Source organism: Ambystoma mexicanum, chromosome 8 (assembly GCF_040938575.1).
Source record: "Ambystoma mexicanum isolate Mex_15411 chromosome 8, UKY_AmexF1_1, whole genome shotgun sequence".
NCBI classification, from domain to species: Eukaryota; Metazoa; Chordata; class Amphibia; order Caudata; family Ambystomatidae; genus Ambystoma; species Ambystoma mexicanum.
Window position 1 is genome coordinate 1,086,339,875 of NC_090929.1, and position 288,358 is coordinate 1,086,628,232.

At 45.3% G+C, this 288,358-nt stretch overlaps 1 protein-coding gene across 6 annotated transcripts; it reads right to left on the bottom strand.

The window, feature by feature from the left end:
• Nucleotides 1-45,254: 45,254 nt before the first annotated feature.
• On the bottom strand, nucleotides 45,255-215,937 carry PAX7 (paired box 7). 6 transcript variants are annotated; one of them, XM_069611085.1, is made up of 9 exons: nucleotides 215,578-215,937; nucleotides 210,803-211,038; nucleotides 207,244-207,373; nucleotides 195,936-196,070; nucleotides 112,031-112,230; nucleotides 109,591-109,753; nucleotides 108,828-109,018; nucleotides 58,924-59,167; nucleotides 45,255-45,541 (listed from the first exon to the last, which is right to left on the bottom strand). In XM_069611085.1, the coding sequence occupies exons 1-9, from the start codon at nucleotides 215,660-215,662 to the stop codon at nucleotides 45,426-45,428; spliced, it is 1,500 nt and encodes a 499-aa protein (XP_069467186.1). In that variant the 5' UTR covers nucleotides 215,663-215,937; the 3' UTR covers nucleotides 45,255-45,425. The 6 variants fall into 6 exon arrangements, with proteins under 6 accessions (XP_069467186.1, XP_069467183.1, XP_069467181.1 ...); XM_069611082.1 differs by having other exon boundaries at nucleotides 45,284-45,541; nucleotides 195,936-196,064; nucleotides 207,244-207,370; nucleotides 215,578-215,830; XM_069611080.1 differs by having other exon boundaries at nucleotides 45,284-45,541; nucleotides 207,244-207,370; nucleotides 215,578-215,830.
• Nucleotides 215,938-288,358: the final 72,421 nt, after the last annotated feature.

Sequence of the window (288,358 nt, forward strand, 5' to 3'; positions counted from 1 at the left end):
TGACGCTCGCCTAACAGGACAGAGTGGGGTGTGCATGCCACACCCATGATCCCTTTGTGGGGCGATAAATGGTGGTCTTTGCAGTGCTGTGTACACATACAGAATAATGCAAGTGGTAAGCAGTGGACCCAGTTTTTCTTTAATGTGGTGCACAGTTTCGACAGCTTGCTTTTCAACAGGCCATTGGTCCTCTCCATGGCCCTGTTAGGCTGCAGGAGGTAAATGGTTAACATCCGATGCCTGATGCCCAGTAATGCCCAAATCTCTTTAAAAAGGTTGTTAAAGAAATATGTGCCATTGTCTGACCTTAATACATCGCACACACCCCATTGAGGAAAAACCTCACGCCCCAAAGATTTTCCGGGGCATGTAGCATCTGGATGTGCACCACATCCCACCTCCACCCGTCGTGAGAAGGGGCACACGACCACAATAAAATGAGATCCATTTCATCTTTCGCCCCTGTCTGCATAATCAATATGCAGTTCGCAGAATGGCCCAGTGGGGCGGGACATGATGCCTCTGATAGATCTTAATGCAAGACTTGCATTGTAACTCTGACACATAGTGCAATGTATGGCCATGTTAGTCAAGTTCTCCTTTAGGTTGGGGACCAACAAGTCCTGTATGTCTGATGCTATGTGCTGTTTAGAAACATGTGATGAATGATGTAATTGGTCGAATGCGACCAGTAATAGCTCATGTGCCATAACCGCTTTCCCGGCTATCTCTTGCCTCCATAACAGATCACTCAGGGACTGTTTACACCCCCTTTTCACCCAAAGTTCTTTTTCTTCTGGTGGTGCTTGTCACTGTAACTCTATTATCTGTGCAATTGGCAAGCTGTTGTAGGGTGCTGTCAACTTTTGAGTGTTTGGTGTTAGTACAGGGTATTCTGAAACCTTTGGCACTGGAAGATATGCTGCCGCTTTTGTCACTGCGTCCACGGCAGTGTTACCTTGTGAGACCTCATCTGTGTTATTAGTGTTGGCAGTGCATTTTACGACTGCCACCACAGATGGTTGAGACAGCGCATGGATGAGCTTGTCCAATCATTCAGAATTTTGCACTGAAGATCTGTCAGCACTCCTGAATCCCCTCCTCTTTCACTGTGCAAGGCCAGCATGCACTGTGGTGGTTATGTAGGCTGAATGCTGAAAATGACGTACGCCACCTTGGGATGATAGTGGCGCTTCAATAAGCACTATGAGCTCGGCATCTGGAGCCGGGAAATGCATTGGTAATCTCTTCTACACTAGTGTTTTGTATTCCCCATCCATCCATCCTGCTACCCCAGTGTGCCATAGTCCTGTGTCCTGGTCAATTGTGGCTGACAAGTCAACAAAGAGGACCTCCCCCTTCGAGTGGCTTATCACATGCTTGTGGGATGTCATCTTCCTCTCCCTCAAAAGCTACACAGTCATAGTTTGTCAGAACACATTACTGTCAAAAAGGTGGCTGGGTTAACATTTTTGCATCGTACAATGTGGTTGTTTGGACTTGATAAAATAATCTTATATGCAGCTGCCCGTTGCATGGTCAGTGTGGATTTGGAGCATTCAAAAATGGCAAAACGTGGATGCTCAATGTACAATGTTACAGAGCATCCCATAATGATAGTTGAACTCTTTCCAATAGCAAATGTTGCAGCAGCAAGTGCTTGCTCACAGGCAAATTGTTCCTGCATCACTGAATCTAGGACACCACTGTAATAGGCCAATGGCTTGTGGCCCATGGGGCTTTCTGTGTCAGTACCGCAGTCTTCAGTTGTCCATTAGAGTGGGAAAATAGGTAGAACTCTTGGTGTAGTCTGCATGTTGCTAACAATGGTGCAGTGGAAATGACCTCCTTGAGGTCATTGAAATTGTTACACATGTTTCTGTGTCCATACTATTTTGTTTTCACCTTTCTGAGCTTCTATGCAACTGTGGTCTCGTGTATGCTGCATAATCAAGTATCCACACCCTACAATAGTTGGATAGCCCCGGAAAGCTTTGGATTTCCTTCACTGTTGTAGGTTGTAAGGTGGCGCACACAGAGGCGGCGCGATCAGGAATTATTCCTTTGCCATTAACAGAAATTAAGTCGAGTACCTCCTGGATGCAGTATTGTAATTTTGCCTTATCGACCTTGTTTCCTTTGCGGGCCAGAAGTTGTAGGAGTGTTATGGAGTCCTTCCTGCATTGGTGCTCGCTGACACTACACACTAGTAAATCATCAAAATATTGAATAATGGTACTGGGCACCTGACAATTGCCTAAATCAGCATGTAATATTCGGTTGAAAATGCTGGGGTATTCCCAGTACCCTTGAGGCAGTCTTGCGTGTTCAAAACGCATCCCCCATGCTTAAACGCGGTGAGGTACTGTGAATTGGGGTACAAGGGAAAAGAAAAGAAGGCCTTTTTAAGATCCATCACAGTAAAGTGGGTCGCCTCTTTGGGGATGTTACAAATTATTGTCACTGGGTTTGGGACCACTGGAAGGTACAATTTATCTCTTGGTTTAGTAGGGCAACAATGGTGTCCCTTATCCCTTCCTCTGCCTCTCTTAACAAGGGATACTGCCTTACCTAGTGCAACACTGTGCCTTACTCAAGTTTTTTTTTCGATCTAGGGACACTCCTTGTATGACCCCAACATCATGAGCATTTGTTATCCATAGCTTTTGAGGGACCTGTCTAAGTCTGCCTCAGTGAAGGGGGCGGTGCTACTAGGGCCATCAGAGGACATTGCACTTTTTCCATACCGCACCATAATGTTGCAAGAAATTAGAAATGGCTAGGTCAAACTCGCCATCATCCTGTATGTCTTCAAACAAGTCTGCATCATTCACTTCTCTAAGAGTCATTGTTGGGTCAGTACACAACACTGTGCACCACTCGTTGGTTCCAATTATAACAATCCGTGTAGCTGATAGCACCAGACCCTGGAAATCTAGGGACAATATTGTTCCTACCACCAATTCAGGGGACACCACAGGTTGAAAAATGAAGTCAAGCGACTCGCCAATAAGCCTTGCCAATTTGGGGCACTACCTCAAGAAGCACTGTTATGCCGTACACAAACAGATCAGGGTCCATGGGAATACCACAAACCACTGCCTCTCCTCGCCTTGCATGTATGATGATCATTGCTCTTATGACACTCATGCCCGGGGTGGCACACACTACTCGGTGGTCTTTGAAGGAGATTGTCCTATTCAATTTACTCAACAGGTTTTGGCCCAACCAATTTATCGGGGAGCTTCCAGAATACAACAGAGGTGCACGCACCTTATTACCTCCTATTTTGATAGTTCACCTGATAATGGGAAGATTCCCTCACTGGTGCATGATTTATTGGCACCTGAGTCAACCATGAAGATGAATTGCTTGTTACCTATCTCAGTGCCCACCAAGGGTTCCTCATACGGGTGGACTGTCATGGACAGGACCGGTTATGCAAGAGTTCTCTGTGGGCTGTCCTAGTCAGGGTATGTGTTGGTGCTGGGGAACTTGAAAGTGTTGTTTCCCACCACACGCACCCCTCAGTAAGCTACAATGGTGCCGTTTGGCACTGTGGTCGTTGGCATGCTACTCCTGTACATGGTATTTGGTTTGGCATTTATGGCTAAGTCACTAAGTCACTCCCCAGACGGGTCACTTGAGGATGTGCTTGTGCACCTGGGGGTCGCTGTGGCAGTTGAGTGTAGGCCTGGTGTATCTCGTGGGGTATGGAGGTTGGTCTCGGATTTTCGATCTGTTGTTTGGGCAGGAGTGGTGGGCAGTAGTTGCTATATGGATTGTATTCTGCCCCCCTGCCTACTCCTACACTCCCTCGTGAAATGTTCCCACTTCCCACAACTTCAGCATTGCAAGGGACCCATTCTTGCTCCACGGGGAACCATTCCCCCAAATCTCCCTCTCCCCCCTCTGAATCTGCCCCTCCCGCGCTGCTGATCTCCTTGCTGCTACTCCGGGTACGAAAACTGCGGTTCACCTTCCCACTGTCCTTGTCCTCCTCCTGGGCAAAATGCTGCTATTCTCACATCTGGAGGTTTTGACATCTGCTCCGTTGCCTCAGTTTGCGCACTTGATGTTACTGCCCCTTCAACTGATATTTTTGCTAGTAACTTCTGTACTAGTTTTGCTTCTTCAGCCTGCAGCCTTTGAGCCATTTCCTTCTCTTTCTCCTTTTTGCTCTTAAAATTATGTATTATTATAGTTTGAATCTCAGCCCACCCTTTCACTTCAGTGCCCACTGTTTTCTCTAGTGCCTTCTGAACTTCCTTGGGCAAACCCCTTTTAATAACAAAATAAAAAAGAGGAACTCATCGGTCTCACTGGTCCTCGTCTCTGCATGCCACATCTCCTGAACCTTAATATTGTATTGTGCAAGGTCCTTACCGTCCCCCAGGGTATACTGCATGATAGACTGCAGGTCTGGCGTGTCAGGGTACGTTTGCTGTAGCACATCCCATACCTGGGCTCTGATATTATTGAAGGGCAGTAGCTGGAGTAGGCGCATATGTCGGGTTTGTATATTCCGTGGCTGGGCGAGTGGCTAAAGCCCTGTATATGAGAGCGCAGCTTTGTTCTCCTGTGTTGCCCCAGGCATTACATCTAAGGCAAGTCCCTCTGTTGTTTGAGCCCCCCTTCATCAGCCTCCTCCGCATCCTCTATCATCTTCCACAGATCTAGTATCTCCTTTCTCTTCTGAAGTTGTCTGCCCTTATTTTATCAGTTACAAAACATGCTGATATGGTCTAATATCCCTCTATCGTGGTTGCCCTGCTCTGGCCAGGAGTGGGGCATCCCCCTCCTGTGTCTTTACCACCCATTGTTTGTGATACTTCTAATTTTTGTCTCTGTACAATTGTAATGCGCTATACATTTACTCCATCATTGTGATTTTGCAAGCTCAAAACCCCAACCTTTGTAATTATGCGCTGAACACACTTTTATCACTAAAGTCACTACCAGCCCACGTCCCCTCCTCCCTGTCACCCCATCCCCATCAACACTTCCTCTTCCCCCTTTCCACATGCACACACAGGTTATCACACTACAAATTCTCAAAACAAATTATCAGCACTGGTTTACCTCTAGCCTACCCCTCTTGCACAAAAAATAGTAATATACTAAAACAACAAGCTAAAATAACAAGTTAAAACAACAGCCACTATTTCCACCAAGCCCACTAATTATACACAGCTCCTAATGTTTCCTTTATCTCCTGGTCACAAAACAAATGGCACCATCATCTTCCCTCACTCGGAAACTAAATCTTGCTACGTAGCTTCACCACACTTTTCTTTTACTCATGCATACCACATTCCCCGACCATGCTACCCCTCAATGTTATCCCTTGCTAAGGGTTGTTGTGCTCACGTCTACATGTTCATCCGAGGTCCTCCGTCACAGGGTCCCAATAACAGCCTGCACTCTCCCAGGAGCCATGCCCCACTCCAAAAAGCAGACAGGAATTCTGTAAAAATGGCTCCTGTGCACCTCTGCAGGTTGCACGCTTCGGACTGGGCGATTTAGGTGGGCAAAGCTCCTTTAGAGAAGCGGCTTGGAAGCCTTCGTCATCCTGGAGATCACTGGGATCACGTCGGGGTCACCAACTGTAGGAAAGTCTTAGACGTTCACACCAGAAGAAATACAACCCACTAGGGAAAACTGCCCAATACACCCCTTTATTTCCATACAAAAGTGCCAACAAAGAACTCTGCTGCCGTGGAACCTTCTGGCAATATCGGCGTGTGCATCACATTATAAAAGGTAGATGGCATCATCAGTGACATTGTTACATACCGTAGAAACCTGTGGCTGGTTGGTGCAGCCCTACACATAGGTAACCTGATCCATAGGGGATGAAAAGCCATTGGCCCCAGCCCTGTCCATCCATCTTCTTCCACATGGGGGATGCTGCATTTGTCAGTCGCACACCGACTAATAGGCAATTATTTTGCAAACTGAACAACATTTCTCTATCCATATAGCAGTGCACCTGATATGAGTAGACATAGGACCGTGGGGGAAAGCCGAGGTCATCCTAACTCACACACTTCACTTGCTCCAAGACAGGACGGCACCTCACCAAGGTCTTCTACCCTAATTCTGGGCTATGATTTCATTACTCCCCGCACCTTGCAGCATAAATCATGTGACCTAGAAGTGAAGGTAGAAAAGCCCTGCTTTTTGATCTTTTTGATCGAATGTCTAACAGTTTTATGATCAGTGGTCTGGGGCTCGCTGGTACCTTGGAATTGAGGGGCCCTACAACTAGAACCCCTAAATGTGGGTCCTAGTTGGGCATTTGGGTGCTATAACTTAGTTGGGACTGGTGGGGGTTGGAAGCCCATGCCCTCCTCATGGGATCATATTGTTCGCCGACACTCAACCCTTCTCCCATGGCCTTGCAGGGCACATTCTTCCCAGGATGCGAAGGTTGGCAACATTTTAGGACAATGAGTTTATGGATCTGTGAAACTCTGGCCTTTCTCATCAGTGCCTGGAATGCAACCTATTCTTTTGCTCATGTTCGCTGCTTAGGCCTGGGGTTGTGACTGCCACGCCACATTTAAGCTTAGCTTTCTGCTACATTATGGCTGCTAATATCTAAGATGGCTGCTATTCCTGCATGTGCACTGTATCTATGAAGCATTCAATAATGTAATCATGCAGAAGCCTTTAAGGGCACCCTGCCCACCCCCGGTCTCTTACAGTACGTGTGGCAGCCTTTGTCTTATTCTGAAGAGCAACAATGACTAAGAAACAATGTCACAGTGGGTTATAGGCTTCTCATTTCCCATGTAAGCAGATAGAGTTTTCCTCATGGGGAGTTCTGTGTAGGAATGGGAGTCATTTTCCCCTAGAGGGGAGTTACTCCCAGTGAGGTCCCACTTGCCCAGACCCCTAGGTGGGGTCTTGCTTAACAGGCTCACCTCCCTAGCCTCAAAGGGGGTGCCTCCCCTTCAGGGAGAAGGCATGACCAATCCAGATTCGCCACAATCTGGAACCTTAAAAAACACCCAATGACAACCACATAAATCCTACAGTCTGCAACTTTGTTTTTTTTAACATTTCCAAGTGCTTAACCAAATGCTACTACAGGACTAGATTTGCGTGGTTCATTTCAACAAACTGTAAACCCCTTCCGGGGGTAAAATAATTTAAAAGATTGGATCCCCGGCACGAGAGCTGCGTGGGGATCAGAAAAAGAAAAAAAGGAGAATAAAGGAATTTCACGCATGACCACACATGGGATCCTTTAGTATAAATGTTTAAAAAGTTGAGGCAGCGCGATCAGAGCTTTGTGTACAACGGATTAAACCCTCTAAGGGTTTTGAGGCGCCCTGTGCCCATCACCGCAGCTGCCTGGGCCTATATTGGGGAGAAGCAGGGGAGCGCCCGTGATCACTGTTCTCCCCAGGTGGCCTATTATCACTGCTGTGGGCCCTGGGCTCTGAAAGTAGTGGCGCTCCCACTATAGGGGAGCGCCCAATGTTGCCAAAGCCTCCCAGGATGCGTACACAAATTAGAGGGCTGTCCCTAACAGGTGACCCATCAGGACTCCCTGGGACACACCTGGCAGACATGGCCCAGGTTTAAGAGAGTTGTGGGTCCCCACCACGCTGCATCTCATTGCTGGGCTACATCTTGTATAAGCGGCCCAGAAATAGCAAAGACTTCAGGGCCCCTCACACTGCTGCTGCTGCTGCATATACATAAGAACTGCTTACCCAGACCATCGCAAGACAGCTCAAGACACAGAAGAACATCAAGAAAGAGCAACAGAAAGGACCCTGGGACAGCCTTGGCCAAGCTGCCTCCGAAGTAAGGCATTTTTATATATAGTTTTTGTACAGTGCACTGTATGGACTTTGAATATATTTTTATAGACTTTTTTTACATTTTTAAGAATTAAAAGGACTTGATATTTTTAAGGTTTCATTACGCAGCTGCTTAGGTTATCTGTATGTCTTGTTTCATCCTTTTTTTTAAAAATAAAACTCAAAAAACCCTGCAGAAAAAGTATAAATAAGCATACAACAACTAATAGAACTGCACACTAGCATTCCTTTAACCTCATTTACTTTTATGTGCTAGTTACTGTAACCCATTTTTTTTATTCTTTTGGGGCTTTTGGTGGAAATTCAGCCATAATCTTTGCTTTTGACCCTTATCCCGTTTCAAAGTGGGGCTCACCGTGGAGATACTGGACCCAGGTGGGCTTGGAGCCTGGTAAGAGGCGGGTCAAGCATTCAGTAAAGGTATATAATAAGTACATTGTGTGGCCACCTACACCTGAGTCCCGATAAGGTGCATGGTACCATCCCACCCTTACAAAACTGTACCCATCAACCTATAGTAAATAAAAAGTCTGTGGATGGCAAGCCTGTTACAAGACAAGGTAACGTGGAACGCTCTAGCACATGCCTAGAACTGGACTCAAATTATCTGACTTTCAAATAGCTTAAAAGTCTCTTTTTCACAATGGCATTTCTGGTCACGAACACGTGTAGTTAAGCCATCATGGAGTTAGTTATGTTACTTTATTCTGCTTTTATACTGTGCCTAATCACTACGATACTGGTATAGAGTGCCTGGCATGTCTGGGAATTTGTGCATTATGCCCCTGCCCAGGGTATCCAGACCTTAGTCTGTGGAGGAAAAGGAGTAGGGTTAAGGTAAGTGAATGGGAAAGCGGGTGCTAGAGCAGGAGACAATGGAGGGGGTGATGTAGCATATAAAAGAAATGTTTGGGATAGCTTGAGTGCCTGTGGATCTGTTAAGGTGGGTCCTACATGTGGATTGTAGAAAGGAGGTCAAAGATCCATAGGAAGATAATAACACATAACTTTTGATTGTGCAATTGGCTCAAGAAGTGGTCAAGCTGACCAGTCAAATTGTGTTGGCTTTTCAATACCGGATTATCTTTGCATTTTTCCACGGGCTGAACTCCAGAGTAGTAATTTGGGAACTGCTAAGCAATAAGGCCAAGAACGGATGAGTCAAGAAATGACTGTGTGGAAGGTGAATAAAATGGAGACCAAAAGTTTGGGGCGGGTGGTGTGGATCGGCTGACTACCTTTCCGGATATGTTACAAGCCTGGCACTCTTAGGTGTGAGCCGATGTCATGGTCAGAATACGCTAGTTCTTTCCTGGAGAGCAGAGAATGGAGAGTGGATGCTGTCAAGCCAGTAGAGTAAAATTAAAAAGCCGGGCACCTTGATGTTTCATTTCATAATGCTTCATTTCGACAAAAAATTTAATAAAAGCAAAGATCCGTTATAGCAATTCATAACAGTTACTTTGAACAATCCATAAGAAAAAAGGTGGCATCACAACACTAGAATAAAACAATGGTAAAACATCATCAAGAGGTAAAATGTCCCAACATCATGTCACAACATCTGTGCCTTCTTCAATTGTACTCTACAGGCCCACACAAGATATTTACAAGTAGAATAAACTGCAAGCATTTCACTGGAATTATGACAAACTGACCTGGCCTCGCTGCTTGGCCGGCTACCTCGAGACAAAAATAGTGGTTTTAAATATTGCTTCCTGAATGGGAGTGTTGCAGGGCACATCATTAAAAAATAAACCATGTTTTCATGTGTGCTTCCACACAGCGGGCACATAGAAGATACATTATTATTCCACTAGTGGCGAGTGCTTGCAATCGGTAAGATCCCTATGCGCAGCTTGATGAACAGTGATCTTTCAAGTTTCGGGTTGACATATTTTAAATAGTCTTCATAACCCTCTTTCACCTTTAACTGCAATAGTGAGTCAAACCAATGATTCTGCAGCCCTGGAGCCATTATCTCGCTCAGCCTTGGCCAGAGCTGCGGCCTTTATTGCTGCCTTGGTAGAATTAGATATAGTGCTTGGATTAATCCAATACTCTCCAAGACCCAGATCGCTTAACAATTCCTTAACATGGACAACCCATGGTAGGGATGGCACCTCCCTCTTGGGTTATAGCGTACATCCGGGCTTCTTTATATTTTAGCAGAGCATCATTTGTCCACAGTTGAGCCCATAATAAGCAGGCTGAAGACGGCAGAGGGAATCGATACTTTGCATCCTCATTTGTAGATGTACTGGTAAAGTGGGTGTAGAGAGCAGTAGCGCCAAGAGGTTTTTGTGGTACTTATGTTCAACAACATTTACGGAGCTAACACTTGCATGCCCCCATAACGCAGCCCCACAGATTGCAGCCTGTCTCGCTTGGGCTTTATAGGCCTCCAGAGAGACACGTCCTGATCCATTGCCCTGTTCAGATTTGCCCTGTATAGATTTGCCGTACCGCGGCCTGTGCAGAGTGCCTACCTCCACCCCAAGCTTTCTTCCTGCTTTTCCCCCTCCCTAAATCCTCCCCACAGCCTGCCATGTGCCCTTATTGGGTCTTTGGTCCGTCAAGTCTCTAGAGCAGCATCCTGCCCAGGCCGCACATCCAGGTGAAGGGCCCAAGGCAAAAAGCAGCTCCCGAAGAAGCAGCTCCAGTCTGTGTTTGCCTGGGAAGCCTTCTACTGTCAACCAGCAACGACTAAGGTAAGTGTGGTCTGGGTGGGGAGTACAGCAATCACTGTACTCCAAAAGCCCTACCTCTCTTCTTGTCTACAGAACATAGCACACTAAAGTTAGCCAGCTGCCTAGTATTTTCCCATCACTGCTGCGCACCAAGATTTAAGTGGTAGGGAATCTCGACTCTTGGTGTTTTCCATTTGCTGTTGTGTTTGCAATTTAGGCATTTTTCCCCCTATCCAAGAATCTCAAATATAGGTGTTTTTCATTTGCTGTTGTACTTGGAATTCAGGAGTTTCTCCCTCCATCCAGGAATCTCAAATCTAGGTGTTTTGCATTTTCTGTTGTGTTTTCAATGTAGGTGTTTCTCCCCCCATTCAGAAATCTTGAATCTGGGTGTCTTGCTTTTGCTCTTGTGTTTGCAATTTGGGCGTTTCCCCTCCATGCAGGAATGTTGAATCTAGGTGTTTTGCATTTGCTGTTGTGTTAGCAATGCAGGCATTTTTCCCTCTAACCAGGAATCTCAAATCTAGGTGTTTTGCATTTGCTATTGTGTTAGCAATTTAGGCATTTTTCCCCTCTATCCAGGAATCTCGGATCTAGGTGTTTTGCATTTGCTGTTGTGTTTGCAATTTAGGCATTTTCCCTCTATCCAGGAATCTCCAATCTAGGTGTTTTGCATTTGCTGTTGTGTTTGCAATTTAGTTGTTTCTCCCAATCTGGAATCTAGGTTTGTTGCATTTACTCTTGTGTTTGAAATTTGGGTGTTTTTCCCTCCATGCATGAATCTCGAATCTAGGTGTTCTGTATTTGCTCTTGTGTTTGCAATTTGGGAGTTGTTCCCTCTATCCAGGAAGCTTGAATCTAGGTGTTTTGCCTTTGCTCTTGTACTTGCTATTCAGGAGTTTTTCCCTCCATCCAGGAATCTCAAATCTAGGTGTTTTGCATTTGCTGTTGTGTTTGCAATTCAGGCATTTTCCCTCTATCCAGAAATCTCCAATCTAGGTGTTTTGCATTTGCTGTTGTGTTTGCAATTTAGTTGTTTCTCCCTCCATCCAGGAATCTTGAATCTAGGTATATTGCATTTACTCTAGTGTTTGCAATTTGGGAGTTTTTCCCTCTATCCAGGAAGCTCGGATCTAGGTGTTTTGCATTTGCTGTTGTGTTTGCAATTTAGGCATTTGTCCCTCTATCCAGGAATCTCAAATCTAGGTGTTTTGCATTTGCTGTTGTCTACAATTCAGGCCCAGCTCTGGGTGCTCCACTGTCTCTGTGCTAGCCTCTGTCTAGCATTACAGCTGTTCTCTGAGTTAAATGACTGCAGAACTAGGTCTCTGCATAGTAAGGACACCCAACATTAGATGCTCCACCACCCCCACTGTGCTTCGAATCTAGGGGTTGCTAGAGGTAGCTAGCAGAAAGTCAAAAGATAGCCATAAACACCCAGTGGTCTAATAACCTGAGGAGTGTAGACTTCACCTGGGCAGCCCAAAGGGTAAGGTCATCTAAGGTGCACACTCAGGAACCACCCCCACCTCTGCCCCTTTTGGATCGCCCCCTCAACCCAATCTTCTAGCTATCAGACCATAACACCTCCCTCAACTGTAACCCTCGCACCCCCCGGACTATAACCACAGACCACTTAAACCACAAAGAAACCGGAAACAAACAAATAAAAAAAGAAAAGAGACAAATAAATTAAAAAGGACAACAACTACCCCAACAGCACTCAGAAAAGTGTTGTAGGTGGGCAAGAGCCAATGCGAACCAAACACAATAATGCAAACTCCATAAACTACAAGATTTCAAAGGACCAGAATATGCCATGACACAGAACAGGATGATACGAGCGGAAACTTGGAGAAAGAGTAAACCAAATGGAACCACACCATGCCACCACGCCAACAAACACAGACACAGAAACGGAACACACACCCATAAGCATGACAGAAAATAGAACTAATGCTAAAACAAGACACAAGTCCTTATACCTAACACCATACCTTGCAACGGACCACCCACCAGAGCAACTCACGACCACCAACAATGCTAGATACTCCAGCAAAATACCAGGACCACACAGGAAAAGAGCACAAATATCCAGAAGGAGAAAGAGGGAAAACCCCATCTTCACTCCATAGATCACCAAAACTCAAGTGGACCTACACAAACGGCAACAGGATACATGAGAGGAACCAGAAGAAATCTGTAACCCAACACAAAACATAGCCGACCTATTCAACGATGAAACACACCATACTGAACAGACCCCGCCACCTGAGAGTTGCGAGGAAACTAGCCAACAAGACCACTCTAAGACGAAACCAAGAACAATACAAGGCACCATAAAGGAAAAAATACACCGCAATCTAAGCAACGCAAGATCAATGTCCCAAGACTCTAAAGAGATCTACAATGTACTCTATTACGGTGGAATCGACATCCTATATGTCACAGATACCTAGTTAGATGACAACTACAAAGTAACACTACACATCTGTCTACCCAACAACTTAAAATGCACAAAGGTAAACATAAAAGGAAGACAGGGAGTAGGACTTGCGGTAGCATACAAAGAACACCTGAAAATAAAAACAACTGACCCGCTGAACATCAGAAACTGCAAATCCCTTGTACTTCACCTGACAGCAGACTCAAAAACAAACCTCACTTTCATACTCATCTATAGAGCACCGACCTATGAAGCTACCTTTGTAGACACCCTCACAGAAACCATCACAAACCTGGCCATCAAACACAATCACCTGATAATCCTCAGGGACTTCAACATATGGTTTGAAGAAGAGAACGCAAACTCACAAAAATTACTAATTAAGTAGCTCAAGACAATTAAACTATGTCAGATGGTGAAAGGAGCGACACACACAGCAGGACACACGCTCGATGCAATCTTTGCCAACAAAAAATTGATCTCAACTGCGCCCCAAATACAAATACTATGGAACGACCACCTCTTCATACTATTTGTGATCCAACTACCATCTAAAGAACCCAAACAGCCCCAAACGTTCCCCACGATCTGGGAAAAAAGAAACTGGAATACCATCAAAAGCAGTAACTTAAAAAAACTGGAATCCTCCAAACCACCAAGCGCAACCCTGGACGGAACTGACCTAGATGAAAAAGCAGACCTATTCAGAAACGGATCACTGAAGCAATAGACCCTTCATCCCATTCTGAAAGAAAGTAGTGGCGAGCTGGTTTACACCCCACCTTAACACAATGGAAAAAACCAAACCAGAAACTTGAACTAGAATGTAGGAAAAAACTACGACCAAGCCAAAAGTGAAAGATGAAAGAAATATCGAGGCTTAATACCACTTAATAGAAATACGCCAGGCATGAGTACAATGGTACAAGTACACTTTTATTTTGCAGAACAGCTGTCTTGTCTCACAACACCAGTGTGTGGTAGCGGACACCATGAGATGAGAGAGTGCTGGACATTACAAAGAATGCATATTTATACATTTCTCTCACAATCCCGGACACATCGTCCAGCCCAGCTTTGAGTTATCCATTCACTAGGGTTCGTGGCCAGTTCACATAACTAATACAGATTCAAACAACTATACATTGTTCAATGTTTTCCTCAAACACTAGACATGTTTTTCTGCACATAAACACAATGGTAACAATGCTTGTTTCATTTACTCATATTTGTCTACCGTTTGTTCTTAAGTTTAAAGTCAGCTTAGTTTCAAGGAGCGAAAACACAGATTTCTGCAAAAGCACATATTCAGCTATTCAACATTCTGTTTTGCTGTTTGAACGGAGAAGACACTATTGATACAGATGGTCTCTAGATAACTGTTTAAATACGGCTCTTGTTTAGCTCCAGGGTTTCTTAGTGCAGGACAAATAATTCCACCTTAGCAGCTTCAACATTTTCTAGCATTTTCACACAATTTGTAGCATGGATCAGAAAGTAGGAGTTAATCAAAATGGCGGATAACTTTAAGATGGCGGCATAAACAAGTTATTGCAAGTTCATTTAAATGCGATTTACAGTACTATGTGAATGCGCTTAGGCCAATGTTCATTATCAGGCGATATTATGCGAAATATGCTTTTACAAAAGAATAATTTATCCCAAAAAATCCGGGCATACAAAAAAGAAACTCTGAAAGCCAAGAAGAAATACTACGATGACTGTATCACAAAAGATACCACCACCCAGAAATGACTATTCAACATTTTAAATGAGATGAGGAAATCCCCCTGGATGCAATAACACACCGGTACCTTCACAAAAACTATGCAATGATCTCACAGACCACTTTATAAAGAAATTACCCACATACTGTGAAGGCATCATGAAGCAAGACACAGACAACAGATTCAAAGTTAAAAAATAAAACACTTTATTCACTTAAATGTCAGGATGGAGAAAGGCCTAACTAGCCCTATGCTAAGGCGGGACTTCCTACCTAAATGAAACTAAGGAAGGTCTGAGTCAAAGAGTTCAACTTAAAAGTCTGTCTGTGTCCAAAACCTATACTTGCCCTCACAGCTAAATCGATACAATGTGTAGAGATGTCAGCAACCAAAGAAACAATGTTAAACATAAAGTTCAGAGCTTCTTCCAGTTTACAGCTTTCTTTCAGCCTTCTTCCCCAAGTGTAAAGGGGTTCTGCAAAAAGTCTCAGAATTACCTGTTTTGGGTTCAAGGTGATATCGCTTTAAATAATCCTTGGGGTTCTCTTCCACATGAAAAAGTCCTTGAGACTCCGTCCTTATGACAACAATGGTAATTCCTCAAGTCTCAAGGTTCCCTTCCCCAAGACTCGTATTTCAGTGTTACAAACAAGCAGGCATCTTGGATGTTCTTCTCGTTCCTTCCCTGGGCCCATAAAGTTTTATTTCATTTCTTCATACAATGGGGTTAAATTCCAGTTTTTATTTGGTTCCCCTTTTCCTCAATATGTTCATACCATTGGTAATTTTTATTTAATTCAGAATGCAAAATGCAACGGCTTGGTTTAGCTTGAAAGTTCCATTCACTTTGAAAGTTAATCTGGAGTAGTTTTGTTAATTTCCACAGTTCCATTCACTGCTGAATTCACCATGCAGTGGTTTTGTTTAATTACACAGTTCTTATTCAATTCAGTAAGTATTGGCTTGACCTAAGTTTTGGTTTTCATTCAGGCCCCCAAGTAATATTCAAGAGACGCGACCACTCGATACAAAGTGTTCTGAGGCTTTTAACTTTCAACAATGGAAATGATCTCAGACCGGAGACCTTTGAAGACGAGCCCTCCGGAGACACGTGACCATTCTGATACAAAATGTTTCTGAAGTAAGAGGGTTCTCAGGCTCACACACCACATTGGATTCAGGAGGTAAGTTGTTGGGTAAGTTTATTCCCTGACTGTGAGCACAGGTAAGATAGATGTACAGAGTACTGGAACATCCATCCCAGCCAGCACAGCAACTCTAACTGTCACTGTAAGAACCCATGGAACCCAGCCACTCACAAACACTCCAGGCTCCATGTGACATCTCACCATTTTGCACCCACACACAGATGCCCAATTACAACCCTTCTCCCTCCCTAATGCCCAACAAAAGTGGAAGATTCACAACACCACCAATCAATTCTCGCACAATCCATGAGGCCACAACACATACCACCAAAAATCAGTGGAGCCATACCAGAGAACCCCACCACAATACCAACACACTGTAAGGTCACACACGCCTTGATGACCCTATGAAAACCATTGCATGCTGTGACCGCATTAACATGCACACCTTCCAGCAAAGGACAAACTGGAACCAGAAGCGTAGACAGGGTAGGGCCTGAGCGGCAAGGCCCACCCAAAATCTGTAAAAGCCCACTCAGCAGCACTATGTGGGAATTTACAGATGTCCATGTCAGTGCGATGGGCCATCTACATTAGCGTCAATCCTCACTTGTCATAAAATGCTGGCTCCGCCTCTGACTGGAACATGCCTTAATTACAACGGCAAAATCTGTTAATTAGAATGGCAAAGAAAACCTGAAAATGCATAAGCTCCAGGGAATAGGAAAAACTGAAACTGGTACGCCTAGATGTGAAAACACCAACTCCAAAAGGAAAAGTCCAAGAGCAAATGAAACCCAAACTCCAGCTCGAACTACCAACTGGAAACACATCCGCAAACAATACCTAACCTATTAGAATTCCAACACCAGTTGGAACTCGAAAACCAGCTCCACTCCCTCCTTACACCACAACACCTAGTTGAAACTACATGCGTGAACGCGAACACCAGAACACATACTCCACCAAAGGTAGGTCACTGCACACTGTAGCCAACAGTGGCACCAACAGCTGTACCCAACAACCAACACAACCTACAACAATCACCAAAACCCACAGAACCCGCCCGGTGTCCTGTAACACCGAGCACTGTAACAAACAGTGGCAAACCAAAACACAGAACCCACCCGGCATTCTATAAAACACCAGACACACACACAAAATCACCATGCACAGAATCCACCCGGCCATTCTGTGAACCCGGCCACAACTGCAGTACAAACAGCTAGGCCAAAATGACCACAGAGTAGACCAACAGTGTCGCAAACCACCAACACCACTGTACAAGACCCACTCTGCATCCTGCAATACCATGCATTGTAACCAACAGTGTCGCAAACCACCAACACCACCATACAGGACCTACCTGGAATCCTGCAATACCACACACTTTAGCCAACAGTGTAAAAAAAAACACACACACATCGCACAAGACCACCCGGTCCTGTAATACCATTTACTGTAACCAACAGTGGAAACTCCTACACAAGGTTGCATACAACAGCCACTGCAAACCTACAGAAGCCACCCATCCTTCTGTATGCCACCCAACACACTCCATACACACACACAAAAACGTGGACAAAACACAGAATTATGAGCAAGAACAAGCAAACTCCAAGACCTAAAAGAAAAGAATGTTAAAACAATACATAAAGCAACTCAGGTACGCATAACCTGCTCCCCGCACCCCGGTGTCCACCTAATGTCCAAACCCATAAAACAAAAAACCTGCAACAGGAAATGTCAATAAAATATTCATGAGCAAGGAAACAAACCCCACTCCCACATGTCCAAACCAACCACCGGTAAAGAAAAACATTTGACCATAATGCAATATTTACTAACAAGGTACTGAGGGGCCACACCATAAACATTCACCACTTTGGCCAGCGGGCCCCAGAACAAACATTTACCTGCGACCAACACCAGTTATACAATACCTAACCCTGAGGCCACAACACATACCACCAACATGAAGAACCACAAGCCTCCCCCAAGACAACTAAACCTAGTTAATCTTCAGAAACCACAAGTCGTCTCCATTGAATGAAGAAACCCCAAAGATCAGGATCCAATTCCCTCTTGTTTCCAATCCATATGGAATCCTTTTTGCAAAACTCTTCACTCGCTGGTTTACCCCCAGAACCCACAATACATTTGGATCGTCGACCAGAGACAGTACATTGGGCATCACCATCAAAAAAACGTAACACACACCTTTTCCTCCACATGACCCCCAGGCCGCTCACCACTGCAGCATTGTGCAGGCGCCTTGTCCCATCCCCTGAGTCACAACTTTTTCTGCATGCCAGCCGTCCGTTTTCCTCCCTGAATGTGCCCAGCGTGCGCTTGATCCCCATAGCAACCATTCCACTGCGTGACCACGCATTAATGAGAAACTTGATCACGTGAGGACTTCTCCGTCCATAAAAGGTTGCCCTCCAATGGCCACCAGATCACGGCCAAACAGGATGCTACCTCAGCTACTCTCCAATCCTGCGCCACACTCAGGACTCCTCATCATAGTGCACACCTGAACACCTCAATGCCGGCGGACAGTGTACTCTGCACTCCTTGCTGTTTGGAGCACCCGCCTCTCCACCAGTGGACACGGCACTCCTCTGTGTTGCTTCCACCCAGGCACTCCCCTGGGACACCCGGCACGCAGGAGAACAGAGACCTTCAACCAAGCCTCCGCACACCGGGGGCATCTACCACGGCACCTGGCCACTTGGGATCCTCATCTGCACTGCCTGGCCACCGGACCCCAGGGCCAGTATGCCCCGTTACTACCACAGTGACTGTCACCAGGCCAATGTGGCCAAAACGAAACCGCCTGTTCTACCCGGACAACAGGTCGGAAAACTTTCTGCACCACCAGGCAGGACTCGAAGGACTGCTTCCTCTGCGCCACTTGAATAATGGCACAGAACTCTCTGCGCCACCCAGCTACAGAGCATAGAAGGGCCCAAAGCAACCCTGTCCTCAGCTGCTCCCAGCACTTGCTCCTGCTGCACCGTCCGGCCTGCAGTCTTTGCTGGTGGCAATGTGGATGGATCTCTATGTGGGCAGTGTCTCCCGCCTGCTGCTCGCCCGCAGCAGAACCAGGTCCTGCACATGCATCCCCATAGGTGTGAAGTAATGGGGTTCTCAGGCTCACACACCATGCTGGAGTCAGGAGGTAAGATGTTGTGTACGTTTATTCCCTGACTGTGAGCACAGGTAAAATAGATGGACAGAGTACTGGAACATGTAACCCAGCCAGCACAGCAACTCTAACTGTCACTGTAAGAACCCATGGAACCCAGCCACTCACAAACACTCCAGGCTCCAGGTGACATCACACCATTCTGCACCAACACACAGATGCATAATTACAACACTTTCACCACAATGGAAATATTCAGTCATTTTCACACCAGGTTTCTTTATCTAATAGAACTACGCAGCAGTAAGTTTCTTTGCAGTGCAGGGCATACAAACTGCAGCTTGTGCTGCCAGGGGTCCAACTCCTGCCTTAGACACCCCTGTGCTGGTTTCTTGACACAGGGGAACAAGAACTCAAGATGAAAGGAAAAGGGGCCACCTCTCCATACGGCTCCTTTCCCGGCTGTCAGACCACGCCACAGAGCCCCAGCTCCCATGCCACACTGTCTAAGAACCCTTCTCCCTTAAGTCCCCAGTCCCTCAGCATGCTGCACACAACAGACCGTCTCACACCAGTTCCCTACAAGTGCTTGCCTCTCTTCCAACAAGGTTCCCTGCTGACTGCACAGGTCTCCCTGATGCTCCTCCCTGTGTTGCTTTTCCCTCCTCATTTTATACCCCCAGGTTGCAGGTGGGCTTTCTCAATGAGACTTGCCTGGCTATGATTAAGGGGACATGTCTGACCTTCAGAACACACTGCAGGCATCTTCTTTGTCCCAGTATCTAAGTGGGGAAATGCTATAGTGTCCATTACTCTCAACTGCCTCTTCCTTGCCTCAGTACTGTTACGTGTCCTAAGAGGGAAAATGAGAATGAGGGTGGTTGACCTACAGTAACCCATAAAGGTTGGGGGAGGGTTAGATTGGTTGTCCATAGGGAAAGCGCGATACCATACCATGTCTCACCTATCTTACCCTTAATCCTTTTCCTTTTCCTTCTCCTTCTGGTACTTCTGGCCTGTTGATATCTCCTGTCCTTTTCTTGGTCAATGGGACATGAGGAAAAATATCCCATAACTGCCTCTGGGATAGGCCCTCCTTCCTGGAAGAAAATGTGGAGTACCACATCTCGCCTGAGAGCATCTCATTCTCAATCCCCAGGGACCCTCCATCCAGGTGATCCTCCCTCGCTTCTTCTAGGGTTAGGATCTAAAAGTGAGGGCCTTTCCCTGGCCACCTGTGCAGAAGATCAAAGGGGGGTAGATGTGAGAACGCGTTCAGGTTTCTCACAATACATAGGATAATACAAAGTAGACCAATCAACCAGCCCATGCACCATCCCCTACCTCCCTTGGCACGACAAAACAAGCTGCAAAGCTTCGCTCAAATGTCAAGAGAGAAAATCCTCAAGCTAGTGAAACAAAGCAATAAAGCAGGCTCCCCAATGGACCCCTGCCCACCCGACATCTATAAATCAATCCTTACACAGGGCACACCATCAGAATGCCACATACACCTCTTCAACCTATCACTCTCAACGGGGAGAGTGCCGCGGGCCTTCAAATCTGCATACATGAAACCACTCCTCAAAGATACAACAGGTCGATGTGGACGACCTCTCTAACTACAGACCGATGTCAAACATTCCCTATCCGGAAAAACTATTAGAGACCTATCTCTATGAACAAACACTGTAACACGTAGAAAACCACCAACTATTTGACCAGGCACAAGTCAGCTTCAGACCAATGAGAGGGACAGAGAGGGCACTTCTTTGGGACAACCTGAAGACCAGTGCAGACTCCAACACAAATTTTGCACTGATACTACTCAACCTCTCCACAGCGTTAGAAAGTCACAACACCCTCATCAGAGGACAGGAAATAATAGGGATCACCGACACAGCGCTGCTCTAGATTAAATCTTTACAGCCTGGAAGAACAGAAACAGTATGGATAAAAGCATTCAAATCAGCACCACGGGACACCACCTGTGGAGTACCACAAGGATCCTCCCTATCCCATTCCTCTTCAACAACTACATGACTCCACTAATCAACCGCATCAAAAGACACGGCTTCACTTGCTACAACTATGCAGGTGACACCCAAATCATCTACAAAATCGAAGATGAACAAGAGGAGACAACAACGCTAATAGACTGTCTCAAAGAAATCTACGAATGTATGAAAGTCAACCCAGGCAAGACGGTAATCATGATTTTTTCCAAAAACCAAGAAAGCAACCAGTACATCCCATGGCCCACAGAACTAGGAACAGAACCGACTCCATCCAAAACTGTCAAAAACCTTGGAATCCTAATGGACAATGAGGCAACCCTAGAACCGCAAGTAAAAGCTAAAAACATGGAATGCTTCTTCCACCTACACATGATCAAAATGATTCTACCATTCCTCTCCTTCACCTTCAAAACACTGGCCTTCATCTCCCTCATGTCCAGGATAGACTACGCCAATAGCCTATACCTCAGAATGTCCGATTATTTACTGAAGAAATTGCAACGTATACAGAATGCAGCTGCCAGACTTCTCCTCAAATGCTCACAAAGGGAACACATCACTCCAGCACTAAAGATGCTGGTTGCCAGTCAAAAAATGAATTACCTTCAAAACAATGTGAATAACACACAGAGCAATCCACGGCCCGGGAGCAGAATTCATACAAAACAAAATCACCATTTACCAGCTGACTAGAACACTCAGATCCAGCGACAACATCCCCCTAGAACCTAAACCGTACACAAGGAAAACACATGGTGGATCACCTTCTCTTGCCTAGCCGTTAAACTTCGGAACTCCCTCCCCAGAGAAATACGAACCATGAAGGACCATCTAAAATTCAGAAAACTTCTAAAATCCTGGCTTTTCAACTCAGAACGAGACGAACACGCCCCATTGAATGAACATACAACTGGAAAGTCAGGGACTAGGCCAGACCACAGCGAAGTGCAAGGAAGTAGGTAGCCCTCTGAATGGGAGGGAGAACCAGGTGTATCCGTTCCCATAGAGGGCACTACCAAAAACAAAGGAGAGAGATGGGACAGACCTAATTGAACCACAGCTGGAGGACATTAGATTTAAAGGGGAGATAGTGGCGACCCACAATCAGAAAAAGACACACTGCAGTATACAGTGAGCTCAAGGGCACAGGGAATAGGTGCTCCCAACTCAAAGGGCCTGTGGAGGTGATGGTTGCTGCACACCGGGATGTTACAGGGGGTGAAGTGATGTTGACATTGCCTTCTGGACTCGAAGGATCTGCTAGGGAAACCACTTGGAAAGCAGCTTTAGGGGCTGGTTGATGTTCAGTGTGTAGTTGTACATTGATTGTAATCTGTTTTTGGCCTATTTCATGTATTCTAGTGAAAGGGTTTTGAGTGTTTTTTCAATTGTTTTTTGTTGCCCAGTGTATGCTATTCTGGTGGGTTTCCCTTGTGTTTGTGGCTTTTGACTCTTTTTTTTCTGTGCTGGCCTGCATCTAGAGTGTGCAGTCCCTGGGGTGTAGTCCTTTGTTTGTGTCTGGCATTCCCCCAGCTCCGCCCTCCTGCTGCCCAGCCCGCCAACCTCCCTTGATTAGTACGTCCACCTGGTCATAACTGACCTTCACAGGGCAGCCCTCTGCCCGTGCAGCCCCTGTGGTTAAGGGCCACAAGGCAAAAGGTAGCTCCCACAGGGGTGCCTCCAGATTGTGTCTGAAGGTGTCAGCGGGAAAGGCCAGCCATCAGCCAGCAGCAACCATCAAGGTAGGTGTGGCCTGGGTGGGGAGTAGAGCAATCACTCTACCTGCCCTCAGACTGTATCAGACCAGGATAATAACACTAACGTGCTTAACAACTAGATAAAATTGTAAACACTAGCCTGCGTCACATTTAGATAGAACTGTGAATATTAGAAAGTGCCACACTTAGAACTGTGTATATTAGCACATGCCACATTTAGATAGAATTGTGAACATAAGCCTGTGTTGCATTGAGATAGGATTGTGAATGTTAGCAAGTGCCACTCTTAGATAGCATTATGAATGTTGGCAAGTACCACATTTAGATAGAATTGTGAACATTAGCCTGCGCCGGACCCAGACAGAATTGCGAATGATAGCAAGTACCACATTTAGTTAGAATTGTGAACATTAGCCTGCGTCACATCTAGATAGCATTGTGAATGTTAGCAAGTGCCACACTTAGAATTCTGAATGTCGGCCATTGCCACATTTAGATAGAATAGCTAATATTAGCCATTGCCATATCTAGACTGCATTGGGAATATAACCAATGCCACATTTAGATAGAATTGTGAATGTTAGATTGCTTCACATCTAGACAGGATTTTGAAGGTGGGCTAGTGCCACATTTGGATATAATTATGAATATTGTCGTGCATCATATGAAGACAGGATTGTGAATATTAGCCAGTGCCGGATCTAGATAGAAATGCAGAGATATTCACACACCACATCTAGAAAGAATGTGGACATTTAGCACATATCACTTCTAGACAGCGAGGCCAAAAACCAACCCACTAACAATTTCACCCCTCTGCATACACCTCTCAAACTCTAACCAAACACAATCACAACCCTAAAGCACAACAAACCGCACAAACTTCACTACACCGCAACAACAAAACAAACCACACAACTTCGCACAACAGCACATGACGGCTACCGAAAGGAAAGCACCCCCAAGCTCAGCGAACAGTGTTAACCAAGCTGAAGCTGCCACCAGCACATCACTGCTCTCTTGCACTTATCCCGCTCGTTCCCACTAACTCACACCCCACCCCTTTTCCTTTTCAGGTCTGTCAGAGCGCCAGGGAACCACTGGGTGGTGATTGTGCATGGTACAAATATCCTTTAACATTAACATTAGTCTGAACATGGGGGGTTGAGAGGGCACCACCACTAAATAGCCCTGTTAGCGACCTACACCTCTGCACAGAAAATAGGAGATGGAATTGTAGCACACCATAATGTCTGACATTGGAAAGGCTAGGTGCCACAGGCGACCAAAACTGAGGGTGTACGATAAGATATCACTACTAACCAGCCCCACAAAAAAGTCATCCCTCTGCATACAACTCTCAAACTCTGAAGTAAAAACGACCATACCTCTATAGCACAACAAACCGCACACACTTCACTACTCCGCAACAATGAAACAAACCACACATAGCCTCGCACAACAGCACATGACGGCTATCAACTGAAAATTTTGCACCTATGCTCAGAGAACAGTAAAAATGAAACTGAAGCTGCCAACAACACATCACAGCGTTCTTGCTCTTTCCTCCCGCCCAGTCCTACTAACTTATCCCCACCTTACCATCTTGCTTTACAGATCCACCAGCGCACCAAGGGACCACACAGTTGGTGAAATGATGTGGTGTAAAAAACCTTTAACATAACATAACCTTGCAAGGGCACCACTGTACCTTGACAGTGTGGCCCTTGCTTTGTCCAAGTACATGCTCCAGCTACAGAAGGCCATTACCCTTACCCCCAAATAGTCATATGACTCGACCTGCTTGATTGCTCTTTCGTCCAGAGCCAGAGTAAATCCTCTAGGTTTTCTTATTGTTCTCGTGTCAAATTCCATTGACTTCGTTTTTGTGACATTAAGGGCCACGCCATTTATTTTACAGAAATCCACCAATATCCCTAATTGATTGTGTGTGCTGGTTGGTGTTAACGACAGTAGTACTGCATTGTCAGAAAACAATAGGGCTGGGATTTCACTTAACACATGGGCTTCTGGCTGTGAAGCCAAGACCTCTTTAAGTACTCCATTGATGAAAATACAGAAAGGTTTGGGTGCCAACCAGTGAACCCTTTTCTCAATCTTGAAAGTTCTACATCTGCTACCATCTGTTCCCTATCGAATCACATCTAGATTGTCTGAGTGCAGATTCTGGATTGCATCTAGTAGCTGTGTCGGGATGTTAAGCCCTTGGAGGACCTCCCACAAGTGATGCCTGGGTACCGTATCAAATGCGGTCCTCAGGTGTTCATAAATCATGTAGACGCACATCTTTCTAAGGACAGCATACTTTTCACATACCAGTCTCAACTGTAAGATTTGGCCAATTGTGCACAGCCCCCGCAAAATCCTGCTTGGCGGTAATTGATAGTGTGATTATCTTGAATCAAGATGAAGAAGTATAGCTCTTGCGCACATTTTTCGCCCTGTGTCCAATAACAATATTGGTCGATAGTTAGCAGACAGTTGGCAAAGCTCCCTTTTTGTGGATTGGAATTATCTCTGCGCAAGTCCATGAAGCCGGGACAACATTTTGTTTCAGGACAGCGTTGAATAGTTTAGTTAAGTAAGGGATCCAGATGGTTGGCTCTGCAGCATACAGGTCAATTGGAACCCTATCTGGACTTGGGGATTTTCACAGTTTTTGGCTAAGCAGAGCTCTATCTACTTCCTCTCTTGTAAGTACTAGTATTGGGTGCATCTGTTCCTCCACCATCAGGCAGTGGAGCCCATCCTCCACATTACCATCAATTAGAGTTCTCTCTTCTTTATAAAGCCCTGAGAAGTACTCAACCCAAGTGGATTCAGTGATACAGCCCTGCATCATATTAGACCCAATGTTTTGCCCCGCCCCCATTATACTCCAGAAGGCCGTCCAGTCACCTAAGCTTATTGCAGTTAGGAGGGCGCCCAAAGAATCTACACACCAGCCTATGTTTTATTATTCAGGAGCTTACGGTACTCAATTCTGGCTCCCCGTAACTCAGAGGTACCTGTTGTGCCATGAGTTCTCACCTCGCTGACCAACTTGCCTTTGGCCTGCCTACATCCCTTGTCATACCAGGGGGTCCTAACCTCCTTATTTACAGACCTGTTTCAGAGGTTTGGAGAACGTGGGGCCCAGCTTCCCAGTCAGCCTCTCATGTAAATTAACTAGGACCACGCTATGTTGCGGGTTCATTTGAGCAAACTTGAGCAAAAGTGGAATTATATAATGGTAAACCATGGTCAGGATTTTATCCATATCAAGGTTTCCCCATCTGATATTGCGTCTAGCATGACCAGAGAGAACCAACGGGACCCCAGCCTCTGATATCATAGCTGCTCCAGCAACCATCAAGCCCATGAATGACTTCTTCACCTTCAACACTAGTGGATGGTGATCATTTTCAACCCTTTCGTTGGATGCTGAAGCTATTCAATAATTGCCAGGTTTCTATGTTTACAAAAATGTCTATTTTACTTTGGGCCAGATTGTTTTCAAAGGTCGGTGCCGCTGTGCGATCTCCTTAGAAACGACCATTATAAGCCTTAAGGTTGACTGACAACAACAGGAGAGCTAACTCCACGGAATTCCCGTGCTGCTTTCTTGGTTTATCGTAGTTAAGGCTGTCTGTGCCCAAGTGGCTATCTTCCTCCATGATTTCGCCCACGCTATCCAAGGGCTCAAACTGGAGATTCAGATTTCCCATGACCAATATCTTTAGTGGACTAAATGAACTAGTTCTTCAATGTTGAATACGTGTCACCTTTAATATAAGGTCTGTGCCTCCTAATGGCAAGCCCCTATTATAAAAATTAATAAGGATTATCTTGATGTCAAAAAAGATTATTCAGAGTGAATGACCTATCATGCTAGACTTTTGTTCAGGATGGTGCTTTTATTTAGCAATAATCATGTGCTCTGCGGGCTACACTGGCTAGTAACGGCCTGGGGCCCAAGTTACAGGCCTGAGGGAAGTGAGTTCTGGTAACGCCAGTCCCTGGTGCCGTCAGTGTAGCCCGCAGAACGCAGGATTATTGCTATTAGCACCCTGTGGCGAACCCTTGCGGTGCTAATAGCAATACAGAAAAAAAACGTGCCCACTGCTTCACTCGCAGCAGCGGCCGGGTAGAGTCAGGCTGGGTTGCTATGTAAATGGAAGGCAGGGCTTTGCTCGGAGTCCATCTTCCATTTCCATGGTACTGAAGGAGGAAGCTGTGCAAACCAGGCAGAGAACCCCAGAGCTAAGGCGTATTGGATTGTTGGTGGAGGGGTGATATGGAGGCACACAATTGAGGGGTAAGGGCTGGAGAGAAGGGGAAAATAGCAGTGCCAGGGGTGGGGCTGGTGCGCAGAGCACTCGGGCTGCTCCGAACCCTGTCTTCCATCAGCAGGTTCAGTCTGGTTTTGGAGCAACCTGATTGGCTCGCGCAGCCGCAGAGGGTGCTAATTGGGAATAGGCTATCAGATTACTGCAGTACATAGCCACCTAGAGTGATCCTGCGCTACCTATTTAGGCTGGGTTCATTAAACTGTTTGAAATGGTGGAGGTGGTGCGTGATAAGCAAGCAAGGCTGTATCTCTGTCCTTTTGAATTCAGTGACAGTCTGGTACAATGATGTGACTAATCTTTTGACAGTTAAATTAAGGCGATGACATGTTTTGTTACTTGTATAGCACTTTATGCCACAGTAAGGACACCTCAGTGGACTGTGGGGCTTGGAGGGAATATTAGAGGTTGCAAGCCATCAATATGAACACCAGTCAGCCAAAGTGGAGACAAGGTGTGTGTTGTCGTCCGTGTACTGCTGGCATGCAGCATGGCCTCACTTTCTTCCAACTATTTGCACTTTTTCATTATTAAAGAGGATGCCACAATAGCCTGGATTGAGATACTGCACCTTTCAATGTCACGCGCTCAGGCCCTAGTAGTGATGTTGGGCATGCGCGCCTCACGTTTCAACAGAGAATTTCCATTCACATTCTCTGGTGAGCATGGTGCAGGGGTGCTCCTTGAAGCTTATCTCCCCACCACAGAATGTCGGTCGATATTAATAATCCAGTATAATTCACCTGAACTGACTCTACTTAATTCTGGGGTATTTGCCAGCATGCCTTTCATATTTATTACCAGGACAGCGTTTCAGCAGTTAGCTTATAGTGCATACTTGGTATCTCTGTTGCCATGACTGTGAGGTTTGCCCTATAGGACAGCATCAAACAAGTGCATTGGAGATTGAATACTTTGGAAGCACATTTGACTCAGCAACTGCATGGCCATAACGCTTCACTCCACTCATCTGCTCTCTGGTCAGAGCGTGTGGTTGGGTTTACTCGATGTGTCCCTTTATTTCCATTTAGGTGGGTTACCTGAGGCCCAGAGGAGACATGCCTTTTCTAACCCTGGCCCATTCATGCAGTAGGCTATCCTCCCTGAGTTTATTACAAATGCGGAAATCCATAACCCATGGACACTGCCACTGACTCAACAGTGTAAGATGACAAAGAGGGCGAGGAAGAAGGGTGGCATGAGTACGATTGCAGGAAATCGTCCAACTCCCTGGATCTTCAGAAATCTTCAGGGAATGGATTTCGACTTTGACATTTTTGACAGGTAGCAGCTTATTTGGGCATAAAAATGTGCAGCGTTCTTCGCAATGACATGAGAGAAAAACGTAGGGCAGAGTGCCCTATGCCCTCCCCATATGGGAAAATGAATGTGACCCCAGAGATTGACCCGCATACCTTGGCATTCATCTTCAAAAGTTGTTAAGTCTCCAATATAGGGTTGAATTGGCCCTGGAAGTCATGTTGGGGCAGGATTTCGACTTGTTGGCTCACTAGGGAAGATTAAGGACCTCTCTGAACATGCTATGGACACCTCAGGGCTAGAAAAGGCCATCCTCCTCACTGGCTATGTGCAAAGGGTGGCATTCTTGCCAGTCAAGATTGACATGGAGCCGGGCGAGCTGTCCTCTTCAGATGCTGGCCCCGATGATGAGTGCTTCCTTTTTGGAGACCCCTTTGCCAAGGAACTGAATAGGTTTGAAAACATCTACACTACTTTGGATGAGGACCAAGCCACTGTAGCAGAGTCATGACAGGAACTGCTGAACCAGCCGTTACTATCAGAATTCAAATAGGTTCCAGGGAGGAAGGGGCAAATAATGCAGAAGGACTCCTTCTTGCATACAAGAGGTAGAGGAGGTCGCAGTTAGATATGGAGGAAGACCAGGCAACCAGCTATCCCTGTAGGTGAGGATTTCTCCTTTCCTTTGGGTAGTCATGTTTGCTGCAAATTGGGGTCTAATATCAGACAATGCAAGAGTCTTGCAGACTGTGTAGGAATTTCATCTGGAACTATATGGTATACCAGTCCAGAAGTTGGTAACACTTTCTAGGTGTCTCTTCACAAAGGAGATGAAGGTGAAGGATCTGGCCTTGGACGCCATAATAGTACCTTTTTCCCTTAGCCCCTGTGGCTTACTAATCATTTTATTTCTAATGCACCAAAAAGGAAAAGTACGCCCTCTCTGAAATTGGGAGATTTGAATAGTTGGGTTGCATACCGACCTTTCAACATGGAGGGCATTCACTTGCTCGAGAACATCTTGTTAGAGGAGAACCGGCTGGTGCACATGAATCTCAAGTACATTTACCTTATGATTCCTATCTTCAAACCGCACATGAGGTTTCTCCTATTCCATTGAAGAGGGCGGCAATTTTCTGTATTTGCAAGCCGCCTGTTCGGCTTGCCATCCCCACTCTTGGTTTTTCTCAAAGCTTTAACAGTGACAGATACCCTCCGGAGCCAGGGATTGAGAATGAATAATATTGTGACATGATTGACATGTTGCAGGATGCCCAGCACATCTTAGAGTCACCTGTTCGACCAGTTCTGTGTTGCAGAACCTTAGTTACTTAATGAATTGGCAAAAATTGGAACTATCCCTGACTCAAGGCCTACAGTTTCTGAGCATCTGAGTAGACACGTGTCTGCACCATTACATTTGCCTTTGGCCAAATGAGGGAGATCAAGTAGGTTAAAAAGGCCCACAGTCATAAGAGAGGGTATAGTTTCTCAGAGGGGTCTAGCTAGATCATTAGACAACCAACCTCCCTTTAGCCACATAATGTTCCCCGGTCCACTACACTACTGAGCTTTGCAAAGGCTGTAGATAACTCACTTGCACAATAACTTCTTATATTCTCATTGTGTAGCACTTGGCAGAGGCCTTGACAGAACTCCAAAGGTGGGTTGATTATAAGGACATGACAAACAGTCAGGCAGTATTCAGCTCCTCCCCAGATTTGATCTTCGAGTCTGATGCAAACTGTTCTGGATGCTCAGTGTGAAGATATCTTGATGGGAGAGAAGTGGTACCCCATCAAATGAGACTTGCATATCAATTGCCTGGAACTATTAGCAGGCTCCTTTATGAATAGGGCCCTCAATAGACACCTTGTCAATGCTCACATTCCCTTTAGGATGGACAACATCTCTGAAGGTTGCTATATCAACCCTCTGGTAGGGACAAGGTCCAGGACCTCGCTGAACTCACCAAGGACTTCTGGCCTTATTTCCTCCTAAGGAAGATTTCAGTGGCGGTACCTTCTTCGTGTCTCCGATGTCATTGTGATCTCCCCAATGACATGGGCCTATCATACTTGTAAATCCAGGATCCTCCACCCATTTGACATGACAGCAAGAGTACCAGCAACGTAAGTGAGGAGCTTGTTAGTGCTGATCACGCACTGGTGGACAGCGCAAGCCTGATTTCTTTCATTCCGACTTCCTTTGCGCCCCACCATCCTGAAGGATCCGCCAGGGAGCCCCCAAGTAATAGTCCTGGATCGAACAAAGTCATAGGTGGCAGGAATTGTTTCTGGGCGCTCTGGCACATGGCTAGCATTATGAGGTCAGCTGCTGGCCTCTCAGGAACCTGTGGGCCACTTTCAAGAGTTAAGAGACTCATGGACAGGATACATGATAAGGGATTGCTGGAGAATGATGGCCACATGTGTGAAAGGTGTGCTTTGTCCATCTGAAAGCAAGATGAAAATAAGCTACAGATATTTCCTAAATCTGCTCTGGGCGAGATTGAAGTATACATATCCAATACTGTACCAGATGAAGAAATGCCAATTTGCTAGTGCTTGTTGGAAAGGGGTAGCAATCCTGTTTCAGCCTCTGTAGGGCTTGTCCTGAATTTTCTAGCAATAGTAATAGATACCGGCAAGGCTTTCGCACAATCGGAGGATACAGATCAGCCATTTCTCCTAGGCACGATTAGGTGGAAGAAAGGCCTGTCAACGAACATTCGCTGGTGGGACGTCTCTTCATGGGTATTAAAGTCCTCAAGCTCCCCACTTTCAGGTAATTTTCCTTTTCGGAATATAAGTGACTTCAATCCAGCAATCCAACTAAGTCAATGCCTAGGATGGGATGCCCAATGGAAGCCCTTATTTATATATTTATAAATTGTCCCCTGTACTTGTACCGGGGAATCCTTTCTTCGATGGAACTTCGCAAAACTGGGATGTCTGCTTCATCTCTCCGGATTCCACAGATGGCAAAGTTCAGCATCTTTTCCTCCATCAGGGGTGGATCGATCGGTTCTCCTCGCCAGTCCTGATGGGAGTATTGAGCGATACCCCGGGCCCCTTGGATCTTTGCTCCCGGTCCCCGGTCGTCCTCCTTGGTCAGTCTCCATGGTTTATCTGCCCTAGAATGACAAAGCAACAAGGCAACAACATGTTCATAGACATTTCCCCACCACCATTAATGTAGTGGGGTGGGCATATACATTTTATAAATCAGGAGACATGTGCATACTTATTATTGTATTTTATAGACTATATGTGGAAAATTTAGGGTTGGAATTTTATTGATCTGGAGCGGCCCCCTCTGGGGTTCCAGAGGACTCCTCCAGTTGCTGCAGAGTGTGCCTGGGATGGCAACACTTTAGCTAATTAAAATGGATCCACTTATCTTCCCCCTCTGCCAAACTGCCTTTGGGGATACGGATCTTGTAGGCGACTGGTGAGATCTTGTCTACAATTTCAAAAGGTCCCTTCCAGGTAGGCAGAAATTTCCGCTGTTTGGCCTGGCTCCTCTGGAAATTGTATAGATAGACCCAGTCTCCTACATTGTATTCTTTCCTGGTAGTCTTCAAGTCATAGTGGGTCTTCATGCTATCGGCTGATCTTTCTAGATTTCGCTGAGCATAGGCAAAAGCCTTTCTGGACAGAAGAATAGCTTGGGATCCAGTGTCCACCAGTGCCAAAATTGTCCCCTGCCCCTGTACTTGTACCGGGGCATAGTATCTTCCCTCCTCCTCCGCAAGGGGGCACATATAATGCACATTTTTGGACAACTGGTGGGCTAATTTTCTGGTTTTGGACATGGAGAGAGACGAGATTTGGGCAGAATTCTGTGGGGAGTCCTGGGAATCTGAAAGAAAAAGTTGGCAACTAGAAATAGAAGTTTTGGGTTCCCCTGGTTCCGGTTCTGGGCGACCCCCCATCCCCCTTTTGGAGGCAGTCACCAGGATGGGTTTGAACCAGGGGATTTTCTTGCTGTTGGTTCTGGAATGGGATGATGGGCGGCGCTAGCTCAGTCCCCACATCTACCCAGTCTGGATGTGAATCCCTTGGGACCCATTTTTCTTTGGGAGGAGTCCCCCATCTCTGAAGGCGAAGATTCTTTTCCCAGGATCCTCTGAGGATCCCTCTCCTTCAAATTGGAAGATCTGTACCTCCTCCTCAAAGTGGGTCTGTTTGGGTCCTTTGTTTCTCCTACCCCCCATCTGCTCCTTGGGTGGCAGACTTTCAGGGGTAGGAGATTTTGTTTCCGGTTCCTGGGTTTCCAGGGGCTGTTTACAAGTGGGGAAGGAAGCTTCCTCCAAGGCTTTACACCCCCCTTCACCTTGTGCCTCCTCCCTGGGAACCGATGAGTTGTCGGGTGCTGCCCCCGTCATTGTTCTGGAGCACCAGGTCCAGAGTTTGGGGCATTTGGCACCGGCATGCCCATCTGAGGGTTCTGCTGAGCCCTCAGCATGAGACCAAGATCCTGTGTCATGTTTTGGACCTGGTGCTCGAGCTGTGAAACCCGCTCAGGCTGATACAGGGTTCTGTTTTCTCCCCTGGGCTGATCCCGGGAAGGGTAGCTATCCCTTCTCTGGTAGTACCCTGGGTTGGGAAGATTTGGGTATCCCTCCACCCTTGGCCTCCCATCGCCCGCATTAGGTGGTCTGGGCTCAGGGAAGTCGGGAAAGAAGGATGGATGATTTTGGGGTTGGAAATTTTGTGGATACCTGGGGAAAAAGTTCTGCCCAGGATTTCGTGAATTTCTGCCCTCCTGGGGGAAGTTAGGAGGGAAGTTCCCTGGGTTAGGTGCTTGGTTGGATCCCCCCCTTGGGCTGGAGGAGTCCACACATAACCCAGGATGGGTCAGTTTCCCTTGTAGCAGGGACTTACATAGCCAGGGGAGTGAGGAACCCCATTTGTGGGACTACCTCCTTGGCTCCCTGTCTGTGACTGGCCCGAGGGCCTTCTGGGCTTGGAATTATTCTGTGCAGGCAGGTTTTTAGGCCCCCCATCTCCAAATCTAAAATGGGGGCAACCTTTACCTCTGCCACCTTGGCAGCAGCAGGGGTGCTGGTTGGTTTGGGGCTTTTCTGAGCATTACTTTTATTTTCTATGGGCTTCTGCACCTCATAGATTCGGGTGGCCTGTTCAATGACCCAGTCTAAGGACCTTTTCTCATGAAAATCTCTCACTAGCTGGGTCATGATGTATTTGGGTAAGGCATGGAAGAATGTATTTACAAATTCTTTACTGTCCGTGCTCACCCTTTTGGAAGTCTGCGCAAAGCCACGCTTCAACTCCTGCACAAATTCTTGTGGGGCCTGATCCTCCCCACATTGCAAATTGTAGGCTGCCTTGCGAGCCTCTTGGGGATTTCGGTGAACAGAAAAGTGTTTCAAGATGGCCGCCCTATATGTGGACCATCTTGAATGATTTTGGTCCTCCAGCCCCGCAAAGAAACTAGAGTATTCTGGGGAGAATGTCCATTTTACGTACTGAATGCAGCTACTGCTGTCTTTCAAATGGAAAGTCTCCATCATTTGCTCAAAGAGCTCCAAGTGTTCCCAAACAGTATACTTGGAGTTCTTATGATAAGGAGTGATGACGCTCTTTATTGCTTTGATCTGTTTTAAGGGGTCCTTAAGCAAGGCCCTTTTTGCCTTATTGGCCTTCTTGGTTCGGGTAACCCTGGTCCATTCAACCTCTGACTCAGAAGCACTGCTCCCAGAGGTGTCTGTCTGATCTTCCAGGTTTTCCCGGTTTCTGCAAGCCTGGGAATGGCTGGCAGAATGTGGCGACCTAGTCTCTTGTGTCCTGGGACGTTCAGAGGAGTCTTCAGATTCCTCCTTGCTGCCCGGATTTGATGGGTACCCCCCCACTGACCTAACTGGGCAGAGGTTTTCAGGATGCCCTTAGTGGGCCTACTCTCCCGGGGTTCCCCACTAAACTGCACTGTACTTGGGTGCCCGCCCATCCATTCCTGGGAGGTACTGGCCTATGAGCCCCATACTTCTGGCTGGATAGTAATCTGCCATACCCGTGGCCCTGGGCTCATGTGCGCCAGGGGACATGGGGGTGGCAGAGTCCAGGGACTGGGAGAGATGAAGGCCTCTGGTACTAGGGCTCCTGAGGTTATGCTCAGGTGTTTCCCTTTCCCAGCGGACCTCATCTCTATCAGCCGCTGCTCCCTGTTGCCATGCAAGAGCCTGTGCTTTCAGTTCCTCAATCAAGGCCTTACTAGACTCTATCATTCTCTTCTGCATGGCTACCTGTTGCTGGAGCCTATCATTGTGCTGACAGAGAGCTTCATTTTCCCTCTGTGCTTCCTGGTTGGTCCTGGAGTACTGGGCCAGTCTTTGCTGCAGGAGGGTTACCTCCTGGGTCCCGTCGCTACTGGCCGGAGCATCTTCCACCCTCCTGGTGTGCTCTAACAAGTTTTGATGCTCTTTTTGGAGGTCACCCAGCACCTGGAGGGCCAGGTGATTTTCTTCCAGCTTCCCTTTTAAGTGGCAGACTTCCTGGCCTAAGGTATCCCTTTCCTGAGTAAGACCTTGCCTCTGTGCCACCAGGTCGTCCCTCTGCCTTTGAAGGGCACCAGTTTTCTGGCGCTCTTCATCAAACTCTGCCTGGGTGTCCAGGTCTTTCAAAATCAGCTTATTGCTCTCTGCCTTCACTCTATCTAGATGGCTTTGCAGGGTGGCTACCTGCTCTGTGCATGCCCTATTGAAATCCAGTTGTTGCTCCAGCTTTTTCTGGCTCTGCAGTAGGGAGTCCAAACCTTCTTGGTACTCCTTCTGCAAGGCCAGAATTCTGGTATCCTGGTCTGCCCTTTCCTGTTGCAGGATACGCATGTCCTCTTTGATTTTAATGATGTACTGCCTACTTTCGTTTTCTGACTCCTGGCTCCTCTGCAGCCTCTGCTCAGAAGAGTCCAGGTCAGATTGGGCCTTCTCTAATGCCATTTGCCAGGTCTTGGCCTTCAGCACATTTGTCCTGTATGGCTCCCATATATAAATATAAATATGCCGCTATCCTAACAATCTTGTCATGCTCATCCTTGGCCTTCGGGGCCATATATAGTTCACTCAGGGCCACTTGTAAGGGCCCCTGATCTTTCCAGATATCTAACCCAGTTGCAGTGATCTGTGGTGTGATTGCCTGCAACCACACATTGTGGTCCTGCTCAGTCCATTCACCTCTCACAAACAACTTACGCAAAAGGTGCTCTCTAGCTATCTTGATGTCTACCAATGTCGCCATTCCAGAAATTGATTTCCTTCCTGATTTACAGACGTTTGTTATTTTATTTTGCAAAACAGACCATTTCCTGAGAGCTTTCCTTTTTGAGGGGTGCTTTTACAGCGTAACACAGCATGGTAGCCCAACAGGATTTATATATCCGGTTTATAGTCATAATGTCGACAAAAAAATGTCGACAGACAAAAATGTCGAAAAAATAATGTCGAAAATAATAATGTCGACATTCTATACTTTTAATGTAAAAAGTCATAATGTCGAAAAAAAAATGTCGACATTTTTTTTTCGACAATATGACTATAAACCCTTAACACTATCAACACCTCACCCAACACCCTCCTGCAACCCCCCCACACCCCACACCACCACCCTCCCACCCCTCATATGCAACACATTCTAATTATTTATATATTTATTTATTTATTTTTTCAATAAATAAATAACCAACAAAAAGTATCATTTACTATGGGGGGGTCCCCCCCCCAACCCCCCCTCACCCAACACCCCCCTGCCACCCCACCACACCCCCTAACCACCCTCTCACCCCTCATACTCATCACAATCTAATTATTTATTTATTTATTTATTTATTTTTTCAATAAATAAATAACCAAAAAGAGTCTAATTTACTATGGGGGGGGTCCCCCCCCCAACCCCCCCTCACCCAACACCCCCCTGACACCCCCCCACACCCCCCCCAACCACCCTCTCACCCTCATTCCCAACACATAGTAATTATATATTTATTTATTTATTTATTATTCAATAAATAAATAAACAAATAAATAAAAAGAATATCATTTACTATGGGGATGTCCCCCCCAACCCCTCTCACCCAATACCCCCTGCCACCCCCCACCCCTCATACTCAACACATACAACACAACAATAAATATATATTTATTTATTTATACAACATTTCGAAAAAATGTCGACATTAATGTAAAATGTCGACATTTTTGTATGTCGACATTATTGATTTTCGACATTAATTTGTCGACATTTTGACTGTCGACATTATTGATGTCGACATTATGACTGCACACCTATATATCCTATTAGTGAGCACACTGTATTAAGCTGCACAAGTGGTAGATCTAATCCAGAATCCCCGGCTACCGAGCCCCCAATCTGTAAGTGACTTCAATCCAGCAATCCAACTAAGTCAATGCGTAGGATGGGATGCCCAATGGAAGCCCTTGTTTATATATTTTTATGTCAAAGTTCGTTAAATCTGGTTGATGAACCCTTATATAACGCCCCTCTCTTTGAATCCCCCTGACCTCACTGAGCCAAGAAGTAGGTTTGTTTTGCAAATTAAAAGATTTATTTGAAGAATTAAACAATATATATATCACACTTTATGAACCAAATAATATCTGAATATCACACTTATCAATATGGACGGTAATCAACAATGGGTAATATTACAAAATTGACACTCTCTTTAATCACTTAGGAGTATGAATGTGGAGGATACTGTAGCAGAGAATACTTTATGTAATTCAAGGAAATGCAATAATGGGAAAGAATGCAACACAGGAATAAACTTGATATGATTTCAACAAAAGATAATATGATCACGTTTTCCCCTGTGACTATTCACTCCCCCCCTATGCAATATGAATAGGTGGACATGAGGGCACACAGGTTTCAGGAATACAATCAAGAATCCAGTTCAATTCCAGTTCCCCCCAGCAAGTTTAGAGAAAAACACAGGTCAAAATGCTTTTGAATGTGATTGCAATGGATGGGAAAATATGCGAAAATTATTTTAATTCACTAAAAGAGATTCAGGATGAATGAGATTACTTTGGATGAGTTTAGGTCAACACTAGCAATGATTCATGAATGATTATCAGATGGAAAACGAAATTCAGCAGTGGTAAGCAAGAGACAGCTATTTTTAACATGTGGTGAAATTGAGCCAAATTGCAATTCGCTGCAACTTTTCCACGTGCGTAAATCGCGATTATGGAAAAACTATAAGGAATTGGAAAATGATTTTAATTCACTAAAAGAGATTCAGGATGAATGAGATTACTTTGGATGAGTTTAGCTCAACACTAGCAATGATTCATGAATGATTATCAGATGGAAAACGAAATTCAGCAGTGGTAAGCAAGAGACAGCTATTTTTAACATGTGGTGAAATTGAGCCAAATTGCAATTCGCTGCAACTTTTCCACGTGCGTAAATCGCGATTACGGAAAACTAAAAGGAATTGGAAAATGATTTTAATTCACTAAAAGAGATTCAGGATGAATGAGATTACTTTGGATGAGTTTAGGTCAACACTAGCAACAACAGTTGGAATGTCGTTTTAGGTTTGTTGGACAGCTTAGGATCTTAGCTTTACAATGACAGTTGAATTACGCTTCTAGGACGTGTGGTTCAAAAGATACAGATGTTTTTGTGGAGGTAGATTTACAGAAATAAAGTCAAGATTTCAGAATGACAGATGGCGCTTTACAGATTTGAAATCAACAGGATGAACACAGGATTCTATAATGCAGTTCTGTATAGGTTGAAATGAATGGAAGAGGATTACTTTAAACTAAGAGATTGGCTCTGTACAGTTCTAGACTAGATACTCACTCCTAGTTTTGGAATGGAATGCGCCCGTCAAAGATCTGGTCAAGGGGTTTGGCTTCACTTTCACCACCGGACAGGTCTCACGCCCTCTGTGCTCTATCTGGATATTGTCTGGATCTGGTCCGGCAGAGTGCTTCGCAGGAATCGGTGAGTAGTGGAAAAAATGAGTGTCCTATCTGTCCTAGGCAGTCTCGTTTTATGTGTTTTCAAAGTGGGTGTGGAGGCTGATTCTATATGCCCAACCCCCTAAGGTTTTGATAGGTTAGAGAATTTCTTGTCGCCTGACTGCAGAAGGGAGTAGTGTGTCATCCTGTGTCATCAGGTGTCATGATCATGGCTTAGGAAAGAACACGCCCCTTTGCTTATACTTAGAAAATCAATTTTTCATAACAAACATATTTCCCAGATATACAAGTTGTTCATAATACATACACACATCACAAATTAATCAAGGCATGTCTCTGTTCAAGTCCCATGTTCCTACGTGCTTGGGTTCAGAAATGAAAACTTATTCGCGCTTTTGCTGGGTTTCGCAATATTGGTTCTGCACCAGATTTGATACATGCATGCAGATCCTTCCTGGGCATATTACTGTAAGTTCTTATGTTTATAGCAAAAACACTACAGCTGCAATATTAATAAATTCAGGGGTTTGGCCTCAGAACATCACACAGCATCCAGCTTAGTCTTAAACTGTGAGTGAATTTGTCATTTTAAGAATCCCAAAGTTTCATATTTTTGTCAGCTTGGTAAAATTTGTTATACGCAATTTTATAAAACATATATTTGCTTTCAATTCAATACACACAACGGTTTGTCTCCACCCCCAGAAGCTTGGCTGCCTCAGAGGTCACATGTCCTGTCTCACCCAGAGCAGTTGTTGACTAGTCACACCCAAATCAGCATATTCTATTCATCCCAAAGAATCCATTGTCTTGACTGAGAGCAACATGCCAGGGTGCCTTGGCTAGTTCCTGTTCACACCAGTCTGTCAATCTCTTGGCCAAGGACAGAAGGAAGCTTCTTTTGTCCAGGGAAAAGGTGTGGAATCTGTTTAATCCCAGTGTGGGAACACTTTGTAACTCTGCAACCAATGTCTACAAATGTCTCTTCTTACAATATAACCCACATTTTTAATACATACATTAAACAATTGCTTCCTTCAAGTCATTTCAGAATATAGTTTTACATTGTCTCCACCCATCAGCAGGTCTTTCTTTGGCATAGTTTGGGGTTCCCTGTTCAACTTTTACAAAGAAATGGTTTAAAACGCCGGTTTCTGGTAGTGGTGAGTACCAGTATTGCACCCATTTTTGACAGCTGTCTTTTCATCAGTATCTTTAAAATAGGATTTTGCTTGATAGAATATGATTCTTGCTGACATTGCATTGATGTGGATTCTTGCAGCAGAGTAATGTGGAACACACAACAAAGAGGTTGGATCTTTTAGGTGATTTTGTGAGCCATGATTTTAGCAATTTTTGACAATCAAGAAAAGATTTTTTTTGGAAGCTAGCTCTGTTTCTTTTGCAATCAGCATTGCTATTTCCAAGTGGTTTCATGCTGTTTTGTGGGTAGCCCAATGGTGGTTTTAGGCATTGATCTCCTGTGTTCACTAATATAGGTGATTTTGAGCGAGCAGCATGCTTTCCAGTGGCCATTCTGATGTTTCCGCTGCCAGCAATGCACAGTGATGTTGCAGGGCTTGGATGAGTAGGTTAATACATCCCACAGGAAGTCAATGCTGTTTTACTTTTCCAGCCAAGATAGGAGGATTAAGCTGGTCTGATTTTGGAAGTACTCTCTTCTGCACTTGCCATGTTGCTGTTTTCAAATGTTAGGTCTCTGAAAGATACCCAGAGAGTCTACTCCCCCATCAGACTCTGTTTCTCTGTCTTGAAGAGGACTAAAATGGGCATTCAATCAGTGTTTTACCAGCTTTTAGCGTCTCCCCCCCACCTGTGTGTCATGCGTTACCTTAAGCAGTACAAATTGGTAACTGTTCCCTACTGGGCAAGGGAAGCAACACAGCTAATATTGGCACTCAGACACCCTTTCTGGACTTGTCAGCCCCCACATTGTCTAGATGGTCCAGTGGGTCATCAAACAAGCTGGGTTTGATGTCTTGGTTTTTGGTACTCATTCCTCAAGGAAAGCAACCAAAGTCCAAAGCATGCAAAGCCTACTGTTGAGAGCCAAGTTGGAGGACATCATGATAGCAGCAAAGTGTCTGGCTATTCAGTCTTTAAGGAATTCGCTTTAAAGCCGATTGCATCACTGGTGACGAGAGTGTTTTGAACAAGCATCATCCTTGTCTTCTTGTCTCGCAAAAGAATCTATATTCCCAATGCTATGTATGTAGTACAAGGGAGTTCCAATTCTATTAAAGACACAGAGGTGGTTATGGCCTTACCCTTCTTTGTATGAATGTGCCGTGAATGTTCTGGTTGATTATGCTGTTAAAACTGCCCCTTGCTTCCGTATTAATTCCCTACCCTGATATAGTATTTTGTGTTTTTCCTAGAAGCTGGTCCCATGGTATCCTGATGGGTGTCCAACCGTTAGGTCGATTGGTTAGACTGTGCCTTTTCGTCTTTGGACTTTGTTCAGTTCTGTATGGCTATTCACAGGGCGTGAGTTTTAGTTGTCTTCTGTTGGTTCATTCAAGGCTGACCAGAGCAAAGAAAGAGGAACTGTGTAGCTATGGAGGAATACTCATAGGAACTGGACTCGAAGGATTGGAAGCTGAAGCTGGGAAATGTAGTTTCTACTGTTAATTTGATTTGCTGCAGAACGTTTCAGTAACGGAAGTGAAGTATAATACTTGCCTCTGTGTCTTTAATAGAGCTATAACTTCTTTATACTATGGGGAAATTATTGCTTTTTACAAGATGGTGTATGTTTGTCACTCAACATTGGGAAAACCTTGACTTTGTTTCTTCATATTTCTAAGTCTTTCCCTATCCTTTCTTCCCCTCACCGTATTTTTCATAACACTCTGAAGTTGCCGCTATACAAAACCTCAAAAATAAAATAAGATACATTATTGTCTGGTTTGACTGAAGACATCAGTAAATAGCAAGAACCATTGATTGCTAGATGATAGCATTAAGTGACAGTGCAGGGAATAGTGAGGTTTTAAGGACTTTCCGTAAAGCGAGGCGGTCCTGCAATCTGAGCACCTGGAATGGATGAAAGTTGCAGTGCTTGGCGGTCTTAACTGAAAAGAAAGTGGGCAGGATACTTGATAAGGGATTGCTGGAGAATGATGACCACATGTGTGAATGGTGTGCTTTTGTCCACCTGAAAGCAAGATCGAAAGTAGCACCAGATATTCCCTAGATCTGCTCTGGACTAGCTGAATTATACATATCCAGTACTGCACCAGATGAACAAATGCCAAAATGTGAGAAGATGAGAAGTCTATGTAGATGATCTGAACATAGTGATTCGATGAGACATTCAAAGACAACCCTGGGATTTGTTGAGTAAAACAAATAAGTGATCCAGTGCTTGCTTTAATCGTGTCCTTTTAATGTATAACAGTTACGCCCGAGTTACACAAAGAGAACATTTACAGGCAGCAGGTAATTGAAGCAAATACCATTTTCTCTTTCTACTCTACTACGCCATATAGCTGAATAAATTATGGTGAGATTATATACACATACACTCACACACACATGCACCCACAGACGCACCCACGCACACTCAAGTGGAGTGAAATGGCTATGAGTCAAACACAGAAGCGTCAGATCCGCAGTTACAAGTTACACGGAATGTTATACAGTGCTAGGTAGCTATTCCAGGTGAGTACATGGAGCTGGTGTCACTGGAAGGTTAAAACCATACAGTACATAAGTCTCTGAGCCTTGGGTAAGTGGCAATGAAGCTGGCAGTGCTGGTGAGGGTGAGTATCCATACTGGCTTCGGCAGAAGCGGTTGCAGCACTGGAAAAACACCACAATCCATTATCTCTTGTGGTTGCTCGTCTTGGACGCCAACCTTTGTCCTTTGGTCCAGCGGCAAAGCGCCATGCAACTAGCCCTCCGCTTGTCGGTACTGGCACAGAAGGCAGAAGTGCTTCTGGATTTGGAATGGGTTGTGAAGCCTGTTCTTACAATGGCGCCATGGTGGCCCTGCCAACCTCTCCCCTTAGTCCATCGGGCTCCGCTCAAAAAATGTTATCAGGGAAGTTGCCATTTTTGTGTTCTTTTTTTAAGCAAAAGGGAGATTGCCAGTCCATGGAATAAAACGTCATTTCAATTTTATACATAAACACAACATTTAAAAAAATACAGTCTGGAATGCATTTTCAAAACAAAGTTTACAGCAGTGAATCTCTACTGCTGTCTGTTCAATGTGCACCGTAGTCATTGTATGAGTATAAAAACATTGGCTTTCTATGAACATACGCCACAGGAAAAAGATTCCGACGTGTACACAAAATCTCATGGGTCCCGCTATTTACACCAGTTTGTACATGGGCATGCCAGGGGCCCAGGCCTCATTGTGCGCTTTAGCACAGATGGTGGGGAATTCCAGCGACCAATCTTAATCAGACCAGGCACTATGTGGTACACGAGGACAAAAGCAGCGACAGGCTTGTGTAACTGAAGTATAGGCTGTAGGGGCACAAATGCACCTCTGATTAAGTTTTCTTACGGTGATTCAGGGCATGGACTTTTGCAAATGGAGATCAGTCACAGGTAAAGCCTCGTTGCCACACAGAGCTCAGTCTTTCTTGGTCACTTGTTTAGGACTAGTTTACTTATTTGAGTGATTTTCTCTAGTTACACTATAATTGATCTTTTGCTACTAATAACCCCATTTTAGAGATATGATGAATGGAATTCTCAAATGGTTTGTAGGAATGCTTTATCATTCTTCTAAAGGGGTCCCTTGTATGTCTTGGGCCTTTTTAAGGCTGTTTGAGTTCTATAGCAACCCCTTTTTGAGTTCCAAGACAACCCAGAAATGAACCTCTGCAGATAAAATATTCGGAAATGCATGGACATAAGGGCATTGAAGTGTATCAGAATCTTGAAAGTTGATTTTAAAAGAAGGACTTGATACAGAAGCAACATCAAATATTGCACTCCATTGTTCTAACTCACAAGGTTGCTTGGTATTACCTCCTCTTTTTCCTTAGTGCATCACCCCTACAGGCTCACAATTGCAAACGGTGACACTTCACGCACCCTCACTCTGCCAATGGGATGTCATTTGACACTGTTTTACACTGTGAGCTGATTGACAACTCAGGAATGGGTCAAAACAGATATCTAGAAATGTTAAGTGTGGTGTGAGGATGGGCAAGGTATCTGGTGTATGCTTCTGCACTGACTTTCTCACCAATTCGAAAGAACTTCTACCATGCTGATACACGTACGAAAAAGTGGAGGGGATTGGTAAGAATGTGGTAAATACGTGAGTTTGAGCTTCATAGAGAAGGGGTTGTATGAGGTTGAACTTGTGTTGGTTTATTCTTCCCACACACACACACACACTTGGTGTGCAGCATGCCTCCATCCATTCCCACATTTTGTTCTCTTGCAACCCACAACTCTGTAATATAGCCATGGGAATCCCTCTCTGGCTAGGCTTCCGCATTTGAGAACTAGGACATGGGTGTACCTAGCATCGGGCATTAGGGACTGCGTTTATTTGCATAAATTAGCATCCAAGTAGAGATGGTTCTGGTTACAAGTTAGATAGGAATGCATTTCAAAGTCTCGTTCCTTATGGCACTTTTACTCTTAGAGAGCAGCACTCTAACAGACAGTTCAGTCTTGGTCAAAGGCTCTCCACCCGAGCACCCCAGGGCAGCAGTGGCACGATACAGCACTGAGGCAAAATATGACATGTGGTAATGATTGTACCCATTAATAATCAAAGGAGGCAGTTGGCCCTGCTTTCGCTGGGCTTCCTGTGGTCGTTTTCTTCCTGCGGGAACCACCTGTAATCATTATTCCCATTATCCCTAAAATGTTAGCACACCTCTTTCCCACGGTTTCCCCTCAAATGATCATTACAACTGAAATCTTTTCAGCAATTTTTGCAAAGTGTCCTATACCTTTATGACCCCACCTCTCACTGCCACCATCACTACTGTAGGAAATGTGCATGAGCATACTACAGGAATAGAACCAGGGCTCTTCCTTTGGGTCCAAAGACATAGGTTGTATACTCCATGACATCAATATAGGAATACAGCAACCAGCGCACTAGATTTAGCAGAAGATGACGTGTAAGCGAAGAGTTTGGAAACAATACCAGACAACTGGCATTAAAACACCAGTCTGATTAATCTCTATGCCATAGTAATTTTAAGGACACTGCACCCTACTGTGAGTGAGAAAGTGGATGAAATTATAAAGCACATTCTTTGGAGCAGACCGACCCTAGCCACAAAAGTGCCTCTGCTGGATCACCAAATTATGGAATGCTTAACCTCGAATATCACGGCTGGAATACGAGAAGGGGTGAGAAGTACTCAAGCAGTCCTGGACTAATAATTGCATCATGAATACATTGCCACGTGCCAGTAGTCCCTGCAGACAGAATAGGTTGCAATACCTTATAGTTGTAGACTTATGTACACACAGCCATGCATTAGTCCAAGCAGTGCGGTTAGGCATAGTGTCCATGTTGCCTAGCTCCAGAGTCTGTACTGCTTCATAATCCATAATAGTACGGAAATTAGGTGGCTCATAGTGGCCCTCCGTCTCGGATATGGTAACGGGTAGTTTAGAGAGGACGGAAGTAATGTCACCTTCTCTGGGATTGCATTTGGTCCAAATTATAAGTGGTCCACGTAGAACACATCAATTTTCATTGCTCAGTTTTCCTTCCTATACAATGTTTAAGATTTACAATATATATATATATACAAACATACTTTACAGTAATTACTGAGCAATCGATGGAAAAAGATCGTCTGTCAGTCCATTCATACACACTATGTAGATACTGGCTGCCATACACTTGGTTGTCGCTGGAGGTTAAGCGTGAAAGTGGTAGGTGGCCTTTGAATGATGTCCTCTGGGCAATCATCTCAATTGGCAGGATTCAGTAAAACCTCTTTATTAGGAAAGGGCCAACAGGCAGGCAGTTGAGATTGGCGCCAGTGAAGTGCGAGAATGGACTTCAGGAAGGAAGGGATCCTACAATGAGGGGTCCTTGCAGCCTGAGGCAGTTCTAGTGGTGTGAGGCTGCCCCAGAGTTCTTCAGTATGCTTGTCCCGTCTCCACAGGAAGCAAACCCAACACGGCTGAGTGGTCCCCGAGCTTCATCCTCCTCTGTGTCGACAAGCTCACGTTCTTAGCCAAGTAGTCTACAGCAGCTGTAAGAGGAGATAGGACAAGAGACATCTATTGATAGTTTATCATCAAAATGCTTGCATCAGGCGTCATTGTTGCTCACAAGTCATTGGTTTAAAACACTGCTCTCCATTGCGCTGAGTTCAAGGGTAGAAGAAGGAAACAAGGGAAGTACCATCTTTACTTTGTGTGGTTGCATTGCGATACAAAGAGGTCTATACAGTCTATGTGTATGTAGATACATTTTCACATTATAACCTGTTTGTTTGTGTTTCATGACATGTAAAACTTTATCTGACTTTGTGATGATATGGCACTAAATTGTTGCTCCCCCTCTCCCCCCGCCCTCATGTAATGACCTAAGCGTAGCCAGGGCATTGCCACGGGTTTGGGCCGTTCCTAGGCTGGCATAGCCTTCCCAGGTAGCCATTATCGCTATTAGGACAGCTAATGGTAATGACATTTTATCATGGCTAAAGAAGATTGCTCCTTGTGGAGGGAGTGCAGACACAAAGAGTTGGGTGGGAGGAGAAGGAGAGTATTAGCCAGTTCAGGGCTTGATTTTGACTTGGGCAGAGCAGTGTGCTCTGTGCTGCAACAGCAGGCTATACAGATGCGGCCTGCATCGGCATCTCATTTTAAATTGGTGCTGATGCACACTTGGGCCAGCACAAGAAAGGAGTACAGACCGTCAGAAGAGGACAATCTTTATTTATTTTTATTGATTTATTGTTTGCTTGTTAGGCACTTAATACAGCAAGTAAAATACTGTTTCAAAGCACCCACAGGGAGAAGGGAGGTGACAAGGGAGTGAAACACATTACAAAACACAATATTTAAGAGCAGTGGGAGGAAAAAGGAAAAAGGATGAACCTACTATGCGCTGTGAGTATTCAGAACGAGCAAGTGCAGCAAGGAAGAGGGCAGAGAGGGTAAGTGCTGGGGAGTCCGAGGTCATGGGTAAGCCACAGATGAAGAGCTATGATTCTTGAGTGCTACATTGCCAGAGTCACATTAGGGGTAAGTGTGAACCTCTGGGGCTGAGGGTGTTCCAATCCAAGTGCAGAGGGTAAACAGGAGGTGGGCCGATTGGGTGTGGCTTGGCAGGGGCCGCAAGCATGCATGAAGGCCCTGGACACCATTCACAGCAACTGTGGGATTATCAGAGGAGAGTGGAAGGGAAGGAGGAGGTAAAGAGGAAAGTGTTAAGGAGCTTCTGGAATTTACAAAAGTCCTGCTCAAGGCGCAGAGGGAGAGGGAGGCTGTTCCATAGGGGGCAGCCGGCTGAAGAAAGCGAATGACCACCTACCCTCTGTTTAGCAAAACGCTTTACACACAAAGAGTTGGTGCCAGAGGAACGTAGTCGTCTAGAGGGAGAGTATTTAGTAAGATAAAGTTGAAGACAGCCTTGTGGATGATGCAGAGGGATTTGAATTTAATCTGGGTAGCAACCGGGAGCCAGTGAAGACTTTTTTTAGGGTAGGAGAGATGTCGTTCCTGGGTTTAAGGCCAAGGATAAATCTGGCTGCCCTATTCTGGATTAGCTGGAGGGGTCGCAGAGTGGAAGATGGTAGATTCAGGAGAAGGCTATTGCACTAGTCAAGCCTAGAGAGAACCAGGGCTCGGGTAACATTGAGCCTCTCTGGGAAAGTGAGAAAAAGGGAGAATTCCTTTGAGAAAGAAGAGCTGCAGGTGGGACTTCTTGGCAATGTCCTGAGCGTGAGGAAGAAATGAGAGAGAGGAGTCGAAGATGACTCCAAAATGTTTGGCTTCAGAAGACAGAGCAGGCGGAGAGCCCAAGGAGGAAGGCCATAGTGACGGAAAGAAGGAGGGAGCAGGGGTCCTGATGGGAAGGCGTTCAGTCAGAGATCATTGAGGTGCACCAGGACTGGATGGCAGATAGGCAGTCAGGGATGATGGAGGGTGCAAGGGGGCCAGCAGGAAGTTTGAAAAAGAGCTGTGTTCTCTGCGTAATACTGGAAGTTGGAGGAGGAGGAGGAGATGAGGCGTGCAAGCAGAGCAAGGTAGATGTTTCTCAGTGCAGGTGCAGCTTCTGCTACAGGGATATTTGAAATCTGTAAATGTGCCCACTCTTTTCTTCCCATGGCTTTTTATTATGAAATATTTACAACAAATATCAAAAGGAAACTGCAGAAAAAAACATTGTTTCTGTAGTCCCATTATCATAGTTGGCATCCACAATATTAAGAGGCTTGTCTTTGTCATGACATTTGGCTTGCTGGTAAATGTAGTCTTCCGTTCAGGAAGGAGAAAAAACATTTTCATAATCTGCAATAATCTATAATAATAGGCTATGATTTTTCATCCTCTACACCCCTAGCACCCTCTCTCTCATACTCTCCCATACATGTTGCATCACCCTCTGCTCCCTGTTCTCTGCAGTGCCCCAACTCCTACATCACAGAAAGGAGGCGTCTTCTATTTCTATGTCAGGCTGTGCTGCAACTCCATGCACACCACGGCTTCAAAAATATGCATTAGTGCCTTTGGATTCAGCTGTGCTAAGGGCAATAACACTAGTTGAGGATGGCAGGTTTGACATCTTACAGGACAGGAGTCTGGTGTTAAGGCTCTGGCTTTGCCTAGATTTACTCGCTTTGCAGTTTTGTGTTACATTAAGGACATGCATATTTTGGGGCTTTGGAGTTGCTGACTGCAATAATGAGATGGACTTGGTGCAGAGAAAGAAATAGGTGGAGGGTAGGATAATGGAGGGGAGATTGAAGGAGACAACACACAAAAGAAAGCAGGAAGAAGAGTATGACATGTGGCAGACTTCACCAAGCAGGGAAAGAGAACCTGGGGAACTGGAGAGAAAGTGAAAAAGAATTGAAGACAACTCGCTCTCCCTATACGACATATACTATTGAAAGTGATGCTCGGCTGTATGTCAAACTCCTCAGGCAGAGAGAACTGATCAATCTTCAGGGCCTAATTGTTTCTTTACGGGCCTCGCATCTCTAGCACTTTTCAGGAATCGGGTACCGAGAGCCCATCTGCGGCCCGTAGGGTCTCCACAGGAAGTCAAAGCTTGTTCACTGACCATCACATTTAAAATACTTTCACCAATATCTAAATACACTACTTAAGAGTCCCAAAAAAGAAGAGAACAGAGAACTGGGCAGACTCCCCTAACAAACAAACCCCTCAATGTTCTCAAAAGTTTAGAATACTCAGATATTTATTTTGAAGTATTTGAACTGGCAGGCCGTATAAGTAGCATATATTGTAAGCTTTGTGTACAGCTTGGGCAAAGGTTTTCTGCAACAAAAGAGAATGTGGTACAAATAAGACCATCTTCCATTTCGGCATGATCAAAGCTTGTTCACAATGTTCTTTGGACAATGTTCACGTTCGGCCATAGTTTGAGGGGATACTATCTTTTTCACATACGTAGTTCACACATACAGGGATTTTTTGATCATGCATTTGGCAACCGGAAGAAATGTTCCTGACAGCTGCATTGGAAGGCTAAGATCACAACAAGCTGTTTTTAGTCTTCCTGAGTAGTGCCACTATAGAATGCCCACATTATAGATTCTGACATGTGTTTTCTTTTAAATATATAAAATAAGAGAGGTGCCCCAAAACATGGAATGATATCACAGAGCATAACATACAAAGACTGTGTACTACGGAAAAACTTACTCAAAGATCTGCTATGGTTTTTTTTTATGATCTGGGTGGGGGATTCAACCACAACCCATGCCAGCCACCAAGAAAGAAATAGGCTTACCGAAAATTGTAGGCTGGCAGCACAAACCGGTCCAGCTGGTAGAAGCCACCAACTCTATTCGGCAAAACGTACCGTTAACTAGGGCCAGACACGAGTTTCAAAGCCAGAAAAGGTGCGCTGACAGCATTACCGAAGACCAGAACCCCATATGAAGTTCAGAGGTATATAAGAGGTGTCTCTAGATCCAGCCTCCCTGAGAGCTCTGCCGGAAAATCTCTTCTCTCCACTGTTGATGTGCCACATTATGAGCTGGCATGAGCAGGGCACTTGGCACCAACTGGTAAACAAATAACAGCTATCAGCAGGTTGTCAGATGCTGCCCCTCTGGGGTCCTTCCAAACAGAGACTCTGATTGGACTTGTCATATCTATCAGGATCTCTGTCACGCTTTTTAATGCCATCCTTAGTCTCATTAGTCCGGCTATGATCTCTGGAAGGGTGAGGGCTGAGTTGGCACCCCAGCAATACCGGCTGGGTGCTGTCAGAGCAAGGGAAGAGCTATCCACGTATGCCATTGAGTATCACGCAAGAGTGTGGGAGTCAGCAGGAGTGCACAGAAATGACAGTGTGTGCTAGCACACATCGCTGGTATAGTGAAAACATATATGGCAAATTATGCAACTCTTTCTCAGAATCAGAACGAGCATCAGTATGAAAGTGCCAGTACAATGGAGTGTATCACTAAGAAAGTGTCGGTTTGTGGAGTTGTGTTGAGTGCATTTAGGAAAGTGACATTGTGTGTAAGCATTAGTGTGAAAGTACCAATCTGTGCCAAAGAGTAGTTTCACAAATGTGTCAGTGTAAATTCTCATGTATGAGAATATGTGACATAGTTAAAGTGCCAGAGTGCGACAGCAAGTGTCAGTGCAACCATCAAAGTATCAGTATGCGAGCGTAAATGTCATTTTAAAACGTTCAGTTTTTGGTGACAGTTGTCACTGGGAAAGCGCATGTGTGTGAGTTTGCGGGGTAGGGTGGCAGGATGCCAGTGTGTGGTAACTTCCACTTGTAGTAAAGTGCAAATGCAAATATAGTAAAGTATACATTAATGAGTTTCACTGTAAAGGTGTTTGGACTTGAAGACATATACTTGAAGCAGGAGCTAGTGGGTTTCTGTGAGGGTAGGGGTTATGTGGTTGAATATGCGGAGTCCTTCGCTGAGTTGTCCTGCAGCATGTAGGAAACCTCTCAGGGGTGCCCGTGTGGTTGCTGTAATTCCTTTTAGGCGTGCATTGCCACCATCCAGGTGGGAGAGGAACAATGTTTGGAAAGCAGATCTGAAGATGTTTTTTGAGATGAAGGGCTTGATTTTCTGCAGGAGATAAAGTAGGTACCAAGCCGTTTGTGTCTTCTTTGCTATGTGCTGATTGAAGGAGAGGTGCCTGTCAATGTCGAACCCAAGGGACTTGGCGGAGGTGGTCAGCTGGGGTTTGAAACCCTTAAGATTCATAGCGGAGAGCCCTGTCTGGATGTCAGAACATGTTATTGGTCAGCAATAGGAATTCGGGGGCTTGAGCTTCATGTGAGCACTAGACATCCAGGACTGGATAATTGTGAGGCAGGCCTTAAGCCTGTGGATGTCTTTGATGAGGGATATCTTGAGGAAGAGCTACGTGTCATCTGCGTACCGGTGGATGTGGATGTTTTGTGGTGTCAGCAGGATTCTAAGCAGTCCCATCTAAATGTTGAAGATCACAGGGGAGAAGATGGATCCTTGCAGAACTCCCCAGAAGATGGGTAGAGTGGGTGATCTGGAAGAATCCATTTGTGGGAATTGTTGGTGGTTAGCAATGTAGGATTTGAACCAGCTGAGGACGACCTCACTAATCTCCATGTGGCGATGTAGAATGTAAATGAGTTTCTTGTGGACTGCTTTGTCGAACGCTGCTGAGAGGTTGGGGAGAACCAGGAGCCAAGTATGGCCATCATCAAAGATGGTAAGAGCATTGTTGATCACCCTGATAGTAACTGTATGCGTGTTTCAGTATGAGAGTTGTCGTTCTTTTGGACGTTGGGAGTGTCTGTGTGTAGAAGAAGTCAGTTTGAATGAGTTTATTTGGGGGAAATGAGTGCAAAATTCCCCATGTGTGTCAGCGTCTCATTGTGAAAGGGACTATATGTGTTAGTGTGAAAGTTCTTGTATATGTAATTATGAATATATAATGTATGAAGATGTCAAAGAATTATTTTGTGGAAATGTATGTCACTGTGTAAGGGGCAAATGTGTGCAAGTATTTGCCAGGATTAAAGGATCAATGTACGAGATAGATTTTAAAGTCCAGTGCACATGACTGTGTGAATGTGGAAGCACTTTTGTGGGAGTGCAAGGGTGTTCTGGAGTATGTGAGTGTGAAAGTGAGCATGTACAAAGGAGTGGATGAAAAATTGTCTGAAAGTCCAAGTCAGTGACAGTGTGCAAGTGTGTTGGAAAATGTGGGTGTGCAAGCACCAGTGTAGTGGAGTCCAAATGTGCACTTGTCTGGAAGCAAGTGAGTGTGAAATATCAGTACCTAGAAGCAAGTAACAATGTGAAAGGATCTGTGTGAAAGCCTGTGCTGTTGCAAATGTGCTTCTCTGTGGGTGTGTCTGTCAATAAGAAAGTGCCAATGTGTAGGAGCACTATAACATTTCTGTGTGGAAGGTTTTGTAAAAGTACTAATAGGTGTAAGCATTTGTTAGTTTGAAAGTGCGCCTAGACAGGACAAAGTCAATGTGAGGAGTGTGGGAGCGCATGAGTGGGAAGCGACTGATGTGTGGAAGTTGGTGCTAGTATGAAAGAGTAAACTTAGGTGGTAGGATATGGAAGTAAAACATGTTAGTGTCTGCGAACATGTGAGTATAAATAGTGCTCAAGTCCTAAAAAAAGGCGGTGCTGGAGGGGGGTACTCTGACATACACTATGGGAAATGACGTTACAGAAAGTGGACATATCCTGAAGTGAAATAATAAGCATTTCCCAAAAGAACAGATTTCCCTATAAGAAGATGTGTGCACCTTTCATACGTAAGAATATGTAACAATCCATGTTGTGTATAGCAGACTGTCAATAGGAGACATTGCATAGTCTCGTGATGAGCAATTCCTGTGGTCTTGTGGTTAAGTGTCTGGCCTCACAGCTGCGCGACTTGGGTTTGAAGGCCTTTTTGCCGCAAGCAGATGCATGAAATTGTTCTTTTTTTATTCCTTGAAAACATATAGGGGAGACGTTGTCACTCTATAAAAAAAAGGGGGAGGAAGACGTCCTCCTGCTGTTCACTCGACTTTTGCCCCGAATACAAAAGTGCCAATGTTTGAACCCGCTGAGTGTACAGAACTGCTCAAGCTTTGGAGCGAATTTTAGTCCAAAAGCAATCGAATGGTGAGGCCTGGGAGAAGTGCCAATCTGAGAGAGAACTTGAAGGCATCCGCGTGTCATTGTGAAAGAACCTGGGTCTGGGAGAGTGCGTATGATCCAGAGTACAGGCGGACATACATGTGAAGTAACCCGTGTGTGCGTCAGTATAAAGGTGCAGGCATGTAGAATGTGCACTTGACTGTAACAATGATCTTGTAGGTGAGCATAAAACATTTTGCAAACCCCCGTGCCTTGCATGATGTCAGAGATTATAGACCAGTGCGATTAAAGGAGTTGTGCAAATAAACTCGTTCCTAGGAGGGTGTAAATGTGAAAGTGGGATTGGAGGGGGAAGGGTACGATTAAGAATGTTTTAGTGTACGGGAGGGGGTTTGTTTGGAGCCAAACCGTATAGTTATAATACCTTCTGTTTGATCTCAAGAGGCCCTTTATAGAACACGCAGGATCCTTGTGTCTCACTGTTCCTGGTCGAAGGTCAGGCCTAGTGACCTGCAGATATGCAATCCGGAGCTTCTCCCTGGCACTCTGTGCGACCTTTGACAAGTCACAATGCAGTCCTTGGCCACCACATCAAAGCCCAACGGTGTCAGCTGCCGGGGTTGCAGAGCGGTCGGGCTTTCGGGAGGGGGGGGGGTGTTACTGCCGGGAAATGTTGTTGTCCTACCTGAATGTATTTCTTTCTCCAAAAACACACGTGCTGTGACTAACGCTCGGCCCGGCGGCTCCTTATACCAGCCATTGGGATCTGCCCCAGACTCTTGATCAACAGCACATGCGACCGACCTCGCATCCAAACGCAGGCCAGCATCAGGGGCAAAGCGGTTCAAGCTGCGACAAGCATCATATCAGGCTTCTATGCCTCATATGAACATGGATGGCTCTTTAAAGTTATACATGCTGCGGTTACTAATAAAGTCTGCAGCTAAAGTAGATGTCTTCGGTAATCTTTGCTGCCTGCCTTTACAGCTGCTGTCTTTGGTTATTGATGCCTTCTTTGGATTTAGCTGCCATCTTCAGTTATTGGTGCATTTTGCTGGTCTGTAGTTATTGATAACTTGTATGTCTACAGATGTCATCTTTGGCTATGTTCTGTGCTCTGCATGCTGCCTCCTGTTGTTAAATAGGTTGTTATTGATGCCTTCAATATATATCGGTATTTTACGCTATTGATGCATTATAAGCTATACATGCTGTCTTTGTTATTAAAATCTTTTGTGGTGTTGATCACTTCCGTGTCTATAGATGTCATCGGCAGCTCTAGAAGCAGTCTTCAGTTGCTGACGCCTTCCGTGATTGTATTTTTTTTTGCATCTATGTATGTGGGCTACACTTATGATGCCTTCTACAGCTACAGAGGTTGTCTTTGGCTACTGATGTCTGGTGCAGCTATTGATGCCGTCGTGGTTATTGATGCTTTCTGCATCCACAAAGGACGTCTTAGGTGATTGATGGCTTCTGCGATATGGATACCTTCTGCAGTCAGAGATGGTTCGGATTTAGGTGCAGGCGTTAAACAAATTAGGGGGTTGCACAGCTTGGTGCACCCGGGCAGAGGTCAGGGAGGACAAGTCCAGGGCAGAGTGGAAGGGGAGATGAAGCCGGAAGTCTCTTAAAGGCTGGGATGGTCACAGATCCATTATTAAGTTAGCACCAGCACGCATTGCCTTTAGGACGGGTGCAATGGGTCATGAACTGGGACGTTTTCCGTAGGAATAGAGCAAAAAGCTGAAATAAGAGACCATTTAATTCCGGGCAAACCTCTGATTTCCCTGCAGGCCGGCACCTCTCGGACACCAAGCGATAGTGTCTGCCCCAGCCCTACCTGTCATTCAGAAGCACCAGCCTGTCCGGGAAACCTCCCTGGGTCTCTATGGGCCCATGCACGCCTGGGTAGGCCTTGAGCGTGTGCCAGGGTCGGTAAGCTCTGAGCCTATCGGATTTCAGCTGCCCCACTTTCTGTGTTTCTGATTACATTTATATCGATGGAATGACATGGACGATTTGCCTTTGCCTGGGGGCTGTAAGAGAGAGAGACACTCCGAGCAGCTCGGATCTAGTTAGGAGCTCCAGTCTATCGATAACACATGACAATTATACTAGGCTAGCAGACTTCAGAGAGTACCGGTGCCCCTGGGCTGTGTCTCCCAGAGGACACTTGATTCCTCTTGCCAGTGTTGCCTTATGGCGCCCGAGTGCTGGCACTCTCGGTTTCATTTAATAAGGTGCTGCATTTGGCATGTTTCACATTAGCGGCCGTTGAATGTGTTTTACTGATTATAAATTAAATCCCTTCTTTTCGCCGAGGCGTTTATGGCACGCTGAATGGTGTTTGGGGATCTCTGCTTAAGAGGCACTGATGCAGTCCACACTGGGGTGACCCATTAAATACCCATTTAATTCTGCGGTTGATTGAGACGTTCGTATGTGGCAGTTTATGGAACGGCATAAATGACCTAGAACAGACAAAGCCAGATTAACTAAACTGCACGTCTTGACCCGGGACAGCCCTAGAAAGCGGGGCCATGGAGACTGTACATACAGCCATCACAGCTTGGAGCACAGCACCAGTTATGAGTTCAAAATGTGCTTAAAAAAAAGATAATTGTCTATTTGTAGTTATGCAACAGCAGAAATAGGAGCCATCCTTAGTCCAACTGCTTTATAACAGTTGGCTAATGGACTATAAACTGGAAGTTAAGCTGCTGGTGAAGTGCAAGTGGGGCCCTGGCAAGAGAGACAGGGCATAGTGGAGTCTGTAGCCTGCTGCACTACACATGTTGTGGACCACGACTCCCGTGATCCCAGCTAAGGCTCATGGGAATTTGAGTTCAACGCATCGGGAGTGTGCTCGTAGAAAAAATGAACAGTATGAAGATCTTTCTCTTCTGAGCAATCCTCATCGTCGTCTTCCTCAGTATTCGCAAAAATGCTGGAGAGTCACACAGTCGTGACACTGCCACTTGCGTGGAAAGTGAAGGACCAGAGACCAGAGGTGTGGGCACAAATGGCGACAGAGTGGCCATTGTCAGTGGCATTAATAAATGAGGACCCATTGGCATAGGAGGTCTCAAGAGAGGTGGGGGAGGGAAAGGTGGCGCTGCAGACCCTGGTGCAGCCTGGGTACCACCTGCTCTAGAGCATATGGTCCTAGAAGTAGGGTCTCATTGAAGGAGCTACACTTATTTGTTAGAATTATTGAAGGAATTAAGCGTCCTGCTGGGCCCTGGAAGAGGTGATGGGCCACATGAGCAACGCCAGTGTTGGGAAAATCTGCTGGACAATATTACGGATACTTCCCTAAAAGGTTATGCCAGAGACAATTCTGAGGATTTTAAATAATATTGGCAGTGATTGTACTGAACTGGTTACCAATTCTGCACAGAGTAAACACAAATTATACACGTATGACTGGTGTGGTACTGTGGATGCTCTCCAGGGTTATCCTCAATTTGTGTATTATGCGAAATGTCCTAGGAATAGAGGAGTTTTACCAAAATAGTTGGTGCGATTTCCTTGCACAAGAGAAGATATATATATGAAAATTACATTGAATTTACTTACTGCCTCTGCTCGAAATTTTGGGTGCAAGGTCGGCATTTTGAAAGCTGCTAGATCATGTAGGGGTTGTAAACAAACACTAGTAAGTGAATCTTTAAAACACCTGGTGATCTACTGCACGGCTTTTAATAGTGAGCGCTGGCAGATCTTTCAAGATGTTATTAGTATGAACTATACCATGGTGGATGATATTTTATGGAATATCTTATTACAGGGTAACACTGTTTCAGTGATTTTGAAATTATATCATTTTGTAGACATTTTTGAATGTTTATCGAACGGATTAATGAATTAGACCTGTTATTCTTTGTTTAGAGTGTAGACTTATGTATTTGTATGGTTCAAGATTGGAGAGTCCAGAAACATGTAGAGCTTTGAGTGTGGGGTTGATGGAAAATGCATGATTTATGGCGCTGTTGGAGGCCAGTCCACTCATGGCTTGATTTCCAAGGCCTGTGAGGGGAGGCAAAGCACTTACCAGGAGGGATGAGCTTCTGATGTCTGGTTTGGGGACATGACAAGATACAGTGGTGTGACCTCTCTACCATAACATGAGGGCTTGGAGCTTAAAACCTGTGAAGGCGTTATCTTTTCTTTGCTTTGAAAGGTTTGATGGAGCTCTGGCAGTCTGCTGTTTGGTCACCCTGATGAGCACGACAAGGCTTGTGCTGTGGGACTAAGTGTCAGCAGAGGCGTGACAGACATTTGTATTTTCAGTAGCTGTCACTGCATCCCTGTAGTGATCGTTCACCTCTGGGTAAAAATGGAAGGAGGAACCCCCTGATCTAACCAGAGGATCCTTGGGTGTATCTACAGCGAATATTGGACTGTCAGGCACCTCAGCCTTGTGGCCGGTGGCAGACTGAACACAGCACTTCAGTGTTGCTCTCAATAGTAGGTATGAAAAGCCCTTTGGTGAAGCAGCTGGTACATTGTGACTCACAGCACACTATATTTAGAGTTTGGGGAATACCTTTTGATGTAGTGAGTCGTAGGAAATGAGTCTGCGCACTCGGATGCTTTGTTAAAAAAGAATGTACTCATCTTTCCAACAGAAACATTCTTGAGGTCCTCTGGCACAGCTTGGTGGAAGACCAATTCCCATGGATTGTGGTACGTCAGGTGGACCCTGTCAGAAAATGGACCGCAGAACATCCAGTCTGACCAGGCACTAATGGAACAGAGCATGCAGATCAAAAAACCCAAATAGTCTGTGGCAGGAGGCCCAGTATGTAACCCTCGAGGTTCGAGGCATAGACTTAACAGTGAGAAAAGGAAACACTAATTTGGGAAGTAAGGAAGAACAAGTCTGTTCCCCCTGAGTCCATGCTGAGAAAAGGATGGGTATGGCCGGCAGGAGACATCAAGGTGAATTGGGGCTGGGCATGGCTGCATCCATTCATATGCCTATATTTTTTTCCTTAGATGAGCATGTGTCTGCGCAACATGCTTCAGACCTGTCCATATTGGGGACTATTTCCCATGAGTATAGAGAAAGATGATGGATTTAAGAGGACATAAGTTTACATATCTAATGTGAAGAGAATGTATGCCAGAATGGAGGCCGACCTGCTTTGGTGGTTACTTTGCAAAGTAGATTCCTTTCACAATCAGTACAGTATTTATTTATTTATTTATTTATATACAGGAGGCACAGTGCTCTTTTGATCACAAAAGAATGTTTTATAGATAAAAAATCAGATTTAACAGGAAGCAGTGAGCTTCTTACAATGAGTTGAGTTTGAGGTACATTCTGACCAGGTTTTGGAGGTGAGCAAATGGAACAGTGACAGGGGACAATAGATAAGTGGACATACATAGAGTAAGGACAACCAACATTGGACATTTTTAAGTGCACGTGGGCGGTACGACCAGCTGTGCTTCGGCTTGACCATGATGCTAGAATGGAGGCAGAGGAAGTGAGCTAAAAAGGCATGTAAGAGGCAAGGGGAAAATGGTAGCTAGCAGGCAGCTGAGAGGTAGGTTAAGAGTGTAACACAGAGGCAAGGAAGTAGGCTTTTAGTTTGATTTTGAAGAAATCTGTGTGGTCTGTTTCTTGGATGACCGGGGGAAGAGAATTCCATGCAAGTGCAGCAAGAAGAGAGAAAGAGCGGTAGCGAGAGGAAGCACAGGGAGTGCGAGGAGCCAAATGTGTAGTCGAGGAGGCAGAGCAGAGATTACGAGAAGGCTTTTAGAGTTAGATAGAGGAGGATAGATAGAGTGGTGCCGTACCGTGGATAGATTTGTGAACTAGGAGAAGATATTTTAATCTTTCCCTATTTTGCCTCATCAGCCATCCAGCCTGGTGACGGTACGAGTAAGTAGGTGTGAAGTAAGGGAGTTGAAAGAGAGTCCTGGTAGCGAAGTTAATGATCTTGGCGAAAGGACAGAAAGCATAGTTGGGTAAACCAAAGAAGGTATTGGCAGAGTAGTCCAGTTTGGAGAAGACAAGAGTGGTTAAGAGATGCTTGGTAGCGTTGAAAGGAAGGAGGAGCCTGAATTTCCAAATATTTAGGAGGCTGAGGCAAGCTGCTGTTCGAGAATAGAATGGGAGCATACTTAGTCGCTGTGGTATAGAATGCTCACCTGTTGGCGTATTCTACTGATTTCCCCATATTAACACTTTGAACACAGTGGCATCTAAACACTTCCAGAACTTACAGAACCAGTATCCTCACCATTCAGCACTCCTCATTATCATTCCCATGATCAAGAGCACAGAACCAGGTACTCACTTTGCCCGTATTGCCCATATTGGTAGCTGGCCACAGGATCCACGCTGTAGCCGGTGGTGCTGTAGGTCGGAGGACAGTAGGACTGCGAGGTGGCGAGGCTATCGACTGACTTGATGGAGTCGCTCCGCTGGCTGCAGCTTGCCGAGATGGAGTTCGAAGTGTCCAAGCCACCATGCAGAGGGGAGATGGAGAAATCCTGGGACTGGGACTGCACTCCACTAGGGTTGCTGAGGATGCTCATCACCTGTGAAATAGAAGGAACACCTTCAGTAAAGAAGCAGGAGGAAAGAAGAACCCAGACCAAATATCATGCCACGTTATACCTTCTTAAATCATCTTTACCAGATAAGAATAATGACATCCATAGAAAGAGAACAGAACAGATCTCAGGATATTTTGACATAGTCTACCTGGACACGTTAGAGGTGCTTGACAACACAGACCTTGCTTGCTGGTATTATCCCTGAAAGCAAGATCAAAGAAAGACACAGGATGTCATATCCTGCTCTCTGGAAACAATAGCTCAAACAGGAACCCATGTTCCAATTCCTGGAAATTGGAGCAGAAAATACCAAGGGATGTATTGCACATCTCTGCTTGGGAAGACTGAGGATAGCTTGTCAAATAGTGTCCAAAAACAACAGCACGTAGGAATCCAGCATCTACTGTCATATTGGAGATTGGAAGAGACACCAAGTCTGCACCCTATAAATAGAGTAGGATTAGAAGGGATGGCACGATCCACTGTCATAGTGCTGGAAAAGAGATCAGAAGGGTCACTTCGATATAGTCCCCTATCACTGGAAGTTAGAGCGGAAGGGATGCCAGGATCCCATGACATATCACTGGAACTTACGGCAAGAGGAATGCAAGGATCCTCTGCCATGTTCTTGGAAATTAGAGCAAGCAGAAAGGACATGGGATCCTGTGATGTTCCCCAAATTAGAGCTGTTGGGACACCAGTATTTTGTTTCCCTTTATGGCTAAAAAACAAATAGATGAGTATTCGGGATCAACAGCAGTAACTTTTTGAACACTGGGCGAGCCATAGATCATTGGATTACTTGTTCTGGTATCCCTTAGTAGAACGGGGATGTGAGTGAATAGCATTGGGATAGGAGAGTGGTATATACACCTGGAATCCCTCGATAATTGGCCATGATCGAAAAGCCCCTTCTAAAAAATGGGGAATATGAGAGGAATGTCCTGCTGACCATACCAATTTGAGGGCTTCATCACCTGACGTGCTTGCCTCTTGTCGAGAACAACAGGGATCATTATTGGTAACAGGACATGTGCCCACGCAGTGTGCCCCCATCGCTTCAGACTATCTCCACCCTGAAACCCAAGGTTAAGAATTCCTCAGGCTCACCAGAAAGCAGGAAATCCCAACAAATATTTGGGGTTAATTTGTAAAGCCACCTCCCACAATGTCACCATCTTTATTCTGCTTCTCATTAACTTCCTAAATCTGTGCCAGACCATTAAGCAGTGGGGTCTCTGTAAGCATTTTACTATATCTAAGTGAAACTTGGCAAATGCCATTGAAGGATCAGGCTCTCCACAGAATCCAGGCCCCCTGCTCAACAAGAAACTACCGCTGACATTATGACACTGGTCATTCATACAAGAAGGGAGAAGTTTTTCAAACCTTTATATTTACCATAACCTTATTGACATCAATTAAAGTGGCAAATTGAAAATAATTTTACGCCCGGCAAGCAATGAAAGTGTGCTTTATCCACAGCCAGCAACCTGGGGAGCTATTGTAAAAGGGGTTCTTTCTCCAAAATGACACAGGTTTAATGACCCACTCTTTGCACAGGCGGCGGAAGTAACTCACTTTGAGCAGAGCCTGACTTCCATTTCTCGGCTTGTGTGTCGGCCCACCCTTCTTCCAATACGCCAATCGTGTTACTCAGTTGAACCTGGAGTTCACAACTGTATAGGACTCTGCGCAGGGTCCTAAAACATGAATGTGGGCACATTCACTGCCAACATCAGCTCGGCTCAGAAAGAAGCAGCCCACATCATATTAAACCTGCACACCGGATTGCACCGCCACCAGCCCAAGTTGAGTTGGCACGAGTTCAGCTGCTGCAAGTTCATTCAGAAACAGGTTAAAGTCATTTAAACGAATGTTTGAGCTTTCGGAAGTTCGCAGCGGAAGCAGTAATCCCCCCTGAAGATTGGAAGTCAGCCCCCCACCACCACTTCCCTATGACCTTGCCTTGTTATAATTTATTACTTCTTGGTACATTACCATGTCTAACGCAAAATCAATAGCAACTCTACATCTGCAAAGTTTTATCTGCAGGGAAATCAGCTGCCTGTCAATCACCGGGATTGGCAGGCCTCGCCTGGCTAGCGGGGGTCTGCCAGCTCCCACTTTCCCTGCTGCTGCACCACATCAGTCACAAGCTCCACTGGGGTGGGGCATCCAGGGGGGAATCAGTAGTATGGAGGGAAGGGGGGGGGGGGTAGACCTAGCCCTTGTGCCTGCTTTAATGACCCATTGTGTCATCCACAGGTCCATCGTGTTGGTCCAGCGTTAATGTGCAACGGGCACATAGTGAGTGATCAGCACAGCTCTGCGCCCAGGCTGTAACACCCACCCCCCCCTCCCCCAATCCACCAGCCCCCCGCCAAGCCTCCCTTCCCCCTAGGGACGTTTCATCACTCTCCAATACTTTAAAAGAAGGGGAGGAAGGAAAGTAATTAATTCCCTCCGTTGCTGAGCCGCCCCGGGGCCCTGTGGCCGTGGCGTCTGCAGCGCGGGAAATGTGCAGCCTTTATGATAAACCACGGAGTCTTTGGGAAGCCGACTGCAATTACGATGCCCCAATCTCGACCATCGCTGCCTTCTCTGTTAGACTGCCTTTGGGGGGGACCGGAGACAGGTTTGCGCCCCTTGCACGGGGGAGCTAAACTTTGGGTTTGAAGGGAGAAACCTGACGAGCGCCGGTTGCCTCCGTGTGCTCAAAGTTCAGAAGTTCACATTCAGGGTTGAGCAAGTCCAAAGGGAGACGAGGAGACAAGCGCATGCACGCACATATTTATAAAAAGCGTATACGTAACAAGCTTGACTACTTGATAGTGCATCCTAAATGTGTCAACCATGCAGCTGTTATTGGCCAGATCCCCCACATAATGTTTAATCAGGATGCTGACCTAGCTCTACTTTCTTTTAAAGACGAATATTTTCAAATATATATCTTATCGACATTTAAATAGGTATTTCATAAAAGAAGCTTACATAAAAAGCGAAAAAAGTAGGTAGTTAAGTCTTGATTTATAAAGAAAAGTATTGATGATAGATTTCATGCTTGTTTATTACTTAGAAAGGTGCAAACATTGCCAACCGAGAGAGCTCCAGGGTGTATGAAAATACAAACAGCATATCGACATCCAATAATCATAAAAATAGCGCTAAACAATTTGAAAAATACGGAACTCATAGAAAAAAATGAAGCAGTAGCTCTCCGAACCTAAGCCGAGTTAAGCAAAGTGTGGGGATGGGTGGGAGCAAATGAGGCGTGGCTGCGGGCCAAGTACACGGTGCAGTGCCCAAGAAACAGGCAGCCGTGATGTCATTGGTGATATGTATGATGTCATCAATATCAACTGTGATGTCATTTGTGCGGCCTAGAATAATGCAGAATTGTGAAAGTACCGTGTTTTTAGATTTTTGTAGCCATAGCATCCCTTCACATGGGGAGGTTTCGGGGAACGTGCGTGTTTTCTTGTAGTGCAGGTTTGTATGATATCCTAGTGGGGCACGCTAATGCTGTACTGACATTAACAATAAAGGGTGCATACATCTAAAGAGGAGATGTTTCTTCAGAGATGGTTGCATTATGTATAGCGCACGACCACAGACAACGTTGGCAACTAAGTACAGTGTAGTGTTGTTGCAACCTGCGGGGAAATAGCAACACTACTTGCACATGGTGGCTCTCATCTGGGGTCTCTCACACCCTAAGCCATCTCTTGTGTCCCTGTTCACATCTCGGCCCCCATGCTTCTCCGTTATTCCTCTCCCCCCCCCCCCCCTCCATCATGTCTCCACTTTTATTTTGTGGTGTCCGGCCCTTTGTTCCCCACTTCCTTTCCCCCTCCCACCCCATTTCTTTCCTCATCAGTTGCTCTCTCCCCATACCGTGCACATAGAATGACACTCGTTTTTGCCATTTCCTCACTGCCTCGTTCTCGGTCTCCCTCTCTCCCCCACGCTCTATTTATTCCCGTTCACCCCGGTCCCCTGAAAAGCCCTCCCCGCCCGTCACATAATCACAGTTGTATTTTCCAATTCCCACAAAGCTGCTCTGTGCTCCCTAGCTCTCACACCCCCCGGGGGAGCTGGTAATAGACTGCCACTGCCAACTTATTGCTTTCAAACAAGATTTCAGGAGCTCCTTTGAGCCCCCTCGCGCCGAAGCCCAGGGCTCGGAGGGAGGGGGTTAATAAATGTGAGAGGGACTTGCACTACAAAGCTCTCTGAGCTCCTTCTTCGCCCGGGGCGGCCCTGTATTCCCACAGATAGCCTCAATCCGCCTCTCACTGGATCAAGGGAAGGAGGCATCAGTTAAGGCCAGGCTTAGGGCTGGTGTAAGAGACACCGAGGGCGGGTGGAAGGGGAGGTTGGGTGAGTGGGGGGTTGGAGCCTCTCGGGACCCATAGACAGTGGCTAGGATGAGCTGGAGCATCCGTGGGCATAAGAGCCACCATAATAGTGTCTTCAATAGAAGGGATTCAATTTACACTAGTGCGCGGATCTAGACTTCCAGGGTTCCATTGACAATCGGTTCGAAACTGGAGCTCATGCACCTCATCGACACCAGTGGGGGGGTCCCTTAACAACAGCAAGGACAAGTTTAAGCCAACGGTGCATATGGTACTAGTACAGGGGCCAGGTCTTGTGTGGAAAACTCTAAGGCAAAGAAACACTTCCAAGTTATAACAATATCGTTTGTGACCGTGGTATGCAAAATTGTTGCATTCCTTGATAAACCAGAGATAAGCAGGCCCAACTTGGCCCCATGCCTCCTCCTGTAAAATGACCAATAGTATTCCCATATTTTGCACAAAAAAATCCAAAAGCTACTCACCTAAAAGTATAGGTCCACGCTTGGTTGTTCAGCTCTATCCTAATATCCAATCCAAGCTTATCCCCTGGCTCACGTGGGCCTTCCTTTGTCCACACCACCCTGTTTCCGCCCATAGACCTGACCTTCTAATGCTGAATACCCACCCTAAGTGAGGGACAATGATGGACTTACATTAATGGAGTTCAACAAAAATCAAATGGCACCACTGCCACAGGTCGAAAGAGACATAGGCCCTCATTACAAGGTTGGAGGTACCCATGCTGCATTTAGCGGCATGGTTGCCTCCTTACCGCATACCGGGCCCGGGTTCCTCAAATGTGGACTTTCCGGGCCATCCCAACCTTGGCGGACCCGGTAATTCCTCGTCCGAGGAACCCGGACCCGGTACATCCCCATTCCCATTCGAGCCCCCATAGGGCTCAATGGGAATGGGGAAGGAGCTAACAACGGGCCCGTTTATAACGGGCCCGTTGTTAGCTCCCTGGTCTCCTCGCGGGACCTGGTAAGGCGCCTGGATTTCACCAGGCACCCTTTGCGGGTCCCGCGAGGAGACCTCGTATTAGGGCGGATGGGTTTACTGTCACCGGCACCATTACCGGTAAACCCATTCCGCCAACCTCGTAATGAGGGCCACAGTGTTTTTTTCAAAACACGTTATCATTATACGGTGGCGCACATAAAGATTTCACTGCCCGTTGAAGAAAGATGTACCCTGTCCTTGTGAATCAACTCTTCAAATAAACACGTTTTTCCGCATAAAGCTTAGTCTGCCATGCCCTCCAGTCAACTTTGCCATTGCTGCCTTAAGTTTCCTGGCGGTGTCGCAAACCTGGGAACTTCCCTTTTGTTTTGTATTATCTCTGACAATATCACCCTCGACTGTGAAAATTCTTGCAATATGGGTTCCGGGACTGCATGTCTCCCTTGCCCTACCATATAAGGTCTGCTGTCACCACAATAGGCTTTGACAGGCTACCATGAGTGTGGGACTGCGGAGGTCCATGGCAGGGAGGAAGCAGGAAAACTCTTTGCTCACCTAGGTGTCCATGCACCTTTAGGCCCTTCAGATCACGTGCCCCCGGAAAGCTCCCACGCACTTGGATCCACAGCAGCCAGCGCTGGAAGTAACATCGGGTTCTCCTGCTGCGACGTGCCTAGCATTTCGCCCCCAGATTGCCTTCCCTCCCACACAAAGGCCTAAAGTTCTTGACCCCCTGCCGAGGAGCGCTTTGCCCACAGGCCTTTTCTTTCCGCACAGACCGCACGAGACCCAGTGCTCCCGAAGGGAATAGGGGGAGACAGAGGCCTCGTTCACTTCCTCGTAGTTTGCATCGTCTACTGCCTGAAGGAGAAATATGTGTTGCTTGTGAGAGAAGTGTTCCCTGCCAAAATTGGCTACTTTCGTTTTTTAAATCGAGTTCTACTAATTATGCTCAGTAGGGTAAAATGTTGGGTTGTGTCAAAATGTTGACTTTTGCCATTTTGACAAATCGTCTGAAATGGGCCCCTGGTCAAGCTTTCTTTTTTCGACGAATTGACGATTTTTGTTTTAAATAACGAGCCGTTCCATCCCACACAGACCCACCCTAGACATCTCCTTGCCGTTTCTTCTTTTCTGAAACACGTCTTCTTTATTTTTGTTACTCTATTTTAAACGTTAGTTTTAGCTTTCTTGCTCCAAACCTTTCTGTTTATGGTGGGCAGTGAAATTCCTCAAGAACCGGGTCTTGAGAAAAGAGGTTGTCATTTTTATTTCAGTAAAATAACTCGATGCCCATTAAGTAAACAATGATCAGCAGTCAGGCCCACGCCTCCCTGGGAAAGCTGCGAGGAATACCAGAAGACCAGACACAGCAGATCCGACTTCTAGAAGAAGCAACAGGAAAACTCTGCCTACTCATACTCTGCCAGGACCCACACCTCTTCCCGAAGAATGCTCAGAAAGATGGCCCGCGAGCATCATGCGTCACCTCCCAGAGATGATTTCCAAGCGCATTCACATTCACTAAAGTCCTGCTCTGGGTATATATAGACCAAGTCCAGCAGCTGCTAGCAATGTACAGGAACATCAGGTCTCTCCTCTGTTTGCTGCACGCAGCCAAGAATCCTTGCTGTCTGCAACAGAGTCCGGTGCTTGCTGGGGGCACTTTGTAAGACTAGTCACCTAGGATAGAAACCCGAACCCCAAAGAGTCTGCCGTGTGCAGGCCACATTGATTAGGGTTACCAGACGACCCTCCTGTCAGACACAGTGCTAGGTTTCCTTTCTCAGTAGGTTGCTTTCTGGGAGTTGTAGTCTTAGACCGGGCTGGCTGAAGATATGTCAGGGCTGGTGGAAACCCATTTCAACATGATGTTTGGGGCCCTCCCTTGGCTACGGCTGGGAAATGTAGTCTGAGGCACCCATGTGGTGCTTAAATTAGAATGAGGCAAAAGAAAAAAAGATGGGATGCAGGTTGTCAATGGGCAGGCAGCCAGCGGGAGCTGAAACACTAAATGTCAGCTGAATCGCTCTTTGTCACTAAGAGGCTAAAGGATACTAAAAAGCCAAGGAGGTGATAGCCTTCACAGGCAACATGTAACGTTCATGCTGTAAAGCGTACATTTAATGTCCTAAATTAAAAGGTTTAAAGGTGTATGTTGCTGCAGCATAAGGCTGCCAACAGGGGGCAGGTGCTCGTCCCCTAGCTTACAGGCCCATTTCAACAGAAAAGGTTGAAAGCCCATGACACCATCGCTGGCCTTAGATCACTTTAACTGAATAAAAAGTAAGAGAAAGCCCCGGAATGGAAGGGGGTGACCCCGGTGATATGGAGTAATCTTCTGACCTCAACTTTTGCCGAAGGAAGCCTCACTGTCTGGTTGGTATGTAGCATGTAAAGAATTGGTGCTGCATAGCGCCAAGAAGCTAACACGGTGCCTTATAGCCCATCTCTGTGAACATACAGACCACCTGCGTTAACTACTGTTTGCACTGTAAACAGACTGTTAAACCTTGTGGCGAGCCTATGTGCTATATTTCGTTTTGTGAACATTGCTTTGGAACCACGAACTAAGGTGCTGCTGAATAGTCAATAAGTCCTGCCGAGGCCCTGAAAACGAGCTTGCCAATGCCTGGCATTGTCATTCACTGTTGCTGTGAAATCCTTAGTCTCTGGACTGCTAGTACCACGTATGGGCATATATAATTCCACCTGCTCTGCCTTTATCATCCTTACAGAACAGCTTCACTAGAGACTAGTAAGAGGAGAGGATATCCTCATTGCTTTTGTTTGAGTGGAATGCAGGAGTAAGAGACTCTTGTACTTTGCATTTTAAACCTAGTTTGCTAACAGATGTACTGTTTTTATGTCTTCTGTTGATCGGTTGGTTAGCTAATATATATATGTGTGATACTTTTTTAACTAAGCTACTAAGAGCACGTATTACATTTATTGAGATTGCCTCTGTGTTGTGGTGTAATCGGAGACCACCCATCTTGCATCAACAGAGTACACCTGGGCATTCACAGGCCCTACCAAACAGTGAACAAGGTGTTCTCCCTAATCCCCTTTGTTTGACGTTACATAAACAGTTTTGTATGCAGGGGTGCCTGGGAGATCAAATGAAAGCAAGCTACATCCTGACCTCCCCAAACCTCCCTGTGGCTTACACATCAATTTCCCTGTCTTGCATTGCCTCAGTGTCTCCTATCCCAGTTGACCTTCCCTGTCCGTTCTACCAGTGTTGCTAACTTGTATGCCTCCCCTATCTGTTTTGTCGTTATCAGCCGTCTCTTGTGTAGTGCGAGTGGATAACATGACTGCAGAAACAAAAATAAGTGAACAATTGAGTGACTATCATTCAAATCATAAGTCTTTCTGAATAAGTATATATGATCTAATGCTATAAACATTTTAATGTTAGGTCGAGTGATGTGAACAATGACATGAGCAGGAAGCACAGTGTTAATTATGTATTCAGTGAGTCAAGCATGCGCCCTTCATCACGTTTAGACATTTGTCAATTATAAAGATCTGTGTCCATTCTTGCGTTCCCCAATTGTTCTTTGATTTTAAGAAAAGCAGGCCGGAACCCTCACTGGTGCTATTTGTCCCCTTCTCATAGGATATTTTGAAAGAGCACAGTAAGACTGTACCAGACTGTCGCTCTTGGAATGATAACCTTCCATCAGAAAAAGTGTATATGGTTGTTTTATGTTTTGATAATGCGCTTTGCTCAGTAAGACAAGTGTAATGTTCTTATTTGAACTATAACGTTTACTGGAAGTGGTAATTAGAAATAAACACTGTAAAATAAAATAAAAAGTGCCGGCATACAATATTAGAACAATTAAAAAATTGAGTTTCTTTACTAGATGCTTTTGCAAATCACAGCCTCTTCCGCCTCAAAATATAAGTTTTTTTCCAAACGGCTGCAGTGGCTTCATCAAACACGCTCTTGACTATGCAAATCTGACCCACATAGAAAGACAGCATGGGACAGAGGGAGAAAGAGACAGAGAGAAAAGAGAGCACAGAGAGTGAGAAGGAGTGCAGAGAGAGGAAGAGCGTAAGAGAGAGAGGTGGGGTAGGGAGGCAGAAGGAGAAAGCGAGCCATATTGCTGTATGATACGCTGGGCATAGCTGGTTTTAACTAATAACTTTAGGCTTGAACATCATACTTTGACACTGTTCTGCTTTGTGTTACACTGTATGTTACATCCCTTAGCACTCCCTGTAGAGCATTGTCTTACTTTTGAATTCACTATCAAAGGATAGCCAAGCAAAATATGGTAGGCCTTCTTTGCATTTAGCTGGGAGCGTGCATGGATTACTGGGTTCAATGGAAAAACCGATAGTACTGAAGCAATCTAGATTTCTCTTGAAACTTTAGCCTAGCAAACTTCTGACAACCAGGTCAGAAGCCTTTGTCGCATCATGGCCTTCTACTACCACTTTACACCACCAGGACTCGGACATCTGACCTGCGGGAAGTTGTGTGGGGAGCAATGAGAGGTGGAAGGAGTGATCAGGGGGCCATCTCTGCGGTGAGTGGCTTTGGCGCTTGAATGGTAATGCAGTGATGTCGCTTTACTGAGATATGAATAGGCGGTGCACTGGTCAGCACAGTCTTTTCACCCTTCACACATCAGCTGGACGCACTGCCGATTAAATACGTTAGCAGCCTTATTTAACCCAAAACAAGCTGTAGTGCTGTTTTTGCCTCGATGTGCAAGTCATTTCTTGTCTCCAAATGATTGTGCCTGGGTGTTATCATATGAACTTGGGGAAAGGGAGGGAGGGCCACCCACGCAGATTCCTCCATACAAATGTCCGCAGAGACATAGGGAAGGATTCATTGTCATAAGATGGAGAAGTTTGCGCCAGTGCCCTGACACATTCAGCAGTGCGTAGCAAGAATGGAGTCTCCTGGTGGTCCGTTTACCTCTGGCGTGGATAAAGGTGTGCATGTAGCAGCACCGCGCCTGTGCTTGTTGCATGTAGCATACACCATCGGTCGACCAAAAATAGGCTTATCAGGACCCTCTGTTGAACTGGAGGTTGACTGCCATGAAACCCTAGGGAAGTGAAGAGGTGTGAATATGGCAGTAGCCCCTGCTCTCCCTCCCTCTAATTTCAGCTCTAAGCTCTCCAGACAAATGCCGCTACTCGAGAGGGCAAACAAGAGGACCTTGCTGCAGACACTCTTGCTGAATAGGAAGGGAACGACTGGCTGGAGACCTCTCGGCCCTAGTTCCTCTTTCATGGTGCTCCCTAACTTCTACCCCAGGGTCACACTGTGTTTCTGTTCCCCAACACCTCCTTGTTTCTCTTCAACCTTGTCTCCCCTTTTCCCCCGTGTTCTTCTGTGCACAATACTAGCATTCGTTCAGGGTAATGGACAGGGAAAGGGACAGTTCTCTCTACTTCCACCTACATTCTTCGATTTATAACTAAGATGGTGGAATCTGGCATGGCTACTAAGTGGAAAAAACCCAAGTAATGGAGAATACTGGCACTTTCCAGAATGAGTAAACGTTGTAAATGTTGGTCGGCAGGGCTGGGACAGAGTCAATCATATGTCATGCTTGTTTGGCCTCTTAGAGGCCCAAACCAAGGCCATATAGTTCTTTCAAAGGCAGGTGCCTCCCAATGTCCCTCTACCCTAGTCCACCTGCAGCAGACCACGCAGGCGCTGTCCCGCAGACCCTCTTTAATACACGGATAGTGGCTACAGATGGGATTAGGCCAGCTATGCCTATGTGGGTAATGGATATACTTTACAATATATGCCTGTTTAAAACAACAATTTGCATACATTCAATTGCAGCATTTTCATGCTGCAAAAGAGGCGTGCGTAATCAATGTCTACGGCCTGGCTAAGCAGGCGAGTTCTCATCACCCATGATCCCAAGCTCCGCTGTCTAATGGCAGACAGGCAGCTGGTGACAGAAATAATTTGTCAGCAGAGAGGGTGTCAGATGGGCAATCAACGGCACCCATTTAGCAAGGGGGTCCTGCAGGGATTCTGCTTCCTCCTGGGCTTCCCTGTACGCGCGTGCAGTTTTAAGACTGGGTCTCTCTTCACAGCAGAATCGTGGCCACGCCGTACGCCGAATGCTCTCTATTAATTGAAATAGATTAGGACATAGATGGGCTGCGACAGTCACCGGGCAGCGGCGAAGAGCGGGTCGGAAAGGGTGATTAGCGCCCAAACAAACAAGCTGTCACCTCTCAGGCCCATTTAACTCTAGGCATAGTTGGCCCCGCCTGACACGTAGCAACCTGTTCTCACTCCCCTCCTGTCTCTTAATTTAATATTTCATCTTCTTACACCCCCGCATATAAAGAATAGAACTCACCATAGCTAGCCAGAGCAGCAGAGTGTTTGCATGTATTTTTGGATTGATTTTGCACGTTTCTTGCTGATAACTGAGCCAAGAGTATTGGGCTCCTTTAAAGGGGGTCACTATAGTGTGTTTTTATTCATTTCTCGGTTTTCCTCTTTCCTCTGTCTATTGCCCACTTTCTCTCTCCAGATCACTCTGTAAGACATGCTGTGGGCTTCTCCAATAGATGCCTAATAAGTAGTGTCATTTGCAGGTGTTACATAACTTTTTGTACCAAAAATGGCATGCAGCTGAGAACATATATTGTTTACCATAATTTGCATACTTTTATACTAAAACAGTTTACCTAACCTTTGACTAATCATTTAGTGAATTAGTTCAGAAATGCTCAGATTTACATTTTATGAGAATTAATTGGAGCTCAAATCCTCATTCGGATTAAAACAAGTGGTGACTTTAAAACTGGGCTGGGCATTATGATTACCTGGTAATACATACCACTTTGAATAAGTAATGCACCTCCAATATCTTAATATGTCCAGAGTAATGTGTATTATGACATTTCATGTTTTTATGATCATTTCCCTGGTCATATTTTGAAAAAGGAGAAATTGTGTTCATCAGACTACATCGGTGTCTGCTTTAGATATGACTGTAGGTTAATTTAGAAGCGTTGGAACAAGAGCAAACTTGTCATAAAATAGCCATCCCAAAAAACCAAAGGACACGGTTTCTGGACCCTTTTTTGAATGTTTCAGTTTAGGTAGTATCAGTGCCGTCAGAATTTGCAGACAGGATCTGTGCTGAGCAGTGTGTTCCTGTTAAGGTCTGGACCAACATCTAGAGATTTCTGAAAGCAGCTACAAGTATCAGTCAGAAGCGTTCAAGATAGATCACACACTTTTCACAATCTATTTTTGTAATTACCTATAGACTTATTTAGCTGAATGGCACAGGTGACATTTTGTCCATTTCGTACATTGTTGAACAGTTCAGTATTTGAGTGGTAAGGTTTATGTTTCAGACAAAAAACCTAATGTCTTCATATGATGTAATGTCTATAGCATTCAAAGAGAATTGTGTACAGATTGATTCTGGGACATGTCTACCTGCAGATTTTGATTGACGGCAACATGAAGGGTTGCTGTTTCTGGATCAATGGATGGAGTCACCTACTACCAAGCTGCAGCACAGCTTTTTGGAATGGTGTCATGATAAACAGGTACAATTACGTTTTTGCATCTTAAACATATAATGGAGTTGGCTGAATGCTTTGCTTGGTGACCTACTCTGAGAATGAACATTGAGTATCATGTATAAAGCTATTGGGTATGTTCCCTTTTAAAGTTCACATCCTCATAGAGTCTCTTCAACTTTACCTACGGCACCAGATACTTGAAGCTTCCACCCTGACAAAGGAAAACTGTGGTTGGTTAACAGTGAATGGGCCAACTAAGAAAGCATGGGCAGGTGACGTTTATATAAAATGGCCAAGATCATAATATCTAGCACAGGAATATATAGTCTGTCACATTTTGGCAAGATGTAGAGTAGATTCAGTAACACATGCTGCAGCAGATCACCTCCTAAAGGATTCTTGCAATGCACCTTAACAAACACTTCAGATCCGCCTGAAGGCACACTCCTGCAGGCTTCATAACACACTTAGTGCTGCAACTAACTTTATTTCCGATCTCTCCCTAATATATGCGCTGTTTTGTTACATTGCAGACACTATGGGCCATTCTAAAAATGTGTTTGTATTGCTCATAAGCACACTCTCTTCACTTCTCCAAATACAGACTCTGGATGGATCCCTGTGAGTGGACCCTGACACCTGATCAATCCCCAACGAATGCTTCGAATCTCTCCTAATAGCGACTTTCAGTTGTGCCACCCTCCCTGGATACTTCTGTAATGCATGCGTCGTCTCATTCCTTATAGTACACTGAAGCTTGAAACCTAAAATGTTTTTCGATTGCTCTCTACCACATTCTCCACAAGGCTCCGAACACACTTCTAGATGACATGATGACATTGAAGAGGTGCCACGACTTTGCAAATTAGCACCTGATCAATCACAAGAAATAAATAGAATGATGGCATAGTCATAACATAATGTTACACCACCTTTAGGAAAAAACTTGTTGCACCCAGATGCCGGCGGGCTTACGGCACAATACAGGTAAATAAATACAAATAAAATAAAATAATAAAATGTCCAAGGGGTTACCATGTAAAGGGATACACTGGAATGTTCATTATTGTTAACCGTTTATGATGTAAGAAAGTGTAAAGGGATGTGAAATTTTATTTTTTCTCTGACCCCTTAAAATGATACACCAGATGGCTCCCCGGCCTGCTCTATAAATACACCCCAAAAATTCTGAAACACCCCCACATATTGAGTCTGGATTTATCCCTAACATACAATATACTCCCCTCCATAATTCACACTTATAATGGAGGTCTAACATTCCACCTCACTCCCTATGACACATTACATTCCCAATCACTCTGTGGCATGCACTCTGAATTGTGATCTGAATTACGCCGGAAACCTTCCTCTGACATTCCCTTGCACTACCTAAATTACACTCAACATCCCTGGCTAAAGTGCTCCCACATCTCTCTGAGACTTGTAGCGATGTCAGTGGTATGGGTTAATTTCTCAATTTGTATACAGTTCAGAAGGTGGCAGCCGTTAAATTTAGTGTGTTTTAGAAGAAATGCTTCAGTAGCTGTGGCGCAGGAGGGGAAGATACTTCGAGTCTCTCTAGGGTATATGGCACATCTTAAACTGTTCTAATGATCGGCATTAAAGGGCCTGTTGGGCGAAGGGAGGCACAGATCCCGCCTGCCTACTGCAGAGAGGAATCTCCTCAAAGCAGCAGTGAGGGATGTCCGGGCAGATTGGTGCTGACAGCGCTAATATGTGCAGCCCGGGGCGGCAATGGCATGTAAACAGTCAGATGGGCCCAGCTGGGTGGGTAGTGGGGATATTGTTAAGGGCCAGCTGTGCACTGAGGTGCATTTACCACAGCGTCCACAACAGTTCTCATCAAATCTCGACTCTACACTCGCTCACCTCTCCACCAGAGCTTGCTCCTCTACTAAACTCCCCATTTACCTCTTCTGCACAGTTTCTCACAGCTCAAAGTCGCTTCCCAATTCTTTTTAGCTCCAAATGCATCACAGCTCCCCTCCTCTTTCCTCCATCACACCTCCACTGTTTCTCACCACAGCCCCATTCCACAGCTTCAACCCAGGTACTTCTTCGATCCTTACCAGAAACATCACATCTCAAAATGTCCCTTCAATGCTCCGTTCAATGGCACTCCCGCACAGCCTCCCATAGCTAAAGCCCTCCTCTGCTCTCTTCGCTTTAGTTTCAATCCGCACATCCCCTCTGCAGGTTTACATTTACAGTTCATTAATCTCTCCTCTCTGCTTCCCGGCGACGCTACCCTCCATAATTTCTCAAAACAGCTGCCTCCATTGCACCCCTATATGGTTCCTTTCCACACGTCCACCTTCCTCATAAAGCTGTCCACAACTCCCTGCTTACTGCAATATATATCCTTTTTGGCACATGTTGGAAGCATCACCACTTTGATTTCATATATATTGTGAAGTTGGGTGAAGAGAAGGGCCACATTCCCACGTAGCCGCTGAGCGACTGTCATGACTAAACCTTTAGCCCGGCCTACATCATTGTTCCCATGTTCCCAGCAGTGTTGGGTCCCCAGAGTGAACTGTTTCAATTTCTAGCACAGGTTAACCAGTGTCTACATGTATGGTACCTTCCTCGGTATCCCTCCAAGCCCCTTAGGGAAGTGCTGTGCGTGCAGTCTACTTATTGACATAGACAGGGTATTCAAACAGGCCTGGAATGTGGTTAGGAGGTGGCGTCACAGTACCTTAAGCCTTTGAATGGTTCTTAGGGGTGTCACCACCCAGCAGTGAGAGATGCATATCTATTTGGACTGGCTTTTAATGGCCTAAGTGACAGGTGCCCACGCAGAGAACTGATTGTGATGAAGATAAGCGGAATTGCTCAAGAAGAGACAGACAAGGACTAGGACCTAGAGGCAGGAGCAGGGACCACAGTCACATTGGCCACACAATTTGTTTGTTTGTTTTATTACTTGTATTGCGCACCAGAACCAAGGGTAACCGGGCGCATTGCATATGACAATTTACAGCTTAGTTACAGAAACACATAGGCACATGTGGCGACAATAAATATACACAAAAGGCAAAAATAATGGTACACATATTTACAGTCCTACTCAGACAGGCGGTAAATGCTGAGTGGTAGATGTGCAAAAATACAGTCAAACAGTGGGGGGACAAGCGGAGTAGGTCCAGGCAGTTAGTAGTCTGTTATTTGTCCGCATCTTTGATCCACCTTGTAAGGTTGTGTCGGAAAGTGGGGTATGGTTGACCTGTCTGCAGGGTGGTTGGTAGGGAGTTCCATAGTTGGGCTGCTTTGACCTGGAAGCTACAGCCACCAACTCTGGACAATTTAAATCTAGGTGTTGAAATCTTGTTGGAGTTAGAGGATCTAGTGAGTCTTGTTGGATTTATTCTCGTGAATCTCAAAGAAAGGTAGCGCGGTGCGGCATTGTTTAGACATTTGTATACAAGTGAAGCCACTCTTAGCTGGATTTTCTCATGAGTTGAGAGCCAGTTATTGGCTTTTCTAAATTCAGTGATGTGGGCTCTCCTGGGAATACCTAGTGCTGCTCTAAGCGCGTTGTTCTGCAAGATTTGAATTCTTTTGATAACCTCCTTGTTGGCCCCAATGTAGAGCGAGTTGCAATAGTCCAGCTTCGATAAAACGAGAGCTCTAGCAAGTGTGATGCAGCTATTATTAGATAGGAAGGGTTTGCCTGCTCTTATCAATTTACAGGTGTAAGCGGTGGCAGAGGCCATCGCGTTAACCTGCTTGTTGAAAGAGAGGGTAGAATCCAGGTAGAAGCCCAGAGTTTTTACCGCATGAGCAGTGGTGATTTGATTGTTATCAATGTTAAAAGAGGAATAGTTGGGACCCAGTTTTTTGAGGGTAGAGGGTGTGCCAAGGATAATGATTTCAGTTTTGTCGTCATCAGGCATAGTCCGTGAGTGGCCATCCATGCCTGGATGATGAGATACACCCTGTTCACCAAGGCCAAATCCTTGTCGTAATCACCAGTAAGTGTTAGGAGAATCTGAGTATCATCTGCATAATTAGTGTAGATGATACCAAGAAGGTCCAGATCATCGAAAAGGGGCTTTGTGAAGATGTTGTAGAGTGTGGGAGAAACGCATGATCCTTAGGGCACGCCGCATGTGATGGGGATGGAGTCTGCTGCCACTGTGGTGGAGAAGACTCTCATGGTCCTATTATTAAGGAAAGATTGGATCCATGCTGTGGCTTCTTCAGAGAAGTGCGAAGCCATGTCCAAATGCCTACAAAGGACCATATGGTCAACAAGGTCGAATAACGCTGATAGGTCCAGAAGGAGGAGTAAGGCTGGTTTCCCTTGATCCCTCAGCTCGTCGATTTGTGCCTTTAGGTCTAAGAGTGCTGTTTCGGTCCCGTGCTGAGGACGGAAGCCAGACTGCCGTACTCCTAGCAAGTGCTTAGTTTCTAGGTGTTTATGTATTTGTGAATACGCCATTTTATCTATGATTTTTAGGAGGAATGGCACGGTGGTAATTGGGAGGTAATTCATGGGTATGGCTGGGTCTAGGGTCTGTTTTTTAAGCAGGGGAGTACCCAAGATTCTTTTAGGTTACTTGGTATAGACCCTGTTGCGAATGAGGTGTTCATGAGTTTTGAGAAAAAGGGAGCCAAGTCTCTGGCTGCGTCCTTTATCAGTTGGGCTGGACATTGATCTCCCTGGCAATTTGATGGTTTGAGTGACAGTATAATTTTTTCAGTCTCAATAATGGATACTTTAGAGAACTTGAAGTGAGGGGTGTCAATGTTATTTTTAGGAGTGGTGTTAGTTGTTTTTGGCAAGGTATCCAGGCTAAGTGAGGATTTATTTTGGCAATTTTGGATTGGAGAGTTGTCACTTTATTGGCCAAGGCTTGCTGAATATTGGTGCACCATAATTTGTCTTTGACACAGTTGTCTGGCACTGGGATGGGAGATTCTATTTCCTTTAAGATGATGAAGAGTTCCTTCATACTAGAGTTGGCTTGGGCTATTCTAGCTTTGTAGGTTTCCCGTTTAGCCGACAGTATTTCCTTTTTGTAGAGGATAGATATATTCCTCAGAATGCTTTTATTTTCTTCAGAGAATTGTAGTTTCCATGCAACCTCACATTGCCTTTTTTTGGTACAAAGTGTTTTCAGGTAGGGGGTATACCAGGAATTGAGGTGGGCTTTATGTTTGCTTTGTCTCATTTTGAGTGGTGCGATTGAGTCCAGTGCAGAGGACATAATTTTGTTGTATTCATTCACTAGAGTTTCGGGGTCCAGGTTGTCTGGTAATGAATTGAGTGTAGGAAGGATAAGTGGGAGTAGTTTATTTGGGGTGATGTTTTTCTTGTTCCTTGTCGGGATGGGTGGTGCTTGCTGGGTGATAGTAGGAATAGGTCTGTTAGTTTCTAGAACAAATGTTATAAGGTGGTGGTCTGTCCAGATTTGGGGGAGATCGATAGGATAGAGGCGTTGCAGTTGTGGTCTGCTACCCAGTCGAGTATCCTACCTTTGTTGTGGGTTGGGAGAAGCACTCTTTGTGAGAAGCCTAGTTCAGAAAGTAGATTAGCCACTCTACTTGCATGTGGGTCGTTTAGGTCATTGAAACCCAGATAGAGGTCCCCTAAAAGGATAACCTGTGATCAGTTTTTTAGGTTATGGGATAGAATAGTAGAAATGTCCTCCTCAAAGGTTCCAATAGGGCCTGGAGGTCTATAAATCAAATGGATGGTGAGGGTTTGAGAGTTGTTGATAACTAACTTGGCTGTAAGGCTTTCACAGGATTTAATGTCATTAGATGGAGCTAGCCTGGTAGATAAGTTAGATTTGACAATAAGTGCTATGCCGCCTCCACGGGCTTGGCTTCTATCTGATCTTAGGATGGTGTATCCATTTGGGATAGCTAGCATGATGGCAGGTCCTGCAGCGGTATGTAGCCAGGATTCAGTAATGGCCAAAAAGTCAAGGTTTTCGGACTGGATGAGATCAGCAATCTCGATGGCATGAGCAATCATGGATCTGGCGTTGATTAAAGCACCTTTTAAGTGGGGGTGGTGGGTGTGGGTGTGCATGGAATTTCTTGGGTCATAGCATTGGTGTGTGTGAATACATGCTGTGTCCTCAGGTGTGGGCTATGTGGTTTTACTGTGCTCCTGTTGGGTGTAGTCTTGCTACGGTTCGACGTGGTCAGAGTTCTAGCAAGCGGTTCATATAGTTTTGCTAGTCTGGCCCAGAGTCTAGCATATCTAGATGTAGTGTTGCACAGTTGGGAATCAAATATGTGGGACTGTTGCTGTTCTTCAGTCTGGTCATTGTGACTAATCAGCGTACAATGTTGACTAATTAGCATACAATGTTGCCTCCTGAAGGTATCATGGTGTGCGAAGAGCTCACAGGTGTTTCTTTGCATTGGCATAAGTAGACTTTAGCAAGAGTTTCAAGGTGCCAGGGAAATATGAATGGCGCATGGCAGGGTTCAACGGCCCCAGCAGGGAGCAACATCAACGCCAGCCATAGTGGCAGTAGCAGAACAGCCTGGTACACATAATGTCTTGTTCCAAGGGTTTCTACCTCACAATTGCGAGGATGCAGAGCTCAGAGTCTGCAGTAGTTAGTAAGCTGCTTTTAGTGTTCTTCCGATTCTCCTGAGATTTGACAAAGACAGGCGATGCTTGCTGATCACTAATACAGTGGCACTGTCCTTGATGCAATTGTGTCTCAATGGAGGCTACTGTGGTCATGGTTCTCAGAAACAGGTAACTATCATTCTGCTATCTTGCAGGGACCTATATTTAATGCAAGTACCAGTTCCTTTAATGCCAGTTCTGTCTGACTCCCTTGTGGCCACGCCTCCTGAGATTATGATGCCAAGCTCCGCAAGACAGTGCGTCAAGTTCCTATGAGATGGACCGTATGGAAGTCTCTGGTCTCAACACGTTTTGTTAGGGTGGGCCGCAAGTGGATGATCAGGAGGATGGATTTGGCAAGCCCTGAAAACAGAGACTTAGCTCAGAAAACCCTGCAAGTAGAAGAGCTTTTCTTGGCAGTGAGACAGGGGTTTTCAAAAAATCAGAGCAACAAACTTCAGTTTGGCTTCAGTTTATTTCCTTTTAATTAAAAAATATTAAAAATATAAAAATGGTACATAAACCATATACGTGGGTGTGTAGTTATCAAATAACTTTAGCAGTCTTTGCTAAAGTCATTTTCATTGCTTCAGATGTTTCTACATTGTGTATACATTGCAGATCTTGCCTGTTAGCCGATTGAAAGTGTGTTCAACAGGAGAGCCATCTCCCTCCTGCAGAGCCAATCGACCTGTCGATCCACAATTAGTCTATGCATCTAGAACAGCCAACTCCATATATGGCATATGCAGACGTAACTGCCACTTTACAGGTTAATATCTAAAAGATGACTAGTGCTAAATTACGATGTTTATTTTTGACTTGGCTTACTAAACAACTAATTTCACAAGAACCCAATTGCATTCACTTTACTTTCTGGTGCCCAGATACAAAGCCTGCCCGCATTGTTCAATATCAAAATTACAATCCAGTTTGGAAGAGGACTGTGACCAATCAACTTCGGGGCGCCAGTGTTCCAGGGATGAATATCAGGTTGTAAACCATAAATCAGCCCCACACCTCTAGTACACCAGAAGGGATCTGAACAGATTGGAAACACAAGCAAATTAAAAACCTCATTGTCCAATTTTGGTAACGTGGACGGAAAGGCAGGCTTATCTCCACAAGGTTGTGGATCGTTGGTTAGTTGCAACACAGTGAAAATACAATTATTACCCAATGATAAAAGGGACTGTCCAGCTGAGGTCATCTGCATTTCCATGCAGGGAGCCTGGCTTGTGCTGGATGTCCATATCTAATCCCTGTAGGGATATGGCCCAATGCAGAAGCTTAGGATTCTTCCCTTGCATGGTCTGTCTGGATTGTAAAGTGTGACCCAAAGATGTAGGGTTTCAGCGTCTTTTTTGGGCCATGCAACCGCCCAGTTCCTTCCCCCTTTTGTCAATCACCTGCTAATGTAGGTAACAGGTTGGTCTACCCCTTGAGAGTTCAGGTGCACTAACACTGCTCTAAAGTCAGTCTGGATAATGAACTCCTGACCATAGTCTGGCACTTTGAGAACTGGGGCCCTGCACAATCCATTCTATAAATCATGAAAGGAGGTTTGACAGGCGGGGTTCCAAGTTACCTTCTTCGGCATCTTCTTGGAAGTTACATCATTCAGGGGCATGGCAATGGTCCCATATCCCTTGATGAATAACCGGCAGTACCAGGTGAGACCTAGAAAGGCTCTCATCTGTGTCTGTGTGGTGAGGATGACCCAATCCTTCACAGCCTGTACCTTTGCTTCAAGAGGTTGTTTCGGATCTCCACTGACCAGGTGGCCTAGGTAAGACATTGTGCCCTGCGCACTTTGTGGCCTTGATAGTTGGACCTGCATTCTGCAGTGCTTGAGGCACTTGTTTCAGGTGGGATAAGTGATCCTCCCAGGTGTGACTGAACACAGCAATGCCATCTAAATAGGTGACACTAAAGCTTTCCAGACCAGACTAACCCTGGTTAACCATCCACTGAAATGGGCATTCTTCAATCCAAAGGGAATCACAGTGAACTGATAATGTCCTTCTGGGGTTGAGAATGCTGACCTCTCTCTCTCGCTCCATCTGTCAAGCCGACCTGCCAAATACCCTGCCGTGGGGTCTAAGGTACTCATGTACTTGGCACCGCTGAGCTTGTCAATTAGCTTATCTGCCCGAGGAATGGGGTGAGCATCTGTCTTCATGGCAGAATTGAGAGCTCTGTGTTCCAGACAAAAGCGAACTTCAGTCTTCCCACCACTGGTCTTTTTAGGGACCAGTACCACTGAGCTAGCCCAGCGGCTGTGGGATTGCTCTATCACTCCTAGGGACAGCATCTTGGAAACTTCCTCCTTGATGGTGTCTCTGACCTTATCGGACATCCGGAGACTCCTACTCTTCACCGCCTTACTATCTCCAGTGTCCGCATCATGGATGCACCAATCTGCGCGACCTGGAGTTAGTGAAAACAGGCAAACTGTCCCAGGACACGGCGACAGTCTTTCAGTTGGTGTTCTGAAAAGTCCCTTGCAAGGTTGACACCTTCAACTGAACCATCTGTGGCTTCAGTGTGCAGGAGGTCTGGGAGGGGATCAGTCTCGTCCTCCGTCTCTCTGTCATTCACGACCAAGTCATCCTGGCTATAACAGGGTTTTAGCTGGTTGACGTGAAAGACCCTGCACATCTGTTCAGGCGCTTTCACGTCAATGAGATAATGCACCTCACTGACTTTTCCCATCACGCAGTAAAGCCCAGTCCACTTCTCCTGCAGGGCACTGGGTTTGACAGGCTCCATAATCCACAGCCCCTGGCCTTTAGAATAGACAGTCACTGTGGGCTTCTGTTCTTCAATGTCTACATGGCTGCCCTGGCACATGTGATTGCCTCTTTCACCTCGAACTTGCAATGTTATGCAGATGGCATGCAACTCTCCTTCAGGCTACCCCCAGCCACCTCCTCTACCTCTCTCGTATCTGACTGTCTGCAATTCAGTCATGGTGTGCTGCAAATGACCTCTGCCAAAATGCCAGTAAGAGTGAGATTGTTCGCATTGGGACTCCTGCTCCCACTTTCCCACTCTCTCTGGCCGGCCTCCCTTGGCCCTGCGCCTGCACCCACCTGCGAGACAAAAAACATTGGGGCCATCTTCGACTCCACCCTCCCCTTCTCCACTCACATTTCAGACATTTCTAAAAAGTCCAACTACCAGCTGCATCTCCTTAGAGGTGCTCTTCCTTTTCCCAACTTCCACCAGCAGCTCACTGTCTCCAGAGCGCTGGTTCTCTCAAGGCTGCACTACTGCAACAGCTGCTTTCTCAACCTCCCTGCCTCTACTTTGCGCCCTCTGGAACTCATCCAGAACAAAACCGCGAGACTTATCCTTGGCATCAAGCACAGGGACTGCATCTCTCCAGCGCTGCTCACAGCGGTTGCAAGGATCAAGTTCAAGACCCTCTGCATTGTCCACAATGCTTTCCGGGGCCTGAGTCCTACCTATCTGCAACAATGCCAACCTAAATACTGTCCTTTACAAGACCTCCGCTCATCTACCTCCAACCTTCTGTGTGCCCCACACCTTTTCCAGAGGTTGATCTACCATCATTCAATTTCATATAAAATTTCAAAAAAGCCCAGGTGAGCGCACACCCACCGTGCGGATGCTCCAATTCCTCACAAAGACTAAATGGGAGCCTCTCTCACCCGTTGCTTTGCTTTGAGTGCACACCATCAGACATGCATGTTGCAAATAAATTGATAAATAGCCTTGTGAGGAATATAACGTAGCAGGGCAGGACTGCATAGTTTGCCTTCCTTTAACTTTATTTCCCCAGTTTCCAATCACATTATATACTCTAGCTTTGCCCATGATAGAGCTAGCCTGAGTCCTGCAAACTAAGCCAGTTGCTTGTCTATGCATGTTGTCTAGGCAAGGGGATAAAGTACCCAATGTCATAAAGTGAAGTTAATAACAATGTAGCAGAAACAATCTGGGACCCGACAGTGCAGGTGGATGTCCTACACTACTATACAATAACTACACTCAACTCTGTTATACAACAACTCTCTCTTACAGATGTCAGGAATACTTAACAGTACTGGACTCCAACAACCTCTAACCCTACTATACAGCAACTAAGCCTAACCATAACAGACATAAATGACCCATAACTATCAGGTAACAAACAACTTCTAGATACCCACTAAACCTAATTCTGTCACTTCGAAATGGAAACTAAGCTCCACGATCAGAAGACAGGCACATTGGCTACATATCAAGGAAAGGGTTGTCTTTAAAACACTAGCCCTAACCCACAAATGTATTCATGGCCTCGCCCCCAGACACCTAATGCAAAGGATCTCCAGACAAACAGCCTCCAGACCTGTCAGATCTGCCTATGCCAACTGCATCACGGTCCCTCACTCGCGCAGAGTGCGTGATGGAGGATCTAGCTTCCCAACTATGGCCGCCTCTCTTTGGAACAAACTCCCAGACCAGATTAGATCTATCGAGTCCCATGACGCCTTCCGCAAGGCCCTAAAAACAAGGCTCTTTGTCTAAAGCTTCTATCTTGTAATCTTGTATCTTGTATCCTGCATCCTCATGTGTAATCTCTCTACTTATGCTATAACATTGTACTCGACATACTCTGTAATGTACTCCTTATCATAACACTGTAAGTAACTGTATGTTCTAAGCTTCACACTTGGGTCGCTTTTTGTAACCCACAAGCAAGCCTCCTTAAATATACTTATAGCGCCTAGTTGCCTGGAGGGGTATATTGCGCTCTACAAATACTAAATAAATAAATAAGCTTGCATTCCAATAAAAACGTTATTAATACGGTTTATTTTCTCAATGTAAAACCATAATACTACCAGACACCAATTAAACATACTAGCAGAAACCAGAAACCAAGCAAACCTAACTTAGCCAGCCACCAACTAACACTAATCACAGACACCAACTAACCGTAACCTCAACAGACCTCAAAAAACACTAACTCCAACAGACAATAACAAATGCCAATTCTTTTAGACACTCCCAACTTCTAACTCCAACAGACACCAACAATTCCTAAACCAGTTGCCAAATGAACCCTAACTCTATCTGACACAAACAGCACAAACTCTGCCAGATACTGGCTGACACATACTCTAATAGTCATACACAAGCTCTAAATTAGCAACACTAATAGACCCCAAACCTACTAGACACCAATGAACTTTAACACTACCCGGAACATACTAAACTTAATTTTACCAGCCCCCAAAGGCACACAACCCAATCGTCAACCAACAAAATTAAAAGCAGACATCAGTACACTACAAGACACCACTATCTCAGACACAACCATGGGCTAATGAACCTTAAGCCTCTTAGACACATCTAACTCGGCATCCAGTGATAATATTGCAGGAAATAATAACGACTACATTTACAAATATGAAATAATATTGCTAGAAGTAATAGTGGGTAAAAAATAACTACCAGCAGAAAAATATTGAAATAAAGGCAAGAAAGTGTAATGGTAGGGGTGAGATTTAGGTGTAAAAAAACAGATTTAGGTTAAAATTGGGATAAAGGGAAGGGAGACAAGGAGAGTTTAGGAGTAGACGAGGTATGGGGGGTAGGGGGGTTAGGTGGTCTCCCCAGCCCCCGAAAAAAAGGTATTTTTACAATGGGCAATGAAAAAGGCACGTCGATATTTTTTCTTGCAATATTTATTGTGCTTTGTAATTGTACGTTACTGTTATTTCAGCAATAAAATCACAGTAAACCATCTAACTCTTATCCTGATAGACACCGAATGACCAGACGGTATCAATGGCTAACAAACCTTAACTGTGACTAGCTGACCCTTACGAAACAAGAAACAACTTACCTTATTTGTTTACCAGGCACCAATAGCCCATAACCCTATCAAACACCAACCAACTGTATCTCTACTAGACACCAAAAAATGAAACGTACACAGTGATGCCTTAATTCTAGCTGGCATGCATTACCCTCAACACTAAGGGTACATAAATACTGGTAAACCCTTCCAGTTCCCAACATTCCCTGACCCACAAGAGATTTGCAAATAGCTTTAAGATTACATCCATTTGCAAAGACTTCAGATAGGTTCAGGTCACAGGTGATAACATGCTTACAGTGCTGGGCTTTCATTTAACTAAATGCATTCTGGGCGTTGTAGTCTTGTTTGAATTCAAAAAGACTAGAGTATAACGGCTTGACAAATGAAAGCCCAGGAATAAACACAGTGTGCCACCAGTGTCATGGAGCCACCATAGTCACCCTGCAACTCTAGCCTTGCAGCACCTCTCTCCAGACCATCCCACGGGGAGCAGAATGGTGTGCTGAGAGAATGCTCCTCTGGGTAACAGGCAGAGCTCTAAGACCCTCCATATTATTCTGGCCACGAGTACACCCTGTGCGCCTCATTCAACCACAAACACGGCTCTATTATTTGAAAACAAACGTCCTCTCTCCTGTTCGGAGCTGTCGAACACCTTCTTGTTCTGCTCAGTAACTAATCCACTTATTGGAGTGCGCAGCCGCCGGTGCACATTGGCTGCGATAAAAGCATGTACAAAATTAGCTAAAACCTGCCTGTGGCACCTTCGATATGTGCACAAACGGGATTGGGAAGCATTTTATTCCTTTTTCAGTTTCCAACGATCCCCACGAGTGATTGTTTTGTTAGATTAAAAAAAGCTTTTTTCTACTGTCGCCTCCACTCTTAATTTACATTTTCTCTTTTTTTCTGCGCAAGAACTGAAGCCGGGAGATTGCGAATACCGATAAAGAGCTGAGGAACAGACAGCCCTAGAGCGGAGTAGATATACAGTAGGGGGATGTGGTGTAAATTAAAGGAATGTTAAAAAGCAGGAGCTCGAGGAAGACGATTCAGGTGCAAGAGCCACAGGCCTTTTGGATTTCAAAGGAAATATTTCAAAAGAAATGTATCTACACCAAGAACTGTGTCCACATCGGAAAGATGAACGAACCACTGAGGTTGCCATCCTAACAGTTCCTTTTGCAAGCAGCACCTTTACTTTTTGCTTTTTCCCTGACTGGTTTGCTGACTTTTCCCCCTGATGCCTTAGATGCATCATCTGGGATATGACCCTGATATTCCCTGAGAGACCCCAAGCCTCTCATGTTTAGGGGTGCCCTCGTTCCCTGTGCCAGAACCTTACATGCTTTTTTGTATTGGCTCCACTAGTTGGTGATATACGCCCGTAATTTAGTGGTGCACAGCTTGCTGTACCCCATTGGTACCTCAACCGTGAACCCCTCTGCGAAATCCATTATGTGCAGCAACTATATTTTTACCTTGTATACAGTGACTGTGATGCCTATGTAGCCACATATGATCATAGCTCCTGGGAGAGCAAGGGCTGCGTGGCCAAAACTAGATATTGATGACTGACAGAACAGGTGACTGGAATCCACATCTGATCGAACCTGCAAACCTTTGCATGTGGCAGCCCAGCCTATGCTTGGGTGGCTGGCACAAGTGATTCCACCTTTCTGATTGGTAGCAGAATGTTCAACCTGCTTTCAAATGACCTGTTTAACCGGACAGTCTGCAGCTTTACTCGGTCACATAAAGAAAGTTAATAGTGGGACCTAATCCTGAAGAGAAAAGGAGCGCATTAAGCTCAGTAACTGATGAACAGGCAGTTAGTCTTTCATAAGGATCAATGGGGGAAAAGATGGGCTGGGTTCTGATTGTATGAGCAGGATACTGGTCCTGATGTTGCAATACACACAACAGTAAGTAAAGGCACGTGAACCTAACATAAAGGGTTAAAACTGCAAATTCAGAAAATACCCCTTGTAAGGCATTTTGCAGAAGGTTAAATATAATGTATATCACTGTGTGAATAGTCCCTTATTTAATGTAGTACATTTTACATTGTCTCTTGAAACCACCCTGCTCCCCTCTAATGTGTTAGCCTTGACTGCTCATCCACTGCCAACATTAGGTGAGTGGAAAAAAAGCTTATGGGAAACCCCCCTATCTAGCTGAACATAAGTGTCTATCCCCATGAGGAAATAAGGATGAGAGAAACCATTGTAACAGCTGTACCAGGATTCAAACAAAAGTCAAACACTTAAATCAGTGAGATACCTTAGAGAATTCGGACCAAATCGCACGATGGGGGTGCACTCGCCTGGGATTTTTTAAATTTTAAATTAAATTGAATGATGGTAGATCAACCTCTGAAAAACATGTGGGGCTAATCTTCACACATTTTCCTATGTTCACTGCATGTCATACAGATAGACCTGTGTACTCTGGGTGAACACAGCAAATAGGCGCAGTCCCTCCTGTCATATTTAGTTGGAATATGACAGCCAGGAGTACACCATGTCATCTCAGAAGGGGAAGGGCCAAAACCTTCACCCTACCATGGCCAGCCTAATTAACTAACAAAGGCTCCATGGATCCACCCTGTCCTTTTGTTTACCTCTGTTGCTGGTGGCAGCGTTGCATACTAATCAGAGTAATTCAAGTGGGGCCTGGCTGCAGAGGCTAACAAAGCAGACAGGAAACCCCCCAACACCCTTTCATATGCACTGTGTCAACCTGATGTCAACCTTCTGTGTAGATTGACAAGAAAATACCATGTCTGGGACCGCATGTTTACAGTAGTCCTCCACGGAGGGGGACCCCATTCCGAAGGCATGAGTATGTGGATTGACGGAGAAAGAAAGTCTTTTCTCGCCACATCTTCAAGGGAGACCTGCCGCTTTAATCAGGAACCACAGAGAGCTCCATTAACTAGAGAGACCATTTGATCCACAACAGATAGGAAGATAGGTGGGACTTAGTACTACATGTTTTCACCCTTTTACTTTGTCTGGTGCAAAGTACTCTGGTTATGACCGCATGCGTACAGTAGAATGTTGGTGGGGACCAGGATTGGTTCATTCAGGTAGACTTAGCCTACACAAATCCCCTGTGGTCCATTTGACTTCATAAGAGGGCTGAGCCCCTCTTTTGAGCAGATCATCTGAAGGCTTCACCAGACGCAGAAGGAAGAACTCAGCATTGGACCCTGGCGGAAGGTGCAGTCGGCCTTAAATCTTCCGCCAGTGAAGGAAACCCAGGACCTACAAGAGGGAAGCAATAATGCTCCCCTAAACATCTCCCAAGGAAAAGGGAGATACTGAATCCAGAGGACTCTCCAGCACCTCCAGAACCGGTAGCCATCCAGCACACAGCATCCCCAGTTAGGTTCTACAGCAAACTTCCTTGGTGGGAAGTGCCAGAGAGTCTTGGAACCAAACTAAGGACAAGGCAGCTGCCTGCAACACTCTCCTCAATTTTGGGCCGTCCACCTTAAAGGACGACACAAGCCCAGTGAAGAAGCTAGGAGGAGTGCAGCGACAAGCATCTACCGATGTCTGCCTTAAAGGACATTTTTGAGCCAGTCGGGCCCCTTGAGCTGCAACTGACTGCACCGCAGACTGTTGTTGCACCACAGTCGCTAAAGCCATCCAAGACGCCTCGACTAGTGCTTCAGAACTGCCGACCAGCACTGAGACAACAATTCCCGCCGAGCCGCCGTGTAGGCCAGCCTGCAGCTGCCCGCCCAGCTTTGCTCGCTGAACTGCCTGCCGCCTGATACGCACAGCTGTCTCCCACCTTGAACTCTGTTGTAGAAGCTGCAAAACACCCTGAAACCGATTTGACCCTGTTGAGCACCAAGAACTTCTACAGCACAAGATACATAGCGGGCGGTTCTGTCCTCCTGGTCCTTCTCCAAAGACCCCAAGTGATATTTTACGACCCATTGCTTCCTTTGTGTTGAAACCAAGTATCCTTAAACTATTGCGATTAATTACTATACCAACTACCCTCCTGTCAGTATCCAGAGTGCATCCCCTTTCCTGCTTTGAAACTGTCTGTCCTCTGCATTCCTTAACAGGCTACGTTGTATTTTGTAGTGTGCTAGAAATGTCTGTTGTGATAATAATAAAGTAGATATTTTTATACAAACTTGTCTGGACAGTCCCTTTTATCATTGGGAATTGTATTTTTGCTGTGTTGCAACTAACCAACAATCCGCAACCTTTTGGAGACAAGCCTGCTGTTCCGTCCACGTTACCAAAATTGGGCAAGGAGTTTAATTATTGACTTGTGTTTCCAATCTGTTCGGATCCCTTCTGGTGTACTAGAGGTGTGGGACTGATTGATGGTTTAGAAACCAAAATTCATCCCTGGACCACTGGTGCTCGGGAAGTTTATTTATCATAACACTCTACCAACTGGCAAACACCATCTGTAGAATAAGTCATTAATGATCCATGTAAGGCTCTCTAATCAATCTCACCAGTAAAGAAGGAGACATTAACACATGGTACTTTCATCCTCTGCAGATCCAAAGATTTTGTTCTACGTGTATACAACTAGCGTCACAAATCACATGGTTGGTGTTGCAGCACACAAATAGGGAGGCCACATTTGGGCATTGGTGAGGGGGTGGATTGATCGAAAATGCCCAGATGAATTCTGGGGGATGGATACTGAGTTGATTGAAGGGTCATCAGTTTTCCTGGCTCCATCGGAGGGAGTGATACTGGGGATGTGATTAGTTAGTCATGAGTTGGAAGGTGTTGATCAGGGGGTCTTACGTAGCTCCTGGATTACCCATTGATCAGTTGTTTTCCTGATGTGTGGGTAGTGAAAGAAATAAAGCCACCCCAGAAATGTTCCTCCTGTAATTTTTCCAACTTGATCTGTTTTCTGAAAGATTTATAAATTGCAAGGCTCAGCTTAGAGAATTACTGTCAAATATGATCTGATACAATGCATTTCAATTCAGAATTCATGCTAGAGTTACAAGTGGTGGTTTGGGCCAGACATGGCGACGTGCATAGGCACCCATGTAGCGCCCAGCTCCGTCCTGGATATTTATATCCTACTGGATGACAAGAGGTAGCTCATTCAGTTAAGTACTTGCTTTATATATTGATACAGCCTGCACTTCGCAAGTTAAAATCTTGGCAGGGATGACTGAGCCCTTCATCCTTCCAATATCGATAATTTGAGTACCATCACATTTGATAATAAATCACACCTAATTTTACAGTGTTTTAACATTAAGCATAATGTAAACACGTGAGACCATCATTACACTTTAAGCAAACATGGGTTGTCAGCCTTACTTTTGTTAATGAATGTAGTATTAGCCTCTTCGTGCAGACATATATATATGTATGAATTTCGGAGGGATGTATAATGTACCACAGGCAGACCGAACAGCATCAAGTCGCAAACATGGCCCTATATGTTTAATTCTTCTTTTTTGTAACTTAATGAACAGCACCCCTGAATTTGGCACACATATCAGTTATCACTCTGTTTTGTATGGTTAGTTGTGAATGGTTGTTCAATTAATAGAAACTTTACTTCCCCATACATTAAGTATTGGGAGAGGGCAAGGTCTGCCTCCATGCCAAGCATTAAGCTAGTAAGGCAGTGAGACGTTGGTGCTGCTTTTACCTGATGAATAAAGAGAGGTCATATTTAAAAGGATAAACATTAATAAGTGGTATTTTAAATGCCTCCGATTTGTAAAATTCCACTTAATTACGGGTTGGAATTCAATGGAATAGTTATGGTTTGGGTACATAAAAAGTACTGCATGAGTAGTTCTTTCTATGAACCCCATTGCGTAAATATTCCATGTGATCCAAAGGAGTAATTGGGAGGTATTTAAAAAATAAAAGCTTTTCCACACCTGCCCGCCCACACATAGAGGGGAAGTGGGCATATGGGAGCAGCACTGAAACAGCTGCAGGAGGCCAAGGTGAGTCCCATGCAGGGCCCAGAGCTCACACAGATGCCGCCGTCTCCAAATATATCGCTGTGGGGCACCTGTCACGGCGGTATCTGCAGCTAAACGGGAGCACGTGTTCCTTCATGACCTTTAACCTCGGAAGAGCCCAAGGTACATAAGGTATTGTGACAGCAGGCCATGTTGGGTTAAGCTGCAGGCTTGGAACCATTGGTAGAATGAACTAAATAGAAGCGGGTGCCCCTGAGAGACCTTTCAGCATGGGAGAGTCTCTGTCACATAAGAGGTTGTTACAGCAGGCCATTTTGGACATAAAGTGCAGCCTGGCTGCCACTGATGGACAGAGTGAAAACGGGGGAGAAAGTGGAATCTGATGAGGGGGAAAGGAGGCAGGAAAAAGAGGAAGGAAAGAATGGAGGGGAGGAGGAGAAATGGAACAGGAAGAAGGACCTGGGAAGATGAGAAGAGGGAAAAGGAGGTGAAAGAAGAGAGGGAGGAGGAAGGTAGCAGATGAGAGAGGCAGGAAGAGGATGGCACCGAGCACTCAGTGCTCAGCAGCTCCTGCCTATGTGATGATCACGAAAGCACATTAGATGCCTTAGTTATGTTGTCCCCCACACCTCTCCTGCTTGTTTGGTGGTCTCCCTCGCACGCTCTGCCTGTCTGATATCTCTGGGACATCTGCTGCTACCAGAGAGCAAATGAACCCACATCTGCAATAGCCTATTGCTGCCCTCCTCAGGCAGAGTGGCTTTTAATAGAACGCTATGTTAACCTGACATGCGCTGCTCTACTATTGAACGGGACAGAACTGCACCCTCGGCAGAGATGCTACTGGGGTCTCAAAACTTTGAAGGGGGCAGAAGCAGCTATTCTCAGCAGGCCTACTACATTTCTAACTGGCCAACACCTACACTCCTGACCCAATACTGCTAATATTTGAACGTGACAGAAAGAACACTTCCTAGCAGGCCCGGTAGTGTGATCACTCATCAGCAAGATGAATACCCCTTAAACGGGACCCTTCCCGGCTTTAACCCCTCTCAACCATTTCCACGTGAGCTCTGTATGCGCCCCAAGCTTGGATAGATTGGGCTACTGGCAGATAAGGTGCTCTGAAGCGCCCTGGGCCCCTCTTCTCCCGGACCAAAGGCTTTCCTAGGAATCAGTGGAACGCGTGCTCTCTTGGCCCTTGGCTCCTTCCACGGTGCGCCCAGAGCCCAGGCAGTGCCGGGACGCAGATAAAGGCCCGGCCCGGCAGTATCATCCCACGGCAGGCGCTGCCAGGCCGCTCATTCCTCTGCTTTAAAGCGGCTGCACTTCTTATGGAAACCGAGAAGGGGTATTAAAGAAATCCCAGGAAGAAAGAGGGACCTTATCTCTGGGAGACAGTTGTCAGGAATCACTTTGGCTGAGTCGTTTTGTCTCCGTGCTTTTTCTACTGTCAAGCAGGCCTCAGGACATGGATCAAAGCAGGAGAGCAGAGCCAAGCAGGGCTCTGATCCCCTCAGTGGAGAGAACTGCTACGGCAGCCCTGCGCCCATCCACAAGGGGAAGGAAAGTGAGGGTGTGGGGGAACGAGATGGCGGGAGGGAGGGGAGTACCATATTGTAACCATCGAGTGCACCAAGCCATCGCAGTGCACAGTGATGTCCAAGTAATACAGAAAGAGATCGTAACAGGAGAAAATGTAGAGTATAAGAGAGGAGCAGAGAAAGATGAAAGTGAGGGATAGTTGAGGGGCAATTGGGAGTGGAGCGAACCAGGAGCTGGAAAGGGGACGAGATCATAGGGTAAAGGAGTGAGAGGAGGAAGGAAGGATGAGCAGCTGTGAGATGAAGGGAGAGAAGGAGTGTGGAATGCATAACGTGATGGACACTATGGAAGGAGCCTGAGATGTAGGTCCCATAATGGGCTTCACAACAGGGGGCAGACTTCTGCATAGAACATTATGTGCCAGTAGAACCTCTTGGAGATGCAGTGCCACAGAGAGCATAGAGTTTAAATGCAAATTGCAGCCGCCATCGATCCAAAATCCTACAGCTGTAAGTGGGAATACACTCAAAGCAGGCGGTTCTGTTGGAATATTACCTCTGCCATAGACAGTGCAAATGGGAGTACAAATCATAGAGTAGAAATCCATTCTAGAGCATGAAATCTTCTGGGTAGGGCATGCTCACTGCCACAGATCTCACTAATGGAAACATGAATCCAGAGTAGAGAATGGGGTGCTGGTGGTGAGAGGAAATAAGGTTTGAATCCACCAATCGGGAGCAGGACTCCATAGCAAGGTGCTCCAATGTGGCACATCCTATGTAGTTGTTCTCCTAACTGAGACACATCATTCTGAGATAATGCAAATAAGAAGATGGTCTAAGTATGCCCTCTCTCAAGCATCATGCAATCCCCTCATGGCCTGGGTAAAATATTTGATCAATCTATTTGACATGAGCAGATGGCTCCATCTCCAAATCTACAGTGGAAAACGACCTCCTGAGTTAAATATTTGAAATAAGCTTTATCAGACACTCAACATTCCCATTAAGGTTTTAGAAAAGCCCACATTGCTGAGGGATGGAGTGTGTGTTGAAGGAGCTGGATTCCAATACCTGTGTGCAGAGCATCAATCATACTTCACTCTTGTCCTCTTTTACAATATCACACAAACGTACAAATGCATCTACGGATCACATTTCCACACACATTTCTAAATACAAGCACATCTACACACAACTAGATCTGTAGAAATTACCCACATATATCTGCACACATGCATCAATTTGAAGAATTGCATGCTTTCTGAAAAAAACACACACACACACACACACACACACACACGCGTATACATTTACTCAGACATGTACTGTGATGAAGTAAATCCCCTCATTAAGGGAACTTCCAGTTGAGTGGCATAGATGGGCGGGTACCACCCCAAGCTAGAGGAGGATGGGCCTGGTGGTGGTAAGGGGAGGATCCAATGGTCATAGTGATTTAGCATCTTCGATGTGGCAGAGGAAAGTCACACAGCCGACCACAATGATACTGATCCTTTTACACTTCCTCCACGAGGGACCCTCACCCTGGAATGGGCACCATCCCATTTCTTACCAGTAGCCTCTGGCTCTGCCAAACTCCTCTGTGAAGCCTTAATTTATTAATACTGTCCCATTGAAGACTGGAATGATAGCTATCTCACTAAACAGATTGGATGGGCAGAGAATAGCGATTGATACATTGTTCCCTCAGTTTTCTAAGACAAACAGGCAGGAGTGCACACCAACACTGTTGTTGGCCCATTGGGTGAGACCAACAAGGGAAGCTTGCCATCGTGGATAACGGACAGTTCTTTCCTCTACACTCAGAATGATGAGGGCCCTCTCAGACATTAATGGCAGGGTGAAAGTTGCTACACAGTCTATGGACTGAGTCAATGAAGAGCTCAGAGACACACTTTCTGTGGTACTTGTTTCAGATTTGCAGAGAAGAGAACAGAGGGTGAGAGAAACCCTTAAGCCAGAGAGACTGAAAAGCCCTCAAGCCTGAGAAGGAGGAAGTGAGCAAAGAGGTGCTGGAACCTGAAAGTCACAGATGGGTAAAAAGAAGAAGGGTGCATGAAACCTAAAGTCCAACCTAAGGTGGCCAAGAGTGCAGGGTAACCATAACGTAAACAGAAGATAACAATCCCTTTTCATGTCAAGTTTAGATGTACTAGGGGTCAAATTAAACCCAGAGTCTTTAGTTGAATATTTGAACCCTATGCTTAACTTCACAATTGTGCCCTTTTATGTCAAAGTCCGGAATAAAGGAAAATGTAAATTCTTGAAACCTTGTCTTGGTCGAATTTATTATCCTGGACACTACACACCATCCATCAACCAATGTATTTATTTATTCATTTATTGTGATTTATAAATAAGGCTCCCGGTTTTAAGGTATTTATTTTTTCAACATTTCAGTCCGTAGTTATCCACATTTTTTCATTTTTATCTGTATTAATCCACATTTATATTTGCTCTGTAAAAAAATAAGTTGCAACTTCTGCTTTTCCGTATTTATCAAAATTAAAATGTAGCTCTTTGGCAAATAGGCAATACTGGTAAAGCACTACTGGTATTCCAAAATTCACAACATTAGACAAGCCCTCCCTTCTACATACCCACTTTCACATCCCATTCCCGTGCCCTAAACACACGGAACGCATTCCATCTCATTGATCATGACAACTGTATCACCCTCACTACCAAAACAAAACCAGCACACCTTCTGGATGAGATGTGACTACCAATGGTTGAATCAATCAGCATCACCACCTGGCTCAACTCCTGTACCCCCCACACAGCACCGTCACCCGTACTGAAAATAGGCACATTTTTTCCCCTTTATAGAAAAATCCCTCAACCCCACACGACCCGGACACTATGTCCTATCACAATCCTGCAATACTTCACCAAAATCATGGAATGCTTTGTTACAAGCCAACTCTAACAGCACACCTCACCACAAACAGACTGCCAAACCCCTTCCAATTAGGTTTCTCCTTGCCACAGCAATGGGACTACAATCATTCACAGCCTGGGTGACCTACACAACATTACTGACAAAGGACAGACAACCATTCTAGTCGTTCTTGATCTTGCTGCATGTTTCAACACCATTGACCACACATCCTACTAACCATCATATCCTACAGGGTGAAACTCTCAGGCACCATGATCAACTAGTCTACCTCCTTTCTCATGAACATGACGCACTTTATCTCCATGCCCCCTATCCACACCCTATCTGTTATATGTTGAATCCCTTGGACAAACTCTTGCATCCACAACAACCAAACACCCTTAAGAGCTGTCACGCCAGGATCACCACTGGCATGGAAATCCACTTCCTAAAACTCAACCCATCCAAAACAGAATAGCTTCTCCTCTGCCACACTCCCCTAAAACAAAACTAACCTCAGCTCTAGATCAAAGAACTCACCACTGCCGACCCACACTTATCCCTCTCTGCACCAGTCAAAGCATGCTCCTATAGCTACAGCTCCTATGCAAGAAAAGTCACGTCCTTCCCATTGAACACTAAATTATTGTGGTCCTGGAGATAGTTCTCTCCAAGCAGGACTACATAAACACAGTCCTCATTGGACTCCCCAGTAACACTCTTTCTGCCCTGCAAGACATAGAGCACTTAGCAGGAATACTCATTCTGCACATATTCAAACACCCACACATCACCCCAGCTCGCTCCCAGCTCCACCTGTTCTCCATGCCCCAGAGAACTGATTTCAAACGACTTTGTATCATGTACAAGGCCTTTCGCCTCAAAACCAGATCCTACCTTCAAAACAAACTGAAACCCATCATTCACACAAACACCAAACAAACCAACCTAAATCTCCCACACATTCAACTTGCAAGCAAATCTACACACAAAAACGGGCCTTTACCCAATGGGCCCGCAGAGCCTGGAAAGTGCTATCACCCCATGTCCATGCTGTCCCTTACATCATCACCTTCAGGTAAAATACTCAAAACGTATCTCTTCCCACACCTAATCCAGCCATAAATCCACCCCTACTATTCTTTATCCTGATATTGTTATTCTTCTCTGAAAAACATTGTAACTTTTCTCCTCCACCCTTTGAACGCTTAAAAGCACGCTGAGACCCACTGAGTAGGGTCAGCACTCAGGCCTGTTTCTTGGTCTGGGTGAAGCGGGTGGGTGCCGGTGGCCAACTGCCCCAGTGGTGAAGGTGCAATTGCTATAGGGTGGGCTTGAATTGCCATCTGAGGCTCCTTTACTATGGGGCGGGTGCGAATGCTCTGGGGCATACCAGGCAAGTTGCGGCAGCAGGTGCCGCCGCTTACGTACTTCGGTTACATAATACTACGTGCTGGGCCACCACTGTCTTATGTTTCGCACTTCACTGCGAAAAAGTTTGCCTCTCGCTATTGGAGGCTGCTTTTGGATTCCGGCAGCTATGAGCCGTCCAGCAGCAGGTCACCCAGTCTTTTAGACCCATCGTTGCACTGGATCTGGGATGCAAGCGTTGCCATGCAGATGCTGTACAGTAATTAGCTGGGATAAGGACCCTTCCCAAGCACTGAAACGTATGCGACTTTAGTGCTATCAGGCAATCGCATCAGCTGCGCACATAATGAGTGCACCCAAGCACCATATGATACCCTACTCTCTCAACTAACTTGGACTTCAGTCCCTGAGAGCTTTCAACCCACAATCACTTCGAGATCTACCAATGATATATAGAGCGCTATTTGGATTAAAGCGCTATATGAACACAACAAATACAAATACAGACATATAAATGCCAAATAACATAACATAACAACTTTCACGGCGGGGGAGCGCTTTGGTTTCAATCTCTGCATCTCCATTTGATAGCATTATGTTGTGTGCAGCTGTGAGCAAATAGCAAGGACTAAGGGATGCAGAAGTGTAGGTGTCCTAACCTCCCCCTCTCTGCCGTTGCTCTGCCCGCTTGTCCCACTGTAAGCCCAGATGTGCCGGGGTGGGAGGAACATGGCAGTGAGACTGGTGGTCAGTCAAAATATCGAAAAAAAAATCTCGAATAACAATAAGGTCGAAAAAAAAGACAGAAAAAAAATAAGTCGAATTTCCCTTTTTTTAATTATATATTTATTTTGGGGTCTGGGATTAAAAAAAAAATGGTAAAAACAAAAAAAACAAAAAAAGGGGGGGGTTGGAGGGACCCCCCATTTCGAATAAAAAACGTCATTAAAAGAATTCGACTTTTTTTTCGGCCTTTTTTTTCGAGATTTTTTTTTCGAGATTTTCTTTTCGAGATTATGACCATAAACCAGTGAGACTGCGTTTCAAGTTGCCATAATGTGCTGATTCCTGCCAGTGTTATTAGTGTGTGATTGCGGACATTCAGTGAGAACCGGACTTCTGAGTCCGTGCGCCGGACAAACCAGATGCTTTCAGTGAGCTTGCTGTGTGTTCCCTTATTGGTCGTGGAAATGCTGCTCTCCAATAAACGCACTGCTCTTACCAATGGCTGTCTCTACGTGTGGCCACCGTGTTCTACCTGGAAGGAACTGTTGTGTATCCCCCAAGGAAAGGACTTTACAAACATCCACATTGTATGCATTTCTTTTGAGTTTTAAATGTGCTCCATGCATACACAGGGGCTTCAAAATACCAAATGTATCTTTTGGCCATGCAGGGGAACGAAAGAGCATTGTGACAGACCTTTCTTATGAGGAACATAATGACTGTCTTCTGGTCAGGGTTTATAATACAAGGGTGGGGTAGGGGACCCCAAGTTCATCCCCAAAGAGTCAGATTATCTTCATGTTTCCAGAAGACCACACCAAGTACATTTGAAAACAGCAAATCCAAGTTGGCAGTGCTTAATTTGTAAAGAAATAAGTGCTAAGGCTCAAATATTTTCAAGTGCACCTCAGACGCATGAGGCAGACAGGTCCCTGACCCTTGTTGCCACCATCCACATCTGCTTCTCACAGTGTGAGCATATTTGGGGTACAAGCTTCAATTCCCACTGGCTCATTGGGGTGATGGATGCACTACCCATAGCCGATATGGAATTTGCAGATACCAATCAACATAATATAAAATAGCATACTAGTTGTATATTGAAATAAGAGAAATGTTTAGGTGCTTCTTTAAACACATCATCATCATCTTTAACATTTAGTTCTAATACTATAAGTGGCAAGTAGAACACGTTTACTGTCTATCCACAGAGAGAAGAGCAAACATAATTTTCTCCTATGGTAAAGTGATTGGCAAATATAGGAACAATCATTATGGAGGTGATGAACCTGCCTATCAAAACACTGCAGTGAGGTCTTCTTGTATAGGTAGGCCCGTATGACAGCCACTCCTGTTCGGCAATGCCCTTATGCTTGTCCTTGGTCTTGCTCCTATGTTGGTGCTGCTGGTTAGGGACTGTCATGTTATCAACCCACCCTGCTGTGGTAGTGCCTCTTCATTACTGTAACATAGCTGCAGCCCTGTTTCCTGGTTCTTTAGAGCCAGCACCTCATCTAACTTTCTCCAGAAACAAGAAACAAAAGAGCCCTTATACCCCATTTGAGTGGCTGATGTTGCAGCCATTTTATCCTCAATTCCAAAAACGTAAGATGTCCAAATGAGTATGTATGGTTCAGTGTTACAAAAATGTTCATGTTAGGGTGAGTGTTGTGAACGCATCAAGCTGTGTGTCTGTTATTTATTCACTGATTCACACATACAACCTTTTTTTTATCACAGACTTGTTTATCAAATATAGAGATCTTTGATCATTGTTATATTCTCGAAATGCTCTGTGATTTCATGCAAAGCAGACAGGAACACTCACTGGTGCTATTTTGCTGGTAAGATAACTCAACAGGTTAAACACTCATTATTGAGATCTGTGTTTGATCTGCTGGTCGCAGGTTCAAATCCCAGCAAGGCCAAATGAGCCTTTCACCCTTCTGAGATCGATAAATGAGTGCCAATTTCGATTTGGGTAATAATAGTAATGTATGTAAATATGTCCTATTTAAAGTGCTTTAGATTGAAGCACTCCATAAAAAACAAAACCAGAATACACATATGTATCCCCTTTCCCTCTCTGATAGGGATATCTAGTGAGAGTACATTAAGAGTGTACCAGACTATCCACCTTGGAATGATAACCTATCAGAAAATAATTCATATTTCTTGGTTCGATCTTCACGCCTGCAACATAGGGTCGGTGGTCTGTAGGTCCTCAGACCCTGGCAGGCTGGTCACACCACAGTGTGTCAGTATGGGCACAATGCAACTGCATTCAGATAAGGCCATCCCTAAGAGTAGGTGACAGAAGAAGTATTTACTTGGGTCGCCAGAGCTGTGTTTTCACATTAGATTTCTTCTGTAAAGTACTTGAAATACAATGTAATGAAACCAACTTCATTTGTTTAGCAATGAGTTATTGATATTGAGGAGGGTTTTGTCGCATGACACAGAGGTTTCGTTTAGGAGTGACCTGTGCCAGTCAGGGGGGCACATTCTAATGTTTTGCCCTGTCAGCGCAGTAAACTAGTTTAAATAAAATAATAAAATAAGTAGGTGAATCATGGCTATAAAGAATTGTTAAATTGAGAATCAATAGAAAAAGGGTGAGATTGCAGCAAAAGAGAAACAATCAAAATAAAATAAAAAATAATATAGCAAGAGAAGTGTCTAAGGGACTCGGGTTACAACGTAAATAATATGAAAGTGCAGCAAGTGAGAAGCATAATCGAAAGGAAATAAAAATAGCAAAGCAAGAGAAGTAGAAATGTGGTCGTGACAGAAGTGTTAGGGGTAAAGATGAAGAGGAGGGTGCAGTGTTAAAACATTACATTTGTTCAGGGAATCCTTTGATTTCTCTGCATGGCGCGCAGTCTGCGCATGCGCCTCCACGGTGCATGCTAAGCCATAGAAGCCGCCTTGTCCTGCACAGCATCCTCCCAGACACCACGAGGCCCGCTTTCTCTCAGGGACGCGGGAAGCCTTAATACCCCCTCCCTCAGCCGCTGTAATGGCACGACGGCTCCAATCTGCTTTCAGGGATGGAGAGATTAGGAATAATAAAAAAACTGCAATAAAATATGTGTGAACGCGGGGGTAATTGTGGACAAATGCAGCATTCAAATTCATTTTTCAGCTCCTTTACGCACCATTTCAATCTTATTTTCTGCCTGTTAATGAGATCTTGTTGGTCGGGGTGGGCAGAGCTGCCCAGTATCGGTTGGTAATTGCACATAATTTTCTCTTTACCAGTGATTTGCATCAGTTTTTTCATAATGCTGGCTATTTAACACTCCTTGCAGACCGCCCACTCTCGAAGAGAGCGTGTCTCATTTGGAACGCTCCTTAGGATGGAATCCGTCTCAGCAGAGCGACAGCAGCGACCGAGTCGCCCAGTAGAAACGGGCTCCTGTGAGACAGGCATCAGACATGGCACAGCGAGGAGCACCACTGAATTTAGGGCCAGTGTCAATGGTTAGGGGGAGATGGGCCCCAGTGTTGTCCTGAAGAAATGGGGGTTTGCGGGTTGTGGTCCAGGCACACCCCTCTCCTCTGCTTTTTCCATGGCCTCAATGCCAGTTGCATGGGGAAGGGGGGACTTATTCCCGGCCCTACTTGCCTACACCGGTGAAATGGACGGGCTTTAACCCCCTACCCATATCCGCAACCTCCTTAGATGCAGTGCATGGGGTACTCCTGGGGATATATTTTCTCATGTGCCTCTTTCAGGGTCACAGGTAAACTTATAATAGCTTCCTAGAGAGTTTAAAATGGGGTCTATGGGTGACAACCTCACCGAGCCAGTGGCGGTAATGACGGCAAATCCACTCATGGAGTCCAATGGGACTCCATGAATGGGGATTTACACTGCATCGCCGGCACTCGTATTTCAGCGGCAATGCCGCCAGACCGAGTGCCAGTGATGGCATCCACATTTGTCCGTATCCTGGCGACTCAACCGCCAGGATACGGCAGGGTCGGAATGAGACCCATTAATCTCCTACACCCCTGATCGCTGCTACTTGTTCGTACTGTAGCTCCTTGTAAGGTTCTGGGATTGTGAACAGCCTATGTATCATCTACCCTCAAACGGAAGTCGCATTGTTGGAGTCTTGTGGAGCCTGTTTTGCAGCTCGTTGGTGTCCCTTTGAAGACCGTTTTGTTCTGACATTACCTCTGGACACCGGGTTGCAGGGCTGTGTTTTTGTCACGCAACTGGCCCCTCCAGCCAGGGAGGCTGTGCTAGTTAGGGCAAGAATAACTGAGCACTTGCCAAAGGAGACTCTTTGACTGCTCTCCCTCTACAGAACCAGAACCATAAAATGAGCTTTCTACACAGTGCTTTGGGGAAGGACCAGTTAAACATGTCCTCCTTTTCGTAAAAAATTGACCCAATACTCGGGTCCACTGAACTCAGTCATGCCCCTTTAAAAATAGTGCATCTGCATCCAGTTGAAACTAAACCGTTGAGGCACTCTGACGAGCGATCTGCATCCAAGATAATCATTCTTCCACTATCCTTCACATAAACTCCAGCGATGGACTATGCACTATTCGGGGAGTAATACTCACTCTGGCCTTCTGTGTATCTTTTTTTATAGGAATACCATGCACCAAGTCTTATCTTCTAAGTTTGTATACACATCCAATTCGATAAACTGTTTTTTCCTGGGATTGTAAATAAGAATCTTAATAAGAACACATTCTCCCATATGGATGTGGAGGAGCCTGTCGACAATTAATAATCAATGCATTAACAAGTGTGACAAAACACCAGCAGAAAATATCTACAGAAATAAACCTGTCAATGCGCACAGAGACGAAGTTGGGAAACATAACATATCTCGAACTAAAACAGTCCATCAAATTCTAGACCCACATGAACGGTAGAACCAAGCAAACAACTGAGGAAATACCCAACATAACGGAATCGTCATTGACACGAATCCCTAAATCTTCAGCCAAAAGAAAGGAATAAACCCAGTCTGAGACACAGAGCAAGGTGAAATCTTAAACATTGCTAAAAAAGTGGACAGCCTCGCAGGATATCCACTGATAGTGAAAACAAGAGGCAACTAATGAGGCAATCCGAGGCAGACCTGCAAAGCAGAGAAAGGCAGCATCTGTAACTAGAGCAAAGTGGACCTTGTTGAAGGTAGAACACACTTCTGCAATCATTTTAGTACACATTAAATGGTGCTCATTTGGAGGCTTTGATTACAAAATCATTGGCTTCTTAAAACTGAATGATAAACAGAATACATACATTTGCTTGGCCAAAAACAGAGGTTGTAGAAAAATGGTTAATGTATGTACCGGGCAGCATGCCAAAATATAAGGACCCACATTGTTGGACTGTTGGGGGTAGGAAATGTATCGCGCTTAGATGGATTGCTGGGGGTTGGAAATGTGATGCCCTCAGATGGATTGTTGGTGGTAGGAAATGTGCCGCACTTAGATGGATTGTTGGGGGCAGGAAATGTATTGCACTTGGTTAGAGTGTTGGGGGCAGGAAATGTGTTGCTCCTAACTAACCGTACTAAAATCTCACCATCCTGCACACTCCCCCTCAAACTCTGAACTAACTACACACAACCATACCTCTACCGCACCACAAACCGCACACACTTCACAACACCCAACATGAAACCCAAATCATACACAGTCATACGTCAACACCACATGATGGCTACCACCACAAAACGCACCAGCACGCAGTGACCGATTTCTCCGAACTGAAGCTGCCAACAGAACATTAAAGCTCTCTTGCTCTTTTCCCTCTCAATCCCACTAAAAAAAAAAATCAATCTTCCTTCCATTGCAGAACCGCCAGAGCACCAAAAGACCACGCGAGTGAAAACAGTGCACAGTACTAGAACCCATAACATTAACAGAAGTGAAACTGAAACCGGGTTGACACTGAAATCGGGGCTTCAAAATATCCACTAACCACTATCCATTGGCAAGTGTTTATTGACTAAGTGAGTTAGAAATCATGTGCTATGTGCATGTCGAGAATAGAGGCAAGTGACCTTTAATGCCTAGCCTGTAGCTTACAACTTGCATTTCTTTTTTATCTCTGCTGATATCTTGCTAAAGTAGATCGGCAAAACAAGTGCTACCCCTCTGAATGTAAACAATGCAACATATAATCTCACCATATAACCCCCACCCCCAGAATGCATTGTCTTTAGGGCATTTACCCACAAACATAGCATGATACCCCTTTCTCCTGCATCACAAATCTGTTTGGGGCTCATGAGACTTCAGCATTATTGTGTTGCATACCAACTATATAGAAGTTTGTATCCCATGGTATTCAATTAAAGTCTCCATGCTTCAAGAGGTTTGTTGGAGCAGATCTCAAGTTCGTCATACAGCCACACACTACAATCATATGGTATATATATTTTTTAAATCAACACTGCCTTCAAGTAACTACTCCCTTCTCCTTCAAAAGCCTTTGAATTTAAGTTCTCTATTCTCTGTACTTCAGATCCATGATCCACTTTGGCTGGATCAATGTCACATACATGACCAAACGATCCCCAAAATCATCCTTATCCCTTTAACCTGACTCTCCTCTCCTGTTCTCCCTCTTTGTTTCAGTTTGACTGTCTTTCCTCCATCTCTACACCCCTGTCACTTTTCCTCCCCCTCTTCCCCCCAGACTACAGTCTGGATGCACCTGGCGAAGGTCACAAAACACCAGTTTCCAGAAAAAGTGCTCCGACATGATTAAGGTGGTGATTCTAAAAAGTATCAAACCTTGGAAACATAAGAAATAGAGTGCTTGTCCAACCTCCCCTTTACTCAGTCCCAATCGTCCTGCCGTACTGTCCTAGTTCCATTATGCATGTGACTGTGTATCTTACAGGAACTTGTGATTATATGTGCTTACTAGAAGTCTTAGAGGAATTTCGTTTCCCAGTGGCTCCCACCACATGGAAGGGGTGTGACACCCACTACCTCAAATGAGGGGGAGGAGAAGTGACAGGGGCGTAGAGATGGAGGAAAGACAGTAAAACTGAAACAAAGAGGGAGACCAGGAGAGGAGAGTCGGGTTAAAGGGATAAATATTGCAGCTTATCATTTTTGATTGAACAGTGACTTTTTACAATTTTCAAATCACCTGATGACCCTATTTTCAAAACGTTGTGTTGGATTAACACAATCGTTCTCTTTCACAACTCCTCCTGGTGAATGAGGGTGTAATATCTGAGTAATGTCGTATGGGCATAAAGAGTGAGGAAAAGGACACCCATTCCATTTTTGCTGACCGCTCATTCCTGACCTCTTGCACCTAGGAATGCTGGACTACCTCACAAAGAAACTTCAAATGATCCAAAATACAGACTCCTACACAGACTCAACAGGTAACACATAACACTGGCTCTCAGAGCACTCCACTACCAATACAAAAAGGGATCCAGTTTAAGGTCCTCTGCATTACCCACAGAGCAATTGAAGGCCAAGGAGTAGAATTCCTTCAAAGGAAAATCAGACTATAAACCAACCGGAGACCAAAGATCGAGAAACAACATGCTTCTAGAAACAAGACTTTGCAGAGAAAGACGTGGACGCTCTGCCTTATCCACTATGGTGGCCAAACACTGAAACACACTATTAGCGGATGTCTGCACCCTAAAAAACCACGTGAAATTCAGGAAAACTCTAAAAATGTGCTTTTCAACTTTTAACAGAAAGAAAGTTGAACCTACACACATCAAGCAGCAAAATCTAACTCTCCTCAATAGTATGACTTTCATGCACAGACACAACCTAAGGGAACAGAAAACTTGACTCCATTCCCCCCCACCGACCTTCTGCCTAGAACACATTGCATGGCACTCAGGAAACTAAAACGACTAGCAGACATCATATCAAGGCACTGCAAACACCTTAAGATGATGCATTCCCTGTCTCCCAGAATAGCCAAACCTCACAACAGGGCATCTTCATGCATCAACCATTAAATCCAAACACATCTCACCATAATGCAACCGACTGCAAGACCAATAATTTGAAAGCCCATCATAAACCCAAAGAACACGTCCCACCTTTTGACTAACCCTCAATTTGTCTCCACCTTACTCGCCAAACACATATATTAATCAGCCACTTGCACACAGCTTTAAGAAAAAGATCCTCTGCGCATACTTCAAACATTCCAAATGTCCACCAACACATTCCCATGCTACCAGCACAAGGCAGTCCCTCTGGGTACAACGCTGGCAATGCCTCCTACACTTCACACCTAGAAAGCTTACAAGCACGCTGAGCTGAGGGTACTTCCGATCTGCAACCTCAACCCAAAAGCACTACCATCTTGCCTTCCCTCGCCTTCCAACTAACCAGACTCACCTACTCCCTTACAGATCCACCGGACCGCCTGCAGACCATGCAAATGGCACTGGTGCACTATACAAATCCTAATAACATAACTTCCCTTGTAATAAGGTTCACATACAGAAATGTAGGTCTTTTTTCCATCCATAACCAAACTATTAGTAGACTACTATATGGTCCATCTCTCAACATTGCTCACCCGAGACTCTCCTGCACCATTTGTGCATGGCTCTAAGTGGGAACGTTTGATATTATAGTGTAATATCGGGGCATCGGAGGCGTCCTTCCTTCATAGGTCTAATGAGGAGTTTCTTGATTGTGCTGGGAATACTGTATTTTGAGCAAGTCAGCCCTAGAAAATCCATTAGGTAAGGCTTAGAAAAGGTAAAGCAATTTGGGAGGGTGTTCACCTTGATTACCATGACTCTGCCTATTTACAAAATCTACAGAGGGCATTTGAGAGTTTACTCTTAGATACATACATGCATCTTGAATCTTCATGGGGATACATACACTCAATTCGTTAATACTCCTCTTAGCCCATTTAAAAGGGGAAAAAGTCCTGAGTGACCAAAATGTGGGGGTTAGTAAGATGCAACATCACATCATGCACGTATGCCCTCAATTGGATCTCGTGAACACAAACACAACATATGATGCCTTAAGCATTCACATTTCACATCGCCATGCTTGCTTCTGGAGCTCGGGATTCTACAATTAAAGAATATGTAATGCTAGCGGTTTTTCTGAAAGTTTATTCCCTCCGAACCTCTGGTCAGAAAGCCCAAGTCTATCATCTCAAAAGTCTTCTCACCTCAAAGGGTGGAATTATAGCCAGCCCTTACATAAATGTTGTAACCATGCGAGTCATATCACTGTTTTTTAAAAATATATCAACAAAAACCATACTAATGAAATGAATAGAGTGGACAAGAGATGACATTAAGACATCCTGGCAATTTGCAGGGCCCTGGAGAATATTTTTGCATTGATTTAAGGAGAGCAATTGGACAACAGGACACATCCTACAGAGTTCTTGTCCGTTTTGGTACAATGGTTATCACAGCTTCTACCATGGATTATGAGGTCCATACACATTTCAGAAATTATTTAAACAGAATACACATTGGCCTTAGTAGTGAGGGCCGTGGTGTTTTATGAAAAAAAAACTTGGTGAAGACATCCAGTCCCAGTGCTTTATTAAGCTTCAGGGACGTGGTTGATTCAGAATTTCCTCTTTTGTAATGAGCTTGTGTAGACACTCTCTGCAAACTGGTCAATTTAGAAAGATTAGTTGAAGCTATGCAATCCCCCTGTTTCTGAGGATCACTTGTTCCAATGTTTATAATGGTTTCTCACCTCAAAGACGGCAAACACTATGTGACCATAACAAAGGCTGCACACACTGCATGACATCATTAAGATTGCAACTCTGTGTGACAACCATACTAAAACACAATAAGTGTGTGAGCATCAGTAATGCAGGCTCTGGGTGACCATCAGAAAGGCACACAACAGTATTCTTCACCCTGCAGACTGCTCACATTGTGTGACATCATAAAGACTGCAACAATGTTGGGAACACAACACTGTGTACACATTTGATGTGAACCTACCCAAGTACTGCAATCACTGTGCGACTACAATGGAAATTACAAAGCACTATGTGTGCCCTATAATGACTGCAAAAGGTGTACAATCACTATAATGACTAAAAACAACGTTTACCAACATAAAGTTCGAAAACTCTCTACCCACATCCGACTCTACTGGCGGTATGTAACTGCAAAAACGACTGCAAATAAGGTGTGACATTGTAAAGACTGCCACAATTGCAGAATCACCGTTTCAACTGCAAAGACTATGAGAATACCATACAGACTGCAAACTGTATGACAATTATTTACTCATTTTTTAAGTTTTGTACAGTGCTACATGCAGCAGGCAGCCGCTTTGGAGCACTACTACATCCTGCAAACAATGCAAGATATAGGGCCTCATTACGAACCTGGCGCTAATGGGTTAACGGCGCCGTAAAAGGCTGCAGCGCCGTTAACCCATTAGCTACTTACTACGAGGTCCCTTTGCGGGACCCGACCAGAACGGCTGGTCTAGACCATCCGTTAAAGTAGGGACCCGCAAAGGGACCTTGGTGCTAAGTACGGTATCGCAATTTGCGGTATCGTACTTAGGGCCTTCCCCAGTCCCATTGAGCCCTATGGGGCAAAAATGGGAATGGGGAAGGGCCAATGTTCCATGGGGAATTACCGCCCCGCCAACCTTGGAATGGGGTGGTAATTCCCCGTTGAACATTGGCGGACTCGTTACGATACCGGCACCAACCATGGTGCTAATAGCGCCATGGTTTAGCGCCAGTATCGTAATGAGGGCCATCATAAAGAGTGCAAAGATTGGGAGTCAACCACATAGCCCTCATTACAACCCCGGCGCTAAACCATGGCGCTATTAGCACCATGGTTGGTGCCGGTGTTGTAATGAGTCCGCCATGGTGAAATGGGGAAATACCGCCCCATTCCAAGGTTGGCGGGGCGGTATTTCCCCATTTCACCATGGCCCTTCCCCATTCCCATTTTCGCCCCATAGGGCTCAATGGGACTGGGGAAGGCGCTAAGTACGGTACCGCAAATTGTGGTACCATAATTAGCACCGAGGTCCCTTTGCGGCACCCTACTTTGACGGGTGGCGGGTCCCGCAAAGGGACCTCGTAATCAGACGTTAAGGGTTTAACGGTGCCGACACCTTTTACGGAGCCGTTAAACCCTTAACGCCAGGGTCGTAATGACCCACTAGGGACAGCCACTTACCGCCAATAGAGTCGGATGTGGGCAACAGTGTAACCACCATGAAGACGGCAAGCACCATGCAACCATAATAAGGCAGCACATTCTGTGGTCAACATATATACTGATACTACTATGCGACCACAATAAAGACTTAGGGCCTCATCATGAGTTTGGCTGTAACCCTTAAATCCGGCGGTAGCGCTGTTACCGCCGGATTTAAGGGACCGCCAAATCAGGGCTTCGTCGGATTTCTCCCCAGCTCTGAGCTGGGGAGCAATCCGCCGAAAATTCACGCTCATACCGCCGTCGGGAAATCCGCCGGCAGTATGAGCGTGAAATTTCCCCATTGAGCCCATTCGGGAATGGGGCATTCCCGAATGGGCTCAGTGGGGAATTCCAAATCCGCCAAGCCCGTGATCCGGCGCTAATAGCGCCGGTGGGTTTGGCGGTAGGGCAGATAGTGCCAGCGTTACCGCCCAACTCGTGATGAGGCCCAATGAACTGGTTTGACTGCACAAAGTCTACAAACACTTTGTACCCACCTTACCAAATGCAAAGCTTGTGTGGCATCAATACAACTGTAAACACCATGTCATCTGTTAAAATGAAAATATAGATAAAAAAATAATTGTGCCCTCCGAATAATGCTCTTACCTGTGGAGACAGCCCATTGCTGACCGGATTCATGTGGTTAGTTGGCCCGCCTGGGTTCATGAAGCTGTCCGAATAGCTGGTGAAGCTGTGTCGGGGTCCGTAGGCTGAACTGGCATCAGCAGCTGACAATCCACCCTGGTGCATGGAGGAGGGTGGCAGGGGCTGAGGTCTGTGCACTGTGCTTCCCCCGTCTGGAAGAAATTAGTGATGATGAATAAGAACCCAGTGTGATATTATTAATATATGTAAGACAAATGTGAGATCAGAAGCTCTTCAGTGTGTGGATTATATGGCCATAGCAACACACACACACACACAAAAATCAGCAACATTTTCTTTCACTGTGTTTTCGTTGGGAGTGGCGGAAACAAATGCCTCAGGCATGATGCTTCAATGGGGGGTGAGGGGGAGTGGGTGAAGGTGTCAAAAAAAGGGGGCAGGGCAAAGGAAACATTGTTCTACTACTTTTTCTTTACACTTCGACCCCTCAGTAACACTGAGGTAAGTCATAGAGTTTTCTGGCCAGTTTGCTTTGAGCTGTACATAGAGAGCGTTAGGGGAAGGCAGTACACGTAGACAGCATTCAGGGAAGGCAGTGAGAGGGCCCTGGATTGCAAGTGGCTACAGTTAGAATACGGGCGCACGGGTGTCCTGCTGCAAAGTATCTAAATGGCACTGAGAGGAGGTAGTATCGAAGGTGTCTGAGTCATTTATGGGAAGCAAGGGAGTGAAGTTTTTCTTGAACCCTTCAAGCATCGCTCACCTTGTGCTAGGGCACTTGCATAGCCGGAGTCTGGAAGCTGATAGGGTGGCAAACTTGGCATTCCTGTGGGTGGAAATCCGCCGGGCAGGAGATGATTGAAAGCTGCCAGTTGATTGGCTCCTGCCTGTTTACGCCACCTTGCTCTACGATTGCTGAACCACACCTAGATTGTTTAAATATAAAACACAGTAATATGTTAACAAAAAGTCAGGGCAGAATTGTCTACTTTCTATTTGGTTCAAAGTGCATTTTACTGCTGAAAAGCCGTTAAGCACAGAAGAAATTATGGAGTTTTAAATTAGAGAGTGTTGGGCATAGACAGTGTGCATAATGAAAGGGCCTGGAGATAGTTCTCAATGTATCTATACACTTATTTATTTGATCAGCTGTTTATGGCTGAGTAGTTGAGTCGTCATCTGTGGAATCGGGAGAGATCGTGGAATCTACTGTCCTCTCACTGCACTGGACCAACATGTTTGAATCTGGGCTGATCGCTTTAGCTCCCTCTGCCTCAGGTCCCAAAACAGACCACACCTCAGAACTTGCACTCCATGCAAAACAAAACTGGGCATTTACTTTATATGCCGGTTTTGTGCCCTCTGAAGCAGAGAAGCCCACCGCTTTCATGGGCATATTCTTAAAGATCTCCTTCTACCCATACCTGTATTGTTTGATACCAAAGATCAAAATGATGGCCGGCACGTTGTTGCCAAATGCATACTCCGGGACCCTGAATGCACCGCTCACCCCACTCCCTGGCTCCATCACCCCCACCGCACCTCAAGAGCATCTGTGTGTTTTAACCATGTATGAAAAATGCCCGAGTAACTCTTTTGCCTTTAGGTATCAGTCGTCACCTCCCTAGGAGGAAACTTGGGCATTTACAGAGGAATCATTACCTCATAGGTGACGGTGTAGATATAGTATGGTCAGCAACACACCAGGAACTCTTAATTGGCCAAATGAAAAATGTAACTAGAAGAATAATGTGGTATCCCCAGCTAAATCTACCACCATACCACAGGAATGCTGCACTAAACACTACCGAATCTACGGCATGACCAGAGGAATACTGTACTCTGGTGTGCCACATCCACAGCATTACATAGGAATACTGCACTATAGACTGCCAAATTCACATCATTACCATTGGAAGACTGCACTGTACAGTGTCAACTGTACAATAAGTACACAGGAGTACTGTAGTGTAGGGTGCCAACTCACAGCATCAGCATGGGGCTACTCCACTGCAGGCTGCCGAATCTAACAACTTATAATAGAAATAATGCACAATATACTGCCAAATCTACATCATTACTACAAGAATACTAGACTGTCCACTGCTAGATCTATGTCATTACAGAAGTATACACTGGAGCCCTTCCTCAGCTGGCCATTATTTCTCTGTATACTAGACCTCTTTTGTACAGCTACCAGGGACAGGGCTATTTAAAACCCCTGCATACACTGCCAAATCTATTTCAGTGACACCAATATGTTACCTGGCACCACCAAAATACTGTATTATACACTGCCAATCAGAAGCATGGCCATATGAATAATGCAATATGGTGCGCCAAGCCAACAGCGTTAGTATAGGAATGTCAAATCTACAACGCTACAGCAGGGACACTGCACTATTCACCGTCGACTGCAGCATATTAACATAGACATGGTAATTAGTTATTTTTCTTTTTTGTAAAGCGCTTATGCCACCAATGGCCATTTCAAAGCGCTACATTTCTATGTTTGTGAGACTAATGGAAGTATGTTCTAGGGTTTCTATACGGTACGGGACAGAAGCGTCTTTGGCAGTGTTCTGAACTTCATAGGATATGGTTGAGGTGACTGTGAGCAAATGGAAGGATGACTGGGTGACTGCCTGATTCAATACCCAGGCCAGCGCCTGGAGGAGTGTCTGGGTAAGTCAATGAGTAAATAATTCACTAAGTAAACTTATTTTGTTTATTCTTGTGAGAGTGCCTGAGCGAGGGGGTGGATGGGTGCACACATACAAATACAAAAAAAATACAGTGTTAGTGTCTGGATACAGTTGTGAGTGCGGTCTAGTGAGTGTGGTCTAGTGCAGTTGTGTGTGTTTGTGGCCTAAATCTATTTTTGTATGAACATAGCCTCGATCTAGTTCACTGGGTCTGGTTTGTCTACCGTTGTGATTGTCCATGGCCTGGAACCATAAGGGAGTGTGTGTAGAACGATGCAATTGCGAGTTGGTACGGCCTGCTGCACTTGTGAGTTAGCATGGTCTGGTGCCATTGTGAGTGGATGTAATTGGATCAGGATGTTAGTGTTTAGCATGGTGGGCTTGTGAATGGTTGGGCCTGGTGCACTTGTTGTGTGCATGTCTTTGCGCAGTTGAGAAAGCATGGTCAGAATCGTATTATGAACAAAGGTGGATCCGTACAACTTTAAAGCTTTATACCTGTACTCTCGCCTCGGTGAGCTTGGTTCTCTGCGCCAACTCTTCACGGGTGTAGATATCTGGGTAGTGCGTTCTCTCAAAGGCCTTCTCCAACTCCTCCAGCTGCTCAGCAGTGAAGGTGGTGCGGCTGCGTCGCTGCTTGCGTTTCAAGGGCAAGTCTGGCTCTGACTCAACATCTGAACCTTCGTCCAGCCGGTTACCTAGAAGTAGAAGGGGAGAGTCAGGTAAATTTAGAGATTTATCAGTACAGCTCTATAGTCAACAAGCAGCGATGGTATTGCCAGACTGGGGCTGTAACCTGATATGATTTTCATTGGTCGAGCCCCCTCTGCTTTTAGAGGCGCTTTTCTGTTGGCTTTTCGTCCTACTCCCCAGTCCATCTATGATTTCCATAGATGATCACCTGAACCTAACTACTGCAGCACACATTACAGTGTATGTATTCCCAAGTTTCCGACTGCCATGTCATGGAGGATGGCTCGAATTAAGCATACCTGTACAAACACCATGGAGAGATCTTACTAATTAGCCACTTCTGTGCAAAGTACTCCTTCATTCATTTTTTATATATGTGGTGGGTTGAGGGCATGATCTCACCCCAATTCAGGGAGGGTTTGCCCACCATTGAGCCTCTGATAGCCCACAATCACTTGGCTGGCATGGAGAGCACAGCCTAACCCGGTATACTGCGTTCGGGACAGGGCCACTGTGCACCCAGACCTACAGTATGTATCATTACCTCTTCAAAGAGGTCAAGATAAATATTCCCTTAGTGTGGGAAATCATGGCTTCTTGAGGCCTCCTCTCACGACGCCAGTTCTGCCCCAAACCCCCTGGTGTTAGGGAGCCAATGAAAATGCAGGAGTTGGACACGTGCTTAACTCCTACATATTCATTTAGAGTCGTTTGCAAATCCCAGTCCCCTCAACTATATTGTCTTGTGAGATCTGTGTATACACGCATAGGGCCACATTACAAGTCCGGCGGTAACCCTGCCGGTGCTGCTGGCGGGTTGTTGTCGGACTTGCAATTTTTTTTTAAAGGATTTTATTTTTCATTCATGCTCGCAAAAAACAATCATATTACCAATCTTAATATGTCTACAATTGTCAGTTCAATTTGTACCGGTATATCGTCCGACATCTCCTTACCCAGTTCCAGTGAACATGAGGTTTTATATGTTGTAAACAAACCCTAAACCGTTCCCTCCACTCCCCCCACCCTAACCCCAACATGTACCATTAATAGCCATTCAACAACCTTACCCAACTCTCCTCCCCCTCCCTCCCCATTGCTTCCTGGCATGGATCAAACCTGTACGCTTCCGATGCTTTCACCATGTTTCATTACACAGCATAGTTCCTAATTTGTGGGTCTCCGCTCTTTGCTTGTTGGCCCTCAATGTTGTATAGCTCTCAACAAGTTCGGTATAAAGTATTGTGCTTCTCTGTCTCTGACAAAGTCAAAGAAGGGGTCCCGTATTGCCCGAAAATTCAGATACTAGCTGTCTTTCAGGGTCCCACTTTTTCCATAGCCACTATATTCCAAATCTTTACCCACCAGCATGCAACAATAGGACCATTCGGATTTTTCCAACCTTGGGCATGAGTCATTTTTGCTGTCATTAGCAAGTGAGTAATGAGCGCATCGTTGTTGCCCATTGCTGCATAAATGTCTTCAACCACAGAACCCAAAAGTATCACCTTAGCCACGGCTGGCAATTGTTTCCCAGTAATTTCTTTTATATGCCTGAGAATTTTATTCCAATACAGGGCTGCCTTTGCACAGGACTACCACATGTGATATAGATCACCCTTACTGCCGCAATTCCTCCAGCACATGGGCGAGTAGTTGGCGTTCATTTTGTGCAATCTACAGGGGGGTCAAGTACCCAGACTTGCAATATTTACCGGCGCCTGGCTTGCCAGAATCACTAGGGGATTATGACTCCGGTGATCCGGGAAGTCAGGTGCCGATAAATTGTTAATCCCCATTCCCATAGGACTCACCGGAAGCACCGGCACCATTAATAACAGTGCCACTGCTTCCGTGAAAGTCTGCCATTTCTCAATCTGGCAGGTGGGCAGGACGGTACCCGCCCGCAGACTTGTAGTGTTCCAGTCCGGTAACAACAGTGCCGGCAGGCTTACCAGCACTGTTTTTACCGGACTGGCACACTTGTTATGAGGCCCATAGTCCCTATCTCTGCGAACCGCATTTGTTCAAAGCTTCACGAATCATGCCAGGGGGTTACCCAGCTCAAACAAGATGGCAGCAAACATGGTCCAAATTCAAGCTCCCGATCGAGAACCACATTGACACAGTGCAAAGGACCCATGATCCATTTCTGAGGTTGCAACATGGTGTGTTAGTTTGTTTGCCTGAAAAGTTCTGCACATCTAGTTGGGTAGTTAAATGCACTTTGCAGATTGACGCTGATCATAGTCTTGTGAGAGTTTAAGCTCCCCCCACACTTTTGCCAAAATGATGGTAAAGTGCCCCAGGAAAGCCGTCATAAAATGTCCCAAGCTCTCACCCTCAGCATCTTTCATGTTGTATTGGTATCTGTATTTATTTGAAGACAGCGATATCAATTTAGAACAGAAATGTTTTACAGTAACACGTTTACAGATGGCAAGGGGTGCGTGTACCATAGCAAAAGGATGAGAACAAGTGGTGAGCCTGTCTATGAAGGTGTAGAAAAGTGTGACATATACCAGGGGCAAATCAAACAGAAAATATATATAAGAAAGCAGGTGACTTACAAAGGACACATTAATGTAAGGGCGATAGTGCTGCAAACTAATGACGAGTACTGTTTAAATATACAATACTACATTATTAAGCGCCACGGAAGGCAGTGGTGGGTCAGGTAGGGTGTGTGGGGCTGAGCACAGGGTAACCTGGCGCCAATTTCTATGTTTTTCCCCAAAATCTTTATGTTAAGCAGTGCTTTTGTAATACGGCGCTGCAGCAGACACCACAATCAATGTTGAATGATGTGTGGGAATGATCCTATTTTCATAAAAATTGCAACTTCTGTAAAGTGCTCCAGCACGGTCATTAGTACTGAGATGGCACATATGCGCTTAAAAGCCCCCACTTGGATTTGCAATCTGTACCTTGTTTATAGCAAATTTAAACATAAAGTAAAACAATGGGCCTCATTACGAGGCTGGCGGCCGCGGAATGAACGGTGCCGGTAAGGGACCGGCACCGTTCATTCCGGGGTGCCACATTATGAGGTCTGCAGCGGGTCCCGCTCTGGACGCCTGGCCAGACAAGACGTGCACAGCGGGACCTGCTAGCAGTACAGGATGCTAAAAATGGGCCCGTCATTAACGGGCCCGTTGTTAGCATCCTTCCCATGCCCCTATAGGGGCTCAAATGGGAATGGGGATGTACCAGGTCCGGGTCCCGAGAATGGGAATTACTGGGTCCGCTAAAGTCGGGATGGTCGAGTAATTGTGGCCCAAATTTGTGGCTACCTCCATACTCCTAATGAGGACCAATGTTTTTAAACTTTAGAAAACGGGACAGTCCATGTGAGGCTGCACCTGGGCAAATGAAAAGATTTTGGGAATACAAATAAAACAAAGTAAAACGTCCCATTCCTTTTGGGAGATGCTACTGTAGTCCTCGTTTTTACTCTACATTTAAGGGCTTGCAGACGCTGATTTAAAAATCCGGAAATACTAATTTCAGAACGAAAAGAAAAATAAACTAAACTTCATTATAATGTTGCAGATGTAATGGGGAATGTTGCCATGCATAAGCTGCGCAGACGAAGTTGAACTTGGGCATTGGAAACTGTTCCTCGTATATACATCTCTATTCCTGCATGTTATGCTGAGCTTGTGAGGCTGAACTTGGGCTTATGAAACAGTTCAGAGAAGTTTGTGTAATACTGGCATATGGGGAAAGACTGCAGCATGTGATGGTGTAGAGCATGGGCATGTGAGACTGACATGGAGGTGTTTCCGGTATAAAATAGCAGTATTTGGGTATTTAAAAGTGAACCTTGGCTTAAGAAGATGTTTCTAGCATTTGATGGATGTAAATTGAAGCCGAAGGCTGAACCTAGGCATATGAAGAGGGTCCTGGCATATGTTGACTGTGCATGTTAGGCCAGACCCAGGTACATTAAGGTGTACACAGCATATGGAATATGGGACTGTGAGACACCGGTAAATATGAGTCCTTTGTGAAATGTTAAGCTGATGTTTGTGGACACTCCAAAGGAGCATTGGGTGATTACATGGAACGTCCTTTTAATTTGACTTTTGAGCCCACTCATCAGAGGGAAATACCCACCTCTTGCATCTGAACAGTGCCTGTCCATCCCAAAGTAGCTTTAGATCATGGCAGAAACAGGTGGAGGTTTTTAAGTACCGAAGACACAGAGAACATTGCTGAATGTCTAGCAATTGCCCACATAATGCATTCACCAGGTACCTTTATACGTATAAACTTTTTGAGCATCCCAAGAGGGACACATTCAATTCTCTGAAATTGGCATGATTTGGTCGAATTTTCCACCTGCTGTGATTATTGGAGCTGCTCTACGACACACAAACGTCCTTCAGTGAAGCCATGTTGGAACCTGATAGCTGCTGGGAGTACCCTTATTGAGGCAAATGCTGGGAAGTTCGGCAACGCCATCAGAGGTGTATCCTTAGTGGGGCAAACTCTGGAATATTGGGACAACAATATCACAGGTGTGTCCTTAAAGGGGGGCAAATGCTGGACTTTTGGCGCAAAACAATCAAAGGCGTTTCCTTACAGGAGCAAATGCTGGCATTTTAGGGCAATGCCATCACCGGTGTGTATTTATGAATGACATTGTTTTGCGCCTACTAGTGGCATTGCTGTTTTGATTCATATGGGGTTTGGTCAATATGGGCAAGCTGTTCCCCAGAATGCGTTCCCATGGACTAGCATCGAGTGTGTCTCTGGGATCGACTCTGTTATGCACGGAATTACTCTATGAACTGGTTTATTAGCTAAATTCTGGCTCTATAGATAGGTCTATAACACAACTCCTGACTTGTGCCCGTTAACTGGTTCCAGATTACAAGAACGGGTCTTTTACCCAGAGTGGTCTGTTATCTGGAATTTTGTTCCATGGACTGATATATTATGCAAGACTTGCCTATGTGATCTAGTCTATTATCTGGAATTAGGATCTATAGACCTTCTGGAGTTGGAACTCTGCGGAAAAGAGTGTTATCTTGCATTTACAATAGCCATCATAAAGATAATAACAACATGTAGGAATGGGATGCTGGGAATATTTGTGTTTTAGGTAAAATCCTTTTTGTAAATTATTCTGTAACATTCTTATTTTATGGTCTCACTTATATTGCATATTTCAGTCAGGTTGGGCTTTCTTCGTGGCACAGTGCAGACTTTAAACGGGATAGTCCACAGGTGCAGCATGACTGCAAGCGTAAAATGACCCCATCAGCCTGACCTTAACATCCAAGCTGCTGACTCCTCCATCTGAAACGCTCAAAACCATTGGGACTTCGCTGAGCCTGCTGATGTTATGGTAAAACGGCCCTTGCATTGGCGTACATATTTCATCAGCATTGTCTCAGAGGGTGTGCTCAGTTTATAAGGAGAATAAAAAGTGCATTTTGTATTCCCAAAATATGCTTATATTAAGGAAGACATCGTTGGATTTAAAACAAAAAAAACAACAGAAAAGGGACTCGTCAGGGTGGAAGAAACCAAAAGTGGTGTCTTTTTTTAAATTTTTTTATTCAAGCACGGTTGCTGCTTTAAGGAAGGTGCTTCAAGAAATGTGGGAGATCGAATGTCAAGGGGCTTATGTATCATACTACTCCCACTAGTGGTCACCATGAGGATAGTGAACAGCATTATCAAAGCCTGGCTTTAAAAAAAACCTGGATCCCCTCGCCTCTCCAAATTATTTCCCAAAGAAGCAAAAATCAATTGAATTACAGAGCAGACAGCGGAGGGCTGAAGCTTATGGCACCTGCTGTTCCATTCGGTGGGAGCTCAGCTATTTATGAGATTCCTGACTGCACAGATAAGAAAGAAAGCATTTTTGGGGATAATGTGTTGACGCAAGACTCCAAACGTCTGAAGATTATGTGGCTGCAAACTCCAGAGACATATCTCAATGGATTCCACCCCTGCAATGATTGTAATCAGGCTCAGCCCACCATGCCATGTCATTCCCACCTGCCCAAAAATACCCCAGTAAATGGAAACAAATGACAAACGGCTCGCCACGTTTTGCCACTTGGTCCTGACCCCTGCAACCCCCACTAACATCTCCTGCTCCACAAGTTTCATTACGATTTAACATAGTTTAGAATTTGCGGTGCGGAGAAGGGCCAGAAAAAAAGATGAATTGTATAATAGTTGATATGCGTTTTAATCAAGTAATGCGACCAAAGCCGACTGGCGCTGAGTGCCGGTGAGATGCCCCTGAATACCAAACAGCCTGTGTGCCTGCCTCGGAAAATGAAAAAGTCATTTAGAGCTCAGCAGGAGGCTGCAGTCTTCAGCCGAAGAGCATTATTCGGGGTATTTGAGGGGCTTCGCAGGCGAGGGGGTACGCACATTGCCTTTTTTCTCCATCATAGGCACCAAACTGGTCAGCTGTAACACCAGCGTGGATGAAGGCAGTATACCTGGTACCATTTGCAACGTGATGTAAAGAAGCAGCGGGTGTGAGGACTGAGTGCAACTGCTATGTATGAAGCATATGGCTTTAAGTACATATTGACATTTACCTGTCTGCAAGACCGTTGGAGTAGAGCTCATCAGGCATATTATGATTCACTCTGTTCCAGGACTAATGCCCTGCCTGAGGTACCAACCTGTCACACGCACTAGCCTGCTGGCCTTTTAGATGCCCTGAACTGTCCAGAAATCTCTTCATTTCTTTAAAGACAAACCCATATTTGTGTAGTCTATTTGGTCCTAGAATCAGCAGATGTTCAAGTCTTGGGTGACATGTACTTTCATTGGTACAAAATCCCTGGTGTGGCGTTTCATTTGCAACTTTTCATCAGGTGTCGTTTACTATGGAAACACATGGTGAACAAAACAAACACTGGCAACGTTTTAACTTGTGTGCAGGTTGGGATAGGAATTTTCCAGCAGGCAGTGCAATAATGGGACTACCTGGATATAAACTGGCAACAGCTGTAAAATGGTGCGAGCCCGTGGGCGTATGATGTCAGTGCCTGGGAAATGCCTACCCCATACCTATAGACATGCCAAAAGTGTTGGCTTTGCTAATGCTTGTTTTTATGAGGAATGTATGCATTCAATGTGAGGACCGATCTATTGATTATAACTTAAATGTCTGAATGCACACTTAAGACATTTCTATAACACCAAGAGCCCAGTTACAGTGGTAATTAACTCTCAGAAGACTATACATCATACAGTTTGAAGCTACTGTGTGATAGAGCTAGCTTCAAGAGAGTGTTTTGGGTGGGGAGGGGGGATGTGGTGGGTATGACCATAGGTATTAGCATTGCCAAAGTGGTAAGTGGGTGGGTAAATAACCAAACAATGTGGACAGGTTTGTGTGCCTCATCACATTCCATCACCCTCCTAATTTGTTCGCCAATGCAATCGGTTTCTCTATTTGGTGGCACTTAAGCACATCCTAATAGCCAAAACTAAAAAGCAGGCAATTAAAATTACGAGTATGTAAATGGAATACACAATGATAGTGTAACAGAGGTCTTTGCCTGTTTAAGGTTCAAACAATAAAAAATCCAAAGATGAAAAAAACCTAAGGAAAAAAATGACAGTGAACCCCTTGTAGACCATTCTGATGAGCAACCACCTTCAAAACCATAGGCCCAGTATGGTGATCATTTATTCTCCTTCTTTGCTTTTACTCATCAGAGCCTATAGCTGCCCATTTATTTTAGTGTGTCCAGTGTTCTGAAGAAATATACTTTTAATTATAGAGAACCATATCTCAGTCTCACTTCTTGGCTCGAGTTTTAGGATTAGTGGGAGAAATTCTTCTATTGTACTTGCTTGAATTAATTTGTAAACAATTAAAGCAAACTTCATGGACACCTTCACCACTATTGCATACTACATGAAATTATGAGGTACTTGTATAATGAACAGTAAAAGAAACTAAGGTACATCATTCTTCCCCAGTACAACATGAAGATGGGAAACGAACAGAAGTAAACAAAATGAGAAAAAATCTTCTGTTATGGAGTGTAATGTAGCTGGTATTCAAATGGGACACGGACGATCATTGTAAATGATGAGGCCAAATAATTAAATGCTTAGTGCATAGCATTATACATGTGTTTACGTGTCTCCTCTGCTCTGGATCAATAATTTTCATTAAAAAGCAGGTTTTGTGTCTCTATGCATTAGTTCACACTATGAAGCCTAGATAGATGTGGTATGGTATCCCCATAGGTTCAAGGTTTTTAAGCTACCACAATGACTATTGTGACAAGCACAGAAGAGGGTCGATGTCAAGGCATGGTTAACACCATCAAACTGGGCAATGACTTCTAGAAGACAATTATCCTCAAAACATAATAGGACTATCATCACACCATGGGCAGGTGGACAGTGCACAGTAGGCCCCAACTCCATGCTGCTCGGTCATGAAAGCGGAATAAATACCTACAAATAACCAACATCTCACTTTTAAGGGGTCAGGATGTCAATATGTGATTAGTCAATCGGACCGTTTTAACACCTCCCTACTCTTGCGTTTGCAACAACATTCACTTTTTGACAAAGAACATTCTTGAATAGGCCACTCTCTGTCTTCAGTCTTGGCAGCCTCGGAATTAATATTCTGGTGCACACGCACAGTATGCCTGGGGGAAAAAAGCCCCTAAACTTCAAGGTTACCCCCCAAGTATATTTCACGGTCCTCACGCATCCAAATATGGCTATTGTTTATTAATTCCCTATTCTCTAAATCTGCATTGAAAGAGAGTCCAACTGACCACACTTTAGGGCATTACATTCTCTCTGCATTAGCAGGAGTGTCATGCACCGGATCTATGTGATTATTTCGAAAATAAAATGTTGAAGCCCAATATACCGATTTCTTTTAACCGCATTGCATATATGCAATATATATATAAAGGATGTACACATTTCAAAGACCAAAATACTGAATTTCGAGAGCCCTATATATGTGTATATATATAATATATAGGGCTCTTGAAATTCAGTATTTTGGTCTTTGAAATGTGTACATCCTTTATTTTGGTATGGTCCCCATGCACCTATGTTATCAGAAAACATGATTCCCCCTGCACCCGTCTCCCTTTTTGTCGGTGGGTCCTCTTCCCTCTTTCCCATCTTATCTTTCCCTCTGCTCATTTTTGTCTTCAGCAAATTCAGGTCTGCATACTTTTGGTCGGGGCACAATAAACCAATGTACATACAATCCTAGGCTTCCAGGGCTAACATGGTTGTTATTTAGCGCTGTCACAAAGCCTCATAACATTGTATTATGGAGCAATTCTATACTTCACATTTCAACTTTTTTCATCACAGATCAAATCATGCTGTTTGCTTTCAAAATACTCATGTAAAAATGTTAAAAGGGATACTAAGGTGGCTTCACTGGACCATAATACACATTGCTTGTGATTTATTCTTTTTTTCATAGTGTACACACAAATACATACTGTGAGAAACCAGCAGGCACTCTCACAGCGACTCCACAGGGATCTTTTTCTCCAGTAGACAGGGAAGGGCCATCGCTTTTGGATCCTGACCCTGGTGGCGGACAAGCAAGGGAGGATCACCTGGGTGAAGGGTCCTTGGGGATTGGGGAGAGGGTGCCGGATGGCGAGACATGGCATCCCCCTTCCATAATTCGGACTTAACATCCCTTCTCTCAGCCTTCAGGGCCTATTTCTACTCTTGCCCTATTGTTTTCCAGGAGTGCCCACCAAGTACAGAGAAGAGGAAGAAGCAACTGGGAGTAGTGCACACTTCCTATGACAAACACCACTCTAGTACTGAGATGAAGAAGAGGAGTAGGAAGATATCCAGTACTGAAGGTCAGGTATGCCCCATTGATTGGGTTCAATATGGTCAGGCAAGACAAGCTAACAACTCACACCTAATGCCCCTTAATACGACTCAGGTGTATAAAGGAGGGAATCACAAGCCAATGAGAGGAGGAGAACCACTGTGTAGTAGGAAAGAGACGCAGAAGTCTGAACACAGGCATTAATCCCAGAGGACCTACAGCTGGTGGGTGCAGGACCGGGAGAGTTCAAACTGGAAGGCGGGCAGCTGGGGCTGTCAAACTGATGAGCGAGAGTGAGAGAGAGAGAGAGAGAGAGCGAGAGAGAGACGCTGTCTGTGCCGAGACCCGGCAGCAGCTGGAGCTGCAGAGCCAGCCGTGAGCAGGGGAGATGCAGCCTGTGTCTATTGTGAAAAAAGAAGCAGAGAAGGGAGATTGGGATGTACCCGACGAACATGGTGGCCTGCTTCCCCGCTACAGAGAAGGTGAGTGGGAGCAGCGGGAACCACCACTGGGGAGAGGCGAGAACCCTGTGATTGTCAGAGGACACTGGAGGACCGCCGCGATTCCAGGGGACTGCATGAAAGTAACAGTCCATGAGCCCATGTGAAGGTGAGCCATATTGAATACTGAACTGAATGGAAATTACTATTTGTGTAAGACCACGTTATATCGAATACCGAACTGAATTGAAACTGCTAATTGAGTATATTGAATACCAAACAAACCTTTGAAGTTAAACCAACATATTGAATGTCAAACTATACAAGAACAGCACTGCGAGCAGAAGTAAAGCATATGGAAAATTGTACAATCACTTGAGTATTCTAGCTATCAATATGAGAAAGGATCATAAATATGTGTCAATGCAAAGACTAATGCAGAGGAGTGTTGCACTAACAAAAAGGAATACAAGTGTAAGAAATCAGAAGCCCGAAGAAGAAGAACCTGTGAGGGGCCAAACAGATATAATGAGGACTTATGGTTGCGCCACCTGTAATGGGTGGACCATGTGGTCTGACAACTGCACCTAGACCAAGGAGTTCCCTACTGTGAAGATCATAAGCATCATGAATCAAGCCAAGGAGAAGCCTGGGGTTTCTGGTTGCGTGACCTGTAATGGGTGGACCATGTGGTCTGACAACTGTGCCTAGACCAGGGAGCCCTAAATGATGACAAGCAAAGGACATTGGGAATGAGCCATGAAGAACAGTGAAACAATTGATAGAGCAAGCCAGAAGGTGGGTCAAGTGGACCTAATGATTTCTCGTATTGAATATTTAGCGGATGAAATCAATATATGTGCTACAGTGAAATCTTGGGGAAGGGAACCCTAAGAGTTGAAAGAACTGAGAAATGCTGTCTTGGGGAAGGGAACCTCAAGACATCCTTTCTGTGTGAACTGTATTATATTGAACATAGGGAAGGGAACCTCAAGACCTGGCGGGACATTGTTGTGCCAAGCAGCTATTGGAACTATATTGAACTTGGGGGATAGGGAGCCCAAGAAAGACTTAAGCTGAAAGCAGCTGAGATTTTACTTTTGAACACTATTTTGTTGGCTAAGAAAAAACCCCAAACCATGTTTATTCCTAGATGTGAGGGCAAGCATAGGTTTTTGCACAGACAGACTTTTGATTTGGATTTACGGACTCATAATTCCCTTTGTTTTCTTTAAGCAGGAAAGATCCCTACCTTAGTTAAAAGGCAAGTAAGACCTTACACCATACTGGCATTTAAATGAAGTATTCTTTGAAACTTAAGTTATGTTGTCTGTGTCATCACTCTTGATACCATGCTTGTCTCAGAATACTGTTGGAAATTATTTCAAACCCACGAATCATAGCCAATAAATCACAGGTATGACACGTTGTAAAATAACAATACACACACATACGTGCCTACTGGCAAAGAATGTCAAACCATGATTTACGTTGATTGGTCGCAAAGGGACACATATAAATGTAGTGGATCTCTGGTCAATGAAACTATGGAGCAGCAGCCATGTGTATGTGTGCTTGTGACTGTATAAGTGTTTCTATAGTTTCAATCAATTATTAAATATCTGTCTCTTTTCTATGTCTATATCTCTATCTGCATCTCTTATGCCATCCGTGGCTCTCCCTGAATCTCGTCCTTGTGTTTCTGTCTACTGCTACCCCAATTTCTTGATGTTTCTGGCTGCTTTGTTCTCTCTCTCTTCTTCTTTCTCCAGTTCTTCATTTGAATATCAATCTATAGCTGTTAATATCACCAGCCCTCATTGCACTCCTTTGCCCTTGGGGGGATCTTGTTCACTGACTCTTCTCTTCCTCCTGATCTCTTCCATCCTTTCCCATGCTCTCCTCTATAATCTGCCTTGTCTGTTACTTCCTTCCCTTCTTTCTCGCCTTTACTTTCCTTGCTTACTCCTTCTCGCTTGCTCTCTTTCCACACTCAGCCTCTCACTCAATTCTCTTGCAGTCTCTTCCCCACTCCCTGCCGTCTTCAATGGTGTTTTTTTCCCCTTTCTCTCTTTGCATTCGCTCACTTTACTTTCTCTCCCCACCTCTTGCTGTCCCCTTTTCTCTCGATTCTGGCCCTTGTTTTTTTGCCACTGCCTAGCCTTGCAATTGCTTTCTCTTCCCTCTCCATCCCATGCTCTTTTTTTGCATTGGAGTGCTTTTCTCCACACTCTTTCCCGTTCTACCATGCAGTCTTTCCCCTACACACACACTCTTCTCCTTCCGCCTCCTTCTTCATTGCTTTTCTAGCCACTTTTCTCTCTCCATATCGCCATTGCTCTACTCTTTGACCCTGGTCCATTTCTGCTTAGGCTCTGCTACATCGTGCTCCCCCTGACAGTCCTTAATCCTGGGACCCACACACCTGAGGCATTCCTTCACCAACCACTTCCCCTAGTCCAGTGATTGCAGCCTCTGGTGCCAGAGGAAAGTACTTTCACTTTGTGCCTTATTTGATGTGCCAATGATATCTGTGCAAAGGACCACGACTGGCCTAGTGTGGAATAGGGGGTGCCAGGACAGGATGGTGCTTTTAAAAAACGAGTGGGCTACACTTACAAATGATACCCATCATTCGGCACTGGGCTGTCAGGACATCTCACAAATGCCCTATAGGCCAGTCTACTTTGAAAAGACCCCCAGCCTCAAACGCTCCCCCAGCCTTCGCCATGGGAGCCCGAGAGGCACTGGGAGGGTATGAAAGGAGGAGAAAGGCGGGCTCAATGAGGGAGAGGAAGAAAGAAAGCCAGGCGAGCCCTGGGCCGCCCATTCGCGGCAGGCACCGCTCACATTGTCCCACCTTGGACAAAACCCAGAAGGCGTGTCTTTGTGCAGGGCCCATAGAGCTGCCAGGCCTGCACCTTAGGGGGCCGCCACTGGCTGAATGTTCATGTGACAGCCCACGCCGGCCGCCATGATATCAATAAAGTCCGACATGTCAGCTCCGCGGCGCTGCTCATGCGGAAGGTGCAGCCTGAATATTAAAACGAAACTATAAAAGCGGTTGGGATGGGGAACAGAGAACATTTTCAAGTCCTCTTGTGGCTCGAGAAAACGTTCCGCGAAAAGACGTTTTTAGAGACTGCCTGGTTAAAAGAAAAACTAGGTGTTTTGACCAAAACACCAGGACCACAGAGAGGGCGATTAGGTGAAGAGCGTACTATGCCAGGTTATAGCACTTGCACAAGTATAACTAGGGCTTTAAACTTGGCCCGAAAGAGGTATCCCCATGAACGTGGCTTGGAATCCACATGCAAAGTCAAATGTAGATCCCACAGAAAGGGGAGATATATGAAAATCACTCGAGTCAGCAGAGACACCCGTGTATGTGCCTGCACCCCCAAATTCGGAAAAGGCCGGCCAAGCGATAATGCCTCCTTACCCCTGCGTCCAATTCGGCAGAAACCTCATCTCTGCCCTTTCCAAACCGCACCACACATCTACTTACTACATGAATTGAGTGAGCAGGAGGACAGTTTTGAATAGCGACAGCAGACCTGCACAGATGGCATGTCGCCAAACGTCCACTTTGCCTGCAAGAAACTCTACCTGCAGCTCCCTGACCTGCCACATACAGGACACTCAATCTGATACTCCCAAAGGTCCAATAAACAAGACCTGTTACTGTCTAGTGTAGGGAGGAGAACACCAGTTCATACTGTGCAGTAAATGTAATATTCAACTCACTAAAGCGTATACTGCCGCATTCTAGAGCCCAGGAAAGACAACCTCGTCTTCATAAGGTGCAGTAAACCGTAACTTGATGCTTCTAAAGAAACTCAACCTGTTGCTGGTCTGGGTGTAAGAAACGTAACATGCTGCTCACTAGGGTGTAGGTTCCTCAAAATCATGCTCTGTGCGTGTAGGAAACTCTGTCAGGAGATCTTTTTTGCGGCAAAGGGATGGCATGTCATGTGGTTAATGAAACTCAAACTGCAGCTCCATTAAATACAGAAACGATGTTTAGAAAATAGTGAAAATATGAAGGCCAGCTGCTTCCACTTCTCTTCTCTTGCACTGCCCATGTCACCACTCAGCAGAAAAAGACATTAATCTGCCAAGTGGATACAACTCCCCCACTCTTGAAGATGGTTTTCCGCCATGTGTCTGTCCCTCCGCCTCCCCTTCGCCCCTTCAGTTTCTAGGCTGGGCCACCATGCATGGTGTCCACCACATGCGGACACATTTCTGATTTGCAACACCCTAGGGCTGCGCTTCTTGTCATTGTTCCAGAGGAAACATATAAATGGAGCGAAATGAAGATGGGCGACTGAAAAGCATAAAACGTGCGATGTTCTGGGCATAAGTGGCGTGGACTGGAGATCACTGGACCGTAGCTAGTAGTTAGCTAAATGATTACCGTGGAACTGGCCAGGAAGCGTATTTCTTAATTACTGTCACAACCTATGTGTGTCTCACTCCAAAAAGCCACCACAGCAAGGAAGGAGGCACAGCCTGTTTACAGAGAGTACAATGGAGTCTAGAACCAGAGTACAAGATCTGGGGATGTTAACAGATTACACAGCTGTCTTGCACTACTGACAAGTGCCTGCCAGAGCATGCACAAAGCGGTCTTAGTCCATTCTAGAACCTATGAGTGGTCCAAAGACAGAAGTCAAGTAAACACTCAAGCATTGGCATACCCAAGTATGCCTTTCTCTTTACATTTTTTTTTGCATTATGCTTAATTTATATCATGTGCTTAGTGCAAATGCAAAGATGGACTGTAAACACACTCTAAGTGCTATCAAGGAGTCAGTGTTGGAAGAGACAGGTTGTAAACACTGCACTAATATGTATTGTGTGCTCACTATACACAGAGAGAAAAGAAAAACTGCGCTGTTTGTACAGTCTATCTATAGCGGTAAGTATGCTGTTAACACAGCAATATTTGTATCAAATGCCATTGAAGGCCGGCACAGAATCCAGGCACTGCACTAATAATGCAATGTGCTTAGTGTGCTCGGAAAATAGATATAACGTAAACACAGAGACAGCTTTTCGGCAGTGCACTATTTGGAAAATGTGCCGCATAATTAGGCAAAAAGGTAGTTATAAACACTGCTACGCGTGTCCTTAGGGCATTTACAGGAATTTAAACAGTGCACTACTTCTATCATGTTCCAACGAACAGCCACACGCACAGACCACAAATACTGCACTGCTAGCTATACATTGCCTACTCGGGGCACGTACGCAGAAAGACTGTAACCACTGTGCTGTTTGTTTCCTGTGCAGACTGTAGGCAGATGAACACAAATACAGTAAAAATCTGCAATGTTTGTATTGTGTGTTTAGTACAAGTGGACACACTCAGAATGTAAATAATGCACTGTTTGTGTTAGGCGAACTGCTCAACAGACTGTTAACACTGCACTAATTGTATAAGGTGGTCAATGTAAACAGAGAGGCAGGCAGCTCTACATACTGAATGAAATGTGTGCATTATGTTCCCACTGTGGGTAGATGAAGTGTGCTTTACATAAGCAGACACAAACACAGACACAGTAAACACATTGCACTATTTATACAACCGGCAAGGCGGGTGGCATTGCTAGCCTATACAAATCCTACCTCTCCATTTCGCACACAGAGTAACAAGGCTACAACTCAGACTGCAAATCTCTCCTAGAAAAATGCCTCCTCACCCCCACACACACTCACAGCTTCCTGATTATATAATCGACCTCTGGGCTACAACAGCTACTTTGCAGAATATCTTATCAACTCTTCCATCTTGGTCTCTCAACCTTCCCTCACGATGCTAGGGGGTTTCAAAATTTGGTTTGATGCCCCACACAACCCAATGACATGATTAGTGAGTAACTGGTCATGTAACAGTGCTTCGATGCCTTTGGGTTTAGCGCGCTATACAAATGTACAAATAAATAAAAAATAAATGATCCCTTCTGGACAACCTGGATGGAATCCCTACATCTGACACAACTAGTATCAGGACCTAACAACTCTACAGGCCACACCCTGGATGCAATCTTCACCTCCCCTGAACTGATGACCCTTCTTCCGCCTCACCATATAGTCTGGATGGACTATGCAGCCATCTTCACTCTCTCGACCGTAGACCCTCCATCCTTCTGGACAGCCCCAAGGCCACCCACCCACTCATCTCTATGGGAGAAAGTAACTGCAGACCTGGAAGATTCCCTACTTGCTTCCCTATGCCCCCTACTGCCCCAGTCGGGTCAGCTCTCATTCCGCCACTTTGAACGATGGCTACCCGGAAGCCCTTAGCTCTGTAGGTCCATCCCCCTCCACCTCCAACACAGTACAAATCATTGCATAAACTATGGACTCAGACCTGACACTATAAGATATCAATTCGGTGACAAAAACATGCTACCTACACTTACACACTCTGACACATCTTCCCCTATCTGACCTTCCCACACAGAGTCACCGCGATCCTGGCTTTCGTCCTCTCATGTTTAGACTACGCTAAAACCCTATACCTGGGGGCCTCCGCTTCACTACTTTGAAAACTCTAACAGGTACAAAACTCTGCAGCAAGGCCACATTACAACCACCCACCGTGTCCTTCATTGGCTGCCGATCGGGCGACCATCCACCTTCAAGGCAATGTGCATCACCCACCGAGCACTGCACACCACTGGACCAGAATATCTGCAACACAAACTCACACCCTAAATGCCCATCAGAAACCGGAGATCAGGCAAAGCTCTCTGCCTCGTCACCCCTTATGCAAAATCAAGCAGAATAGGAGGTTCTCCTTTCTCCGTCTAAGCTCCCACTATCTGGAACTCGATTCCATTTAGCATCTGCCATATAGAGTATTACTTTGCTTTTCGGAAGTCTCTCAAGACCTGGCTGTTCCCTTCTGCATCTTGACTGCCCTAGATCATCTCCTAGGTGAACGTCCACCCCCAGACAAGAAGGTGGAAGCACCTGATTAGTCCCCTGAGGAATGGATTCCAGTCAATATGTATGTTTTTCGATCTGCATAAACCCATGGCAACTAGATGTTAGCCTTGATCACTGGTACGTATAGCACCCAGTCACAATGGAAACAGCTGTATCCTTCCTGGGGCAAAGTCACCCACCTGCATACATCTGCAACAATCACTACTCAACCTCACAACACACATCACAACTGCCAATAGAATGCAGCCGAGTCCCATGAAAAAATGGGTCCCGTCGTGCACATAATCACATAAGTGTCCCTGATTTGCCCACTGTCTGACAGTCTATCACAGCACTCATCCACTATCCAGCTCTTCATGGATCGCTATCAGGGACGTAGACACCTGCTACTCACTTTACTGCTGGCTAAAAACACACATGCTTTCTGGAATCCTCCTTCAAATCTCACATCTTGGACCTCAGTCTTCCAAGGGTGTTCAACCCACAGTTCTTTGAGGCCATACAATGGCAGTAGGCACTATACAAATGCCATATAAAATAACATGTGATATAAAATAACATGTGTAGCACTGGCAGATATGCATACATGCTGAAAACACTGCACTATCTATATCGCGCTCGCCATAGGTAGGCATACAGTGTACTGGTTGTAAACCTTGCACTATATATATCATGCGTTCAGCTTAGGCAGACACACGCACTCTGTAAATGCTGCACTATGTGTGTCATTTTCTCTTTTTAGGCAGATGCGTGCATATTGTAAATGCTACACAACTTGCACCATTTGCTTAGATATGGATGAAACTTAATCAGAAAGGAAGGTGAACAAAATATGTGGATTTCTTATTTTCTCAAATGTCGCTTTTCAGGACTTCCTGTCATGTAAAAACTTCTTCCAGCTAGACAGAAAATATGTCCTGAACGTCAAAAGGTGGAGGGCAGGAAACTGAACTAGACTTCTTCGCTACTTGCTGCGCAGAACCTTATCCTAGCAAGCCCTGAATCAGGAACGAGATGACTAGTCGCCAATTCATGTGTGGATAGATTTACCCGACTTAGACACAGCCAGGCAGTTCATCTACCAAAATGTCTACCATGAAAATACATGCTGAATTCTGGAAAAGATATGGGACATGGACCACATTGGCCGGACAACACTAGAGCGAAATTGTATACAATATGTTACAGCAAAGGAATCAGTCTTGTCTGTTAAGGATGTGTGGATGTTGAGGTGCTGTGTCACTCAACTATTGGAAGATCCCCATGGACACAATCAAAATGAAATGAAAGGAAATTCAGGAATGATACAATGCAATATCCCTTTATCAATGGATTCGATATTACTTGCAAAGTACATAATTGCTTCAACGTGATAATGTAGTCCTTAGCATGGGGAGATGGAAGATTAGAGATGACTAGGTGAGCTACTCAGAGACTAGCAGGATTTGGCAAAGAAATCTCTAAATCAGTCTATTTCGTATTATATGAGACAGTGGATTTATAAAGCAAACCACTGGGCCCCCACAACTGGACAGCCATAATTATAAACCACAACACTTGCCCACACCAAGAGAGGCTGTAATAACTCCATAAGTACTCTAAAAAAAGGTCATCCGTGGCACAATGCACACACTGTATCTCACATTATACTTTAATCCATCTTCAACCACACCTTATGTCATCTGTCAATCTCACAATATACCCCATTCGCATATTGTACTGTGCTGTACATTACATATTTTGATGGTTGTGTCTATTGTATTGTAGTATATTCACATGCAACCCTGGCAAACCTTAGAACATTATACCTTCAACATGCAGTGGATAGGATACATTAATTAAGTAAACATTCTATTATACTGCTGCTCACATGTTTTTCACATAGTATAGTACTGTTTCACACCTTACTGTACTGTTTCCTAACACCCTTGCTGTAATATTTATTTTCTTCATACATTGACAAATAGAGTTTAATGTAATTCATATGTGACTGTATATTAGCTCATTATGCTATGGTGTTCCACAATACACATGAACTCCTGCACAGTATGCTGAAAGGTTTATCATACAACACATTACTGTACTCTACCAAGTGTATTTTATCTACTGTCATACGTTCATATAGCTCACAAAATGCTGCAGTAAATCCTCTATTATACTGTCAAGTATCTTACATTGCACATTAATATATCGCTTTTTGCACCCAGATTTATTTTACATTCTAGTATACACCATCTTCCTTGCTATAATAATAATTATACAAAACTTGCATATGGATTATTTTTTATTGCACAGAACGTAGTAGTGTTTTACATTAAATCTTGGTGTATCGCAGATGTAGTTCTTAAACCATACATGCGTCTACATTTCCTGTTTAGCACATTTATCTCTATGCTAACTCAACAAAAAGAAACATTTCCAGCAGTCAAATTAGTTATGAAACAGAAATTGATTAGATCTTACCACACCAAATCTTTGAAAATATTGCAACATTTGCTCATATTCTTTGCAGTGCATCAAATTTGATAAAACTAGTAATCAAACAATATTCAACGTAAACAGCTACTAAATGAGTATTCAATACAATAATGGAACTTGAGAAGTTATAACAAGTGATGTTCACAACAAGAATTGTTTGCCTATAATCATAAAAAAACCACATCTACATTAAAAGAGATTACCATTATTTCATAATTAATTTGATTAATTGTTTAACAAAAGAGTTAAGAACCAGTGAGTGTTTGATACACTATATTTTCAGTTGAAGTTAATCATTAAGAATCTTTCCTGGATCTGTATTATTGCAATTTTATCATGGTGGAAACATTAGACAAGTTTTCTTTAAATACCCCTAAATTGATGAAGAGATTAATGAGGCTGTGGATCTAAAGTAACTGAAAATAAAATCAGATGAAGAGGTTTAGAATATGTGTGCACATTTTGGCCAAGATAATGCATTAGGGGGGCTGGCTGGGCTACTTTATACCACCCCAGAGATCAGGCATGTGGTCGGGTGCTGAGAGAGGTCAAGAGAGTGTTTGAGAGCAAGAGACTTGTTATGTGTCCAGCTGTAACGAATTTTGTCATAGGTTGTCAATGGACTATAATGGCAGAGGTGTTGGGGCTTAGTCAGGTGTAAGTCGGCAAACGTTATGTGCCCAGTTAGACCGAATTAGTAATTTGTCATTGCTGCATTCTGGTGCATGAGTGCAGGACGCATGCCTGCAGTCGATGTCCACGTAAGATGTGCATTTATACGTACCTTGAGGCTCGGATAGAACTTTGTTGTTGCAGCCGTGGTCCATGAGAGGGATTCTAATAGGCCCACTAGCCGGATTGCCTTAATAGGGTTTCCAAGCGTCATGGACAAACTATCATATCGCATCTTCTAGGCGTGATTGATCGGTTGTCTTCTAGATCCAATATCGAGGCGCCACGCTTATCTTTATATGCCATTTGCTGGCAGTGTTCATACATAAAGGCACATTAGACAGGCTAAATACAAGCGCTTCTAGGTGTATGGAGAGAAGTGAGTCAGGAGGGTAAGGTATCCTAATACCGGGTTTGAGTAATGGAAGGAACTCTTAAGGCTTGGGGTACGTGTAGTAGTTTATAGACTGGACTGTTGATGTGCACTGTGTATTTAGAGGTATTTAGAGGGATGCTGGTGCTCCTAGGCGGGGGGTGCTACGATTACAGCCGGCCTCCACCTAGTGGAGCATGGCCATGCTCCTCATTGGGGCATTGTATTAGCAACTGCCTGGCATGTCCATAGTCGATGGATGACTGAGTAGTGTGGATACTGGTCTGTGGTTGTCAGTTTGCGAAACGGGCCACTGTGATAACGGCAGCGCCTCCTGGGGTGTCAAGTCATGTCCCTGGGTGGAGTTTGGCATGGGGATGCAGATGGCCTGGCTGATCCATGTTATGCTACACCTTGCTGAGTGACTGGTTATGTGGATATTGGCAATGTATCGTAGCAATTACATTTGTTTTTTGTTCAAAATAAGTGTTATTAGATTTTGATGGATAAGATCAAATAAATCATTAAAGGACGAGGCACATAAGAGAAATTATATTCACATAAAGATTTTAAGGTCATGTTATACATGTTATTGATAGTCAGTTATGCCAATGTTTTTAACCTGGGAATGACATACATTTGCTACAGTGGATTTCTCAAAAAACATGCTGAAAGACCATAAAGTTGGGGACAAATTAAAGCAATAGCATGCATGTTAAGCCATTCCTATTATATGATATATTTGCAGATAAAGAGTGGTTTGTCAATTATCTTGAATTTACATAATATCAATCTATAATTTCTTCTAACCTTGTTACTGTGCTTGTTAGTCTCTTTTTTACCTCCCCTAATCTAGTTTATTTATTTGAATTTATTGGGCATTTGTAAGGCGCTACAAGTAAATTGTGTTTCAAAGAGCCCACAGGGCTGCAGGGAGGGCACATGGGAATGAAGGGCAAATATATTAACAATGAAGAGTGCTGGGAGTGGGCGGGGGCTGGAGGCGATGGGTGGGGCAGGATCCAGAAGGATACATGTGGATCAAGGTAGATGTTAAAGAGCCTGGGAGAGAGGTTTCAGCCCTGGGAAATGCCACGGGTGGTGAGAGCTGTGAGAGAGGAGAAAGAGCCCAAGATAAAACAGTCTGTGAGGAAGGAGGTCAGCCAGTCCAGTGTCCGCTCTGAGATACCTATGGTATCGTGGAGCCGTTTTAGGAGGATGGAGTGGTTGACTGTACCAAATGCAGAGGAGAGAGCAAGTAAAATGAGAACAACTGGAGAGTTAGAATCAAGAGAGAGAGATGTGAGCAGTTCTTCACGGGTGTCAGAAGAGCAGTTTCCATGCCTCTGGATGCTTGGAATCCAGGTTGATGGTCGTGTAGGCAACCAACAAGCTCAGTATGCTGAGCCAGTTGGGGGCAGACCAGCTTCTCCAAGAGTTTCCCTGGGAAGGGGGTGATGGAGATGGGGCTGTAGTTAGCAAGACACGAAGGGTCGGCAGAATGTTTTTTCAAGAGGGGGCGCACAAGAGTGTGCTTGAGGGAAGAGGGGAAAGACCTAGTAGCAAGAGAGTGATTGCAGAAATCAGCAAGGGAGCCGATATCGTCCTTAATAGTTCTGGAAGAAAAGGAGGAGACCTGTATGCAGGAGATCTTCATAAAGCGGACAACTCCAGTGACCTCATCAGATGTGATAGGGGATAAGGAGGAGAGAAAGGCAGAGGGAGAATGGGAGGCCATATGTGCTAGGGAGATCAGAGGAGGGGTGAGGAGAAGGAAGAGAGAGTGCTCAGGATGTCCTGAGTTTTTTCAGTGAAGTGAGTGGCCAATGCATTGCAGAGGGTCTGGGAGGGAAGTGGTGAGGTGGAGACTGCTGAAGGGTTGGCTAGTCCCTTGCAGATTTTAAAGAGTTCTGCCTTGTTGTTGGAAGAACCACAGATGCGTGCCTGGATGTGGACCCTTTTCTTGGAACGTATGGAAAGTCAGTATTGTCTTTGGAGAAGGCGACAGGCCAGTTTGTCGGAGGGTGAGCCTTAGGTCTGCCACTTCCATTCTGCACCTCTGCTCTAGCGTTTCAAGGCTGCAAGTTCAGAGTCGTACCAAATCTTAAACTTGGTGGCATGTTTTAGGGGCCTCCTCATGACTGATGCAAGAATGTTGAGAGTTGTAGTGATGGCAAGATGGAGGTTGCCGAGAGCGTAGTCAGAGAAACAGAGTCTGCAGTATGGGACAAGGGGGGATGAAGGTGGATGCGAAGGCAGCAGCTGACACTAGTTTCATCAGGCGGATGTCCGTGAACAAGGTTGGCAGGGCTGAGGGAGGTGCGGTAGGGTGGCAAAGAGGACCCATGTGAGAGGAGAGGAGGGAGTGGTCTGGCCAAGAGAGTGGGGTGGTGAGTGGGGCAGAGATCAAAAGATCAGTGTGGATAAAGGCTCGAGAGTGTGTCCAGCTAAGTGGATAGGACCAGAGGAGAGAATGGAGAGGGAGAGCAAGGTGCAGAGGTCAGTGACTGAGGAGTCAAGATGGATGTTGAGGTGACCCTGGGGAAAGAGTTTAGAGGTGGATGTGAGGGGAGAAGAGGATAAATCAACCCATTCTGAGAGGAATGGGGTGATAGAGCCAGGTGGCCTGTAGATAGTGGCAATGGTCAGGGAGGAAGTAGGAGAGATGACCAGCTGGCAGACCTGGCTTCGAAGGAGGTTTATGGCTGGGTGGGTATGATGGAAGAAGGGACCCACTCAGAGAAGATCATGGCAACTGCCAGCATGGCTAGGGCAGGGCTTGGAGATGATCTTGTAGCCATCAGGGAGAAGGGAGTCAAAAGCAGTGACTGAGCTGGCCTTGAACCACGTCTCGGTGAGAGCGAGGATATTGAGGTCAAGGTCTTCACTGTCTCTTTCTTTCACTCTTGCTTTTCCCTCATTCCCATTCCTTTTCTCTCCCCATTACCATTTATTGTACACATCAGATAAATTCAGCAATCATACTACCACATCTGGATTATTTTATTTGCTGAATCTTACATTTGGTTTTTTACCCACTTACAAAAGCAGTAGGGAATATACAATATATAATTATAACTCCTAAAATAGAGGGTGTTTTCTAACATCAGTGGATGACGCCTCAAAGACCATGGGGAAAATACACTGGGGCAACCCAGCCTGGACCTTCCACAGCTGATCATCAGCTTTAAAAACTCCCAAAGACATGAAAGCGACAGGGATTCTTCTATTCAAAATCCAATAACATATCATAATTTAAAAGCTCTCCCCAAAAGCTGGAATTGCACAGTACTACCCATGTATCAGTCGATTAAACAGAATCAAAGTGTTTTTCCATATAAGTGGGAGTAGATCCTGTCCCAAAACCTGTACATTACAAAAGATCTTAGAGCGACCAGTCACAATATTCATGGTGGCCTTGCAGAGGACATGCGTCGGCTGGCCTGGAAGAATGAAAATATTCCATGCTTCCAATCACTCTGGTTTCTAGGAGGTTACCAAAATCAGTATCACCTAGATTGACAAAATAATTGATTTCTATGATAGGAAGCACACCCATTGATTGATTGATTGATATTTTATTTCTATCGCGCTCGTACACAAGTGTTTCAGAGCTCGACAAGGCAAGGGAGGGGAACAGGGGAGAACAAAACAGCGATCTTACTAGGCCCAGTGACATTGAGAACGCGCAAGTGCATGGGAGAGAGGGGAGGGGAAAAGTGCATGGAAGGGGGAGAGGTGGAAAGTGCGAAGCAGAGGAGAAACAGATAAATAACAATAAATAAATAATAAAGGCAACAAACAGTGGTAATGCAGCCAGCAATTTGCAAGTGCTAGGTTTGTAGATTTCAAAATTAAATGAATGATTTATTGTAGCCTGAAATCATCTATAAATTGCACTGACTCTTTATTTCTCATCTGCAGAGGTCTGATCATCTAAAATATTTGAGTCTTGTAAAACTCACAATTTAGACAGTTCAATGATGAGGCATTATCATTTTTAAGACAGCTGATAGCATACAAAATAACTGGTTTTCTTTATTGTCAGTAGCCAAATAATAAAAACTTTGTTTGCAAGACAACCAGTTCCATCTACAAAAAACCAATCGGGAATAGCTTAATTCTTGAAGTCGATTCCAGAGTACAATGTGGAGAGGCAAAAACAAACACTGTTACTGATTGAACTAGGTTGAGAAAGAGTTAGGTAACAATGTATTTCCCCTCATACAGGATCTATCACCATACATTATAACAGCTCACATTATGCCGTACTGTAGTTCAAAATATATAGCAACATCTTGATTCAATAGCTCCACAAGATGAGCCACTTTCATAAAATGCTTGCCATGTGCAACTGTTATATGTCTGGTAGGAGGCATGCATTTTGTGTAGAAAGCATAGATGTGGTGTGATATCCAAAGGCATCATGCAATACGAAACGATTGTAGTACATTGAGTGGTATTGGGAGGGTTCATTTAATGTGATGGGATGAGAGACAAGGGGCAAGAGCCAGAGACAGGAAGGGGTACATGCAAAGTCAGATGAATCCTTAACAGCCCAGAATGACTCAACTTGGGGAAGGTGAAGCCTTGGTAAATCTATAATTCTTTAAACTTAGTGATGTTGCCCATCTGGATAGCAGAGTACTACATTTCAAATGGTGGGTATTTTGGTATTTCATGTTGTCATATGATGTGGCTGAGGTGTTGAAGAATTACGAGTGAATTTCCAGAGCTACTTCAATGTTAGCAAATCACAGTAAGGGGGAGAGAATGTTCAGGACCAGGAGTGATGTGAGTGATCAGCGGCTAGTGTGGATGATGTTCTGTGTGAGAATGGATAGTGGAGGGTGGCTGTGGAAATCATCCAAAATGTACAGATTCGGACTGGCCCATAGAGCAATAGGGCAATATGGGACAGGCCAGTATAGGGCAGTTTTCTGGAAAATTGAGGGACACTTTATTCTCTTAGTGCTCTATACAGCCTGTAGTTTTATCCAAATTACCTGGCCAGCATGCTTTAAAATGTACGGTTTCTCATAGATTTGCACAAAAACTGTACCTTCAAGAAGTACTTAAATAATTTGCTGTGAAAAGTTATAGATTGCCACTGGTGATTGTGGAGACATGTTTATGCTGCCTGGAAATATTTGTGTTGCATTCTAACCCAGCACTCCCCTTCCAGCCTCCCTATCTCCCCGCCGGTAGGTCGGTCTGCTATGCTGCCAGGTAATGCACTGTATTTCACATCATAATGTATCTCACATTATCATGCACTGTCAACGAACCTTACGCTACAACCAATTATATTTCACTATATCTCAAAGTATGCCTCACGCTATCTTCTCCTATAGTTTTTACTTCAATGAATATCAAAACGTACTGGATGTGACATTGTAACTTATGCTAGTTTACATTAGCATTGAATGTATCTTATATAAAACCAAAATGTTAATCACATTATGCGCAGAATGACAATACTTCATATCAGGGTCGCACTGGGCCATACAATTGTCTCGGGCACCAATGAAAAAGTGTCCCACCGTTGCAAATGGCAATTCATTACGTTTGTGACACTGTTTGAATATTAACCAAGGGGGAGTTTTTTGATAGTGTGATGCAAATTGTGCAATCAAAAAATATTTATTCAGCAACACTGGTCAAAACTACTAGTGGCAGACTGAATTAACTGATCAAACTGGCCCAAATTGGTCCAAAAAGTGGCCCACTTTGACCAAAAAAACTGGCCCACACCAGCATTTTGTGTTTTTGGTTTGGCCATGGGTCTATTGCCCAATAGGCCAGTCCGAGCCTGCTTCATATACAGACAAATGTTAGCATGAGGCTGCAGTTAGTGTGGTGTCGGCCAGCCCTTCACACATCTAAGTGTTGATGCTTTAATATACAAGATTCAAAGTCTGAGCCTGCAGTCAGTGCTTGATTAGGTAGCCCTTCATCACATAAAAGCTTAGTGCTCCTCACACTGGAGCTGTGAATAGCGTAGAACATGACAGCCCTTCAACTCATGACAACTTTGATGCTTCGTATGGACCGCACCCATTGTCTCCAGCTGTGGACAGTGCAAGACATAACAGCCTTACAACAGTGCTTCTTATGCCCTGTACTCATGGTCTGGGACAGTGCACAGTATGTGAATGAACAGCCCGTCAGCACATTAAGACATTAAAGGTTCTTATGTTATGTTAGAAATATTTTATAAGGTGCAAAATCACCACTGTGATAGAATCAAAGCACTGAAGCACAGTACTCGTGGTCTGAGCCTGTACACTGTCAGTACATGATGGAACAGCACATCAGCACATAAAGACATTGATGCTTCTTATGCACTGTCGGAAATTATAGACGGGTGCACAATGCTGTTACCTGGCTTTAAACGGACTTAGTGCTTGTAAAACCAGAAACGTCAATGAACAGGGCTATAGTGTGGCCTCTTGTACAGTGGCAGGGTAGTTTAGCCATCTATCTGCATATATGTATTTACGTTATTTACATAGCCCACACAAGTGAGGCATTGTGCTATCGATATGCCTATCACGTTATGCCAGCAAGCATCCACTGGACCTGAGCATCGAGGGGACAAACCAGGAGCCACTGCAGCTTGAACTGTACATATGAGATCTGAACCAGAGTAACAGCTGCACCACAACAGCCAACATGGCCTGTCAGCATGGGCTGGGCGAGGAGGGAGGTCCAGCCGGGCACAGTGCATTCCCAAAATCCATCTGGGAAGGCAGTAGATCATTGAGAGACATTCTCCTGTCTGAGAGGCCAGGCAAGGGTGGGAACTTAGTGGAAAAGCCGTGTTTAAAGAGCCCCTGCGCTCCGCCGACCTAGAAAAATTCTTCCCATAAGGATCCCTTTCTCCAAAAAATGCAGAAGTGGGATGAGGACGAGGGGAAGGCTTCCCATCATCTACATATTGATTCAATTGCTCCATTCATATCATATGTTTACATTCCGCTTACAACTGGCTGTGATGACAGGGAAAGCTCTGCTGTCGATAACATCATAAGCAGCAAATGGAATGCGAACAGTCACTTGTATTACTCGTTAGGCTATGTGTCACCCTGAGAGCCTCAATGGGGTAATTATAGCAGATCAGATTTAAACCTCTTTACAATTCCCAGCACATTTTAAAGCAAGCATTGCCTTGTCTCCTCTGATGTGTAGCATCCACTCCTCTGCTACATGCAATGATATGCTTTATTCTGTTTGTCAGTGTCACTGTGTCACCAACAAAGATTGTACTTTAACTAGAAGCTCTTCCCTCCTGTTTGCCTCTCCTGCTCTCAGTCTCTCTGCCCCTTAATCTTTCTCCCCCTCTCCCGGCCTGTTTCCCTACCTACATATCTCTCTATTGATACAGATATCTGTGTATCAATGCATCCCAATCAATATGTTTATCCATCCATCCTTCATCTATCTCTCCAACAATCCGCCCATCCATCTGCTTCTTTGTCAATGTACCAAGCCCTAGCCAATCTATCCAACCTTCATTCTCGTGCTCTCTCTCTTTCCTTCCACCCCTTCCTGTTCCCTCTTGCTTTTCCCCTGGTTTCCTTGCATTTTCACCTCTGCAGAGTCTGCCTTTGAGCCTAGTTTGCAAACCTATGAATTCTGCAAACTCATTGTAATCCATCTCTCTTTCTCTCTCAACCAGACATCTGACTCCAAAACCTATCATCGACCCGGCCCACCACAAGATCAAAATTCTGACATCTTCCTGTGCCCCTTCCCCTTACATGCTCTCTGGAATGGCAAGGTGGTAGTACACATACTATATAAAAGCCTGCAGAGAAATGAACCTATGAATTACTTTTACACTCATTTTCTGTACTTCCTCTTGCTTGAACTAGAGAAGTTGAGCCCAGATGTACCCAACATTACACAAACCCCACTCCACCTCAGTGCCTTTCCGCACCTACCTCTTACTCTGGGCTTCCTGCCTCCACTTTCTCCAACTCTCTCTCTATCTACCCCCTCATCTTCCCACCATAGAACAAGGTCTGGAAACTTAAGCAAGGGCACAATATGAAACAAAACTTGGAAAAGCCTCATCCCCGGGAGATATTAAATTGACATGGCTTGCAGTATAAATGTCCATTGCAGTATACTGTACATGCCACTCTATTAGTTGATATGTTAACACATTTCTCATGAAATATCACCTAAAATATATTCATTGATCCCAGACAAGCCTTTGCAATTGCCTAGTTTATTGGGGACCAATAATTATCCCAGCCACTCGACTTCCAGAGTTTGTAAAATCCCTGTCATATACTGGAGTGACACTGTAATAACGCCTGTTTAGCACTTTACTATTAGGAGGGCTCACATTTTGGGGTTGCACAAAAGGTGGTAGCTGGCTTGGAAGAGGTTTTATTTTAATTTCCACTGAAAAAGGGGAAATTAGTAGTCTTACAAATACATTGAGGTGGTAAGTTTCAGCATCAAATGTCTTGAGGGAGGAAGCAATTGAGGAATTATCAGAAAAGGTATTGTGGGCTCCAGCAGGATATGCCTTTGAAAGCCAAGCAGTCACGAGAGGGGAGCCAATGTAATGCCACCTAAGCCGCAAAGATGTTAGATTTTGCAGGTCCCACTCTGAATGGGTGGCAGCAGAATTAGAGACACAAAAAGTGGGTTGAGAAGATTCGTGGGCAGCCCCGTGAAGGGCGTCAGAGTAGACTGGCTGCTCATTGAAGCAGCATTCGGATGGGTTACATCCACAGATCAAGTGTTCACGACACTACAGATGAGTAAGGATGGGGAGAGGGAGCTGGGGAATGGCAGAGTACTGCTAGTTTAGAAGCAGCATATCCTCAGCGTATGAATAATACGCCACTGAGATCAGATAGGAAGACACTGGGGCCATACACATATTAAAGATGTGTGTATACGCTTACGTTTGAAGGGCTTATGCTAGAAGGGTTTTTCTACAACTGACCACTGACCAAAGTCAGTCTCAGCGCCCTAGTCCCAATCCCTGTATGGGATGACATAGAAGGCTGCTCGTGCTTGAGTGTACTCAGCCAGGATGGAGCACCCCGGCCTGCAGCATTCTACCTCTTCAATTCTGCTCGCTTTTGCACAAGGTCGAGGAGGCAGTGGTGTGTTGTGGGCCTGTAAAAGTCAAATTAAGAACAAATGAAAGGCAGCGCGGAAGTAAATCTGAGCCACGCTCTGGAAAGAGTTTAAAATAACACACTTGAAAATGGAGCCCTGAGGGCGCTTGGAGCATTTCTCTGTAAAAGGAGGGCGGTGGGGAGCGCAATGTTTACCCCCGTTGACTGAAACACAAGTCCTTCCAACCGCGGCTGACGCGCCATGCACTACCCAGAACTTAGCCAGCCCCTTGTTACTCACCTCCCCAAAGAATGCGGCCCACTCTGCAACCCACTGAAGGCTTCAACCTAGCTTCTCATCCACGTAAGTATTTCCAGGTGACCAGAAGATTCCTGGTCAAGCGTTCACATGGAAAAGATGAACCCAACTTTGAAAGAGTAAAAAAGCCTTAGGCATGGCGGCAAAGGCAAATATATTTTCTATGTCGTTTTCTTCAGGCAAAGCTAACCTTATTTCCGCCAGAGGAGTGCCGTCATGGAAAATGATTTTCCCTGAAACCTGAATTTCATCCATGAAAAGTCAGCACACTGGTATTTAGCCCACCTCCCCCACCCTTGCCCAAAAGGATAAAATTATTCTTAAGTTCTAAAACTCACCTATTAACTTCCTGGCTAAAATCCCAAAACCAGGTTGAAAACAGAAGGTCAGTCACATTTTTTAAAGCAATACAGAAAATGCCTTTACGTTTACATGTTTTTTTTAGAATCCTTGGCCTGGGAGGGAACTGGATGGGCTCCAGTGTTTTGAGGTAGGAAACTCTAAAGGCTTCAGTCTAAATGTCTCCTCCAGGTTCTCGGGAGAAATTGCAAAAATATGGGCCATATTTCTATTTCTGAGGGCCATCTGTACTGTGTAACCCCACCCAAATCTTCCCCCATATCTTTTTCCTAAAGGCACTACGTGAGGGGTAGGAGTGGTGTTTCTGCCACTTCCCGCTAGATCTTAGCCACGTGGTTACAGAGTGCCTACAATCGGAGAACGTGTGTGAGATGAATGTAGGACTGTCTGCATTTGTGACATGTAGAGAGGCACAGGCAATGGTGGATAGGAAGTCTAGGCTCTTTATTAGCAGACTCCACATTACAAGGAGTCGTACATTGTGTAACCCCAAGCGTAAAACTTGTTTTCATAGACAACTATTTTAAAGTTTCCATTTTGTTTGTGCCCTTTTGGTCGAATTCGACCCATTATATACATATAAGTATATATGTATATGTGTATGTAGGGGTAGGGAAGTAGGGCGGTGTGAAGGTCACCGTGGGGGGAGGCATGGTGGGATCACACATTCAAAAATAAAATTCATGTAGACCAAAAGTGCACAGACAAAGTTCTGAAACTTCATTTTAGACACATAATTGTAATCCCTTAGCAATGTGTGAGAGCTCCAGCACACACAGCTCTCTTGCACATATTGTGGGGGTGTCCTTAGGTAACCAAATTACCTTACACTGCAATCCATTCCTACTGCACCAGTCTCTACGGACCATGAGGATATGAGAAAACCAAAAGGTGAAGATGCCACTACAGTAAGCCTATCCCACAACCTTGAGAAAAGTAAAGCATAATTACCTGAAATTATGGGCACATAACATAATGTCTCTGGTGACAGGTCAATTTAGAATCAGAACAATGACCATGCTGAGACAGTTTGAGAAATATCATGTAAACACAACATACCCAAAGATAAATTCCTCACAAAACTAAAAAAATTGGGATTAGGCATTGGGAACATTTTCAGATAGCTGGTTAAGTACAAAGAAACACAGATGCATGAGACAGAGCACTAAAGATTCCTGTAGACATGCATGAGAAGGCCATTCCGTCCTGTTTCCCACACCCCCCGCACCCCATCGATTTTAGTCCTTATTGCTATTTCCTTCCAATTTTAAATTTAGAAAAACTACACATCCCAGAATTCCAAGCAAAAACAGGACTGTATCACCTTCTCGCGAATGGGCACGGAAATCTTGAGAACTCTGATAAGAGGCTCTAAAGTTCTGAAATTGCTCTTGTGAGGCACCCATGATATCGAGTGGGGAATTACTGGGACTGCAGATACACCCAAAAGTGGTTCATTGTTTGACTGCAAGAGGTGGAAGGAGTAGAATTATTATTACTATTATTATTATCAGGGTAATTACTGAGTGTGGAACTAGCTTTACAAGTCACAGGGGGATGTACACAGTGAGGCAAGCAGAGATACAAGGGAGCGTGAGCTGACAGCACGTGAAAGGGAGGGTGGATGGACAATTTGGTTTCTGGGCAGTATTCCTTTATGGGCAGCCAGTAGGAAGCACCTAATTTTGCACTGCTCCTGATACATGGAGCACGCTTCTCCCTTCAGTAATTGTAAATATTCTTGCTTACCTACTTTGTACTAATCTTTTTTTCTACAGTGATATGGCTGCATAGTTGTTAATGTACCACACTTGTTTCACTGTTTGCGGAGTTAAAGATGGATGCATTTATTGGCACTCGGAGCGTAATGTTTTTCGAACCTCTCTATGTTAGGCAGGACAAAAGCACTAACGCATATTGTTTGACCATTCGTGCAGCGCCAAACTGTTTGTCCGTATTTAATTTGTTGAAGTGTCTTTTATTCAGACTTAGAATTTGACTTGCAGACGATCACTTACAAAATGTTTGTCACTCGTCTTGTAAACATTGTTTTGAATTAAAAAGGTGAGGAAGTTCCGCACAAGCTGGATGGCTCATGTTGATCGTCCTCTAAAGAATAGTCGAATATTTGATTGATTTTAACAAAACTGTATTACTTATTCACAATTCTTCTTTATTCTTTGGCAGCAATCGGGTGCTTTTTCAAGGCTACTAATTGCTGGAACAACACTTAATTATTTCATTAGTGCAGTAGTAAAATACTGTTTGGTCATAAGATCTTGCTCAGTGGCATTTGCAGTACCAATAAGTGTCTGGTTCGTACTTGCAGTCTGCTTTCTGAAATACCCTCTACTAAGTCACTTAAAGGAAGGAGTTTTCCCTTTATGTTACATATCTTTGACTTAGAGCACAGCAGAAATGTTAAACATAATGAAAGCTTAAAACTAAGCCCAATAACGAAGTTTACCAGGGTCAATGAACTATAACTGGCACAGCAATAGTGCAGGACAAATAAACTGCACTCTCTCCTTACCTTGGAGTGCATTTCCTGCTGCTGTGCGCTTTGAAAATACTACGATGTCATTTGGCACAGTACAAAAAAATGTCTTACATATCATCTACACACCAACATGAAGACGAAGGTGCAACAACGACATTCGCCTCGAACCAAAAAAATACGCAAAGCACCAATTTGGGGGATCCACATTCTCCTGCATAGCAGTGAGACTTTAACTCGCTTCCAAAGGAAATATAAACAAAAGAACGGTTTTGGTCATTTTGCGGACACCCCGCAGCCTTCCATTAAAAAAAAAAAAAAGAAAAGTATAGGACACTGCGGCGCCGGTTCCCGATCATGGAAGTGAAAGGGAACTGGCGCTGCAGGAAACCAGCGTGAAGAAGAAGGTAAGTGGGGTTTGTTTCTGTTGGGGGTGTGGGTGGGGGTGTGCTGAGGGTGTGGGGGTGTTATGGGTGTGTTGTGTGTGTGGGAGTATGTAAGTGTGTTCGCATGAGAAAGGTGCAAACTTTTGGTAGTTCCCACCTTTCTCATGCGAACGGTCCGGTCGCGGCAAATTAAGCTGCGGTCGTATCACTTAGAATCAGAAGAAAACTGAAAATTCAGGAAACTGTTAAAAGCATGGCTCTTTAACTCACCAAGCTAAAGAGGGAACCCCAACGAAGGAAAACCACCAACGCAAGACAGTTAGAAACTCCAAAACTGGATCACCCAGAGAAATAAAACACCAAAACCCAAACACCATAGAATATTAACCCAACAAATCAACTCAACCGACAGGAAAAAAACTCAAGACGTCCGCCGACTTACCATACTAAAAACTCTCTTCTAACACTGTATACCCACCATACCCATACTCCAACACTGAAGAAACCAGACACACACATCTTCCACAAACACAAAAACACTGCAAAACTACAAGCACTCTACTGACTCTCCACAACAACCAAGATGCCTATAAACCACACATTGCAGCAAAGTCGATCAACTAAAAACAAACCAGCACACAGTGACCAGTTTTTCCAAACTGAAGCTACCAACAGCACATCAAAGCTCTCTTGCACTTTTCCCTCTCAATCTCACTAACAAATCTATCCCAACCCCCTTCCTTTCAGATCTGCCTGGGAGCCTGGAGACCATGAAAATGGCAGTGGTGTGCAGTACAAATCACATTAATATAGCAGAACACCTACACAAGTCCTGTAGACACAGCATTCTGCCCTTCAGCCATCTGTGTAAACAAGGAATCGCCTATCATTATTCTAAATATAGATTAGGAACGTACCAGTTCTTACAATCATTCATCCTCCACTACAAAACACTAGCATCATTTCACCAAAGTCATAGGGACAGCAGGAGTGACACCCACGATATCTGCAATGCAATTACAGCCCAGGAAGTGACATTGCTTGGCCTTTGCTTCTGATGATGACCAATTTTACTTTTTTAAGCAAACCTTACAACAAACCATGAGGCAAAAGAATATTAGTAAGCTGAACGGCCCAAACAAACAGTGACTAAATCTAGCAAAGCCTTGCTCCTTCAAAAGGTAATTATTGAACGTGGGTGAACCACAGCAAATGTGTCGCAGTCAGAGGCTCCAGTACACCAACAAGAATTCTGAAATAACCCATCACTAGCCATGTGCTCTAAAGAAAGTTAAGCACTTTAAGGAAGCCTTAAAACGGTTTCCTTCAAACATGGTTTTTCCAACTAAGAGACACTAACGGCTTCCTTGAGAGCACCCTCAGTGACACGGACTGATGATAACATGGTACCTACCACCAACTATTGCACATACAGAATATAATTCAGGCCCTATAGAATGTAATGCTTGTAAAACCTTGGGATGAGACACCTGTAAATGATTTGAATGAGCCTTTATGCACTTTCTACTTACAGGTCATTCTGCTACACTATACTCCATGGCTTTGACCACCTGTCCCTTGCAGAAAGTCATGCTTAAATATTACATAAAATACATTTCTGATTTAAAGGAAGCATGCACCTCTGTGCAGCAAAAGCCCCGCTTGTCTAAGCTGCAGCAGTGCAACTGAGAACATAAGGCTAGTTGTTGCAGATATTTGACTTTTAGGGTGAATGTAGTGACAAATGAAATGTACACCAAAACAAATGTGAATTATGTGCCCGTAAGTATTGCATGCTTGAATCACTATCATAGGCATATTTGCCAAATATAAAAATCTGTGGCCATTATTATGTTACCAAAGTGCTCTTTTGTTACATACCAAAAAACAGGAATCCACATTGGTGCTATTTGCCCCCACCCCTTTCGCATGGTCGAATTATCTAGAAATCAGAGTGATTTACTCACCGATTTAATTGTTTATATAATGGGAAAGTAATTTATTTACAGACAGTAATTTATTTAGGAGCCAACCAAGGGAGATTAATTTACAATATGCAGACTGGACCCAAACATGACTTCCTATGACTGTGCCGAGGGACCCAAAATACATGTGTGCAAGTCTCATGATGAATTGTTTGAATCAGGTGGTGCCCCTAAAAGACTATGCCTAACACTCTTTAGGACACGCTTGCACTTAGGCCATTCCCCCATGTTAGAGGTCCCCAACCTCCGCAATTTCGCATACCATTTAAAGCACTGGTGATAGGACCAAGACTCATATATATGTGGCTGGTCCTGTACTGTAAAGGCGCAGGCAAGTTAACAACAACGAAATATGAGCTGCCCAGAGCAATACCAGTGGGTACGGTTAATTCAAAGCTTTTTGTCAAGTGGAGAGTGTATAGAGGCATTAGTGGTGCTGTTTGAGGGTCAGGTAGAGACTGTGGTTTATGGATAGAAGCGGGGATGGTGCTTTGGTGTGGCTGGGAAGGGCATGGCTGTAGTGGTGCTATGTAGGGGAATGGGCAAGGCATTCATGGTGTGTTATGGTGGATGGGTAGAGGTGACAGTGGGGATTGGGTGTGGACGGGTGGAGGCTGTGTTGGTGGCTAGGTACAGATAGTGGCGGTAGATGCAGAGGCCGCAGTGATGCTACCCTTTAAGGCATGTGTTTTCACGCGGTACAGAGATAAAGCCGGAGTCATCTCTCTGATAAGTCATGCTTGTTGCTCTTGGAGAGCCTCCTTCTGCTTTTCCACTCAGTGACCCTCGCCTGACTGTGTGCTATGGTCTGTCAGTGACCTGGGGAACCCGCTCTGCCCCGGGTCAGCCCTCCTGTGGACCAGAGTCCTTTCATTGTATTAAGCACAGGTCCCTGGGGTCACAAGGCAACGGTAGCCCCGGGGGCAGCTTGACTTTAGCGAACCATGTAAAGGCTACTTACTGCTCTACTGGGTCGTGGGGGTGGGACGGTTGGAGAGGGCACTTAAAGAGTTGTTTTTGTTTTTGTAATTATCACTTGACCTCTCGCATCCACCACGCTGAGCTGTCTCTGAGCGCCATGCACACGGGCAGCTGGGCTTTTAATCAATGCTGCTTCTCCCTGTAGGCGAGCACTGTACTATCCCAGCACAAAGTGAAAGGTTATATCCATCAGTACTTCTACCCTTTCACACGGTCTTCCACAGACACGGGTTCTGCCCCATCTCCGTGCACAATCCTCCTCAAATAATTTAATACCGCCCTAACCCTGCACACTGCACCACGTCGACGCAGCTTCTGTATCATCCTTGTACACGAATTCCAGCGGACACAATGCAACCACAGTCCTGCACACTCCGCCCCCTGAACCACCCCTGGCCCACCCCGCCTCCTCCCGAAGACACTGCTTCTGTATTATCCCGGCGCATTCCACCCTGGCGGCTCATCGATGTTCTTATTCCTGCCCCCTGCAGTCTCATGAATGTCACACTTCGCACAATGCCCACTGCAGACCTCGTCTCTGCATTCCCCCTGTACACTAACACCTACTGACCCAATACTCTACCGCACAAACCACTTTTGTACTAGATTTGCCCTTTTCATATGCAGTCTAGATTCAAAGCAAACATACCCTACCAGCATCCCCACTGACCTCCAAGCCGCCAAACAATTAGGGCCTGATTCGTGGAATTTTCTGCACGGTGCAAAGGGACTTTTCACTGTTGCAAAGTCACGTTGCACTGCAAAAATACACGTTGCACTGCTTTACCAGGATTCATGGAACAGTGCAAAGTGCACTGAAAAAATACACTTTGCACTGTCCCATGAATCAGGGTGTTTGTTGGCAGTGGGAATAATGCAATAATAAAACGTGCAAATAATTCCATGAATCAGGCCCATAGACATCCTACCCATCAGGGCGCTAGTCGGGGGTCCACGCGGGTCGATGGCATCCCCCCACTTTTTTGAGATCATGAACGCTGTCACAGCGGCAAGTCTAACCTAGGTCCTGCAGCTGTGGGGCGAGACATTCAGCAACAAGCTCACAGGCAATCCTTTTTCAGCAATAAAATGTTTATATTCACATCCTTTTATAGAGGGCAGTTATTTTACAGAATCTTAGATTGAAAGGTGCATACATGTTTATACATAGCCAGCAATGTAATACAATCTGGGTGCTTGGCAAGTGCTTATTTGTCAGTGCAAAGCAATCACCATACAATAAGAAAAGATGAATATCTAGACACTCCTAAATGACAATCAGACTTCCCATGAAGGGTTTAACACTGACAGGCAAGCTCCCAATTAATCAATGACACCCTTCACCTCTTGGACAGTGGTGATCACTATCTACTGGTCCTACTCCATCTCTCTGCAGCCTGTGATACATACAACCACAGAGCCCTAATCTACATCCTTACAACATGCCTGGAATTCAACAATATGGTCATGTGATGGTTCTACTTTTACCTCATGCGAAAACATGGGGGGTCCTGGGAGTCCCTCTACCGGCCATTAGTCCCAATTTCGAGAGTCTTAGCCAGATTTTTTAGCTCACTATCTCTCTTTCACAGAGGAGAAATATCCAAACATATCAGTCTTTGGCCAGCCCTTGGGCAGTCCAAAGCCGAAATGCCAGGCAATTCTCCTCTGAACAAGAGTGCCTAAAGCAACCCCAGACATACTTCTACCTCACCAGCTCACATCAGCTTGACCAGATGGTGCCGAGCAGATCCGAGCATCGGACAGTGACCTGCAAAGTGCCACAAGGTTACATCCTCTCCCCAGTCATCTTCAGTCTCTACATAGAGTTACTGGGAGAACTCCTCATTGACCATCAAGGTCCCATCAACCAATGAAATCCAATGAATCAAACCCTGCCCTATCCTCATCCAAGCCTAGAAATGTACTGTCTACCTGAAACTGAAGCCAGTAAAGAAAGAATGTTCTGTCTGCAGCAATAAAACACAAATAACTCAAATTCAGACATCGCTCATAGTCATGAAGGTCGATGGAAATAAAGAAATTCAAAACAGAAAAAAAATCGTTAAAAAGACTTCTCGAACTATAAAAAAAAAGACTACATTCCACCCCACACCAGTCTAGCTGTGTCTCTTTACATTTCACAAAATAATTGAAAGTGTACCTCTCTAAGGAACACCTCTCTCTCTGTCCCTGCATAACTGACGCACAACATACCCTCCCCAAACACTGATACCCAGCACCTTACTTACTGGCACCCTACAATCCCCACCCAGGCTTATGCACTGTTTTCAATGCCAATTAATGTACACTGCCCTCTGCAGGTAAATCACATTTTTTCCTAATCCTGCAGACTTCCCTGGTGGACACAAAAACTGCCCTACCCCTGCACACAGCCCCCAGTAGATATACCATCTGAAATGTTCCTTTATCTGCGTCTTGTACCAATGATTCCCCCACACCAGATCTGTTCCTATAATGAAAATATTCCTTTTCCCACAATAGAGGCTGTACCTCGGTATGGTCACCCAACTGCGTTTGCTTGGTGAACAAAAGAGAAACAAAGAACAATTTTAGTTGCATCTCAATCCGAAATGGAAATGACTGAGAAGTACAATGTACAACCTATCTGTTATAGGAATGATCCACCAGAGCAATTTAGCAATGACATGAACGATTCTGCATCACGATATATAACTGAGATCGATAAAGGAATGACACAGCAGCATAGTTAGAACCTACATCTGCAATGGGAATGATTTGTCAGAAACACATAAAACCCAGACCATTAATGTAAGTTAGATGGATATTCATAACCTAGATTAAAAATGGGAATCGCTCCCTAGCACAATGTAGAACCAAGATCAAAAATGGGGAAAAACCTAGCAGCACAATATAAACCCCAAAATCACCAGGCCCCTTCAACTGCTCCTGCACACTTCGACTGTTCTCTGGTATGCACCCTCCCCAGCACACCTGTGTTGTTAGCAGACAACCTAACAAATACTTCACCTACAAAACTAACACTGAACCCAGAAACCTGCCTGTATGCTCTGCAACCAATGGTCGGCCATATATATTCTCTGAACAACAAATGATTCCAAAACAAATCTAGAATGAAATAATGCTGACTGTATCATCAACCTCCACAGTCAGCAAACTCTTTATCCCTCACTTGGGTTAGTCAATCATCCGCAGCCCCAAGGTTAAAAATCTAGAAGTCACGCTCAACTCGAAAATACCCCTAATAAGATTTGTAATAGAGAAACCTATGACTTTCCCCACAACTTTGCTACCTCACTCTGCCATAATATAAACTCTCCTACCGCTGAGGTGAACAAAAAACTGCTCCCATACTAGTAACAGGCAGGCAGTCCCAGCACTCCACCCCATAACCATTCCATGAAGGCATAAGCCACCTTAAAGTTGTTCGGATACACCCATAAACGCATTTAGGGTAATCGGCCAAATACTGCAGGAGCAAACTACACCTATGGTTGTCTCTAGAGCTCATCCAACCAAAGCTCACTCATATATCGACTTGAAAACACTGAAGATTGAAAGAGGGGAGATGATTAACAGTAAAGGACCCCAGTTGAAGAGCACCCCACACAGCAAGGAATGCCTTCTGAGAACGCAGCACGAAGATCTGCTCTATTCTAGTGCTTTAATTCACAAGGCCAGCAATCTCTTCAGGACTTGTGGAATGTTTGGGAAAATGTTCTCTTTTGACAAAAGTTTTTTATGGCTATTTCTGGAAGTAACTCTGTAATATAAAAAACAACACCCTCAAGTCGAATCAAGTGAAGTGTAATAAATGTAGGTCTGCACGGCAGTGCCATGTGATAATGGGGCTATAGGCTGCTACGAACAAGCAGCCTGAGCTTGGGCAACTGAACGCTACCGCGCTAAAAACCATGTGTCACATCTCTACTTAATCCAAGGAATTTATGGCAGGTCATAGTTTGGCACATTTTATGTAGTGTCCCAAAGAACTGGGCTTCCAAGCACTACTGAAGGGTTTTGCATCTTTTTCATGTTCCAGTACATGGGCCCCTTTGCATGGTCTTGGGGTGATTTGTAGCATATGGTGCGCAAAATATCCTGGTGACGGAGGGTGGGGCGGGCAGTGGGCAGATATACAAATCCTGGTTCTATTTATTCCGCCCACTGCAGATGCCCATGAAAGGGGGGAGAGGGCTCAGATCTTGGCCCGCTCGGAGAGGGGCGCAGCACCCTTTCCTTTAACATGCTGTTGTCTGGCCCCGTCGTGTCACTCTAAAGAAGCCCATTCAGGCCTGCTGAGGCACCCGCCTCCACGGGACAATGGGGGCCAGTTTATAAACTGCCTGTCCAGTTGCCTGCAGTCTTTAGTGCCTTTGTCTTCGACCTCTCTTAATAAACTTTTTGGGGGAGTTCATCAATCCGCTTGAATGGCTGATGTGCCTATTCTCCCGTGGGGCTCGGCAGAAGGACCGAGGCTCTTCCTGCTTTGAAATGGAGCATTTTCTGTCAGATGGGAATGAAAGCCTCAAAGAGTACCGAAGAAAGGCCCTAAACAAAGGCCACTTAACCACAGTACCTAAAACAGTACGCCCAGCAAAAGAGCATTCCCTCCCCCCCAGGACCCCTCCCCCCCCCCTCCCGCTGCAATGCCGCGATCTATTAAGATGTGGCAGAGGGACACACTGCGGCTGGAAACGCGTTGTGGGCTTCTGAAGGATATTCCCCCCACTTTGTTGACTCTTAGAAGTGGTGACATTTTGGGCGCTGGACGATGAGAAGGGTTGTAGGTGATTTTAATGGGTGGTTGCCTGTTCGTTGCTGGGTGGTTGGAAGGGCTGAAAGGGACGTCTAGAGCTGGTAATATGCCAGGAACTATGTAGCATTGAAACTACAATATTGTCTGTGGTGGTAACAGATTGCATGTCGTGTGTTGTGGTGGGTAGGCCTTGACCATCCCTCCACCTGGCGATGACTCCGGAGCTCACGCTAACCAGGTAATAACCGCATCAGTGTGCTGGTGCAGGAAAGGACATCTCCACATGACCTATATCTGGGCACCAAGGGTGTTGCCTTGGTGTTTTTATCCGAGACTTCGAGTGTGGGGTGAGCAGCGTTAACCTTCGACTACCCATAGACTGAGCTGCAGCTTATCTGTATTTGCCTTTTTGGCAACCAGTAGAGGGCAGCAGTGATACAAGGGGAGTCATTTGGTAGCAGTTAAATAAACAGTATGTGGCCGAAAGTGATATGGCTAGCAAAAAGTTTAAGTTCAAAAGGTAATGGTCAATGGGCCACCTGCTTTGCGTTGCCGGTGATAGATAAATATAAGCCAGGTCGGCCAGTAGAGCAAAGCAACCTAGAGGCGGGTTGGGCTGATGGCCAGCCTAAGTCAGCAGGCATGGTACGGCAAAGCCTGGGGTGGTGTAATGTAAAGTTAAAGGTTTTGATACCACGCACTGTTGCTGCTCTGGCAGACCTGCAAATCAAGGAGGGTGGGAGGGGCAGGGGAGGAAGTTAATAAGACTGAGTGGGAAAAAGGAGCAAGAGGGCCGTGATGTGCTGTTTGCAGCCTCAGTTCGGTTTAGACCGTTCGCTGAGCGTGGGTGCGTTTTTCGGTTGGTAGTCGCCATGTGCTGTTGGGCCAGGCTACGTGGTTTGTTTCGTTGTGTTGTAGTGAAGTGCATGTGGTTTGTTGTTCTGTAGAGGTATGGTTGTGTTTTGATGTGGTAACATCTTGGTTGTTAAGTGGCAGAAATGGCCCTCTAGTCATGGGCCATCCCATGCTAAGTTCTGGATGGGCCATCCCACATCAGTGCTAGGTTTTGACGAGGCCATGGGTGTTTTGGATGAGTGATAAGATGTTTGGTGCTGATGAAAGTGTTTGGCTAGGCCTAGTGGGAGAGAGGGCAATGGCGTAATGCACTCTGGCTGAATCCCCAACCCAGTGGAGGGCCCTTTTTCATCCCAGAGTTGAAAATCGAGCCTAGAGCATCCGATACAGTGTGATTCTTCAGCCCACCATTGAAAGTGAAATACAAATGTTCAGTAAAAGTTGATTAGAGTATGTTAGCAGTTGGGTTTGAGGAGGGCATGGGTGATGTTGGGCACTAGTATCCCAATGGGTGCTTAGTGGTGCAGAGGAGCATGGGCTGATTTCTAGAAGTAATAAAGTGTAAGCTCCTGGGTGGTGTGCAAAGTGACTTTTAGCAGTGATAATCTATTCTGTTCTAGATAGTGTGGTGTCCAGCACTGATTTCTAGTGTTGTCACATGATGAGTGCTGTGGGTGGGAGGCTGCAATGTGCAAGAATGAAAATGGTAAAATGCAAAGCACACTATTTTACATTAACCATTTGTTTCTTTTTAGTCAAACGAGTATCATCTAAATACAACCTCTTAAAACAGACCTGACGTTCTGAAATACAATTCAGATGTCAAAGTTCAGGGTTTCATTTAAACTCCACATGTTGTAGGTATGCCTTGTTACGTGTACTTTGGTTGGTGGCAGCCCTAGCAGTAGTGCATACTGTGCATTCTTTTTGAAGTTACATCATTTCTCTTGAGACTCCAGGAGCTACATATAACCTAAGTTCCTATTTAAATAAAGCTAAACAATACAAAGACACATAAACCGAGTACTGTATAGACAAAAGGATATGGGTATCATTTTCTCTAATCCCGAGCTGTGTGGTAATGTGGGATACTATTTGCAGTGGGGAAACCATTGTCAGTGAAATGTGAACATCCTGGAATGAAGCACATCCTTACTATGCAACAAAAAAAAGGCATCTCAGTGGTGAATGTGAGGAGGCACTGCTATGTGATTGGTGCATCCAAATGTTTCACTTATTGTGTCTGGGTTATCACATAGTTCACGAGCTTCCTCCCTCATGTACAGACTAGATGTGAATCCTCCTGTGTTTGGAGTGTAGTGTGCACTGTTGTGAGGTAGTGCGTTTGGCTGAACGAAACACTCTTCCCTGCTATTCACTGCACTCACTCACAGCTAGTATTCAAAGACAATATGACGAACCAAAAGGACCTAAACTCCCAGAAAAGTTGCTGTGACCATTACAGGTTTAATCAATGAAAGTGCCAGCTCCCTGACTTGATGAGCAGGGTGTACATTCAGAAGCAGACTGCCAGCCCACAAATATCCTGTCCGATAGCCCTAAAGTTCTTAGCTAGCATCCCTTTTTGTGCCCCTCGAGTGTGTCACAGAGCTTGCCAGCACAATGGCCTTGACTGAGGATCTGCACTTTAGAAGGAGGACCAACAGTGGCTACGCTGTCATCCCATCTTTACCCCTTGTGGGTAAATCCAGTTACCTCCAAGAGCACCAAACATCCTACCCAATGAGCCACTCTTGCTCTCAGGGCTGCCACTATCAGCATTACCTGCTTTCCCTGAAATGGCACCCAGTGTGCACAGACAAGCACACATGCCCCATAAAAAGCCACCCTTTGAGTACCACAACATTATGCATTTGTGGCCCTGCTGGGCTCACCAGGTCTGCAAGCAGGCATAACAGCCAGGCTATTTATTTATTTTTTTATTTGTAAAACAAAACAATGAATACCTCTTTGCCAAGAAACCTTACAAAGACATGGGCAGAAAGCCATGGTCCTAGTGCCCCAGTAACCAAAAACGGTGGTCTTTCAGCAACTTGGACACGAATCACAGGGCAGTTTTATGGAAAGGACTTCAACATCACTGTACAGAGTAACTTTTCCCAAATTGTACAAGCTAAATGGTACTGGTTTTTGTCTTGCAAGTATTATTATAGAGTACTACATCTTTTTATTCTTCATAAAAAGTGTGCCTTGTTTACTCAAAGGGGGGTAAGCTCTCCTGGCCAAAAATAAAGGGTGGGGTTACCGTCAATCCAAAAACAAATGAGTGCCCCCTTAACGCCACGAAAAAGGTTGCTGCATGAGCCCGCCCCAAACCAAAAGGCACCTTTCTTGCACGCCTACGATAGACACCGTGGAGCGCACACATCCTTGCCTTAAGGAGGAGAAGTATGGCAGCACCAGTAATACTAATACCAAATCAATGAGAAGAAAGATCACTGTCCAGACAGATATGTTAACTTAAATCAGAAAATAACTATTCGCAAAACTGATGCAATCTAACGTATTATTTACAGTCGAAACGGGAATATCGAACAAATCTAGAAGTCAGACCGTAAGCATAACCTTTAGCAGATTCCAACCAATAAGGTGTTCAAGGTTTGATCTGTACAGTTCCTTGTCTGTCGGTAGAGTCAAAACATTTGCGGCGGGGCAAAACATATCAAACTGCAGGAAAAGAAGACAGAGATGTCATGAAATAATCTTACAGTCAGACTCTGTCCACAGTCAGGATTTCAGGGTACCAAATCTGGGTCTGAGGATGGAGGTCCTGCAGACCATTGCAGAAAGTTAAATGCAGCAGCATAGCGCAGGACATGTTAGGAGTGATGGAGGTGATTCTTTTGGTCCAGTGATGACAGACTCCTGAAATCAGTTAACGATGATGGGGAGCCTCGGTTAAAATTAAGTGAGGGAACCAGTTACCAATATATATCACCACCAGAAGTGACATCAGAACTTTTGAAGTTACGTCAAGTCAATACCAGCCCCCTTTTGTAAATAGTGTTGCACGTGGACCACAGGGTTCAATTCACTTTATTGGCAGTGAGGCATTTTTTTTCTGCTGCCACACAGTTGTAGTTTGCATGGAAAGTTGATTCTGAGAAGGACATCCTAAATTTCAGTAAACACAGCAATGTTGACAAACTACTGCCAACTTTTCTCTCCTAAACCATGCATTTATCATTCACACTTATTTTTTTTTAAACATGGAGAGCCATCAAATGATGTTATGCACATCATGGCATTTAACGTATGTCATGTTTAATTCATGTAATGTAGATAAGTGTTATTTTCCCAATATAAATGTAGGACTCTGAGTACCAGAATGCAAAGTGATTTGAGCTTAACAGCCAGGACTGGCTTCAGCCTGAACCTTAAAAAGGGACATCCACAGATCTCTGTAAACTTTTCTACTTAAAGACACACTCCTAAGGAGGCTGTGTAATATCCGCTAGTTCTAGTCATGCATGCAGTTTGCTGTTATGCCTGATGAGATTAAATGTATCTACTTGATTGTATGTGTACATGCATGAATTGATCATCTTTAAATGTATCTAGTGTATTTGATATAAATACGTGTGCTTAAGGTTTTATGTAACCAAATGCACAATAAAATAAAAAAAGAGATTACATTTGCAGTTCAACATAACAACTATGTGTTTTCGGTGTCAAACAATCGTTATGGAAAAATGAACAGACAGCTCAGAGCATTCCATTATATTTATTCAGGCTTCATTTCCCTAAAGGTAGACACATACTGATCAGTCAACTGCGACAGTGAAGGGTTTCAGCTTTGATATGCTGATGTCCAAATAACAAACGTGGCTCCAAACAAACAGTGACAGGATGATAAATAATTCCAGCCCAGCGTGAGTCCCTGTTGGGGCAGCTTGTCGCCTGCAGATCTCTCTTAAATGGGGCATTGTTCCCGCTTTCTTCTGTTGATCCAAGGTGCACGAAGTGCCTGCTTTTTTTTTAAAAAAAAAAAGATGTCTCCTGCCACTTGTGGTACTCCTGTATAATGCACTGATTATGGAGGGGCATCAGAAATGACCAGTATCGGGGTCCACGTGAGAAGGGAATAGAGTCGGGTAGCACCATGTTTTAAAAGAGTAAAAAGAGAACAGTGACAGTGATGCTGCGAGTTTCATCTCTGCTAGTGTCAGTCAGTCTCACTGATTAAAAAGGTGGGATAAACCGACTAGAACTGGGCAGGCAAAGGCAAGTCCGGTCCAGAGAGGCCACTTGCTCAAAATGGGCATACGCTATGAGCCCGTTCCTGTGACCCCATACCATAAACTCACACCAGCCTGGTTCAGCCTCAGAGCCAAGAGTGTGGGTGGGGGAGGGGAATGGAATTTGCTCTAATGCTGCACTGCGGGCCACTCTTGCAGGGCACTGGTGAAGTAATCAAGGGAGCGGGTGTGGGTAGCCGGGGATTGTGGTGTCCGCAGGCCACAAGGGCACCGGCAGGCTTGAAAACAGGTCACTTGGTTGCACATCTGAGATGTCCTCCTGGCCAACTCTATATATAACCATTCGGGCTGAACCTACAAACTTTAAAATACAGCCATCTCATCTAACGTAATATCCAATACTGAATCTAGAGTGCGACATACAATACTGCAGAATAAAATAATATATGCATAATGACACCCCCCTTACTATTCCGAAGACACCATGCATTAATTACAGTAAGAACGTTGCTAAACGACGTTGTAGCGTTTGCACATCTTAATTCTGTGGGAGATTTCATACAATTTACACGGAGGCCCATATTTCTCCTCTAATAAGAGTAAGGTTTACGGCCATTCATTCCGTTACATACACAAGAAAGCCCGCCCTCTCGCCCCGCCTTCACGTCCCCGCATCTGCCCCCTGCCCCAACCACATATCCCGTAGTGCCCGATGGAATAGTGGAAAGCGTCTGCCAAGCTTCATGCCGACTTTGCGGTTTTGTTTTTGATAAAATGCCTTAAATAAAGTCAATTGAGCTTCGCGCACTGGCTTGCTATATAATATTACCCAGTGTTTCTAAATGAAATGTAAAACATACCAACTGCAGCGGCAAAGGGCTACTAATGAGACGGGGAAGGCCGTGGGGAAGACAGTGCAGGGCGATCTGGCAACCTGCCCGAGAAGAGAACTGGGATCTGGCCACAAGGGGCGCTCGACTGCTCGGCAGAAGAGCAGGCCGGCCTCCCGTCTCCTATGTGATTTCTTCTCCTGAAGATATGGGGTGTTGGTGGGCTGTGACAAACGCAATGGGAAGTGACCTCGCAACAAGTTAACCTAAAGTGAAATATGCACAGTTCTTTCAGTTTGTTTTTCCCAACTAATAAAGTGCATAGGACAAATAGGGATTTGCCAGGAGAACAGATTTGCCTATAACAATGCTGGCAATGTATATAAGGTGCGCACCTTTTATATCTAAGAATAGGTAAGAAAATGTGCCCTGTATAGCAGAGTATAAATATAGGATATTCTAAAGCATGACCCAGAGCAATTCTTTCGGTCTTTAAGTGTCTGACCTCCAGCCCTGTAACCTGGGTTCAAACCCTGGCCACAACACGTTTAACTTGCACTTGTAAGATGCTCCTGCTCAACCCAGACCTGCCCCTACAACCAGAACAGAACACGCCAAACCCACTCTCTCCTCACTGGAATCCAATGCCACAATACAGTGTAGTGACTTCAAGAATCTTCTGCCACAACAACTCAAAGATATTTGCTAATTCTCCCGCCCATGGCTTCCTCTGATGCCTGCCAGCTGGCATGTGCCAGGTAGTGCACTCCAGCGCACCTCTAGAGAAGGGCAAAAACAGATCCAATAACAAAGCCTCGTTTACAGAATACATCAAACCACTTAAACAGGAATGCCACAAATTTCGAAACGGGACGGCACAAAACGAAAGACCGTCTTGACAAAACACGTCTGAAAAAACCTGCTTTGCCACAAACATATCTTCACAGACAAACATGAGCAATAATCAGACTGCATCTGTGAAGCATTAACAGACCCGGAACACTTGATAAAGGCAGTCTAAAACTACATCTCACCCAGATGCACCTCGAATGCCACTCCCCAAACTTAGATCTCAATGACAGCTTCTCTTTGTCGTTCCGGGAAACAGTACAAAAGAAAAAAGCAGTTATACCAGCTCAGACAATAGTCTCATTCCCTCCCACACCACATAACTCAATGCAGCAACAAGAAAACAACATGGCTTCAAGATCTGCTTGGCTTCTCCTTCTCCCATGTAAAAGCCTCAGTCTTTGAATTCCTTCAATGACTAGGAAAATGCATTTGGAGCAGCCATATCGATATAGAGTATCCCCCAACTCATTGTTGCCATTTCACCGCATGACAGGATACTACATTGTACTACAGCAGGTGTAAGTAGGGCTGTCTGCAGGACATGGGTGGCAAGAATAGGGGGGGGATAGGGGTGGTCCAAACATGGGGTATGAGGGGCTGCTCCCATAGAACAGCTGCAGTAAAATGTGGCACAACTTTCAGTGTGTGAAGTAGGATAGCTACCAGTCCTACCAGTTCACCAGGTCAGAGTTTTAATTTACAAAATCCCTGCTATAAGTCCGATTTCCCATAAATCTCAAATTCTCCCATGCCACTCTAAAAAAGAAGAAATCCCTGGCACGGTGAACCCCAATAATTACAGACCAATTGGGTGCTTACACAGGATCACCAAAACCTTCAGGACAATTGTAAGTGTCCAATTGGAGCACACTTCGAACTTAACTATGTATTTACCAACTGTTAATCAGGCATCTGCTCAAAACATGGCACAGGCTAGCCCCAACAGCAGTCTGTGATAATCTCCTCCCACAGGTGGACAAAGGCTCCCTATAGTGCACACCCGCTCGGCCCATCCTGCAGCAGTTGCCATAATGGACCCCACCATCCTCCTTAACCATCTACAAAGTGCGGGTAGACTATGTGACCACTCTGTGAAATGGCCCAAAACGTTCTTGTCAGACAAAGAGCAGAGAGTAAGTCTATGTAACCTTTCCGTCACCTCCTCCTAATCACATGTAGATTAACCCAAGACTACATGTTACCCGTGGTTATTCAATACCTATATGATTCCACTAATTACCACCTCTCGAATAAAAACCTGCAATTACGCCCATGCACTGATGACAAACTTGATCTACCTTTGTGCCACTGAACAATCAGACAATTTCTCCTATGTCTCAGAGTCTAAAAGATATATGCAAGTATAAGATCCAAAATAGCTTAAAAATCATCAATGTCTCAAACACAGATTCTGGTGCAAAATCACCTGAAACACCCACCTATCTACACGGGGAAAGGTCTCCATAAAACCCAGAGTCAGAAACCGTGGACTGCAGTGGTATTCTGACTTCATCCATGACACTCAAGGTGAAGCAGTGGTAAAGCCATACTGCTTCCAACCAACACAGATGTTAATGTTAAAGGTTTTTATACCGCGCACAGGTGCCACTTGCATTGTCTCTCTGCGCTCTGGCAGTTCTGTGACAATAAGAAGGGGGAGGGTCAGGTTACTGGGAGGAGCGGGAGAAAGAGCAAGGGAGCTTTGATGTGCTGATGGCAGCTTCAATTCTGATGCACCGTTCACTGAGCCTGGGTGCGAGATTCGGGAGGCGGACGTCATGTGGTGTTGTGCAAGGTTGTGTGTGCTATGTCTTGTTGCTGCAGTGTTGTGAAGTATGTGCGTTTTGCTGTGCTGAGGAACTCTGGTTGTCTTTAGTACAGTATGTGAGAGGTGTATGTGGAAGTTTGATTGTTAGTATTAGTTTGGGTTGTTAGTGGCCTAAGCTGACCTTCTTCTGCTTTTGCAGTGGATTAGTTGTACCTTCCCTTCTTCCATTTGCCCTTTCTAGTTGTGTCAGTAAGTCGTCTCTGTGGTGATGGGATCCTACAATACTACTCCGTCAGTTGCCTGAACTCTGAGTGCAGGCCATATTTCTGGCTAGGAGGTTCTTTGACTGTATTCCCTTGGGGAGGTTGCATTTCTAGAAGAGGCGGAGGTGGTGCTTAGTCTAGTTCTCTCTTGTTTGCCTTTACACGTGACATGCCTGGTGGTGATGGTCCCTTTCTGTTTACATTAGGTAACACCCGCAATGGGACCCCATTCAAAAGGTATGTCTATATGGATTGATGGAGACAGAAAGTCTGTTCTTACAGTAGCTTCAAGGGAGACCTGCCGCTTTAAATCAGGAACCACAGAGAGCTCCATTAACTAGAGAGACCCTTTCAGCTACAACAGACAGGGAGATGGGTGGGACGTAGTATTACATGTTTTCACCCCTTTACCTTTTCTATTGCAAAGCACTCTGGTTATAACCTCAAGCATGCAGGAGATTGTTGGTGGGGACCCAGGATTGGTTCATTGAGGCAGGCTTAGCCTACACCAATCACTGGGGCCCATTTTGCTTTAAAAGAAGGGTGAGCACCTCTTTAGGCCAGATCATCTGAAGACTTTGCAAGGAGTAACACGAAGAACTTGCCATTGGACCCTGGTTGAAGGTACAGCCTGCCTTTCAGCTTCCGCCAGTGAAGGAAGGCCAGGATTTCCAAACAGGGATGCAAGATCCCTCCCCTAAATATCTCTGAGGGAACAGAGGGAGATAATGAATCCAGAGGACCCTCCAGCAGCTCCAGAACCGGTACCCAGCCAGCACAAAGCGTGCCCTCATTGGCTCTGCATGCAAGCTTCCTAGGTGGGAAGTGCTAGAAAGTCTCTGAACCAAACCAAGGACAAGGCTGCTCAGCTTTGGGCTGTTCACCTTAAAGGACAACACAAGCCCAGTGAAGAAGCTAGGAGGAGTCCATCAACAAGCATCCACCAGCGTCCGCCTTAAATAGCCTTTTCCAGCCAGTCGAGCCCCTGGAGCAGCAACTGACTGCACCATTGACTGTTGTCACGCCGCAGTCGCTTACCGTCGTCCCAGCCGCCTCCACCAGTGCTTCAGACCCGCCAATCAGCACTGAAACGATTCCTGACCCTGAGCCGCCATGTAGGTCAGCCTGCAACCGTCAATCCAGCCTCGCTCGCCATACTACCTGCCGGCTGATACCCGCAGCTGTCTTCCTGCCTTGAACTCTGTCGCAGGAGCTGCAAAGTGCCCTGAAACCGACTCGACACTGTCAAGCACCAAACACCAAAAACTTCTACAAGCACAAGGTACATTGTGGTCCTGTCCCTCTGGTCCTTCTCTTAAGGCCCCTAGTGACATTTTATGACCCATTGCTCCCTTGGTGTTGAAAACCAAGTATCCTTGAACTATTGCAATTAATTACTTTACCAACTACCTTCCTGTCAGTATTCCAGAGTGCATTCCTTTTCCTTCTTGAAACTGTCTTCTCCTCTGCATTTTTTTATAGGGTGCGTTGTATTTTGTAGTGTACTAGAACATCTTGTTGTGATAATAATAAAGTAGATATGTGTATACAACCTTCACTAGACAGTCTCTTTTATCATTGGGTAATAATTGTCTTTTCGCTGTGTTGCAACTAACCAATGATCCACGACCTTGCAGAGATAAGCCTGCTGTTTCGTCCATGTTACCAAAATTGGACAAGGAGGTTTATAACTTGCTTGTGTTGCCAAACCTTTCGACTGCCTTCTGGTGTACTAGAGGTGTGGGGATGATTGATGGTTTAGAAACCAATATTCATTCCTGGACCACTGGTGCCCCAGAAGTTGATTCGTCACAGGTGGTTTTCTGCTCGTAATAGTATTTCAGTTTTTGCTTTGAGAATTTCTGATTTGTATGCTCAGATTTGTAGTAGGTATTTTACTCTTTTTTTTCTTGGTCGTGTTTTTTCCTCCATTCTTGTTCTAGTTTTCTGTTAATTCTTTTTATCACTTTTAGGTGGGTGTGTACCATCTTGCCACCGCCTTCTTTCTTGATGGCACGCTGCGGTTTTGTGGGAAGATGGCATTCATTGTTTCTGCAATCCATTTCTGGATTAGGTTTACTTTTTTGTCTGTCTGTTGCATCCAATGAAGTAGTTGCGGGCTTCGAGATTTCTAGTTGCTCTTTTAAGTTGCTGTTCTTGATGTTTCTCCAGTTTCTAGTCCAAATAGGTGGGTATTATTATTTTTTTTTTAGGTGACTTTGGTGGTATTTGATCACAATAGGGATAATATGAAGAAAATCCTGCAGGACATACACCCAGATAGTGACTGATGCCCAGTGGTCGAAGTGTACGAAAAGAAGTATTGGAACTATGTTCCCTACCAGCCTGCACAGCTCCTCACAAACCCCATTGCCACCCCCCTCCCACACACAATATAAACCCCAAAACATATGCTCCTGCTGTTTAGGGGAGCTCTCAGTGCAGTGCACTGAAAGTGAAAGCTTCAACTTCTTCCTACACTTTTATTTTAAAACGAAACCATTCCGGAACGGTTTATTTTTTAAATAAAAGTATAGGAACTGTAAAACTTAATTAAAAGTAGAGGAGTAGCGCTCCCGACGACTCCCGCCCACTTCGACCACTGCGTGATGCCCAGGACAAATCCAGACTGGACACCAATGACCTAAGCACATGCATGCCAGATTGACAGTCTGCAAATAGTTCAAAACACAGGCATAGGTCCAATCGTCTGCCTAAATAAGCATCAGTGAGTGACAATGCACCTCAGGGAACTCCACAGACTCTTAGTAGAGGTAAGCATCTCCTTTAAGATCCTCTGCCAAACCTTCAAGTGCATTCATGGTACCACTGAAATCAACTTTGAAAAGAAAAACATGCAATACAAGCCAAAAATCTGATGATGGTCCACAGAGCGCACTTCCGAAAAAGAGGGTACAGAAGAGTCTCTGTGCCTCCCCTTGGAAGTATGCATCACAGCTGACCTTGTGCATTCCGGTGGCAAGCACAAAATCCATCTGTTCTAAAGCCACTGCACCACCTGGACACCTCGGGCTGCCCTAGCAGGGCTGTTAATAATGCACCCTCTCCCATCCCATCTGTAGCTTTGCTGCCACAGCCTTAGGGTCTAAACTATTAGCCTCTTAATCTGCTGGTGACCCTCCCCTGATGAACACCAAGAAGCTGCAAATCTACATGCAGATGTAACATGCCACACACTATCCAGGACCAACTGTAGCCATGGGCATGCTCCCATGTGCTGCTTATACTGAAAGTGCCATCACTAACTCCAAGGCTGGCTGTAATCTTCACCAGAAGTCTGCATGTCACACGATGTAATAGTGGCAATAAGTCATTTGGTTTGCTGTATGTCTTTTTTTATAAAACGAGAAAAAAAACATTTACATTTGGCCCATTTGTTTTGCATGTTATAGGGAACCCCAGGTATAGGACTCGTGAGATTGCTGAGATTTTGGTTTCACCTCGCAAGTCATTGCCCTCATTACTACCAGCATCACCAGTGTCTGGAAGCTCTTGTCGGAGTTGCCTCGCAAAATATCGAACTCCATTTCCTAATCGCCTGAAATTGTGAATAGCTTCCTTGGAAAGTCTTTCTCTCTTTCTTTATTTGTTTGTTTGTTTCTTTCTTTCTTTCCCCCTACCCCTGCCTCTGTCTGTCCCAAACTTTCTTGCTTTCTCTCTTTCTTTCCGTCTCTTTTTCTCTGTCATCAGTGTCAAAACAATAACACGCGGGTGTCATAGCCATTTGACCAATTTGGTGCAAGGTTAATGACCATTCACAATCTTCAGCTTTCACAATGTCCCCATTCCCTTCCTTTTTCAGTAAGGGACTAACAGTGTCTTCGCCGGTATGAAAGCAGAAATATGGGGCGTCTGGTTTTCACAGAGCTGCGTTTTTTTTCTTTTTAGACAACACAAATGCACATTTCACTTTGTGGGTATCTGATGCATGTATGTATACTTAGCTCTTACCGTGGTTTTCATAAAGTTTGGAAAGATGCAATGTAGTTCGTCACTGGTACCTCAAATCTGGAACTAGTCTGGACTGCTATCGCGTTTTTCTGTCTGTAGCTATTTAAATGCTAAATTGTGAGCAGAGAGGCCTGAAGGCATCGTCCTTGTTACCAGTGTTGTGACTACAGATAGACACGGGTATTAGGTCGAAATGGCTTTTGTAACATCCACGTGTCTGTTATTGTGTGGTGTTGCGGAACTGGCAGTGTTTACGGTTCAACATTATACTTTAGCTTTTCAGGGGGAAGAGTTGTTTTTGTTACTTGGTACAATTACAGTGCTACGATAAGGTAAGGGTGTCATAGCCTGAAATATGTACTAGATATAACTTTTACAGAACGGCTGCCTATGGCTGGGTACCGACCTAGTGAACGTTTTACTACAGTAGGGCAGCGCGCAGTGGATAACTGCAAAATCAGTGAATACAAAAATCTCATACCCACAAGACGTGGGCAATGATTAAAGATCAAAGACTCACTTGGTTAAGCTCTCTATTTCACAGATGGGAGGGCTTGTGTCTGAATGGAGTCCACCTCGAGCAGGTATACAAGAGCTTTCTTGGGGCTTGGGCGATACATGGAAGTGAGGGTGGTGGGTAACATGCATGGGGCGTAAATGATCAGAAATGTGGGGAGGGAGGAGCTTGTGTATGTCGTTCAGAAGCTTAGTGAAAGAGGGGTAAGTTGTATGGGATGAGGGAGCGGTGTCGCGAGTGGTTGAGGAGAAGCATGTGTATCTCTTTAGAGAGTAGTTTCCTCTTCAGTATGTGCTTGTATGTTGTTTATAGTGATGTGAAGATTTATGGGGTGATGAAAATGGTACGGTGAGTAGGGCAAAGAGAGGGGGAGGGTGTGCAAAATGCTGATAGAGGTAGCAGTGAAGCATCTAGTGGGGTGCACTGGTGTGTCGGGGTGGTGAGGACGGGTTTAAGGGTATGGGAGATTGGGAGGCTTGGTCGGTGCCCTGATATTGGATGCAGTTGCAGCTCTCAGGTTGGTTGAGGAGTGGTTGGATACGAGAAGGGTGGTTGAAGGGGATCTTACAGGTATCTATGGAGCTGGAGGAGAGAGTGCCCCTCGTGCAAGCAGTGAGTTGGGGCTGGAGAAAGTGTGAGGGTTGTGGGATCAGATTCGGGTGAAGAGGGTGTGAGGTGGAGCAGGGGAAGTAGGAAGCAGAAACAAGGGTGGTGGGAAGAAGGTAAAGGGATGAGGTTGGGAGAGTAGAAGAAAGGGGGCAAGGGCAAACAAGTGGGTGGTGGTTGAGGGGATAGGGAGGGATGAGTTGGAGGGGGAAGTGGGTGACGGGGGTCTAAGGGTGTGAGAGTTTGATTTTAGGGGAGGGGGTAGATAAAATACAGAGGTGGAGAGAGAGAGAAGGAGAAATAGTGAAGCAAGAAAGGAGAAAGAGAGTGAGTATGAGAGGGTGAGATTATGCGACAGTTGGTGAGGTCAGTATGCTCTCTATGTAGCCTTTTCCCAACTGGTCGGTAAATATCGTAAAGCCTCTGTTCAAAATGAATGAGTCAAGTTCCTTAGTGTGCACGTACCGTCGAGCTAATAGGGATTAGCGCCATCACTGTGGAGACTTTGTTCAGTATGTGAAGGTTAGTATTCTTGCTATATTTCTTCTGTATAATCGGTGGGGGCTGTGTCCTCACCATTCAATCACGAAACCCCTTTTTTCCATCCTCTTTACCTGGCTCCTTTTCCTTCCTCAGAATAACGTCAGTATACTCGTAGCTGGACTCACAATAGCCAACTCTCATGCAAGCACAGGGACTCTAAGACTACTGTAACTGCGAGATGGCACAGCATATAAAACGATTAACATACCTTTACAGCGTCTGTCTACTCTGTGAACATACACTTAACCTAACACACACCACACTCTATAATCCTACGCATCACATTCCATGGTATTACTGTAACTTTTTACAAATAAGAGATATAGACATTGATGTTAATGCAACATTGTGTAATGTTACCATATTGATGATGTGATCAAACACATCTTTATAGAAATGTATGCCATGCATTGCCATGCAGCCCTTCTTTATTGTCTTTGTATTTATTTGTAGACCGGGAATGACAATATACATGGGACAAAACAAAGCAAATCAAAAAAAAAAAAATATATATATATATATATATATATATAATTTAATATGTAAACACACCAAAAACAGCACCAGCTGCAATAATAAGGCACAAGACTATGAAACACAACTCTTCTTCAAACTTCCTTCTGATCCTCTTACTCCCTGCTCATTCCTGACTGCCTATCTGCCATTCAGTACTGGTGTACTTCAAATTATCTCTTCCTCAACGCAAGCAAGACGGGGATCCTTCCTATTGGGTCTCCTGCTCTCTCTTTCTGTCCCTCAGTCCGGCCATCCTCTATGGGATCTCCCCCTTATTGTTCATCTGAAGCCAGAAACCTTGGAATTATCTTTGACTCCTCTCTCCTTCATCTCTCATATTCAGGACCTTGCCATGAAGTCCCACTTGCAACTCCACCTCCACAAAGGAATTCTTCCTTACCTCACTTTCCCCCAGTAGCTCAATGTCTCTAGAGCTCTAGATCTCTCTAGCCGACACTACTGCAATAGCCTCTTCCATAATCTATCTTCCTCTTCTCTATGACCCCCTCCAGCGAATCCAGAATAGGGCTATGAGACTTATCCTTGGTCTCAAGCCCAGGGACCGCTTCTCTCCAGCCCTAAAATCTCTCCACTGGCTCCCAGTTGCTGCAAGGATACAATTAAAATCCCTCTAGGTCATCTACAAGGCTGTCTGGTGCCGGGGACCAGGCTATCTACAACTTACTCTTACTAAATACTCCTCCTCCAAATCTTTATGCTCCTCCGGCACAGACTATCTGTGTGTTAATTACTTCACTAAACAGTGAGCCGGTGGCCAATCTCTTTCCTCAGCAGGCTCCCTCCTATGGAACAGCCTCCCTCTTCCTTTTGCCTAGAGCTCGATCTCCTCAAAATCAGGAAGCTCCTCAAGACCCTCCTTTTCACCTACTCCTTCCCTTCCTCCCCTGCTAATGCCACAGTTGCTGAAATTGGTGACCAGGGCCTTTATGTGTCCTCCTGGATCCTGGGCTCCCACACCCAATCGCCTACAGCCTCCACCCCTCCCAGCACTTTGCCTTGACACCCACTGGCATATGTCATCACATTCCTGCACTTATTTATTGGCAGCTGACCACTTCAACCTTTGCACTTACAGCTGCTCACTATCTAGCAGTTCCCTCTTGATACACCTAGCACTTATCCCCCAGCCCCACTCCCTTGGCCTCCTCTCTCCTCTGCACTTGCACGTTATGAATGCTCACAAGGCATAGTAGGTCCGCCTCTATCTTCCATTGTCTTATTTGCTTCTCTCCCGTGTTCCCTCCCTGCTGCCCTGTGGATATTTTGAAAGACAATTTACTTGATGTATAAGCGCCTTACAAATGCACAATAACATAAATAAAAATAACGCATTTCACACCCACACTGGGTGCTTGATCGCACTTTAATTTAATATATATATATTTGTATATATAACATTGTCTTGTAACAGAATTGTGATCCCTGCCCAATATATTTCAATTTGAAAACATGAATGCACTGCATATGTGTAGACATACATATGCACAATGCATTGGCTTACTAACCCAGGAGTGAGCACCTGTGCACATCCAAGCATCCCACGGTGCTACGGGGCCATACTAATGGCAGATAAGTGCTTTACAATCACTACATGGAAGCAACGTGAAAAGGTCCTGGCTCCTGGGGTGCATGAAATGTTCTGAGTCTCAATTTCAAAATAGTTCAGAGTTTTGTGAGCAAGAGGTGATGTTAGTGCTGATTTGGGGCGATTACCTTCTAGAGGGGGTGAAGGGAGGTGGGGATACTTTCTAATTTCCCCATCCCGTTCAGTTCCTATCCCTGGCCATTGTCCCAGTTCCCAGCAGCTGCTGGTGCTAATCTTTCAGTTATTTGCAATCAGAGAGAAGAAGTGTCTGGATTGCACCCCCCACCCCCCAGAGCGTGCAATATTAGCTCTGCCAGGATGAGGGGGGGGGATGGGGGACAGCCCTCTTGTTCCCGCAAAGAAAGCTAGGTATTAAACTCAATTTGACACTCCGGATGCCAGGTGATTCTAAATGCCGACTCCCGTCATGCAGAAAGTTATGGAAATCTGAGTGAAGCCGATTTACAGGTACCCTGGGAACATAGGGCGCCCCAGGGCAGAGCTTATTAGCTGGAAGTGTGTCTTACAGTGGGATCTAGAGCATTCCAGACAGGCCAGTCTTTGAAAGGCCATTTGGCCTCTAGCAGAGCCTGTCACATGACACTTGTTGTAACTGACTGACCCCAGCCGATCAGCTTGTCTAGAAATATCTAGGTGTTTCCATGGACCCACATGCGTCTACTAGTAAGAATACACCTCAAACTAGCTATTTCTCGTGGTGTTAAACGCACGATTGGGGTGAATTAACATTGAAACATCTAGACATTGATGACCTAGATAATTTTGAATATTGGTAACAGTGCATCAGAAATATACTGATATCAAATAGGTGTGTACTAAAAGTTGCCTTTAAATCAGCTTTGGGCCAACATGTAGATGTTCGACCAAACACAACGTTGTTTTTCTCTATTCAAAGCTAAATACTTAAAAACAGAAGCCCGGCTTACCTCTAGTTTAATTACTTTCAACTGCCATTTCACTTTTTCGGAGTCTGCCCTCTCTCTGGTACTTGTTTAGAACAAGACAGTAGTATAACGTCTTAAAACATGCATAGTCTGATTAGTATGCTTTTTGATTTTTGGTTACATTAAATATTTCTCAGGATTTGACAATTTACCAGGTATTGCCATCATGCCCAGGTGCTATCATCATTTGGTCTTACAATCGTATCGTATGATAGGGATTGCTGTTGCTTATCTACCCAAAATGCAGTGCTAAATATGCTGAATGAATTCAATCTCTTCAACTCCCTACCATGTAAATAACAATGCTTTACAAGTGGTGGTTGCATCCCCAAAACTATAAAATGGTTTTAGAAAATATGGCAAATTAAGAATACACATGCTGTGTATTGGCGGCATTCAAGCTGTACACGGAAAAGACAGGGATAGCAAGCAAGAGGTGCACTGTCAGGCAAGATCTCTTGCAAAAAAAATACAAGACATCAAGTTGTCTTTGGGGCTCTTCAACTAACCTTAGTTGGTACACAGGCTATTTGAGCACTCTTCCAGGAAGATAACATTATTAGGCCAGCAGATATTTTTCATGTCCCTTCCTCAATCAGTTCTCACAGAAGCTGGTTCATCTGTATGCTATAGCTTTCAAATTCACCACTCATTTTAAGGATTGGGCATATAGATAAGGTGGTTTAAGTGGTACATTTGATAATTCGTCTGAATTTCAATGAGCACCGACTTACTCTTTGTTCACATTCAAATATATGTTTCCTCTTGATCACATCAACGATGTAACAAGAGATTTAGGGGCTGATTCATGGAATTATTTGCGCTGAAAAACGGGGATTTGTGCGCCATTCTGCCCGCAAATCCCTGTTTAACAAATGGGATTTGCAGGCAGAATGGCGCACAAATCCCAGTTTTTCGGCGCAAATAATTCCATGAATCCGCCCCATTATGTGAGAGTTGTGGATACACTCAAACTCTTTCGTGGGTTTGGATCCGTGTGTGAATTCTGACATTTCGAATATATTAATGTTCTGGTTCTTCAGAAGTTCGCAAGTCCCCTAGACTTGTATTTGAATCGAGAACCATTAATTACTGCAGCATCATCGGAACACAGTCTGGGTAATATAGTACCCATGCAGTTTTGTACCACAGACGTACTTGCAATGTTCAAGCATAATTTCAACAGGGTTGTAGTTCATATATTACTGGTGTGAGTTAAAATCCCTAACACATCTGTTCACAACTACTCTGTGTTTTGATGTCTAAAGGCTGCATTTCCTATTTCTATAGACAAGCCATGTGCCCACTGGGAGTTGTAACCCACAAAAGACCTGTAATGACCTTGCTGTGTTTTGGCCTACCACCTGCTGTGCGTGTGTGTAGAAGAGCCCCCTCATGAAAGCAGCCTCTATGCCTGTGTGCAGCCACACCTGTTTATGGAATCTATCAGGCCAGTATGCTGCTGTGCATGTGATCGCATGCAGAAGCGATAATGCTTTTGTGCAGCAGACACCATTCCAAATTGCAGTAGCCTCCTGCAGTAGCCTCCACCAAGCACGTAGGGATGGCATCCCATTGGCCTGTTTGAAGTAGGTGGTGCTAACGTTTAGCAGATCTAAGGATTAGGTGTTGTAGGCCCATGAGTGTGTGCAGCAGCGCCACTGCCTCTGTGCAGCAGCACCTGCCTATGGCATCTGTTGTACCTGAGGGAAGCTGCCCATATCCTTGCGTGTAGCAGGCCTAATGACTGCGTGAAGCAGTCCCCGGTTCTTGCAATGAGTAGCCCCTATCGCTGTGTTCAGCAGACCCTGTACCTACACTAGCTGTAATCCACTACAGCAGATGATCCCCCACCCCTGCGTCCTGCTCAGAGTATTTTTGTGTCTTGAACCTGCACATTTGCCTATGGGCAGCACCCTCCGTGCCTGAAGTCACCCATATTCGCTGGCAGGCGGTCCAGGGTCTGTTTATTGAGGCTTTTGCGCACTAGCCTCCACTTCTGCCTTGGCACAGCACCTCCCACCTGCCTCGGGCTCGCAATGCGCGGTATTCCCTCGCAGGCAGGCTCTGATCTGTTTAATGAGGGCTTTGTGCAGAGCCGCACTTCCTCTGCCTCATTCATTTCGTTCACAGGTAAAAAGCCTCAGATGACAAAACGTTTCCTCTTTTGTAAACGCTTCTTTTTTTTCCTTCAGACAAAGCAAGTGAATGTGAAGCAAATCCCTGAATACCGCATAATAATCCGAGGTCAGCACCTCCACATCTACGCCAGGTGCGAGAAGCACATGTCCATATGCTGGCTGCGTGGGCAGTTCTGTGGAGGATATACAGAAATATAATACGTTGATTACAAGTAACGGGTCAAAGGGTACACATCAAGGCATCTCTTGCAGAATATTTGAAGCACAGTAGGGGCCAGGAACCTCCCCACGCTCCCAATGACGCATTCGTTTTAAAGTTTTGGGGGGTGACACTAGTGCTTCAGTGCTTTGAACCCTTACAATGTCTTCTATGGAAATTAGGGCATATACATTCAGCGTAAGCACAGTGAAAGTTGAAGCCCTACAAGCTCTGGCTCCTTACATTGAATGACACAGAATAATTTCGTATCCCATGAGACAAAAGAAACATACAGGACTGAGCTCTAACTCCCTCGCGCATGCAAGCATTGTGGATTGGCACATGGTTAAGCCATTGCGGTTAAGAAGAACACAAAAAAGTGTAGTCATTCAGTGTCAGTCCCACATCAATCCAATCAAAGCTTCCCATGCCCTTAATAAATCTGGTAGGTTCTCGGCAGAGGATGGACAAGATATGCTTGATAGACTTTCCATTGGACTGGGCCAAAAAATAAACCCAGGCACAAAAAAGTGACCTACATTCGCAAGTTCGTCCACTGTCGAGCACAACTTAAGTTGTACCGGAGGATGTATTTGGGACAATCTGTGACAAACTGTACATTTTAAAGAATATTGGGTAAAGTAACATTGGTGAAAATGATCAGTTACATAGTTCACCAACTCATAAAACCGGCCCACACTGTTCAGTTTAGCCGGCCCATCATGAATTGCGCTAATGTTCTACAGGCCAGTCCGAGTCTGCTTCCACCTTCCTCCTCAGGACATAGGAGGTTACTTTTCAAGTACTGCAACCTGGAATGAGGAAATCTGTTGTATTTGTGCTTTCTGCCTAGGGAGGAAAGATGTGCACAGTAAGCAGGAGAATCCTCTGTCCTAATAGGAGGTCTACAGACCAGAGAGAGCAAATCCTTAGAGCAAGAGCATTCTGGAGACACTTAAAGTGGTCCCAGGGCTGCTATTTCCTCGCTCTAGACAGAGTGCTTGGACAAGCAACCTTTGGAATCAAACTGCCGGCATTCAATAATAAATTACCCCTACATTCATCACACCAAATTAAATATCTAAAGAAATGCCTTCCACACATTTCTGTTTTCATCTTCAACAAGAACATCTCAGCCTTACCCCAAAGTATCTTTGCGCATTAAATACGGTACTCCTCAACAAAACTGTCCTCTGAACTGCAGAATGATCAGTCCCATCTTCAATCTACCCAGCTACCAGGAAAACAATGGACAGCGGGCAACTGATCCCTGAGACTTGTCAAGCATAAATGACCACTAAATTAATCAATCTGGAGAGTCACCAATCATATGAAACAATGGATAGTTCAAAAGCATCACCAAAGACCATCATAAAACCATATTTGCTGTAAAAATACATCCACTTTTCCTACAGTTTCTCCAAAGCTACTAATTACCTTCCTTGTGTGGGCCATCTCCCTGGCACTAAACATCTCCTGCCTTGACCCATCATAAAAAAAAACACACAATGCTGTCATCAGCTACTGACCTTAATTGATAAGATCACCAAAACCTGCAAAGATATTTCACAGAACAGCAACTCCTCCATTTAAAAACTCCACGAAACTCAAATGGAAATTAAACAAGCAATCTCAAATCCTTAAATTCACTCACACCACTCCATTCAATAACTACCAAGGAGATTACAACAGGTTTGTGATAAGCACCTCATCAAATGACAATTTACCAACCAAAATCCTTGCATAGTATGCAAAGATCCTGGAACCAATCCTCTCTCATCTATCAAACTAGGCTTTCCAAGAATTAACAGACCCAGGTGTCATCAAACAAGCAGTATGAACTCCTCTGATAAAGATTTCCACCCTTGATTCAATTGTCCTCAACAACAGAGGCGTAGTGAGGATTGTTTAACAAGTGGGGCCTGAAACTAATGTAGTTGGGCCCACCGCAGTGACATTAACATCTGTAAATGCTCACACAGGAGTGCTGAGTGGGCATTTACAGATCTTGGGTGGACGCCTCCTCAACAACAACCTGCCCTGCACCAACTTCACAGCCTCCAAGACCCTCAAAAAAAGGTGTTGCCCAACTTCAGCATCATGCACATGCCCTCAGCCTTCTCGGTCCAACACCAACAACCAAGGGCATGTAACCAATTCCTCTGATTAAAATCTAAGACAAAGTCCTAGAGTCAAGGCACGTCTATCTATTCATATTTCTAAATCGCAGTGTGACCTTTGATACCATTGAATACAAAATACTGTTACGCAACCACTCAGAGGAGGCAGATTTTTTGTTATCATTCCCTGCACTACTTGGCAACCTGCCTGTCGACCCCTTTGCTCCTTCCTCTGACTCCCGTCAAGTCTTATGAGAAATCTCACAAAAATCTTCAATGTTGCCTTGACTCTTAAATACCTACTTTCATATCATCCTGAAGATAGTGTGATCCATGCAAAACACTACTAATCATGTGTGAAAAACACCCATTCCCATGTATGCCTGAAACAGAAGAAAAACCAAGCACCAGTCCTTGGGAAGCTGGCAGATTCCAAATGTATGTCATGGAGTTTCCTGAAACTCAAGGAAACAAAAATGAATTTCTGATCCTTGACACCGAACACATCACCAATTGCACTTCACTGAAAACCTCACTACTTTTCCTAGTTATGTCACTTAGCTCCAACATGAAAGTAAACGAAAAAATAAAGTCATACTTAAATCCCAAATTACCCTTGTTTTGTGGTGAGCACATCCCAGCAATGCATTTGCCCACTCAGAACACGTCCTCCCCCTTTCAGTCCCAGCCCACACCTACTGCCAAAAAGAAGTGGAGTCCACCCATAAACTCCAACTTAAAGCATCGTAAATCGCTCTACGTCAGCTTGCCCAGAGCATTGTACCATCTCAAATCAATGGCGAACCCTACAGCAAGACTGGTGATTGGGATGGAGCCCAGGACTCGATCTCAAAAAGGGCAAACTTCCAGCACTAACTTCCCATCAGCACTAATATCACCTTTGCGACCCACTATCTCAAGCATTTATGGAACCTTGGAAAGGGCCCCTAAATACCTCAATGACAAAATAAGATATATCCTTCAGTGCATCAAACAAAAAAATGGCTGCAGCTGCGTTTGGGACATGTCTTGTCATCTATCGGGTACACAGGGCGTTATATGCTGAGGTCGTGCAACCCTGGCCTACCTAGGACTGAGGCTGGGAACCCCCACACCAGAGGTGCTATAGCAACTATGCTTGGTTGGACTCTCCTGAGAATTGTGCAGTAACCACAGACGTATTGGGAATTACCCAGCCACCGACCAAGGACCCAGAAAATGGGCCCTCTGACACCTACAGCAGAGTGTCTGCAAGAGGGACCGGGCAAACATGACATACACTGCACCAGCCAGAGAATCTCTCATGGAGACCCACCACCGCGACTACCATGACAGACGCAGCCAGTTCATCGGGTTCCGTAAAGTAGCCAGGAACAGGGGCCTCCTACCAGTAAGAATTGACACTCCTACCAATATGCTCATTCTCCACTTTAACCAACCAACAATAGAACGCAGTTATACCACTCGATCAATTTCGGCCTAGCTGCATACATGCCTACACTGCTCCTTGACACCTCAACAGTCTGTTAGAATGCAGTTGTACCCCACACAAAAATCAGCCTAGCTGCACACATAAACTCTTGCACGGACCCCACGGCAGCCAGAATGCAGACTCAGAAGCCAACTACCTAGCTGCACAAATTCCACTGATCTCTCACAACCACTGCACCGCACTTAGCATTAGAATGCAGCCTGCTCCAAGCAAACCGCACTGACTGCACACATGCCGAGTGCACCCTAGCACTATTTACTACTCTACTCACTCCACTGACCTGGACTGCAGTCCCCAAGCGCATTCAACCCACAGCAATTTGAGATCATACCAATGACATATAAGGCGATATACAAATACACAATCACATAAGATAACATATACAAAACACATTGCATGGCATTCCCCAGAACACCTGATGACACTTTCCTCATTTGTAAGATGAAGCCCAGCCTCTGATGAGAGCCCTAGATTAACCGTAGAAAGAAGACCCATCATTTGATAGTCCACTTACATGTGAAAAGCTCCTCCTATATCTGATGATTCTCCCTACGTATGCCATTTGCAGAAAACGTAACTTCTATTGGTATGGCCCTGAAGCGCTGGAGTTGTCTGGCTTCCCATGGTTGTAAAAAACGGATGGCCACTATTGCAATTACATTGCAAAGTACTATTTTAACTAATGACATTAACAGTTTACATTATCAGAGCAGCACTAGGCAATTTAGCATCTGGTAAATAAACTTAGGACATGTTTTCTTATTTGTTATATTATGTTTGTTGCTTCTACAGTGCATGTACTACCCCAAGACCTCATCAGTGCAATGAGGAGGCCATGAGAAAAGGAAGAAGGGAAGGAGAGAAAGCAGGAAAAGACAACGGTGGAATGGGTGAAGGAACATTGGTGGCAAGGAGAGTGGCAAAGGAGACAGAAAAAGGGAACATGACGTTGTGCTACACGAATTGCTTGTTACACGCACACTACAAACTGACTCGCCTACAGGTACCACCACTTCCAGGAAGAGGTCCTGAGATTAGAGAATGAGAAAAGAAGGGAGATCCAGGGGTGAGGTGGGAAACGAATTAGGGGTTATGAAAAAGAATTGAAACGAGTTGGAAACATTTTGGTTAAAGAAGAGCAAAACTATTGTCAAATAGAAAAAAGGTGGATCATCTGCCCCAGGGGAAAATAGTGATTGTTCTTTGGTCAATTAACCCAAGTCCCATCATCAATCCCTTTTCATCTCTGTACCTGCATAGAGAACTCCGCTGCTCTCTGCCTCTATGCACAATGCCTAGAAAAGGGTCAGGAATATCAGTTCTACTAAGGGAGCCAGTAAGGGCAGCTAGGAATAACATGGATTTCCATAAGGGTTAAGCTTTGGTAGCCATGCAATTGTGTGATTCATCTGAGCATAATAGAAATATATGATCGCAATTTTATATGTTGCTTTATGTTGGAAATGTACCATTTCTAATGGCTGCAAACATTACTCGATTAGATGCCTATGGAAGTATCGACCTGGGAATGATTAAGGATTGAGGCATCCCTCATAAGATTCATACCGGCGGAACTCTTCATTACATGGGATTTCCAGGGGAGCCTCATATGTTCCTGTGCATGGTACGGCTTCTCTAGATAGGGTGAGAATTGTGCTTGTCTAGCGTTAACCCCTGGTCATTTTGCCCTAGAATTGTCCCAATGATGACTGGCCTACAGACAGCTTCTCCTAGCATGCCGATGAGTGGCCTGTGCAGGAGGCTGCTAAGTGAAAAGGATCACAGTAAGGTAGCCAACTGTGTGCAGTGGAAGGAGGACTGGACAGGACTTCAAGTTTACAGTGTCTAGGCTTTCTGGCTGAGGCAGACTTAAAGAGGGATATGTTCTTAGTGCACACATGAACCTCACACATTCATCCACAAGACCACAGCTCGCTCATTTGCTGGACTAGGACTTCTGCTCTGATGTTCAGTGGGCTTGTGACTGAACAGTGAGGTCCCTGGACCGATGTGAGCAGACCCACCCACTCACACGCATAGAAGCCATCATGTTGAGTAGTACAGTAAGTGGTAAAAAAAGTTGTTGGGTGGTTACCACATGTTTTACTGTGTACCATCAGTTATTGATATTGAGTAATATCGCATGTGGCAATTCCCTGCGACATTACTGCATTTGGCAATACTGCACGAAATACCACGCCGTAAATCTGTCAAATTGAGCATACCCTACTACCACGATAACAACAAACACTTTGTCTGAAAAGATATCATCTGAAACCAATCCAATCCTAAAGAATCAGCCTTGGGGCCCTTGAAAAGGTGACGGCAGCCTCAGGAGATGCAGTGTATCGGTTGATACACATGATAAGGGACCATGTCGCATGGTAAGGGACGTGTGCAAGACATCAATCAACTGTTCCTGCATGTTTACCTACGTCTTAAAGCAATATGTTACGCATGCGCTTAACCTCATGCATATGGTAACCGGGACATGATTTACAGCTGTTTTTGGCTAAGTCATGGGGTAAAACCTTTAACCGTTGAGTATCATCCTACATCCCTTCTGCAATGATGGTAAATGAAATCCACAGAAATAAATGGGGTATTACGTTAGTTACCACTCCTGAGGGCCTTTGTGACAGGGGTCGGGAGATTTTGAAGTGAAAGACGATGCAGCATGGCTCACTGGACTGGTAAATTCCAGTAGAGCTGCGCTCCTTTGTCATGATGAATATTCCTGGTATGTAAGTCACTTTACTCTCTCCTGAGTGGTATCTTTGAGGAAAGGTGCCAATTGTGGACTATACGATGGACTGTTCGGTTGTTTGTTCATGCTACGTATGAGGTCACTTTAAAATATCCTGTAACCTAATAGTTTAGTTGGACAGTGCCTATGTAATGAGATACTTTTATAGCTAACATAATACAACCAACTCCCTTACCACTACCTGCCCATCCCACCCTCTACACCTCCATGATGTACAATTAAGGAAGCACAAATAAGTGTAGCACACGGGAAGGAATACCTCCTTAAGAGAAGGGTTTGTGAGTGCGGTGCAGGAACGTGCTCAGGTTTTGCGCAGCGTGCTGCACCTCCAATGGAACTGATACGGGTCCAGGCTGACTGTAGTCAAGCAGCCACATCGTCCCCGGGTCCCCCGAATCTAAATAAGTCCCAAAGCGGCCGGCAGAAAACATGCTGTACCTGTTGCTTGAAAATGGAAATAGTGCGCGGCGTGATTCTTGCATTTCTGGAAAACTAAAAGTGCAAAAAAGAGAAGGAACTCTGGCGGGGGGAGGGGTGGGGGCGCTGGTGTCGAGGGTTATTAGGTGTTATTTGTTTGTAGAGCTCCGCAGAACCCTGCAACCTAAACATCATTGTTTGTTTGCTACTCCTTCACATGAGCCCAGGCATGTTCACTCTTGACTTCACCCACTAAGTCAATAGTGTGAAGATGATCCGCCCCCTCCTTTTCCTCGGGGTTCTTTTGTTGTGGGGCTTGTGGGTGGGTGGGGGCAGACGGGGATTCCTGGCATTTGTCGGGGGATCTAAGGGAGGATTAGGCAGTGGCGGCTGCACACTCCATGGAGAGCGCGGGCTATGCCTTTTTCAAAGGGCCTTTGGGGGCTCGGTTACTTCACCTCTTTAGATGTTTGCGTTTCTAAACTGCCCATTGACACCCGCAGAAAGTGTAGCGAGTAAAGACTCACTCCAAATAAAGGGGATCGGGGTGGGGGAGGAGAGAGGGTGCGCTGGGATAGGAGAGACTTTTGCTTAGAGCAAACTCTCCAAACCTTACTCGAAGGTCAGGAGCCCAACTGGGGGTTGAACGGGGGCAAAGGGGGTCCTGTTACCTTCTGATCTCTGCTCACCGCCAAAAATCCCCTTTTAATTTTGGTCGAATCCCCCGCTGCCCCCTCCTGACATCAACTTTTTTTTCGTTTGGATTTGGGGTCTTTTTGAACTTCAAAAATAAAGCGATCGGAGGAATTTGTAACTTAGAACTCCAAAGCTCGGGGTATTATACACACACATTATATATAGGAACAGTCTACTAAATGTGGTTGGTGCCCTGTTTTATTTTGATATGGGCACTGCCTACAGCTGTTTGCCCTGCGAAATGTGCGCTGGCAGATTTAAAGGGAGCACTGAACCTTGCAATATGCCGTTTACTTCCTTCTCTATTCGTAGAGAAGAAATGCCATTTATTTTCTGGGGAGCGTTTCACGCTCGCAAAGAGACGCCGCATCTCGTTTCAATGCACATTGATTTCCTTTCATCCTTTATTTCTAAACACCGCCCCCTTCTCGGCGCCTCTTCATATCTGACCGACACTGATGCACCCGGCGCTTCTTTCTGCTCAATCTTGAAAACAAGCATCAAAATCCCGTCTTTATATTCGCCAGATTTCACGAAATGCCGCTACTGGTGTCGGTACCAAATGTAAGCATCCACTAAGTGGTATTGCTAGAGTTACCCAAGACGAACTAAAGAGTTTTCGGCTACTGGGGAGGAAGCATACAATATGGATGAAAGTCATGTTTGGGATAAACCAGGGTGAGTTTGGAGCTGTAGGGTTGGGGTCTAGTTAAAATAAATACCTTTTGGCCGGGGATTCGATTGAGTAGAAAAACACACAAAAACATCTCTAGACAGAAAAATACAGTCCTCAATTAGCTAAAGCTAGAGTGCAGCAGATCTGAAATAAAGAAGCACCACAATTAAGCATTTGCAGAAATGTTAAGAATCACAGCCCCTGGAAGTCGCAAAAGACAGAGTTGTAGTATTCACATTAATTTCCATTATTTTAGGTGATGCCCAGAAAAGGTGAAAGATAAGCACCCGCGTGTATTCATGTGGCTACCATGTGACTTTTAACCATCCTGAAAATGATTAATCTAAACCCAAAATGCATAGTTAAAAAAAGAAAAACGCCAAGTTTCTAGTCATTTTCATCACGTGAAATCCTGCCGCCCACCTTTAAGCAGGGGCATGTGAAAGTGACAATTTACTAACTATTTATGCCCAAAGTGTAAAAGAAAAAACAGCAATTGCAGACATGTAAAGACAACACACATTTTTGCGACTGGCATCTGGTTGCTGGAATGGTTTTAGGGGTTAACCCCCTTGCCCCTCATGCCAACTCGAAGCCAGCTAAGGTGTGCCTGGAGAGTGAGGGCAGAAGGTGATGGGCGTGGTGAAGAGACATGCACTCCTCTACTTAGAACCTTAATTAAATGCATCTGTTGCCACCATGTACACTCCCTTGTAGGTGTGTCAGCACCAGGTTAGTGCAGGAGGTCACTAGGCATGAACGAGGGTGAACTAATGCAATAATGGCATATTGGCCCGGCTGGACACAAGTATGCCAGCTGATAGTTGCACAAACAATGTTCATGTTAGCTCATCATGGGGCAGTATGCACACGCCACACACATAGGATATGTAGTACGTGGTCGCGCCATAGAGCGTCCATGCACAGTGCCATTGCAGTATTCATAATCCACCATTAGGCTAACACTCATTCCTTCCTCGGACAATTTCAGAATTGTATGGCACAGCCCAAGATCATTGCCCAATCCACAATCTATGCTTCATTTACCTACCACAAGGCATAGCCAATAAGTAATGCCTACAGTACTACCAACACAACTCACAATTCCCACACAGCCCAAACAAACCTGCCTCTACTACCACACTAGCACAGCTCGAAATTCCTGCCTCCCATATTCCTTGGTACACTCCACAATGGTTGCCTTGTGTGCCCCAGTAGAACCCACAGCCCCTTCTCTATGTATTTCATAAACGTTTTTTCACAAATCTTAATATTTACAAATCACCATCAGTACATGCATCACAAGCCGCAATACAATAACACATTTCTACACAAGATACACATTCCCCACCGATGTAAACCTAGCATGGAGCACACTATTGGTCTCCTGAAACCCTGGCAGAGCCCACAGACCTTCCCTTCAAACTTGTGGCAAAGCCCTTAATGTCTACCTCCAATAACCCAAATCGAGTGTATAATCTTGCCCTCTTGCACCCGCAAAGCAGCCCTCAATCCCTTCCTACTGTGCTTCTATTCACTGTCCACATTACCTTGTCTTGGACTCCTGGCACTGCACACAAGCCGTTCTCATGTTCCCCTTGCATAACTCTCAATTTCTGCCATGTACATGTGACACAGACTCCACCCGTGTCCCTGGCATAGCACACAAGTAATACCTCTTGAACTCTTGGGACAAACTAGACTCTGATTCTTGCAAACATGATGCAGCCATGTTATCTCCCTCTTGCAAATAATGTATAACCCCTAACAGGGGTGTTGATAGGTCTGCAAAAGATCGGGCTACACAAATGTCAGGACTGTCGGGACTGTAGGCTAGGTAGCCTTTTGGTTGTAGTCCCTGAGATTCTATCCCGGGCTACAACCAAAAGACCTGGGGCTATAGCCCCCTAAGTCACCCCCTAGCAACGCCTCTGACCCCTAATAACTGCCTAGCAATCTCTGTCTCGTAACACCTGTCACTAATGGCCTCACCTACAATCCTTGCCTCCTGGGCTTTGAACCCCTATTTCCAGGGTCAGCTGTGCCCGGTATAAATCCTAATAACATAACATACCCCTGGAAGTTCTCTTAATCCCTTCTCATATACCAGACACGTTTCCTGTACCATGGTGCAGCTTTCCATCCCTTCTCTTATACCATTGACGCATGCACCCCCTATTTCTACCCACTATACCTCTGGGATAGAAAACAATCCAAGCCCCTTGCCTCTGCATTGCTGGTAGTCCCACCTATCCCTTCTCCTGCACCCATCCACCATCTCATTCAAGCCCCCTGTGCCCCATGCACTGCATTCAATTCCTGCCTCCTGCAGATTCACCCAGGTAGATAAATGAGTCCCTCTTTCTTAGGGTGGGGTGGGCAAAACAACACACTTCTGTATTGGTATGGCATTACAAGGTTATTCTGAAGACGAGATAGTGGTTGGGGTAACCTCACCCATTGCTTCCGAGTATATAGGACAGGCCTCCAAGTCCAGACCGGAGAGCTAAATCATCTCTATATTTTCATGATGGCCACTGCATTTCAATATTATGAATCTAAACCGGATTTATATACAAAGGCAGTTGTTATCCTTTAAACTGGGGTGTTAGTGGCTTTTCAGGGCTCGAAATTGGACACTCCTGTACTATGGGACTGTGAGACTGCAAACGCCTAAGGAGGACAGCCGGTGGTGAGGGAGAGAGATATTGGGATGCTATCTAAGTGGATAATGTATCATTTTAAATTGCTTGAAATTAACACTATAACCCCCACTCACCTCCTCCCCTCAGTTGGGGTGTTGATCGTTTGCGATTGGTTCACATAAAGGCAGGCTGCAGTGTTTAAGCATCTCAGGGTTTTGTGCGGATGTCTGAGTTTTGGGGAGTGGACGGGGTAGGAGGCTAATCCAGTTTTAATGCAAAGAGGAGCAGGATCCAGCCTGATTGCCTTATCTCTGGCCAGCATGGGGGGCTGCGGGATCCCCCTAGAGCAGAGCACAAGTGCAGCAGAAGCCAGACACGGCCTAGAGAAGATGTGTAGTAATATCCGAGGAGCCCTCACCCGGGCAGCAGGAATCCCTTTGAAGTCTTCCTCACCCATATGCATGCACTCACACACGCACTCTCCTCTGCGTGCTTGGCAACAGCATGTGAAATGTTCAGCCACACCAGTTTAACGTGAGCTTGGACTTAGTGTTTGGGCTTGTATAGCAAAAGAGTAGGCGACCTGCAACCTTCATTGTCCATTTGGAGGGTTGTTTCTTTATTCTCCAACTGCCCCACACAGGAATCATGCTCTCCTTCCGTCCTGTAATGTGTAGGTGCAATGCTTAAATCCCAGCGTGACGTTATGTGTGTGCTGGTAGTATACCTGCCACCATCGTTCATATGGCAGCAGGAGAATACAAGAGATAACTAGGTATGAAATGCACACGGGACCCACCAAATCAGTCTGTGTACTCCGCTCCACAGGTGCCAAAATACTCCACATTCTGAAGGATTCTTCCTCAATTCCTTTTCCGACCGGAGCTTGTTTGGGTGATACCCCTTTCTGCTCACTTTAGTGTTTCGGTAAAGTGCAAACGTTTGTCCGGAAGCAGAGCTTGACCCCAAAAGAATGATAACTAAACAGAAGATCCTAAATTCCAATTCTGGCACACAGCCAGGTCTTAAAGGCACCTTAAGAAACTTCAAAAAATGAGCTTCGTTCTGAATTCTTGCAGGTAGCCAATTCCAAACAAGTGAGGCCTTCCCAGAAAAGGGAATTACCGAGTCTCCACTTTGTCTTAAAACATGAGAATGATCAGGCTCCTGAAGGCAGAAGACTTGAGGGATGTTGAGGGTCGATAACGACGCCGCCTGCAAGATGCTGCGGGAGGAAGACTGTGTTATGGACTGAACAGAGAGACTAAAAATGTACTTATTTCAGTAGGCAATGAAGTGATTTAATCACAGGAGAAATATGGCCTAAACTGGGAATGTATTTAGTAAACAAACAGCTGAGTTTTGGACTCAGTGAAGTTGCGCCTATCGTTTTTTTTGGGCAATACCAAGATACATACTATTATGAATGATGAGCCTTGCCCTCCTCCCACCACTTATTGGAGATTATGAATCTTATAAAATTATGATAGCATTATGTGGCTATCCAGTCTGGGGTCCTGCCAATACAAAGACATGATCTGATATGTCATTTATAACGCGCCTGTATTCAAGTGTTTCTAGGGGCAAAATCTACTTCGCAAAATGGAATGAAAATTTTGGAAGCCATTCTGGAACTGATAAACATTATTTCAATGCCTGGTATAAGATGGAAGCTGGGATTAATAAGTAGAAATACAAGTGGGGTAAGGGTCTGGAACGTATTGGCCCAAACCAGAGTCAATTTCTAACACTGTCTTAATGAAGCCCACGAAGAATGACATTTACTGATGGAAGTAGGGGGTGACCTCAATATTTGGAGGAAAAGCTACATGGAGTCCTCCAATAAAAGCAACCCAACTTTTAAGTTGTTAAGAACAAGCTTCTGATACACGGCCGGGGCTATGAACATGATTTTGGATGTCAGCACTTTGAAGGTATGGTCTCAGTATCTTAGATGATTGGAAAGGTTACAACCCAAACTTTTTATTTTAGTTTAACTTTGTTTATTTTTGGAAGACTGCACAGTGGTTTAATCAGAAGCACCTTACAAAAGGATGGAAAAAAAGATCAGAGCGTCCAGCAAACATGTTTTTACACAAGGGTGGTACAATGGGGGTGGTCCAGGTTGTGAGGGGTTGAATGAAACATGCACTGGGGCCATAACACACTTTTAGCATAGTACTGGGCTATAATAATTATATGAACATTACATAAGCGTATATGGTTATTTACAATTTGTGGGGAGTTCTGAGCGACAGAAGGCCCAAATTATTTAAGTGTCAAAAGTAATTTACTTCAGGCCAACGTGCTTACATCGTGAAACACCAATTGGCTTCAAATAAATCACTTTGGTTTTCATCCTGTGATGTGTGTGTTCCATCTTTTCAAATGTAAGTTTGTATTGATTGAGTCACCGCCAATGGCAAATCATGCAGGAGTGTGAGTTCTGTTAATTGGCATAAGCAGCGTGAATATTTTCCACAACAGCTCATAGCACAGGGCCTTTGAAATAAACACTGTGTAGGAACGTGTGCGCGCTCGCTCATGTTTATGTTTAGTGTGACAATTATACTTAAATGTTATATGTAATTGCAAATGACTTATCTGTGTACTGTTTTACATGTCAGAAATAACCTTCTTTATAGAAAGTGTATTGAAGTGAAAGGAGTTGGATGAGTGAGTTAAGTTCCTGCTGCTAGTAACTGTGTTCACCATAAAGCATTTTGCAGGTTTGAACCCAAGTGGGGAAGACCAAGCTTTTCATTCTTCCAATGTTAACATAATGAGTACCATTGGACTGGGTAACAGTAATAGGTGATTATACACATGCACATAATGGAACGGTTAAGTGTACAGGTAATATGCAGAACACGTTTCTATGACAATTTCTTTTATACAGTTCAGTGTATTTAGCATAGGTTTGGTGCTTTGCAAATCGATGTATTGAACTCAGACTACTGTTTCTGCTCGTCACAGTCTATAATGCAGGAATCACTGTTTTGTAGGGTAAAACTAAAAATACTAAAAATGAGACTGTGTGGAATGTGATTTACTGGTTAATCTCGAGTGAAAAGGACAACCCGGCTCTAATACCGAATTTGCCACTTAACAAAGCCGCGTAATCCTGAGCAAATCACTTTGCCTCCAATTCATTCACCTAGAAGTGATTCATTTGGGTTTGCACCATAAAATGAAACAACCAAGATAAAACATTTACCCCAAAAATGCACAATTGTCACAACCCAAACCGATCAAAATCTGTGGCACCTCTACACCCCCTCAGGCCCTTTCTGACATTCTTGCCTATAGGACTGTGTTAACTGTGATGTAATTGGGATCAAAAGTGTTGTGATGACACTTACTGTGATGTCATGATTTTGGTGAATCGTCGTGTTTGGTTGTTTTCAGAATTCTTATCTTTATTTGTCTTGGAAAATTGTTCTCACCCATGCCTTGCAAATTCGGTGCATACAGAAATCATCTCCAACGACACACACATTTGCATCCACCCTCACAATCACACAAACTGACGCAAGCACAGATCTTCCCTTTGCCACTGCCCATAGCCCCTTACAACACTTCCCATTGCAAAACGGCACAGACAAGTGCACACAGACTCTCTAGTGGTTATCTTGCTCCTTCTCTTCATTCACCATCATCTGTAACCTTCTCCATTTCTCTGCTATTGACATACATCTATTAACTTTTCACTATCTCTCAAATTTCTCTCTCAACCCCCCTCCATCTCAGCTGGTTCCTCACTTTATACAACTATTTCTCCCACATCCACCCTGCTTTCTTAGAATATTTTGTTCTCACTCTGTTATCCACCTCTCGTCTCTTTAACTGATCTCCACTTTCCACTCGCTCCCAATTTCTCACTGCCACTCTATCCGTTCACAAATAAGTTAATGTCTTGCCCTCTTTTCATGTTACCCAAATACCTTTACCCTTCTGCCCAATCTTGTTTGTCTTTCTCTTGCTCTCCCTCTCGATTTGCTGATTTATTTGTCTCTCTTTCCCCATTCGTCCCTTTATTTATATCTCCCACTTCTATCTCGCTTCATTCTTCCCCTCTCTACATTGTACCCTCCTGTTTCTTCATTTCACTTTTCCATTAACACTCTTTCCATGTCACTAATTACTCCTATCTTTTGATTCTACTATAACTGCTTTCTACCCTTGTCTCTCCTCTCTCTTTATTTTTCCAATGCACTACCGCTACCATTTTCCACCCTTTCTCTTGGCTCCACTTTTCCCACTGTCTGCACCAATTTCACCCACTCTCTCTATATTGCCTCTCTGTCTCTTTGGTGCCCAGTATGGACATGTCTCAAATTCCAAACACCTCCCCTCTTCTCTCTTTCCCCTCCCCTATCTGCCTATCCCGCTGCATTTTCACTGCTAAAAGATTGTACCTTCTGCTCAGGTATCCCCTCTCGCCCATTTGCTGCACTTATCTCCTTTCTCCTTATCTCTTTTACTCTTGTCATCCCTCGTGCTTCCCCCTGCCCAACCCACTCCATCCTCATCCCATTTCTATTGCCCAGAACTGCAATCCCCCCACCCCCGCTCTCTCTCGGACTCCCACTCCGAATCTATACCTCCTCAGTATGCGGCGGAGCCCTGTCTCCAGTCCCCTCCACATCTCCTGCTGCCCCCCATTATTTGCACTGATCCCACTCAGAGCTAGCACAAATCCCCTCTCTGTGTCTCATTACTCTGCCCACTCGCGTTAATCCTCTGATCCCTCGAGTGGCTCCGGCTCCCTCTAAACATACATTTACAGACGAGATGTTGGTTTAATCAATGCAGATTGTTTCTTGGTACATTGGCGGATATCCCCCTCACCTCTTCAGTAAACACGGCTGCAGGTGAGACACCTACTGTATACACACACACACACACACACACACAGACAGCTCAACAGCTTTGCTGCAAAAACTGCAGAATATGCTCCCAACAGCGCAGCCACAAGAATACACACACTGGCTCATGCACCACGTCCTTCCGTTCATAAGTTTGCCTCAGTGTCTAAGCCCACACTCCCCTCCCCCTCCTCCATCCACCAAAGCATGTCCCCGGCCATTAGGGTCTATCCTCTCCAACAGGGTAGTAGACTGCTACAGCCGCTCTACCTCCTTAAGTAGGGTTACCCCACCAGACTTGCCACTCTCCTACTCCCTACCAGTGTCTTTCTCCCTCTAAAAATGCCTCTCCTCCTCCATCAGTGCCTCCCTGTCTCCAGCATGGTCTCCCTGCTTCCATCATTGTCTTTCCAACTCCATCCTTATCTTTCCAGTTCCCCTAGTGTATGTCCACGTCATTTAAGTGCCTCTTTCTAACGCCTCTACTCTTCCAACGCCCCTCCCTGCACTAATTTCTCTGTCACTCAAAACCCCTACATCTGTGTTTCTCTCCCACACAATGTGACTCCCCTTCCAGTGTCTCTTCTCCATTCCCCAATCTCTCTCCCCTGCGAATGCTCCTTCCAGCAATTTCACTTCCTAAACCATTGTCTCTTATCTTCCAATGTCTCTCCAATGCAAATAGTTCTCCCTCCTACTGTGTCTCCCCACTTCCAGTGTTCGTAGGTCACCAAGGTGTCTCCCTCCATGAATGTCTCCTCTTTCAATATGTATCCCGCTAATAATGTCTCTCCATCCAGCAGTTTATACCTCCATCAGTCTCTCTCTTGCGCCAATGTCTGACATGTTCCAATGTCCCCCTTATCATCTCTCTCTATCTCTTCACTGTTGTCTCTAGACTTCCCATACCCCTCAATGTGTAAATGTTTCTATCCTACCAATGCCCTATCAATGTTTCTCCATCCATCAATTTCCCCCCTCCTCCCCAATGTCTCTCCCAATTAATACTTCGCTTTCCAGCAATGTTTCTGCCCTCGAATGTCTCTCCCCGTCATATTCCCCACACCAATAATGTGTTTGATTCCACCAAAGTGGATCTCCGAACTCCAGTGTTTGACCCCTTCCAATGCAATCCCCTCCACCAATGTCTTTCCCTCCACCAGCGCTCTCCCCCCCTTCTGAAATATCCCCCCATCCACCATTAGCTCTTCCTCCAACTGCGTGAACCCGCCCCCCTCAACCCCCATCCTCTTCCACACACACACGCAGAATCAGCTCGTAGCATTTGCAGTGTGTATTCTTCACCCGGCAATCTCCCCCATTGGCAAAGCCTCTTAGCCAGGGCTCCCACTTGTCAATCCCGGGACCGGGAATCGGCCCTTGCTCGTCTCTGGGTGTGCGCTCCGCTCATACATTAACAGCGCGTGGTTTTCTGCAACAGTGCAGTTTCCTGGGTGAGAAACGTGCGCATGTTACCCCCTCCCCCACTCTTATGTTCTCAAAGCCACTTTCAATTCCTTCATCCGGTGTGTATGTATGTATACACATGTATGGGCTGGCCATTTCTGGCCCTGCTGGCCTCTCTGTCCTCTTGGGCTCTCTGGCACTGTGCCTTCTCTGTCCCAGGACTGCTTCCGCTGCTAGAGAGGGTACTTAAGAGCGGGGATCAGGCGCAGGGGCGGTGGAGGGAGCAGCCATGTGAAGATGAAAGTGTGAGAGAGGAAGGCTGCCTTTAATGAGCTCTGAAGTCCCTGTCCTGGGCGGGTGCAGGGGGCGTCCCAGTAACGCCCCTCCCCCACACTTGCCACTGTAAATGGCCAGTCACTGCACGAAGAGAAGGGGTGGGGGAACCCCAAGAATGTGTTCTCAGAAGTCCTCCAGAGGAAAACAGGGGCATTAAACTTCCAGAAAGACACGGACATTTCCGCCAATGTAATTTCCCCGTTTTCAAACCCTGCGCCGCCCTCGCGTATTTTAAAAGCCATGGACAGCAATAAACACAGCCTTAAACCCGCCAACAACCGCTATTAGTTCCCCGGCACAATTGAAACACACTTTAAACGGGAACTAACGCGCTTTCGCTTTTTGTTTTTCCCCGCGGCACATTTCTTTCATAAATCACTATTTTACTGAATCACAGCAAAATGGCAAACACAGTCTCGCCCAACTAAAAGGACGTGTATAAACTCTCATTGATTGAAACAAATTACAATACTATTTCATAATTACTTCTACGCAAAAGTAAATAAACCTTTTATTTTCAAAGAACATGCAAACTAAGAAAACATAACGCACATTTTACTTTTTGTTTCCTATCTTCATACACACCAACACACACGAAATGGGCACTGAAATAAATAAACAAACAAAAAAGCAAGCACTCGTGTTAATCAAAATGACAAAATCCTCGAACGCTCGAAGAAAATAAAAATAGAAATGAAATCCTTCGAATTTTACTCTCAAATGGGTTCTCCGACCTTTCAATCCTCTCTCTCACATCCAGGCGTAGTTCGTTTCATTAAACGATGCAAACGGGAGAAAAAAAAGTCTTAAAATTGATTTTTAAAAAGACACTTTGACAACAAAGGGACTTATTTTCCAAAAGAGCATCCCGGAAAAAAGGGTTATTCTTCGGCAACAGACGGTGCTCTGATATTACTAAACTATCTCCCAGCGGGGAGTTTTGAATAATTTATCTCCCTTTCTCCCCGGACTCGGCCCTTTGTGCAAACTTTCCCTGCTCCTCGCAGGTTTTTAAATGAGAATAGAAAGCCCCCCTCCCACTCGCAAGGACCCTTTCTTTCCCAGAGGCCTTTTTTTAGGCAGTCTATTTTTTTTTAACTGTTTGCTTTTTGTGGTGTCAGAAACCGCGGCTTCTGAGGCTTAAATAAACTGGGGCCATTGAGCCGAAGTTCATCTCCAAGGGACGGGACGGAGCCCCTTTCAGCTGTAAGCGCCTCTCTGTGTCCGGCCATTCAGCGGCAGACAAATGTTTGCACAGGTCAGGCGAGCGCTCCTCATGCGAGCCCCCGCCCGCCAAACATTCACATTTAAATATTGTCAGCCGCCTATCTCTCTCTTCATCTTCGCGCCCATCACGGACGCATTGTCCCCGTGCGCTGAAAAGAAATGAAAGAAAAGGCCTCTGAAGTGGCGGCACGGGAAAAATCAGGAAATCAAGTGCCCGATGCCCCTGCAAGTGAGAAGTTTGCGGGGTCCCCGACTGCCGGGGCCATGCTGCTAGTAGTTGATTCAGGGGAGAGGAAAGGGCAGCTCCTACGGTAGCGACCGCTATATGTACCGACGCAGAAAACAAACAAAAAACAGCCACTATTTATAACTAGTGCTCGAGAAACCGGCTTACTTTTCAAAATCTCTAAACTCTGTTGCTTTTTCGCCCGGAAACGAATGAGGTTTTGTTAAATTTTTAGCTCATCACATTCTCTTAGTCACAAAACGAAACTACAACGCGACAGGCAAGGATTAATTTGCACGAGTACACTCTTAAAAGTATTTCATATAGAAACATTATTTAAAAAGGGTAATCTCAGTGTGCACACTATAATTACATCACGTAACTGTAATATACATCACGATTATTAGTATTGCGGAAGGAGCAGGGATATATTTACGTAAGAAAATAAACTTTTGGAGGAGCTGTCGTTACTCGGGAGAAAGCAGCCTGTGATGGAGAAATCTTTAAAACGTCCCTTTTTGCAGAGCGTTTGTCTAATAAGCAGTTCTTTAAATACATCGAGTAACGTGAATCGCCGTAAACACACACACCTGTATTTCAGGTGTATTTTATTATCTAAAACCAGCAGCTCTGCATTGACATCCCAAAGCTAGCAGCCCCGACAGGCTGGCATCTTTCAACTAAGTTTTCCCAAAGGAGCAACAGAGTGGGCCGAGGGGGCATTAGGCGTTGAATAACGCATTAGATTTCAATTTGTAATCCTTCCTGTCTGCCACCTGTGCCCCTGCCGCCCAACTGGTGCATTACGGGGGGAGAGGTGCCTTGGTCTGGAGCGCTGGAGGTGTGCCTGTGGTGGTGGGAGAGATGTCTGCACCGGGGCAGGGTGGAGAAGTGCCTGGGCTGAGTGATTTAGTAGGTATGCGGCGGGTACTCACTGCCTGCCGCTAGCAGTAGCTCTGAACTGATATGTGATGGCGGAGCCGCAGTGTCTGTGCTGCCAATAGGGCTTATACAGTGATTCAATTGAGCCCCGAAAAAGACCCCCAAAAACGTCTAAAACAACGGGTACCAGAAAGTGAAAGAATTGCAATGACTGCCCAGTGTTTAAAATATGGCTTGCGGCCGTGGAGCTTTAGGAGTATCCCAATCCTGCTAAAGTATGCGTATTTTCATTTAATAATATCCCCCGAGATCCTTTCCTCTATCATCGTGACCAAATCGGGACTTTTACAATCCCAGTTGCTATTTTGACCTCCATTGTGTAATAATCCTTCAGTCAATAAAGCGTTTTTTCCAGAATTATAAGTGAAGTATGTTGACTTCCAGGAACACGGAAGGAGGTCTACATTTGAGTGAGGCCCTGCCAGTGCGCTCCGATAGTAGTGGCAGCAGTAGTGTACGCACCCTGCTGGGGCCGCTGCCCCGCATCTAGTGCTGCGTGCACTGCTGCTGTGCAGAGACCAATTGCTGTAAGTACTGATAAGCGGTGCTACTGTCCTGAATTTGCTGTCCATGCTGCTCGTATAAATTGCATTCTAACCTGTGAATTTTGCTTATGAACTCCCCCTGGGCTTGATTTACAAAAGCCTTTTACAATGGCGCAATTCCATTGAAAAACGCTTTGTGAATCCGGCCCAGGTGTCATGTGTTTTGTGAGCCGTGCAGTGCCGTTGATGGCTGCGCTGGGAGCGCGTTGGTGCTGGGAGCTGCATTTTAGCTGCAGGCACTGCATCCAGTCTCTAATTGATATTGAAGCCCGCACTGGTTAGCTGTCAACCCCAGTTTCAGGGGACCGTTTAGGGAACAGGGGAACAATCTGCCGAACAACAAATTCATTTAACAAACCTCAGCCAGCCCACACCCAAAACCCCCTCCCCAATGCCAATAACTGGTGTAGTCTGGGGGTGCGAGCAAAATTCACACTGCTCGCATGCAGACAGCCTAATGTTATGCCATGCAATATGATGAAACTGTTCACGTATAGAGAGAGACTTTCTCAGCCTTAGGAGACAGACACCCAGGAAGGGGGGATGCGATTCGAACACAGCTCTCTGCGACCCAAAGTGACACCCCTGTGAGACGGATGGTACACGCAAAAGTTGGCGAGCTCCACGGAACGCTTTCCGGGGACGGTCACAGCATTCCAGAGAGTGCACAACTGGACATCCTGACGATTGGGGATTTTGTGATGGCACTTAATACCGCTAAATAATATACAAGTAAACAGCGCCGCCCACCGAGCCTGTGGTAGTCCTATACACATTACAGGAGTACTAAAGGCTATAAGCTGGGCATATAATAGTTTTATTCAGATCGCCTATACAGTCTACATAGAACAATCACCTACAGACCTATTCGCCCACTGTGCCATATTCACTGTATATATATGAATCACCCATACATTGCGCCCGTGTCGTATTCTTCCTAGTAAGTGCTTTATAATGTGCCCTGAAAAAGGAACTAACCCACGTAGCCATGGGACACCCAGTGCTCGGATGTCACCTATGGGCACCCTGGCATTGAAGCTTTTATCCGGGAACACTAGTACTCAATGATAACAAAATGACCAGCGCCATCCCATTGTGCACCCCCGATATGATCACCCTATAATTGCCACCTCCAAAAAAATCACATTAACATTAGCATCCCAACATTGCCTGCTCACTGCCACGGCAACATTACCACCCAAAACCACCTATCTCTCTAAAACGCTGCCCATGTCACAACCCCAACGACATGGCAAAAACATCCCCGTCCTCCAAGGTTACCGCCAAGTATCACCACCGCACAATAAGCAGCCTGGCCCCATCACTCAGAATGGCATCACCCGGCGCTAAGCATGAACACAATTTCGGTGGAAATTCACATTATGCCAGCTAAGAGAATGGACGGTCACTTCACAATAAGGACACACCACTGCTGTGAGACGCTCTCCTTTACCCCCATCCGCCGCCCCCATGCGCTCCCAAAAGCAACAGAGAAGACCGGCAGTCTTTGCGCATTCACGGCACCCCCACGAAAGCTAAAACACACCTGCACACTAATTGCTGCATTGTAACAAGAACACAACATACAATATATCTACTTATTAAGTTACTGTAAATGATCACAGAAATGAAGACAAATAAAACATTGTTTTCGTTTCAACATAGGGTGGTAGTGTCTACACTGGGAATTAACGTATTATATAGTGCATAATGGTTTAATATACACACACACACAAAACATATATTTGTGGTTTATATACACGAAAGGTTGCAAATAAATGTGTTTGCTATATATAGCTAATCAATGTCGTGTTTCATAAATCTATAAATGGGTACACACAAACATAAATAATGGCGTTCGTAGTGTATTCTTTTATATTTCTTTGCAATTATAGTTAAATATATCTGGAGATGTTTACATTTATATATAAACTAGTTATATCTGTGTTTGTGTGTGTATTTATATAATCAAAGCATGTGCTTACATAAAAGCGCATGTCAATATATTATTTTCGGTATATGCATTTTGTTGGGTATTGTTTATATTAAATATGAGTGGTTTATACACATATCACGGAACATACATTTCTTTGTGCAGGTTATCTTTGCAGTTTGGAAGGGCTGTCTCTCTTAACAAGGAGCGCAGGACCATCTCTCGGTAATACTGAAGCTACATCTCGATCCTTCCACCCTAACATTATACCCGCATTTCCAATAGTCCAACGTATTTCGATTATTCCATCCGTATTTCGATTTTTTTTCACTCGCATTTGGCATAGTCCAATCTAATTTCGATTATTCCACCCGTATGTCCATCATTCCACCCGCATTTCGATACTTGGAATATTCGAGCCTTCCCTACCTTTATCTCCCAAGATGCCGTCGATGCTGTGCTTGGTTTTCTTCTCGCCTTCCTCCTCCTTCTTCTCACACTCCTCCTCGTCTTCTTTCTTCCCGAACTTGATTCTCAGGACCCGGCTAATCGAACTCACTAAACCTCGGAAAGCAAAAAGACATGGGGCAATATAAGATGCGTTCGCCCGTTGCACTCACTGACTACGTCCTCGCTAGCTGCGCCCCAGGAATGCTCTAGCAATGCCCTTGTGTTTCTAGGCGGAGGTTAGTCCGAGCGGTATATTACCCTTTCGCCCCCGGGAGTGGTAAGTAAGTCCGCAGGTACGCGACCTGAGCCCCCACCCCCCAGCCTCCCACACCTTGTGTTTCGAGGTTGGCTAGTCTTGGATAAGTGAGTCCCCTTGGCAGGTTGGGCTGAGTGTAACGCTGTGTGGCAGTAAAACACTTCAGCACCGGTCCGGGAAGGATGTGCTGAGGGGTCCCCTGGTTGTCCTGGGCTAAGGTCGGTAGGTGACCACAGACCACAGGCTGTGCCAAATGTACCCAGCGTTGCCTGTCCTAACGCTCACACACTACTTGTCGGCAAGAGTGTGGGGGCGAGGGGGCGGGTGGCTGACTGGCAACCGTTTTTTTTACACGGACTTGTCCTGAAATCTTACTGTCAGCGCCCCGTGGCCACCCTAGAGTTCGGGGAGTCCTGTGAGTGTACTAAACTCCCAGGGCAAGATCCCCTTATCTGCAATCCATACAATGCACTCCCCCGAGGCTTCAGAAGGGTGCCAGTGTCGCTGGTGTCCCATTTCCTGCTCTATTTAGTGGCAGTGCCTACTCTGCTCTCTGAGGCTCGTAGGCGCTTAGGTGACACCCGGGCTCCCAGTATCCTAGGTTCCCTCAGTGTCTCAAGACTTAGCATTCCCAGTAGCTTTCTGTGTCCCGAGTGTTCCCAGTGTCTCAGATGCTGCCATTTCGGGTGCAGGCAGTTTAAGAGGTGCTGTCAGTGCATGTGGTGCTCTCAATGCGTGTCTCGGGTACTCTCATTGTCTCATGTGTTTACATTCTCTTGAGTATTAGCAGTTACAGGTACTGTCAGTGTTGGGGGCGCTGCCGTTGGCTTGCGCGCTGCTGTTTCGGGTACTCGCAGTGTCTTAGCTTCTGACAATGTCTCAGTGCTCTCAGTGTCTCTCATGCTCAGAATGTCTTGGGCGCTGGCAGTGTCTCAGGCGTTGGTATCAGTGTCTCAGTTGCTGACAGAGTCTCGGCTTTTGTAAGTCTCTGAGGTGTTCTCAGTGTCCAAGATGCTGCGGGTGTCTCAACAGCTGTTGGTGCTCCAGTTCCAATAGTGTTTTAGGTGTCCTCTGGTGGGATCACTTTCTCAAATGCTGACAGTTTTATAGGTCTGCATATCGGCTTGTAAAGGAAAAGCAATGAAGCCTTGATGCCTAGTTACAGTAAATTGGCAAGTGCAGTGTTTTAGGGAAAGGGAGAAATGCTTCATTTCCCTACATGTAGTTGCGTAGGTGTTCTCGACTTCGCAAGTGCTCTGACTACTACAGGTGTTAGCAGTGTCTCCTGTGGTCTATGCATGACGGGCAGTGTCGAATGCTCACTTATTGCCTTGGGGCTGGCAGTGTCGCATATGTTCGCACGCAGTGTCTGGGGGCACTTATTGTCTTAAATGCTGGCAGCTTGTCTGGGGTTCTTGGGTTCTCTGTGTCACAAGCCCTCGATGCTATCTCTGCGCATCATTAACTATGTGTCTTATCATGTTCTCCTATGGATATATATGGTAAGAGTGCCCTAGGAGCTGACATTGTTTTAGTTCTATTTTTTTATTCAGTGTTAAAATTAAAATAAATATCCACAATTGTGGAACACAGCTAGAACCCCGTAAATAAGTTAAAGTCGCATTGTTCTCTAGTATAGTCCCTTAATAATTTTACATGGACCATAGAAGTATTGTAAAATTCTAATGTATTCAGACAATTGAACTGACGCGCCTGTCAGCAAAAGAATAAGGTATATCGTCTACTAGACACCATCTCCAGAAAAAAAAGCATTTGCAGGATTTTTTTCTGAAAATCAATTGCAGCCTTAAATCCTTGAATACACTTGTTGCATTTATAGTGTCACAGGAACAATAAACCGAACAGAATAATAGCATATTAATAGAATTTGTTTTATAAATGTCATTGTGAATAGCCCGGCAACCAGTGTCAGCAAGTGTAATTATTAAATATTTCTTCCTTTTAAGTTAAAGGAATACACATAAAAGAAGTCCTCATTCTGTATCACATTCCAATCCTTAATTTTATCTATCCAATTAACTTAACCATTCATATCTTAATTGGACAGAGCGATTGTCTCGAAGATAAACAAATGTGTCGCAAATTTACAACAGGGTGCTTGTATAGGAAATAGTGTTGCACCGCCAGTAAATTAATGTTTGTGGCCAGTACAGGCAATGTAAATTAGGGTAATTTACACTAGCTTATTTTTCTACAAAGGGCAGTTAAGTGAATGGCCAATGCAGTTGTCAGTGAGACAGAGGTATGTTTCTAATTCAGGGCATTTATAGAAATTATTTTGACTTAGTCAGCATTTAGAATGTCTTGTTTTTGTGGGTGTTTAGTTCGAAACCTGGACCTATTATTTATGAACTTTTGCGAGGAGGATAAACTGCCCACGCTCCCTGGATCATCTCGGACTCACTAGCTTCTCCTAGTCGCTCACCTCAATTTGGGGGAAAGCGTGTGTGCCCCGCTGCCAGTATTCCTTCCCACCAAAGATAGCAACTCTAACCACAAACCTTGACATTGGTGAAGCCTGCACAATCCAGGGACGCCTATACTCTCCTTTAAATGTGACTAGAATAACATAACACTGGCTACAGTGGTTCTGTGGAAGCTGAAGAAGCATCACTAGGTCATACTGTAATACAAAAAGTTGTAGAATTACCCACAGCAACGTGTTCAGTATAGTGCCAAGAGTTCTGGTGTGCAGGCATCTCCCTCTTGTCACATTTCTAATCCTCGGATACTAAACTGCTGGTCCAATTTGTATTTTCTGATGAAAGGCACTGAGCCGCTGACCGAATTAAAAACAATACGTGTAAATGCATTGCTGGCCATTCCCTCCAAAATGAGGACACTTGAGAGTTAATCATATGACTTCAAAATTCCCTTGGGGCTGTCCGAAGAAAAGGAACCGCGTTTTCCCGTAGCGCTGAATAAGATGGCGTTGCCTGGACAGCAGTGTCCTCTCTTCCTGTTCATGATTTGTGTCACGTCGTGTTCTCGCGCCGCAACGCAGTACAGAAGCCTACGTTATCTCCGGCCAGCTTCCGGTCCTGAAGCCGGCTTCAGAAGTAGACTAGAAGGTTCCACCGGAAACTCTTCTCAGGTGCGCTGGTGTTTCTGTCTGTAAGAGCCCTCTGCTCAACTGTGGGCACTCGCGGGTCTCTCGTCAACTTTTACTTTCCGGGTCGTTTCAGAAATACGGCTGGTGAAACAGACTTGCGAAGTACGTGTGTGCCTTCTGATACAGACCCCGCACCCCTTTCGAAAACTGAACACAGTTAGTTCTGTAGTATTGACACCATCGTTGTGGCATTAACGGTAGGAATCCAACGTGAAACCGTATGCAAACACGAGAACGTTATTTTAAAGTAGGGCATCCGCTAACTTTATTCATTTACAATGTCGACTTTTCGGCCTACTCGCGAATTTACGTATTTAATTGTTGTCTAGGATGCTTGAGGTGCATTCATGAAGTTAGTGATTTAAGTTTTGTGACTCGTCTGCCTTTGTTAAAATCTGGAGTGTGGAGTATCCCCGCTGCTCACTGTTCCTCTGCTAGTGTTAGTGTCCAGGTATTCTAACGGTCCAGATTTCCCATGGAGTTTTTCAATGCCTCCCCCCTCATGGAAAAACTCGCTGTAAAGCAGACCCTGTACTGCTGTCGATGTTTTGAGTGCATCAGCTAGTTGCAGCGTGTCTAGTGCTTGCATTGACTCTGGTGATGGCATGGTCCTTGCATTTCCTCCCTTCCTGCATACACACAATTTTTAAATTGACAATGATCAGTCCTATCCACTTACTGGATTTAGTGTTCCGTCTGCCAAAGATCACACACCCTGTTACCAGTGCTTTACACCTTCTTGGTGATAACCCCTTCTAGAGAGTGCAGCTAGGCCATAAATATGAGACGTTCGTGGGAAGCCTCCCAAGAATGCCTCTCCAAATGCTCGGCCAGCAGGTGCTCTGATGGCCGAGTTCCACTTGTAGGGATCTCTTGCCTTGGGTTCCCAGGAAGATTCTTGTAAACGGACACCTTTTAATCGAGTACCTATGGCTGTGTCTTTACATTTGGAGGTGTTCCTTGACCAATGCACCTCATCACACTGCATCACTGGTGTCCTTTTGGCTGAATGGGATTTCATGTCTAGGTATGAGAACAGGCAGTAACAAGGGATGCTATGTAAACATGGCTGTGTTATCACATATCTCAAAGATATAGAATGAGATTGTAACGCCTAAGGCTATATATTTTTCATATATGCCACCATGTGGTATTATATTTAGTTATGCTCATCCCATCCTATTTACTTTGCGTTCTGGGATTTGTAGTTTTTATTTTCCTAGTTCCAGGACAGCACCTAGCTTCATAAAACAAAAACAGGACTGTGTGTGTGATACCTGAATGGCCTGTTGGCATGTTCGATTGTGCAATATGCATGTGCTGCTCTTGTTTATTAAATAGCGTGAAAGTAGTACACAGTAGTTCTTTTCTCACTTAATGTTTTTCATGTGCCACAATCTTTTTATATCTGGGACGTTTACATATCAAGTGCTTCACTTTTAGTGGTCTCCCATCCAGACACTGCTGCAACACACGCGCCTTAATCAATACCAGTTTTATTAATTTGCCACATAGTTCAATACAAAAGGTTTCCTTGAGTTCTAGAGAGAAAAGAGAGTGAGCCCAACGTTTATTACCTGTGTCTTTCTTAAGCATCATTCCGCCATATAAGAGGCAGGAGATAAAACTGCCTAGAGTGGGTAACTAGTGTCCTCCTGGAGTGGTACTGATGGCTTTAACATATGTTTAATTTATTGAGTCCTAACCTCTGTTAAGATTGTTCAGTACTGGGAAACCACTGCTTGCAGTTGTAGGCCCTGTTGGCACATGCTCTCCAAGTATGAGGTGGCCCAGTCTTCAGTTCACATACAGTATGAGAGATTGTCTACTTCTCTACAGTTTCACAGGCTTTGGCGGGCTGGCAGGCTAACACTCTTCAGTTCCCAACGTTCATGACCCAGCCACAATAATAGTTGAGGTAATACGACCAGGGCTTCCCTGCACTCAAATGATGGATTATCCCCACCTTCTTTATCACCAACCTTACACCCATCAAACAAATGCTGTTGTCAGCCACCAGGCCATATGTCTTCTTTTGGTGCAAGTGCAAAACCCTCAGCCTCCGTATGTAAGCTATGGTTTGACAGTCTGAGAGGTAGCAGGACTCCTAATTTTCACACCCTGAAGGCAAATTGGCTCACTCTGTCGGCTGCTCTTTTGACCAGGTGTCATCTGAATCACTGTCTTCCCTTTCAGCTGAGAGATCAAATGCCAGCTCCCTATCTAGGGATTGAGTAGCTGAAGTGGATAATTACGAGCACCCTCTAATTACGAGCACCCTCTAAAGTCAGGGCAGGCATGTCTTGGCATTTAGCTCTCTGTGGGTTCTACCGGTCAGAAAGTTGCCACCCGCGATGACTCTTTTAATCACTGCTGGCTTTTACATGGTCTCTAGATGGTGTCCAATGCTTTACAGACCACACACCCTTTTTCTCCCAACACAGCTCATCAAGCACAACTGGTTCCTCCAGGCCAGAAATGGCAACTCAAGCTCTTCTCTCACAGGTCTAGTTAACATTGTGATTGAGAGTTTCATAATAGAAGCATCAATCTCCACCTGCTTTCCACGCCTCTCCAACACGTTTTGGCTGTCTTGTTCATCCCTGAGGTCAGATTTGTGGATTCCAATGACCAAATACTGGACAATGGATGTTGAATTGAACCCTAAGCTGGCTTTCTGCGCCCATTCCCACCCCCATAAGAACACTGCTTTGATTCCTGCCATTTCAAAATGGAGCCCCAACTGTTAAATACAATGGTTTTATCACCAAACTTAGTACTCATGAGAGTAGACACAGAAGGTAAATTACCCGTATTTAGAGAAATGTCTAGTCGATGTTTAATTGATAAAAACAAAGAAAAGCGAATCAGACTCAAATTAGTTTTGCAGTTATGGCATCGATATCCAACCCACAGTTCTCTGGGGGACTGCAAGACTTATAGCACAAAAATATAGTTATTTTTGTGGGACAAGACTGGCAAAGGGACCGCTACTTCCAGGTTTTCAGCTCAAAAACCTTGGCTTGACGCTACGGTGGAAGAGGATGCGCTGCCCGGGATGTTTCTGTACATGCCTGGATCAGCAGGATGAAATAACCCCCCAAACCAGTCAGAGGGCTACTCTACTGTTTACAATTTGGGCCCACAAGGCTATACATTCTGTAAGGGAGAGGGCACGATGCAGGCCACACCTGGAGAAAGATGCAGCATCACCAGCTTGGCTGTCTTAAAGAGTTGACCGGAAGGCCACATGCACCATACAAGTGCAGCTAAAGGCCAGAGAGGTAGTGTAGGACCTGCACGATGGACGTCGGGGTTCCCCTCCTGTCTTCTGAGGGTAGGGCAGCCTTTTAAACTGATATAAAACCTCACAAGCCTATTGGATGCATATCCAAGAATGTGCCACACAGCTACCCATCTCCATTTCTCTGGCACTTCATACGTTTCTGTATCTATAGTGGCTTTGTAAATACCCCACTTAGTTTACTTATAACACAAATATATGGTTCACTTTTTCCAGCTGTTTTTGTACATGAATGCACATTCGGATGCTTCTGTAATATGCTTGCTCCATGTTCTTGACTGACAGTGTTCCTTACTTGTATTTTTCTATACTGAAACGGGTCATAGTGAGGACCACTTTATGAAAGCTAAGTAGTGCTAGAGAACTTCTGCCCCCTCTAATGTGTCTTACGTTCTTGTTTTGTGCAGTTTGACCTCTCCATGTATGTATTTTAACCGTTTTTTTTTAAGTTTCTCTTAATCCTTGAAGTTGTGTTTACTCAGTTACTCCTTGCTGCACACATTTTGGCATGTGTGTGCTGTTACCAAATGCTCTTTGGTATTCACATCTGTGGTCTCTATATGTGCACTGTAATTTGTGTAGGCTCTCTGAAATTTCTAAAAAAATGTGTTCTCCCAGTAAATTATGTTTTCGCCTGGGGACCACTCCGGTGGTGAATGTGCGCGGTACAAATACCTTTAACATTAACAGAGTATGCATGTTTATTCAATGTGCGCATCAAGTTCCATGGTGTTGCATGTGTTGTCCCTTTACATGCTGTTCGGTGTGTTTGTGCGTTGTTCCTACATCTTATAGTACACATCTGTTGTAATCCAGTATTTTGTTTAGTATGTTTGTGTGCTGTCCCTGTAGAGTAAATTCTAATGATACTGTTTGCATATATTTTAAAGGGTGTGTGTGCACTCTTCCAATAAAACCGTAGTGTGAATAAGGTGTGAGTGTCGACCCGCTGTATTGAGATTCTGTGCAGTACTGTATTTGCATGTCTTGCAATAATGTGGGTTGTCCCAATATGTTATACGCAGCTGTATTTGTATGCACCCACCCTGTGTATTATTCTGTAGGATGTACCTTTATGTCATTTCGTGTACATTTTATGGAGTTTGCTCGTACTTGCTTCATGTTACCTCGGAGCGCTATGAAGTGTGGGATATATAATGAATATCCAAGATAATGGTACAATAACAGGACTTGTAACTGATGCAACCTACTGCTGTGAATGGCTGAAGCAGAGAATCGAGCACAAGAGTTTAGCTGTTGAGCAGTCATGAGACTAGACGAGCCATTTGTTGTTTTGGAAGGGACCACACCTATTGTGTGTTGTGTGCCTGCTGAAACAATGGTAAAGCCTTAAGTGGCACTTTGTACTAAACCATGAGGCTGATTGTTGGCCTCGTTATCAGTGAGAAGTGTGTGCAAGATACTGCTTCAAGGGGGCAACGAAATCCTTGCCTTAGGCAGAGAAGAAAATGTGGGCATCTTGCTCTCAGGAGCTTGAGCAAGGCAGCTTCCGGTCTTGGGCGTGTGGAGAAGCCAATGCAGAGCGCAGCACACTTTAAATGGAAAGCTTTATCCCCAAAGTTTTTGTGTCTGGTAGGGTGAATTGCGGGTTGCTTTGTGTAGAAGACCTGCAACATGTATGCGGTTGGCAATGTTGAAAGGTTTTTGAGAAACCTACTGGTGTGCAGCTATAGTGGGAATTGTTAACCAAATATGTAGTCTCAAGAAGTGATGGTTCATTTATCGGTTGTGTGTGGAAGTGCTTCAGCCCTGGATAATGTGGTTGATGACCGATCAAATATGAATGAGGTTTACAGAAACATCCTGGGCTGTACCCTTTGGGGTTTTCATAGTGACCTTTTCATATGCCCTGTATCAGAGCTATAGCAATAGAGAAGGTAGGATTTTAAAATAGCAATGATTAAACAAAGCAGGGGTATAGTTTCAAGTTGCAAGCTACTAGTCGGGCATAAAAAGTCACTTGCCCCCTCAATTCTCCACATGCACAGAGCACACCATTTCTAATGTGCCACATGCCAATGATCACTCTCCAGTGGATAGTGGTGAGTGCATATTTTAAGGCCTGACAAGGTAGGAATTGTACGAGGGAGCAATCTCTGTATACATTGAAAGAGGCCCAGTTTGCTTCCATCCCAAGTTACACTTTTTCAGGTAGTTTCCACTAGTAGCTGCTCCCCTCAGCCCCCTCCCCCGACCTCTGTGTACCCCAATATATCTCAACTAGTTTTAGTTGGACCTGTCATAAGTAGACCAACATGTGATAGTATTGTGGGCATCTAGGATGTTGGCTAGTCGGGGCCATGTAAATGCTGAAAATTATCAGCTGGAGCAGTCTTACTGATAAGAAACTCGGCCAACACTGTTGCTCCCTAACAAACAGGCAAATCTGCTCAATAAAAAAGAGTGAGTAAAAACGCACCACAGGGAAAACATAGAAACATAGAAGCACCCCCTGCAACCACCCACACAGCTCCTGGGATATTTTTTAATCAGTAGTACCAGCAGAACAGTGCTACAGAAAGGAACTCTAATACCTTAATGCCTAATATTAAGAGGAACTTTAAGGTAAAATAGTATCTTTTCATGTGCATGACATGCAAAGAAGTATGGATTACAAACATATATCTCTTCCAGAGATAAAATATATTTTACATGTCTAAATAATACCCGAGCCCCTTTAGGAATCAACTTTTTTACTTCCTATAACAATCTTTTTCGTACCAACTAATCCTCCGACTTCAAAATCTTTTCTGGAGCCCTGCTTGTGAGATGCGATCCGTGTGTTAATCCACATAGGATGTTGGTGATTCTAAAGCAAAAGGGGCCGTGGTTGGCTTGGTGGGTGGGATTGGTAAGTGATAAGCATGTTTCGTGCTCATTAGTGTGGAGCACTGTTGAGAGGTTGAGTAGAATTAACACACATACTTTGCCTTGTTGGCCACCATTGAGTAAATGAAATGATATTTTATTTATATCGTGCTCGTACACAAGTGTTTCAGGTATCAAGTAGTAGTTCTTCACAAACGTTGAGCCGTATTGTTCATTTAACAGGGTGATAATCCTAACGGAAAATCTCTTAAGACTATTTCCCTCCATGTAGCTGAACAATTGAGATGTTACCAATGTTTCTAAAGCTTTAGTAATGCAAGAAAGGTATCCTATAAACCTTTTACTTATCAGAGTGTACAACTCTAATATTTGTTATTTCAGATTGGCCCTAATAATGGCTTTGGTTTGCATTAGAGAATAGAAGCCAAGATGTTTCTGATGGCCACTTGGTGACGTGGGGTAAACTCTGAGCTGTGACTTGTAGGGAAGCTGGATAGTGGTTGTGCAGCCGAAGTTGATGGAAAAGGCTGTGATGGAGTTATTGCATGCATGGACGGAGTTTTATGGAAATGGAAGTCGTCCATTTGATTTTGCACATTTCTTTGAAGGGGTGATGGAGGCAGTGATAGTCCTTGGCCCACCAGTTTCGTGTAGATTCTGCAAGTACTTTGATAGACTTCTCAGTCTGCGCATTGCAAGCTCCGTAAGAAACCCTTATTTTTAAATCTCTGAGGCAGGCTAACTTGCAACCTGGGAGATCAATCTGGCTGTTGTGCAGTCATTCTGTGGTGTGTTCAGTCATCAGTTTGAGTTTTCTTTTGAGAATCCATCCAATTTGAATCTACCATTGCGTACAAGAATGTTGGAAAATTGAATATATTTTAATGAGTCGAAACGGGTAGACGAAGGGTGTAAAATGTTCATAGGGAGCAGTGGGGAGGTGGGTTAGGGGGGTGAACCCACTCCTCCGTTTAAAAAGAGGGAAAACAATCACTCGAGAAAAGAAAAACGAAATGAAGGGCAATTATAGTCCATTCTCATTAAAGAGAAATTCGAATTGGTGACATATACTAACCGTTGATAGTTGTGATTAGATCCTCTATTCAGTTACCTGTCCTGTATTTCAGAATGCACCCACTTGTTTCATTTGTGCAACTGGAGATGGAAATAAAAGTTTTGTGGGGCCGCCACAATGTTGAGGGTGGTTGAGACTTTTCTTTTAAAGTGGGACAGGATTTGTATGGCAATAGGTAGTGGGGGAGCAGCTCCTTCCTAGTTGGGAGTAAATGTGTAAAGGGATTTGGGCAGATATTATTGCAGTTTTGTTTGTGTGTTAGTTACACGGTGCACGTGTAACACACGCATACATTATGCAATATTCCCATGTGTTGTTCTTCAGCACTAGTCCTGTATGTAATATAGGCTGTATTTCCTGCATGTTTTCTTCCTTTGGTAAATACTATAGATGGGTTACATATGCCTACTTTTTTTTTCTCCCTAGTACCCCAAAGAGTAGTACGAGAAATGGGCCAATTCCCAGGGATGGCATTATAATTGTGTGTCCCACATTCAATTGGGTGGATGCTCTAGTGCACTCTTAGATGATATGAAGGGTTCTGTGTGCACTATGCCCCTTTCGTCAGTGTAGTGTGCAAACCAGCATTATATCTAATGTACACGCCATCCCCATTTAGTGTGCTCTGTTACTTGTGCAGTGGGCCCCACCCCAGCGTGGGAGGCTCACCTGAGGGCACCGTGCTCCTGTCGCAGTGTCCATCCTTTAGGAGCCTGTCCCTGATCTCCCAGCTGAACATCCCGGGGTTCTCTCTCTTATATTCCTCAATCTTCTTCTCCACGTCAGGAGTGGCCACCTGCTTCAGGGGTCAAAGGGGACAAAGAGAAGAACACTTTAATTTAGAACTACTTGAGCTGCACGAATGAGTAGCTATACAGAAAGCTGAGAAAGACATTGATGGGAGAAGGGAGTGAGGAGGGAGGACGGGGGAGGGAGATGAGAAGATGGGAGTGTGGGAAGGTAGAATGGGGAGTGATATAAGTACATTGGAGTGTTGGAAGGTAGAGTGAGGAGGGAGATAAGTTGTGAGTGCAGGAGCGTAGAAAGTAGATGAGTAAGGCAAGGGTAGTTAGAAGGGCGTTCGGAATGGTGGAAGCGAGAAGGGAGCATGGAAAAAAAATGAAGCTGGGCCTAGTCAAGGATTGAGAAGTGAGTGAGTTAGGAAATGAGGATTTCAGAGTGGAGTGGAAGTGACTGAAGTAAAGCCAGAGCGGGTATCGAGTAAAGAGGTGTAGAAAAGTGGGGGATGAGGTAGGAAATCGGGACGTGAGAGGGACAGTCTTAAAGCAGGGAAAAAACATGTGAGGATGAAAAGTGAGCAATGGGAGAAGGAGAGCATGAGAAGGTCGAGCCTATGGTATCATGAGGGGAGTATGACGGGAGGATGACAAATTGAGAAGTGGGTTGTAGAGAATGTGAAGAATGTAAGGAACTGAGAGGAAGAGGAAGTGAGAATTGAGTGAAGGAAATGGAAAGAACTGGGTAGATTGAGAAGTGGTGCTCTGAAAATCACAGATGGGGAGAGGAGTAGCCTTTAGGTTGCATGTTCACCCCGATCTGTCCTCACGCCACTTGCAGCATGGACGTATGGACACTAATTTATATGATGATAACTATAATAAGCATTAACTTCCCAACAGACTGCCGCCCCATAAAAATCACTGTGCCAGCTCCCTTCTGTGGTGCAGTGACAACCACAATACTACTGTACTAGAACCCAATGGATTACCATGTCACACCCCATGATGTGGTTCCAGGGTCAAAACTGAAATAAAGTACTAGGACCCACTGGGTCATTGGGTCCAGTTAATGGAGTCCAACACCATTCATGCTTTGGACCCCCTACATAATCATGCCAAGCCCTGTACTGTGCTGTAGCCCTTATCGTATTTCTTATGTAGTGGGTACCCTGCACCATTGAGTCCGAAAACCCTGCTCCAGTGTGGGAACCTTTTCTAAATGAAACCCTGTAGTGATGCCCCTCCACCTGCCAAATATCGCAGTCTATCCAGAAGCGAACTGTTGTTGGACAATAAAACATGTTTCTTAGTAATAATTACCTTTTTGTACTATTTCACATACTCAAGTTTGTTATTAGTATTTGCTGCCTTATAGGAATCGTTCCACCTTTGTCACTACATCTGACTTTTTAAAAATGTTTTACATGGGGCTATCGTGCTCCTTTCCGCCAGCAAAGGCTGCTGCCTCCTTTGATGACCTTACTCAATTATTTGAGTTTTGTGTTAAACCTGCCATCACTTTAATTAGTTGTTTCTACCCTCTCTGTTCTTTTTCAAGTTTGCCAATCCTTCAAACTGTGGTGACCAGAATTGAACAGCACTCTTAGGGAACCAAACCAACACGCCTCCGTTTAACTAGAACTGCTCTTTAAAAGGTTTGTGTATTACCTAAAGGCGCCTTTGCTGCTGGATCACTTTGGCTCTCATATCTGTGGTTAAGTATCCTAACCAGATCCCTAGAGCTCTTGTAATACAGCTAGCCATCGGGTGCTCTTCTTGTACCTATGTTTTACAATGTTATGGCGTAGGTGAGATGTTCCATTTATCAGAGTTGAATCTCATAAGGTGGCCTGGCTTTCTGCCATCTCTGCATCTGCTTATACTCACTACAGAAATCTGCACGGGCCAGTGCAGCAGGTAGAAAATAGGCGTGTCCTTTTAGTGGAGGCTATACATTAAAGTCTCATTAGTTTACTTTACTCCATCTCTTTGTAGATTTGTCCTGCAGACACTTTTCTGAAGTCAAGGATTGTGCTTGTATCATTAACATTGAATGGGAAATGTGTACGAGTGGAAAGCTTTATGAAAGTCTGCCACCTCAAGAAGCCTCTTCCTAACAAACTGCCAATTTGTTTGTACTTGTCTCTGTATTCCAAGAGTGATAGACTGGCAGCACACAGGTGTGTATTGATGGCAGAGAAGGGCACCCAGGACTATGCACTGTGCACATTCCCTACCCGCAGCAATACCCCTCCTGCTCATTAGTCTCCATCTCTGTCTTTGCTCTAAGTCCTGAGATTACTTCTCTACACCTTTTCCGTGACTTCTTTGAATTGTTACTGGTTTCAAACACAGTAGGCTAGGCTATGTTTAGTTGCTTTTTAGCAAATGGGCTATTGTTTGGAAATTACACTTTATGCTTGGAGTATAGAGACTCAAGCATATACAGAGTGTTGTTTCCGTTTTTAACTTGTTGCCATCATTAATTGGACCTCGGTGCCTGCGTCACATAGAGCTGCTATGTCAGCATCAAGGGTTCTTTGGTGTCAGCATCACCTGGGCCTTGGCATCGCAGCATCTAGAGGAGCAGTGTCCGCACCACCAGGGGCATCTGTGTCCAGAATATCACCAGGTCTTTCGTGCCAGCATAACTGGAGGCCTCTGTGCACACATAAAACTCGAATTCTGTGTCACCATCCTGGCCCCAAGCATAAGCATCAACCAGGGTTCCTTTGTCAGTTGGGTCTCAGTCTATGCATCATCTACGCCTCAGTGCTAGCATCACCTAAACCCTCAGTGTTAGTATTACTGGAGCACCAGTTTCAGGACCTGGAGCTTGCACTGCATCAGAGGAGGGAAGTGGATTCTAGAGACCTGCATCCACAGCCAGCTCTATTCAGAGCCCACCTAAAACGGGCACCTGTTTTTACTGAATCGCCCACCTAGGATATAATCCATACCCTCTCAACCAGGATTCCGCCATTCTCTGAGGAATGCACTAAAACAGTACCCAGCCTGTTGTCTCTGAGCATTGCCAACTACTGTTGACCCATAGCAGCCTAAAGGCCCCTCCCTGTGGTTGGCATTGGTAGTGAATGTAAACTATATGATGACACCCCAGTACTGAGTAGATATTTATCTGATGACACCCACTGTGTGTTTCTGGGTGATTTACCCAAAGGGTGTGAGTGATGACACGCTATGGTTCCCATGGGGTGTGCATGTGATGACACCCACAGTACCCTGCCATGAGATATGTTTTAGATGACACCCAAATGTGCTCTGCCCAATGAGGGTATGCCTGATGACCCCCAAAGTGCCTATATGATCTGTATCTGATGGCGCTAACTGTGCTCTACATATGGGGTGTTCATCTGATAACACCTTGTTATCTGCCCTTTGGATGGGTACCTGATGACAAGCACTGTACTCAGCCCATGATCTTGAGCCTCCTCTCCCCCCTTCCCCCCCACGCCTTCGTCACTCACCCTGGGCTTGCTGCCTCCGATGGCTCCGGGCCGGATGGACCCCGTCTCCTGGTACCGGCACAGGATCTTGGACACGCAGCCGTGGGACACACGTAGCTGCCGTGAAATCACGCAGGGCCGAATGCCGTGGTGTGCCATCTCCACGATCTTGTGGCGGATGTGGTTGGGCAATGGGCGCCCGTTAATGAACACTCCCCCCAGTTGGTTGACTCTGCCCTGGCCCAGAGGAGTGGACACTGCGAATCATAAAAATGGAAAAACGGGGAACCCACGTTAGCTCCAAACCTTTAATTTTTCACTGCGAAATTCTTCTTTCAAAAGGCAAGGGGGCGAATGAAGGACATACAATACACAAAAGAAGGGCAAGATAAACAGTGAGCTCTTCACGGGCCTTCCCGTGAACAATACCCAGAACCGCCCAACTCCTCTGGCGTAGTTGTGTAACGCAGAAGAGCTATCAACAATACACGAAACATCAAATAGTTGTTTTCGCCTTTAGTAATCTGTCAGTTTACCTACTTTTTCTTACATGATTTAGAACTCGGATTACATTTCGAAAATATGCCCACTAAAATGGTAAAAACTGTTATTAACATCAAGAAACCATTTACGTTATAATTAGCGCTATGAAAATAGTTTTTTTTCTTTGTCCGCTTCGTCGTGTTTTTATTAGTGGAAGTAACATTAATAATATCTCACCTATATTTGCGGATCCACAAATCCCCTGCGTTCTCTTTATCTGGCTCCATTTCCACTGTCCCTAAATTGTGTTATTTGATTGTGTTTGCTAGCGCGCCATTGGCAAAAAAAAGAGTCTCTCTTCCATATCCTATTTTAAATATTTGATTTTGTGCCCATCACACATCAGTGGTCATGAGGCGCCAGTACCTTGTCCATGTGTGGAAATAAACCGCAGCAATGACCATTTCAGTCTTATTTTTTCATTACATTGGATGCCTTTCAGCTGTGAAATAGCCGAGTTATTGTTTGGTATCAGTTTGTATTATTTAGAGTGCAGCTTTTATTCTGTAAGAGGGGTTGCATTTGAATGCCCGTCATTGCCCCTGTTGCGTGGTGGGTTCTGGTGTACTTTAATAGTGTGTTGGTCCCTTAGCCTTCTCCTGTATCGGCACCGCCACCTGTAACTAAGTCTATGGAGGGAGAAGGAGGAGCAAATTATCGGAAAAGTTTCAAAGAGCCCCGGAACAGCCATAACAAATGGAAGTGTGATGTGGCTGTACACATATGTAATTAAACGGGGACGACTTCTCTTTGGCTTCACTGAATGACACAGGCTTAAAACGGACAAGACATATGAACGTGTTGATTAAATCTCGGTGACCATTCATTTGTAAAATAGATGTAGTAACAGACACTGCTTTAAAATGGTGGTAGCCCTCGGGCCTTACTTGCAAATGCCATCCCAAATAGCAGCGAGTTATTGTGCGCTACACCACGGGGGTGGTGGGACAGCGGGCAATTAAACTTCAGGGGGTGGTTTATAACCTTCGCGTTCTAACGCAATTCTGGGTCGCTTTATCTGTCGGATAGCCCCTGTGGGGGTAGTTCACTGCCCGAGGCTACCGGTTAAGCTGGGTGCAGGGTGATCCAGTGTAGGGGCATCTTGACGCCTGTCCTCTTCAGTTCTGAAGTTTTGCACCGTGTTAAATACAATCGCCTTAAAGTACCCGGGCCCGGCCTGCTGGGCCTCAGAAAGGGTCTGGCCTAGGTAGAAATCGAAGGAGCTCTGGCAGACCAGTGCCCTTGAAAGTTCTTTCCGTAAAATAGCCAGATCTCTACATAGATCGGCCCACTTCTCTGCGCAAGAATATGGGGGCTTCCGTCGCAAACGCGTTTTATAATGGCAAAGCCCCATTGGAAAACGCTCTGTGAATCAGTGCAGCATACCCAGTGGTTATGATAACCGCACATGGCCAAGAGAGTAAGGGTTAGTGTGGTGCGGTGGTACTTTATTTGTTGGGGTTGTAGGAGGGCGGGGTGTTTGGGGCACAGTGAAGCGCTATTTGCATCCTGAGCGTGGGGGGAGTTAGGGGGGGGGCAGAGCTTTGTATAATGCACCGGGGAATCGGAGGAAGCGCCATGAGAGTGCCAGCAGCAGCGGGAGCTTGCAGGGCCATTTATGGGTCCTCACGCACGCGGCTGGAGTGGGCTGTGGAGCCCCAGCCCCCGCAAGGTGCTCATTATTCGCAGTCATGCTGTCCAAACATGTCTGTCTCTGTCACTTGCTGCGGGAGCCACTTGAGCAAATCCTCCGGATTGTGGGTTTTTCTGCCTCCGGCTCCTGCACAGCACTTGGGCACGAAATGCATGAAATCTTCACCTTAATAGATGCACAAACTGCTGCCACAGAAGCATGTGCTGTGCGGCTGCAGGCGCAGGGGGATCCGCAAAGTGTTCGGGAGGGGATGCGTGGAAGAGGCGGGCAGATGTAGCGCGTACAGGACATATCCCACTATTATCCTGAATGATAGCTAGGCATAGCCGGCTCTACGTCCACAGGGGAGACCCACGATTCTGCATGGGCACAGCACTCTTCCGTGGCTGGTCTGGACACGAGAGACTAAACTTTACTTAATTGGCACATACTGGCATGGGGGCGATGAGGACTGTGCCGAAGGGTGCAGGTTCGGAAGGTATTAATGGGTTGCTTAGGCGGCGCTTTAACACCCCAGGGTGTACCCTCATCCCCAGACTGGGCCATGTGATGCAGATCCAGGGGGGCGAATAGGTCTTTACTGAGCCTTCAGTGTGTGGCCAAATTACACACTCTGGTACATGCATGCTTTATTGGGTGGGCACACTTTAACGATATGGCCCATCTACAGAGAGGGTTCTGTTTCCAGGATGAACCCTTGTTCCGGACAGAAGCCACGAATTCAGCCTCTAAGCGAAGCGGCTTGTTGCATTAAAAACAATCCATGCCGGTATTTTCTTTACTTCCCTGTATGTTTCGCAACTTTTTTCTTTGCAAATGTTTTGGTCGAATCTCGCTTCCGTTCCCAATTATTGGATTGTCTAAAGTAAAGTATATTCTGTTCTTTTTACCTCCCAATGTCCAGTGATTGTCTGCCCTGTTCGAGGCCAATGAAGCCTTTACCCGCGTGTTTGTATTTCCCAAAATGCTGTCCGTATGCTGATGATGGTCAGGAGCGCCACATTGTTTGACGAGAAGTAGTGTATTTTGACATTTCCCTCCCCAACGAGCACCCGTTATCATTGAAAGGTGTGCCATTCGTTTTGTGTTCTGACAGCACAAAGCCGCCTAGCGCCCATCCGTTTCCAAACAAACAGAATGAAAACTTATTTTCGGATCTTTCGGAGATATTTTAGAATTGGAGACCTATTTGTCAGAACTGCAGCTGCCTCTGAAAGAGATACACGGGACCCCAAAAAGAATGATACTTCCCAACGATCGTGTTATTTACGAAGCCCGTGAAGTAAAGACCTTAACCATCATCACTGTGAAAAAGGATTGACTGCGGGGGACTTCACCGGGCATTCTTGGAGCGCGTATTTACAACCAGAAGACTGGAGGGAAGACTTCAGAAGTTGGACAACTCCCCTTAAACAGACAAGCACCCAGCGTACAAGAACGCCCTAGCCCCCGCTACTGTGGGCAGGGGAACCAGTCAGCAGCGGAGAGGGCCACCCCTGCAAAACCAGTGTAAGGGGTAGCTGGACATTTGGCAAGCCTGTAAACCGGACATAGGTGGCTTCTCTCGTCCAGAATCCACGCGGCTGTACCCCCAAAGAAAATTGGCAAACATTCAAAGTGGATCTACCCCCCCCCACGCAAACACCCCCCAATTACAGAGACTACGCATTTCTCTATGGACTTGTGTAGATGTAGCAAAGTAGGCCCCTTTTTGGAAATGGCACGAGCCGCGACGAGTGCTGTGGGCGGGTGGGGGGGATGGGGCCGCTGATCAATGGTTGCTGGTCCTAGCAGGATGGAGAGGCGGACCACGAGGCTGAAACGCATCCTTTAATAAAAAGAGAGATGGACCAATGGAGGAGTGCACAGGTTTAGGGAAGGGGTATACTGCTCCACTTCATTCATTGTGAGGGCACACATGATGCTAGATTCACAGACCTCTTGCAAAACATGAGCAGTAAAGTTCACATGCATACAACGGTGTTCGTGGAAGTCGGGCAGACACCATAGAGCATTTTAATGTAAGAGTTGGGTGTGCCGCGCTCGGCTTTAAAATTAATATCGGGGCTTAGGGCAGAAAGTGCGGTGGCTATAAGGGGAGGCAGAGCAAAAGTGCAAGAGAAGCTAGTTCCAAATGGAGTCGGGGCAGATGGGAGATTGTGTGGGGGTATGCCATCAACTTCCCTCGGAACCAGGAACATAGAGTGCTTCTGCTCAACAGAAGCCATTTACTGAAGATGCAGAACACCAGGGACGAAGGCTGGGGGTTCTAGCCCGGACCCTGTAGGTGACGGATCGAGGCCTCTGTCTGTACGCATTAGAACTACTACGCAGAATAGGAACACACATGTCTTTTTAAACCAAGAGTTTGCTTAAAGCGGACATTTCATGCATTTACTTTCAGTGCGTTAAGAGGGGCGTCTGGAGCTCGAAACGCTCAACCGCCGCAGACTTTTGCTAATAAAGAAGCGGGGGTCCACCACAGTGCACTTACATGGGATGCTGTTTGGAGGTACATGGGGCATGAAGTTATCAATTGAGCTCTCCTTTGGTTGGGAGGCTCAGAGGTGGTGCTAGAGCCGAGGGTCAGCAGACCTACCTTCTAGTGGGAACCCGGTCCGTGGGTAGTTCTGCCCTGGTCCTGGCCGCATCATTCTGGGGACAGCTCCGGGGAGACAAGCCATTCGCCGGGGGAGATCCAAGGAAGAATCTTCTGGGGCGAAGCCCCCAACGCTGAGCCGTAAAGAAAGGCAAAAGAAGAGTCCCCGCACCAGATGGAAGTCCCCTGGCAGACGCTGGAGAGAAGCCGAGCCCCGGACGTGCAGAGTTCTTGGGAGGAGTTGGGCAGATGTTGGCAGGCAATCCCAAAGGCGCACGGTCCCTTCGCTGCAGGAGGCTCTCTGGTAGTCCTGGGGGCGCGGGGGGAGGACGAATAATGTCAGCTGAAAGCTTTGCAACTTGTTAAAGTGACCAACTTCGGGAAGGAGGGGAGGGCTGCTGGGGGTTGTGAGCTGCTGTGATTGGTTGCAGACTTCTATTCTTTCAGGAGGAGGAAGGAGGCGAAGCTGGGAGCTGAGAACCAATCACACAAGCTCCGCTAGCCCTTAGCACAGTCTGAATCTCGTGCAACAGCCCCCTCCTTCCCCCGCCGTGTCAGTGAGTGACCCTGGTAGAACACTGGGGTAAGCCGTCTCTGTGGCTCGCCACAGCTCTTACAGCGTGGATACAGGGTCTGTCCCAACTATTGGAACATTCGACAGTCATGTGCCCCTCTCTCCCTCCCCCGGACCCCAACTGAGACATGCTGAATTTAGTATTGCGGACTGACTGGAGACGGGACGAGTTGCCCGTAATGCCCCCTTGCCCCCCCAATGCTCTTGTTCCCTATCACAATCCCCGAAAAGAGCTTGAACCCATTACACCACCCTAACCCATTTACTGGAAAAGTTCGTACCCGTGGTGCCCTTTCTAGTACAAAAATATCCAAACTTTCCACTGATGGGTAAGGGCGACGAGGGCTTGATGGGAACACCAAGAACACTTTATTGAAATGTTTTCTTCTTTTTGTTTCCAACAAAAGAAAGTGTAGACAATTGTTGAACACCAAAGGCCTGGGAAACACCATTGAAAAACGTTTTGTAAATCAGGCCCCAAGTAGTAGTTATAACGTGCTCCAACGGAACATATTCCCCCAAATAACTATGCATTTGGCAAATAATGCGGGCTGTGCAAATCGTACATTATACGCGCAGAAGTTGTGCTGTATAGTAACCACTCTACAATATGCTTAGCTAGGCCACCAACAAATGGCAGGGCGCTCGCTGTACGAGACCACTTCAACTACTTGCTTGCATCCCATTCACAACACTGAACGTTTCCTCTGAACAGGAGCCACTATCTAGACTTCACGCACAACCGAGAGAAGCGATGGAGACCCTATAAGACCCGTGTATACACCGGATTATCATCATTGTCAGGGGGGACTTCAAACAATTGCTTTATACTCACTGGCCGACCCTGTTGGGCACACTTCATGTGTTGTTAGTGCCTGTCTTACTCCATTGTTTAAGGATGCTTACTTCAAAATTATTGTGGCTTGTACTGTCCCTCACCCTCCTCCATTGTCATTGTTAGCTGCCTGTGGAGAATCCCGAGGGCACCATAATTTAGGGACACTATTTTCTTTCCTTTCTTTGAGGTTAAATGTTTGCACTTTGAGTGACCTGAAAGCTGTAGAAAATCAACCCATCTACTTAAGAGTTTCCACTCTTTTCTTTGCCCTTTATTGACCTCGGTTGAGGACATAGGCAAGTTTACGTGCCCCCTACCCTCATACATTTACTTTTATTGCAAGTCTCCATGCACTGGCTACCTTGATGCCTAGCTGTACCCAGCAATTTAGAGTCTGCAGGGTTACACTCTGTTCAGAGAGAACAGCTGTAATTTTCATCATGTCTAGAAGTTATATATGTATAGCATTCGGTGTCTCTGCTGAATGCTTATGATGTGATACGATTCTGGAATGCAAGCATTCCAGAATCGTATAAGGAAAAGAAAGCCAGAGAGAGAGGTCACTTCCAACGAAGACCTCAAGTATACTTACTGAATAAACGAGCATTATTCTAAATCTATATCGCATCAACAATCTCGTTAAATGTAACATGTAACAAATGTAACGAGGATAAGCAAACTACTGGAAGGAGGTCCTCGGCGGAGAGAAATGAGGTTGCGTGTTCCTGGTTCAATACGTGACAGAAACTATGGAAGATACCAGGTGATCGAATAAGTGCACGGCAGATTGAAGCGCGGGCAACAGAAAAAAGAGAGAGCGGAATAAACAGCGAGTCTTGCCTTGCCATTTGAACAATATTTGGGAATCAATCGCCATTACCGTTGCGCGTAGCTGCATCTTTCAAGCGGTGCGCGAGCAGCGTAGATCTGATAAACAGAAAGGACCTCCAATAACGTAAAAAACGTGCGGCTGCCATTTTGGAAATGTAATGTTACCACGGCAACGCTTACAATACGTATCTATGCAAGGACATGAACGTAGTGTTATGCAACAGACACGATATTGTGTTTCACTCGCTGCGGATGACAGAGAATATAATACAAGTGAAGGAGCGAAGCCATAAAAGAAATATACAAGTTCAGAAGTATTTAACTGTGAGTGTAATGAACTTAAAAAAAATATATATATGTATACAGCAGTGCGAACACAATATCTAGAACAATAGTAGACTGAGGTGGAAAACAAAATGCAGAACATTGCTGCACCAGTGCAGTTTCTTGCACAACCGGAAAATCCAGTATGTATGTGGGAACAGTGGTTGGACAGTTTTCAAGTCTACTTATGTGGGGCCAAGTTCAATGATGACTTGAAAGAAGCAACACTACTAAATTGTGTAGGCGCTGAAGCACTAAGAATATTCAGGACCTTGACGGATCACACAAATGTAGAGGAAGGCTCTGAAGAAGTGGCTTCTGGTTCAGGGATCAACAGGAAATATGAGTTGACTGCAATGAAATTGACCAAGCATTTTGGAAATAAAACAAATATAGTACTGGAAAGATACCATTTTATTTTTCAAGAAGGCAGAACAAGGGGGAAACTGTTACTCGTGTATGGCTGTATTGATGGGTTTGATATTGACATGCAGATTTACAGTAGCAGCAGAAGCGTATCTTAGAGACCAACTAGTATTACAAGTTGCAGACTCTAGAATACAACAGCGCTTGTGGCAAGCAAAAGACCTGACGTTGGAACAAGCTATGCAAATAGCTAGGTCCATGGAGATGAGTGACAAATGTATGAGGGAAGTACAAGATAAAACATGGAGTGGTGAAGTGAGGTGCGTTCAGGACATTCATGATAATGTTTCAGATAAAGAAGAGGAGAATTGGATTGCATTGGTTAGGAGAATGTCAAAAGAAAATTATAATGGCAGTATAAGAAGGGAGAGAGAATCAACCAATAAACCACAAGGGAAATGTTATAAATGTGGCAGATATAGACATAACAACAATGAAAAGGAAGGCCCGGCATATTCTACAGAATGTTATAGATGTGGTTATGTAGGCCATTTTGGAAAAGTTTGTCGCAACACCAGAGGAAGAGGTGTAACAAATTCCATGAACAGAATGCAAAGAGATGAAAATCAAGGTATAAAATATGGTATGTCAAACATAAAAGCAGTTGTAGGAATTCCTGGTGCAGAGAGTATGATGTCTGTTATTAATGAGACAGGAACATGTACAGATTTTAACATTGACGCCATCTGAAGGAGGTGTAGGGTTGTGGGTATCAATGATGATAAATGACACACCAATGAGAGTGATGGTTGATACCGGCTCACCTTACACCATGGTAGACATAGAGACATTTGAGAAGGAACTACATGGCAAAAAGGAAGACTTAAAAGACACTAGAGTGAGAGCCACAGGATATGGTAAGACTCCTATTAACGTAATTGGGTATACATGGGTGCATGTGAGTTTCAAGGGAAGGAAGACCTACTGCAAACTATATGTGGCTGAGAATGGATTTTCAATCGTAGGATGGTGGGAACAAGCTTCCTTACAGATTAAAATACATCCAGAAGAGAGTATACCAATATTGGGTGTCACTCAAATTGTGAGACTGGTGAAGATTTAGTTTTCCAAAAGTATTTAATGAAACCATTGGTACACTAAGATGATTCAAACAAAGAATCATATTGAAAAGGAATGCCAAACCGTTTGTTCATAAAGTGAGAAACATTCCAATTGGCACCATGGAGGCTTAACAGAAAGAATTGGAAAGATTGTGTGATCAAGATATTATAGAGCCAATAGACAGTTCAGAATGGCTTTCACCAATCGTTATTGTACAAAAATCAGATGGGTCCATAAGGATGTGTGTAGACCTGAGACTTGAACGCAAATATCTGGGTGGATAGGCATCCATTACCGAACATAAGTGAAATGTTATCAACTATGAAGCCAGCAAAGTTTTTCACAACATTAGATCTATCGTCTGCATATCATCAGGTGGTATTGGACGAAGAGTCGAGACACCTCCCATCATTCATCACCCCACTAGGAGCATTCAGATATAAGAGGATGCCTTTCGGATTGGCATCGGCGGCAGCCGTATTTCAGAGGTTAATGCAGTAGAAGAAGAGATTAAAGAAGTAGAAACCCCCATAGTATCCCCTGACACCTGTACTAAAGATAAAAACGGGTGTTCAGAAATTCAAAGTGCCCTAGCGAATAAGATCACAACCCTCCAAGGTAAAATCTCCAGCAAAAAAGCCTCCCTCAATGTCACTCTCCCTCCGAAAATTCCGGACAAGCTCACGCCCACAGATATCACCCACTTCAAGTTCTCCAAAGTCAACACACTTGAAGTTGAAAAAATCATCCTGTCCTTGAAACCATCCAATTGCCAGGGAGACCTGTGCCCAGCACAGCTTATCAAAGACGCTGCCCGTGAACTCTTTCCTTTCATTACGAAACTGATCAACGCCTCCTTCGCCACTGGCTCCATCCCCACCAATTTAAAACAATCTTGGGTACGTCCACTACTGAAAAAACCTACACTTGACCCAGCCACACCCACAAATTGCCGACCCATAACAACCGTTCCCTTCCTACTAAAAATCTTGGACAAGGTCGCCTATGTACAAATACAGAAGCACTTGGAAGTTCACCACCTCTTAGGATCCAGACAATCGGGGTTCCGTCCTCAACACGGGACTGAAACCTCACTCATTGACTTAAAAGCCCAGATCGACACGCTCAGAGACAATGGACAAGCTGCCCTACTCCTCCTCCTCGACTTATCTGCAGCTTTCGATTTGGTCGATCACTCTGTCCTATGTACACACCTCCACTCTTCAGCGCACTTCTCTACTGAGGCCATCACCTGGATCACATCATTCCTTAATGGCAGAACCATGAGGGTCTTCTCTCCCACTGCTGCAGCAGACCATGTACCGATCACCTGTGGGGTATCACAGGGCTCCTGTGTCTCCCCCACATTGTATAACATATTTACCAAGCCCCTTTTCGATGATTTGGATCATCTCGGTATCACCTACACTAACTATGCAGATGATACCCAGATCCTCCTTCCGCTTTCTGGAGATTATGGAAAGGATTTGGCCTTGCTAAATAGGGTATACATCATCATCCAGGCATGGATGGCCACTCATGGCGGCGTTATATAGATGATATTTTGTTTATCTGGACAGGTAATGAACAAACACTGGAATTTTTCTTTGATTGGATCAACCTGGAAAATAGATTCCTGCGTTTCATCACGCACCAATACAGCGTGGTTTCTCTTGATTTTCTAGACATTACCACCCTGATGGACAGTGACACAAAAAAACTATGTTAAACCATTTAACAAACCAACAGACAGAAATTCGTTGTTACACTATTCTAGTTTTCACCCTCGCCATGTACGTGACAACTTACCACTGGGACAGTTTGTGAGACTCAAAAGGAACAGCACTAAGACAAAAGACTTCAAACTGGAAGCTGACAAAATGAAAAATAAACTGGAAGAAAGAGGCTACCCCAAAAACATCACTGGCAATGCATTAAAACGGGCGAACAATAACAACAGAGGGGCACTTTTGGAATACAGGGAACAACGGACGATGAAAGACAAAGCTAAACAAATTGTGTTTGTCAATACTTTTAGCCACCTTTCAAATGGAATTAAGAAAGTTATTGGAAAGAATTGGCATCTTCTGGAAAATAGTGACTTACCCATTGCAAGACCTATCATAGCTTTTAAGAGGAGTCGGAATGTGAAAGAACATCTAACAAAAAAATGATGTGAGCCGTAAACCAACCAACAGAAAACCCTACCCCAGCAATGGGGATTCCAAGAAATTATGGGGCATGCCCAATGGGGTAGGTGCACATGCTGCCCCTCCACGTTCAGGAGCACAGCGGTCGATATCGGCCTCACCACTCCATGGCAACAAAAGAACTTTACTAATTGCAATTCAAACATGGTGGTGTATGCAGTGTGGGGTCCTTGCAAAAGAATCTATGTGGGAAAAACAGATAGGGAGATTAAAATCCGAATTGGAGAGCATAAGAGTTGTATCAGAAATAAAACCCAGAATGCTCCACTGGTAGACCATTGGATTGAACAACAACACTCAGTGGATGACCTAAGCTGGACCGTTTTATATAAACAAAGACCTGGTATAGACAGCAATAAAGACAAAAGGAAATTGCTGTTAAAGAACAACAACTCATTTTTCTGACAAATAGCATGGTCACAGAACTTAATGAAAAAATTGACTGGTGGGCATAAGAACGGGAGACATTTGACCAACAGCTAATTATTGGCTTGGCGAGCGTAATATTCTATGATCATTCCTCACCGCTGTAGCCACCCAGCTATTAAATGTAATACGAGTGCTCCACAGAGAGTGGGGTGAGTCATTCATAGTAAGGCACGCATCTGCGTAACTGCATATCTTTTGACCAGCGAGCCGCACACTGGGGGTTAATAACGCGGTGGTCACCATCTGAAACTGTAAACCAATAACACCTTGACGGGCGGGTGACAAAAAGTGGCTAGTGCGCATGCGCGGGTTTGGAACGCATAGACTTAAACTCCAGGATATGCTCGTAGTGAACCTAGGTCACCCCGGAAGCGATCGGCGCAGGAAGACAACAGAGGAGTTATCGCTCTGAACGAAGTGGACCTGGTATCCTGACACGAATGGTGAGAGTAACCGGGGGATATTTAAAAGTTAGCGTTCCGAGATGGGATTTTGGTCCGTTCGATCTAATGGTTTATTCGGCCAAATACGATGCAAGGAAGCGGGTCTAACGTATGTCAGAAAGTATTACACCCGGCTGAACAAACACACATCTGCCGCCTGCTAAACGCCCGTTACGGTCACAGCCAAAATTTGACCGTTCGGTAAATACGCCGGATTTGATTGTCTTTCTTTTTTACATAGAGACCCTGCCGGCTCGTGAAAATAATCGGGTACAAGTGACCGGGGAGTGGTAGTACTAAGATTTGATCTTTGTTCCGGAGAAAGCCACGTTATCCTTCACCCTTACGGGATAAGGAAAGAGACTACACGAAAACCTTAGGTTTCAGTGTATATTAGATCCATATTGATTAGCTCCTCTGGTCTACACAATGGTCCACAGGCATTGCCAGATGCATAAATGGATGTTTGTATTATCTCCCCAGATATTTACGGTTCTCCGAGATGGGTGAATACAAAATCCACAAAGATTATATGGGGAAGGAAGATTGAGTCAACAGAAAATGATGCCATCTAAACAGCATTTAAGACTAAAGAATCTTAACAGATAAGGTAAACCGAAAAGAGGCTAGTCATTGGAACAGCAGAGTTAAACTGCGAATATATCATTAATGGACTACTTCTAGTGTTTCTCTTGATTTCTTTCCTCCATTTTTCTGTGGCAATCAGGGATACCCTCCCTAATACATCTGAAGATGGTTTCCACGACTGTCTAGCTGATGACACACAACTTGGAGATTCTGCCCCCACAATCAAGCTTTTACCCACTGTGCCTACGGTGAGTGATTTGACTCTGGTGCTCTGTGCTTGAATGTGAGATCCCAAGCAGTCTTAACGAGTATTAAGGATAAATGTCTTATCAACCAAGTTGGGCATTTAAGAACAGCATTTAATGTACATGCAGGAAGACAATGCTTTCTGTAGACAGGATGTGATTAGACTTTGAGTCAATTTTACTGTTATTTATCAACGGTACTCATAAAAGTAGGCAGCGTATATAGGTTATTGATTATCCTTTTGTATTGTTTCCTGATAGGTGGTGATTTCCTTCCGGGTCGTTTGATCTAAAAAAGGGGAATAATACCCTGTGGAGTCAGAACACCACTGTAACTCCTACAAGAACGCTGCAAATAATTTTTTCTTGATTGAATTATCTTTTTGTGTTTTTTTTTAATGTTAAACTATACTGTATTGTGTTGCATGTTCTACTAACCCCGCACACAAGCCCCTGAAGAATTTCCGGGTATTCAACACAAGACACTTTGTACGGAAAGAAACATGTCGGGCACTTTTTGTGGTTGTGGAATGACATTTTGAAATAGAATGAAGATAGAATGAATGGTATGTGATTGAGTGAGTTGTGAGTAATAAGGTATGGCCCAGTGCAATTAGAGGCACAGCACAAGACACTTTAAATCGTTAAGTATTCTAACCAATATACTTACCACTTTAAGGGGGTTAACACATGCAGAGTCAATAATACACTTGTCTTTCCCATATCTTGGTAGAAGACCGCACAGATATACCATTGTGAGTTTTAACTTTTGTATTTGACTAATAAAATATGTATATTTTTTGATAACCCTGTTGTTACGCAATTGTTCTTGTTAGTTCCATTAGTGAAAATGGTCAGATAATGGAATCCACCTTGACAAGGGAGTAATCTCAAACCACAAGCTTTGTGTTTTGATGTATCAAGGGTCAATCCCTTTAGTTTAAGGGACTGCTTGTGGTTGTTTTTCCCTTAATCTCCGGGCCTCATTACGAATCAGGCGTTAAGGGGTTAACGGCGCCGTAAACGGCGCCGACCCTTAACGCCTGATTCCGAGGTCCCTTTGTGCCATGGTGAGTTTAACGCCTGCTTTTTGCAGGCGTTAACATCCATGGCGCTAAGGGACCATGGTGCTAATTACGCCACCGTAATTTACGGTGGCGTAATTATCGCCTTCCCCACTCCCATTATGCCCTATGGGGCAAAAATGGCAATGGGGAAGGGTAAAATGGGGAAATGGGGATTTACCGCCCCACTCACCTTGGAATGGGGCGGTAAATCCGCCATCCACCATGGTGTAAACGTAGTTTACACCATGGTGGTAGGGCTACGACCCAGGCGGTAACTTACAGCCTGGGTCGTAATGAGGCCCTCCCTCTGTTTGATCTCACTCATGGACTATGCCTGAATGATGATAAAACAGAGCTCATCATCCTAGGTACCACGTCCAGCCTAAGGAAACTGGGCCCAGCCTACAATTCTTTTATGATTGACAGGAAAAACATCACAGTCGGACAGGAGGTCAATACATTGGGATTCTACTTGGATTCCAACTTTTCCTTCAAAAGACAAGTGAGCTCCCTAGCATCCTCCATGGCATACACATGCAAATTAATCCGAGTAGCCAAACCATTTCTGTCAGACACTAGTTGCCTTACACTCGCTAGAGCCCTCATACTGTCCCTCCTCGACTACTGCAACGCCCTCTACCTGGGATTGTCCAAGGCCACCACCAGCAAGATACAAACCCTCCAGAACAACGCTCTCAGAGCAGCCTTGGGCATCTCTAGAAGAGAACATATCACAGGAATCAGCCAACAGAACAACTGGCTCTCCACTAAAGATAAAATTCTTTTAAAAACGGCATCACTCACCCACAAATCTCTTAACAATGCTGCCCCAACATACCTGATCAATAGATTCCACAGACAGTCCTCTCTAAGACTTGTTAGAACAGCATATAAAGGCAGCCTATCCATCCCCAACTACAGCTTCCCGGTGAAAGCAGCCAAACTGTGGAACTCCTTGCCTCCAAACATCAGAATGGACTTGCCCTACCAGAACTTCTGTTCCAAGGTAGTCTCATGGCTGCAATCGGAGGCCCACTAGGATTACTAAATGCTGCGCTACCCGCACACACTGTAACCACGTGTGCCTACCTGTTTACATGTATATAATTCCTATCTGACTCACTGCTGCTTTGTATATAACATTGGTTTACCTCATTGTCTGTATGTATATTTTATGATGACTGCAACTAAGCTTCGAAAATTCTTGTAAATGCTGCGCCCTGATACCCTTGGGTACTCTCACGCATTATAAATAATTAACATAACATAACCAATTGTTTGATGGCTTACAAGGAGTTCACTATTTACAGGATAACATATTAATATCAGCAATGAGTGAAGAGGATCACAATGCAAAATTATTAGGAGTCTTGCAAGTCATCCAAGAAAGAGGTCTCACACTCAAGATAGAGAAGTGTAGACTAAGGAAAGATGAGGTGACATATTTGTGCCATTCAATAAATGAGGAAAGAATAACAACAAGGAAAACTTTGGTGGATACTATTCTAGGTATTCCAGAGCCAGTAAACAAGGATCAACTTTGCAGTTTTTTCGGATTGACGGAATATTATTTGAAATTTGTACACCATTTTTCTGACAGGTCAGAGAGAGCTGATGAGCAAAGGTACAAAGTTTGTGTGGTCAGAAGAATGTAAAAAATAATTTGAACAATTGAAGCAGTCAATTAACACGGCTCTGACACTTAAGATGTTTAATTGTGGTGCTAAAAATATAATTTCTGTGGATGCCAGTGGCATAGGACTAGGTGGTGTACTAGAGCAAATTCAAGAAGGAAACGTTGTACCAATTGCTTTTGCTTCCAGAACGCTCAGGGGTGCGGCAAAAAATTATTCCACCACCGAGAGAGAGCGCTGGGAGTGAGATGGATTCTTGATCATTTTAAATGCCTAATCTGGGGTTTGCCCATCAAACTGAGAACTGACCATAAACCACTTATTCATGTGTTAAGTTCCAAAAGCACACAATTGGCATCACCTCGCATTAAGAGGTGGGTTTTAGACACTATGCAATATAATGTTACTGTGAAGTACACACCAGGAAAATACAAAGCTGTGGCAGACTGTTTATCGAGGTTGCCTTGGAATTATGATGGAGACAAAGAACAAAGTGATGAACATATGGAGGAACAAGCCATGGATTGTCTCATAGCACAAATAAATTCGAGTTTTACGAAAGAAGAGTAGACCAAGGCAAAGGACAACGAACAAGGACATTTGAAAATAGCAATCAGCAGTGATTGGAAAAATGTTGACCACTGTATCAAGATGTGGGACAAATTAAAGCATGAAATCTCGTGTGATGCTACATGCACATACATGGGCAATCGTATTGTTGCGCCGATTTCAATGAGAGAGAAAATAATGGCCATTGCTCATGAAGGGCATGTGGGAAGAAGTCTCACTAAGAGAAGAGTAAGGGAAGTATATTGGTGGCCAGATATGTGGAATCAAATGGAACAACTTGTGAGGGATTGCACAGCATGTGCAATCAGTGATAAAAATAAAAAAAACACAGCCCACGCCATTGCAACCTGTTGAAGTTCCCAAAACCATATGGACTAAACTGGCTATGGACATAACAGGTCCTTTTGAGACATTAGGGCCGCAAAAAGTGTATATCATAGTTTTGATGGATTATACATCTAAATGGGTAGAGTGGGGCGTGGCGGAAGAGACTGTTACTGCTATCAAAATAGTGAAATTCCTAGAGGAGATATTCAACAGGGAAGGTGATCCTCAAGAAATAAAATATGATAACGGATCTCAGTTCATGTCTTTGGAAGTACAGACATTCATGAGAGACAGGGCCATTGAACATAAACCAACTGCTTTATGTCATCCAATGGCAAATGATTTAGTCGAGAGAATGAATGGGTTTATAAAGAGCATAATTCAATTAGCTGTTAATAATTTGTCTTAGAAAGAAACTCTAAAAGAAGCATTGAATACCTATAGGGTTACACCACATTCAGTAACGGAAGAAGAACCTTTTACGTCGATGAGAGGCAGAACAGCGTCAAACAGATTGAGACCTGCTTGGCTTGCATAAAAAAAAAGAAAGAGATTAACATGGAAGAAATAATAAGGAAAGTAAAAAAAGACAGGCTGAGTACAAGGGATACTACGATGCTAATAAACATGTGAAGGAGAGCATCATCAAAAAGGGAGACTGGGTTTGTGTTAAGGAACCAAGAACAGTATTAAAAGGAGGATCTAAATATAGGGTTCCGCAAATGGCGGAGAATTGCTCAGGTTAATCTGTGATCCTCGATGAGGGGAAGAAGTGGTCCTGTGACGACATAGTATAATCGAGAGGGGAAAATCCTTCGGAAGAAGAACATGTGGTAGAAGAGTTTAAGGACAATGATGCCAAAAGCAACATGTCATCAAAAAACAGAAAGATCGTACTCAATTTCAGAAAAGATTTTGTATATTATTAACATATGCATGTACTACAATATTAAGAGATGCAAGAAGAGGATGGACATCTACATATATCATTTGTAAAGTTTTTTGTCATATTTGTTCTCTTTTGATATATCATATGTTGTTTCTATTTGTGTTCTTTATTTGTTAAATTGTGGAGGGGGAGATGTTATATATGTATAGCATTCTGTGTCTCTGCTGAATGATTATGATGCAATACGATTCTGGAATGCAGGCATTCCAGAATCGTATAAGGAAAAGAAAGACAGAGAGAGAGGTCGCATCCACCGAGGCCTCAAGTTTATACTTACTGAATAAACAAGCATTATTATAAATCTATATTGCGTCAACAATCTCGTTAAATGTAACAAGTTTCCTCTCTTTTCATTGCCCTTAATTGACCTCAGTTGAGGACATAGGCAAGTTTACATTCCCCCTACCCTCATACATTTACTCTTATTGCAAGTCTCCATGCACTGGCTACCTTGATGCCTAGCTGTACCCATCAATTTAGAGTCTGCAGGTTACACTCTGTTCAGAGAGAACAGCTGTAATTTTCATCATGTCTGTGAGCCTGCATGTGAATGCTTCCAAATACTGTCATGATCTAGAGACCTGCCATCAACTTTGCGATGCCAAACCACTCAGCCATTTTCCTGATCGCGCTGCATCCAGGACTAGACCCACAGGTATGCAGAGTCCTATAGAAAGAAGGTAGTCCCCTAGCTGAAGGAAAAAGTAATGAGCAAGAAAGCCTCCACGCATACAGAAGTCACAAGCTGAGTCTGAGCCACCATCTCATACGTCATCTGATGTGAACTGTGGAACGTAATCAAAGGACCCAAACTAATGGAACGGAAGAAAAATGGGTCCACATCAATCTGTTTAAAAGCTGTCATCCCAGACACACATTACGACTGATTGAGGAGCCAATATGAAAGTTGATCAGAGGAACTATCCGAAGAATGAAAAGGAAGAATTAAAAATTTGAGGGAAACTGAGATTTAGGTAGTAATTTACTTAGTGCTCATTGTATAAAGGAAGACAATAAATAAGCTTTTGTGAAATGGTGAAAATGTCTTTTGATAATTGTATGCTGTTATTTTGTCAATTCTGTGTAAATATTCGGAGGAAATGTGTGCAAAAAGTACAGAACCTCTTTGTCTTTCTATTTGTTAGATAATTAACTCCTTAACTTCCAGCCTGAAGGCAAGAGGGGAGATCCAAGAGGACCATTGGGACACCAGAAGGAAAGAATAAATGGGATGCCGTGCTACACCCCCACAAACCCAAAGATGGAAGGGGAGGCTAGAGTGCACACTCCGTGATGATGGGAGAAAGCGGGTGACATGCTACACCCCCCAACCCAGAGACCGAAAGGGAGACTGGAGTGGCCACTCCCTAATGAAGGAAATTGAGCTGGATGGGCTCGAACGAAAACCATAATATAAGAAAAGGAAAAGGGGACATCGGATGAAACCCCACTTTTCGTGCTCTTTCCCAGCAGGGCGGCATGAGGGGTGTAATCAAAGTCCCCAAACTAACAGAACTGAAATGCCAGGTGAGAAAGGTCTACCTGTCGTTGTCAAAGGAAATGCAGAATTTTTAATACACGAAGGCAGAAGAAATTCTAAGGTCCCTTTTGTGAGGAAATCGACCAGCCGCACAGGGAGAGTGCGCTCGCCTGGGCTTTTTGATTCTCTTTTATTTATTGAATGACGGGAGATCAACCTCTGGAAAATATGTGGGGCATTCCCGCACATATTTTCCACGCTCACTGCACAGCAGAAAGTCATGTACTCTGGGAGGACACAGTTTACCAGCGCCGCCCTTCCCTGTCGTGTGTAGCGGACACCCGACAGCTGTGGGTACATCAACAGCCTCTTACCACGGGCAGCCTGATTAGCATTTCAAGGCCCTGTTAATTTGCAACTCTATTGTTACACCTTGCTAGTGGCGACTAATACTGAAGAATGTTAATTAGCAGGCCTTAAGGAAGGCCTGGGTGTAGGAAGTGACAATGGAGACCGACCAGAGACCAACACTCTTTGTAATGCAATGTGTCAACTTGGTACTAACACCCCTCTTTTTGTACGAAAGGGCAGTGAATATCCTGTCTGGTACCACTCCTTTCAGAGCAGGGAAGTATGTGAATTGTAGGAGACGAAAGTCTGCCTGCAACCCCCCACTTCAAAGGAGGCCCATGTTGTGATCAAGTGCAGCATAGGGCTCAGTTAATTAGGGAGACACTTTGATGTACAGCAGACAGGAAGATGGGTGGGACTTAGAAGTATATGTTGTCATCCTTCTCCTGTCTGTTGCCAAGCAGTCTGATTCTGACCTGAAGCATCACTGAAGATTGTTGGTGGGGACCCAGGATTGGTTCATTAAGGTGGGCCTAGCCTGCACCAATCATTGGGGCTCGTCTGGCTTTAAAAGAGGGCTCAGAAGTTCATCTGAAGACTTTGAAATGAGTAAGAAAGACAAATTTGGACCCAAGCTGAATGTACAGTCTTCCCATCTTCCCCCAGTGAAGGAAGGCCTGGAGTTCCAAGAGGGAAGCACAATCCCTCCCCTAAACATCTCCCAGGGAACAGAGGAATATACCGGACTCAGAGGACCCGTCCAGCAGCTCAAGAACCAGTACCCAGCCAGCACACAACGTTCCCTGCTAGGTTCTGACAGCAAGCTTCCTAGGTGGGGAAGTGTGGGAGAGTCTCTGGACAAAGGATAAGGCTTTAACTGCTAACACCCCCCAGAGCTCTGGGTCATCCACCTTGAAAGGGCACAATCCCTGTGAAGAAGCTAGGAAGAGTGCCACACAAGCATCATCCAGCGTCCATCTTTTTAAGGACCATTTCGAGACAATCGAGTCCTCGAACTGCATCCGGCATCCACCACTGACTCTTGTCACTCTGCAGTCACCAGAGCCGTCCGAGACGCCTTCGACCAGCATTTCAGATCCGCCAACCAGCACAGAGACCATGATTCTTGGCCCTGAACCACCGTGCCGGACAGCCTGCAGACGTCCGTCTGCCTAGTTTGCCAAGCTGCCTGCCGCCTGGTACCCGCAGCTGTCTCCCGCCACTAACTCTGTCTGACGGGCTGCAGTGCCCTGGAACCGCCTTGACGCTGTTAAGCACCAAGAACTTCTTCAGCACCAGGTACATTGTGGTTCTGCCCCCCTGGTCCTTCTCTGAAGACCTCTAGAGACAGTTACAACCCTTTGCCCCTTTGGTGTTTAAACCAAATAATCTTGAACTATAAGACTGATTTCTTTACCATCAACCACCCTGTCAGTATCCAGAGTGCATCCCTTTCCTTTGTGAACCTGTCTGTCCTCTGTTCCTTTACACTCTGGGTTGTAATTGTAGTGTGCTAGAACTGTCTGTTGTAGTAATAATAAAGTATATATTTTTATACAACCTTGACTGGACAGTCCCTTCTTATCATTGGGTGATAATTGTATTTTCGCTGTGTTGCAACTAATCAACGGCCTCGCAGAGATAAGCCTGCCATTCCATCCACGTAACCAAAATTGGACAAGGATGTCTTATAATTTACTTGTATTGCAATTGGTTCAGAAGTTGATTCGTCGCATTGGTGGCAAGCGGTCGGATCGGTTGGAGTCTTGCGCACAGCTTAGTCACCCAACGCTAAAAGTACTGTTGCAGGCAACGTTTAGTCACTGCTACGTAATAGTCATGGAGCTTGACATGGAGACTATGACCAAGGATGTCCTGTGTGTCTTAGGTCAAGAGCGGGGACTTCCCCCACAGCACTAAGGTTAATAAACCTGAGTTGCTGACCAGCCTCCAAGCTTGGGTAGAAGCGAGGGCGGTTGGAGAGAAGACCCCAGTGGCGGGCTAGGCCCTGTGTCCCCAAACGGACAAGACCTTCTGGAGCGGGTAAATGACGAGGACAACTGCATGAGCAGTGTCTCTCGCCAATCATCCTGCCGGGGGGCAAGTGTGGTTTCTCTACTCTCGAGAGTGTCGATGAGCACAGGGGCTGGTGTGGCATCCCGCAGGTCCCAGGCTTCAGCACAGTAAGTGGCCCAGTAATTGTTCCAACTGTTAATGAGGTAGTGGCTAGAAAGCTCCAGCTCGAGGAGAGGAGACTAGCGCTAGAGGAACAGAAACAGTGGGGCGAGGTCACCATAGAGCTGCGCAAGCTGGCACTTGAAGAGCAGAAAGAGGCCAATAGGTCTGCCTCTACCGAGAACAGCAGTAGTGGCTCAAACCAGAGTGCCCGGGATAAGCCTAGACGGCACATCCCCAAAGATTAAGTACATGCTTATGAAGTGGGGAAGGACATTTTTGACAGGTTTGAAGCGCTCGAGCTGGCCTTCGAGTTGCAGGAGGTGGATGAGGCACTGTGGGGTGCAGCCCTGATGAGTCGCTTACCGACACCAGGGACTGATGCAATTCTTCAGTAACTCCTGAGGAAAGGCCCGTTTATGAGAGCATAAAGGCAGTCCTCCTCAGGAAGTTCTGTAAAACACCAGAACAGTATCTCAAGAGCTTCAGAGAGCTTGGAAAGAAAAGTGAGCAGACATTTGAATCGTTCACACACTTGTTGAAATATCTCAGCAGGTGGGTGACTAGTAACAAAGTTGACACATTTAAAGGAATGCACAATTTGATTGCGAGTGAGCGTGTGTTTAATAATTGTGAGGTTAACCTACACCAGCATCTAGTGGACAAAACTATCACAGACCCTAGGGTGCTTGCAAAGGCTGCCAACAGGTTTGTGAGTACTTGAGGCCGGAAAAGATCTCAGGCGAGCACACCAAAACCAGAAGAGAAAGCGGCAGATAGAAAAGTAAACCGGTATGGGAAACACAAAGGTCCAGGCCAATCCCATTCAAAGTTAGGTCCCCAAAAGAGCAAAAGGGAAACCCCTGAACTGTATTTCATCCGTGCACACCGAAAAGAGCGTGGGCACCCCTAACACTGGGACACCTGTGTTCTCACCACCAAAAGGTTGTTTTGTGTGTAAGGATCTATCTATCTATCTATCTATCTATCTATCTATCTATCTATCTATCTATCTATCTATCTATCTATCTTGTATTGCGCCACTAACCCAAAGGCCTCAGGGCGCACACAGAAGAAAAAGAGAAAGCTGACAACAGATAACAATGTCAAACAGGAAAATAAAAAACAGAGAGCCATGAGAAACCGATCTTCACAGAGGCCAACAAGATGGAGAGATATGGCAAGAAGCTGGATTCAGTACCAAAGTGCTGTACCAAGATAGCAGATGTGTCCTATTCTTTATCAAACAGGAAGGTCTTTAGTTGCTTCTTAAAGATAAGCAGAGAGTCACTATTAGCAAGATATTTGGGAAGTGAGTTCCATAGAGCCGGTGCCCAGGAGTCAAAGCTAGTGCCCCCAAATCTTTTCAGGGTAGATGGAGGTTGATCCAAGACAATATTACTGCTTCAGCGCAGAGGACGGATAATTAGTTTCTTTTTAATCCTGGCAGTAAGGTAGGATGGAGCTTGACCATATAGGCATTTAAACACAATGGTTAAACCTTTATGATGTAGACGCTGTTTCACTGGTGGCTAATGTAGGCTGTGCATAGCATCAGAAACGTGCATGTTACGCTTGAGGCCCATTACAGCACGTACTGCACTATTCTGTATGATCTACATGGTTTTGAGGTTGGCCTGGGAGGTACCAATCATCAGGCTATTGCAATAATCTAGCTTGCAGTTTACAATTGCAGCTGCGATCAAGGCAAGATTTTCTTTGGACAGATATGGACGAATCTGCCATAAAAGCTGGATATAAGTGGCAGGAGGATTTAAGGTATCTGGCTTGAATGGGGGAAGGATAACTGAGGGTCAAAGTAGACCCCCAAAGTTTTTACAGATTTAGATACAGAAATAACATGTTGACCCATAGGAAAGGGGACCCTACTTGCAAGGGCTTACCCAAGCAAGCCATAGTGAATGTTGGACTCATGGAGGAGGCCATCATTAGTGTGGGCGCCTCAGAGGAGGAATTCCCACTAGGCCAGGCAGTGGCTGAATGTGGAGTGGTTCCACTGAGTGGGAACAGTACTGATCTCCAGAAGAGACCCCAGTTCCCAATAATACTCTACTCTAGCTAGAGCACGTGTACATAAATGGACACAAAACCCCTGCGGTCCGAGACACCGCGGCTAGCATCACCTCTGTCACCCGGCAGCGGGTATAGCCAGGCCAGTATATTGATGGGCTTGAGTTGTGCGTAAGTGGATATGATGGTAAGAGTAAGTGCCACTTGGCGATAGAGTTCCGCTGGCGAGGGGTAACAACCCAGCCTTGGGTAGCGGTGAAAGACTCCATCCCTATCTCATGTCTGTTGGGTAATGATCTCCTAGCAGCGGCTACATGATCTAGGGCCAAATAAAACCCCAGATTGAATGCTTTGAAATCCTTAGGGCCTGGAGTGCGTCCAGAGGGCTTGTTGGAAGGACTGCTGTGGCTGGTAGCCCCTAGTCCAGTTCCTCGGTCTACCAAGTCCCCTTCTCCTGTGGAAGAGGGGCTAGTAGCCACAGAGGACCCTACTTTGGTAGCAGGGGACCCCATGACTTCAGAGTTGCCTGGCACAGCGCATGAACCTGGGGGGGAGGACCAGGTGGGCCTAGATTGGAAAGGTCTGCCCAAGCTGGATGAGTTCGCATCAGCTGGGGGCCTAAATCAGACTGACTTCTACACAGCCCAGAAAGAGTGTCCTACTCTGGCGGGTCTGCGGAAGCAGGCGCAGGAGCAGGCTAAGGGCGAGGCCCCTGGACTGTTCAAAGTGTACTGGAAGGATGGACTCCTGTACAGTGAGCCAAAGGATTCTGAGGGCAAGGACACCAGAAGGTTGTTGGTTCCCCAATGCCACAGAAATTGTCTTTTGGATTTGGCTCACCAGATTCCTTTAGCAGGTCACTAGGGAGTGACTAAGACATCGAACCGGTTGTCTGCGCACTTTTACTGGCCGCAGTTGGCGTAAAAGTTAAGGAATTTGTCCGGTACTGCCCGACTTGTCAAGCTTCTGGCATGTCGGGTGGTGCCACAAAGGCCCCCTTAATTCCACTACCTGTGGTTGGGCGGCCTTTTGAGAAAATAGGCATGGATATTGTGGGTCCATTGGATCCTCAAACCAGCTCAGGGAACCAATATATCTTGGTGGTGGTGGACCACGCCATGAGATACCCTGAGGCTGTCCCTCTGAGGAGCATCAAAGCCCCTGTGGTTGCAAAGGCTCTGATTGGGATATTCTCCAGTGTTGGATTACCCAAGGAAATTTTTTCTGACAGGGTAAGGCTTCCACGAACCAATGGGCTTGTTCAGTGGTTCAACAAGACCCTGAAAGACAGGTTAAGTGGCTTAGAAGAGCACCTTTGGAGAAAATGGGATATTCTTCTGCCATGCCTTCTGTTCGCCTACAGGGAGGTGCCACAGAACTGAGTAGGGTTTAGCCCCTTTGAGCTTCTGTTTGGACACCCTGTACGAGGTCCCCTCAGTCTCGTGAAGGATGGATGGGAAAGCAAACCCTCATCCCAGTCACAAGATGTGGTGGACTATGTATTCAGCCTTCGGTCTAGAATGACAAAGTACGTGGAACAGTCAACCAAGAATCTAAAGGCCAGTCAGGAGCTGATGAAGCACTGGCTCGACCAAAAGGCGACAGTAACTGTCTATTCTCCAGGCCAGTGGGTGTGGATTATGGAGCCTGTCGAACTCAGTGGGGGGGGGGCAAGTGAACTGGGTCTTACTGTGCGTTGGAAAAGGTCAGTGAGGTGAATTATCTCATTGATGTGAAAGGACCTAAGCAGATGTGCAAGGTCTTTTCACGACAACCGGCTAAAACCCCGTTTATAGCCAGGATGACATCTGCCATGACGTTAGTGACTGATGGAGAGACTGAGGAGGAGACTGATCCCCTCCCAAACTCCTGCACACTGAAACCACAGATGGGTCAGTTGAAGGTGTCAACCTTGCAACGGACCTATCAGAACAGCAACTTGCAGACTGTCGTTGAATGACGACAGTCTGCCTGTCTGTTTTCACAGATTCCCGGTCACGCAGATTGGTGCACCCATGATGTGGACACTGGAGACAGTAAGCCGGTGAGGAGTAGCATTCACTGGATGTCTGATAAGTTCAGGGACACCGTCAAGGAGGAAGTTTCCAAGTTGTTGTCCATAGGAGTGATAGAGCCATCCCACAGCCCCTGGGTTAGCCCAGTGGTACTGGTCCCTAGAAAGACCAGTAGTCGGAAAACTGAAGTTCGCTTTTGTGTGGACTACAGGGGGCTCAATTTTGTCACAAAGACAGATGCTCACCCCATTCCTGGGTCAGATGAGCTCATTGACCAGCTCGGCGCTGCCAAGTACTTCAGTACTTTTGACCTCACGGCTGGGTATTGGCAGGTCGGCTTGACAGCTGGGGCGAAAAAGAGGTCTGCATTCTCAACCCGAAGGACATTATCAGTTCACTGTGATGCCCTTCGGATTGAAGAATACCCCTGCCGCTTTTCAGAGGATGTATAACCAGGTTTTGTCCAAACTGGGAAACCTCAGTGTCGCTATCTAGTTGGCATTGCTGTGTTCAGCCACACCTGGGAGGACCATGTATTCCACCTGAAACAAGTGCTTGAGGTGCTTCAGGTGCTGCAGAATGCAGGCCTGACTATCAAGGCCACGAAGTGCCAGATATCGCAGGGTAGCGTGACGTACCTAGGCCACCTGGTCGGTGGAGGTAAGAAACAACCTCTTGAAGCGAAGGTACAGGCTGTGAAGGATTGGGGCATCCCCACAACACACACGCATGTGAAAGACTTTCTAGGTCTCACCGAGTACTACCAGTCATTCATTGAAGGATATAGAACGATTGCAATGCCCCTGAATGATGTAACGTCCAAAAAGATGCCAAAGAAGGTAACTTGGACCCCCGCCTGTCAAACCTCCTTTCAGGATTTAAAGGATGGATTGTGCAGGGCCCCAGTTCTGAAGTGCCAGACTATGGTCAGGAATTCATTATCCAGACCGACGCCTGTGATTTTGGGATTGGGGCAGTGTTAGCACAGCTGAACTCTGAAAGGGTAGAGCAACCTGCCGCCTACATTAGCAGGCGGTTGACCAAAATGAAAACAAACTGGGCTGTCATAGAAAAAGAGGCGTATGCGGTCGTGTGGGCCGTCAAGTAGATGAAACCCTACATCTTCGGGGTTCACTTTATGATCCAGGCGGACCACAGGCCTATGCGATGGTTAAACCCTGAACTTTTGCGGTGGGCCATATCCCTACAGGGATTAGATATGGACATCCAGCACAAGCCAGGCTTCCAGCTTGGAAATGCAGATAGCTTCAGCCGGAACCTTCGCCTTGATGACATCTCCATTGTTACACCTTGGGTAATAATTGTATTTTCGCTGTGTTGCAACTAACCAACGATCCACGACTTTGCAGAGATAATCCTGCCATTCCGTCCACGTTACCAAAAATTGAACAAGGAGGTCTTATAATTCACTTGTATTCCAATCTGTACGGATCCCTTCTGGTGTGCTAAAGGTGTGGGGTTGATTGATGGGTTAGAACCCGATATTCATCCCTGGACCACTGCTGCCCGGACATTGATTCATCAAAACGATCCATTAAAAAAATGTGGACAGTCATACAACGACAAAATACCTTTGTTTTATCACATCTTAGTGAGGGTGCTCCCCGCAGATGTGCAAAAATCCTTAGAGAAAATAGTGGGAATTGAGACAAAAGGGTGACAATTGTACATTATTGCAAGAGAAGGATAAGGAGACAGCTGACAATGCAACAAAAGCTGAAAACAAGTTAGTTTAGAAAAAACGAGCTAAAATAAACATGGAAGGAGCCATAATCGGAGCCAGTTATCATTCCACAGGCGCAGCAGTGGGGGGTTCCCAGTGGCAACAGTAATGCAACCAGGAGGGTACACTCAAGTACCACCCAATCAGCAGTGGGGAACAATGCAGAAACAACCTGCATTTGTACACGTGCAGCAACAGCCAGGGGTTGTGCAGACAGGTGGAGTGAACGGTTACATGGGATTGTATCAAACGGGGCGAGGATATTAAACACAAGGACAGGGAATGGGGTATAGGGGCATGGGACCACGGTTTGGAGGACAGTGTTTGCATGTGGACATTTTGGCATTTCACATGAACATGCCCAATAATAGCTCAATCAGGGCAACAAATGCAACCTTATACACCATCACCACAACAAGTACAAGTAATGCCACAGCGGAAATTACAGATGCAACCCACACAACCACAGGCATATCCACCCAGGGGCAAGTGCAAGGTGGGACAGTGGCAGGGATCCCAGGCACGGTAAGCATACTACAGGCTCCAGCAAAAACACAAGAAGGGGTCACACTACTGGGACAGCACTGTGCCTCAATACACCAGAGTTTCAGTGGTTGGTGGTAATCCATCTACATCATCCACCAATACATTTTCCCAATAGGGGTGCCCACGGGGAGTGCAAGTGTGTCCTGTTCTAGCAGTAACTGAGGACCCTGAGGAGGAACAGGAGGTAGCAGTTCAGATAGGACAGAGGAGTTTCGTTTCTTATAGATACTGGAGCAACCAAATCATGCATAAAGGAAGGATTCCCACTATCTAACACAAGTTCGGACACTAACGGCTTTTCGGGAACAATTTTCAAAGTTCCTCTGACAAGATTTACCCATGACAATAGGGACACAGAAAATTGTAGGTCCACTACTGTATTCAAAAGATACCCCCATGAACATTCTGGGAAGGGACTTACTCAGCAAATTGAATGCCACAATTTCTTTTTCAGAGAATGGGTTGGTGTGCTTCACACTCAGAATATACCCAGCTAGGGTGGCAGTTTTAATAGAGGCATACTATGCACACAGCACGATGAGAGGGATACCCTCACACATGGAGGTGTTTTTGTATGGAGTGCACGCAGTGCTCCAGATAAGATTTTGAGGTGGGGGTATTTTTCTCCCCATTTTTAAACTTTGAGTAAATGTGATTTCAAGAAAGTAAAAATGACTTTTCTCCTTTGCAAGAGAGTAAGATGTATGTGACATTCAGCCGACGTGTGCAAAAACTGTATGGAAATCATTACTATGTGGCAGCTTTCTGCATTTTGACAGAATACACCTTTCATTATTTCTCTAAGGTCTTGCCATTTGATCTCTCCTATACATATTTAAATGTTGAAAACACAAAAACATAGCCTATTACATAATAAAGCAAACATGAATTGTATTGTGTGCTTTGAGGGTCGATAGCAGAATGGTCTTTTGATGTTTAATGAAAGTCCTCATTTCCTGGAGCTCTTACTACCTAATGGTATAACAATGTTATGATACAACAGTTGCGGAAAGGCACGGACTCCATGCTAAATTCTATATCTAATCTCATGGTCAAATGGTCATTTATATAGCGCCTTTGGCAAAGCGATGTAAATAGAACATATTTATCATAGAACATATTTATCACAATTATCACCAAACCGAAGTCAGTACTACTTTATCAACTGCGAAAGGATGAAAGGCTAAATTGGCTTTGCCGGGATTCGAACCAGCAACCTACAGCTAATGCACAGATTGCAGTAATGAGCGCTCAACTGGCTGAGCTATCTTATTGGCTAACCTCCTTCAGGGGTCATTAAACTGAGTATCCATTGAGGTATAATAATGACAGTGCCTAGATGTTGGATGAACCATGTATGATGCGCTACATAAAGTTAAATACCTATCTGGATTATCACAGGAACAGGTTTTGCTGAGTTTCTATTTCAATTACAAATGTAACTTTCATTTGTTTGTTTTTGACCCGCACTTGCACTTCCTGGAGAGTCAGGTGTTTGGATGTTTTATTTGTAGTCTTAAAAATGTGAGATGCTACAACACCTGTGCTTGGTGTAATGACAATCACCCTTGAGCAAAGACTCTGCTGCCACTGACCTTTTTATAGTAATGTACCCATTGACTGCAAGGTTAAATGGATGTAAACTAGACCGTGCATGCTCATCATTTTACACTGTTTTTATAATGAGAATGTAAATTAAATTATAAGTGTAAAAATGATCTGCCTGCGCATGATTATGCACAGAGCAGAGGAAATCTGAAAAATATTGTGCAATACTACTTTGCTTTCACTGGAAAAAAAGCATAATTTGTTACAAAAGATGAATTCTCAATTACAACTTAGTTTTCCACATTATTAAGTATACAATCCTAAAATGAAAGGAAAATAAATATGCACAGTGATTCTGTTTGCTCCATGAGCATCAACACAGCAGAAGCTGAATGGAAATAAACCACATTTTTTTTATTAGTGTGCAGTTTCTTTTTTTGAAAGGCTTCAGAGAAATACATTCTGTTTTAGAGGCTTTTCTCCATGGCTTGCAATTAAATCCATGTAGATCCAAATCAAAAGAAGCGTTCTGTTTCTGTCAAGTAACCTGACCATTGCACTGCCCTCTGCTGTAAACTTGTGTGTAAATGCGCACAGGAAAATAATAAAGCTGTCGTATTTACAAGATTTTCATGCGTAAAAAGGCCTGCTACGCACCTGAACTGGAGGCCTGAGTGCACGTATTGTTGGGATGGTTACCAGGAATTGGTCGAAGGGTGTTTCGGCTGTCCAACAAGTTTTTGTTCAGGCCACGGTGTCCCTCCTCTGTTAGTACAGACACACTCACATGGGTTTACTTGGAGGAAGTGGTGGTACGAAAGGACATGATCATACTGGTTGTCACTGATGAAGACAACATGGAATGTCGTTCAATACTATGTATCAAGCCCACACTGACATTAAATGGTGTAGGTGAAACAGGATTGTTTGCAACAAAAGATAATGAAGACGGAGAGGTAGTGTTTGAGCTGAGCATACCTTGTCCAGTACACACAAAAGAAAGGGCAATTTCCCAGATGACTCAGATAACAAAAAATAATGCAAAATGTTTGCAGGAAGATTTGGTATAAGTGTCATGATCTCTGCTTCCAAAAGATCAGGACTTGCCCGACTCCCTTGGAAGCAGACCGATAACCCCGGTTCCGAGTGCCAGCCAGTCCCAATTGGGACCTTTTGGACCCTGTCCTGGCGCCAGTGGCACCAGGCTCATAAAGATGCCCAGTCCCAGCGCTGGAAGCGCCGGGCTCATAATGCTTGGGTGGACTTACCTGCAGCAGACCATGCTGCTTACTTACCTGCCAGTTGAACCCCGGATCCTCTTCTGTTTGGGACTACCTTTCCTGTTGGGTGGGGCAGGAGCCACTCCCTAGGTTCAGAACACTGGAACTCTTCTGGAAAGCAGGAACTCTTTTCTTACCTAGGCGTGGCTGTGGAAGGAGACACCTAAGCACTACAGGAGGCTATTTAAACCACACCCGATGGATGAATCTTGCTTTGTGTTATTCTGCATTCTCTGCAGCAGAACGCTCATCGTGTCTTCTGCTTCTGATCCTGGGCCTAAGGAAACAAAGGCTTACCATCCTGGAATCCAGTCTTCAGCAGCACCTGTAAAGACAAAGAAAGAACAGGTTAGCACTACGGTCTTCAGTGGCAGCGCATCTCTTACCTGGTCCATCGGCTGTCACCAACGCCTCGCGCTGCATTCCGGCATCTGAAAGACAAAGGCTTACCTACTCTTCGCATGTTCCGGAGGTCTTCGCACTGCATTCCGGCATCTGAAAGACAAAAGCTTACCAGCTCTTCGCACGCTCCGGAGGCCTTCGGCGCTGCATCCCGCATCTGAAAGACAAAAGAAGGTGCGTTTAAATACATTGGGCAACTTTATTACTCACGTGCCATTACTCCTTCCCACGCCGAATCCAGTGGGTATTCCAGCACCCTTCAGCTTCTCTAAAGCTCCGAACTTGTACCTGCAAGATAAAAGGGACAGTTAGTGCGCATCGTGAAGCAGGCTACAAGCGCTTACCTACGTGCTTCCAGGCGCTTCTATTCCTCACGCGGGTTCGATCCTCAACTCTCATCAGCCCGCCATCCGCCATCGCCGGAACGCTGCAAAACAAGAGATATCATTACAAAAGACTTTTAAGACATTTGAAGCGCCCAGAACTTACCGTTCGTGCAGTTAACGACGGACAGCAGACCTCTGAGGTCAAGAGGCCTGCACCCTTATCCAGTGAAGGAACTGGTTACGGCACCCTGCCCCGAGGCAGATGGAGAGCTCGGCGTTCACTTACCTAAGGTGAGGGCGTTAACCTTTGGGGTTCTACAGGAGAAGAGAAAGGGAAGAGGAGAGAGGCACCCAATAACCCCAGTTCATTAATCCCATATTTTCTATCTGCAGACATCTTACTCTTCGAGTCAGACATACAGTGCACAGAGGTCCAGTCCAAAGAGCCAACCGTGTGTTACACATCACCTTTGAAGATACGGCATTCACCCAGTCAAGACTGGCGCCTCTGCGGGAATCAGGTGAGCGTTACAATAAGTGCCAAAAAGCTTATAGACAACAGTACCCATGATGTAAGAATACTAAAAGGGCCTGGGGCAGTACACTTCACATTAAAGGAAGGGGCACTATTGCCACGAGTGAAGCAGTATCCCCTTTCTCGAGAAGCAGATGAAGGAATTTATGAAACACTGCATGCCTTATGGCAGCAAGGCATAATGCAGGAAAGCACATCACCTTGCAACATATCTATCCAATAAAGAAAGGAAAAGGAGGAGTGTGGCGTTTTATACAGGATTTACACCCTCTTAACCATATTATTGAGGCAGAGTATCCATTGGTCTCAAATCCTGCGACGCTTTTCTTGTAGCATTCCAGCGGATGCACACTTTTGTACCGTGGTTGATTTCATGAATGCATTTTTTTCCATTGCACCACACCCAGACTCCAGGTATCTCACCACATTTACTTATCACAGGACCAGATTTGAACACTGTAGAATGCCACAATGGTACTGTGAGGGACCTTGCATTTTTAACAGTTATACAAATGGATTTGAGCAATTTAAAGGTTGCAAGCACAGTGATGCAGTATGTTGACAGCTTACTGGAATGTAGCACAACAGGAGTTTAGCAAGGACTAAGTGACACTTATTGTACCTTGTTATACTGTAAAGCGCTTTGAATTAAAGCGTTATATAAACCCAATAAACAAACTATTGACTTTGTCCACTTTGTATCATTTGTCAGCAAGCAAAGAGAAATTAAAGTACTGTCAAAAAGAAGTGGTATATCTGCATCAGATTGTGCCAGCAGACGGAAGAAAAATAATACCAGATAGAGTAGAGGCCCTACATAAAACTCCACAACCAAAAATAGTGAAGGAGATGCAGCAGTTCATAGGCCTATGCAACTTCTACACATTGGTTTTTGATTACTCCACTTACACCAGGCCATTGCTGCAGGCATTAAAAGAAGCTCAGAAGCACAAAACACACTTAAAATAGACAGCTGAAATGGGCGAGAACTTGACAAGCTAAAACACAAGTTAGCACATGCACCAGCACTGGCTACACCCAATTACAAAGTTTCATCTATTTTCCCATTCAGATAGAAAAGTAATGACAGCTGTGCTGATATAGAAAAAAGGTCAGGGACACAAGCCACTTGCATATTACAATGGGTCCCTAGATGCAGGGACGTTTCCCATGTGAGCAGGCACTTGCTGCTGCACATTTGCAGTTGAGAAGGCTTCCACAATAACTGCTGTGCCCATAATTATATATGTGGAGCATGCATTATGCACAATACTGGAAAAAACGAAATCAACGTTGACAAGTCAGAGATCATCAGGGTATGAGGTAATACTGACAAACCCCAACAAGAGAGTCCACACTGCTGTGGGGTTTAATTAATAATTAGTTCAGTAACAAGTTATTTGTCAAGGTGTACTGCAAAGGTATCACTCAAATTTGTAGGCTGTTACAGACTCTGAAAGCAAGCAGGGTAGTCTGATGATTGAAGAACCATATAGAATATGTTTATTTAACAAAGAAACAGTTGTGTAAATACATAAACAACTAAACATAAAGCAATATAACAAACATATAAATGCATTTGTTCAATGGTTGGAAAAAAAGAAACACCAAACACAAAAACTTAAACATAGCTTTTTGAACAAAGAAAACAAAAGAGAATTCTAAAAGAAACTGGACAACGAGCTGCCAACTGTATGGTGGCCTAGATCCCAGCAAAATATCTTATTTATGGCTTGTATTGGACCACTGCAAGAACAAGTTGTTCTCAAAAGAGTTGACAGGAGTAGAATTTGTTCTATGTCCTATGATTTGCTGACAGGTCTGCCATACCGACAAACCCAGCAATAGAAGTGGTGAGATGTCGGACAATAAATCCTGGGGAATTCATTGCAGAAAAAATTGAGGAGGGAGACTATAACTGCATAGCGTGCATAGACTGAAGGAAAGGTAACCTCCTGGTTAAGTCAGAGGTGATTGAAGGGGGGCATTATGTTAATTGACGGAAGCTCCAGTATTGATCAGACAATGGGACAAAGTCATTCAGTTTCCGCAGTGGTAGGGCACAGACATGGGGTAGACAAGGGGGAGGAGTTGATAGTGTACTCACAGACATGACTACCGGACCACTACTCTTGCACAGGTGGCAGAACTGGTAGCATTGGTTGAAGCATATGTCAGAGGGCCAGGTAGTAAAAATGTTCAGCCTATGTCACTTCCACAGTTCATTCCCGACATGTGCTCAAAACTCCCCCTCCCCTGCACATGCGCAATCTGAAATGTCACCGGCCTAGTCGGATTGTTGTCTCTGTCTTCCCTCTGTTCCCCCCCTTGCCTCGTCGCGCCTTGAAACACTTATGTATAAGCGCGTTATAAATGCCATATCATACTGTAATTTAATTGGGTGCTCCTATTTATCTTGTTGAGAAAGACTTCTTTAGGAAGAGGAATGCCTTTGTCCCTAAAGTAAAAACAAAAAAAAAAGAAAATCCCTAAACTGCCAGCATCCTCCAACACAGGCCTTTAAGTGGAGGGGGTTAGGGGGTCTGAGTTCAAACATTCTCCAATTATCCCAATTGTTGCTGTCCAGCTTCCCCATTACAGGCCTTTAGATGGAGGGGGTCTGAAATCCAAAATTCCCAAATCATTCTCATTCTTCTGTCCGACTTCCCCAACACAGGCTAAAGTAGGGGGGGGGGGTCTAAAAAACAAACTGATAAATCATCCTGTGTTTATTTTAAAGCAAAAGTGTGGGTGAAATAATAATTGCCCTATGCAGTTGCACACATTTGTAAAACTAAACTGCTAGCCATTTAAGCATGCAAGAAAATCGAAATTGCATATGTAATTGTTTTTGTTTATTGATCAGTTTAAGTATTTCTTGAACTGAAATTTGTAGAAAGTAAAGAATTGTGATGTGTTATTTTCAACCCACTTGTGTAATTTTTTCATGTTGAGAAGTTTGTGTTGTGCCATAGATAAAGTGGTGTTTGATGTGTTTAGTGCGATTTTCTTAACATCTAATTCAAATAAAAATAAATGTATTTCTTTTACACCAGCCTGGTTCTTTGCTCATTGGTAGCTAAGGGGGAGGGATCCAAGAGGTATTAGATTAATTGGAGATCAGGCTGAATAAAAGAACTAACATTATCCATTTATTGTGTGACACTTAGCTTGGGGAGGGTGGCCACTCAATAAACCGTTACAAATTGGGGACTCGTGGCTGGGATTTGGCTGGCTATTTCTGACTCATGACAAGTGCATCATGAGAGACCATGACAAGTGGATCATGAGAGACCATTTAATTTGATGTAAGTGCATTAAGGTGGAGGGAGAGTCATCTTTGTATTGTTAAAGTGCGGGGGGACTTGAACCCTAAATTCCAGTGAGGTTTATAGGTGATAAATTAAGATTAAGAATTGATTTTGGATTTGGATTTTGGATTTGGCATTGTGAGTGGAAATTAAGCAGGATTAGGGTGATTATGCTCCTGCTCAAAGGAAATTCTACGAAAATTGCAAAAAGACTATTTTTAAAATTGAGCATCATTGAAGTTAGAGATGCCAGTAAGCACCTCCTATCCAAATTATTCCATAGAGGGAAATGGAAAGAGGAAGAACATGACATTTGGCAAGCAAGAATGATGCAGGAGGTTACTTCTGTAAGTGCTGAAATTTGACAGGATAATCGTCTGTTACATCAAGTTCTGACAGACTTACATGACACAAACAACTTGTGATGAGCGGATTTAAATAGCTCTGTTCACATCGTATTTGTACTTTCATTTACAGTTAGTGGAAGAACGATTCCAAAAGAGAGGCCTGTGTGCGGAATCAGACTGGTTTTGAAAGAGACCCAGCAAGAACGTAAACAGTTAGAAGATAAAGCACAACATAGCCACATTTTAGAATTGAAACAAAGTCTTCTTGAGCAACTAAAAAATTAGCTCAAAACACGCAGAGCGTGAAATTAATTTTTCTGCACTGCAAGATGCACATAAAGAGTGTGTGGAAAATGAAAGCACACTGCAACACAAGGTAAATGAACAGACTATTTATAATAGAGGGCTGTTAGATGACATTATGGCCCTCAAACAACAAATCGGGCAATCAGAGAAGGAAAATAGTCAGTTTATCATCATAAAAATGGACTCTCAGCAGGACTTTGATGAAATGCATCAGAATGTAAATATTCTTAAGCAACCTAATTTGCAGCTGGTAAAAGACCATGATGCAGAAAAGGAACCGCCAGACTCTCAGGAGCTGACCAGAATTAGAAGAGGAAAACAGGGAAGTTGTGGTGCGTGTAAAGCAAGTAGAGGCTGACCTGTCGCAGGCAGCAAATTGTAGGGGCGTGTTGGAGTAGGAGATCAGTCTCTTGAAAGTCAAGCACCTGGAATATGCACGCATAATACAGAACTCCCAGAAAGAAAATGAAGAATTTCAGGAGGAAATACATCAAATGAAAGATCAAGTCATGGCTCAGAGCAGGGAGCTCGAGGCTACATAGGCCTTAGTCTCAGAGTTAAAATGCCAGCTCTCTGGATACCATCAGGACATCAAGACAGAGAGAAGCAGGTGTGAGAGTTTGACAAGTGAAATTGAAATATATAAACGGGCATTGAGGCACCCTGACCAGTCAGGGTATGGAAAAGTGACCACTGATAAAGGGGTGATACCCTCTCTACCAGTGACCTCATGCCAGTTACCCTTGACTTCATATGTGCCGACAGCAACTGACCTCATACTCACCACGTACCACGAACAGGGAAACATGAGGCAGCTGGATTCACTCAGGACTAGCCCAACTGAGCCAGAATGCCAATCCTTCTTAGATAATGATAAATATTCATCTTTACCAAGCAGAAGGAAAGGTGGTCGGAGCAGTGTGTCCTGGGAAATCCAAAATACCATGGGAGTACCTCGGAGCATGATAACGCCTATTATGAGAAAATCTGGGAGTTGGACTGTCAGAAAATAAATTTACAGAGGGACCACTTAGTCTGCTTAGTAGAAAGAGAAGATCCAAAGCTTCAGCCTAGGAAGAGCATTCTGAAAACCTCTGCACCTTCATGGGGATGGGAGGATTTCCCCGGCGTACTTGGAAGGGGGGTGAACTGAATGGGTGCACTCTTGTGGACTCCAGGGGAAAAGACCCTGAAAGTTCAATGTGCCATAGAGGAGAGGAGTCCAGACCCTGTGAATCCTGGAGGCATTCCCAATCTCACCGAGATCGGAGCGCAAAGAGGACAGGGAATGGACTACAAACAGTAGCAGCTCTGAGTCAGAAGGTGAGTGGATCTCGGGTGCAGAGGAAAAGGAAGGCTGCCAAACAGAAGAAGGGTTTTGTTAAAGACCCGATTCGACAGATAAAGGCTATAGAGAGCTTTTTGACTCCCTACCACAAGGATACAAAATATTCAGTATGGGAGAGCTTTATGAGCAAATAATGACATCATTTGAAATACAAAATTATGTGAATTGCATGGAGTTTGTCTAGTGGACATCTCCCCCGAATACTCCAGTTTCTTTTCAGGGCTGAAGGATCAGGAAAACTACAAATAGATCACTTATAAGGCTCCATATTGGGTTTTTTTTCTCCACCCACCGGAACACACAAGACGACCGAAAGGCAGCATATAACTTGCAATGCGGGGAAGACCAGGTGCCTAGGGAGTTGGTGCAGGATTTGAAACTAGCATTTGCTAGGGAGTTTGTGACCACCTACTTCCATGCACCCCTCAAATACATCATGACACAGCTGGTGCATGATTTTCATGAGCACAAGACCCTGGATTAGGTGATTGAACAGGCCACCAGGATCTACGAGGTCCAGAAGCCCATTGAGAGTAAACCCCCCTAAACCCTCTACAACACCTGCTGCTGCAAAGGTGGCAGAGGTGAAAACTACCCCTCCATTGGATCTGGAGACAGGGGGGGGGAGTTGGAGGGGCTAAAAATGCTCCTTTTGCCAACAAGCAGAATGAAAGGCAGAGGAGATCCTCTGACCCAGCCCCATCGAATGGTAGTCAGGCGGGGTACCACAATGGTAACCCATCTGCCACTATGTAAGCCTGAGAGACGAGGGTAAAGGGCAATCCTGGGGTTTGGAAACCTCCCTCCAAACATCCCTCGGGAAATAAGTATTACTCCACCTCCCAACCTGAACATGTTCCCCAGCAACCCTTTGAATCTAGAATAATCCTCTCATCTCTCCCTGCTTCCTGGACAATAGATCCCTGAGCCCGGGAGAAGGGAGACCCAGGACGGACAATGATCGGGTAATCTTCCAATACTCCAACTACTCCGAGAGAAGGGACAGTTAGGGTAAGGCATATTTGAGTCTGCCGACCAAGTCCCCCAAGTCATATGTTCAACTAAAAGGTCCACTCGATGTCACGATAAACTCTATTAAACATGCAAATGGATTTAACATCGAAATCTAAATGTGTTGCAATGGCAAAGTCTCCTGATTTGATAGATGCTTCAGTAACACAAAAGGGTCTGCTTGATTCTAGTTTGACAGATCTCACTTTCCATTCTCCAGTTATGCAGGTGTTGGATTCGTCTACTGATAAGTGTAGTTGTGGTGGTGGGTGAAGTTTATAATACAGCCCTCGCATTCTTTCAGCCAACGAATGACTCCTTGTCGATTGGGAATAGTTCTATTGGGTCTAACTCTCTCCCTTCCTTAAGAACTACAACAAGTTTTGTAAAATGTAATTCTGTTAGAAGAATAAAAAATAATTTTCATTAGCTAAAAAGAATAGGCAGTGTCAAAAACCTTTTGAGGCCAGCTATGAGTAATTTTCTAGTTCAAGGTTATTCAAACTTACCCTTGTCAGGAGTCGGTCCCCTGGGTAATTGGACATCTAAATCTAATCCAATGGGTCCTTTCACCCAAATGGCAATAACTGCGCTCCCATTCTCAGTAGTAAGTACATGTTTTTCATCTTCGGGCTCATCAGCTGTGTGCTTCCCTTAAATTTCAAGTGTACAAGTGGTGGGTAGTCTTGCTGACTTAATTTCAAAGTGCTTGGACTCGACCTTAACCCAGACCAAAATTATATTGCCCATCTCTAGTAATTCCCAGGCCTTGATAGCAATCTCCACAACAAATCGAGTCAGATCCGAGCTTGATACATTTATTACACTTAACATGTGAAAAAAGCTCTGTCAGGGGTAAGATCGCAATACATGCCCTAAATGCAACGATCCAGAGCATTTCCCATTTTCAGTAATCCCCCTGCTTCATTAATATCATGGCTTCTTCCCCAGAGTGCACCAGGCATAAGTATTGACACCATACGACCTTGCTGTGAACAGGGCCATAACGTGGCATTACAAGACTCTATTGGGTCCAGGTTACAGCAAGGTTTCTTTCTCAGGTTAGACATGTGGGCATTCTGTCTAAAAAGCAACTTTTCCCATGATCGTTATCTAACTGGAGCTCAACAGAAAGACCCTGGGTCTTCAACAAATGATGTGTATTGAGGACCCGAGACCCTCAATTGTAGGAACCCCACTGCATCTCACAACTCTGGATCTCACTCTGCCTCAAAACAGTTGGCTCCCAAAGTACTTGGGGGCTCAAAAGTTAGTGACTATTGGGGGTGGGGGGCACAATCGGGAAGCAGGAATAAAAAGGCAATTATGGGGGAAGACGGGATGAAATGACGGCACTCTCTCCAGCTCAAAAAAGTCTAGTAAAACAAGGTTCTCAATTGTTACTACAACACATTTTACCGGAAAATCGTAATATTAATCTTAGTCGTACGAATATATTGAGACTATTTCGTTCGATCCCTTCATTGACTGCAATAACTAGTGGCGACATTGATCGCGTATACTTCATAGATCACAATAGATCTGATCGAGCTGTTTTGTATATTAAGTCCAAGATATTTTTGGAACTATTAATGAGTGAATTACAATCAAAATGGTCATTGGGTTTTGTTCTTATTACAACATAAACAGATCTATTGGCGGAGTGAACATCAATGAGGGGAGTCGTATTTGTATTCAATCCCAAGGAAGATTATAGTGTCACTTCGTAGAGATGCTAATTATCTACATCGGGCCTATACAACGCAATGGGCCTGATTCATGGAACGTTTTCCTATGGGATTGCGCCATTATAAAACACTTCCATGAATCAGGCCCAATGTGTTTCTGAACCGTTTGATAAAAATCAAGATTGATCTTGGTTATCGGAAGCGCTTTCATTTGAAAGGCCGCAAATTCTCCCTTGGAGCTCCTAACATTCAAGTTGGGAGTTATTTTTTTTAACTCTAATGTCATGGAATACCAGGGGTCATTACTCTTTGAAGTCTAATCCAATTGTTGAAGAATCATTGTTTAATAGCTTTGCAACAAACATGGTTGATGAGTTGTCCTGAGTCTGATGGTTGTGTTGTCCTTTCAATCAGCAAAAAGGGGTGCAGTTGGACGACCTTTTGGCGGTCTACTTACGATTGTACGGTCATCTCCGTTTGTATGTATTGTTACATCTACGGACATAACATTTGGGGTTTTGGGGACACACAACGCTCAACTTGGACTATCACCTGGACCTGCATATTTTGAACATTTACTGGGATCTTGGTATTGGTCCCTTAGACACATTTCTTGACTTAAAGCTGAATAGTATTAATGAATGGCAACTGAAATATCCTGGTGATGAAATATGTATTTTGAGGATCTTAATTCACATTGTATCACTGCTCAATCAGAGATGGCCCTCCCTTCTCTCAGTTCTGGAAAAAATCGTCGGGGTCCAGAATGGACAAGAGCCTTGGAAGGTCTTGGTTAATCTGTGTTGAATGGGTCTATTGGAGGAGATGATCCGGGTAAATGTACATGGACAAATGGTCGGTCGCAATCTACTATTGACTATATATTAGCTAGTAGTGGGTTGTACGAAAAATGTACGCACTTTATTGTTCCAGCCCGACCTTAGTGATTACAGTTTTTATCTACTGTTTTCCAACTGCATGCTTCTCCATTTAATACCTTTTGCTGGAATATGACCTCCTATATGTAGGGTAAATGAAGTCGCCACAGCTTGTCTGTTATCCTCACCACTTGAGTGGCAGTATGCAACTTTCATATTGGATAACTATGGGGACTATTTTGGAGGAACATTTTTTCTGCTAGTTTGTGCAAGTGTGACCATAGTGTTGGCTCCTTTAAGAAACTTCGTCATGTTTTTTATTTAAATGTGGTTTGCCTTAAGAAGGCGTTACGCCAAGACATTAAAAGTATTGGTAAGGCTGTAAATCTCTTGCAATCTTATGAAATTCAAAATATCAAAAAAGCAAAACAAGTTTATAAGAATTGGGTCAAGAGCATTGTATTTTGTGGTATTGGAATGATGCAGACAACCGTGTTGAAGAATAAAAATGATTGTTCATTTTAGTGCCTTATGAATGATCTAGTCTGTTCACAATCCGAACAGAGTTTCCTCTGTCTCTGAATACCAATTGGTGATTCATTTTGACAAGGTTTTTCCGAAATGGTGGTGGTGTTCAACCTCCACACTTGGAGTATTGTTCTGATTCTTGAGAAATGAATATAACAAAGGTTCAGATTATAGAAGCCATCCACAAAATTAGTTCCTCAAGAACCAGAGGACCTAATAATCTGTCCAGTAAACTATTTAAGGGGGAGCCAGAACCATGGGCCTATATATTATTGGTCTTATTTAATAACCTTGTTTCTCCAGCATGGATTCACATGCTCAAGAATATTCCCCGTCGTCGGTAAAAGAAACAGTTTAACTTTCACTTCAAAACTGTATTTCTTAATATTACTATTTGGGGTAAAATGAATGCAATTAAAATGCTTTTGCTACCAAAGGTTCTGTATGTTGTTCAATCTTTACCTCTGCATTTTACAAAGAGAGCATTTGAGCGTATAGATAGGTTGTTTCAAGACTTTTTATGGGGATTCAGGAAGAGAGCCAGAATTCCTCGGTACATTATGGTCCGGAAAAAATGAAAGATGGGGGTTTTGGGTACCCGATACTAAAGAATTATAGTAGTGTTTTTTTTTAATTGAAAAAAGTGTCTGATTATACTGGTGGAGATCTGAGTCAGTTGCCCTGGTGGGTGCAAATTGAGATGCAGCTGTTTTTACTGTATGATATTAAATGTTCGTTTTCTTTTGGGAAGTTGCATAGGAAGGGGTAGTATTTAAAAGCAGTATTGGCTAAAAAAGAAGCATTGTCGTCATTGATAGTGGTAACTGGACAAGGACTTTATATTTATGAGGAGGTATCCCTTTGTCATAATCCTGGTCTGCAGTTCAGTAATAAAGTACTGAATTGGAGAAGTTGGGTTAAGAGAGGCATTTTAGCAATTGGTGACGTGTGATGTGATGAAGGAGTGGTACCTTTTGGAAGTCTGGTTCAGAGGTTTGGACTGCAGAATATGGAATTAAGAAGATATGATATACTGGTAAATTTACTCTGAGAAAGGAGACAAATGATGGATGCTCCATTTTTGAAGAAACCGGACATTTTTAAAATATTGATTAATGGATCTCAAAAAGCGTCTAATTTTATGCAAGTTATGCAACTTGATGGAAAATGGTTGGATTCATGGGAAAAGTTACGATTGTCATGGTCAGAGGAGTTGGGCAGCAAACTTACACCAAAAGAATGGGAAAAGATTTGGAAAGTCTTTACGAATGCTAAAGTGGATTTACAATTACGTTACATCCATCAGGATATTGGGCATAATATATTGGACCCCAGTGCGCATGTGCAGATTGGAGTTGGTTGATGAAGATCGATGTTGCGGTTGTAGGAAGGAAAAGGGCAATCTGCTACATATGTTGTGGAGTTGTGGAAGGGTGGTGGGTTCTTGGAGGGATGTTATTGACAGGATTGACCAACTCTGGAGCATTATTTATCCACGCAATCCCTTGGCAGTCCTCTTACTATTGTCAAGTGGTGGGCAGGATATAAGCTGGATAATATCGCGTGGGGTGAGCAAAGTTTTGTTGGTGGCAGCTAAACAGATATTCAAGGTCTGGAAGACGAGGAAGAAACCGACTTTGGAGGAGTGGATTTTAGATGTTAACGTTTTGACAAGATTTGAAAAAACTATGTATAGTAAACAAAACAAGGAAACCCTTTATGAGGTGTGGGGAACCTTTATTGATCTTTATGGGTGAGGTAATGTGGATATTGAGGGGGGGTTGTGTAGTCTCACTTGTCTGTTGACATTTGTTTGCTGCATATGGTTGTGTTTTAGGTTAGTCCTAGTTAAATATTGTAGAATATAGAGTTACGATTTGCAATTCTATTATAATTATTGTCTTGTGTAATTTGTAACTCAATGCCCGAAGATGTAAATGCTGTTGTTTTTGTTGTACCTTGTTGAAAATAAGAAATAAAGAGTAAAAAAAAAAAACTATTTCTCCTCTAAACCAATTGTCAAGATGGGAGTACCGCATAGACTAACAATACCTCCGTCCCCAAGCACCAGTCAGGGAGATATGGGATTACTCGCTGACCGGTTATTGAGGCCACAGGTGGCTGGAACAACAGCACCGGGTCCCCTGGTAGCTGAAATGAAAACAGGACAATTATGGACCAACCACAGTACAGTACAATGCAAAAGAGACAAGAGGACAAACCATGCAAAAGAGACAAGAGGACAAACCACAGGAAGAGCATCTACCAGCTGGACAACTGGGAACAGTATGGAAGTGAGGGAAGGAAACAGGGTCACTGAATTCATGAAGCAGTTCCCCAAGTTCTACCAAGATGCTACATCCAATGGAGAGCCGACCAGGGTACTGCCACAAGGTAGTAGCGGGGATGGCAAGGGTATAGGCAGCAGGGAACCTGGTTAGGCAGTTTGTGATACCAGGGAAAGTCCAAGAAATGAAATCCGAGGTCGGAGCAATTTGTACTAATCCAATAACATGAGAAAAAAATGCCCTGCAGAGCAGTGTCCCAAGAGCAATCCGTGAAAGCTTTGCCGAGGTCGAATTCCAGGTAATCAAAAGTTCTTGAAACTAAGAACGAGGGGAAACGCTTGGAGCAGGCAGGAAATTGGCCCAAGGGTTTTTACAAAGTGCCTGGCCCTGGTAGCTGCATATCTTCATCTACAAGGCATCCACATATACCCTTACCTGGACGACTGGCTGGTGCGTTCCCGCTCACACGATCTGGCAGGCGAACACACAACGAAGACTGCAGGTCTGCTGACAAGAGTTTGGGTTCTTCATAAACTATCCAAAGTCTTGCTTGACGCCATCTCAGAAAGTGCTGTTTCTAGGTGCCCGTCTCAACACAGTGACGTGTTTGCCTTGTATGGCTTTCGTCCTCTCCTCCGAGGGCAATGCCAAAGTACAGCAATTGTCATCGGTGCAGATGGCGACGGTTCAGTCCATCAAGTTGCTGCTGGGCATGATGTTCTCCTGCATCAGCCTCCTTCGATTGTCCAGACTTCACATGCGACCTCTCCAGGAGTTCCTGGATGCGAGGTGGATCCAGGTGTCAGGGAACTTTGTGGACAAGATCTCGCTCATCGAGCAACGCCGGCAGGCGATACAGTGGTGGATCGTACAGCCACATCTGGTCCAGGGATCTATGTTTCAGGTTCTTCCTTACCAGGAGACAGTCACCACGGACGCCTCTCTAGAGGTATGGGGAGACACACATGACAGTTGCATGCCGTATTCGGGCCCTTTAAGCCTTTTCTCCCATGGTTGAAGGCAACAGTGGTGAGGATCTTCACAGACAACACCACCACCATCTTCTACATTGGAAACAAGGGGGGACGTGCTCACCAGCTATGTCCAAGGAGGCACAGGGCCTGTGCACTGCGCCTTTCGTCAAGGCATGTTCCTCGCCCCGTTTCACCTATCGGGAATCAAGAAACCATTGCGGACTCGCTCAGCAGGGAACTGCGTTCTTGGCACGAGTGGGAACTTCATCAGGACCAGGTGGATTTTCTGTTTGGCAAATGGGGCCTTCCACAGACCGATCTCTTTGTGACAGCGGCGAACACCAAGTGCCAAAGCTTCGCCAGCAGGTTCCTCCCACCGAGTAGCATGGGGGATGCGTTCTTGTTCCCGTGCGAGGGACGGTTCCTGTACCCCTTCCCTCCATATCCACTTCGCTTGTGTGTAATCAACACACTCAGATAGTGCCACTGCAGGATAATATTCGTCGCTCCGGCTTGGCAGAGGCAAATCTGTTATCCGGACTTCCTACATTTGTCAGTGGCCCCGTCATCCGGCTGCCGCTGTCCCTGGACATTCTCACAGGTGAGGGGGGGGGGGGGCGATTATGCATCACGACCCAGAGTCTCTGAACCAGAGGGCATGGCTCCTGCAACCCTAGAGTTTGGAGGGCATGCTTTACCCGCAGAATGTAAGGACATCCTGGCCAGGGCCAGAGCCTTGTCAACAAGTGCTACGGTCATAAATGGAAACGCTTCTCTGTGTGGTGCCGGACTCAGATGATTACCCCTCTGTGTGTCACAGCTCTGCAACTTCTACCATACTTACTTTCCTTGGCCAAAGCGGCACTGGCTCACGCCTCTATCAAGGTGCATCTCACGGCCATATCCAGATACACCAGGGCCCTGGGCAAACTTTCGGTTTGGTCTCACAGGTTCATCAAAAAGTTCCTCAAGGGACCTTTGAGGACTTTCCCACCAGTGAAGGCACCTGTGCCGGCTTGGGAGCTCAATGTTGTGCTAACTAAGCTCATGGGAGTGCCCTTCGAGCCTATGCATCAGAGCCAGCTCAAGTTTCTCTCGTGGAAGACTGATTTCCTTGTGGCTATCACCTCTGCCAGGCTGGCCGGGGAGATTCAGGCCCTGTTTTGCAAGCAGCCTTGTCTTTCCACGTCTCAAAGGTGGTACTGCGTTTTCACCCCACCTTTAGGCCAGGTACCATTGGAATTACACCTCAATGAACCTTTCCTGTTATCTGTCTTCTTTCCGAATCAGTTGTCACCGGCAGAGAGGGCCTTGCATTCGCTGGACGTTGCTTGTGCCTTGAAGTTCTATGTGGCACGAACAAAGAATCAGTTGTTGTTCAACTTTTGGACCTCTAAATCAAGTAAAGGCCTTGTCGAAGGCTTCCATCTCCAGGTAGCTGTACGGCTGCATCATGCACTGTCATCGACTGGCTAGCAGGCTTCTGCGTCAGCAGGGATTCCAGGGAGGAGTCCTGAGTCGGCCAAGGGTGCTACGCAACTGTTTGTTAGAGGTGAGTCTGTCCCAGAGGTGAGTGTTTATTGCTTCGGTTGAGCCTTGCCACCCCCCGTGGTTGTCTATATGTATTGCTGTTTAATCGGTATTCATGAGCATGTCAATCCATGCCAGACCCTATGCTGGAGAAGGTTTAAGTTACTTATTTGTAACTATTGTTCTCCAGCAAGGGTCTGGCATGGATTCACATGCAAACCCTCCCGCCTTCCCCTTTGTCGCTCTTCTTGGTTCATACTGCCACTTTACGTGCTTACCAAATCTGAAGATGGCCTCCAGGGGTGGAGCTACGGGTGAGGACTGTCATTGGATGAGTGTAGTATGACCCAGTGGACAGTGATTTGTTTTAGAGGTGAAATACAGTTTTATAGTGAAATTGTTTTTTCTTTTACCGATGATTCCTAGCGTGACAACTGGGAATATTCATGAGCAAGTGAATCCCTGTCAGACCCGTGCTGGTGAACAATAGTTACAGGCAAATAACTTAACCTTTTACATCTGTGTTTCCTAATCATGGTCCTGTGCATATATTCTCCCAATACTCCTACGTCCCGTCCCCTTTCCTCCATACTTATGGGACATTCCTCCGTCCTGTGGGACGGGACCAGAGCACTTTGTAAAAAGCATCACAGTTTTTAAAAATGTGTCCTTCCTCTCTTTTTACTCGGGGTACCTTTGGAAGATTCTTTCCTTCCAGTTCCTCCTCTCTTGCTCTGGCTTAGCGGTCGCGTGATAGCCCGTCTATGCCATTTCAGCTAGACTTTCCTAATTGTTGTTCTTGTCAGCGACGCTTCGCTAGGGCGGATCCCCATCCTCTGTGCTTAGTCTTTGGGTCCGGACCACCGGTGGGACTTGTGTTTTTATTGCGACTCCCTTTTCGGTCCGGGCGCTTCAATGTCGTTTGGAGCGGTGGGAGGAGGTGTTTCAATGTACTCCACCGGCGCACTTTCAAACTTTCATCGACGAAAAAGAAAAAAACACCCAGTGAGTTCTTTACTTTTTAGGGCACCCCAGCCGGGGGACTCCTTCCCGGTCCGGGAGGAGCATCAAAAGCTCTATTACCGGGACTAGCCATAAGGTGCCTTCCAGGCCTAAAAATTCTACCTGAATTTTCTCCGAGGGCATCCGAAGGGGCCTATCAATACCATCGTGTGGGGGCTGTTTGTGGGCCCAGTTTGACTGAGGCGTCGGGTACCGGAGCTTGCGTCGAGGTCTCCTTACTTGGAGCTTCCCGTAAAATCACTGGGGTATGCCCTGAGACCTCAGTTGAGGTTGTTGACACCGAACAAAAGTTTGAGGGCACCTCGTGAGGGGGTTTTCACCAGACTCGGGTTCGAGGCCCGTCATTTAGAGGCTAAGGTGACCAACAGTTCTGAGGGACTGGTTAAGGTCTTGCAGGTGAGGTGTGTTCCTCATCGTTCCCACTCTTGCGGAGACCCCAGTTCTGTTGAGGGGGCACGAAGTGAGGTCTTAGACCGTAATCCCTCTGTTACCGGCAGTGCTGAGGTCCTTCCTTTGAAGGCTAGTTTGGCTGTTACGATGTCACAGAAACATTCTAGGCCACACAGTACCTGCTCGGCCGAGGTTCCTTGTGTTGAGACCCCTGACCCACCTATGGGGACCCCTATTTCACTTCCACATGTGTCGCAGTTCTCCTCAGGTGCCGACAAAATGGCGACTGTTCCTGCCAAGACCACAGCAGCCATTTTGGATACAACCCTTACAACTACGCCATCGGCCCTAGGTGTATGGGGTACTTTTTCAGGTGAACATCGGTTTCCTTGTGCACATCCGTTTCGTCCAGTTTATGACTGGAACGCTCGGATGCCTCTACCGCACAATGTCTCGCTGCCAGCATCGGCGCCCTTGATTTATGTGGACAACAGTGGGGAAGGGCCCTCTTGGCAACCCTCTCCCTTACACCCCTGAAATTACTCCCCTCATGAGAGGCCTCCTCCTGTCACGCCTAAGTCATCGACGGAGGACGCCTTTTTCGGCATGTTTCCAGCGTTCCGATCCCATGAAGGAGTATTTTCGAGGCTTGTTCAGGGAGATATGCCCGCCTGCGCCAACGGTCCTGGCTGTGCTTCCTCTGCCTCTGCCGGCGCCGCCTTTACCGGCTGGGCCTCCCCCTACTCTTCCACCCCCGCCTCCGTTGTCCTCAGTGGACAAGGCTGTTGTGGTGCCTGATGTGACTCAACCTGATCCGGACCTGTCGGACGATCTACAGGGAGATCAGGACAGCGAAGACCAGCCCCGCTCTGTTAGAGCTTTTCATGACCGGGTGCTGGACATGATGTGTCTGTTAGATGTTCCAGTACCTGAGGTACCCGCTCCGCAGTAGGGCGTGCTTTTGAGTGCGTTCACCTTCTCTCCTTCGGAGTGTATCGGCTTGTTCTTGCAGAAGGACGTTTTGGCTGAGGCCCATAAAGTTTGGGAGAAGCCACACTCTGGACTGTTTGTCAACAAGAAGATTGACGCGCGCTACAGGCTCCATTCTTCAGAAGAAGTGGCCTTGGCGCCGTGTCTGCCTCCCTCCTCCACGGTAGTGGCGGCAGCCACTTTGCAATCCAGACCTGCGTCATCCTCCTCTTCGACGGCTACACAGGTTCTGGCCAAGGAAGATGAGCTTCTTGATTCCCTTGGGAGGAAGATTTTCGCTAACTCAGCTCTGCAGCTGCGTCAAGCCAATGCAGAACTGGTTTTAGCGGGGGCGAATATGAAAATGTGGAAAGGTCTGTCAGAGTTTGAGGAGTTTATTGCGGCTAAAAACTTGGAAGATTTCAAAGCGGGGTTGTCAGATGCCAGAGTCTTGGCGCAGGATCTCCTGTAGGCTGCGGCGCACCATGTCGATACCTCGGCCCGAGGCCTTATGCTTGGTGTGGATACCTCTCGTCAAGCTTGGTTGCATGCCACCAAGTTCTCTAAGGAGGTGAAGGATAAGGTTTTGGACCTGCCTTTCGATGGCAAGGAGCTCTTTGACTCCTCAACAGACGTGGAGCTGACCAAAACTAAGGACAGCACTCGGACCGCCAAGTCCTTGTCTGTCCTGGTTAAACTTCCTTTCAGGACACAGAGGTCGTTGTCAAACCCTTGCCCTCCCTCTGGTTTCAGGGTTTTTTTAGATCGGAAATCCTGCAGGTTTGACACTCCTTCGGGAAACTCCCACCGAAGGTAGCAGTGGAGTTGGTTTTTCTCCCGCCCCTCAGCCTCCTCCTCAGGTTCAGGAGGTGCTTCCACCGACAAACCAGCAAAATTAGGGTTTTCTGCGTTCGCACGAGACCCCGGTGGGAGGACGCATTGCGTCTCATTGGGAGGCGTGGCAGACCATCCCCGAGGACCGGTGAGTCTTGTCAGTCGCTCGGGCGGGCTTCCGCTTACCCCTTCCCCCTACCACACCCTTCAATCCTCCCTTCCAGCAGTTGGGATCACCCTCCCTCAGGCTGAGATTCAGAAGTTGCTGGCTCTCATGGCAGTGGAACCTGTTCCTCTAGGGGAGTGAGGGCAGGGCTTCTATTCCTGACTGTTTACGGTGCCCAAAGCCAACCAGGCTGGCCTGCGCACCATCCTAGACCTTTCCCAGTTCAACCTCTCTCTACCCCAAGAGAAATTCAAGATGATCACGCCTTGTCAGATAAAGTCCTCTTCACAAAAGGGCAATTGGCTCAGCGTGGTGGACCTCCAGGATGCGTATTTATTTATTTATTTATTCACATTTGTTACGCGCACATCAGACCGAAGGCATCGTGGCGCTGGTTACAGTGTTTCTTAAACTTAGTTACACGCAGTTGTGCCCTTGGTTACATTGGGCAATGGTTCTGCTTAAGTACATGTACATAGAGAACACAGAGGTGGTCAGGTGCACAAGTTAGTTGAAGAGCGCAGTTTTAAGTTGTTTCCAGAAGGAGAGGAGGGATGATTCTGCTCTGAGGTTGGTGGGCAGTCCGTTCCAAAGCTTAGGTGCCAGGTATGGGAAGCCTATACCTCCTGCCTTGGATCTATTGATGCGTGGTATGGTGAGACGGTTGGCGTATGTGGATCTGGTGGGTCTTGTGGATTGGGATCTAGACAGTGTGTCAGATAGGTAGGATGGTGCTGTGAGGTTGATGCATTTATGCGTTGTGGTGAGGATTTTGAAAGCAATCCTGTCCTTGACTGGGAGCCAATGGACGGCTTTCCTGGCTAGGGTGATGTGCTCTCTTTTAGGTATGCTGAGTGCTGCTCTGAGAGCATTATTTTGGGTGGTTTGGAGCCTTGCTAGGTTGTTCTTGGAGGTGCCGGCTAGGAGCGCGTTGCAGTAGTCCAGTTTGGCTCCAATAGTGGCTCTTGCGATGGACAGGCAGTTTTCTTTTGTTAGGAACGGTTTTATAGCATTGATGAGTTTAGTGCTCAATGCCGATGCCGAGACGATTGCGCTTACTTGTTTATCCATAGATAGGGTGGCATCTATGTGAACTCCTTGTGTTTTAACTGATGATAGGACTGGGATAGTGCAGTTGTCTATGCTAAAGTTAGTGTAAAGTGGGTTGAGGTTGGCATGGGTGGGCTTCTGGCCTAAGATGAGGATTTCAGTTTTGTCCCCATTCAAGCAGAGTCCGTTGGTGGCCATCCAGGCTTGTATGGTAGAGTAGATTAGTTGGAGGGAGGTGGAGTCTTGATGATAGTTACCAGTCAGGGGCAGGAGTATCTGCGTGTCGTCAGCGTAGTTCGTGTAAGTGATCCCCATTGTCGAATAGGGGCTTAGTAAAGAGGTTCTATAGCGTAGGGGCCGTGCAGGAGCCTTGAGGAACCCCACAATGGATGATGGATGGCGCAGCATGAGCTGTGTTGGAGAAGACTTTAATAGCTCTGCCTTGTAGGATGGAAGTTACCCATGAGGCCGCGTCCTTGGAAAAGTGTGCTGCTTGTGTTAGATGATTGGTGAGAGTGTCGTGATCTACTAGGTCAAATGCTGCTGATAGGTCGAGGAGGAGGAGGAGGGCAGGCTTGCCCTTGTCGAGGATGTTAGTGATTTCATTTTTTAGGTCTAGAAGGGCGGTTTCGGTTCCGTGTCCCTTACGGAATCCAGATTGCCTTTTGCCTAGAATTGCGTTGGATTCTAGGTAGTGTTGGATCTGTATATGTGCGGCTTTGTCAAGTAATTTTAGAAGGAATGGGACTGTGGTTATGGGGCGATAGTTGTTAGGGTTCTCGGGGTCAAGTGTGGTTTTTTTTTAGGAGGGGGCGCACCCAGGCCTCTTTGAGGGTGTCTGGGACTATGCCTGACCTAAATGATGCGTTGATGAACGCAGTGAGGAGAGGAGCGAGCTGCTCAGCACATTCTTTGATGATTTTTGGGGGGCATATGTCACCCTTACAGAGTGAGGGTTTGAGATGTTTGAGGATGTTGATGACCTCAGTTTTGGTGATTTCGGTGAAAGTGAACTTGGGTATGTTGTTGGCTTTGAAACTGTTATATGTGTGCGTGTGAACTTTGGTTAGGTAAGGAGTTGTAGTGGTGTGATATCTTTTTTTGGAGGAGGTTTATTTTTTCTAGCATGGCTGTTTGTATGCCTGTGCACCAGGCCTCGTCCTTGATGATCTCGTCTGGGCAAGTGGGCGGTATGGTTAGTTCTTTAAAGATACAGAATAGCTCTTTAGATTGAGAGTTGGCCGCCGTGATGCGTTGGTTGTAGGCTTCGGATTTGGCTCGGAAGATGGCCTCTTTGTATTTTTTGGCTATGGTTTTGAATATAACTTTTGTGTTGTCGCAGGGATTACGTTGCCAGTTCTTGAGCGCTTGGCGTTTGTCTGTGCGCATTGCTTGGATATCCTCTGAGAACCAAGAGTTGGAGTGGAAGGATTTTTTCTCTTTTTTGCTTTCTAAGGGGGCGGCAGTGTTGACTGCCCTTGTGATAGAGTCTTTAAATATTTCAGCGAGTGTATTAGGGTCTGATGAGAAAGGGGGCTTTAGACAGGGCACGTTGAGTAGTGCACTGATATTAGCTGCTGTGAGTTTTTTGGCACTTCTGGCTAGAGTAGCCGCAGCTTTGGTGGGCACTCTACTGCTTACAGTGCAGGGGATATCGAATAGGATGAGGTTATGGTCTGTCCATGGGAGGCTGGTGTTGGCGGTGATTACTATGTCGCAGTTGTGGTCAGAGATCCAGTCTAGGGTGCGCCCTTTGGCGTGAGTGGGCGCTACGATTTTTTGGGAGAATCCTAGGTTGTGGAGGTCCTTGGCTAGAGATAGGGCAGCTTTGTCCTTGAGGTCGTTGAGTCCTAAATTTAAGTCTCCTAAGAGGAGTGACTTCGTGGATTTCTTAATGGTGTTTCCTACGAGGTGGTTAATTTGGCCTTGGAAGTTGGTGGAGGGGCCAGGTGGACGGTAGATAGTATGGATATTAATAGTACAGTTAGGTGATGGTGCTAGTTTGATAGAAAGGATGTCAACATTTCCGTCCTCTTGATGAGGTATGGTTCTAATGGGTAGGGTTTCCTTGTGTATAAGGGCAACCCCCCCTCCTGTTTTGGTCATTCTATCTTGTCTGATGATGGCATACCCTGTAGGTAGGGCTAGAGTGATGGCAGGGCCGGACGCTTGGTGAAGCCATGTCTCGGTAATGGCCAATATGTCTAAGTCATTGGAGGTAAGTAGGTCATGTACTTCTATGGCATGGGCATTGAGGGATCTAACATTGAGGAGAGCGCACTTGTATGGAGTATGGCCGGAGTTCTGAGGTCGCATGGTAGGAAGATTTAGTGTAGTGGTATCGTTAATAGTGGCGCAGGGATTACTGCTGGGTATATTGATTGTAGACTTACTCCTGTGGTATGAGGTAGAGTTCCTTTGATAGTGTGGTGTACTAACTTTCGTGGTACGTGAGCTGAGTCTGTAATTTCTGAGTGTTAAGTGTGCAGTATTGGCCTGGTGTATGAAGGGAGCTGTGCGGGCTCTGAGTCTGCCTAATCTGAGGTTCGCATCTGGTGTCAGTGCCGTGAGTTGTGGTAGAGGTGTGGGCGTGCGCATACGGTCCATTATAGTTGGGTGTCTCTGTGAGTGTTGTGCGAGAGTGTGGTCTCTGTTGCGGCTGAGTAGTGTGATCATGAGGGTTAGTAGCGCACATAGTAGGCAGGTGTGGAGGAGCGAGGAGAACATACTGGGCGTGAGTTAGATACACAGGGCAAACTAACACAGTGGAGGCAGGCTAACACAGTGGAGGCAGGCTAACACAGTGGAGGCAGGCTAACACAGTGGAGGCAGGCTAACACAGTGGAGGCAGGCTAACACAGTGGAGGCAGGCTATCACAGTGGAGGCAGGCTATCTCGGTGCTGGTTAAGGCGATTCTATGCATTAACATTAGCAGCAGCTGTGGTGACTTACGATTGCTCTGTCTTCCGTGTGGTGAGACTGTGCGTATTGTAGTCCATAGTTCTTAGCTCGATGGATTGCAGGGCAGCATCTCGCGCCGTAGCGCAGTGGCGGACAGGAGCAGACAGGAGGGGCCTTTGGCTCACGGGCCTTAGGCAGCTGAGGGCCGGCTTCCGCCTCCGGTCCTCTACACCGGGGAATATTCAGATCTGGTTGCTAGGCAACCGTGGGGAACGCTCCTGGTGCGTTCGCGATGGCGGCCATCTTGCCGCAGCATCGCTCGTCGGGTTTCCTTGCGGGGATGTGTGCACGGTGCGGGCACAGGGGAGCAGGCCCTGTTATGGTGGGGGCTGGCTGGCTCCTGGATGTTGCGGCGGATGCCGAAAAGAAAGGATGTCGGCCGGGTGAGCGGGCTGCTAGTGCGCCTCGCGATCAGCTGCTCCTGCAGCCTGATCCAGCGTGGGCACACGGAGCTGCCTGGGAGAGGGTGCAGCAGGGCTCCTGCCCATGGAGATAGTGTGTATATGCATATCCTGATCTGGAATCCACATCGGAGATACCTATGGTTTTCTGTGGGGGAGGAGCACTTCCAGTTCTGAGTGCTTCCTTTTGTCCTCAGCTCGGCACCGCGTGTCTTTATGAAGATGTCTGTTATCGCAGCTTATCTGCGGCTACAGGGTATACATGTGTATCCATATTTGGACGATTGGCTGCTGCACAGTCCTTGTCCGCTGAAAGCCTCAACCAATCTTCAGTCTCTCCTCCAGCTCCTGTTTCGCTTTGGCCAAACAAGAAACTTCCTCTGTATGCCTCCAGAAACGGGCTGGGAGCTTCCTCTCTGGGAGATGCTCCCGAGATCCAATGGCACAACATGAAGGCCTATGCTTTCCCGCCTCTGCCTCTGATTCATCGGACGATTTGCAAGCTGAAAAACACGGTCAATTGTTCTCTCCTGCTTATAGCTCCGTGGTGGCTGGCTAGGTTCTGGTTTTCAGAGCTTCAACATCTGTCGGTGTGTGCACCGATCAGGCTTCCGCTAGTTCCCAATCTGCTTCACCAGAGAGATCGACAGCTTTGGCACCCCTCCCCACAATCGTTCAGCTTGGCGGCATGGTGCTTGAGTTCAGATTTTTAGAACATCTCAACCTGTCTGCTGACAACATGCGCATAATTCAGGCAGCCAGGAAGCCTTAGACGTGGTCACAGTATAAGAGCAAGTGGCTTTGGTTCTATCACTGGTGCTTAGCCAAACAGCTGGACCCCCAGGGTGGCAACGATTGACAGTGTTGTCCTTCGTCTCTCATCTTGCAGTCGGGCATTCATGTTCTGTCACGCAGGACTTATCTTTTGGCTGTGGCCTCTTACCTATCCACGGACCAGTGCTCTTTCTCACTATCGAACCCAGTGATTAACCGGCACTTTGCGGGTCTTGTGCGTCTTTTTCCTCCTGTTCGCAAACCGCATCCGACGTGGGATCTCAATGTGGTTCTTACAGCCTTGTGCCATAAGCCTTTTGAACCAATGGCTATGGTAGAGTACCTTTCATGGAAAGTGGCTTTTTTGGTCGCCGTGACCTCGGCAAGGCGAGTGAGTGAGCTCCAAGCTTTGTCGGTGGAGCATCCCTTCTTGGTTTTCCACAAGGATAAGGTTGTCCTTAGGACGAATCCTTCTTTCTTGCCAAAGGTGGTTTCTGATTTCCATCTAAATCAGTCAATCTCGCTGCCTGTCTTCTTTCCGAACCCGGCTTCGGAAGCCGAGAGGGTTTTGCATTGCCTGGATGTGAGAAGAGCTCTTAAGTTCTATCTAGACAGAACTTCTGAACTTAGGAGTTCCTCTCAACTTTTGGTAACCTTTGGTAACCCGCAGGGCAAGCGGGCCACCAAAGCTACTATCTTCAGATGGATTGCTGCCTGTATTACAGAGTCTTACACTGTCCAAGGTCTACAGCCTCCTAAAGGGATTCATGCTCATCTGGTGCGGGGCAAGGCAGCTGCTGTTGCCTTTCAAAAGTATGTCCCCTGGGAGACCATTGCGAAAGCAGCTACTTGGGCCTCCCCATCGGCTTTTTGCAAACATTACTGCTTGGACTTAAGCTCCAGATCTGATGCTACGTTTGGGCAGGTTGTGCTGAAAAACCTTTTTCAGTAAGGGGGTTTCCATCCTCTCCCGTAAGTATGGAGGAAAGGGGACGGGACATAGGAGTATAACCAGGTTACCCACCGTAGTGAACACCTTACTCCTAGTCCATAGCCCTCTTTCCTCCATACGCCCACCCGCCGTCCCCTCTAATAAGGTTCCTCTATTATTGCTTAAAGGTCTCTGACCTGGCAATAGAAAAGGATTGATGGGCGATGCGCTGGGCGTAGCTGAGAAGGGCGGGGTTACGGCCACGTGCGGTACCCTGCGTAAAAAGAGGAAGCACACATTTTTGAAAAATGTGATGCTTTTTACAAAGTGCTCCGGTCCCGTTCCACAGGACGGTGGAATGTCCCATAAGTATGGAGGAAAGGGGACTATGGACTAGGAGTAAGGTGGTCACTACATTGATTAACCTGGTCATTTTCAAAAAGTGCTCATGCTCTGACCGCTTAAACCTCCGACCAATAGCAATTGTTGATGCTGACAGGAAGTTATTTGCCACATTCATATTAAAACACCTTACAATATGGCAAAAGACGATTAACGGAATTCCACAATGGCAGACAGGCTTTCGTAAGTACCATGCAACCACTTTGAATGGATTTATATTGAAACTAGTGACTCAGCAAGTTGATTACAAGAAATATGAATCACTGTATGTGGCATCTATTGACCTCTCTGCTGTTTTTAATGCTGTAGATCACAACATTTTGTGGAAGAAGCTTTTGAAATGGGGAATCTTGCAGGGTTTGCTTCAAATTATCATTGGGTCATACTCTAATTCTAAAATACAAGTTGTATAAGACCATGAAGGCAACTTGTCAAGGAGTATACCATCTTTTAGAGGGGTGAAGCAATGTTGTGTACTCACGCCAACATTGTTCAATTTATATTTGAATGATACTGGTGACTCTCTTAATTCAGCTGCCCTTGCTCCCCCTAAAATGCAACACTTGAAATTGCTATGGTTAGCATATGCTGTTGATTATTTAATATTCAACCAGACCCCTATAGGACTACATCATCTTCTGTCCACTTTCGCTAGTTTCGCGGATGCTCACAAATGAAAGATTCATCCGAATAAATCAAAAATAATACATTTTACTCGTAAACGTAGTCTTAAGTCATTTACGTGGCAATTTGAAAACATTACTCTCGAACAAGTGAAGGGCATTGAGAAACCCAGATAAACATTTTAACAAAGCTGAATATACATTTTGTAAAGGATTGTTTGTCCTTCGTGGGAACGAAGTTGAGTGGACAACAAATATGTGAGGCTTTTAATTCTTCCCTCGTTGAGGTTTTACGAGGGAAAAATTGTTTCTAAGGTACTCTCTGGATTTGAAATACTTCCTTTTTGGGCATTAAATTTGCTTTCATATCTAGAGGGCAGGATGTGGAGGAGGAGACTTCAACTGTTTCATGGTACCCCACCTCTACCTGCTATCCGATATAAGCTTGGTTTATTGTCACTCCTAAGCCGTGCTAAGTATAGATACCTTTCGTTTTACTATAACTTTCTCTGTTCACCATGCACTCCCTCACTATATGAGGAAATGAATATGGTGATGTCTAGTGGAAAGGAAATCTTTACACAGGAATTTTCAGAATCATTTGATGATGGGTGGGGGGGAATGACTGAAGGAAAATTCTGGAAACCAACAAGTTCCTGAGAAGGGGGCCCGGGTGGAAGGGTAATGCCAAGCCCTAGAGGAAGCTTCCTTTCCCACCGGAGCAACACCGCTGGAAACCTCTGAGCCTGAAAATTAATTTTCTACCCCTGAAAAACTGGAACCAAAATAACCCAAAGAAAAATGGGTCCCAAAAGACCCTGAATGGGACAGGGTAAGTATGGAGACCAACCCAGAGCAAGAAATTCAACCCCCAAAATGTGTGCCAGACAGAATTGAAACGTTCGTTAGCCCCAGAATTGGTACCTGCACAATAAACTGAATGGCCTACGCGGATGACAATACTCCTTGATTATACACCGGTAGGCCTCCAGCGCATGTTAGCCACTTATGCAAATTATGCCAGTCTGAATGATCTTGCGATAAACCCAGCGAATGCAAACATCTTGGTATTCTGTAATCATTTAAAAGAACTCCAAAAATATAGATGGAGGTTGAGCAAAGGGCTCCTACCAGTCACAAAAGAAGTCACCTGTCTGGGTTTTCAGTTGAGGGCCTGTCTGTCGATAAAGGCCCTGGAAGCGGACATTGAGTCAGTCCAATTAATCTGCCAACTGAAAAAAATCTCATATTCATACTGTAGTGTAATGCTTACCTCTGGTGCCCTGCAGGAGTGCCTGGTCCAGTTCACCAGATTGTTGGTCCTGGATCGTGGTTGTGTTCAAACCCTCTCCTTCCCCTCCTGCTGGAGGCGGAACACTGATCGGACAGCTGATCATGGTCTTTGGATCCCTGCCGCGGGTAAGCGGAGGGCTGAGGGATGAGATGGGAGCTCTGTGCTCCATTGTTGTTTACGCGTGTTTTGTCTCTCTCTCTCTCTCTCTCTCTCTCTCTCCTAGGTACTGCAGCCGTGAACGAAGGTGAGAGCAGGAGCCGCACAGATGCAACGGTGACTTCAGGCTCCACGTCGGGTAACTGCAGGGAAGCCGCAGAGGCGCGTTACGCTGCCAGTACTCTGCAGCCAAAGAGTACGCTAAGCACTGGGTGTGGCCCAGGGCGGGGCTTGAATAGCTCTGGGCTGCACCCAGCACCACTAGACCACCAAGGATACTTCTAGAGAGGATTTACCAGGGGCCATCTTGGTTCCTGCTTGGCAACCTGTTCTGGGGGCCATTTTGGAGGTGGCATGTCCACTGTCATGCTGTAGCCTGTGCCAGCCTGCCATTCCCAATGTCCAGGCCCTACCTGCACTATGAATTCTACTAGGGATCGTGACATGTAGATTCTCTTTATTGCCTGTGATCAAATTCTATAAAGGGAAGGTTATCCCCATGATATTGTATGGTATGGATATTGAGCCGTGTCCCTGCAAGCTCAACTGGACTAGATGGGAAGGACGTATATGGAAGAAGATATTGAACATGCTCATGTCGCTCCCAATGTCTCGTCTATGCTACGAGCTGGGCTTGCAATCACTACGTGCTCATTTGGATATGAGGATTGCAGCACTAGTTATACTGCCCAGGAGGAACTCGTAGTTCACCTGAATCGAGGCAACTGCGACTTTCTCCTCGCATTGACAGATGATGCATGCAAGATACCTGCGGCCGGTGACCAATTAGAATTAGAGCTAATAGAAAATTCTCGAAGTTAAAAGTGCTCTAATAAGAATGGACTGGATCCTGACAGAATAACATTTCAGTGAATCAGAATATTTTAAGTCGTATTTTAGATAAACCTAGAGGCTTTGCATTGCACTACCTGCAGCATTTTCCCAATGCAAGATGGAGATCTAAATTCCTAAGATCTCGACTAAATATGGTCCTGACCAAAGAAATTCGGAGGCTCCGTAGTAAAGAGCCACCTCAGGCGGGGAATGGTATTCTATGTCGGTAGGGGTTGCGCAGGACCTGAAACATGTATTAGTTAAGTGCAGAGCCACTAGGCCGCTGAGACTTAAGTACTTTGCACGTTTTGTGAATAACAATGGTTGGTTGGAGACAGAGGACTTTTGGTTAAGATTATCAGCAGGAATTTAATTTATTTTATCTTTGGAACTTTTAAATGAATTGGAATTTATTAAATTATCATCATGAAGGTCAGATTAGGTGGGCGTGTTTAAATATTGAACACTTTTTTATAAGACTGTTCTTTCTTTTTCGATATGTAAGTATATCTGTGTTTATGTAGGATTGTGAAAAGTCTAATGTATGACTAAACACAATAATAAAAGAAACTAAGGGGGTGTCTTTCTTCAAACAGATTCTGAGCACTGGCGCCAGGTTAAGGTGGACAGCCAATGTGCTGGGGGAAAAGGAGGATTACCCAACGACTCCCGTTGCAAAGTTTTCTTTACAGATTCCCGAACTCTGACACAGAAAATTTCGAAAAAGGTCACAACGGTGCCGTAGTTAAATATTAAGAAAATGACCACAGGGCTGTCAAATAACTCACACTTTCTTTGCACCTTTGATGAGAAAAAAGTGCAATTTTATGCACCGCTCAAGGTGCAGGGTCAGTGTGAATTATCAACTCTGGTGGATACTGGATCCCAAGCCACCCTCCTGTCCAAAAAAGCCTTTGCCCAACTAAACTCAGGATGGGCATCAAATTCCCCTCGCACCACTTCCTGGACAACTCCAAAATTTCAACAGAAATTATATTTCTGTCGAAGGGACTGCAGATCTGGAAAGAAAAATGTGGGCATCATTGAGTTAAACATCCGGTGATAGTCGTAACTCCTGAGGGCACAACTTGTTTACTGGGGAACAATCTCCTGAGGAGGTTATCACCTCTGATCGACTGTGTAGCCAAGGTCCTCTAGACCCAGACCAACCAGCCTATGAAATTAAAAATGAGTACCAATTATGTAAGCATGAATGGTACCTGTCATTTAATTGATCAACGTTCTAAGAATGTCGAGTTCCATTTCCAGAAGAACCAGTTCCCAGACATCATTGTCATCTCTGTAGGAGAACAAATTTGTGATGGGAACCCTTCTCCATTCTTGAAAATCAAATATTGGTGGATAACAGTGACCCTCAGAGTACCACCTGGGCGCAGACAACCTTATTTGGAATGGCAGTTGATACCCAACATTATTCTATTGATTTAGGTAATTAAATCATGGGACCAATCCCAAACAACTGGTTTGACACCAGCAAGGGTATTCCTCCAGAAAGGAATTTTACTAGGCATGGGCAGAATTTCATGGTGTACGCTTCCTGCCCCTACGGGGGGAAGAGGTGACATGTGACATTAGGAGGAAGGAGGTAGTGATCAGAGTCAATGGCCACTACCTCGAATCCCCTGTCCAGGTCAACACCATCAAAAGAGATCTCTCCACCATGTCAGTCTAGAAATCTAATTCGAGACCGCAAATGTATTTTGCTGGCCGTGGGCCAACCGTCTCATGCACGATACGACAGAATATAGGTTTTCTAGTGTTCTAATGAACTTGATGTAACAAAAATCGCCATTTTGTTTTCTAACCATTGCTCATTGCTTTCTGTTCCTATTGCTTCGCAGTATATTTTTTGCTTACACTGCTCGACTGAGGAACAATGCTGTCTGTATATGAAAAGGACAAGGCCACAGGGCCGAGAGGATAACAAGAGTTTCACTGAAACACAAACATAGGCAGCGCCAGGAAGAATTCCCGGCTCCCTCCTTAATGTAGCCTTGAAGCAGAGCCGCAGGGCATTTAATAATTTCACAGCTGCCAGCCAGTCTCGTTATATGGTAGAATATGTTAGAATAATACCGCTAAAGGCTTGAATTATGCTTTTCTAATGGCCCCCCTTTGCTGAGCCCGCTAAGAGCATGTCGGCTCCCAGGACGCGAATAGCACCTGATAGATAGCAAGGTCCGGAATGTAACCCCCTCTGCATGTAGCTCGCTTCAAGAACAGAAGTGCCATGTTCTATTCAATAACCGAAAGATGCCTACACACTCACAAATTGCAAATTGTTACTAGAATAGATGTTTGAAGGTGTCATAGTGGCCGGAGATGTCCATCGTCACACCAAGTTCACAGAAACCCAATGAAGAGGGGTGTTAACCATGACATAGCTGATTGTTTGATATGCATTTTGTATATATGTAACTGATGTATGTAATTCGCTCTCTTGCGTCCCACGAGGTCTAGAGATACACGTCGCGGGGCGTCAAGACCGAGTTGGCCAACTGAGACTTTTGCTTTGCAATAAAACCCTAGCTTTGGAAATACAACCTTGTGTCTGGCGTCTCTATCGTGTGTGGTGACTCGCCTTGTTTCCATAGACGTCAGGGTCCCCTAGGGGCCCCTTTCAAGATGGCGCCCGAATAGGGACCCTCCCCCACTTGTTCCTTCGCGTAACGTTGTAATTGAGAAAGGTAGAGAACGGCGAGGACGGGACGATCGAGCCGGGATCAAGAGGTGTTTGGGGCGCCCTGTAAAAGTGATGAGCGACTCCTTTGCAGATCTGCACACATCTGAACCCTGATCGACGTGCCTGGCTAGAGCACAAGGAGGCGAGGATCCCGAAACGAGGCCGAAGCCAAGAAACGCAGACACGATGTCCTTTGGTGCGTCAGTATACAGACGACTTGATTTATCAGGTGAGTCATTCCCCGATTCATAGCATCCTGATATTGGTTGAGAGTTGACTTTGCAAAATCAAACGCCCTAGGTAAGGTTGATTAACCAAGGGGAATGTTGAAACATGCCTGGGGTATTGTCCACCTTAGCAGGGTTTTTCCGCTGTGGTAGACAATCTTTGGAAGATGGCCAAATTGTACCACCTTGGGGAACGCCGGCGTATGAGATGTATGTGAAGTATGGAGTGGGTGCGATAATGTTCTGTGAGACAAACCAGAGGCAAACCAGAAAGCAACAAGACCACCAGAGGCCGATTAATGGTAGTTTTTGAGATGGCGAGGATAGATAACTTGGAAAGGGTGTTGATAAGAAAGAAAGCGCGCCCTGTGGCATTTGAAACTATTAAAGACTGGAGAAAGGAAGCAATGCTCCGATTTAAAAGCAGAGCAAAGCATGCGCGCAGGCATAAATCAAAAGGTGAGGTAGTGGAAGAAAAAGAAGAGGAGGAGTGGACTGAGAGTCTAAGAAGGGCAGGCAGGCGTGACCAGTTGAATATAGAAAAGATATACCCACAACGAGAATTACACATGACATATGAATTGATAGAAAATATATTGACTCATACAAAACAAGGCCCAAGATCAGAAGAAAGACCAGATACGTTAGTAACTATTGCCCAGACTCTGCCCATAGCTCAAGCTCCCCCTCCGGTAGCTCAAGCCGTCCCACAGCCACAGACCGCGCATGTAACACTTCCTACTAGCCAACCAGGCCCACAACAGACACTCGCTGTTCCCATTGTCCCATCCGCACCTCCCGCCTTAGACACAGACTCGGTACCGTCCGTTCCTCCCGGGGTTGAAGTTGAAACCGCGGGGGCAAGAGGTGGGACTGACCAACGGCAGTGCACAAGGGTAACCCGCAGCGCAATCAGCAAGGAGAGGAAGGTGGAATTGCAGCAACAGGCAGAGATGTATATAGACAGGAATGATGGGACGGCAACATTGGCTTCGATATGACTTTCGTAGAAGCAACGAAAGACAGGTAGTGTTGGAATGCATGGGTGAATATTTGGTGGAGAGATGGAAACAGCTAATTGGGAAATTACCACCGCAGCGATTGTTAGATCTGAATGCATTAGCATGCTGTAGGGAGAGGGATGAAGAAGTAAGAGAACATGTGTATAGACTTTTTGAGCTTAGAGATGAATTAGATGATGATTATGTCGAAACATTTACTGTACCTATCAAAGTGTTTACTGCACCTGGGTACAGGAGTAGGGAAGTCGGGAGACCGGGGAAGAAGGAAAAGGGGTCGCATAATAAACGGCAGAAGATACCATCGCCGGGGCAGAAGGAGATGGTGAACGAATTATCGTTGCTAAAACAGGTGGTGGCAGACTTAAAGGAATGTCTATTTAAGATACGGGTATTAATGCAGCAAATAGTAGGACATAATAGAGGGCGAGGGAACGCACAAGTGAGGAGTAGTTCGAATATGTATGGGGGAACAGTGGGGCCGAATCAGTGTGCATATTGTAAAGAGGAAGGACATTGGCGAGCGCAATGCCCGCATTTACAGAACAGAAATGGGTCTGGTCAAAGGAGACAGCATAGAGGACACCCAGGAGCGAATGGACCAAATAGGAATAGTATGCAGCAGCATCATAATAATGGAGGTAATCAAAACCAAGGCCAAAACCAAAATGCCCCAAACCAGAGTCAGGGACAGCAAAATCAACAATATGGAAATCAGAATGGGGGAAATAGAGGGAAGAGTGGAAATGTTTTCGATACACAGCCAAACACGTATTACAGTAATAGTAATGATAACACATCATTTCCCCAATAGGACAGCCCAGGACAGGGGTCGGAACCAGTGTCTATTCCCGTGAATCAGAGAGGACCCTACGTAGAAATGAGAGTCGGGAATGAGGAACACCGCTTTCTTGTAGATACAGGAGCACAGAAGTGTTCAATAGACCATCACTTGGTTCTGAATATACCACTGTCAGGGCAAAAGAATATTTCTGTAGGGTTCGCAGGTACACCAGTCATAAACCCAGTGTCCAAACCAGTCCCAGTTACCATAGGACCATTCACTGAACATTGTCCTTTCCTTCTAACAGAAAATTGTGGAGAAAATTTGTTGGGATTGAATTTGTTGAAAAAACTAGGTTCTGTTATACATTGCACGGCAGACGGAGTGTTTCTAACGATATGGCCACACGATGCCCCTGTGTCAGAATTCATGTCCAAAGCGTTACCAGGGGAACTAAGTAAAGTACCAACCTGTATATGGTCAATGCAGGACAACGATGTGGGATGTTTAAAGATAGAGCCAGTAAAGATTAAGCCGTTACCCTACCGCGAATACCCCAATACAAAATTTCGGTTGAAGGTGAGAAAGGATTGAAGAGTATTGTTACCGATTTGATGAAATTAGGGGTAATAGAGGAAATCACAGGCAGTACATGTAACAGCCCGATCCTTCCGGTTTATAAAAAAGGAGGTAATGAGGTACCATACCGTTTCATAATTGATCTACGCGCATTAAACAAGGTAGTACATCCGCAATTTCCTTTAGTGCCAGACGTCACTACAATATTGACAATGATACCTGTTTCAGCAGAATATTTTAGTGTAATAGATTTGAAGAACGCATTCTGTAGTATTCCAGTCGACAAGGATAGTAGATACTTGTTCGCGCTCACATTAGGAGGACGATCATTTACATTTACACGGATTACACAAGGTTACAAGTCCAAGTATTTACAGTAGACCATTAAAAGAGCAGCTAGACCTGCTGGAATTACCCGTGGGTTGTGTACTTTTGCAATACATAGACGATTTATTACTAGCTGCAGACACAGAGGAGATTTGTAAAGAAAGCACTGTATTACTACTGTCACACCTAGCGGCACATGGCCATAAAGCTAGTTTGAAGAAATTTCAGTATAATCGAAAGGAGGCCGTTTATTTGGGCTACCTACTTTCGAAAGGAGGGAGAAGACTAACACCAGAACGCATAGAAGGTATTTCTTGTATGCCTATTCCAAAGACACAAAAAGAAGTCAGAGACGTAATAGGCATGGCTTCATATTGCCGACAATGGATTGGTAATTTTGCGTTGATTGTGAAACCATTAGTGAATTGACTAGAAAGGATGCGGTTATGCCTTTGCAGTGGGATGAGGAATGTCAGAGAGCATTTGATGGATTGAAAACTGCATTATGCTCGGCTCCAGTTTTGGGTACACCGAACTATAAGAACATTTTCAGACTATTTGTGTGTGAAAGTGAAAGATGTGCATTGGCGGTTTTGACACAGGAACAAGGTGGAAGAAATAGGCCGTGCGGCTATTTTTCATCTGCACTGGCCCCTGTAGCGCGCACTACCACGATGTTTGCAATCTGTCGCGGCGGCTGCTGCGTCAGTGAAACAAACGGAAGGGATGGTATTGGGGCACACTTTAATTCTGATGGTGCCACATGCCATAGACGTTCTATTAAATAGGACACAGACGCAACACCTCACCTCTGCTAGATTGACAAGATATGAGATTATCTTGTTTGCGCCCCATATCCAAATTATGAGGTGTAGCGCTTTGAATCCTGCAGAATTAATGCCATTAACCATAACAGAAATTGGAAAGAATGAATCACCCCCCCACGATTGCTTAATGGTCACTGAGGAAGAAACCAAGGGGAGAGTTGATTTAAGTGATATTCCACAGAAAGAGCCGGATGGAGTTATTTTGTGACGGCTCATGTTTTAAATTACCAGATGGCACGACAACTGCCGCACACGCGATCACTACCCTAGAGAGTGTTGTAGAAAGTAAAAGAATCCCCTATAATTCAGCACAAGCTGCGGAAATAATAGCAGTAACCAGAGCCTGCGAGATTTTTGAAAATTTGAACCTGAATATATATACTGACAGTCAGTACACGTTTGGAGTGGTTCATAACTTTGGACGACTCTGGGCTGAGAGAGGGTTTCTGACATCACATGGTGCCAGAATTCAACATGGCCCTTTGATTGTACGATTGCTGTCTGCACTCACGTTTCCAAAGCTCCTAGCAATAGTGAAATGCGAGGCACATAAAAAAGTAACATGCAAAAGAGGAGAGGGAAACGCGCTTGCAGACAGGATTGCGAAACAAACTGCCACTGATTTAAATACCAAGATGATGACGGTTCAGACAGAGGAAGTACCCTGTATGATAGAAGATGGAGTTGCGACTGTCAAAGAAATGCAGGCCGAGGCTACGGCCAATGAAATACAGGGACGGGCAGAGGGATCTGCTGAGTTGGATTTGGAGGGTTGTTGGGTGGACAAGGGAACTAGAAACTGGATGTTGCCAAATTCATATGTGACTGCAATGGTCACAATGGCCCACAGTCCTACGCACATCTGTGCCAAGAAAATGATACAGCACCTTTCTACAGTATGGCAGAATGCAAACATAAAAAAGAATGCAGAAAGGTTGGTGCAGAACTGTATCACGTGTTTACAACACAATGTAGGAAAGGGAACAGTGACACCAACAGGAAGTTTTGGCCCGCCCTCCATGCCGTTTGAGGCAGTTCAGAGATGGAAAGGTGCCAAAACTTAAAATACGTCTTGGTGGTAATCTGTGCATTCAGTAAGTGGGTGGAGGCATATCCTTTAAAAGACTGCACAGCGATGAGTACGGCAAAAGTAACGTTGAAGGAGTATTTTTCCAGATTTGGCTTGCCCTGTGTCCTATGGTCCGATAATGGACCACATTTTGTGGGTGCATTGGTGTTACAGATATGTGCAGGTCTCCAGATTGATAAGAGATTCCACAGTTCAAGGCATCCGAGTTCTGCCGGTCTTGTGGAGAGGCACAACGGGATACTTAAATCAAAGATTAGCAAGATTTGTGCGGGAAGCAAGTTGAGTTGGGTGGATGCATTACCAATAGCACTATTATGCATGCGTACGTCTATACAGGCTAAAACTGGGCTCTCCCCATACAAGATCATAATGGGGAGGCCGGCAAATGTATGGTGTGTACCTCAGCCAAAACGACTTAGCGAGATAGAACATCCTGTGCTTAGTACTTATTGTGGCCTTTTAATGCAGAAATTGCGTTTGATTCATCAGCAGGTGCAGGAGGCATTACCCGTGCGGTATACCGATCCGGGGCACGCGCTGGAGCCAGGAGACTGGGTGCTGCTAAAAAACTTCGAAAGAAAGTCATCATTAGCACCCAGGTGGCGCGGGCCCTATCAAGTACTTTTGGCTACGCAAACGGCAATCCGGGTGGATGGAAGGAAGTCGTGGATCCATGCCACCCATGCCAAGAAGATTCCAACTGCACTGAAAGTCTTGCCTGACACCGATGACTGGAAAGAGACAGCGGTCGCAGAGACAAAAGAAACTGTTGCCAGTGTGCAGCCACCTGATATGCCAAAACATGAAGTGAAACTCGAAACAAAGCCTGAGACGATTGCCAAAGACGGGGAAGGGCAAAGAGTGCCCCAACGTTGCCCAGCAGAATCGACATCACTGCTGACCGACGTGAAATCTGCCTTGCAAATACCAGCAGAAACAAATTGTGTACCCCTTTGGCGCCCGCCAGCACGCCAAAGACCGAATCTGCATTATTGGCGCGGCGCACACCAGCACCTGCAGAAGCGCCGCAGGCTGACTTCAAGCCTGAATCTGAAAGTGCACCGGCACTGTTCACGGATCATACAATACCAGGAGCAAGGCGATACAACCTGCGGCCTCGGAAGACAAGGTGATCTGCATTCTTTTTCTTTTGGTGTTTATGTCAACCTCTGGTTCAGCTCATGGACGGAGAAGGAACCAGGGGTGTAGAGGAAAGAAGCGTGAGAATTGTGGAAGTCGGACAATTCAAGACTCACGGCTCCTCGGTGCGATCATAAAAGTACATGTGTCCGGAACCAGAGCGGACAAGCTGGGCGCGCATGATACTGAGGTGAAAACTGATCAAAGGTCCTCTGAGCAGTATAAAAAGGGACAAGTGATCTCGCCTAAAAACGAATACTCGAATCCAGGCTAAAAAAAAAAGGACAGGCAAAACTGAACTGGGAGAATTTCATTGAACTTATAGACATCAGAGCAAACGCGACGAAGAGAGATATCCACAACGAACTGTGATAAGGAAGAAGGAGGATGACGAGAAACATGCCAGGACCGGTTCCAGCCTCCTCCTGCACCAGCACTGCTGAAAATGAGTCAGTTATAAAGACTATAACTTTAAGAAAAACGCATGGTAAAACAAATTGTATGCTGACACTAACGATAATGATGTGCTTTATGAGCGTGGTAGCACCAATATCAACAGCCCTGATATTATGGTGGGTAGAAACAATACACCCATTAGAAATGTTTTTACCAATAATTAATATATCCACTACTGAAAGCCCGGTCCAGGTGATCACTTATACCCTACACCCAATGGAAGAAAAACACAGATAAGGTTTTGGGAATAATACATTTTTATTAATCATGAACATGACACATGCAATCCTGAAGAAAACAAACTGCTGGGTGTGTGCCCATTTACCACAGCATGCTGGGAAAGGAATAGGGTGGTATGTGCAGCCGTTACCATTACGTTCTGCATGTAGTACATCTTTAGGTGCAATGTTCTATGGGAAGTGGAATAAGAGTAATACGGGTCAATTAGACAGAACCAACATGAATGAGTTTGAGGAGATAATAATGAAGCCTGTGGGTTGTTCCATTTTCCATAAAACACAAGTAATAACCCCAGAGCCCACAAGGAAAAGCACACGTAAAAAAACACAACAAAGTAGACGAGATAGATTGTCCCTGCCAGAAAAAACATCTGTAATGACGTTTCGTGTAAGAACAGAAGGGAACAAAGATGCGATTCCCCCATTTTACACGGTGAATTATAGCCCAAGAACTGTCCCATTTTGCCTGAAAAAGAAAGGATCTTTTTCGGTCGGAACATATACTGGTTGTATGAATACAGCGGTACTAAAATGGGAAATAGAACCAGTATACGTAGGTGATCCAGTTTATTTTATATGTGGAGAGAAAGCATACCCTTGGTTGCCCAGAAACTGGGGAGGTACATGTTATCTGGGGCTATTGTTCCCAGGAGTATTCCTCTTGGAAACAGCAGCCATGGCCAAATTATCCAGAACTAGAGTCAAAAGGATTGACAAAGGTGTTTTAATAGCAACTGATGTAGCAAAATCATTCGTTCCATTCTTAGGACAGATAGTGAACTCCTATAATATAAGGCAATTGTCCAGAATCCTAAAGAATACAATAAACAGAAGAACAGATATATTATTCAACATGACGTTGGAAGAAAGAGGAATCAGGTTAATGATGCTGCAAAATAGAATGGCTCTCGATGTAATCCTGGTTGATCGTGGGGGAATTTGCAAAATAGTGGGATCCGCATGTTGCGTTTATGTCGATGACTATTCCCCCACGATCTTTGAAGCAATAAAGAAAATGTACGTTCTAAGATCTGAACTCCCCACGGGAGAAGGGAGCTGGGAAATAGGATCTTGGTTTTGGGGAACACTACAATCTTGGGGATGGAAGCTGATCTCGATACTAGTAGTGGTGTTCGGAATATTCCTAACGTGTTGTTGTTGTATACATTGTTTACCCATAGTTTGTACAGAGGTAATTGAGGGATGTACGGAAGGATGCATGCAAATGATAACAAAGAAAAAACAACCTCATGATCGAACTAGCCCAGACCCAAATGAGATGAGAGTAATGAAAGAGTTGATGGCAATAGATATTACTGAAGGCAATGATGACCACGATAGCATGCGAGATTCAGACATAAGTACTTCAGATTCATCATCACTAGAGGAGGTTTCAATAAATAGATGAGACGTTTGGCATACGGCCAAAGGAGGGTTTGTCAGTCTAGAAATCTAATTCGAGACCGCAAACGTATTTTGGTGGCCGTGGGCCAACCGTCTCATGCACGATACAACAGAATATAGGTTTTCGAGTGTTCTAATGAACAGCCATTTTGATGTAACAAAAATCGCCATTTTGTTTTCTAACCATTGCTCATTGCTTTCTGTTCCTATTGCTTCGCAGTATATTTTTCGCTTACACTGCTCGACTGATGAACAATGCTGTCTGTATATGAAAAGGACAAGGCCACGGGGCCGAGAGGATAACAAGAGTTTCACTGAAACACAAACGTAGGCAGCGCCAGGAAGAATGCCCGGCTCCCTCCTTAATGTAGCCTTGAAGCAGAGCCGCAGGGCATTTAATCATTTCACAGCTGCCAGCCAGTCTCGTTATATGGTAGAATATGTTAGAATAATACCGCTAAAGGCTTGAATTATGCTTTTCTAACAGCCCCCCTTTGCTGAGCCCGCTAAGGGCATGTCAGCTCCCAGGACGCGAATAGCACCTGATAGATAGCTAGGTCTGGAATGTAACCCCCTCTGCATGTAGCTCGCTTCCAAGAACAGAAGCGCCATGTTCTATTCAATAACCGAAAGATGCCTACGCACTCACAAATTGCAAATTGTTACTAGAATGTGTTTGAAGGTGTCATAGTGGCCGGAGATGTCCATCGGCACACCAAGTTCAAAGAAACCCAATGAAGAGGGGTGTTAACCATGACATAGCTGATTGTTTGATATGCATTTTGTATATATGTAAGTGATGTACGTAATTCGCTCTCTTGCGTCCCACGAGGTCTAGAGATACACGTCGCGGGGCGTCGAGACCGAGTTGGCCAACTGAGACTTTTGCTTTGCAATAAAACCCTAGCTTTGGGAATACAACCTCGTGTCTGGCGTCTCTATCGTGTGTGGTGACTTGCCTTGTTTCCATAGACGTCAGGGTGCCCTAGGGGCCCCTTTCAACCCAACCGGACGATACTGCTGAAATTGCCAAGCCTGAGGTCTTTCCAGGTTTCAAGCAGATGGCCAAAGAAAGGATCAATATTGTTGATGCCTGTGATACCGAGGAGCAAAGACAAAAGCTAAAACGGGTTTTCCTGAAATTCCAAGATATCTTTTTAGTGGACTCGTAGGACTGTGGACGCACATCCATATGTTCAGCCACCATTCCCACAGACTCCGAGATGGCTCCAGTATTTTTGAAACAATACTGGTTACCTCTCGCGTCCATGGAATCCCTTACAGAGATTTAAGAACTTCAAATCCCATGGGATAATTCGTCTGATTCACAGTACCTTCAAGGACCTGGTACTGCGGATACTCAAACCAAACGGCCAATGGAGACTATGTGCAGAGCTCAGGGAATTGAACAAACTGGTCAAGATGGCCACTTCCCTACATCGATCAAGGGCTGGCTCAGATCCATGGGTCAAAGGTGTACACTGCCATTGACCTGACCAACGGTTACTGCAGAGTACCCATGAGTAGGGAAGACCAGGCAATGAGTTTAACATCTTTCTCTATAAGGCCATGCCCGACTTGGGCGGAAGGGGGAACCAGACCTATGTGGATGATGTTCTGATCAAGAGCTCAACTGTGGAGGAACATATTGCAGAAATCAGCTGTGTTCTGACCCAGTTGCAGAAAGCCGAAGCGAAAACTGTCCTTTCAGAAGGCACAGTGGTGTAAGACCTGAGTAAACTTCTTAGGGCATGAGACCACCCCAGGTGAAGAAAGTGGAAGCCTTATTGAAACTTAAAGACCCTACCACTCTGCGAGAATTAAGAAGCCTTCTTGGACTCACTAATTATAGTCAGAAGTACATTGAAGACTACGCAGAGGTCACTCGACCCATGGTCCATTTATTAAAGGCCCTAGACAATGGGAGTGGTGTCCGGAGCGAGCCTAGGCAGTTAAACGAGTGAAGTGAAGCCTTTCCCAGGCTCCTTGTTTGGCTTACCCCATAAAGAAGAAGGAGTTCTTCTTGGAGACGTGGTTCTCAAATACTTGCCTAACAGTGGTATTCTATCAAAAGCACGACAAGGTCAACAAAGTCATCTCAAAGTGCTCTGTGGAGGAAAAATTCAATGACTGCGAAAAGGCACTTCTGGCAATGGTGTGGGCGTTGAAGAATTACCACCCATTCATCCAGGGGAAGCACATCATTGTCGAGACTCCTCACCTACTGTGAGGAAGGCATGGTATCAACAGTAAGACACACAACTGACCACAGTTCAAGGGTGTTTATTGAACTTCAAAAAAGCCTATCTAATCCTAAATCTACAGATGGGCGCAAGCTACGGCCATCAAATAATAACGCAGTCCTAGTGGCGTCTTGTCAAAATAAAAGCGCCTATACTAATAAACCTATTGCCAATCCTTACCTCTAAATTCAAATAGTGTGGGAAACAGTGTTACTAAAAAGAAAGAAGTGTTCACAAAATGATATGTCGGGATATTCAGCTTGATGGCCTCCCTCTCCCACGTTTTCAGCACGGGACAAGGCGGTACACTCGAGCTTATCACAGTCTCTGGCTTCTCTAGCACGAAGATACAGTTCAATCATTAGCATCAGGGCCTTCCGTGCCCAAGTCTCTTTGCCTTTCAAAGTCTCTTCTTTCAGAGTGCCTGATGGCGACAAGAGTATTTTCCTCTTAAAAACAAACCAATCCGTTCTTTTCCTCTTAGGATTTCACAAGTACTCAATTTCTCGGGCGTTCACTATTCACCTTGGATCCCCCTTAGCCGGGCTCAGATCCTTTTAACACAATGCCCGTAGGATATTCATGCATCCAATTTTTCTGGTGATTCACGGTTCACCCCGGAACCCCTCAGCCAGGCTCAGATCCTCTTAACACAATGTTAAGTTAGTCTCAGACCAACTTCATTTACTTTGTCATCAACTTTCTTTATGCTATTAAAGGAATAGTGCGCTCAAAAATGTTTTTGTCCCGAGCGCTCGGGCATGTGATTTTAAACAACTGTGATAGATCGTAAAAATATGTCCTATGCACCATACCTTAGTTTTCCGTACTTTTACAAATGCAAAATCAATGAGCGGTGCGCAGCCATCTTGTGCTAATCTTATCCGTGGATCGATCACCCTAAGCTCAAGTGCACCTGTGGCACTAAATCATATCACCCGCCCCTGAAGCTGACATCAAAGGACGCGTAGGGGCCATTTCACAACGCGAATGAATGTTTCGTGTCAACGTTCTCTGTGCACCAGCTAATGATGTGTCTCCATGGAAATGGCAGGACGCCTCTTTCCTAAATAAGTATAAACAGACACTGTCTCATCAGACAACATCAGAGTTGCTTTTTCTATCGTTTCATTTTTGTATAGCCTGTGACTTGTTTCTGCTCTGTTCAGCTATTTTCGTTGCTTGGAGCCTGTGCAAACAGATACTTAAACTAGCATTAGCATTACTATCGATTTTTAATTTTGTCATATAATGGCAACAATACAGCCCTGCCAGTACGAGCCGGAATATTCTGATGCAGAAATAGTTCATAGAGAAAGATGCAGAAACGATGGTGCATCGGACGACAGTTGGGAAGACGAATCACTGGCTCCAGAACCTAGTCGCATGGAAGACGTTTCCACCTCGTGTACCTGCAATCGGTGCAAGGTCATGTCAACCGAGGAGGAGAACTGATGCTGCAGAGAAAACTCTGGATGCTAGGCCTACATATCGGAAGAAGACACACTGCCGCTATGCGTTACTGAGCTGCATGACTTCAGGGCAGCCTGCCTCACAAGGTCCGTGTTGAGGATTATGATGATGCTTATGCACGAACTTCGCAACATTTCGCTCTCGCAATCCAAGTAACGAGTAAGTGTACTCTAGATTTGATGTCACTTTGACCACTGAGGCCACTAACATTTCTTGTTTGTCTCCTATATTGTCGTAACTTTGATCTAACACTGCCAAATGAATGTAGTCTGGCAATTCGATACATCGCTCGTGCTTTAGGGAAATCGTAGTGGTCATCTTATGTGTCTTTTCAATTTCAACTAAGAAGCAATATTTTTCTGTGCCCTAACTTTATGGATTGCATGGGTGTTCACATCTACACTTTAAAGCCCAAGATGATTGATCCATGAAGTAACATTTGTACGGGCAACTATGCCATAGGAAACAGGATGCATTTTCAACTAAGGTTTGTACACTTATCAGGTTAATTTAAATACAGTATGTATGTTTCGAATGGATTGTATCCTCCCACGTATTCCTCATCTTGGATATATCCTTACCTTCAGCTTAGCTGCTTCGGAAATTTTTTCTCTCTCTCCACCAGAGGGCGCTCCACTCGAGGCGATGGCGTCGATGTCCCTCGGCGGCATCCATCGAGTGTCGACGTCATCCGTAGTATAAATGCCTCGAGCGTGCCCGTTGGCCTCAGTTCCGTTTTTTCGTTAGCTTCGCTTCGGATCGAAATAAAACGGCGCTTCAGTCTTAAGCTATTATGTCGTCTTCCTCGAACCCATCTACTCCGAACGGGGTTTAAGAAGTGTCTAAGGTGCGGCAGAAAAATGTCGCTGACAGACCCTCACCGTAACTGCCTCTGGTGTCTCGGGTCCGAACATCAGATCGATGACTGCGGTTCGTGCCAATCCATGACCCACAAGGCCTTGAAAGAAAGACGAGGTAAACTGGCGGTGGGGGAGGAATCCTTGAAGATTTCTACGAGGGGGAAGAAAGACTCAGCTGAGTCTTCGGCAAAACACCATAAAAAATCACGATCGAGGAGTAGTTCAAGGAAGTCCTCTTCTTCTTCGTCCAAAAAAGCGAAAAAGAGACGACACCGATCTCCCTCTTCTTCTTCTTCTTCCTCGACTTCGGAGGAAGTTATTACTTGTCCAACTAAACACGACTCCCCTAAAAAGTGGGAAGCATTTAAAGAGTCCATGATGAACATTTTTTTTTTTTTTTAAACTTTTATTTTTGGACGGCAGAAGTACACAAGGCATACACAAGACAATAAATGCATAGCAGTTACATCATGGAGCAGCACATCATAAAGGATACAGCAATCACAACATGGACAGGCGGCGGGCGATATCTGAGAAGGAGCATACCAACCGAAAAACGGGAGTAAAGTAGGGGCTCACACAGTGGGATCAGAGCCCGTCGGGGCAGGGGACAGACCAGATTCGGGAGTGCCCTCGCTTCGGATGCTAAGGTAAGCGTTAAATTCAGACCAAATGTTCCTGGGTCGAGACTGAGCTGGGAGCATAGACAAGTACTCTTCCTCGCAATTGCGTGACCAGGTGAGTAAGCGTAACCATTTCTGAAAGACCGGGGGAGTGGGGCTTTTCCAGCTCTGGAGTATACACTTTTTGGCAATCATACAGCCTATGTTTAGGAACTTAGCCAGGCGTCTGGTTTCATCGGTTTTCCAGACCCCGAACAGGATCGACAAGGGGTCAGGATCAACCACAGTTTCAGTTATGTCAGAGAGTGTTTTCAAGATGCATTCCCAGAACCCAGAGAGCTCCCTGCAGGACAAAAACATATGCAGGTGATCAGCCCCCTCAGTTCCACAGCGAGGGCACAGGGCCGCGGCGGCGCGGGCGAACGCCGAAGTTCTGTGTGGAGTATAGTAGAGCCTATTGAGGAGTTTGTACTGCATGGCGCGGTAGCGGAAATTGAAGGAGACTTTTTTCGTGTGTAAGCACATTGCGCCCCAGTCGCCATCAGACAACTCCAGGCCCAACTCATTCGCCCAACCGTCGCGCGCCCCGAGCGCCGGGATTGTGACGGACTCCTGAAGGATCCTATACAGTGAAGAGACGACACCGCGGGCGCCGCCTGAGTTGGCAATGTATGCGATCGCCGGGTTATCCGGGGGTTCATCAGGAAATGAGGGCCATGCAGTACGGAACGCTGCCCGTAGCCTATAATATTGGAGGGTCTCCAAGGCAGATCTGGTATGGCCCTGCTTCCATGTTTGGGGGTTAATGAACTAGCCTTCTGGGTAGAAATCGGACAGTGCTTGATACCCCAGCGTTCCCCAGTGTTGGGCCAAGGCGTTATCGTGCGTGGGTTCCAAGTCAGGCAGGCGCCACACCGGGAGCCATCTGTAGTAGGGGGGGGGGACCTGTTCGACGGGCCCAGCAAGCGTTCCCATGCGTGAATGGTCGTGGCGACAGGGTCAATGGGAGAGTCAGGTGTGTAACGGCGATGTAGTATAAGGGACATCACGTTGGTGCCGGCGGTCGCTAGTCGCTCTAACTTGACATGTGGACGCGTTGGGGAGCCCGGGTACCAGTGGGTGGCATGTTGAGCCTGGGCCGCAGTCCAGTAGAGTAGCAGATTCGGGGCAGTGAGCCCCCCTTGTTTATAGGGGAGCGCCATGTCAGTCCACTTCTTACGCACTGCACCGGAGTGCCATAGGAACTGAGCGCATAGTGTATGCAGTTTAGTGAAGTAGGCCTTCCCCGGCCACACGGGAACGTTGCTAAAAGTGTAAAGAAGCTTGGGGAGCAGGATCATTTTAATTAGGGATAGACGACCAGCCATGGATAGTGGGAGCGATCGCCATCTTGACATCTTGGCCTCTGCGGTTTGCGCCGCGGTGAAGTAATTGTCGGCTAGCAGAGTGGATTTAGTCAAGGATATCTGCACCGCCAGGTATCTGACACCGTCCGGGGACCAGCGAAGGGGGTACTCAGTGGTGGGTTGTTGGGTAGATTTAGTGAGCGGGAAGATATCTGACTTTGAATAATTGATCGTGAAGCCAGAGTAGGTGCCGATGCGGGTAACGTCCCTCAGTATGGGGTCGATGTGGGTCGTGGGCTCTCTAATGTATAAAAGCACGTCATCTGCATATAGAGATATGATTTCGGGGTCATCCTTCAACCGTATCCCCTTGCGAGCATGACGAGCACGGACATAATCCGCCATTGGCTCAATTGCGAGTGCGAAGAGGATCGGGGAGAAGGGGCAGCCCTGTCGGGTACCCCTGAAGAGTGTGAAAGGGTCGGATGTCAAGGAATTAGCCCTGACCCGGGCCACAGGGGAGGCGTATAGTAGTTTAATGAACCTGATCATGTTTGGGCCAACTCCCATCGTCTCCAGCACCAGCCACGTGTAGTTCCAAGAGACCATGTCAAAGGCCTTCTGAGCATCCAGAGTGACCGCCACGGCCTGGGCGCCTTGATTTATACGGGACATAACATTAAACAGTCTCCTTATATTATGAGAGGTGGACCTGCCGGGGACGAAGCCCGCTTGGTCCTCATGGACCAGATATGGCATAATGGGGAGAAAGCGGTTAGCTATGGTCTTAGCAATGATTTTCGTATCTAGGTTCATGAGGGAAAGGGGCCTGTAAGACCCACACTCGTCGTCTTGTTTGCCAGGCTTAAGTAGTACCGTGATGACAGCCTCGCGCATGGATGGGGGGAGAATAGAGGAGTGGAGCGCTTCGACCCAGACCTCGAGTAACTTGGGAGCCAGTATGGCCACGTGTTCTTGATAAAACTCAGCCGTGAGGCCATCAGGTCCCGGCGCCTTGCCTTTGGGCAGGTTAGATATGGCGGCCACTATCTCATCCAGCGTTAACGGGGAGTCCAGTTGGTCGCGGGCAGCAGGGGATATTTCGGTGGTGGGGATCTGAGCAAGCAGCTCGCGCATGTGTCGTTCGGAGTGTTCGGGAGGCTGGGAGTAGAGGGACCTGTAGAACTCAGTAAATACCTCCAAAATCTGTTGGTCAGCCCACTGTACATTGCCAGATGTGTCTTTGATGGAGGTGATCTGAGCTCGGCCAAGTTCCCCCCTCACCAGGCACGCCAGAGTCCTCCCCGGTCTGTCACCCTTGCCATATTTCCTGGCAGCCTGTGGGCGGCTGAAGTACTGGACTTCGTTGTTAGCGAACGCATTGTACGCCTGCAATTCCTCGCTGATTTTGAGCAGTAAGGCGGGATCGGCGCCAGTGGAGCATTGCTGCTCCAGCTGTTTTAATTTAGCTT

Excerpts from the sequence above, each read along its gene's own strand:
- PAX7 (XM_069611085.1), bottom strand. The coding sequence starts at position 215,662 with ATGGCTTGTCTCCCCGGAGCTGTCCCCAGAATGATGCGGCCAGGACCA. Across the intron at positions 196,071-207,243 it reads CAGGAGCACGGTGCCCTCAG|GTTTAGTGAGTTCGATTAGC; the intron begins GTGAGCCTCCCA and ends TTGCTTTCCGAG. Across the intron at positions 109,019-109,590 it reads TGCAAGTGCCCTAGCACAAG|ACGGGGGAAGCACAGTGCAC; the intron begins GTGAGCGATGCT and ends AATTTCTTCCAG.